The 239,908-nt window shown below is 32.8% G+C and overlaps 4 protein-coding genes across 7 annotated transcripts; 2 read left to right on the forward strand and 2 right to left on the reverse strand.

The window, feature by feature from the left end:
• Window positions 1-19,536: 19,536 nt before the first annotated feature.
• On the reverse strand, window positions 19,537-120,811 carry LOC142333029 (phosphatidylserine decarboxylase proenzyme, mitochondrial-like). Of its 3 annotated transcripts, none has more exons than XM_075379804.1 (8): window positions 120,620-120,811; window positions 76,622-76,800; window positions 57,369-57,602; window positions 52,226-52,512; window positions 45,962-46,119; window positions 27,004-27,164; window positions 25,915-26,147; window positions 19,537-19,682 (listed from the first exon to the last, which is right to left on the reverse strand). In XM_075379804.1, exons 1-7 carry the CDS (start codon window positions 120,705-120,707, stop codon window positions 25,923-25,925), a joined length of 1,332 nt encoding a protein of 443 aa, XP_075235919.1. In that variant the 5' UTR covers window positions 120,708-120,811; the 3' UTR covers window positions 19,537-19,682; window positions 25,915-25,922. The 3 variants fall into 3 exon arrangements, with proteins under 3 accessions (XP_075235919.1, XP_075235917.1, XP_075235920.1); XM_075379802.1 differs by having other exon boundaries at window positions 45,962-46,122; XM_075379805.1 differs by lacking the exon at window positions 120,620-120,811 and adding an exon at window positions 120,369-120,528 and having other exon boundaries at window positions 45,962-46,122.
• A 578-nt stretch (window positions 120,812-121,389) lies between these two features.
• On the forward strand, window positions 121,390-156,729 carry LOC142333339 (uncharacterized). The gene is made up of 9 exons (XM_075380361.1): window positions 121,390-121,602; window positions 122,013-122,134; window positions 132,652-132,897; window positions 137,306-137,457; window positions 140,112-140,364; window positions 142,985-143,144; window positions 143,815-143,916; window positions 148,034-149,297; window positions 155,764-156,729. Exons 1-9 carry the CDS (start codon window positions 121,546-121,548, stop codon window positions 156,585-156,587), a joined length of 3,180 nt encoding a protein of 1,059 aa, XP_075236476.1. The 5' UTR covers window positions 121,390-121,545; the 3' UTR covers window positions 156,588-156,729.
• A 43,871-nt stretch (window positions 156,730-200,600) lies between these two features.
• LOC142333167 (S-formylglutathione hydrolase-like) lies at window positions 200,601-209,336 on the forward strand. 2 transcript variants are annotated; one of them, XM_075380113.1, is made up of 6 exons: window positions 200,601-200,757; window positions 202,672-202,739; window positions 204,147-204,334; window positions 207,079-207,268; window positions 208,629-208,851; window positions 209,034-209,336. In XM_075380113.1, exons 1-6 carry the CDS (start codon window positions 200,686-200,688, stop codon window positions 209,214-209,216), a joined length of 924 nt encoding a protein of 307 aa, XP_075236228.1. In that variant the 5' UTR covers window positions 200,601-200,685; the 3' UTR covers window positions 209,217-209,336. The 2 variants fall into 2 exon arrangements, with proteins under 2 accessions (XP_075236228.1, XP_075236229.1); XM_075380114.1 differs by lacking the exon at window positions 200,601-200,757 and adding an exon at window positions 200,804-200,887.
• A 6,557-nt stretch (window positions 209,337-215,893) lies between these two features.
• LOC142333186 (uncharacterized) lies at window positions 215,894-234,259 on the reverse strand. Its single transcript, XM_075380145.1, has 6 exons — window positions 234,091-234,259; window positions 232,716-232,865; window positions 227,901-228,053; window positions 224,995-225,132; window positions 218,879-219,176; window positions 215,894-216,301 (listed from the first exon to the last, which is right to left on the reverse strand). Exons 2-6 carry the CDS (start codon window positions 232,860-232,862, stop codon window positions 216,297-216,299), a joined length of 741 nt encoding a protein of 246 aa, XP_075236260.1. The 5' UTR covers window positions 232,863-232,865; window positions 234,091-234,259; the 3' UTR covers window positions 215,894-216,296.
• Between the last annotated feature and the right edge of the window lie 5,649 nt (window positions 234,260-239,908).

The following is a 239,908-nucleotide window of genomic DNA, read 5'->3' on the forward strand; positions in this document are numbered from 1 at the left end:
ATGCACAAATTTAGAAGGATTGCTCGGAAAGACTACGGGCTGTCGGGTCGCCAAATGTATTTGGTGTACCGAAGTGTCTTCGAGAGTATGATGTCCTGCGGACATGCGCGGACTGCGGCGCCAGTCTAGGCGCACAGGTTGGATAGAAATAGAGCACTGCTTCAAAATTTAAGGAGTGCCCAGCGCAGAGCTTTAATTGTATGCACTGGTGTTTTTAAAACAACCTCCTACGAGGCTACTACCGTATTGGGAAAGGCTCTCCCAATCGATTTAGTGGTGAAAGTTCGAGCAGCCATGTGGAAGTTGCGAAGAGGTCGGGAAACCGAGGTATTTGGGATACGGTTTCGGGCCGGGCTAGAACCGGAACGGGACGGTGATCACAATGCACCGGGTCTAAATTTCGAACAGTTGCCCATTTCCCGCCTGCGGAAGAGGCTTTGGGGCCTCGCGATGGAGGCATGGCAGCATGAATGGCACACCACGTCTAAGGGAAGATCTCTGTATAGATTTATACAGGATCTGGGGGGATGGTATGCCTCAAGTTCATTTTTAAGGGCGGCGGGTGCCCAAGTGCTCACCAACCACGTGAATTTGATGCAATATCTGTTCAGGTTTCGCCTAGCGGCTGATGAGTTGTGCGTCTGTGTGGAGGTCCAGTCGAACGAACATCTAATGTTCGACTGCCCTGTTCTTGGGGGGGGGGGGCAGAGATCGGGCCACCCTGGAACTTAGAGGTCAGGGGGAAAACTGGCCGCTCATAAACGGCGAGTCAATGTGGCGTGAGCCGCATTGTCGGACCGTGTGGAAGTTCCTCGATGAGGTTGCGATGTTCAACCGTCATCGGTAGTTTAAGTTTAAATTTATGGGGATTTATTGATTCCTGTGGCGTGTCGGTGAAAACCTTCCTGGAAATAATGGCTGCCATCAGCCAATAAAGCTCCAAGCGTTTAAATGTGGACAGACACTAGCTGGCAAACAGCGACCGAGGCGTGGCGGTTTAAATTGTCGTCTTTTAATTTGTAACTTTTATTGTTTTAATTGTAACAAGGGGTGCGCCTCCCCGATTTAGTTTTAATGTGACAAGTGAGCGGTAGGGACACATAGGCGGGTGCTGTACGGCGCCCAGCTTAACCGCTCACGCAAGATAGGAGCTCATTAGGAGCATTTAGGATAACGAGGTCGCTAATCTGTTTCGAGGCTCAGTAGCCGTTTATTGGCACAGTACATTTGGTCTATGCTCTAGGGCGACCGAATGGGGTGGTGGCGGGAGAAATGCCAGCTAACAATTACGCGATGAGTAAAAATAAATTCTCATGAAACAGTGGAAGGCGATTCTCAACACCGATTTAGCATCAATGTAAGATGCGGCCTTCTTCACGATCAGCTGTTTGGACCGTTCATATTACCTTCCCGCTTAAATTCTGAGGTCTACTTGTACTTTCTTCAAGAGTAATTACCTCAGCTACTTGAAGATGTTCCTTTAGCGCCGAGACGCAAAGTATAGTTCCAGCACGATAACGCGCCGCCTCGCTTTTCTTGTGCTGTTTCCGCTCACTTAAATCATCATTTTCCGAATGGATCGGTCGTGGACGTCCACATTTCTGGCCGCCAACATCGATCGATCAAACATTTCCGTCTAGGGATGGATGAAAAATATTTTATACAAAATAAAAATACATTCTTTTAAGGAATTTACTGACTGCGACTGAACCGCTTAAGGACAACCCTGAAAAACTAAAATGAGCAATAAAAGCGGTACAGAAGCCTGCCAAAAAATGTTTTTGAACATTTATTATAAAACGGCATGTATAATGCACCTTAGTCTAAGTGTACCGTTTGGAAATAAAATTCGACTTTTTTCACTTTTTTTTTATTCGACTTATACCGATTTGTTCAGGAGTAAATTCTTTACAAGTTTTGTTTAATAAGTTTTACGTGTTTATTACCCGTTTAACAAAGTTATTATACGTCAGACATAAAAAAAGGGGTTTTACTCCAGATTTCTCAAAAACTACTGCACGATTCTGGGACATATCTTATTCGAATTTTCAGGTCAAAAACCATGAGAAATCACCATTTTTTTCCCTTAATTAACGTCCTAAAAATTTAAGTACGAACTTATTTGACCGGGGCAGCTGAAATCCGAGCAAAATATTTCACTTGCCGTAACTCGCAAACGAAGCATTTTAAGATATATGCAGAGTTAACATAAAAGAATGGTGCGGTTTGGAACATGGTTTAATTTAAAACAGAATTACTTACAGTTTACGTTTTTTATTTTTCAAATTTGTCGTCTCAAACATTTTTTTAAAAATTAATAAATTTCAATATGTGCGCCCTTAGTCGCTCGACAAATGTCCAAACGATACTCGACTTCTCTCCAAACATTAGTTAACATTTCTTCGTTAACGGTGTTAACGAATCGCTTCGTTAATCCTGTTTTTTAAGCGGTTTAGGTCGCGAATTTTTTGCGTATAAACAACGCTTTTGATGTACCCCCGCAAGAAAAAATCGCAAGGTGTCATGTCTGGACTCCTTGGAGTCCAAAGTACGGGTCCTTGCCGGCCTATCCATCGATCTCCAAATTTTTCGTTCAAAGCGTCCGTGACCGACGCATTGAAGTGCGGGGGAGCACCGTCTTGTTTGAAATGGAAGTCGATGAATGTTTTCGAGTTCATCCGGCTGAGGAAAGCAATAATCGGTTAACATGTCAAGATACGCGACTCCATTAATTGTTTTTTCAGCAAAGAAGAAAGGCCTTATTACACGATTTTTCATCGCACCGTACCAAATAATAACTTTAGGCGAATCGCGTTGTTTCTCGATAATTGCGTGTGGGTTTCTGTACTCTGTGGGTACTCTGTTCGATATTTCAACAGCGAAATCGTAACGTTTTACACCATCATCGGGTTTCAATTCCTCCATTATTTGGATTTTACAAGCGTATAATTTCAGTTTTTTATGTAAAACTTTGTGAACTGTTAATTTTGGAATACCTAATTCGACGTTTCGACGGGGGATGGGCTTCCCAGGACTTCTAATCGCCGATCGTCTAATTAGTTCAACCGTTTCGTCCGGTACGCTTGGTCTGCCGGTTGATTTCTGTTTCTTAACCGATCCGGTTTCTTCGAATCGTTTGAACCGACGCGTTATGTTATTTTTGTGGGGCGGATCTCTTCCGAATTCACGTCGAAACGCACGTTGAACTAAAATTACGGATTTTAATTCGGCCATCAATAAAACACACTTTGCTTTGTCTTTATCCGAGAACATAGTAACTCGCTAAACTCACCGCAACAACAATACAAGAACTGACGTTGCGGTTACAACTGCTGATAAACAAACTTTTGGGTCGAAGGCTTTCAGGGATACCGATATAACATCTAGAAATTTCCCTACAATCTTCCTATGAATTACTGAAACCGCAACATTCTTTTATGATAACATTGTATTTATATGAACGTTTTTCATTATTTTACGAGTAGAATAAGTTATGAATGTCCTGGGAGAACTTTATGACACACTCTGTATATTCGTACTTATTTTAGCCTGTATTTTGATTAATATCTGCGCATTGGCTTAACACAAATTCTTCGTAAATGGCTAAAAAAATTAAATTTGGAGCATTGTTGCCGTTGAATTTTAGGAGAAGATTAAAAAAATTGTTGCTTAATTCTGCGAAAAAAACCGGCTTTACGTTGCCGACGCCCTCACTATTTCGTAATCAGAAAAGCACTGATATTCAAAGAACAACAAACTACTTACGTTCGATTCACCAGTAGACCCTACACACAAGCGTCAAGTTTCAAGTCACTCACCGCTGTATAAGTGCGTATGAAAAATACATCACCACAGTCAACATATCCTCAAATATTGTCTGCCGTCGAATTTAAATCGACTACTTTTTAATCTTTACATGGAACTAGCAGAATGATGTTAAAGAACAATTTAGATTCGGAGTAACAGTACAAGGTGAAAAGATAAAGATGCTACGATTTGCTGATGATATAGTAATTCTAGCCGAGAGTAAAAAGGATTTAGAAGAAACAATGAACGGCATAGATGAAGTCCTACGCAAGAACTATCGCGTGAAAATAAACAAGAACAAAACAAAAGTAATGAAATGTAGTAGAAATAACAAAGATGAACCACTGAATGTGAAAATAGGAGGAGAAAAGATTATGGAGGTAGAAGAATTTTGTTATTTGGGAAGTAGAATTACTAAAGATGGACGAAGCAGGAGCGATATAAAATGCCGAATAGCACAAGCTAAACGAGCCTTCAGTAAGAAATATAATTTGTTTACATCAAAAATTAATTTAAATGTCAGGAAAAGATTTTTGAAAGTATACGTTTGGAGCGTAGCTTTATATGGAAGTGAAACTTGGACGATCGGAGTATCTGAGAAGAAAAGGTTAGAAGCTGTTGAAATGTGGTGCTATAGGAGAATGTTAAAAATCAGATGGGTGGATAAAGGGACAAATGAGGAGGTATTGCGGCAAATAGATGAAGAAAGAAGCATTTGGAAAAATATAGTTAAAAGAAGAGACAGACTTATACTAAGGCATCCTGGAATAGTCGCTTTAATATTGGAAGGACAGGTAGAAGGGAAAAATTGTGTAGGCAGGCCACGTTTGGAATATGTAAAACAAATTGTTAGGGATGTAGGATGTAGAGGGTATACTGAAATGAAACGACTAGCACTAGATAGGGAATCTTGGAGAGCTGCATCAAACCAGTCAAATGACTGAAGACAAAAAAAAAAAAAAAAAAAAAAAAAACTACAAAATTCATTGTTGCAAGAGTAATTTTTAAGCAGTTCTTGAATTGTAAAGTAGAATTTAAAAAAAAAAAACAAAAAAACTTTCGGACAGAAAATTAATGATTTTTTTATTTAAAAAAAATTATGGTTAAGACATAAAAAGGAATATTTTACCAAGTTTCGTCAAAATTAAATTATTTTTTGCGAAAATGAAAAATAAAAAAAACAAAAAAAAGTAGATTTTTCTCGGAAATTTTGAGGTTATGTTAAAAAGTTGTAGATATTTGTACGACCTACAACTTTTGTATAGAATACTTTTTGACGTCAACTTTCGCCGGAAATCGCAGTAATACCATTTTCCAAGACTTTTCAACCCCCGCAAATTAACTCTCCACCATTCCGCTCGGGCATTTTTTTTTTTACGTTAATTAAAAGCCCCTTTACAGTTTCCACTTATAAAAATTCAGGTAACAATTTTTTTTCTCTAACTGTAATTTAGTCGAACAAAATGATATTTAACGCGAAAGGTTAACGTTTACCGCCGATAAAGATTCCTTCAGTACCTTTCTAGTCGGAATAGAAAGCCGATAAAAATTAAACCGATGATAACACGTATTCGACCTTCAATATTACAGATTACATTTATTATTAATCTAATCTAATAAGAATGAAAAAGTCGTTAATAATTTAACCGATCACAACGCATATTCGACTTGCAATAACGCAGATTATACTTATCATAGACCACCCGATCGGATTACTTCAGTAACTATCCGATCAGAATAGAAAAGCCGAAAAAAATTAAACTAACGACAACGCACATTCACTCCTAAGTATTTTACATTACAGTTATCAGACGTCGAATGAAATTCCTCCGTGTTACAGATCGACCAATTTATCTGTAGAATTAAACGGGAGACAAAATCGAATTCTTTTTTAACATAACCGAGTCTCCGACGGAAAATTTTAGTTCCTTCATTTGGCCAATTCTACAGATAAATTGTTCTGTCTGTCCGCCGTCGTTTGGGTTCTTGTGCGTGGCCTATAATCTTTCCTTTCCAATTATACGCGCAATTTTTATTTCCGGGTTGCTTTTGCGCGGGTTGAGGCTGAAATATTGAATTTTTATACTTTTTTATACGTTTACTTTAATTTTTTACACTTAAATATTGTTCAAAATACACTTACTATTACTTAAATCGATCTATCTCGACAAAGTCTAAACACAGACGTACGAATCACTGCGCTATAGCGTATACGTGGTGAGTGGAAATGAGCGAGAGCGTCAGTTTCGGCCGAAGTTTGCTGTGCCCAGTCCCCGCCAACCAACTCGACAGTGACCCAAACACAAAGTTGTAACGGCGAGCTGGCCGTGTAAGTTATAAAATGATACCGCATTTACGTCTCTGGGACTTAAGGTTCGGGAGTTATTAAGAACTCAGTAGGACGGTATAGAACATTTCGTTACGCTACAAAGTACCGTGTGTTTCGGCGTGATTTTAATGACTCTTCACGTCAAAAAGATTGAATCGCTTTTGAAAAAAAAGTTTGGGAATTGCTTTTTCTTTAAAAATTTGGCAATCTCTTGATCGAGAAGAAACGGATCCTCCGCAGTTAATACACTATTCTTCCTCCTGGGGGACCTTGTGGTTTTCTTTTCTACATGTAATACATATTGCCGTATTTGTGCAAGAGGTTTTTTTTTTTACGGTCGTACCTTTGAAAATGGAAACATGACTGCGGGTTAAGGACGAACGGTCATCCTGTAAACGTCAGGTATCCTACTTTAATTTTCTCCAGCGGTGTGGGAAGCTTGAAAGTTAAAATAAAGGTGGAAGTACGTTCTTCCATCCCGCTCTGACGTTTCACGATTATCTTCTCCTCTATAACACCTTGAGGACGAAGCTTTTCCTTGCTGAAGAGCTTCCACATCAAGAAGATCCTGGCAAAAGTTACTCCTCGGTCGATATTGAAAAGGTTTTACGGTATACCGCACTTATACCTTCCGCATCGATTAACAGGGATCGACGTCTGTCAGTTTTCTTGGGGAAGCTACTTGAATCGGCTACTATACGTTACTGATCGGGAAAGGTGAGACCTTATGAAAGGAGCCGCCTTCCTCATTATTGCGTAGAACTACATATGTGACATTTGCATATTGCAAGTGTGATTTTTCACCGTTTAAATTATTATTTACTCGAGACAATTATAGTCATCAGACAAAGCGATTGAGGTCTTTTCACAAGACGAGTGAATTTTTCAGATGGACTGCCAACCGTCACGGGGTTTATCTCTGAAGTAGTTATTTTGCTCCCATTAATACCAGCGAAATATAGGATCACCTCTGCATATTCATACGTACAGAGACTACAGCTAAATACAACCGGGTTCGCCTTGATGCTAACAGGATATCGTTCGTTTTCAGGATACCTGAAAACCTCTTAAATTGGATGGTCTATAGTGACGATAACTGGGATTGGTTCCGTAGGATTGCCGGGGAAATCTTACGCACCAAGGAAGAAGAGGAGAGAAGAAGGGGTTTGTGAAATTAGGGTAGGGAGGACAGTCCCTCCGTGGAGGGCCCGTACGCCGTGGTGTGCGGGTTCCTGAGAAGAGGGGGAACTCCTGGGGAGTGTGGGACAAATAAAAGACCGAGTCCCGGTTGGCGGTGCCGCTCCTGCGGGTGCCTCGGCGCTTAGTGGGGGCGGTACCGCTGATTAGAGGCAAAGGCATAATGACCCAGACCCGGTTCCCTGCTGAGGGGATGGGGGGTGGCGCAGCCATACCCCGTCTCCGAGGCAGGCGAATAAAATAAAATTAAAGATCCGAGACCGGGGGAGCTAACCTGCCGTGCCGGGTGTACAACCGGTGGGCGGGGGACACTCCCTTAGAGTAAAAGGACACTCTCCCCGACTGAGTATACTTAAATGGATATCCGGTCGGGGAGAGTAGGGGAAGAAAAAAAAAAAAAGGATATCGTTCAAGACTCGCTATGTAGAGTCATCTCCGCTCATCGACACGATAGTTTCCACCTTGGGTTACAGTTGTGTTTTGTAAAGTGTCGCAACACCACCGAGTGTAAATGTAATAAGGAACAAACAGTGTAGGATGTTGATGTGTAGTTGTGAAGGGTATATTGTTGTAATCTGTGTAGCGTCCTTGGTGTGTTGTAAAATGTTCTACAGCTCTGTCTGTAGCGGTAAGACGAGCTGCAGAGGCTAGCTCCATGAAGACACCAACCCCCAAAATCTTAAAGAATAAAATTCCCGTTCGGGGTATTTATTATAGCGAATGAATTGGTAAAATCTTGACTTCAGCGAGTTGGAATTTTTCTTTTAGATCAATAATCGATTCAATATGACAACCACCGATTTTTGGATCTCACACTATGTTTATTTGAAGTACGGAAACCGATTTCACTTTCATTTAACAAATTGAAGGGTTGCATGTTTTATATTTTTTTATATAAAGGTTATTTCACTCTACAAGTATTTTTGCCCCCGCCCAAATCTTCCACTCCGGACAAATAACCAGTTTGGCCATATCTAGATTCTAAATATTTTACTGGAAAGAATTAGATATCTTTTTTTTTTTTTATCTTCAGTCATTTGACTGGTTTGATGCAGCTCTCCAAGATTCCCTATCTAGTGCTAGTCGTTTCATTTCAGTATACCCTCTACATCCTACATCCCTAACAATTTGTTTTACATACTCCAAACGTGGCCTACCTACACAATTTTTCCCTTCTACCTGTCCTTCCAATATTAAAGCGACTATTCCAGGATGCCTTAATATGTGGCCTATAAGTCTGTCTCTTCTTTTAACTATATTTTTCCAAACGCTTCTTTCTTCATCTATTTGCCGCAATACCTCTTCATTTGTCGCTTTATCCACCCGTCTGATTTTTAACATTCTCCTATAGCACCACATTTCAAAAGCTTCTAATCTTTTCTTCTCAGATACTCCGATCGTCCAAGTTTCACTTCCATATAAAGCGACACTCCAAACATACACTTTCAAAAATCTTTTCCTGAGATTTAAATTAATTTTTGATGTGAACAAATTATATTTCTTACTGAAGGCTCGTTTAGCTTGTGCTATTCGGCATTTTATATCGCTCCTGCTTCGTCCATCTTTTACATATCTTAAAGGGCATTAAGAAAAATTTCACGTAAAAATATTGTACGAAGAAATTTCTAAACAAAATATTATTTTCAAAAGCGGTCTACAATAAATTTCAAATACCAGTCTCATACTGTTATATAGATTGTTTTGAGGTAAGTATGTTTGTATTTTTCTATTTTTAACTGTTGAAAAGTTATTTAAGAATTCGTAATCTTTATTATTACACCTGCATATACTTTTTTTATATAATGTAGGAACCGGTTTTTTCTACTTGTTGACATTTTAAAAAAACGAATAAAATAAAGAATTGATAACGACAAAGGGAAAATATATAAACAGCTTTTTATCAAAATTGTAAAAAATGCAGCGCAGTAAAATAGTATTAAAATACAAAGAATGCAATGTAATTAATAATTTTTAATCTTGTCATAAGATATATATAAATATAAATAGATTGTAGATATATAAAATAGTAAAACTAGTCGCTATTTATATTGAAATGGTATTTTATTATTATCAGCATACAAGATTTATAGGTTTTTTTACATTTAATTCTTTGACGTATTCACAATTATTTTTTTAAATTTTACTCTAATCAATTAATCACATCATAACTATTAAAAACTATATTCTTAGTTATTTCTTTTATACGATCTACTCTTAGTTTTCTACACTTCTTAGCCAATTACAAAATTTTTTAAAACCTGTTTGGAGGACAAACTTAAATAGTTCTATGACAAGATTGCAACACAAATCACTCTCCTCTTCCATTTGTTCATTTTCAAATTTCTTTAACATTCATCTTTATCAAATGACCTTTAGGCCTCAGATTAATAGTAGAAGGAAGATTAAAGAAAAACAAACCAACATACTTGGCGTTTATAGACCTAGAAAAGGCTTTCGATAACGTAGACTGGAATAAAATATTCAGCATTTTAAAAAAATTAGGGTTCAAATACAGAGATAGAAGAACAATTGCTAACATGTACAGGAACCAAACAGCAACAATAACAATTGAAGAACATAAGAAAGAAGCCCTAATAAGAAAGGGAGTCCGACAAGGATGTTCCCTATCGCCGTTACTTTTTAATCTTTACATGGAACTAGCAGTTAATGATGTTAAAGAACAATTTAGATTCGGAGTAACAGTACAAGGTGAAAAGATAAAGATGCTACGATTTGCCGATGATATAGTAATTCTAGCCGAGAGTAAAAAGGATTTAGAAGAAACAATGAACGGCATAGATGAAGTCCTACGCAAAAACTATCACATGAAAATAAACAAGAACAAAACAAAAGTAATGAAATGTAGTAGAAATAACAAAGATGGACCACTGAATGTGAAAATAGGAGGAGAAAAGATTATGGAGGTAGAAGAATTTTGTTATTTGGGAAGTAAAATTACTAAAGATGGACGAAGCAGGAGCGATATAAAATGCCGAATAGCACAAGCTAAACGAGCCTTCAGTAAGAAATATAATTTGTTTACATCAAAAATGAATTTAAATGTCAGGAAAAGATTTTTGAAAGTGTATGTTTGGAGTGTCGCTTTATATGGAAGTGAAACTCGGACGATCGGGGTATCTGAGAAGAAAAGATTAGAAGCTTTTGAAATGCGGTGCTATAGGAGAATGTTAAAAATCAGACGGGTGGATAAAGTGACAAATGAAGAGGTATTGCGGCAAATAGATGAAGAAAGTAGCATTTGGAAAAATATAGTTAAAAGAAGAGACAGACTTATAGACCACATACTAAGGCATCCTGGAATAGTCGCTTTAATATTGGAAGGACAGGTAGAAGGGAAAAATTGTGTAGGCAGGCCACATTTGGAGTATGTAAAACAAATTGTTGGGGATGTAGGATGTAGAGGGTATACTGAAATGAAACGACTAGCACTAGATGGGGAATCTTGGAGAGCTGCATCAAACCAGTCAAATGACTGAAGACAAAAAAAAAAAAAAAAAATGACCTTTAACGTTTACAACACCTATGATACTAAAAGTCAGCACTCTATTCTTTCCATATAGTGTAAAAAATTTTACTTTAAAGTGATATTTTTATATTTTACTTACATTACTTTATACTACGTATTTCGTTAATATAAAATCTTACAACGTTTATGTTTTATTTTTTTTGTGGTAAAATTGAATAAGTTTTATGCATTGTTCTTTAAATTTTTCAGACCAAAACCATTTATGGACTGTACGGTTAAATTTTCAAAAGTATCAAGTTTCATGCCCGATCTAATAAACATATACTACAAACATTTTTACCGCTTTTAAATAATGATTTTGGCTGGAACACCCAACTTTTTTTTCACAGAAGATAGCGTTTTGGTAGTTCTTTTTTTAAATCATTTTACAGCAAATTTGAATAGCACATATATACCCGTATAAACACGACTGATGTTGAGAGAATGTATTCTGTGCGCTAAAAGTAATGTTTTCTACAAAGGTTGGTTGTCCTGCATTGTAACAGTTTGCTTCCACGAGACAGGCAGGCTAATGATACAAGAAAATGTGTCGAGTCTTTGCGTGTGTCATCAACGAACGATTAACTTTAAACGGTAAATGTTTCTCATTGAATACATCTTCCATGAGTACAGCGAGTACATATGAACATTGAAAGATCGGTTTTTTCTTATATTTCCAGGCGCACAGATTACTAAACGAACAGTGCAAAAGCGATAATCAAAAGATTTAGCAAGAAGGGATCGATAAGGGACTATGATCAATGCGGTAAACCATCAGTACTTGATGAATAAAAACTGCAGGACATAATGAGCAGCTATGCGATATATTCCAAACAAGTTCAAGTGAAAATCAGCCCGACAGAAAAACATTGTTCTGAAACTGCACAGAAGGCAGTTTGTAACAAGCTGAGACTCAACTCGTATAATCTAAAAACAGTTCAAAAATTATTGGCCAGATTATGAAAAGTGAATTCAAAATTTTTAATTGTTCTAACCATTTCAGCAGACAATTCTGATGACTTAAGACTTTGTTTTCTATACCAAAACAGACATAGTTTCATTTATCATGCACAGAGCTCATGGTTATGGTGTGCCAACAGCCGACATGCCATATGAGAAAAATCTCCAAACAACCATAAGATTGCAATATTCAGGAGTCAGCCCAAACCCACCGGGTTGGTCTAGTGGTTCGCGTCTTCCCAAATCAGCTGATTTGGAAGTCGAGAGTTACAGCGTTCAAGTCCTAGTAAAGCCAGTTATTTTTACACGGATTTTATTACTAGATCGTGGATACCGGTGTTCTTTGTTGGTCGGGTTTCAATTAACCACACATCTCAGGAATGGTCGAACTGAGAATGTACAAGACTACACTTCATTTACACTCATACATATCATCCTCTGAAGAATTATCTAAACGGTAGTTACAGGAGGCAAAACAGGAAAAAGAAAGGAGTCAGCCCAGTATTTTTTTGCAAAAACAATAAATTCAGATTATTTGGAAAATATTCACAGTTACGGGAGAACTAACTGAGACAGCACAACCAAGCATACATCCAGGCATTCATGAAATTGCTGCAAGAGGTTTTTGGAGCTTCTAAGGACTTATGGCCACCTTGTACTCTGGACTTAAGCACCACTGGATTTTTACTTCTGGGGTTATGCAGAAAGTAATGTTTATTGAGGAAACCATACAGCCGTTATTCATGATTTCACCAGGAACATTCCACATGAACCAACTTACGAGTCTTAGACAACAAAAAAAAACAAGCAAATACATCTAGATGGGATGTTCATGGAGATCAATTCCAACAAATACTGTAAAATAAGTCGATGTTACATATTGTTGTACAAGTTTATAACTGGTGTTTAATTATTTTTCGAATGCACTGTATATCAATCCTTCAATAGGAATAAGACTATGAGGTCCATTGACAAAATATATATTTTTTTTAGCAGATGAACAAGGTTTTTAGAAGAAACAGATTCTACATCTGTCCTTTGAATAAACTGCAAAAATTTCCCTTCTACAGGGAAAAAATCATTTTTGACAGATATTTTTATATTTCTTAAGCCACTGTAATTTTTTTTTCTTCTTATTTTCTTTTAGGAGTTGTTTTTCATTTAACATCAAGCTTGTTGACCTTTATCAACCAACCACCACAGCATTGTCGATTCATGAATTTGACACTATCTCCCTTTGAAGATTACGACTTGTTTTTCAAGGCTCAACTAACCAGTATGACATCGCTTTTAATAATCTTTATTTTTCTGCCACACTTTCCTTTTCTTCATCGTTAAACAGAAACGGTCTTTATTCAAATAATGAATTAACAGCTTTTAAAATCAGCTCGCACTATACTGAAATTTGATGTTAAGATATTAAAAAATGTTCATCAAGATTTATGATTTTATTTTTTGTTGATAGAGCCATTTAAAAAATTTACATAGAATGATCATATGTGGCAAAAACCAAATGCACTAACAACAAACGTGACACAAATTTAATTAATAGCTACAGGGTGATTTTTTAGTCCTGTTATCCAAATGTTAATGTCTGGTAATTATTTTCTAAGAGGGGAAATTTTTTTTGTGACACGAAGTTGGTAGCGCTACTCTACCGGTATTTATATACAGCAGTGTGAATTGATTCTCCGTCAGCTGTGTAAACGTTTGTGCCGTTTCCGGTCGTGTTACGAACAGAATGTCTTTTACCATAGAACAACGAATTTTCATTCTTGAACAATATTTTGCTAAGAACTCGTTTGCTAAGAATAGTTTCAAATTAAATTTGTTGGTGTACCTCCGCCAAAAAAAAAGTCAATTTCTAGGCTACCAAACTGATTTTGAGAGACAGGTAGTGTTTGCAACAGAAAACGTAGCGGTCGACCGACTTGCTTGATAGATGACGTTTTAGAGAATGTGAAAACAAGATTGCTCACTTCTCCACAGAAAAGTTTACGAAAACTTTCCTGAGGAGAAAAGTCGGTTTGTCATATTCAAGTGTTCAGAAAGCTTCTAAAAAATTGAAATTGTATCCGTATTGCGTACGATTAGTCCAAGAGCTTCAGCCTCCAGATTTAAACAAGCAATTGCAATATTGCCGTCGGTTTAGGTCTCTCGTAAACGATAACAGAATCAAATTTTTAAACGCAGTGTTCTTTAGCAATGAAGCTTGGATCCATCTTGGTGGTTATGTGAACAGTCAAAACTGTCGAATTTGGGCGGTTGAAAATCCTAACGCTTTATAAGAAAAATCTTTGCATCCTGAAAAAATTGGTGTTTGGTGTGCGATATCCCGTCATCGTATAGTCGGACCCGTATTCTTCGAACAGACAGTAAACGGTGAAGTATACAGGAATATTGTGCGCCAATTTGTGTCCCTCCTGGAACTTCAAGAACGGTATTTCTGGTTTCAGCAAGACAGTGCTACATGCCACACGTCTCGAGAAACCGTAGATTTTCTGCAAGAGTTCTTTGATGATCGAATAATAAGCAAGGGCTTATGGCCTCCCAGGTCCCCCAAATCTCACATCTGCTGACTACTTTTTGTGGGGCTATATTAAGTCTGAGGCCTTCAAAAACAATCCTCACGCTATTGATGAACTTAAAATCAACATTACAGACTTAATCAGAAATATTTCCAATGAATCTCTTAAAAAGGTTTCTGCTAATATGCAGAAAAAAGTCCGTATGTGTATAACCGCAAGGGATGGGGATTTTGAGCATTTAACAATTATATAAGTAATAGCTTTTTTTATGTAACAAATACATTTTTTATTCCACCTAAATTTCCCTTTCTTAAATTACATTTAAAATTGGGTAACAGGACTAAATAACCACTTTGTATAAAAAACACTACTTATGTAACTCCACATTACATTATAAAAGACAAACAAAGCAATTGTAAGCACAGCTGTTTACAAAGCAGCTAAAACAAATGTGACCTTGCAAACAGCAGTGGTGTTGTGACCAAACTTGTGAAATTTTTTTCCACAGTATGCTTCAATTAATTTCCACAACAATGTAAGTATTTTCAATTCATGTATTACATAAGAAAATAACAAAAAATATCTGCTAATTATAGACAGACTGAACCAGGAGTTAAGGGAAATAATTTAGGAACTGATGCTAGAGCTTGAAATAAGGAAAAAGTTCATATATATAAATGTATGTTTGAAAATGCTTATCAAGTCACGGCTAGTGAAAAACTTTGCCCAGATTTTTGTTCCCTGGTTAAAGTCGTATTGAAATTTTTAAGAGGGGTAAACAAGACGATTTCTTAAATTTTTGACCTGAAAAATTGAATAACATAGGTCTCAGAACTATATATTTTGTAGTTTTCATATATAACGTAAAACAGAAAAATTTAGCGATGAAAAACATTTTTTTTAGATTTGAAGTACAATAATGTTAAATGAACAATAAATGGCCAAGTTTTATTTTCAAAACTTGTAGACTATAATTCTGTGAAAATTGGTGTAATAATGTTCATGAAAAACAAATCAACTTTTATTATTAAAAACAAAACTAAACAGATAAATGTTATGAATTTGTAAAAATTAAAAACAGCTGTTTCTAGTACAATAAATTTAAACCTTTGAAAAATTAGATAGGCAACACTAACTGTATGCTTTAATTTTGATTGTGTTTAATTTATTTTTGAGAATCGAGTTATGTAATGTTTTTGTTGTATTCTAAATTGTTCCTATTTTTTCCAACTGAATCTAAATTTAAAGAAGTGAAATTCTATTTATTTTTTTAAAAAAATTATAAATTTCAAATGATCTATCTTATTTATTTAAATTTCTTACATTACACACAATAAATTAATGAATTTCATACATATTATACTATTGGGGCAACTTTTTTCTTATAATATTAAAAAAAAACCCTAATTTTGATGTATAATATGCATCTGCGTAGCATTATTTGATATTTAGAGGAGACATTTATTGCTAATTGTAACTTGAAAAAACTGACGACACACTAATAGGACATTCCTTACAACTGTGGGTTGTTTCTGATGCACGGCACACTTAATTTAAAATATATATAATTTTATTTAAATATAACATTTTTTTGTTTATTTAATTCAATGATTCTAACTAAAGCGATTATTCATACCATATTTAATTCACACAGATGTGGTGGTATTAGCGGCAATAGTTGGCATCAACTAAATTTCACTTGTACAGTCGGCAAGGGGTTTAATACACCAGTTATTGAGTTCAAGACCGGGCCAGAACGAGTTACTTTTTTACACTTTAAATATTATTCATTTATTTAATTACAGTGCTCACTTGTGATGTGACAATATAGCAGAAGACTACAACAGCATTTTTTGTGATGGAGTGCGATTTTGCAAACTTTTTTCCAAATATTATTATGTTTTAATCATGAACAAACGCCTAAAAAAATATAACCTTAATTAGGTGAAATCTCAAGATACTGAAGGTGACCTTGCTTTACAGCCTCATACCCTTGACTTTTTAAGTAGAAAATTTAATGGCATCAATGCCCCCCCATATAAAGATGTAATCTGACCAAGTTTGGTCAAAATTGGTCCAGTAGTTCTTGAGATGTAACGTGATTTAGAGGCCAACTACTGAACACACACACATGCACTAATGAACATTAACATCTGGAAAATTTCCATCCGGTTTTTTGGGTTCTTTAGGTGTAAAAAAAAAAATCAAGATCCAGCGAATAATAACTTTTAATAGAGAAAAAATGAATGTTAGTGACATTATTAATAATTGTGCATTAGAAGCTGGCAAAGCGAATATTAAGGATGAACTTTTCAACGGTTTACAGATTTCTGTGACTGATGAGGACCAGTGAAAAGGGATGAATAAACCGATACAAAATAACAGTTGTATCACACCTAGGTAGGCATACCAAAAGAAAATACAGAACATACATAATTGGACAACTGAGCTTCTGTAAAATCTAATCTATTCATGGTGGATTGCCATCCAAACTCGCAGAAAAGAATAAACAATAGTGAAAGAAATGTTATCGTTAGGCGTGAAATGCCTTCTTTTTCGATTATGACCAAGAAGAAAAACAACAGTGCATGGAATACCAGCACATAAAAAAATTCAAAACACAAACCTCTCTAAAAAACATTCTCTTAGAGTTCTGAGATTCCAAACAATGGACCCAAAGCCGGGTCATTCAAGTTCCATGACATCTGACCTTAGCAGATATGCGTGTCATGTTTGACTACCCATAAAGTCCATAAATCTTCACACGATAATGCTCAGCCATACACATTGCACGCATGAAACCTCAAGGCTATTGTGGGGTTGAAATATGAACCTACTCCATACCCTCCAATGTCACCTGGTTTGAAGTCCTGAGATTTTCATTTATTTTCCCGATTAAAAGATATTCATTTCAACACGGATGATGAACTGAAGGACACAGTAAGGACATATCTAGGAAAAACCAGCAGTATTCTTCACTGATGGAATGAGAAAACACGTTTACTGTTGGAAGATATCTGTAAATAGTGTCTTTGTGGAAAAATAAATGTAAGTGTTTGTAGCAAATAAAATTAGGTCTTATGACTTAATATATTTATCAGCTGTTAATAAAATGTGGCGTTGCAAATAATTTTTCAATTGTTACACACTGTAAAATGAAAGATCAAAATGATCTATTTTTTTGGTGTGGACCACTATATACAAAGTCCCATATGTAATTCAGAAACTTTAAATGCAGAGTTAAACATTGTAATGCATCATTTTAAATGACAATGAAAAACAACAATTTTTACATAAAAATCTTAGAATTATTCACCCTAATAATAAAAAAAAGACCATCCACTAAATTTCATTTTTCTATGCTTAACAGTTTAAGTTATTTAAGATGTAATGCAGACTGCTTTTGAAACTAACTGTGAAAAACATTACATAGCTATCATTTTGGTTAGGGTTGTTAGAGTCTTTGTTATTTATATCAAAATTTTTGTTTTTTCCTTTACCCTACTATCCTACTCTTTCCATTTAAAAGAAAGTATGAGCTTCCTCTAATGGGGGGTAGATCATCATTTCGAGGGAAAAGCATTTGTAAAATTTAATTTTTCTGTTTTACTGTAGAAAAATGATTTAAGGACTAACATACTTTATTAATATTCTGTATATATATATATTAATGTAAATAATACAATGTTTCACCTTGAGGCAAGAATTCAAAATGCACATTTCTATTAAAATTGAAAAAACAGAGAGCATCACTTTGACATTGGATCAAGACAAGACTGATGTGCTTTATCCTTTGCCGATCAATTGTGATGATTAAACTTTTGTCTCAATGTCGTAACCATAAACCCAACTTTCGTCTCCCATTATGATTCTTTGCACGAATGTTTCATCATCATTGGCTTGTTCAAGAAGTTGCCGACAAATATCCACTTGATGTTCTTTCTAGTAACGAGGAACACAAAATTTGCTGCAACTTGATGTACGTTCAAATCATGGCATGATTCAATTGAAATGCTAACCTCTTCTGCAAGTTCTTTGACAGTCAATCGGTAATTTGCACGTACCAGATTGTTAATTTTCTGAATCTGTCATCGGTCATTAGTCAAAGTCAAGGCCTTCCTGGTTGAGGGTAATCTTCAATTGAATGACGACCACTTTAAAATCGTGAAAACCATTCACAATATTGCGTACGACCCAGAGCATCATCTTTGTAAGCTAGTTTCAAAAGTTGAAACATTTCTGTGAAATATTCCTTAGTTTCACACAAAATTTTACGTTGTATCGTTGCTCCTAAAAATCGCTGCTAACACTTAATCATGTTGCACTCAAATAATAACATGAAAACTATAAAATATATCAAGAACATTTGGTTATAGAGGAAGTTATGCAGAACATTGCTGCCAACTGCACATATCTAAATATAGAGATGTGCAGGTAAATATAGAGTTGGCACGTAATTAAAAATGTTTGGTTATTTTCTGAACAGACCTCATATTTGGCTCTGTGGAGAAGGAAACAGGAAACCAATTCACTCAAAGTTTTTCACTAATAAGCTTGATAATCACTTCCGTGCCATTTTTGGCAATAATTAGTGTCTTTCAGGTCGCCTACGATGATTTTATACCATAAAAAGAGGTTGATAAAAAAAATTTGGTATTTTTACAGATATTAATCAAAGTCTAGTTCCTTTGTATTAAAGGAGCGTAGATAAGGATTACTTATTTTGTTTAAATTATCCTTGTAATTTTTTTAATTTTTGTACCTTTAAAAAGAATTTCTTTACACGTACAACAAAAGCCACCATTTAATCAGCACTGTTTCAATTAGCTGAAATATAAAATTTAACTAATTAAAAATGAAAATATATTCATCTAACAATAATATTTACAAAAAGAGGATCATTGTTCCTTTTCCTCCCTTTGGATTCATTCTGTTACATCCAGTATGTATTTCTTTAATAAATAAATACCTTATTTATTAAAGAAATATTATTTTACGACTTGAAAATCTTTAAAAGTAATTTTTTTAGAAAAGTTAATAAAATCAAACATTAAACAACACTGGATTCAGATATCCCTCTTTATTTACATCACTACAGTTAAATCGCACAAATCTCATACAAGTTAAAATAATAAGAAAAAGGAGTTTCAACAGAAGCATTCTAGATGTAAAAATAAAAAAAAAACAAATAAAAAAACAAACATTTATTATAAATATAATTTGGTACACTTACTTATACTTAACACACTAATTCAACGTCAGTCTTGCGTGACTTGTGTTCTTTTTATTTTTCAAATAAAACAGTATGTATTTCTGTTTATATTTTCAAGGGTACCTGAAACAATTTTTTTTTAAATTTATATATATAATGTATTTTTTGCCCAAAAATTATGAATAAAACATATTTACAAGGGATTTTTGATAAATCCATGCCAAGAGATGGTGCTTGTAATACAACAGAGTGGTCATTCTTAGTTTCCTGCATCTCCAGTAGGATCGTACAGCAAGTTTCGGTCAAGACACATTCATAATTCTGCTGTTGGCAGTTGTTTGACCTGATGAAGTTTTGCGTTTTGTAAAAAATTAATGGAAGAGAATTTCATGTAGTTATTAAACATTATTTTTTTATTGGGATTCATTAAACAAGTAAATTTTTTGGAGATTATTCTTAATTTTGATGGATACTTCATGTCTCAATCATGTTTTGTTTCAAAATTATGACTATTTGAAACTTCCCCATTTTGTTATAGATAAATTATACAGAATGATTCAAAGAAACGGGAAATTTTGAAAGTTGTGTTGGTAGCCGTGGGCGATTGGTACCACTTGATAAGTGGCACCAGCCTCTCTAACCTAACCTGTCATTTAGTTGTCATGGATCCTTGAAGTGGTGCGCAACGTGCTTTTGCTCTCAAAGCGTTTTACAAAAACAATGACAGTGTGGAGGGAGCGCGTAGAGAATTTTGCCGTCATTTTAATCTGGGACGGCTCGACCGTGTTTCATCAGCACATGCAATTAAAACACGGATATCTAATTTTGAGGAAATCGGTTCGGCAATGAAAAAGAAACCTCCAGGCCGTGAGCGAACCGTCCGTACACCACAGAATGTTCAAGCTTTACAAGATGCTGTTATACGAAGTCCACATCGGTCAATCCGTCGTCTCTCAGCATCTTTAGAATCGCATAGTTCAAGTGTTCAAAGAATGTTAGCGAAGGATTTGCAATACCATCTGTACAAGTTGCAGATCGTCCAGGAACTGAAACCGAACGATGCAGTTGAGCGAGCACAATTCTGTAATGTAATGCTTCAGAAGATAAACGATAACAAAGAGTTTGTTCACGAACCGTGGATGTCAGACGAAGCGCATTTCCACCTCAGTGGATTTGTTAACGAGCAAAATTTCAGATACCGGGCACAAGAAAATCCTACGCAGCTACACCAGTGTCCATTGCACAGCCAGAAAGCGACCGTGTGGTGTACTACGTCATCTTACGGTGTTATAGGCCCCTATTTTTTTGAGGATGACAACGGTCTTGCGATTATAGTGACGTCGGCTTGTTACATAGCCGTGCTTGAAACCTTTGTTGTGGAACAACAAAAGAGATTTCCACCGATTCTTAACACAGCCTGGTTTCAACAAGACGGAGCAACGTCACATACCGCACAAATATCGACGGCAGCTGTACGTCGATTATTTGGACAACGTGTCATTTCACGAAACGGTGACATTAGATGGCCTTCCAGATCGCCTGATCTCTCAGCTTGCAATTAGTTTTTGTGGGGTCACCTTAAAAGCAAAGTGTTCCACAGTAGACCTGCTACAACAGAAGAACTGAAGGCAAAGATCCGAGAAGCGATAGCGGAAATTCCAGTTGAGATGTTACGTCAAACCATGAAAATTTAACAAAGAGACTTCGTGAGTGTTTACGTAGAAGAGGAGGTCACCTGGAAGATGTCATCTTTAAAAAATAAACTGAAATGTATGTATCCCGTTTCTTTGAATCCCCCTGTATTGTACACTATGTGTCATTTTGTTAAAAAAAAAAATACTATACATTTGGAATAATTAGAAAAACTTTGATTTCTCAAAATTATTTGAATTTCTAATAATCATAATAATAATAACAGACACACGATAACATATCTGCTAAAGTTTGACTTTTTTTATTTTACCTTAATAAATTACTTTATTTTCAATAATCTCATCTCAGCCCTAAACATTTTGAACTAAAATTAAAATAATTAGAAAAAACTGAAAAATATATTATAAATTCACAAATTTATAATTTGAACAACTTAAAAATATGCAAAAATAAGTCAACTTTTTTTTTAAATTTCAGCAATTACAGAATTTAAAAGTTTATCTAATATGTTTGTAAGTAAAAATTAATTTAAATTACATCTGTGTGTGATCTTTTATTGTATACAGACAGTTTTTCATTTGCCAAATGCGTTTAGATAATCTCTTTTATATTGATGCCGAATGTGTTTAGACAATCTTTTTTAAATTGAAGGCTCAAAGTTGTAAAAACAGTCTTCGACAGCAGTTTTTAACTATCAACATTCCTTGGCCATAAATGGTAAATCTTTTCTTTGATTATTCCCCAAAGAGAGTTGTTACAGGTTGTTAAATCTGGACTTCTAGTGACCGCTGAATTTTGGAATCCCTATCGATCCACCACCCTTCAAAATGTAAGTTTAAAGGTCCTTTACAGTGAGAATAATAAGCTGCAGCTTTATCTTGCTATAATTCCATAAATCATTTGAAGCTGAGGAATAAAATAATTTTCAAGCGTTTTAAGGTATGAAACAATAAAATGTTATAAACATAAAAAAGTAAGATCCTATGAGATGCATTTAAATATTGCTGCCCACATCATTAAATGTAAAGAGCGGTCTGGGATTTCCTCATGTAAGCGAGATACTCTTTACACCAAAACACTTCAAAGATCTATTTTACTCAGGTAAACGGCACACTCGTCAAAGAAGAAAAACGGTTTCAGTGACTGAACATCAAGAAAACCATTACAAGAACTCTGCCAAAAATTTCCTCTAAAACTATGTACCGATCAGAAATCTCAATATGAACAGGTTTAAAGGGTTTATATCCACGATCTTTATTCATTACTTTGTCAAGTGTTGAATGGGGAATATTTAGCTCTAAAGCTCTTTTCCTGGTAGACTTAAAGATCTTAAACAGGATTCTTCAACAATATCAAAGGTATTCAATGAACTAGAAGGATATCTCAATCACTTCAAATCGAGGAGTGACCTGGGGAAAAGACTTTTTCCCCCAATTTTGAGGTGTTACTACTGAGAGTTTCCTTATCAATGCGCTAAATCTTGTCTTTTTATGTTTTTTAAAACTTTCATTTGCATTTGTATAATTATGCGTCCAAAAACAAGCAAGTCTTTCTTTCTTTAACTAAATGTTTGTTTCTCCCAGTTAAACTTAACAATGTACAAACAAAAACTGTACTGAAAACTTCAAAATTGTATCAATTTCTAACAAACCTGGCATTTTGTTAAATAAATTAAAGCGGCTGATAAACCTTTAGAATCACCTGATCGCAAAAAGTGTTACCAACCTGTATGTTATATCATGAAAAGGGAATTTGTGACCACTATGTACATAACGGTGATGAAATCCAGTTACTTTTCAAATTACTGTTGTCAAAATCTTTGAATGAACATGAAAGATCACAATTTAATAATTTAACAGTCTACATATTATATTTTTTTGTTTTACTTTTATCGTTAAAAGAAATTATAAAAGTATGACAAAATATGGAATGAAAATGAATGTTAAGAAAACAAAAACTAATTAGGATAGAAGAAAATAACCCAATGAATGAATGGATAAGGGAAGGAAAAATTGAACAATTAAATCAATACTTAGGTACAATGATAAGAGTTGACTACAGAAGTGAAAACAAAATAACAAAGGCCAAGGAAAGATTTATCAGAAGGAAACAGTTATTATGAAATAATAATTTGGAGTTTAAGAGTGGAAAATACTAGTTTTAGACGGTAGATCTATAAGTGATGATTGTTTCTAAGAAAAAAATAACAACTGTTGTATGTTTCATTTTGATTCAAACCGGTTTATTTTGCCACTCAGTAGTAATACTGCATAGCAAAGATGTTAAATCACCGAACAGAGCTGTCAGCTCATTCTGCCAAATATTAAGTTAACAAATATAGATACAGTGAATAAACTGTTTGTCGTTTGTTTGCCGAGAACAGCAATTGAGGTCAATTGCCCGGCAAATTGTTATCTTAACATTAAATACGGTGTAAGCTAACTGCTAAGATTGAACCGTTTCAAAAACCAAGTAAATCTTATTCATGAAAATACTGTAATATTAAAGTGCAGAATAAAAGGGTCATAAAACTGTCAAATCGAGTGATAAAATTACGTATGGTACTTGCTGGTGTCAATCAAAACATCCTGCGGCCAATGTGTTGAGAAAAGTATTAAAATGAAACTGTGTTTTTAAAAGCAAAGAGCAACCCTTTAATAACGTCATGGAAAATTGAGTCGTGAGTATTAACAGATTAATAATTCAGCCTGTTTTTTCCAACAGCTTGTACAAATAGTTTTCCTTTCCTCGTCTACTTTTTCTGTGTAGCGCATCAAAAATTCCAAAGCAGATCCCATTTAGATTTTTTATGAAGTTCTGTTAAGACCGTGCACAAACCTTTCTGAAACCTAAATGGTCATAAACAATGCGACCGATAACAGCTCTTGAAACATCAGGAAAAAGAAGGCCAAGGTTGGAAATTGTTGAGCGATGATCTTTTCACATTTCATCATCGACGCATCTCAACAACACCTCCGTGATTATCGAGGGCCTCTCCAAACGTTCTTCGTCATGCACAGTAATTCTGTTATTTCTAAATCTTTCACACCATTTTCGGACAATTCTTTCTTCATTACATTGTCATCATATACAGCAATTAACAGCCTATGAATTTCAGCCGGCTTATTGTTTTGACGGTTTAAAAAACGTACGATTCCACATATTTCATTGTCAGTGGCAACATTGATTTTTCTATTAATTTTATAACATAATAACTCACATGTAGTAATCAAAGATACTACAACTTATAAATAACAATGATGTGTATATTACTAGCGTGGCCATAAATGACACAGGTTTCCTAACCTTAAGAAGAGAAATTTCCTAGCAGTCTTACTTTAGAGATATCCCTCATATATGCAAAATTCTGCATTTTTTTCAAAACATGAACTCTTAGGACAGGAGAACACATATATAGCACAATAAACTCAATTAATAGATTTTATGTACAGTACATCAACCATCTGATTTAGAGGATTTCATTTTTTCTGTCACAGTAAAATTACATTTTTATTAAAAAAAAAAAAAAAAAAAATAATGTATGCATGTATTATTAGGATTACACAAACTAGAAAATACAAAAAAATTCAATGCAGGGGAGGGTACAAATATTAAAATCAGTGTAAAAGTATTATGATAAAAGATATAAAAATAATATATTTAGCTATTATTTAATTTCTTCATAAATTATTGTCAAATCTGTATTAGCACTTTAAGGATCGACCTTTCTTGGAGATAGTTAAAAATAAACTGCATGCTTATAATTGTTAGTAAAAAAAATTATACAGAGCCTAATGGTGTGGCTATTTGTAAGCTTGTGCTAAAAAATTCTAAAGATTTTTTTATTATAAATATTTTTAGCTGTTTTTTTTAATTGTAGGAAATCAACTAGAAATATTTTTTATGGTCACATCTTATTTAAAAATTTTCTAAAGATTAGAGAACCCAAGAAAAGAAATAAAAAAATTCAAAAAAATTAGTGAAGTAACTTGACTCAAAATCAAGAAACAAATTTACCATGGGAATCATGATTATTAGAATTGTTATCCTGTATTTTGTTAAACCTGCAAATTTCATGATTTTTGACAAAAACTGTTAAATTTTAGTCAAATTTGTAAAATTAATTTTTTTAGAACTGTCGGCGCACAAATCACTATCAATCGGATTGAATGTTCCTATGTTCCCGATCAATTGATGTTCAAAATATACTGCACATTTTGTGTATTGTAGCAACTCGCTAATAAATATTGCTGGAAAAAATAAAACAAAATACTTAAGATGAAATAAGTATAATATTACAATCTGAATATTATGGTCTGAAAAACAATAAATGCACAAAGTTCTCAGCTCATCTATGTGTACTCTGCAACACACCAATAAATACAGTATTGTAAAAAAACTAAATAAATAAAATAAAGCATTCCTTTTCACTCCAAATGAACTATATCATGGCCAACCGAAAACATTAATAAATGAACAACATTTACGAATTACGCTACAAACACGATTAAATTTTCGCTAAAAATAAAAACGTAAACAAACGTTAAGTTCAAAATAACAATTATCTTTGTTTACCGGTTGATCTTTTTAGCATAAAACTGAACCTGGTGAAAAATTGTCAAATGGTTTTCAAAGGGTTAACTACTGTTTAAAAATATACTTAACATATAAATACGTAAATTTAACGTTAAAGTTCACTTACAATCTATATCATTCTTCATTGCATTTAAAGGGACATGTAACGGACTGTCCGACTTTCACTCTTTGACTTGGCACGGCGTTAAATTTATATCCTTTTGGTGCCTCAAACAATATAACGATTGTCGAACCCATTCTGAATTCTCCAACTTCTTCACCTTTCTCCCAGGTCATATCAAAATTTTTATCTTTGTACTTAATACCTTGAGCCCATCTTCTCCCATTTGTATGCAAACTCTGTAAACAAAAAATAATTTTTTTATTCTCATCGGTATATAAGTTACATAAAATATAGAACGAATATATAAATATGCTACTCCACAGAAAAAAAGGGCTGTCCCAACATTTTCCTGAATGGATCACGGGAAACCTAATAAAACAAAAATTATAATTAAAAAAAATTAACGTTCAAATTATTTACTTAAAATAAACACAATACATGAAGATACCAAATAAAAACAATAACTACAAAATATTCACAAGATGTTAATGAAAATTATTCGAGCACATATTTATTAAGATCATTATTATTATTAATAAATAAATGAATAAATTTTTATTCTGATCGAAACATAATAATCTATATATACAAAAAGGCAATGTTCATATGCGTGTCCGCTGTAGACTAAAAAACTACTGGACCAATTTACACGTGGTTTTTTGCAAATGATCTGCGTTGTCCAGAGAAGATTTAAAGCTAATGAAATCCTTGATCTGACCGGTAGAAAGAAAGTTAGGCGTATTTTGAACCGACTACTGTGTTTAGAGAGTAGTTTGAATTAAATCCAGTAGGTAGTGCTGTTGTTTTAACGATTGGATTTATTTACATTTTGACTTTTATAAAGTTAAGCTTTACTCCAACTAACATTAATTTACAGAATTAACCCAACGTTCTTTAAAAATGTAATAATTAAAAAAAGAAAAATACTAAGTGTTTTCTTTCTTAAAAATTCTTTCGTAAATTTTTAAAAATTATTAGAATTCATAAGAGATCTAATGTTTTCACTGAATATTCTTCCTAGATATTACAAATTGCAATTTAAATATATTACAATTATTAAATTCAAATTAAAGAAATTAAATGTTACTATACTTCATCAGAATGAACTCTAATTGATCCAACATTTGTAGCACCAACTGCGGTCATACTAAAGAAACCATGTTCCCATTCACCAAAATATATAACTCTCTCGTTTAAAGAAAATAATTCTGGTATCCAACTTGCTACTTTTGGACTTACACTTAAAAGTTCCCCTGAAACAAAAATAACAAACAATTTTGAATTTTACATCATCTCAAATAATTTACAATAAAAGTAATAAAACTTCAGGGTAGGCCAAACAGAAATGAAAACTTTTCTCTGCGATATTGACAAAACTAGATTCTGTGTAAGCAATCAGTACATCTGTAAATACACCACTACACAACCATACTGTTAGTGGATTAATGCGTACAAGGTGCTACCCAAAAGTTCAGGGAATTTTACCATAAAAATAAAATAGCTTACCATAGCTTATAATTTCCACTGTCTCCTTCAAAGTAATCCCCTTGGGCATTGATACAGTGATCCCAGCGTTTTTCCCATGATTCCATGCATCCCTGGAAGTCTGCAGTTGTAAGTGTTTGAAGCACATTCTGCGTTTCTTCCTGAAACTCCTCAATTGTGTTAAAACGACGGCCTTTCAATTGAAATTTTATTTTCGGAAAGAGAAAAAAAGTCGCACGTGGCAAGGTCAGGCAAATAGGGTGGGTGGGGAATCACTACCATCTTTTTGGAAGCCAAGAAATTCCAAACAGCTACATTTGTACGATTACACAAACATCATAGATTGTTTGTCTACGATCTGCAACAATAGCCTCTTGCACTTTCGCGATTTTTCCGGTGTTGCGCTTGTTGATGGTCTTCCTAAACGCTCATTGTCATCGACTGTTGTTCGTCTACCTTTGAATCGTTTGTACCGCAAAAAAGTTTTACTTTTACTCATAGCATTGTCACCAAATGCTTCCACAAGCATGCGATAGGTTTCTGCACCGGTTTTTTAAGCACGAAACAAAATTTGATGAGGGTTCTTTGCTCTTTAAAATCTGCCATTTAGAACTTCGTCGAAGCAGTAAAACACGACGTTACACAACCGCACGAAAGTCAACAATGCAGCCTCTCACCGTCACAGCTGTTGGAACACTGATTCACAACGAGTACTGTTAGCCACATCTAGCGGCAGCAGGTCGTACCAGCAATGGTTCGCGCGCAAAATTCAAATTCCCTGTACTTTTGGGTAGCAGCTCGTATATTGTATTTGCTATAAAATGAAGTTACAAAAATGAGACTGCATTCAATACATTCACACTACTTTATTTTGTAATGATCCTGTCTCATCTGCTTGTATATTAAATACCTGAATTAGGATTCAAAGAAACATCCTTACACAAAAGAAAAATTTATAGTTAAGGGAAAATAACTTTATATACCTGCAAATGTTGAAACCATTTTATAGTCTTAACACAATTGGCCTTGCCTGATACAAACATTGTTGTATCACACAACAACTTTACTGCACACAACTTTACAAAGAATGTTATCAATCTAAACTTTGTAATTTTCAAAAAAATTGCAGTTTGTTCTATAATTAAAGCCTAAACCTTAACAGTAAACTTTAAATAAGACTGAAAATGACCAAAATTTTCATCCCGATTCATAGATATCACACGAGCATATTTATATTTAAATAGTTTGTATATAAACAACATTTCTGGTACTATCTATGTTTGAAAGTCTAAAACCTAAAAGATTTTTGAAAGTATATGTTTGGAGTGTCGCTTTATATGGAAGTGAAACTTGGACGATCGGAGTATCTGAGAAGAAAAGATTAGAAGCTTTTGAAATGTGGTGCTATAGGAGAATGTTAAAAATCAGACGAGTAGATAAAGTGACAAATGAAGAGGTATTGCGGCAAATAGATGAAGAAAGAAGCATTTGGCAAAATATAGTTAAAAGAAGAGACAGACTTATAGGCCACATACTAAGGCATCCTGGAATAGTCGCTTTAATATTGGAAGGACAGGTAGAAGGGAAAAATTGTGTAGGCAGGCCACGTTTGGAATATGTAAAACAAATTGTTAGGGATGTAGGATGTAGAGGGTATAATGAAATGAAATGACTAGCACTAGATAGGGAATCTTGGGGAGCTGTATCAAACCAGTCAAATGACTGAAGACAAAAAAAAACAAAAATCAGTTAAGACAACTTGATAAGTCACATTTTCAAAAAGTTAGTGTAACAACTGTTAGGGAATCATATCAATTTGGGAAATTGAAGCAATCCATAATCAGTACAATCTCCATTCTATAAGTGCATGTTGACTGCTTTTTATTGTTTTTTGTTAAGCATAACCCCAAACTTTGAAATATTAATGAATGTAAAAGGATCATTATTAAAATAAATGCAAATGTTACATTTGAAATGTTTCAAACAGTTGTACAGAAAGTTCAAGAATGCATACTAGCAAGAAATAAACATTGAAGGATATTATTGTTAAGATGTAATTGTTATATAAGCTAATTTTTAAATGGTGTAAATTTTTTTCTAAATGTATTCTAAAACAAAGTTTTAGATTTTCATTTACCCCTTTAAAAATTCCCATTTCTTTAATATCTGCTATGCTTACTATGCTCAAATGCACGGTTGTATACCGATTGTTTCATAGTTATTGGTAATGGTATGTACAGGTAGTTCCATATCAGGTAACAAACGTAGATTTTTTACTTCTCTTATGTTTTACAGTTCCAATGATCTTATTTTTTGTTGAATTTTCATCCTGTGATTATTTTTCCTATTTTCAAGAGCAGCAAGAATATATTTGTTACTTTATATATATATATATATATATATATATATATATACATACTAGCCAGAACCTGGACCCTCAGGGTTCAGGTAAGCCCAGGTGAATCTCAGAGTCAACTCAGGGGCTCCTTGGAGCCTCCCCAGGTCTACCCTATGGCCGCAGAGTTCATTTCACTCACAATTCCAAACTTGCCACAGGGACCAGCACCCTGCACACCCGCAGAGCTTGCTTTAATCGCCATCCCAATCTAACCAGAAAACTACTCCCCCTGAACACCCCTGCACTGTACGTTATCCTCATATTTATGAGAATAATAATGATTAACAATTATACTATTCAGGCTTTATAGAAAACTGAAAAAGAAACTAAATTACAAAAGATAGAAAATATTTATTAACAGAAACTAAAATACACACACCTTTGATGGTGAAAAATTCATAACTTATTTCTTTGCCGTGGAGGCGCAAATATAATAACAAAGTAAACGGATTAATCTATTTTTCCCTTGAATATTTTTAATTCACAACTTCACCATCTTTAGGGGCGAAGAAAATGAATATTTCTAATATCTTAACCTTCAAGGGAGCTAGGGCCTTGGTCGATGGCTTAAAACCTTCCCTGGGATAACATGAATGTATCCTGTAAATTTTGAAAGTAATCGATCGATTGGTTCTCGCATGATGTGATAACAAACAAACGGACAAACTTTATATACATATACATTTTTGAATAACCATGATCTGTTAGATCGAATGTATACCTGATGTATGCAAAAGTTAGCCTTCTCAATCTACTAACAAATACCCCTTTTGAATTTTGAAAATTGGACAAATGTTTGCAGAGACATTATAAGGGTACCCCATTGTACCTCCCCTAAAACAGCGTTCCAGGGATATCCCATCTGTTACTGGTTGATGGAGATGATTGGCTAGCCTCCCATGAGACCACTCTGGCCTCATACACAGTCCCCATGAGAAGAAGCCCATCATTGTTAACTATTATTTTTGTAATATTATTCATTCTATTGATTTGAATCATTCAGTTCAAACGTGGCTCAAAGCGATAAGAGCCTCACAGTTCATTAAAGTTTGTGCTTCAACTGGCAAATCACCACTACTACATATACATATTTTCTTTTTTTTTTTGAGATGAAATATATCAAAAAATCCTCTCACGTTATGCCAATAAACATGGGTAAAAATTTCGTCGCGAATGATCAAGTTTTTTTATTTATCCCAAACAAACAACAGACCTATTAGTGATCAATCAACAAGCTTCATGTGTTAGCTTACATTTTTACTCATAAATTAAAATTTTAGATAATTTTAAATTAATTTCATGAATAAAACAAAAATTGAAATAGGTGATCAATTTTTTTTCCATTTGTTTATTCGGTCTATCGCTTGTTACAAGTTACTTCCAGTTACAGCTATAACTGGAAGTACATCTACAACTATAAATATTAAAAAAAATGGGAACTTTATTAAAAAAGAGGGTTCCATGGGACCAGACCTGACAATTTTTTATAATTTCTGATCCCTTATTTGTTTTTCAATTTGTGGCTGTTAAAAACAAAATAATATACAAAGTCGCTCACTGTTGAGCGACCTGGAAAACTGGACCCAAATTTTTTTACAAAAAAAAAAAATGTTTTTTTATTGCGATTATAATCTACATACAACATAATGTTGTTGATAAAAATATCATTTGGTCAGGCGGATAAAATCAAAATATTTTGATCTTTTTCACAATTGCAGGCCACATCAGCTAGGTCATCAAACTTAAAACCAGCGGTCATTCAAACCAATAAAAATAATCTTTTCAAATTAATAATTTATATTTAACTATAATATTCACAATTTTTTGTTCTCCTTTATATAAAAAAAAAAAAAAACTGTTAGTCCATATTTCCTCTATACATAAATTGTAGCTAATTACATAATATAAACTTATTCAGTACATATTTCGGTATTCAGTATTTTAGCAAAATATTTCATTTTTATGTAAATATACATTGTTCTCTAAATTGATTCTTTTATTTTATTTATTCTTTTACGTTATGAAAATATTATAGACTATTTTATTATTAGTGTTTTTTAGAAATTATTAAATAAAGAAATTATATTCTATAACTAAATAAATTAATTTATTAACAATTAACCTTTTCATACATAGTTAATAAAGTAGTACAATTAAAAAAAACTAATTTCAAATATATATAATACCATTAACTAATGTTTACATTCATCAATATAGTGTGGATTTTAAAACTACTTTAAAAAATGTAATAAATAGGACTGCCAGCATAAAGATTAATTAATTATTTCTTCTAAACTTAACCTTTTCAGATCATTTAGTCTTGGAACTGGTTATGTACGGCATCAGTTTTAAAACGTTGTTACAAAATCATTTTATATGGCATCTAAGGCAGTTATTTTGTTTTATATTCACAAAGGAATCGGTTTTATTACACAATTTGAACGACGTTTATACGATGTAAAATGTTTTATTTAGACTAGAAAGAATATGACCATTTTTTATCTCAGAAATGTGCTTGTGTGTGTGTGGGTGTGTGTGTATGTGTGTGTGAGACTTGTGTATAATTGCTATGACGATTACGGATTTATTTATTATTTACAAAAATAGCTTATCTTAGTAGCATCATTTCGATGTATTGACACACATAATAAATTATGATATACGGTACACACACAAAAAAAAAGAAGGAATTTGTGGTCATAAATACATCACTTTTACTTGAGGTCTATAAATATCTTTTCTGACAAATGATATCGGTAAACATGTAACACGTAACGATTTGTAATCAATAACAATATACAGTAAAAATGGTTTTTTGTCAATCTGAATACCCTTTTCAATGGTGAGGATTTTTATAAAACGTAGTTTCAGAATCTACTTTCTCACTTATACTAACATATGTTACTAATCTGTGATTTATGACACGGGTTTTTCATAATATTTTGTCCAATTTTCAACCGATTTGCTAGAAAGTATTATTTTTAAAATCAGAAAACTATGTTTCATAAACACAAAGCAAAAATAAAATTTGCTAATGAAAAACGCGGTAGAAATGTGCAAAAAAAATTCTGCAATTAAATTATAGTAATTTTTTTGTTATTACAGGCATAAAAAATATCCAATCGTAACGCTTTTTTTTGTCAGAATTTGTTAAATCTCTTTAATATACTGTAATTTTTTTCACAAGGGGGTAGCATAAGACTATGAAGGAGGCAATCAGATACCAACATATTTTCGCAGAGCGCTAATCAAGCACGGATCATAGTGATGAAAGAAGGTTAAATAAAGTAATTCCACACACAGTTAAATACATCATTACAGTACAGTACTACAGTTAAATGCTACCATTAATAAACAATACTGGTAAAAATAAAAAAAATCTGGACTGTAGATAAAAACTGTTTACAGTAACAAAATACACTATATTAATTATACCAGGTAAACTTAAGTCAGTATTCCCAATTATTAAGAAATAATATTACAAAAAATGTTCAAATTACTGTTCTAGCATTATGGAAGCAATTAACCGTTGAATTATAATTTTGGTAGTGGATAGTTAAAATATTAAATGGAATTTTTCATGAATGTCGACAATATCATTGTAATTTTTCCATCATCATAGAAACACAAAAGCTTTTCTTGTTTAACACTTTGAGGACAGGAACTTTTTTAGAGAAGGTTAAAAAAATTACACGCTTATATTATTGCTGGTAATAAAACCTGTACACTGCCTTATGGTGTTAATTTATAAACTTTTGCTACAAAATTTATAACATTTTTTATTACCTATATTTTTTAGCTGTTTGTTTTAAATTAGAGATGTTTTTTGCGGTCATATTTTATTCAAAAAGTTTTCTAAAGTTCAAAGATTTCATAAAAGGAAATAAAAAAAAAAATGAGTTTGAAGTCATTTAACTCGAAATCAAGAAAGAATTTTTACTAAGAGAATCATGATTTTCAGAATTGTTGTCCTATTTTCTGTTAAACCTGAAAATTTCATGGCTTTTGGCAAGAAACATAAATTTTAGTCAAATTTGTAAATTTAAGATTTTTAGAAATGTTAGTAAGCAAATCACACTATCAGAATGAACATTCATAAGTTTCTGATAAATTTCACTCAGTGTTTGAAATACAATGCCCATTTTCTACATTATAGCAACTCGCTAATAAAAAAAAATATTGGTGGGAAAAATAAAACAAGAAAACACTAAGATGAAATAAGTATAACGTTATGTTTTGAATGTCACAAACAACTAAAAACAATGATACACGTACAATGTTCTCAGCTCATCTACGTACTAGGCAATACACCAGTAAATACAGTATTGTAAAAACACTAAGTAAAGAGAATAAAGAGTACCTTTTCACTCCCAATTCAAAACAAAATAATTTCACAGCCAATTCAAAACATTAACAAACGAACGATAATTACGTATTATGCAACAAACACGATTAAATGTTTACTACAAAACTAAAATTTTTCATCTATAACAAAATGTAAAACAAAAAACAGATCTGTATATAATGTAAGCTGACTTTTAGCACAGTATGTATAAGACGAAGTATTTACTTATAGCCGAGCACATGGGCTATATTATAAATAATCTAGTTAAGCGCACAATCAAAATCACAAATATTTTTTACCTCAGTGATACCAGTTTAGTCGTTTTTTTGTTGAATTAAAGAGGATTTTTGTATAAACCGATCTTTCCAAGAAGTGTAATAGCTTAAGTAAAGCAATTCTTTATCTAAATATGAGAGATTAAAAAAAACCTTATCAAAATTTTAATTATAAAAAATAACAAAATAGGCATGTGTCACGAGTATTATCGGTTTTGTTGTGTAACATTAGCTTTCCCAGCTACACAGTTAAACTTTACAACTGTACAGTTTACTATATAAGGAAAAGTATGTCTTAATTTTACAAACCAGGAGTTTTTAGAAATCCTAACATTTCATGACCCCTCTGATTAAAAAATATAATTTTGGTACTGAAAAATTCTGCACGGATGTACCATACACAAATGCTGACCTGTTTTTGTTTGATCTCCCCAGACCGGGTGAACCAATTCATATAAAATTTGCATGCACAATGATTTCTGTGCATGAGGTAATGTTACAGACATATGGGGGGCTCTAGAATCTCAAAATTTTTCTCAAAGAGTAGCATATTTTTACATAGTTTAATGCCCTTAAGGTAGATAAGATACTTTCTGATACTCTTTGGTGTTATTCAAACTCCCTACAGGAAAAAAGGTAGCAAAAAACACTTTTTTTCTTTCTTCTATTTTGTTGTTCTGAACTCATTCATTGTTATACTAATTAGAGATTCGCCAGTATGTCACTTTGATTTTGCAATTAGGGAATTTCATTTAGGAATGAGGAATACAAGCTAATTTTTTATACGTATATTTTTTCATAATTTTTTACTTGCTATCTAAAAGTATTTTATGACAATTTCAATTGTTATACGATTGTGATCAGTAGACATAGCAGAACTACATCATATGAAAATAAAGATGTGAAAAATTAAGACGATATTAAAAAAAATAATTTACACATAAATAAACAGATCTTTTAAAATGAATAGTGAATTATAATAAATTATATATATTACATCAGAAATATGCTGCTGTTCTACGAGTAAAAAAAAAGACTGCTCCAGCAAAAAATTATGGTAAAACCTTGATTACAAACATCACAAAATATTACACAATTAAAAATAAAATAAAAGATAGATGCGAATAATGTCCTATATTACTTATTTAAAATATGAATACTAATTTAAATACTAATATAAATAATGTAAAAAATAACCATAAAATTCAGAAGGCATAAATGAAAATTATTTGAATGCACATTTATGTATATGTTGAATGGAATGCAAAAATTCAGGATTAAAGATTTTTTAATTACTATTATTAACAATGTCTAAATAGTCTTGCATCTACATCGTGTGAGGTGGGAAATGGACCTTGTGTGCTCCAAGCCTTTAAGGTAGCTATGAAGGTCCTATAGGAACCCTGAAAAGATACGGCTAACAGGGCACTGGTAAAGCGCTATATCAAGCTTAGCAGGCTGATAGTGCATTTACAGTTGTTTTCAAAAATAAAACTAAGCCCCGGACAGTTTTAAGGATAGCAAAACTAGGAAATTCTCCTTAAAATGAGAATTGAATGTTGAACGTTTTATCTTTTAACTGAAAAACTCAAAGCAATGGATGTGATGACGAAAAAAAGAATCAAATATTTATCCTAAATGAATCAAAGCAAAAAGGGCAAGGAAGTAAAGATTTGAGGAAAGTTATACGCTATCTTGGAAGGGAAGTGACGATAATGCAAGGAATGGAATGGCAAGACATCATATATTTATCAGAAAGGATTATTACAGTACAGCTAAGACTAAAGAGTGAAATTTTGAGAATCACACGAGTCTCAGGTAGGGAGCCTGCAAGTAGAGAAAGATAATTTTCAAGTCCAGCTGGTAAATATTACGGAGAAGTGCAACATCATAATGGTAGATCTTAATGCTAAGGAGGGTACAGGAAGAAAAGGTTATGAGAAAATACTAGGAGCATTTTTGGATACGGCAACAGAAATGAGGAAGGTTCAAACATTTATTGGATTTTTGTCAGTCGAATGGACTCCGTTTGGGAAATAGTAGATTCAAAATTGGAAAGGCTTCCGGGTTTTATAGACACTGAAAATGCTTATTATTTAATAGAGAGAATATGCGTGGGAAAGTCTTGAAAGGATAGGAATCAAGCTTGTAATGATAAAAGTAGTTAAAAGAAATGTAAATAGAATTAACCGATGTAAAATTAGGACCTTAGCAGGCCATACTGAATGGTTTGAGATCGAAAAGGGCTAAAGCAGGTAATGTCTTGTCGCTACATTTATTTAATATTGTACTGGAGAACATGTCTAGAGTGGTAAAGGAAAGACTTTAAATGTTGGGTAGAGAAGCATGACGTATGATAGTTGCTGATGATTCTTATGATCCGGTGGGAAAATGAAGAGGAGATACAAATAATATTGAACGAGCAGAATCAATAGATGAAACTCAGGAGGTCTGAAGGTTAGTCTAGAGAGAAGTAATGGTGGTGGGGAGAGACAGAAATGAACAGGAACATATAACGCTGGACAACACTTCATTCAGAATGGTGAACAAATCTACATATTTAGGAGCAGACATAATAAGGATTGGAAGGATTAACTAGAAAATCATGAAGAGCTTGGGGAAGAAAGGAAGGTTTTACCATTTTATCAGTGTTAGGCACCTTTTATGGGATAAAACTGTTCCACATAAAGCTAAAATATTTATGTATAAAGCATTTCTTATTCCAAAAATGATGTACACATCAGAAACTTGGACGATGAATGAGAAAGAGTGGTTTCAGACAAGTGAAAAGAAGTTCTTACAAAGTATAGCAGAGAAGACAAGGTTGGGATAAGATAAAAAGCACCGTAATCTGGGAAGGCTTGAACAAAGGCAGCCTGAGATAAAGGGTAGAAGAGAATAGGTTGCGATGACTGGGTCATGTGAGAAGGTTGGAGGATAACAGAATTCTAAAGATTATGAAAGATTTGAAGGAATCAGGGAAAAAACCAAGGAGTATGCTGAAGATAAAATGGAGAGATGTTAGGTTGGACTTAGAAGAGGAATATCCTGGGATGAGGTAGTAAGTGAATGATAATTGAAATATCAGTGTGAATGGAGAAACTTGGTAAATTTCTAGACCCACAATACAGTGGAACAGGAACAGGTATATTGTATATATACAATAGTGTACAAATTAATCCAAAATAACACAGAATTTTTTGTTTATTTTATGTTGTGGATACACCACTTCACCACACTTATTCTTTAAGTTGTCTGTGTAATGTGAGGTTATTTTTCTTTGTTTATTAAGCAATTTTCATGGTAAAAATAAAGTTTCCTGAACATTTATTTTATCTTTTATTAAAAAATCGTATTTTTGTATTTTTTGTTCTGTTCTTGAATAAGTAACAGACATAACTCCAAGAAAGTGTTAAAAAATCGTTTCTGTTTCTGAGCACACCAGTACGACTCACAACAACAAATAGCACCCTTAATTTAACCCCGTACGGAAGGATGTTTGCAAAAGTAATGCTGGAATATTGTATTGTCACCCGACCTTGGTAACTGCAAAATTTCATCTATAGGAAATGTCTGGAAGTATGATAAATTATTACACCTGCACCCTTAATTTACCCCCTTACAGGGGAGTTTGCAAAAGCAGTGGTTGAATATTGTATTGTCCCCCGCACTTGGTAACTGTGCAAAATTTTGTCAATAGGCAAAGTCAGAAAGTTTGTTAAATTAAGGATGCAAAATTTGAGGACAAACATGAAAAAAAGACATTGTGAGTTAAAGAAAAACATGTAAAAATGGTTATCGGTGAAAAAAAATTAGCTTAATCCAAAATCATCTGCTGTGGACTTAAATCGAGAATCGGCAGGTAGCAGAACAGATTTACATATGACAATTGTTAGATACCGATTTCTTGCAGCTAGACTGAAAGCAAGTCAGAAAACTAAAAAGTAGTTTTTAACACCAGCAATGTGCAACAAAGGCTCTTGTAGGCCAAAGCACACGCTAACCGGACCAAAGAAGACTGGAAAATGTTATGTTTTCCGATGAATCACATTTTTATGTTCAGGAATAAAAGGTTCCACAAGTTAGAAAAGCATCAGAAAGTATATTAACAACTCATATATAACAATCGGTAAAACATCCCCAGAAAAGAATGTTTTGGAGTTGTTTTACATTACTTTCAGCAGATGGTATGTTGAAAAGGGAAGGATTTAGAAAAATTCTGAAGGAAAGAATTGTGACAGAACTTCAAAACAAATTGTCCACAATACAACAGAATGTTCTAACAAGATCTGACACTTTGGCATACTGCCAAAAAGTGGAAAATTTTTTCAAAGAACTAAACATTAAAGTGCTGCTGTGGCCAGGTAATGCCCGAGACCTAAACCCGATTGAAAATCTTTGGGAAATCAAAAATAAATTGTACCACAAAAACTAAAATAAATTATGCGGTGCCAAACAACGATCTGACAGTCCAATTTTGTATCTTAAAACCTATGATTGTCCTGGATGCAATACGTCACAGGTTTTTTTTTATTCTATTAAAATTATCTTAACTTTTTTTATTTTCACCTTTTAACAAAACATTAAAATTTTTCAATCAAAATCACACACGTGTCTGAACTCTGTAGTACAATGATTTTATAAAGTGTCATTTACAACTATAACAATCAAGAAACAGACCGTTAAATGTTTAATAATTATGAGATAAAAATCAATAATTAAAAGTTTCTGAGTCAGTTGTAGTGAAAAGTTGATTACAGAAGACTATTCATCTGAAGAGCCATCAATTAACAGTTTTATTTATAAAACGGTTTTCAAAAGATTTATAAATACACTACTGTTCAATTTACTTGTGATGTAATTTTATTGCTTTGTTTTGTTTTCAAGTACCTTAATAAAACAATAAGCTATTAATTATTATTATTATTAATACTTAATATGTAAACATATTTTCTAGCGTGAAGTATGAAATAATCTCTTGGAGTAACCTAAAAAAAAGTCAAAGCAAGTTTTCAAAATACAAAAATCAGTTATTTAGCATCCAAAGTATAATGTATTTAGTAAATCAAAAATGATAACTTATCCCCAAGTTTATTTTTTATATTTATGAATGTGCAATCTTTGTTAAAAAGAATAGAAACTATAAGAAAGAATTTTAAAAACCCCAATCAATATTTTGGCTTACAAGAAAAAACAGTTTGTTTCCACGGACATTTTTTATTAACCAATAACAGCAAATGATACATATTTCATAAACTTTTTTTTTTCAATTTCTACAAGATTTTTCACATTTTGTACAATCTGCCCTTTTTTTTGCTTGGTATCTTCACATAAGTTTGAAGTTTGTGCATGGGATATGGAAATGGAATTTTGTAGCATATGAAAAATGCCATGCCTGACTGGGATTTGAACCTGGACCTCCAGATGAAAGATCGAGATGCTACCACTCCGCCACGGAGATGGGCGAATTGTTTACTTAGGTGTTGTAATCACAAAAAAAATTTTTATGGTTATAGGTTTTTAATTAACAAGTTTATTTGCATATCAATCAACTTACTGCATTTTATGAGATTGTGTAACCTCTTGTGTATAAAGTGTGTGTACATATATATTATATATATATATATATATATATATAAAATGGTTGCTATGCATATTAAAAATAATATTTCTATTTTATTTGCTTATTTAAGAGTTACTTTTATTAACAATTCAAGAAAATTATCTATTTTGAAAACTGATAATGAACACTGGTTGTTAAAAATAATGGTGCGATTGTCACCTTTGGCCTATCAATTGTTGAATCACACACTACGCGTGCAACATGTTATTCTTACTTTCCAATCCCGCGTTGTACAATTTTTATGTTTGAATCGTTAAAATTTTACAATTTGATTTTTTTTCTCATAATTTATGTATTGAAGAAGAAATAATTCCATATTTTGGTGGCATTCAATAAAAATGTTTATCAAGGGAAAACCAATTAAATTTGAATTTAAGCTTTGGTGTTCAGGTAGTTCAGACGAGTATTTATACCCATTTATTCCATACATAGGTGCAAGCAAAGAAATATCTTAATGTAGTCTTCGATCACAAGCAGTACTAGATTGCCGATCCTAATGAGCATACATTTTGTTTGGCTATTTCTTTTCTTCTTATGATCTGTTTGAATGAAAAAGGTTATTTTACGAGCGGCACTGTCAGAGAAAATAGGGTTCCCAATTGCCCCTTGAAAAAACAAACTTTACAGTTGTTAGATGGAATGATAATGCAATCATGATGGTTACCAGTAATCACAATGGCATATACCCATTACAGAGTACAAAAAGAAACAGCCAAAAAGAAAGAAAAGAACCAGGATTATTGAGCCATTAATGATAGCAGAAAATATTAAAAGTACAGCTGGTGTTGCCATGACAATGGTATTGGAAATGATAGAATTTGAATGCGTAGAAAAAAATTGTGGTAGTCATTGTTTACAAATGCTGTCGATTCTATTATAGTAAATTCATCGAAAGTATGCAGGCTAGCAAATAATAGTAAAATTAGTCCAATTGATTTTAGGTATTTTCTTGTAGTGAAGAAATTAATACTACAAAGCATTGCTGAGAATGAAGAAAAAAGTAAAGACAATTTTCCTTCACCACCAATGGCAACCAAGGATCATCTGTCAAAAACCAATTGCCAGAAGATGTTCATTATGATCAAATGGGCTATGTTATTTCGGAGCATTTAAAAAAGCTAAATGAAGATATAAACTACGCAAAAACCATACAATTTTTTGTGTATAAAATTTATAGTGCACCTATATTCAAAATGTTCAAGAATTTCATTTTCAGCAAAGAAAATAAATAATTTTTTTATAAAAAAAGAATGAAATTGAAGTAGTTTATTTGTAACTGTATTACTTAAGTTTAATAAATTATAATATAAATTTTTCATAAGTCTTCTTACTATATTCTTCAGAAGATGACTTTTTTGCATGCTTTTTGCCAAAGGTGTGTAAACGAACAAGTTTATTTCTGAGCAATAATTGATTTTTTTGTCGATATGAAAATATTTCTACCTTTATATACTTAGTAATGGATAAAATAAAGGGTTTATTTAGAAAAAAATTATGTCTGGCAGTTAATGGATTAATATACTATCGAATTAATTATTTTTTAAATACGATTAAAAGATTTTCTTTTGTAGAAACAATATCGCTGTTGATAAATTTTCACATAATTGTAATTTAAAAAAAAAAACGTAACTAGAATTTCCTGCAAACCATTCAACATGTACATAAATACGTAATCGATTTTCATTAATGTCTTTCGAGTTGTGATTTATTTTGTATCGGTTATCTTTATATTTTTAATTATTAATATGAACTTTTGGTTTCTTGATCGATCTAGGTAAATATTGGAGCGATTCCTTTTTCATTTATCTGTGCAGTAAAGTATCTACACATTTCTGATATGCAGTAATGTAATAATAATATAATAATTTAATATGTGTAATCTACGATTTATATACATTATTATATTTCTCTCGTATTATAAACCGATCAGAATGATTCATTTATTGGTATAAATAGTACTATAACTTTTATTATTATAGACGTTAACTATTGTACTTAAATTTTTATTACTCAAGTTCATCTATGATTATCTCCTATTTAATACAGTTCATGCCATTATTTGTTATGCCTAACATTTTTATACAGAATTTTGAAAAATATACCGTGTAAAACATAGTAAAAGAATAACAATAAAGTAGTATTATAAATAGTAAAAAAAATAAAATAAAATATAATATAAAACATATAGTTTATAGTGTAAACCACACACATCCTTAAATATATAATAATTTCTACTTACCAACTATTATTAATATGTCTGAGCGCTTTCAGATATTAATCCATCATCAGGAACATTTATGTGTTAATTATTTCCTTCACAAATCAATATATTAGATGAACTTTGAATTTTTTTAAAACAGAAATTATAAATACAACAACTGATCGTCAAAATGTAAAAATAATGTCGACATTGTACTATTGTGTAAGTTGTGTATTGTATGTCAGTAAGAAGCTCTCAATTTTTACTGAACAATAATTCTGTGTGTGTATATATATATATATATATATAATATTATTAATAGTTATTATTGAACAATAACAACTGAGAGTTTCATACAGACATGACAGCCATCAAATTATTTTTTCATTTTGACAATCAATTGTTGTATTTATAATTTTTATTTTTTAAAAATTCAAAATTCATCTAATATATTAATTCGTAAAGGAAATAATTATAATCCATAACACATAAATGTTCCTGATGATGGATTATCCAAAAACACTCGGACATAATAATAAAAATAGTTGGGAAGTGAAAATTATTATATATTTAATTTATATCAATACCAACGAGCCATGATTAATAATAAAATTAACATAATATCCTTTATGGACAAGGTTTGTTGATGAATTTTTACTAATATATATAAATACATTAAATTCAAACAACAAAAAATTCTAATTTACCATATAAATTATAATAACAGATCAATAGGTTTGTACAAAAATACAAAATTACATGAAGTAAAACAAATCATATTTATAGCAAACCAAAAAGGAATATAAAGATATTTTTATAAAAAATAATAAAACATATATTAAAAAAAATCATCACTTGCATTTTAAAATAAAAAATAAACAAACATGCAAAATACATTACATATAACTAACTAGAAGGGTAAAGTAAAAATTTAAGTGAAATTTAAAATATAGTTCTTTTTTATTTAGATTAACATAAAATAAATTTACTTATTTTTCAACATAATCTTTCTCCGACGTAATATTTTTTCAATTTACTATATCAAGCTTTTGTTAATATTATTTCTTTATTCCATCATGAATGAAATTTTTCAATCGGATCAATATTTTTCACTGTTTATGATTTCTTCATCAGAACAAAAATGATTCCCTTAAAACACTTCTTTCAGAGGACCAAAAAAGATGAAAGTTGTTTGGAGCCAGTTAAAACAATAGGATGGATGATCCAGCAGTTCACAACCAAGATCTTAAAAGGAAATTTTTCTGTTTTATTGACTGTATGAAGTTGAGCATTATACTCAAGAAAAATCATACCCTTTGGAATTTGATTTTTTGCTATCAGAATCGGTAAATAGTGAAAATTATTCATAATTTTTACCTTTAGATGGGAAGTGAATAAAACTGGGCGTTAAAAATCCCAGAATATCACCATTAACAACTTTCCAGACTAAACTTTGTCACTCTGATTCAAAATGATGAACCCATGACTCATTTATGATAATTATCTGCTCAAAAATAAGTCTCCATTTATATAATGTTTCAAAAGCTTCTGTGAAATTTTCTAATGATTTCCTTTGTTGATATCTATGTTAATATGGAACTCAGCAAGCACATTTTCAAGAAAGTTTAAAGTATGTGAATAGTTTGAAAATACCAAGCCATGGTCAACGAGGGATATTTTTTTTCAAGGCCCGTTCGGTCGTGAAATAAAATCCCGCGCAAAAATCGGATGAACCTTTGCGCATATGTGTTGCATAGCGTCTCTAGTATGGACTTCAATCACACCGCATCACTTCATTTAGTTCTGAACACGCAGCTAGCATGTAAACATGTCTACAACAATAGCATCTCGCGCCAAGTGTGAAGCGCGTGCGGTAATTCGATTTCTTCCAGCTGAGGGGTGTAATGCGGCTGAAATTCATAGACGAGTAAGTAATGTGTACAGTGAAACTTCGATGACAGCAAAGTGCGACAATGGTGCAGGAACTTTAAAGCAGGACGAGCAGATGTTCATGATGCAGGCGGTCAGGGAAGGAAGCGAGTGTCAACCGATGATCTCATTGAGCGAGTGGATGAAGCGATTCGAGAAAATCATCGGTTCACAATTTCTGTATAGAGTGATTCGTTTCCTGAAATATCAAGGTCAGCTCTCTACTCCGTTGTGAGTGAGAGACTTCAGTACCGCAAACTGTGTGCGAGATGGGTTCCCATAATGCTGTCCGACCATCACAAAACAATGAGAATGGACGCTTCCCTAACATTTCTCCAGCACTACCACAATGAAGGAGAAGATTTTTGAACAAAATTGTCACAGGGGATGAGACACGGGTCCATTTCGAAACTGAAGAAACAAAAGAACAATCCAAACAGTGGATGCATTCTCATTCTCTCAGTAAACCAAAGAAATTCAAACGAACCTTCTCAAATAAAAAGTGTATGGCTACTGTGTTCTGGGACCGGAATGGAGTTCTCATGGTGGAATTCATGGAACGTGGCACGTCCATCACTGCAGCCTCATACTGCGTGGCTCTTCAACGTCTACGAAGGGCGATTCAGAATAAACGGAGAGGAATGTTGTCATCAGGCATTGCCTTTCTCCATGACAATGCTCTAACTTGGTACCACGATACGACAAATGTCTTAATCGGAGTGGCGACTATGTAGAGAAATAGTGTAACTATGTAAGTATTTGTTACAAATAAAAAATTTTTTATTTTCACTGTGGTTTTAATTTCGTGACTGATTGGACCTTGAAAAAAAAATAACCCTTGTACATTTAAATCGCATATGACTTTGATTATTAACTGTGAATCATTTGTTTAACCGCTTTGATATAGTCATTACTGTTTGAGATCAAAATCCTGCTACCTTTTTAAAAGCGATCACAATTCATTTGTAGAATTTGTTTCCATTTAAACAAATCTCTTTGTTTCTGTTATAGGCTGCAAATAATCTCTACTAGGTTCACATGTTAAGACTTGAGGAAAAAACATAATGTCGTTAATAATGCTTTCTTTGTTGTAATCAAACAAAGACAAGTAAATATTGATTTACAGAAGCTAACGATGAAAAACAGGCGATGTAATGATTTATAGCAGAAGTCAGGGTTTTGAAACATTTGATTTAGGAAAGAATAAAAATTTACCTACTATATTAATTAAAACACCAATGTCTCAGACAGTGAAAATTATAGTATATCTTTTAAACTAATTAATAATTTAACTAAATGTTTGAATTACCAAAGGATTAATTTATTAACAGTGCTCTATATATATATATATACATATATATAAAATAAATAAAAATGAATAAAAAGTAAAATGGTAAAACTAACAGATTCTTAGAAAAGAAATTTTTATAACATTTATGATCATACATATAAATAAGAGAGAATTTAAAAAAAAAATCGCTGATCACTTAATTACGCAAAGTATAATAACTGACAGAGATATTAATTTATAAATATAAATACCAGAGTATAAATTGAACAGATAAATTTTGAAAGGGAATTAATTAAATCAGTACACCTGTTTAAGAGCCAGCTTACATGTTATTAACCGATCATAAAAATGACCAGCTTTCACAAAAAAACCAATGCAAATGAATTACTTGATATTTTTAATACCTAATAATAAGGATCTGTGAATTTGAAAGCCTTTTAAGTAAAGATATCATTATATGTAATAGATATCATTATATGTAATCGATTTTATTTTTTATCTTACCTTGAAAATGTCTTCGATAATGTACGTCCCAATGTACAGGTGAGTGAAATCTATGATAGTCACCGGGTGCAAGGTATATGACTATTTGGTATAATTCATTTTCAGTTGGGTTTTTTAATAATAATTTTTTACAATGTTTCCAAGATACCTTGTTAACCCTACTAACAAAAAATACGAAAATTATATCACAGTATTTAAAAAATTTACAATTGCTAAAACATAAACGAATAGCTTTATGAATAATGAATTTTCCAGTGTTAATCACAAAAAATAATCTTTATAATCCTCAATTATAAAAATATTATATAAACATCTGCTGTGAAATGATAGCATTGTCAGAGCATTCTAGATTTGAATCTCAGACCGGTTTAGAATTTTGTAGATACTACAAAATTCATTTCTTATTCATCATTATGAGAAAAAACTTTTTTTTTCTTAAAAAACAAGTTTCTTATTACAATATAATATTACAAATAATCATTTAAGTTTTAAATGCAATCATTAATTGACTGTTTTGACAACTTTGAGGTGAATTTGATAATTTTGTAAACTTATCAAATATTATTTGGAAAGTTTGTAATAAATAAAGACTACAATTTTTCAGGAAAAGATTTTTTTATTTTTCATTATAATCTCGTTTTTCAATTCCTTCTTTATAGAATAAGTTATCCAAATCTTGAAAATAAGCAGATATTTATTTAGTAAATCATTTCATTTCATGAAAGCCACTTCATATTTCAAGAAAATAGTCTGAAAAGTATAAAGTAATATGGAAGAATTCTATAGTTTAAAATTCAAACAATTATGCTACTATAATCACAGATTGGACCAGTGATTTTAGAAAAATAATTTTTTTTCATCAAATCTAAGTTTTTTTTCATTTTTCAATTTCAGATGATCCAGCACAGATGTAATGTAGATGCCAAATTATTGTTCAACTTTCTCCAAAAAGTTGATGTGATTACGCCACAAACATCTCAAACTTTTCCTACCGACTGAGCGGTTTTTACCACCTTCTCTGGAGTGACTTCCCTGACAACAATCTGCTTTTTTGACTAAAGAAACCCAAAACTGATATTAGAAATATTTACTCGCTCACGGTTAAGATCTATTTGTGAATAGTTTCACAAATGTAAATATTTGCCTAAAATATAATGCACCATTCACTTAAGATACCCATTGTCTTAGGGATCTCAAGCGTTTTCAATCTTCTATGATTACAACAAAATCACGGATATTTTTATCAATATTCCTTCTAGTTGTAACTTCAACAAGCTGTCTAAAATGTTCAAAATAATTACAAACTACTTGGAAAATTTGACAGAACTGCCTCAACAAAATATTTAACCGGTTTGGATTTTGTTTCTTGAGCAATTTTGCCTTTCAAAAAGTAATATTTGATCAACACGTGATATTCTCTTTTGTTAATTTATCACAAGTTACATAACTTTGTTTACTCAAACGACTTCCAACAACAGAATTATGATTATATCTGACTGAAACTTATATGCTTTTAGTGAATATCTGGGAAACTAAGAATGACCTCAACATGTCCTACGAGCTTCATCTGTTAAATGGGCTTATAACAAACATCCCTCATAATTGTAATCAATTAAAGTATTAATTGAAAAAAAGTAAATATTTTCTAAATTTAAGTAAGTTTTAACTAAAAAAAAAATCATTCCAAAGCCCATTTTAGTAATGAAACTGTTGACTCAACAGTATAGGACAGGGTCATTCACAAGATTACATATTCTTCACTGAAATGGTCGGTAAAAAAAATTATTGAAAAACACTATGAAGAACTTCAACTTTTTTTGTATCAATTAAGCCTGGCTCCACATATAACAATCTGCCCAGAAACCTGGCAGGTAAAAAATATATATATTTATATAATTTGAAAGACTATTCTGGATATTATAATGAAAGAAATGTCATTCAAAATTATGGAATTTTAGTTCATGTGAATAAAATGTGTAAACAATCAAACAGAAATTGGTGACACTAGCACAATCGAAGTAAATACAAAATAGTTGTACGTAGAAATCTCAAAATCCTCTTTATATATAAATAACCAACCACAGACAATTTTTTTTTTTAAATCTAGAAGGATATCTAGCTGAATTATCCAGACTATTGTGGCTGGTGACATAAATATAAATATTTGATCCCATGTCAGAAACCTACCAGAACATAATGTATTTTAAGTATGATTTTTAAGATAAACCAACTACTTCATTAAAACTCCATTATCAGCTTAAAAAATCAAAAATGTATTTCTGAAAGCATACATTACAGACCATTACCTTTTAAATTCTTTAAATGCAAACAAGCATCGACAAAAAAAAATATAAAGTTCCAGAATCTTGTGAAAAGATTCAATATGTAGCTACATCAACTGGAGGAAAATTGGGACCTACTTACAAACCTACAAGCTACTGTTAACATCAATAAATAAGAAATTGTAGAAACATTTACACTACACTTACAAATAAAATCTCTTCAGGAACAACAAGCTCTACGGTGAAGGTTCAATGTAATAGTTTGATAAAAAAAAAAGAATTAATAACAAAAGATACTTGCAAATCTTTAGAATTAAGAGATAATATGAATAAAAGAGCAGTAAAAAATAACGATGTTGAATTAATGAAGAAATGGAAAGAGTAAACAAATAAATAACTGAAATAATAAAACTAGCTCCTCAAATTTCGCAATAAAAAAACTACTGATAAGGAAAAACAGTGGCAAAGATCAAAATTTTTTTATGGAACACTAAATATGTTAATGGATAAACAAAAAACAACAGAAATGGTACAAAAATAATGTAAATAACAAAGGGAAATGGAGAGAAATTATGTGACGAGAATGAAATTTCCAAGAAATGAATAAATATTTTGGTAACACTGGGAAAAACTTAGCCGGCAAAATAAAAAATGGCCAATCACACCCTAAAATTATGATAAATTCATATTTTTAAAACCAGAAATTCCAAATGAAATTAGTATTATTAAAAACCTTCAACCAACGAAAACAACCGGAGAGGACAAAATAACAAGCAATTAAATCTATTAGAGGATTTTCTCGTTAAGTCGCTAATTTAATAAATCTCACTCTCGAAATCGGTCATTTTCCCACAATTTTCAAAAAGGAAAAATTGGTACCTATTTACAAAGCAGGAGATAAAAGTGTAGTCTGAAACCATATACTCTCTGCTGTCGATATTTTATAGATAAATATAATATGTTAAACAAAAAAATTTGGATTTAGCTAAAATTCTTCAACATTAGACATCCTGGCAAAGTTAATGGAATTTGCACAAATAAATCCGTCATTAAATTAAGATAAAAGTTTCTCTGGCATTCTTAGTGGACCTCAGTAAAGCATTTGATACATTAGATTGCGACACTTTATTATAAAAACTGCACGGATTAAGTTTTAGAGGCGATAAGCTACTTAAAACTACCTTTCTAACAGAACAAAGACTCTGCATAAAATTTCAGCACTGAAATGGCAGCAGAGAATGTTCTCTGTACACAATTGTCCCTAAGGACCATTAGAATGGGTGACACCATTCACTGCATTTTTCAGCGAATGGCTCAGCCTTAATGCTTCTCATGCATTATCATAATGATGGGGAAGAATTTTTGAAGTCTATTGTTACTGGCGATGAGACCTAGATCTGGTATAATAATCCAAAAACCAAAGAACAATCTAAGCAGTGAATGCACACTTATTTTGCAAACAAGTGAAAAAAGTTCAAACAGACACTGTGCAACAGGAAAAAAATGGCTACAGTTTTATGAGTCCATAAAAGTGTCTTGTTGGTGGACTTTATGGAGAAGAGGAAAACAATAACAAAGGAAGTTTATTGTGAATTTTTAAGTCACCTCCGCAGAGCAAGACCTTCTCAAACAACTCAAGTGGGAAGTTTTCGACCATCCATTGTATAGTCCAGACCTAGCACCTAGCGATTTTTATTTTTTTCAACAATTGAAGGCACGGTTGGGCAAACAACACTTCACCACCAATGAAGAACTTCAGGAGTGTGTCAAGCTGTACCTTACCCCACTAGCGGCAAACTTCTTTGAAGCGGGCAATCGAAAGCTAGTGTCACAATACAACAAAATGCTTCAAACGTTTTGGCAACTATGTAGAAAAATAAGTTAGATACTACTCAACTTTTAGTAGTAAAATCATTCAGTTATGTCTGTATCTTTTTTATAACCCATGGGAGGTTGAAAAAAAAAACAGCCTTCGTATACTACTGCATATAGGTATCACTATGCAGTGATCCTGCCTACATCACTAAAAGTTAGAATAATCATCAATAACCCATTGAGTTTACTGAAAAGAGAAAATTCACAAAATATCTGGTATTTGTTAACAGACACTTGAAATAGAATCATTACATAGAATACCTGACAAAAAAGATATCGGCCATTTATTTTTTAAAAAATAAGTAATATCCTCAATGAGAAACAAGTGCTATCAGTATATTACAGAAAAATTTATTCTATTCTCCAATACAGCATCGTTGCCTGGAAAGGCATGAGAAACAATGTTCTCTTACTTCTGAATGTGGTTCATATACAAATCATTAGAAGTATATACAAAAAAGATCGCATTTTCTCTATGAAGTAATTAAACGACGTATGCAGGCTGATCATCATAAGAATTATACAAAGTGTGATTGGACAGTTTTAAGACTGAGCTTGTAATTTCAAAATGGCAGTACTTACAGGATAATTTGATGGATCAGCTTCAAAGTAGCCCCATTCTGATTAAATACTGAACAATGGTATTTCCACTTTTGGAAGCATTCCTGAAAATTTTCTTTTTTAAGAAAAAAGAATTCTCTCTGTATTTACCTGGATGTCTTCAATTAAGTCATATCACTTCCCTTTCAGAAAAAATTTCAATTTAGGAAACAGGTAGAAGTCGACAGGGACTAATTCCGGGGAAGAGAGTCATTGTGAGGCACAAAAATTTGGAATTTTTCCAAAAATTCTGCAATCGAGAACGTATGAAGAGCCAGTGGGTAGTCATGGTGAAGGATCCAATTCTTGTTTCGCCAGAGTGCAGACTTTTTCTTCCATACATTTTTACGTGAAGAGGAAACCTTTTAGAGTATTCTTGGTCGACTGCCTGAACCCTAGGAACAAATTTGTGATGTATGATACCCTTACAATCAAAGGTAACCACTGGCATTATCTTCACATTCAACTAACTGACTTTGTTGAAATTTTTCCAGTCACGGTGAACTAATTACCTTATTTAACTAATCTGGGTCAGTTTAGGCCTGATTAATCAGTTTTAGGGACATTTCAAGTCAACATTGTTTCTGTTGGTCTGACAACAATTTCAGAATGAATTTTGCTGATACTTGATGCAGGTTCAAATCATCAGTTAAAATTTACTGAACTGTATAGCAACTTAAATTCAGAGTGCACTTAACAGCAAACTTTCACAATATTTCCATTAGTTTTTGAAGTGGAAAGCCAGTTGGATCAGGATCATCTTTGAATTGTTTTACCACATAAAAACATTTGATCAGCTTGTACATTTATACCCAGAAGCTGTTTTTTTGAATCCCCAGAAGCTATTTTTCAGCTGAGAACCAAAAACATGTTTTCACTCACAAACATGCCGCTCTCTACTGAACAAAGATATCATAGTGATCTTTTCAGTATGTTTCAAGGACTAAACAAGCTTCCCTTTCATATCCATGGACAAATCTATCCCTTCCTATTGAGCAGTGGTGGCACCTGTCTTAAAACTTTTCTATCAAACCTCTTATACTGTCCAGCAGAAATAAACAAGATTGCCTGTAATAATATGTGGAAAAATTACATCCAACCATTATACTATATATACTATAGATACAAAAGACAATATAGTATAGATTCCAGGAGCAATAAGGAAATTTTTAGATGAAACTTTTTCTTTACTGGACCAAAATATCTGAATATTCTGAATTGTAGAATGAGACAAGATCTACAAGTAAATTTAGTCTTAATGTATTGAAGAAAACCAAAGAATTTCTATCCAAGTATAAAGACGTGTATCTAGTATAAGTATTGTTAATTATTTTATTATCAACCAAATAATATAGTTTTAGTCAACAGATCCAAGGACCTGTACTTAGAGTACTAATGGTACTTATCCAGAACCTATGTATTGTGTATTATTTAATTATCATATCTAATTTTTACCTCAATAAATTCAATTCATATAACTAACTAAAAATGTAAAATAAATACTTGCCTTTTTTCGGGAAGATTAATATCCGTATTATTTAAATAACTATTACTAATATTATTATTTTTATGATTTCTATTAGCATTATGAATACTGTCATTTAAATAAAAATTATTATTATTATCTTTAACTCCACTCTTTAAAGGTAAATGATTCAATTTAATAAGTTGCAACTGTTTCCAAGTCATATCACCGAGAAATGTTTGAATAGAATAAGTTACACCTTTCACTTGTTCAATATGACAAGATGTCACTTCACCTAAATTTAATATTGTGCCATCAGCTGGTGATACCTGAAAAATAAAATCTTATTACCAAATTACAGAATTTTATTTTAAATTTCAATTGATCAAAACAGATATTTGGTTCAGTATAATGAGGCTTTCATTCTACAATAATTAAAAGTATGTGAAAGTCTTTTTATATGCTTTTAAAGATGTTATAAATAAGACGAAAATGAACTTACCTCAAAAGATACTATATTTAATTTCTTTTATGACCTTTTTTTCTTTGTCATAAATTAAAAGCCACAGATGTCATAATTACAACTAAGCCAGCTATCAAGAGGTGTGTACAAATTTAAAACTTCAAAATTTTCAAAATTTACCTGTTCATTCAGAAACTGGTAAATAAATCTTTTCCTCTGTTCGATACATAATGCAAGAGGTTATCTCTAAAGTAAAGATTATTTCATTGTAAAAAAACTTATTCTGAAAACTTAATAACTTTTTTTTATTTCTCTTAAACTACATACCTTATACTACTTCTCTATATAATTGCCGACATTTATCATAACAATACACCAGCTTCAATACACCCTCGTATTCTTCCACCACAAGTCCATTTAGCCACTGATTAACAGCATTTTTAAGTTCATCGTCACCCACAAATTGCTTACCACTCAAAAATTCTTTCAATTTCCCCAAAAAATTGTATTCAAAAGGAGCTAAATTTGAACTATGTGGTGGGTTATCGTAAATTTGCCGGTTGCCACACCACCAACCCCGTTTCTTACCTGATCGTAAATTTCCCATCCAAATGTTCTTAGTAACTCACATGTTGGACCCGCAATATGTAGACATGCATTACAGTACAGCAGGACGACACCATCGGTCAGCAGCCCATGTCACAGATTTTGAATGGCGTGCCATAACTTACGTAGTTAGGCAGTAGGCTTCTGCATTTACGTATAGTTGTTCCACGTGGCACGAAATCAATTAGCATTATGCCAAACTGATCCCAAAAGATCATCAGTTTATGTCCTCATGGTTGTGGCTTAACCTTTGTTGGTGATTGAAGATGTTGCCATTCACTTGACTGCCTTTTTTTCTCTCTGGTGTGTAATAAGAAATCCGTGTTTCATCACCGGTAACAATTGAATCAAGGATCACCTTTTTCTGTGTAGCACATCAAAAATTCCAAAGCAAATCCCATTCAGATTTTTTTGTGACGTTCTGTTAAGATGTGCAGCACTCAGTGTGCACGAACCTTTCTGAAGCCTACATGGTCATGAAAAGTGCAACCGTTAACAGCTCTTGAAACACCAGGAAAAAGAAGGGCCAGATCAGAAATTGTTGAGCAACGATCTTTTCTGATTTCATCATCAACGCATTTAACAAGTCCTCTGTGATTATCGAAGGTCTCCACGAACGTTTTTCAGCATGCACTTTAATTCTGTTATTTCTCAATATTTTCAGATGTTTCTTTCATTCATTACATTACCATCGTACACAGCTACAACTGCATTTGAATTTCAGCTGGCTTAACATTTTGATGGTTTAAAAATTGTTAAGACTCCACATATTTCACAATCTGTGGCAATACTGATTTTTCTATTCATTTTATAACACAATAACTCACACATAATCAAAGATACTACAACATGACAACTTACAGATAAAAATAGTGTGTACATTACAGCGTGGCCATGAACGACATAGGTTCACCGAGGTTAAGGAGAGAAATTTCCCAGCGGTCTTTACTTTAGATATCCCTCGTACATTGAATACATCATATAATAAACAGGCAGAACAAGTTTTCAAGATACTGACTTATTTCAAAATTAAAAATGTAAACTTATTCTTGTATTTAAATTTATTAACATGCAATACTTAGCAAAAATGAATAGTCATTTATTATTAAAAGAATAACAATAAACACTTCTATTAAACCAGACAGTTTGTTTTCCATTTAACTCAACAAAATACTTCAGTCTATGAGAATGAACCTTATATACGTTAACAAATTACTGACCCATATAAAAAAATCTTAAAACCAATATCTTTAAAATAAAATTGAAAGATTTTATTTTACAGAAACAATATTATATTGAGTACTGTGAATTTTTAAATAATATTTAAATGATTTTTTTAAAAAACCCTGAGTAAAAAATAAAATGAAAGAGTAACTCTTACAGTTTTCCTACAAGTGTTCAATATGGGCACTTTTGTCACAGGGCAGACCTAACCGGCAGGAGAGTTTGTCCCATACTTTTACGAGCATGTCTGGAATAATGGTACCTACAACTGCATAAATTTCTGTTCTTCAAATCAGATAAATCAGCAGGTGCTGGCATAAAAGAACTTTTATAAAACCCAAAGGTAAACATCACTTGGGGTAAAATCAGTGAGCTTGGAGGCCACACCACAAATAAGTTCTGTCATCAAGTCCCCGATGAACGGAGAAAACTTCATTTAAAGGGCTCTCTCATACAGTGTTTTGCCAGTGAAGAGGCACACCATCTTGTTCCCAATTAAAATTCTCTGGTTCATCTTGGAATTAAGGAAAGAGCCATGTATTCAAAATATCCAGAAAAATAACTCCTTTTACTTCTTCAGCGATAAGGTATGGTCCGTAAACTTGACGTTGGAATGTGGCTTAGAAAACATTTACTTTTGGAGAGTATCTTCTTTCAAATTATAAGCGTTCATGGGGATTTCTGGTCCCCAAATATGAACATTATGTTACTTTTCCACAAAGATTGATCAACAAAGATCATATAAATCATCATTATATTGTAAAATTGTAATTGTGAAGTCCGTATGCTTTAACACCTAACAGCTGTAAACAGTATGGACACCTACGTGTTTCCTTAAAACATTCCATACTATCATCACGGCATTAATAGTTCCTAGCTAGCCACTTTGCTTACAGATTTTTTAGAACTATACATGAAAGATTCCTTCAACATTTTCTTCAGACACACTCTGTCATTCCATATTCTTTCCATTACAGAGAAATCTGATCATTTCAAACCGATTATGGCATAGACAAATGTTATTGTCAGTCAGAGGATCACAATTAGCAAACTGCAAAACACAGACTGCTTTCTGTTCAGGAATTGCCGTCTTTGTCAGTGGTGCTGTCAAAAGGAAGATGGGGAATCAATCTAGGGCCAAGCACGTTAACTAAAAATGTCAGTTTTTGCTATATGATTCTAGTTTTAAATCATCAGTGAACACCTCATCCAAGAGATTAAACAAATAACTGATGTTCTTTTTTGTACATTGTATTGTTTTTCAATATTTTTATATATTTACCTTATTATTTCAAGAGTTGTTCATGTGTGTCGTTCTGATAAAAGTTTTATTATGGTTTCACTTGATTCATCCAGGAAATAATGAGCGAAGGAACGCCGAAGGCGGAAGCCGGGAGGCAGCTGATGGTCAACTGGCAGGAGATGTGGAGAACGGCTACGGCTGGGGCATGGACCAGGAGACTGATCCCGGACTTGGGACCGTGGGTCAGGCGGAGGCATGGGGAGGTAGATTACTTCCTCACGCAGTTCCTGTCTGGACACGGGGAGTTCGGGGTCTACCTACATCGGTTCAAGAGAAGACGGACACCGAGGTGCTTCTACTGCGGTCAGGATGACACGCCGGAGCACACCTTTTACGAGTGCGAAAGGTGGGCTGTGGTCCGGCGTAGGCATGGCACAGATGGCCTCACTCCAGAAACAACTGTAGCTCACATGCTGAAAGGGAAGAGAGAATGGGATGCGGTACAGAGCATGGTGGCTAGCATCCTGAAGACGAAGATGGTACATGGAAGAGAGTGGGGAGAAGACTTCTAGGCGCGGGTAAGCAGCAATGTCCCTAGCAAGTATACTGTGTGTTTCTTCTACTATATATATTATTTTTGTGTTGTATGGTATTGTGAATTCATTGTCTCCATTGTCACTGTGGTTGGTACTCTACGGCCGGCTCGAGATGACAAGCACGATCGCTTCGACCGTGTGCAGGAGGGCCACGGCTAGAGGTGACATCGCCGAAGAGACAATATGAAGTGGGTTTCATTTATTATGTATTTTCCTTGTATTGTATGATTGTGGTATTATTTTATTTTATTGATTGTGTTCCTTCTAACGGTTACGAGGGCACTCACAGCGAACGTGCCCGCGGATTGCGGAAGGAGGAATAAGTTCAGACGCCAACGTGATGGGCTGCAACTGAAGGGAGGAAAAATAAATAAATAAATAAAATACAGGGGGCGAATCGTGGTCGCCGTGCAGGGCCAGGGAGGCAGCCTGGATGCAGAGGATGCTTTGGCTCCTTCATATGCAAGAATGAAGGTCAGTTGGGGTGCTCCGATGATGCATTTGGGACCCTCAGGTGTGAGAGGGGGACGCGGCGGTTTGCCGGCTTCGCGCAATGCGTAGCCGGCAACCTAGTGTAGGGACGGGAAGGGTAGCCTCTAAGTGGAGGGATGTAGTGGTCGTCCAGAAGGGAGGGCTGCTGCATCCTGATGAAACTGAGAGGACCCCGATGGGACGCTAAAGAAAAGGCAAGACAGGGGGGCAGTCGACTGCCACGACACTCCGACATTCCTGCGCATAGCCTAACGGCGGAGGCCGGGGATGTTGGGGGTGTTTAAGAAAAAAAAAAAAAAAAAAAAAAAAAAAAAATAATGAGCAATTCCTTTTTTTTATCCATAGTGCTGTGTATTTATTCTATCTTGATTTAATTTGTAAATGACATAATTATTTATCAAACAGAATTACAGTGTACAGCAACAAATGCGATTCATAATACGCATCCATCATAATGCATTACAAACTATAATTCATCAGTTATTTATACGAAACAATAAATATTTCAATATATTCATAAACAGAATAAGTATCATAAATTTTTGAATTTAATATACTTACAACGCACTGTGAAGTATCGATAGGTCTCACGCCATCTTTTAAACGTCTACTAAAAAATTCAGCAAGACTGGCATACGAAATAAGATCATTTTCAACTTCATCGAGATTCACGGCATAAATTTTAGCATAATTTCCATAAATCCAATGACGTAATGACAGTGGTACCGGTCGGTCACTTATCCAACCCCATGCACGTGATAATGGACGTAAGGGAACTGAACGATAACATGTTATCTGTAAAAAAAAAAATCATAATAAAGGAAATATTAAATTTCAATCGGTTGGAAAAAACAAACAGAAATTATAATATTTTTTTTTGTTATTTTTCTAAAAGCTTTCAAACATTTAGTTATTATCAAACATCACTATTTTAAAGATTAAAATTGAGCATTTCAAGAATTAAGTAATAGTTACGAATCCACTGTTAATATGTATGCATAGAAAGTGTTTCGTAAAGAAACAGTAAGAATTTCATGGCACGTCAAGTGAAAATAAAGAAAAAAGTTATATAAATATTGGTTTTTTTCCAAATACAGCTTGAGAAAAATGTTAACCTGATTTCTACTCCATGATTAAAATTATGCAATTTTAACTTAAATTTGGGTATGAATTTGAACGTTTCATATGGTTTTTAACCAAAAAATTGGATAAAATATGTGGCACAACTGCATCTACTACACAACACTTCACAATTGATGTTTGCCAGTAATTGGTGGATGATTACTTCCCTGAAAGGTTGAGTCATGCAAATCAACAATTTAGTCCAAAAAAACCATCCGCTACTTTTTATGTATAATATTAATCCAACTGGTCCAGTAAGTATTTTTTTTGTTTAAGTTTGAAACACCTCTTCCTAATTTTTTTGTGTTTTTTCTGTTATGTCAGAACCCAACTCAAACACAAATTGCAGTAATTCTGCTTATCATGGATAACAGATTGGAGAGTGCTGATGTCACTACAAATTTCAGCAGTTTTCTATATTTTATCAATCTGTCCTTGTAAATAAAATCATTAATAATGACAAAGGATCAGTCAAAACTTCTATGAACGATGCACAAATTGGCAACATTTGTTCTACCAGATTTAATTGTTCTGCTTATAAAAATATATATCATTAATACACTTTTTACCATACTGTTTTAATATCTGCAAATGTATTTCTGCCACTTTAATACCTTCAGAAAATAAAATCAAAGCACATTGTTCTTCCACAGAAGATACTCATATTTCAAATGGAGCCAACATTTTTAAATAAAAAAAGGAAGTTATAATAATGGAATTCTTTTTGAAAAGCTTACAGTTTCTATTTCAATATCGCCAAGTTGAACGTTTTAGTGCATTTTAAGTATTTTCTGCTGCTGACATTGTCTAATTAATGAACAATCCTGTTATATGTCTATCTAAACTTTAACATGTAAACAGTTTTATTACCTAACAATAGAATTAACGACAACTTTAATTAATTCTGTTTATTTTAATCGGTGTGGTAGTAACTCTACAATAAAAAAATTTTATTGTTATTAATTTTTTATATAAACTGTATTTATTTATCTTAGTAGAAAAAACTGTTCTCAAGAAATAAAGAAAGTATTTGGCAGGTCACAAGGGAAAAAAGTAATAAGCAGTACATTTTTTATCAGTTTTAGTAAAGATTGTTGTATTTATGGGTTTGACAAAAGATACTGAAAATCTGAATAAATTGTTGAAATTCTTAAAAATGCAATTTGTTACTTTTAAGTATGTCATGTTTAAAAAATATGTAAATATGTCAAAACTATGAAATTTATGATGAAGAATAAAAATTATCACAAAATTAAGAAGTAATTATTGAAGTAGGATTACAATTACAAAATCAGTATAAACCATATACAAGGATAATTTATTTACTTGTTAGTTCAACTGTTATTGCGCATTCATTTCAAATGTTATTGCACATTATCGCACTTGCTGCCCTCAGCAGTATTTATATCTCTGGGCCTGGGGGTTATCCTGATGCAACAACAGCCAATCAATCCATTTTTTCAATTGACCTTAATGTTTTCAAAACATCTATTTTCCAAATCTTCTACACTATTTTTTTAATTGTTGATTCTATTTGATTTTTCTCTATTCTTACAATTTCCTTAACTACAAGCTTTTCTACAAGTCTATATATATATATATATATATATATATATATATATATATATATATATATATATATATATATATATATATACACACACATATGAGAAAGTTTTTTTCAAGGTCCGATCAGTCGCGAAATAAAAATCCACGCAAAAATCGGATGAACCTTTGCACATATGTGTTGCGCAGCGTCTCTACTATGGCCTTCAATCACGCCGCGTCACTTCGTTTACTTCTGAACACGCAGCTAGCACGTAAGCATGTCTACAACAATAGCATCTCCCGCCAAGTGTGAAGCGCGTGCGGTAATTAGATTTCTTCAGGCTGATGGGTGTAATGCGGCTGAAATTCATAGACAAATAAGTAATGTGTACGGTGAAACTTCAATGAGTGACAGCAAAGTGCGACAATGGTACAGGAACTTTAAAGCAGGATGTGCAGATGTTCATGATGCAGGTGGTCAGGGAGGAAGCGAGTGTCAACTGATGATCTCGTTGAGCGAGTGGATGAGGCAATTCGAGAAAATCGTCGGGACACAATTTCTGTATTGAGTGATTCGTTTCCTGAAATTTCAAGGTCAGCTCTCTGCACCGTTGTGAGTGACAGACTTCAGTACCACAGACTGTGTGCGAGATGGGTTCCCAAGATGCTGTCCGACCATCACAAAACAATGAGAATGGAGGCCTCCCTAACGTTTCTCCAGCGCTACCACAATGAAGGAGAAGATTTTTTGAACAAAATTATCACAGGGGACGAGACACGAGTCCATTTGAAACCGAAGAACAATCCAAACAGTGGATGCATTCTCATTCTCTCAGTAAACCAAAGAAGTTCAAGCGAACCTTCTCCAACAGAAAGCGTACGGCTACTGTGTTCCGGGACCGGAATGGAGTTCTCTTAGTGGAATTCATGGAACGTGGTACGACCATCACTGCAGTCTCATACTGTGTGACTTCACTGTGGTTTTAATTTTTGACCGATCAGACCTTGAAAAAAATAACCCTTGTGTGTGTGTATATATATATATACAACACACAATATAAATTTAAATTTAACAAGAATTATACATATTGTTATGTTTAAATATTACATCTTTAAATGCAAATTTTAAGATTTATTGGTACAGTTAACAAAAAATATTATATTTCTTCGTTCTAAAAAAACCTATGTTGAAAAAGTTATCTTAAGAAAATACTTATCTAAAATAAACTATTATTTTTTTATTTGTTTATTATGGACAAATATTTTATCAAGATCCTTTAACAGCAAGAATAAATTACTAGTGAAATTAAATGAATTTTTTTTTCTACATCGCATTCTTTTAGGTAGATTTCATAAGAAAGCTACCTATTGTAATGGGTACCGTGATTCAACTTCTGGAAAATTTCAACATATCTTCACATTTCACATCCCCCAGACCCCAAAACCACCATCTGTTCAAAGTTTACATATATATACATACAAGGAATGTAAAGTAATGAGAATGGTTCAGAAAAACTTTTTATTTACAATCCAATTATACGTGACTATCACCTTTGAAATAGTTCCCGTGAGAAACCATGGAACAATGTTCTGGTGTTAGAAACTTAAGAACCATCTCAGCATCCCAATGTTTTTAATGTTGATAATCTTGTTTAAAATTTTCTATGTTTCTTTTTCAATTTACATTTTATAAATATTATAATTTAATATCAGAAGGCAGAATTCTTAAATCTACTAATTTGTTTTACATTTTCTTCAATTCTAATGTAAAGTTTTTCATACCATTTAGATACTTATGCATGAGACATGCAGTGCAATCTTCTCCATAAGCCTCAATATTTAAAACATTTTATCACTGTTTGTTCCCAATTTTACTAAATAATTCAATTTTTTTTTTCTTCATACCGTACCACTGATAGTTTTTGGATTTTGTGTTCTTTTGAAAGATTATTACTATTTCTCTAGTTTTATAAATAGAAATTTCATTGAATACTTTTTCTTATCTTTTATAAAAGCTGTTTTGTTTGTTACCATCATAATTCAAGAAATGTGTGTTTATTTTAATTTTATTTTGTAGCATTTTTCTGTATTATAAATTTGGTCAAACCTGTTATTTCATTTTCTGTTAATCAGATTTTCTATATTTTGAAAAATGTTACTTATATATAAGCGTTATAATTTATAATTTTCTTTAAATTAGTACTTCATAAGTTTAGGCATTTTTTAATTTTTTTCTTTTCTGACTTTTCAGTACACTACATAAAGGAAGATGTGCTAATCGGATCAAATGTTGCATGTTGGACATTTTTTACGGACATTTCATGATCCCCACTAACCAAAAACACAATTTTAGCATTGAAAAATTCCAGAACCATGTATGTACATGATGTCATCGGCTTGCTGTTTTATTTCACATCTTGAGAACAAACAACCAATTTTTATGAAATGTTATACAATGATTTCTGTTTATGAGGCATTGATGCATTCAATTTTGGTTGTGATCGGTCAAGAAAACAGGGAAATATGGACCTCATGGGATGTTTCTCAAAATTTTATTCGAAGGGCAGGTAAATTTTTTCACATAATTAATGCCATAATATAGTTGAAATACTAACTAGCGTTGTTTTTCTTACTGAGACTCAAAAACACCTAATTCACATTTACGCAGAATTTAAACACTGCTTTTTAGCTGAAGGTAATTGTTTTTTAGATTGCATAACTTGTGATAAAACTACGGTTCATCATTTTGAGCTGGAATTCAAACATCAAAATACAGATTGGAGAAATTTGAATTATCTGTTAGGAAAAAGTTCAAACCTAAATATCATCCGGTAAAGTGACGCTAAAGGTGTTTTGGGAGTTTAAAGGCTACATTTATTGTGATTATTTGGAAGACTAACTAACAATCTACAGCAAGAAACTCTTGTAACAGGTAAAATGAAACCTACAATAACGACAAAACTTCTTGGTTTTGGTTTTCTCTCAAACAGGGTTATTCTTCAGCACAATAATACGCACACTCATATTGTTAAAAAATCACAGTAAGCTACTCAAAACCAAGTTAGGAGGCATTGTTACTTCACCTTACAGTTCCCATTGTATAACAATTTTTTTTTAAATATTTTTAATTGCTCACAGGTCAGAAACAACGAGCAGGTCAAGAATGCACGGTGAAGAATTCTTTACTACTGGAATAAAAAAAGTAACAAAAAGATGAGACAAGGGCCTAAATGTAGCGGGAATTATGTTAAACGATAGTGTTTCTTTCACTGTCATTGAATAAATAACAATTTCTCTAAAATACATATACCTCACTTTAAATACAGAACAAGTCTCCTAAACGTATATTTGTTGCATTACATATTATTTATTTATTATGTTTACATATACAGCCATTTAAAGTAAAATATCATTCCTTAGAGCTTCCTTAAAACGACAAGTTTTCAAGATACAAAGATTGATTTTTTTGGCGCCTGTTAGTGTCAATTGTGTAACTCAATATTTAGAAAATTAAAAATGTTAACTTATCCTTGAGTTTATATTTAAAAATGTCCAATCTTTACTAAAAATTGTCACTTATATTAAAAAAAAAATAAATAAAATAATAGTATCCAATCTCTCTTATCAAACCGTTCTACAGAACTGTTTTAGCTCTACATTTAACATCAAAATACTTCAGCTTAAAAGAAAGGTCTTATGTATGGATTAACAAATAAACAATAATTTAAGAAAAATTATCAATAAATAGTTTATTAGACCGCTGCTACTGCCATCTGGTGTTTATTAATTTAACTACATTATTTAAATAAATTTTATTATTTACTGGATCCATTCATCATTATCAAATTTTACGTGTTCAATTATACATAAGATATAAAAACTACCATAACAGATGTAAATCGTTTATTTAATATTCTTACAAATAAAAAAAATTTAATTCATAATTACACGGCAAATAAAATAAAAAGAATTATTAATAATATAAAAATAACAATAATCAACATATAAAAAAATTCAGAAATTTAAAACATAAATTTGAAGAAAATAACTCCGTTATAAAAAAAGCAGATAAAATAAATGCTCCAATCATCATAAAAAAAAAGAATACAACAATAGAAACAATCCTAAACAATGATAATTACAACAAAGTTACATGTGACCCTATAAATAGTTTCATTGCAGAACTTAAAATGATGCTAAAAGCGTATGTGTTTGAAGAATTAATTTAAGAAATTAAAAAAGTACAAATAACAAACAAAATGTCTGCTTCAGCATTTTCCTAACTTAGATAATTTTTCATTAAGACCTTTAGTAAATTACATAAATGTATTTTGTTACAAAATTTCTAACCACACTTTTAAAGAAAAAAAATACTTAAAACTAAAAAACACGTATTAACATAAGAAACGGCATCAAAATAGTTGAAAAATTGAAGCAAAAAATAATGACCACAACGATATTACGGTTTCATATAACATTAAGAAAATGTCAACAAATATTCTAATTAAAGAAACTAAAAATTAATAGAAATATTATTGTATAATAATAAAATAATGAATTGCTTATTAAACAAATAATTACTCTTTTACAACTTACAATAAAGAAAATAATTTTTCTTTAAATAATAATTACTATATACAAGAAAAAGGTCTCACTATTGGTTCCCAGCTAAGATGCATAACGGTCGAAGTATTTAATCAAACCATGGAAGATAGTAATAACAACATAAAACGTACGTAAAAAAATAATAGATACGATACGTGGATGATGTTTTCATAATCTACAGGAAACAAATCGATTACAAATATGATACAATTCTGTAAAAAATTAGATGGATTCCATAGAAACATTATACGTAGACTAGAATTATAGCAAAACAACAACACTATAAATTTTCTAGACATAAGATGAAAAAAAAATAAAAGTATATTATAGTTAGAAATTTATAGATAACTCATACTACCCATAACAACCATAAATAATGAATTCATACATCCACATTGCCAAAAAATTTCAAATTATACGGTTACAGATTCACAGAATTAAAAAATATTTAGACAATAAATATGAATTAAACAATGAATTCAATTTAATAAAATATACCGCTATTAACAATGGGTATAATAAAAAAGTAACTGTGATTTGATTAAAAAACTTATACGTTTAAACATAAAAACATAAATGAAAATATCGCTACATTAAAACAATTAAAAAGTGAAACGCTACATACCTGTAACGTATATCTTTTTTTCTGCGCGAAAACACTTTCATGTTATCATTGTTCAGACACGATATATTTGTTGCAAAAAATAAACGTTAAAAAATGGAACAACTAAAAGCTAAAAACCCAGAAATGCAAAAATAAACCTTCAAAGTAAAAATCCTGTAACGCATGCTAAAAGCGAAATAAAAACACAAAGATACATCGGAATTAGATATCTCAGTTAAAATAAAATTACCATCTGCTTTACAGCAATATATTATATATGCTTATATATTTGAAAATAAACAGATGGCTCTAAGAAATCGTAAAACATAAGACAAAAACATTTCATTATCCCGTAGAATAATTTACATGTTAGCCCCTAGTTTAAACTTGCGACGTGATGTGGTGTAACAGATACGATCCACAACGATGTGGTGTGCCATTATTACTGAGCAGTCACAGCAACAAACCGGTGCATCTGTTTGAATCATCAGATATCCATGAGTGGTCCTTGCCGGGCTTCCTCCTCTCGACCTGCTAGTCAAGGAGAGAAAGGAGGGCAAGAACAGAAACAAGACTAAGCGATATTTGTTGGCTTGCTGGCAGAGCAGATGGTTGGGTTCCCGAAAAGGGCGATGGACAAAAAGACTGCTGCCTAGCGTCCAAAACTGGGTGGATACAGGGTTGGGAGAGTTGGACTTCTATCTCACCCAGTTCTTTAGTGGACACAGGTGTTTGAGAGGGGAAGGAGAGACACCCGTGAGTGTATTGCTCGGCAGCAATCGATTCTGCCGAGCACACATTTTTTGTGTGCCCTAGATGGGAGCTTCTGAGAATGCAGGTAGTACAAGATGTGGGTCCCATCTCCCCGGACAGTATCGGAGAGACAATGCTAAGAAGTGAGACGTCCTGGGCTGTCCAAAAAAAATATTCATGAGTGAGACTAGTGTGCCCTATTCGCAAACAGCAAATAATAACCTCTTCTTGCATGAGGAGCTCCACAATGACACAGTATTCTTAATCGGGTGAAATTTATTGTTCACGGTAGCATTCCATTTGCTTTGCCGCTCACTACAAACCACCCTCTTCAGGAAACAGACAAGATCATTCGAAATGGTCGGTGAAAGGAGGCAGAAAACAAGCCTCCATTGTTCTACTATCAGCGTGATCATTGTCTGAAATCCCAATATGGCTGGGAGTACAGCAGAAGCTCACAGCTGTATTACATTGATTTATTTGTAAAATAACACACGCTGAATCTCACAGAAAATAGGGTGTCTTGGTACTCAAGACACCCGGCAATTCTTGATGTGCAGGCTGGCGATTCTTGATGTGTACTACATCAAGAATCGCCTGCAAGGCGCTTGTGGAATCGGATCAAACAAATACATGTTGAAATGTAGGGCTAATTATACTTAACCCCTTATTAATAGCATACAGTTCTGCAACGAAAATACTGGCAACGCTGGGGAGACTGAACATGTATGTTTTGTTGCCAACCACGAAGCGCAACAAAAGTTGTAGCATCAGGATTAAGACTATTTATAACATATACTAAAACTACATGCAATAAAAAAAACAATTTTCATTCAATAAAACAGCATCAATAAGAAACAATAAAAAATTAAATACAATTTACTAACGCTAAAAAATCTATTACAAAACATTTACAAGAAGTTTATTATATAAATATAATAAAATGCTGTTCCGATAACTGTGATAAATTTTATATAGGTATGACTTACAGGTCATTTAAAAAACGATGTCAAGAACACGTATAAATATGTAAATATGGAAAACAAAAATCTAATTATGCAGCTCACATGCACAAAAATAAAAGCACTTTTTCAAAATTAGAAACAAATGGTAAAAAAATCAAACAGTAAACACTTGAAAAGATATATATAATAAAAACAATGGTGACAATATTATAAATGAAATAGTAAAATTTGATGATGATTAATGAATCTGGGAAATAATAAAATTTATTTAAATAATTTAGTTAAATTAATAATAATTACCAGATGGGCAATAGCAGTGGTCTTATAAACTATTTATTTGGCTCATTGAGTGAGAGAGAGTTTCTCTATAAATTTTCATCACTTGACTTATTTTATATTATTCACCTGATGAAGCAGTACACACTGCAAAAACATTTGTGGATTTTTTCAAAAAAAAGAAAAAAAAAGTGTTTTTCTTTATTTAGTAAATAGTTTATAATACTCTACTCCAATATGCTTCTCTTAAAGTACTAGAGAATCTAAGAAATGCCAATTAGGTCTTAGATTTCATGAAGGAAAAAATCCTGAAATTCATGTTCCCACAGTAGAAAGGGGACAACAATCGTACATATTAAAGTTGGTTGATACATGCAAGCGTCTAACAAATGAAGGGATCAAACAGCTCCCAGGATAAGGAATTCTGCTTCTACAAATGCCAGTGGCCATTTTGAAGAGTGGACAGGCAATAGAAGTTTGGGGTATTCTACTGTCCTGGGGGTGAGAAATTGGCTCTGATGGTGGAAGAAACTTCTATAGGAAGTCAACAGCATTAGGATACAGAAGATTACTTCTTTCTGGTTAGGCACTATGGTGGTGTCTTCTTTTGTTAAATAGTCCGGAGGTAAAATTACTTCCTATCTGGAGCTCTGGGGGATGCAGCAGCAGGAGTGTCGTAGAAAAGACAACTAGAAACCCTTGTAACAATGTTACAAGATATAAGATTGAGGAGTTATTAGAAAATGATCAGGATTACTGTAAAATAATTATGGGAGACTGGAACACACCGGTAGGAGAAGGCGAAAATGGAAAGACAGTGGACAAGTTCACATTGGGAGCACAAAATGAAAGAGGAAACAGGCTGGTTGAATTTTTCCAAGCAAAGAATTTCTTCATAACAAATACGTTTTTTAAGAATCATAAAAGAAGAAGTCTTGGAAAAGATCAACAGACAGATCTCACTTTCAAGTAAATCATTTTTTTGTGGAAAACAGATATAAGAATGCTGTTAAGAAGGCAGATGGGCTTCCAGGAGCAGACAGAGGAAGTGATCATATTCTGTTAATGATGGAAATGAAAATAAGATTTTAAAAAATTCAAACTGCAATGAAAGTGAGAAGGAATGGAATATATAGGGGCTTATAAGGCATAGGGAGAGTAAAAGTGAATGAAATGCAGACAAAGGCGATTATTACTCAAAATAAAAGGAAAATGAACCGGCAGAAGAAATGTGATCAAAGATAAAACTATCTATAAGGGAAGCTACAGAGAAAGGAATTGGTACAAAGAAGAAATAAAAATAAAGAAGGAGAATACAACGCAATCGATCGAAAATTAAATAAGTTTAAAAAACACATAAAGCTAGGGAAAGGTGGCTAAAAGAAGAATGTAGAACATAGAAGATTTAGAAAAGAAAAGGAAGTATGACGTGTTGTGTAAGAAGGTAAAAACTGCCACATAGATAGAAGAAATTCTACTTATAAAATGAGAGAAATTGGAAAATTGAAAGATGGTAAAAGTGTTTATAAAGAGGATGAAGTGAATGATTGGAACAGTATATAGAGGACCTATATGCAGGAGTAGGAAATGTGAAATACAGAAAGTTGAGATGGAAGAAGTTATGGAAAGGATGAAAGCCCACCGGACTTTGAGATCTGAAATTAAACAAACTATTAAAGACATAAAGTACAGGAAAGCAACAGCAGATGAACTTCCAATAGAACTCTTTAAATGTTTAAAAGATAAAGGAATAGATGAAATACTCTCAATGTACAATACAATTTACAATACTGGAATACGACCAGAAGATTTTGTTAATACAATAATACAGATACCTAAAAAAAATGGAACCAAAAAATGTGAATAACATAGAACAATAAGCTTACTACTATGTGCTGTAAAAATAATGCTGAGAGTTATGAAAAGAAGATTTATTACAAAAATGGAGGAGAATGCCAAGGAAGAATAGTTTGGATTCAGAAAAGGAAAAGGAACAAGAGAAGCTTTAGGACCGATCAGAATGATAGGAGAGAGATTTTTTGGAAGAGGAAGAAGATTGAACTTGTATTTTATAGGTACGGAAAAGGCATTTGACAGAATACAGTGGGAAAAGTTATTTGAGATTTTGAAAGAAAAGAAAATCGATCGGAAGGGTAGGAAACCGATCAGAAAAATGTATATGAAGCAAAAAGGAGTTGTGAAAATGAGAATTCATAAATCGGTTAGAATAAGGCAGAAGAGTGAGGCAAGGCTTCTGTTTACCATCGACACTGTTCACCCTTTATGTCGAGGGGTTGTTGAAAGAAATATCGGATGGCTAATGAGTAAGCATAGGCGGAACAAATATAAATCGCGTCACGTATGCTGACGATGGTGCTGATTGACACTCAGACATTGCAAGTAATGATAAAGACACTGGAAGCAGGGATAATGGAATACGGGATGAAACAAATCTGAGGAAAACAAAAGTCGTGAAGGTAAATGAAAGGGAAGATATGAAAGTTGTAACGGCAAAAGAAAAAATTGAACACGTAAATATATCTCAGGATAGTATTAACTGATGATTGGAGGGGTAAAGAAGAGATTAAGATGAGAATTTCAATGACAAAGGAAGCCTTTGCCGTTTGAAACGATTAATATATTTTCCATTTTTTCAACCGTTCTGATTTTGTTACTAAGTGTTACCAGCTATTAACTTTTGAACCGCATCTCATAAATTCTTGTGGAATTTAGATAAGCATCTATTATGTATAACAATAAATGATCGACTTCTATAAAAATAATTTTAGATGAATCTATACATAAGTGGATGGCACTGTAGTAACAATTAGTTCATATATTTAAAAAAAAAAATTACTTTTGAAAATCACATACGAGGTGCTACCTAAAAGTTCGGGGAATTTGAATTTCGCGCGCGAACCATTGCTGGTACGACCTGCTGCCGCTAGATGTGGCTAACTCTTTGTGAATCAGTGTTCCAACAGCTGTGACGATGAGAGGCTACATTGTTGACTTTCGTGCGGTTGTGAAACGTTGTGTTTTACTGCTTCGGCGAAGTTCTAAATGGCAGATTTTAAAGAGCAAAGAACCAGCATCAAATTTTGCTTCGTGCTTAAAAAAACCGGTGCAGAAACCCATCGCATGTTTGTGGAAGCGTTTGGTGACAGTGCTACGAGAAAAAGGAAAACTTTTTTGCGGTACAAACGATTCAAAGATGGACGAACGACAGTCGATGACGATGACCGTTCAGGAAGACCATCAACAACCGAAACACCGGAAAACATCGCGAAAGTGCGAGAGGCTATTGTTGCAGATCGCAGACAAACAACCCACGATGTTTGTGCAATCCTACATATGTCATATGGGTCCGTGCAACGCAACTTGTCGGACAATTTGAACGTGAGACGCATCGCTGCAAAATTCGTACCGAGACTGTTGAACAGAGACCAGAAACAAAATCCCGTAACTGTCTGTAGCGAATTGAAAAATTCAGCAAGAGATGACCCTAACTTCATCTCCAATGAGACACGGGTGTACGGGTATGACCCTGAAACTAAGCAGCAGTCGTCGCAGTGGAGGTCGCCAAGTTCACCGCGGATAAAAAAAGCACGCCAAGTTCGTAGCAACGTGAAGTCCATGACGATTGTTTTTTTCGATATCAAAGGGATTATCCGTAAGGAATTTGTTCCTCTTGATCAAACTGTCAATGGGATGTTCTATTATGAAGTTTTGAAGCGGTTACGTGAAAGCATTAGGCGCAAACGTTCAGATCTGTGGGGTAACAACAGCCGGGTTCTGCGCCATGACAACCGCGCCCGCGCACTAATCGCTAGCCGTTCGGAATTTCTTGGCTTCCAAAAAGACGGTAGTGATTCCCCATCCACCCTATTCGCCTGACCTTGCCCCGTGCGACTATTTTTTTGTTTCTGAAAATAAAATTTCAATCGAAAGGCCGTCGTTTGAACACAATTGAGGAGATTCAGGAAGAAACGCAGAACGTTTTTCGAACACTTACACCTGCAGATTTCCAGGGATGCGTGGAATCATGGGAAAAACACCGGGATCACTGTATCAATGCCCAAGGGTATTACTTTGAAGGAGACATTGGAATTATAAGTTACGGTAAGCTATTTTATTTTTACGGTAAAATTCCCCGAACATTTTGGTAGCACCTCGTATCTTCTACTTTCCTTGCACAGTTCTCAACCTATCAGAGAGCCAATATGAAGTTATAATAAGCTATCTCGCTAAGAAACTTTTAATACCGCTAACTTAAAAAAATAAAAAGTATTTTTCAAAACTATTTCTAAATAAAGAGTCTTTGTTTCTTAATATTTTTAACATAATAATGAAATTTACATAATGCTATTAGACTATCAACTTATTCAGTTTTTCTTCTCATTTATTTAATTTCAATAATCGGTTTTGTTTTTTAGATATTTTCCAATACAGAAATGATTTTTATTTTGGATTAAAACTATAATGCAGCATTTTTCTACCGCATCTGTTTTGTTTTGTTTTCAATAAATATCAAATTCCTAAAATTCTTCTTTGTGTTTGGTAGATGTTACATACATTTTTTCAGAATTAGATTCTCTACTAATATTACTTGTTTATTAGCAATTTACTGAAATCTATTTTTCATAAAACCTAAATAAATATGGTTTTTTCATTCCATTTTTTTTCCATTTTACAATAATTTTCTAAAAAATTATTACACTCGGTTCATGGACCTGTTTTCATTTAATTTTTCAGTTTTTTTTTTTTTTTTGTCTTCAGTCATTTGACTGGTTTGATGCAGCTCTCCAAGATTCCCTATCTAGTGCTAGTCGTTTCATTTCAGTATACCCTCTACATCCTACATCCCTAACAATTTGTTTTACATATTCCAAACGTGGCCTGCCTACACAATTTTTCCCTTCTACCTGTCCTTCGAATATTAAAGCGACTATTCCAGGATGCCTTAGTATGTGGCCTATAAGTCTGTCTCTTCTTTTAACTATATTTTTCCAAATGCTTCTTTCTTCATCTATTTGCCGCAATACCTCTTCATTTGTCGCTTTATCCACCCATCTGATTTTTAACATTCTCCTATAGCACCGCATTTCAAAAGCTTCTAATCTTTTCTTCTCAGATACTCCGATCGTCCAAGTTTCACTTCCATATAAAGCGACGCTCCAAACATACACTTTCAAAAATCTTTTCCTGACATTTAAATTAATTTTTGATGTAAACAAAATATATTTCTTACTGAAGGCTCGTTTAGCCTTTGCTATTCAGCATTTTATATCGCTCCTGCTTCGTCCATCTTTAGTAATTCTACTTCCCAAATAACAAAATTCTTCTACCTCCATAATCTTTTCTCCTCCTATTTTCACATTCAGTGGTCCATCTTTGTTATTTCTACTACATTTCATTACTTTTGTTTTGTTCTTGTTTATTTTCATGCGATAGTTCTTGTGTAGGACTTTATCTATGCTGTTCATTGTTTCTTCTAAATCCTTTTTACTCTCGGCTAGAATTACTATATCATCAGCAAATCGTAGCATCTTTATCTTTTCACCTTGTACTGTTACTCCGAATCTAAATTGTTTTTTAACATCATTAACTGCTAGTTCCATGTAAAGATTAAAAAGTAACGGAGATAGGGAACATCTTTGTCGGACTCCCTTTCTTATTAGGGCTTCTTTCTTATGTTCTTCAATTGTTATTGTTGCTGTTTGGTTCCTGTACATGTTAGCAATTGTTCTTCTATCTCTGTATTTGAACCCTAATTTTTTTAAAATGCTGAACATTTTATTCCAGTCTACGTTATCGAAAGCCTTTTCTAGGTCTATAAACGCCAAGTATGTCGGTTTGTTTTTCTTTAATCTTCCTTCTACTATTAATCTGAGGCCTAAAATTGCTTCCCTTGTCCCTATACTTTTCCTGAAACCAAATTGGTCTTCTCCTAACACTTCTTCCACTCTCCTCTCAATTCTTCTGTATAAAATTCTAGTTAAGATTTTTAATGCATGACTAGTTAAACTAATTGTTCTGTATTCTTCACATTTTTCTGCCCCTGCTTTCTTTGGTATCATAACTATAACACTTTTTTTGAAGTCTGATGGCAATTCCCCATTTTCAGTTTAAAAACCATATAAATTTACCTATTTATATTAGATAGTACAGCTTAATTTTACCATTTGAATAAAAATCAGGGTGAAATTTTTCACAAGCTGTAACTCAAATTCAAAGTGCTTCTCTCATCTTTATATGATTTTTAATTTTAGAACATTTCCTGAGCTATTTCAGTTTCCTTGTTTTAAAAACCTAAATTAAACCGATTCAAAACCAATAAATTAACACTAATATTTATAACAAAGCAGATTTCTTCAAAGCAAAATTTATAGCGCAAATTATAAAAAAACTCTATGTAGAAACAATTAATAGTAACCGATTAATTAAACAGAAATCTATTATGGAAAATAAACACACATTTTCTAGAAAACATGACAAATCTTTAGAAAATAAGACTTACTTTTCGTTATTTTATTTCGTTTCCTTTTGTCCACCTTAAACACATACCCGGTCATCATGACCCTCAGTGTAGTAAAGTCTACTTGAATATGCTCAAAAATATCGCTAACAATAGACAACGCACATAAAGAAACGTCAATGTTCCGACTTACACCATCACATGAACCGCACTTCTAACTTGCCCCGCTCAATTTTTTTTCGACCTTAAGCGGAGCCTAATTCAAGAATGACTTGACCGATCTTCATCAAATATTTATAAGCGCAACTTCAAATACACTACTACAGTATATCTACATTTCACTGAAAGTGATCAAATAGTGTTAGGGATTTTTGGGCCACAAATTTAATAATAGTTGGAGATTGGAATGCAAGCATTGGAAAAGGCAAAGAAGGAAATATAGTGGGTGAATACGGGCTGGGCAAAAGGAATGAAAGAGGGGAACGACTTTAGAGTTTTGCACGAAGTATAATTTAGTAATTGCCAACACCCGGTTTAAAAATCATAATAGAAGAATATACACTTGGAAAAAGCCAGGCGATACTGCAAGGTATCAGATAGATTATATCATGGTTAAGCAAAGATTTAGAAATCAACTCGTCGACTGCAAAACTTACCCTGGAGCAGACATTGATAGCGACCATAATTTGGTGATAATGAAATGTAGATTGGGGCTTATAAAACTGAAGAAAAGGTGTCAGATGACCGGTGGAATTTAGAGAAGCTTGAGGAAGAGGAAGTAAAGAGGATTTTTGAGGAGGACATCGCAAGAGGTCTGAGTAAAAACAATAAGGTAGAAAATGTAGAAGAAGAATGGGAGAATGTTAAAAAGGAAATTCTTAAATCAGCAGAAGCAAACTTAAGCGGAACAAAGAGAACCGGTAGTAAAACCTTGGGTTTCAGATGATATATTGCAGCTGAAGGATGAACGTACAAAATATAAGAATGATAGTGATGAAGAAAGTAAAAGGAACTATTGACAATTAAGAAATGCTATAAATAGGAATTGCAAACTGGCGAAAGAAGAGTGGATTAAAGAAAACTGTTCAGAAGTGGAAACAGAAATGCACATTGGTAAAAAGACGGAGCATGCAGGAAAATTTTGCGGTACATAAACTAAAATCTAAAAATGTGTTAAACAAAGATGGTACACCGATTTATAATACGAAAGGTAAAGTCGATAGGTGGGTGGAATATATTGAACAGTTATACGGAGGAAATGAATTAGAAAATGGTGTTACAGAGGAAGAAAAGGAAGTTGAAGAGGATGAAATGGTAGAAACAATACTGACATCTGAATTTAAGAGAGCATTAAAAGATTTGAATGGCAGAAAGGCTCCTGGAATAGACGGAATACCTGTAAAATTACTGCACAGTGCATGTGAGGAAGCGATTGATAGATTGTAGAAACTGGTGTGTAATATTTATGAAAAACGGGAAGTTCCGTCAGACTTCAAAAAAAGTGTTATAGTCATGATACCAAAGAGAGCAGGGGCAGATAAATGTGAAGAATACAGAACAATTAGTTTAACTAGTCGTGCATCAAAAATCTTAACTAGAATTCAATACACGAGAATTGAGAGGAGAGTGGAAAAGTGTTACAAGAAGATCGATTTGATTTCAGGAAAGTATAGGGACAAGGGAAGCAATTTTAGGCCTCAGATTAATAGTTGAAAGAAAGATTACAGAAAAACAAACCGACATACTTTGCATTTATAGACCTAGAAAAGGCATTCGATAATGTAGACTGGAATAAAACGTTCAGCATTTTAAAAAAATTAGGGTTCAAATACAGAGATAGAAGAACGATTGCTAACATTTACAGGAACCAAACAGCAACAGTAATAAACAAAAAACATAAGAAAGAAGCCGTAATAAGAAAGGGAGTCTGACAAGGATGTTCCCTAACCCCGTTACTTGTTAATCTTTACATGGCACTAGCAGTTACTGATGTTAAAGAACAATTTAGATTCGGAGTAAAAGTACAAGGTGAAAAGAAAAAGATGCTACGATTTGCTGATGATATAGTAATTCTAACTGAGAGTAAAAAGGATTTAGAAGAAACAATGAACGGCATAGATGAAGTAAGAACTATCGTGTGAAAATAAACAAGAACAAAACAAAAGTAATGAAATGTGTAGAATAACAATGATGGACCGCTGAATGTGAAAATAGGAGGAGAAAAGATTATGGAGGTAGAAGAATTTTGTTATTTGGGAAGTAGAATTACTAAAGATGGACGAAGCAGGAGCGATATAAAATGCCGAATAGCACGAGCTAAACGAGCCTTCAGTCCCAAATATAATTTGTTTACATCAAAAATTAATTTAAATGTCAGGAAAAGATTTTTGAAAGTATATGTTTGGAGCGTCACTTTATATGGAAGTGAAACTTGCACAATCAGAGGATCTGATAAAAAAAGATTACACGCTTTTGAAGTGTGGTGCTATAGGAGATTTTTAAAAATCAGACGGGTGGATTAAGTGACAAATGAAGAGGTGTTGCGGCAAATAGATGAAGAAAGAAGCGTTTGGAAAAATATAGCTAAATGAAGAGGCAGACTTATAGGCCACATACTAAGGCATCCTGTAATAGTCGTTTTAAAATTGGAGGGACAGGTAGAAGGAAAAAAATTGTGTAGGCAGGCCGCGTTTGGAATATGTAAAACAAATTGTTAGGGATGTAGGATGTAGAGGGTATACTGAAATGAAACGACTAGCACTAGATAGGGAATCTTGGAGAGCTGCATCAAACCAGTCAAATGACTTAAGACATAAAAAAAAGGCCTATAAATAAATACTGCCGATCACTGTGGTAGAGTGGCAGTGCCTTGGCCTTTCATCCAGAGGTCCAGGGTTCAAATCTCAATCAGATATGGCATTTTTCATAAGTTACAAAATTCCATATTCCATATGCACAAACAAGGTTCTTCTATGTAATTCGTCAAAAAATAAAATAAATATACAAGTAAGCCACAATTTAAGCGAATGGTATTTTCGTACTCATACCTCAAAACGTAAAGAAATTTCACTTTCACCCCCACCCCCTTAACGCTGTGCAACTGAAAGTAGTACCATACTTTTCTTTGAAAAGTCCATTAAAAAAACACACGTAAAAAGTAAACTACAATGGAAATATAATTAATTATAACACAGGGAAATAATATATTTAATATAAATTATCACCATTTTTATTTACATTTAAAAATTTTATAGAAGTAATAGTTGTGTTACTTACTCCTAGATTATAAACAGTAAAACAATTAATTTATTTGAACGACTAGATTGTGGATGAAGACAGATATTAGTAACATCTGTCTCCTCAATTTTATAATTAAATTATTTTTTAATCAATTTATTATAATAAAAATAACCTTATCAAAAACATATATATATATATATATATATATATATTATATACTAACCTCCCAATTTCGTACAGAAGCTTTCTCTATCTGTTGTTCTTGAAGCTGTTTATTTCTCACATTACCCCACTGAAGAATGGCTAATAATGTTAAACCGATACCGGTCGGTATAGGAATCCACCTCGTCCAAAGTTTTTTCCATTTGCTTTGTATTCCAACTTTAGCGGCTCCAGCGCCTCCTGAAATTTATAAAGATAAATAACAACAAAATGAAATAGGAAATAACAATATTCAAGGAAATGTATAAAATGAAAAAAATGTATAAAAGGAGATAGATATACATCCTTTTGTATGCATATGTAATGTGTAAACGTATAAAAGGAAATGTATTTTATTTTGATTGGTACATACTTTTTTTTTCTTCAGTCATTTGATTGGTTTGATGCAGCTCTCCAAGATTCCCTATCTGTGCTAGTCGTTTCATTTCAGTATACTCTCTACATCCTACATCATGGTACATACAAATACATTATATAGATGATCATCCTAACCCTGTAAAAGAAGACATCCTACATGTGACAGTTACGGTCACCACACCATCCCCTCCGTACCTAGCCCGTACGGTCTTTACAGAGGTCATCTTCAATATCTTGGTTATGATATCTTCTAATTCGAGGCAAACTAGCGTCCCTTTTTTCTTTTAGATCTTGTGAATAACGCTTGCGCTGAGGCGCCACAACAGGAACAGTCACTTTTCCTTAATTATAAATTGGCGTGCTTTGGGAGACCGTTTAACTTGTTTCTCATATTCTTCAGCTACGGCAGAGACTAAGGCTTTAAAATCCCTAACCTGAGGAATAATCTTCCGGTGGAGAATCGACGAACCGCTTCTAGGATTCTCTAAGAATCGCATTAATCCATCAAACTGCTAATTGAATTCCCTGACAATAGGATCAGAACTCCCCGTACGTCCCGAATCTGTAATCAAATCCGTAACAGTCAAAGCTTTTTTGATCAAAGCTGTACAAAAATTATTCAACCCCATATTTACGTTCACGCTGAACAAGGAAAGAAAATCTGTTTAATTAGTACTATTTAATAATTTATCGACACAGTAATATTGTTTTTTTTAAATTTAATTTTAAATAAATCGGTGTAACTTTTAAACCGTTCAATAATTATTTACATAATATTAATAAACGCTGTGTTTTGTTACAGGAAAACCGTCGTACTGTTTTATTGAATTTGATATTATCATTTAAAGAATGCATGACAACTTTTTTATTAAGCAGACTGCATATTAATTAATATAAACACAAGGACAAGTAAACGCTTTTAATTTTCTAAATACCGGTCTACACGATTCTTATACTTACGAGAACCAAACACAACTGTACTATACTGAAAAACGGTTCAGAATTTTTCAGGCAGCCCCTAAAGATAAAATATACTTCAAACGTTAATACAGAGCGGTACAAGGAAATAGGAAATTTTAAGGTAACCTTCACAAAAGTACTTGTAAGATGAATTTACAAGTTTTATTGTCGAAAACAAAAAGTAAATTACACGTCATTAAGTGTCCCCGACACAAAAAATTAACAATTTCTAAAAACAATACCCGTTCGAACGTATGTGCATACCTGAAAGCGAATCCTGAAATTTTGCACGGCATTTTGAAACGCTTCCGTGAGACGACGTAGTCTGATCGCTTTAATTTCTGCACAACTTGAATTTTGAAAGGGTGAAACTTCAAATACTGTCGACTAATCGGCGGACGGTTGTTCGGTTTACATTCAATGCCGTAGCGGCATTGTGTTTCCTTGCCGAACGTCGTGGGCTCCTTCCGACTGAGGCCCGAACTGCCCCGATGTTTTCTAGGGTTCGTTGACCTGGTAATTTCTTTTTTACAGCTGAACCCGTCTCCTCGAAATCGTCAACTCACGTTTTGCGGGCGCGTCCGCATGGAAAACGCGACAGTGACATCCTAATTTGTAACGACATCGGAATTCTCGTTGAGCAGCAGTCACGCTGTCACCGTTGTGTACAGAGCCACCGGTCCCCAGTAAACGGTAGGTAGTTGTGCACAGAAGGATGCCGTTCCGACCTTTCTACCGGCTCCTCGGGACTGCCACTACTACTTTCAAAATTTCTTTTTTTCCCTGTGCCGCTCTGTATAAATAAGCGTAGCAAACATATAAAATTCCTCAAAAATTCCCTAAATAGGCGACAGGAAAACTACCGTTATCATTAACGGGAATCCTGTTCAAGCGATCAATCGTTTGAAAAGTACGTAAAGAAAATCTGTTATTCGTTCTTCAATAAAGTTTTGTACTGATCTACTGCATCTTGTAATAACTAAATTAACAAAAGATATTATGAGAAGAATTTTATAAAATAAATATTCTGTAAAAATAGAAATCGTTTAATAAAAAGTTTTACGCTCTTCAAAATATTATTAATAATATGTTACTACAGTCACGTGTATTTATTTATTTATTTATTTATAACTGTACTAATAAAGAAAATTCTTAAGTGATAAATTAAAAAATTTAATAATCGAACATTACCCGTAAAACTATCTAATCTTCAGAAACATTTAAATATATAATCGCGTTATAAATACCACATTCCCACGATTTTATCAAAGAAATTATATTTTGACGATGAAATAATCTTTTATAATAAAAATAACAATATCCACCTCTAACAAACGATAACGACAAAAGAATGTTTTTATATAACTTAAAAACAATTAACGATGTTAAAGAACGATTTAGATTCGGAGTAACAGTACAAGGTGAAAATATAAAGACGCTACGATTTGCCGATGATATTGTTGGTTAACTGGCATTTCTCCCGCCACCACCCCATTCGGTCGCCCTAGAGCATAGACCAAATGTACCGTGCCAAAAACGGCTACTGTGCCTCTAAACAGATTAGCGACCTCGTTATCCTAATTGCTCCTAATGAGCTCCTATCTTCCGTGAGCGGTTAAGCTGGGCGCCGTACAGCACCCGCCTATGTGTCCCTACCGCTCACTTGTCACATTAAAACTAAATCGGGGAGGCGCACCCCTTGTTACAATTAAAACAATAAAAGTTACAAATTAAAAGACGGCAATTTAAACCGCCACGCCTCGGTCGCTGTTTGCCAGCTAGTGCCTGTCCACCATTAAAGCGCTTGGAGCTTATTGGCTGATGGCAGCCATTGTTTCCAGGAAGGTTTTCACCGACACGCTACAGGAATCAATAAATCCCCATTAAAATTAAACTTAAACTACCGATGACGGTTGAACATCGCAACCTCATCGAGGAACTCCCACACGGTCCGACAATGCGGCTCACGCCACATTGACTCGCCGTTTATGAGCGGCCAGTTTTCCCCCTGACCTCTAAGTTCCAGGGTGGCCCGGTCTCTGGCCCCCCCCAAGAGCAGGGCAGTCGAACATTAGGTGTTCGTTCGACTGGACCTCCCCACAGACGCACAACTCATCAGCCGCTAGGCGAAACCTGAACAGATATTGCATCAAATTCACGTGGTTGGTGAGCACTTGGGCACCCGCCGCCCTTAAAAATGAACTTGAGGCATACCATCCCCCCAGATCCTGTATAAATCTGTACAGAGATCTTCCCTTAGACGTGGTGTGCCATTCATGCTGCCATGCCTCCATCGCGAGGCCCCAAAGCCTCTTCCGCAGGCGGGAAATGGGCAACTGTTCGAAATTTAGACCCGGTGCATTGTGATCACCGTTCCGTTCCGGTTCTAGCCCGGCCCGAAACCGGATCCCAAATACCTCGGTTTCCCGACCTCTTCGCAACTTCCACATGGCTGCTCGAACTTTCTCCACTAAATCGATTGGGAGAGCCTTTCCCAATACGGTAGTAGCCTCATAGGACGTTGTTTTAAAAACACCAGTGCATACAATTAAAGCTCTGCGCTGGGCACTCCTTAAATTTAGAAGCAGTGCTCTATTTCTGTCCAACCTATGCGCCCAAACCGGCGCCGCGTATGCGATCATACTCTCGAAGACACCTGGGTACACTAAGTACATTTGGCGACCAGAAAGCCCGCAGTCTTTCCGAGCAATCCTTCTAAGTTTGTGCATCACAGAGACAGCGTCCGCCGCAACTTGCTTAATGTGGTTGCTAAAAAGCAACTTATCATCAAACAAAACACCTAGGTACTTATGAACCCTTACTCGGCTGATTACACAGCCTTTATACTTAATGTGGGGGTTTCGACTGCATGATAATTTGTCTGCGCCCTTTAGAAGCATAAACTTCGTCTTGGGCACAGAAATCTTTAAATTTTGTATGTCCATCCAGCCTTCGGCGGTTGACAAGGCCGCCTGCGCTCTACTTTCTAGCTGTGGTCGTGAATTTCCACGAACTAAAAGGAGACAGTCATCGGCTAAAGCCTGGGCCGTGACTCCTTCTGGGAATGTCAACCCCAGAAATCCATCGAACACCAGGTTCCACAGCAGGGGACCGAGAACGGAACCCTGCGGGCTTCCCCTGGTGACGGATTTTTCCACAACTAGGTGCGCATCTTTAAACAGGGCCGTACGGTTAGACAAATAGTCTCGTACCACTTGCCGATGACATAGTACTTCTAGCCGAGAGTAAAAAGGATTTAGAAGAAACAATGAACGGCATAGATGAAGTCCTACGCAAGAACTATCGCATGATAAATAAACAAGAACAAAACAAAAGTAATGAAATGTAGTAGAAATAACAAAGATGGACCGCTGAATGTGAAAATAGGAGGAGAAAAGATTATAGAGGTAGAAGAATTTTGTTATTTGGGAAGTAGAATTACTAAAGATGGACGAAGCAGGAGCACACGATTGGCAGGCCACGTTTGGAATATGTAAAACAAATTGTTAGGGATGTAGGATGTAGAGGGTATACTGAAATGAAACGACTAGCACTAAATAGGGAATCTTGGAGAGCTGCATCAAACCAGTCAAATGACTGAAGACAAAAAAAAAGTAGTTAAAAAAGATTAACTTAGTAATTAAACATTACCTTGCTGTAAGTAAATTCAAAATCGCACAAAACTTTAAAGTATCAGGACATCTACTGATGAACATAAACAGACTAAAATGTCAGAAAATTGTTTTTTTGTGATACTTATTTGGGGTCGTTAATTTGGAATGGAATGGAATGCAAAGTTGGCAGGAGTCTATTACTCCCGACTTTATCGCAGAACCTGGACAGAGTCCCTTGCTGCTGGATCATTCTTATCGGGCTTGTTTTTAAAAGGGTTATTTTTTAATCTCGGATCTATTTTTTCAAGTTTTGTCTATTATTATTTTAGTGAATTTAAGACGGATTTAATTGCATTCCAATCCGTTGTTAAACCAGCGTTATCGAACCCATTTCATGGGCCGACCGCGGAAGGCTAGGCTTATAAAGCCTGTCCTACCGACGTAATTCCCCTTCAGACCGTCCACTGAAGTCCTTTCGGTGCTAACTCTTTAATAGGCTAGCAGGAGTACGCCACAACGGGGCACTAGCTATAAGGAGGAAGCAATGCGTCCCCTTTTCCGGAGGAGTCGCAATTGCTGGGATATTTTGTCTTACTGTAAGTTTTTTTTAAATTTAGACCACGTTTTTGTTTTATGCGCGACTTACCGTGTTTGACGTCTTCAAACTATATAACTCGCGAAAACTTTTCACTCGCGACCCCGGAAACGCGTCTGACGCACTATTCCGTTTATGGCTCATGCGATATGGAGGCCCCTAAGCCTGGTTTGTCGATTTTCGGCTACCGCACCGCACCATCACGGTGGTTCGTCCAGTACGTCGTGAGGCCGCTTCCTTACAACTGTCGGAGTTGGGTCCTCTCGGCAGATGTCCCGAAGATGACTGTGTTCGGACACAGCCGCTCTCCCGAACAGTCTGCGCGCCTGCGCCACCCCCACCTCGGACACGGATTGAAATCTCGCATCAGATCGGAGAGTGGCGTTCCTGACGAACCACGGAGCTCCAAAGATCGTCCGCAACGCGATGTTTTGGACGGCCTCGATCTTCTTTTGAAGCGAGGAGCTCAACACTGCCCCCCATGCCGGGTAAGCATATGTTAGAATCGGCAGTACGTACAGCCGAAAAATGAGGAGCTTAGTTGCCAGTGGGTACGGGCTGGCACTGTTCAGCACTGGGTATAGCGAGGCTCTGGCGGCCTTAGCCCTCCGGATCGCATAATTTACATGTTCGCCGATCGTTAATTTGTGAAAAAAAAAAAAAAAAAAAAAACACAATAGTTTTTAAATAAACAAATAAAAAATCTCACAAAACATTGCAAGTTTACCGTGAAAAAATGCGCTAGCTTCAGCTTAACTACAATTAAAAAACAATCAAGCTGTAGATCGGAGGTTCCAAACTTATTTTTCTCATAGACCACTTTCAAAATTTTGCCGTTTCCCGTGGACCCCCTGCAGCTACATTTCTACCGTATTTCCGGTCGACGGAAAACGTGAAGATTAGATCTAACTGTGAAAATTTGCGTTACGGCTGAGTTCCACGAACTAACAGCTTCCGAAAAAAAAAATGAGAATCGATCGGTTAATTTTTGATCGACTGTGCTGCGAGTGGATGTCAAAAAAGTAAAGTCGGCCGATCAGAAAAAACGCTTCCATCCGACTTTACATTTTTGACATCTACTCGCAGCACAAGAAAGCGATCGATTCTCACTTATTTTATTTAAAAAACTTCCCGTTCAGAACGGTAAAAAGCAAAAGAAAAATAGTATATTTTTTTTGCGTCGCATTTATTCAAATATGTAATCGTTACGCTATTAATTATTATCGTTATCGTATCGCAATGTAATATAATAAAATTGTCGTAATATAATTAAAATTAAACATTAATAACGTGTAATAGTTACAATTTTAACGGGAGGGATGTACTTGATGGATCGACAGAAAATTATCAATATTTGACTTCAGTTTTGTTAGGAATAAGCGCAAATCTCCCCCGTTCTGTGATATTGAATCTGCTCCTTTTTTTTTATAAAAGGCGGCAGCGGTGGCGCTTTGCAAGTCTCGACACGTTCGTCGTACTGAATATGGAATATGCAAGTTTATACAAGTAACAGTCGCCGAGCTTCTCAAAACATTACTGCCTAGATCGATACGCAAAATCAAGCCGACATTTTAGTTATTCACTATCGAAACCGGATGCATTTTCGCGGACCCCCGGTTACGAATTGTGAACCCCCATTATTTTTTTTCACGCCAACGTAGACCCCCGTCGAGTCTCCCGTGGACCCCAGGGGTCCACCCGGACCGCTTTGGGAATCGATGCCGTAGAGAAATATTCCTCAAACAATTTTTACGAATGCCGTCTGAAATATAAATTTTTATGAAGTTTTTTTTTTCGTATTTAGTATTTTCACGTAACGGTTTAATTTTAAAAAAATATGATTTTTAATCGCATCTATTACTTTCCTGGCTATGGAGATTATGTTGCTATACCGATAACGAAAAAGTAAACAGATCGATAAAAAAACAATCTAAAAAAATCGGTATTTGTTTTGTTTTTTTTTTTTTTGTCTTCAGTCATTTGACTGGTTTGATGCAGCTCTCCAAGATTCCCTATCTAGTGCTAGTCGTTTCATTTCAGTATACTCTCTACATCCTACATCCCCAACAATTTGTTTTACATACTCCAAACGTGGCCTGCCTACACAATTTTTCCCTTCTACCTGTCCTTCCAATATTAAAGCGACTATTCCAGGATGCCTTAGTATATGGCCTATAAGTCTGTCTCTTCTTTTAACTATATTTTTCCAAATGCTTCTTTCTTCATCTATTTGCCGCAATACCTCTTCATTTGTCGCTTTATCTACCCGTCTGATTTTTAACATTCTCCTATAGCACCGCATTTCAAAAGCTTCTAATCTTTTCTTCTCAGATACTCCGATCGTCCGAGTTTCACTTCCATATAAAGCGACACTCCAAACATACACTTTCAAAAATCTTTTCCTGACGTTTAAATTAATTTTTGATGTAAACAAATTATATTTCTTACTGAAGGCTCGTTTAGCTTGTGCCATTCGGCATTTTATATCGCTCCTGCTTCGTCCATCTTTAGTAATTCTACTTCCCAGATAACAAAATTCTTCTACCTCCATAATCTTTTCTCCTCCTATTTTCACATTCAGCGGTCCATCTTTGTTATTTCTACTACATTTCATTACTTTTGTTTTGTTCTTGTTTATTTTCACGCGATAGTTCTTGCGTAGGACTTCATCTATGCCGTTCATTGTTTCTTCTAAATCCTTTTTACTCTCGGCTAGAATTACTATATCATCAGCAAATCGTAGCGTCTTTATCTTTTCACCTTGTACTGTTACTCCGAATCTAAATTGTTCTTTAACATCATTAACTGGTAGTTCCATGTAAAGATTAAAAAGTAACGGAGATAGGGAACATCCTTGTCGGACTCCCTTTCTTATTAGGGCTTCTTTCTTATGTTCTTCAATTGTTATTGTTGCTGTTTGGTTCCTGTACATGTTAGCAATTGTTCTTCTATCTCTGTATTTGAACCCTAACTTTTTTTAAATTTTGAACATTTTATTCCAGTCTACGGTATCGAAAGCCTTTTCTAGGTCTATAAACGCCAAGTATGTCGGTTTGTTTTTCTTTAATCTTCCTTCTACTATTAATCTGAGGCCTAAAATTGCTTCCCTTGTCCCTATACTTTTCCTGAAACCAATTTGGTTTCAGGAAAGTTATGTTTTAACAAAAAAAAAAAAAAAAAAAAAAAAAAAGATTTAAAAAATGTTAGATTGCATCTACGAAAAAAATGTTTGATTCCAATGCTCCCAAATTCAAAAAAAAATTATATTTGTCCGACAGACGTTTACGTGTATATAATTTGGCCTATATTTGGTGTTTTATAACTCTGGACCACGTCGACCGATTTTCTTCAAGCTTGGTTAACAGGTATTATCTGGTCGGAGGGGGGGGGGGGGGGGGGGTAAAAAATGTATAGAATTTTTGCAAAAATTGGAAAAGGTGGAGGAGATTTTACCCAAAATAAAATTTCAAATCTTTACCGGGGCACTTCGAAAAATTTTTTTCTTACGTAAGCGTAAGTTTTTTTAATCGATATCGCAAATTAACAAAAATCTTATTTCATATTCAATTTTATATTTAATTTTTCCCGAAAAAAACGACTTAAATGTTTTCTTTTACTTACCCGTCTACCTCTACAGCGTTAAAGGGGAAAGTATTGTAATCGGTCCGACTTGAGTATATCCGGTTTTCACCGGATCTTTACGTTTTGATCCGAAAAACCGGACGGAAATTTTCTGTATATACGTGTGTTTGTTCGGTGTTACCCTCTAAATCGCCTTACACAGAGTGTCCCATATAAAACGTTCATCAATCACTCATCCATGAAATTTCAAAAGTCAAGCTTACTCCCTTAATCTATACTGAAATGGACTCGTCCAACATCTGAACATCGCGGCGACGCAGTAGAACACTACCGATAGTAACAACAATGCGATCATAACGTTCAGTGTATCGCTAGAGACAAGATGGTGTTTTCGCTAGATGAACGTGTTTTCATTGTCGAGTCGTACTTCAGTACGAAATCAGCGGTCGCAGCGCAAGATTTGTTTCACCATAAGTACTCAGATAAACCGGCTCCTAACAAAACATCAGTATTAACGTTAGTCGCAAAATTTAGAGAGACCGTTTCTGTTAATAACAAGGAACACAAAAGATCTGCGTCGGTGTTGAATACAGATACGGTCGCTGAAATCAAAGACCGATTACTCGCCTCGCCAAATAAATCGATCACACGTTTGTCTGCTGAAATTAATTTGTCTAAATCGACCGTTCATCGGGCGACCAAACGATTACAATTACGACCTTATCGCATTCAAACGGTTCATCGACTTCTTGAGCCCGACAAAGAAAAACGGCTACAATATTGTCGACGGTTCCGTCGATTTCTGCGCGAGGGAATTAACGTTACAGATTCATTATTTTTCACAGATGAAGCGCGGTTTCATTTGGACGGCTACGTAAACAGCCAAAACAGTCGAATTTGGAGCGCTGAAAATCCCCACGATTATCACGAAAAACAATTACACCCGCAGAAGTCGAGCGTGTGGTGCGCGATATCGCGGAAGAAAATAATCGGTCCTATTGTTTTTCGAGTACACCGTTAATGCAGAACGATATCAGGATATTTTATTTCGGTTCATCGCACTCTTGGAAGAGGAAGACAGACGCTGCCGGCTACAAAATGACGGTGCGACATCGCACTACGCAGGTTCAACTTCTGATTTCGTCGAGGAATTCTTCGGTAATCGTGTTATCGGTCGAGGCTTGTGGCCACCAAGATCTCCAGATTTGACTGCGGCGGATTTTTTTCTACGGGGTTACCTCAAAGAAAAAGCCTACAGCGACAAACCAGGAACGCTTGAACGATTGAAAGTCGATATTGAACAAGCTGTATTAAATATCTGGCCACACTTTGAAAAAAGTTGCAAGAAACGCTGTAAAAAGAATTGAAGCTTGTATTCAAGAAGATGGCGGCCACTTCCAACATTTACTCTAAATGTAAGGTAATGGATGGTAATAATAAAAATTACATTTAGATTTACACATTCCTTTTTATTATTTCAATACATACCAATATATAAGGTTGGATTGGGTTTTATATGGGACAACCTGTATATATATATATAAAAGGAGAAATTGCCATTCCTAAGGATATTTTTTGTATAGTTTAACATGTAGAATCCGAAAAAGTATTGCCAGCCCAGTATTTTAGAAACACTCTGTATACACATACGTAATCATCCCTATTAAAAATACACATAAAAATTAAATAAAGCTCTATGGTTTACTCGTCGTGAATATTTTTTGTTTAGTTTTACAAGTCGAATTAGAAAAAATATTGCCAGCCCAGTATTTTAGAAACACTCTGTATACACATACGTAATCATCCCTATTAAAAATACATGTAAAAATTAAAATTATTTGAAAGCAGATTGTTTGTTTAATCGTATTAAAGAATTCTTTAAATTTTAAATATTTTCGTTGGAGGATAAATCGATATAAGACAGGTGAGGACTTTTAATTTTTAAATACCTGCTATTTTTACAACGTCATAATCCATTTAAAAATTAAATATCTATGAAAATCGAATTTTTCGATTAATCGAATTAAAGAGCTCTTTAAATTTTAAACAACCGCGTTTAAATCTTTTCTTATCAATGTAAGACTGGAGAGGACATTTAATTTTTAAATAACTGCTATTTCTACAACAAGAGAAATACATTTAAAAATTAAATATCTCTGGAAGTTGATTTAATATCTAAATACCGCGTAATTATATTTTCTTCTTTATTTAAATATTTTATTTCCTTTTTTAATTTTATTTCATTTAAAAATTAAATATCTCTGGTAGTTGAATTAATATTTAAATACCGCGTAATTATGTTTTCTTCTTTATTTAAAATGGATTGATTTCGTTTTTTTTTTATTTATTATTTTTTTTTTAGTTGAATTCTTTCAAAAAGATATTTTAATTTTTACAATTGTTTATTAATTATAAACATTTACTGTTTAATCTGCGCTATTGCAGTAAAGAGCATTTGTATGTGGGTCTATGTGTCCCGCTCTTCTTAATCGGAAAATCCCGATTCGTTAGTACCTGTCTCGTGGTGGTCAGGTGTATACTTGTTATATTATATATATAGATATATATATATATCGTGGCTTGGGAAAAATTTAGTATTTTTTAATAGGATCCGAATTTTCGAAAGAAAATCGCAAATATCTCGAAAACGGTCGGTCCTAGCGCTCTGAAAAATGTTCTCAACCGCCATCGACGCAACCCCGTCCGCTCCCGGCGGTTCCCGTCAGTTGATAATATTTTCAAGCGTCCCCGTGGCGCCGTTCGGAAATTGGGGAGGGGGTGCGACGGGGTGCCACCGTAATATCTCAGTAACCGCTGGTCAGATTTTTACGATTTAAACGGCGTATGTATCAGCAGTTCGAGCGCTAACCGTTTAACTCATCGGGTGGTACCCTCTCGATCGACCGGATCTTGGTTATCCGGAAATTAATTCGTTTAGCCCTTCGTTTTGATCGCACTCACCCGACGTAATACGTACAGATCCGATCTTTCGCTAAACACGCTCAAATCTGTGCGCTAGCGATTACCGGTCCGCAGGGTCTAGCTGCGGAGGGCGTGCCCCAGACACGCCTCTGGAGCTAGTATATTCCCTAAATAGGGGCGACGGAAGCGAAGAAGAAATATAATCACCGAATCCTTCGTAAAAAAAAATAAACGTGTAAATATATTATAATTCGAAAAAAGCGGGTACGGGCGCAGAAAGAAATGGGGTTCACCAAAGTTAAAAAAAATCGGTATTATGGTGAGTTTTTAATTTTTCTCGCCGTATTGAATCAATTTTTTAAATAGAAAGGTTGACGTAAGATACGTGATTTCGGTTTAAAATTTTACGAGAAAAACAGTGGTGAACGCCGTTTTTCTGTTAACGCCTTCGTTATCGAGTTTTAAACGTTCAAATTTGGAACGATGGAAAAATCGTCAGTAATAAAACGCGTTGCGTGATCAATTTTATTGCGTTTTCCAATCATAATGGAGACAATAGCGATGCTGTAATACTGGTGATAATAAAGTAACTTTTTCTTTTTCCTGTTTAGCCTCCGGTAAATACCGTTTATGAATGAGGAAGACATGTATGAGTGTAAATGAAGTGTAGTCTTGTACAGTCTCAGTTCGACCATTACTTAGATGTGTGGTTAATTGAAACCCAACCGCCAATGAACACCGGTATCCACGATCTAGTATTCAAATCCGTGTAAAAATATCTGGCTTTACTAGGACTCGAACGCTGGTACTCTCGACTTCCAAATCGGCTGATTTGGGAAGACGCGTTCACCAGTAGACCAACCCGGTGGGTCAATAATACAAAAAAAACTAATAATTAACAACACAACGACAAATAATATCGACCGATATCATTTTCTAAATAGAAATTAAGTTCCACTGCCAATATCGGCTGATATTTGTAAAATGAACAAATCGGCTGGAAATACTTAATAAAAAAATCTAATGTGTACACCGCATGACTTCCTTGTACACATTTAAAAAAAATTAAAAGTCCATCAATTTTATTTTATTAATAATTTTTTTTCTTTTTGAAGTTGTTTCGAACCTAGGTGCTTTCCCCTTGTAAGATCCAAATATTTCATTAATAAAAATTTTATTTGGCTATAACTCTGGAACCGATCAAAAATTGATATTTTTGACTTTTTCTTAATCGCAGTAAGCCCTCGTTGGGAGCTTTTTAACGATATATCATAAGCGGTACTTATTTTCATCGGTTCCAGGGTTATACCTCAATAAAATTTTAATTAATGAAATATTTGGATCTTACAAGAGGAAGGGATATCGGTTCGAATCAGACTTCATCTCCTTTTTTTTTTCAATTTAAATATATTGATTTATTAATAATTATTAACCTCCGATTGTAAATACTAAATAATAAGTCAAGTTAATAATGAAACAAAATTTTATGTACTTTTAAAAATGTATATATGTAATTTAATAGGAAATCCCGGTGGGAAATTCCCTATTTCCTTAGCGGGAGTTTGAAATTCCACAGAGGCGTCAATTTGGTTAATATTTTCGTTTTAAATATTATTTATAATAATTAATTCAAAGGTTGGTACCGCTGGTGGTTTGAATTAAATAAATAAATAATATTAAAGTTAAAAAAAAATGTAGCCCACAGGGGGACCCGAACTGTGTTACGATAGGACGCGACCGAAAGACGCGTTAGACCATTCGACTACAGCGGCGACCTAGTTCACAATTGAAAAATGTTGTATATAAGTTGCGCGGAGAAAAATTAAACGTACATTAATATACTTCAACCATCTTAACAGTATATGTGATTTTGTGTGTGTGTGTGTGTGTGTGTGTGTGTGTGTGTGAATTAAATTTTTTTCTTTAATTATTGTAGTCCCACTGTTAGTACGCGAATCCGTGTGATTATTTTTTTGGATATTTTTAAAGGAAAAGATTTTCCCTAAACATTCTCGTACAGGGATGGAACTGATTATCGAGGCTTGCAACGAGACATGTCGAGTTATTAAAAACATAGGAGTTCGTGTTGAAGAAGTCGCTAGACTTCTCATATTGAACAAGCGATAAGCAGAACATAGGTAATTTTTCGTTTGATGTAGTAGTAAAGGTTAGGAGGTGGCAGAAAACCTGCCGGTGATTCAAAATAATTCTCCCTCTATCGCTTATAATAATAAAAAAAAATTCTTTAAATTCAGTGTAAGTGATGATTTTAAATTCCTAATTTAAACGCGTTAAATAATCATTAAACTTGAAAATATTGTCGGTAAAGATTGCTGTTTACCGTTAAAAATTTATTATATGAAATATCTTGGTCCTGCAATTCTGCGGGGGCGAATTTCGCTCGCGCTAGTATCTCGAGAACGGTAGCCGCTAGACGCGAGGGTCTAGTACTGATCGATCCGGGCGATGGCAAAGTTCCTTTCGGGTTAAGAATTTTAAAATGGCGTTAAAAATGCCCTAGGACGCGCCTTTTCGAGGTACGCCTTTTTTTTATTTAACAAAAGATATGTCCGAGCGATCCCGTTTCTTATGTATAATATAAATAAAATAACATCAGCTGTCAATAGCTAGTTATCGCAACTATAAAAAATTAAAAATCATCCGCTTTCGCTGAAAGTAATGATGACTGATCGATCCAGATCGTCGTTATAAATTTACAATCGTAAATAATGATCCTTGCATATATTAAATAACGATCAACGATATACACACATTTCGCTGAAAGTAATGATGACCAACATCGTCATCATAAATTAAAAATTAATCGTGCTGTTTGCAGTTAAAACGTGTTTTATTATGAATTTTTCAGTGGATCTACTGTTTCGACATGAGAACACACATTCGTCATTGAAAGTAGCCGTTCTTTAATGTATTAGAATAAACCCGTGAAAAGAGAAGTGGAGGTTCAATAGTCGATTTCTTTGTTGTAATTTTCTGGGCATCTCAAACCCGTGTTTTATTATGTATTTTGCAGGAAATCCAGTTTTTCAGCGGGAAAATTTTACTACAAACATGGGATAATCGTGGAAGAAACACGTTTAAATTGGTTGTAGGGGTGAAAGGTTAAAGCGGATATTGAATGTAATCGTTATACGTAAGCTACTTGTAATATATATATATATATATTAATTCGAAACGATTGCGATCCCATACAAGCTTTCACTTCGGCCGTGCGGTGTGAAGCTCACTTTTTTTTTCTTTTTTTTTTGTTTTGTTACAAATAACAATTTTTAGACGAGAATTAAGGGAAAAAAATCTTTTTTTACCTACGCTCGTTGACATCGAGAAATTAACAATAATGTTTTCATTATTTAAATAATAAATAATTGTTAGAATTACTGAATTTATTATTTAAATACTCAAACCATTACCGTGTTAATTAGGCAACGTTAGCGAGCGTAGGTTAAGTTTGATTAAATTATATTTATAAAATAAATAACTATAAATGGTTACATCGAGTGAATTCCTAATACGTTCATACTTGATTAGCGAGGAAAAATATTTTTTTTTCATTTTAAAATTATTTTTATGCCCAAAATCAAGGAAATACAGGGCAAACTTTGACAACTCATTCTTGAGGCTAAAAATAAGAAAAAAGTTCATATAAACATACGTCCGAAAATGCTTCGTTAGCGAGTTATACAGGATGAAAGATTACGCCCGAGTTTCAGTTCCTCCGGGTAAATTAAGACTTTCTGAAATTCTGGGAAGATCAATTAAGGGACAAATTCAACTGTTTCTTATGGTTTTTGAGCTGGGAAATCGAAAACAATAGGTCTCAGAACTGTATCTAGTTTCTAAGATATCCCGTGTAAAACACCAGAAATAGGGTCAAAAAACACATTTTTTTTACGTTTGACGTACAATAACGTTGTTAAATTGGCAATAAATCGTACATTTTTTAAACGTAAATTGTAGAGAATTTAATTATAAGAACATCGATGTAAATAATGACAACAGAAAACAAATAAATATTTAAACATGTCCACTCTTATTAACAACAAAACCGACGAAAACTTAGAAGAAAGTGTTACAAAAAAGAAAACTAGTGTGTCTAGTAGGTACAATAATTTTAGACCTACGCAAAACAAGTTGGCAAAACTGATTTTATTCATCACAATTTGTTTAAATACTACTCATTGTTGTCGGTTAATTGTGATAATAACCTTTCGCTGATGAATCGTGTTTGCAGTATTACGTAGAATTCTTATCGTAAAAATTTCAGAAAACTGTTAAGAAGTGTAATTTTGTATTCATTTTACAGTGCATAAAAATCAAGTCTGTTAAAAAAAGTGAAATTCTGTTTAGTTTTGTTTTGAAAAATCTTCACTAATGACGAATATGCCGACGTGATTTTCATCTATGGATTTTGCAACGGAAGTGCTGCGGCAGCGGTTACGGAATACCGACATTCGTATCCTGGTGGTATTGTACGAAATCGTAAAGTAAAGTCCGTTGGATTATTATTTGTGGGGACGGTTGAAAAATGAGGTTTACAAGCAAAAATTAGACACACGCGATGAACTGGTCGCTCGGATTCTCAACGCTGCAGCTATAATCAAGGAACGCAAAGACACCGTTAGACCGGCGAACCAAAATCTAGTACAACGCTTTGAAAACTGCATTGAACACAACGGTGGCATTTTTTAAAGTTATTAAACCACATGAAATACTACTTGTAAGCAGCATTTTATCATTATCATAAAAAAAAAACAGTACGTATTCTTTCTTCCTCCAGTTATTTTCTACTGTACATTACGAAAACGTTTTTGTATCTGTTTTGTTGTTAATAAAAGTCGACGTGTTTAAAATTTTATTTGTTTTTTGTTGACATTATTTACATCGATCTTCTTATAATTAAATTCTCTACAATTTATGTTTAAAAAATGTATGCTTTATCGGCAATTTAACAAACGTTATTGTACGTCAAACGTAAAAAAAAAGTGTTTTTTGGCTCTATTTTTGGCGTTTTACAGGATATCTTAGAAACTAAGAGAGATACAGTTCTGGGACCTATTGTTTTCGATTTCCCAGCTCAAAAACCATAAGAAATAATTGAATTTGCCCCTTAGTTGACCTTCCCAGAATTTCAGAAAGCCTTAATTTACCCGGAGGAACCTAAACTCGGGCGAAATCTTTCACCCTGTATAACTCGCTAACGAAGCGTTTTCGGACCTATGTTTATATGAACTTTTTTCTTATTTTTAGCCTCTATAATGAGATGTCAGTATTGCCTTATCCTCCTGACTCATAAAGTGTGTGTCGAACTGTTTTTGTCCTTATATCTCAGGTTTAACCGAATCGATTTTTTTAAATTTAGCTCATATTTATATATATGGGGCATTAATCATATTAAACTTTTTTTTCAAAATTTGGCCAGGGGATGGCAGATATTGCAAAAAAAATCAATTTTAATTTTCGTCAGAAGAATTTTACAGAAAATTTACCGAAGCGAATTTGTAACCATCAATGTATACATAAATAATCCAAAATTTTTACCAAAGAATTGACCCGTCCTTCTTAAAATCGAAATGTATGTTTTTACTTCCTTGACGAAGTAAAGGAAGTATTCTAATCACGAAAAATTTCGGTTTCCAGATTTCAACGAAAATTTTGACCATCCCTGAAGCCATTTTGACTAGTTTCGGCGTGACATCTGTACGTACGTATGTATCTCGCATAATTCAAAAAAGGATTACGAGTTAAAATGTTGGATTTAGGACTGTTGTAACATCTAGTTGTGCATTTCTCTTTTTGATTACAATCGACTGGACCAAAACTGTCCAAAACCAAAAAAAAAATTGGATTTCGAATTTGTTTTTAACCGCAGTAATAAGCCATCGATGAAAGCTTTTCAACGATATATCATAAGTTGTACTTATTTTCATCGGTTCCGAAGTTATAGCCAAATAAAGTTTTAATTAATAAAATATTTGGATCTTAGAAGGGAAGGCACATCCATTTGAATCGGACTTCATTTCCTTACTTTTTTTTTTAACTTTTCGAATTTTACTTATTTTTAACTTATTTTATTGAGAGGTTATTAACCTCTGATAGAAAAAAAACCTCTACGATTTAATAAACTACATTTAAATAAAAATTATGAAAAAATATCAATAGTTATTAATGAAATAAAAATTTATGTACTTTACAATTTATCACGAAAAACAATTACACCCGCAGAAGTCGGGCGTGTGGTGGGCGATATCGCGGAAGAAAATAATCGGTCCTATTTTTTTCGAGTACACCATTAATGCGGAACGATATCAGGATATTTTATTTCGGTTCATCGCACTTTTGGAAGAGGAAGACAGACGCTGCCGGCTACAACATGACGGTGCGACATCGCACTACCCGGGTTCAACTGATTTCGTCGAGGAATTCTTCGGTAAACGTGTTATCGGTCGAAACTTGTGGCCACCAAGATCTCAGATTTGACTGCGGCGGAATTTTTTTCTACGGGGTACCTCAAAGAAAAAGCCTACAGCGACAAACCACGAACAGTTGAACGATTGAAAGTCAATATTGAACAAGCTGTATTAAAATAAAAAAAGTTGCAAGAAACACTGTAAAAAGAATCGAAGTTTGTATTCAAGAAGATGGCGGCCACTTCCAACATTTACTTTAAATGTAAGGTAATGGACGGTAATAATAAAAATTACATTTACATTTACACATGCCTTTTTATTATTTCAATATCTACCAATATAAGGTTGGGTTGCGTTTTATATGGGACATCCTGTATTTCCAGAACTACTCGACCGATTTTGAACAAACTCGGGTAGATTACCTCAATATATGGGGCACTGATACCGTTAAATTTTCACCATAAAACGTCAAGGGGGCGAGGCTGTACAGCAAGGTCACCCTCAGTATCTCCAGATTTCGCCTGATTAAGGTGATTATTTTTCTTAGGCGCATTTTTAATAATCAAAAAATAATATTTACAAAATCTCACCTAAATCCGAAAACTAGACTAGCGGCTAAGCGGATATACCGCCTCATTAATACACCTTATCACCAGAAGCGCTAGTGTAGGACTGACGTGTTGTAATCGTCTGCTACGGTTGTGAAGTCACAGGTGAGCGGTAGAATTAAATAAATGAATATTTGAAGCCGCCGCTAGAACCGCCACACCCAAGCGAATGAAATACGGTATGCGCGCGCACTTTAGTTACAATCGTTGAATTTAATAAACGAACAAAGCGTATTTAAATAAAGTAATAAATATTTTCAATTAATTTGTCTGTGTAAGCCGCGCACCAATAAGACGCCGCGTGACGGGAAAATCCTGCACGTGTGTTGTCAGCTTTTTTTCAGCTATATCTTACTTCAAAAAAGGAGTTAAGGGCAGCTTTTTGCATCTACATTTTTTATATCGATAAGCCTTCAAACCCGTGTGAAATTTTTTTTGCCCGTCCAAATTCGACGGACTGTGTAAACAAAAAGTACTTTTTATACTTAATTTTTTTTTTTTAAATTAAAAATTTAAAAATTAATTTTAATAAAAAAATTCCATCTCGCAAGTTATTCGTCGCGTTTGAAATGTAGAAATCTTATTTTTTGATATTCCTTACTATAGTATTTCTCGAAAAAAAAAATTACCCACAAATTTTCATCCCCTTCCTACAAAATTACAACTTTGTTAATTTGGAAGTACGACTATCTTAGTATTTTTTTAAACAATTTTTAAAAAGGTCTTCTCACCGCAAGGGATTACTAATTAAAATAAATATAAAAAAAAATTTTTTTTTTTTGTCTTCAGTCATTTGACTGGTTTGATGCAGCTCTCCAAGATTCCCTATCTAATGCTAGTCGTTTCATTTCAGTATACCCTCTACATCCTACATCCCCAACAATTTGTTTTACATACTCCAAACGTGGCCTGCCTACACAATTTTTCCCTTCTACCTGTCCTTCCAATATTAAAGCGACTATTCCAGGATGCCTTAGTATGTGGCCTATAAGTCTGTCTCTTCTTTTAACTATATTTTTCCAAATGCTTCTTTCTTCATCTATTTGCCGCAATACCTCTTCATTTGTCACTTTATCCACCCATCTGATTCATCTGATTATATGAATCTGATTATATGAAAAAAAATATATATATGTAATTAATCTGCCAACGTTTAAAAAATGTAATCTATATTTAATAATATATTTGTTTATTATCTTTTGTTAGGAATTATTCTCTTAAAAATTAATTTTACCTGAATGCTTCCCGCGAGGGTGGAAGCCACCAAATGGAAAACTTTTTTCGCAATTTCAAAATTTTAACGCTCAAAAAAGTATTTCGTTAAACAATAAAGTCACTAAAATAACTAAATGTTCCTCCCGTAATGGAGGAGCTCCCGATTTTATTTAATTTAAAAAAGCCCGCTGATGCTTGAGGCCCCAAATTTTCAAAGGAATTATTTTATCAAAAAGATGCAAATAGAACTTAAAAACGATTGAATTTGAAAGTTTTCCAAAAACGAATCGCATAATTTGATCGGAGGAAGGTTTTGCGCCATTCATTAATTTTTTTTTTTTAATCATAAAAACTGCACTAATTCTTTTTTCCTGTTTAGCCTCCGGTAACTACCGTTTAGATAATTCTTCAGAGGATGAATGAGGATGATATGTACGAGTGTAAATGAAATGTAGTCTTGTACGTTCTCAGTTCGACCGTTAAAGTTAAAGTCACCACTAATTAAAGTTTTATTACGGTTTCCCTTGGTCCATCCAGTTTTGTATGACCGCATCATTCATGATTATGACTGCAGCAAGTTACTTCGGAGTATAGGCCGTATTAGGGTCCCGTTAGATATAAACAAATTAATGGAAAACTAACAGTGTTATACGCTTTTGACGGTATATATTATAAGCGGGTGATGTCATCAAGGGTGGGAAGGGTTTAAGTCCTTCCAGCTAGAGGGGTGGAGCCCTTCGGGGTCGTCTTCTCTTGTTTAGGCCGGGAAGAACTCTATTTAGGATAGGGCGGTTCGCAATTATTTACATATGCATCGAGTTGTAATCGAGGCGTGCGGCTATCATAGGTAGATAGGACATAACAGCCGCAAGGACGGCTATTAAGCGCTGAAAGGCGACCGGTTTCGCAGTCTCGTGCCGACCCGAGATTATTCCCGACGAAGCTATCGGTAGTCCGACGGGATGGATATCGTAGCCCGCGAGTGCTGAAAAGTGCGAGTAGAGGGCGTTTCAGAACTACGGGTAAAGGCTTTGGCCTAGAAACTGAAAGGATCCAGGGTGTGTTCTCAAAATAAATATTAACCATGTTCCATCCAGGTCTGTTTTTACTTTATCCTTAGACTGGCATATCCAACCTTTCCTAACGTAATCTATATAATGCACTGCAACATGCTAAGCCGAATAAAATATGTATTTATCGATAACGATAAGATAAACAATTACAAGGACAAACCTAACCAAATTACACGTAATATTTTTAAAAAAAACCTAGCTTAAAAAACTTTTCATTCCGATGAAGATTTCTTTAATTAGGTAAACCGATCAAAAAATTGTATCTATTAAAGGATATTTTTATATATATAAATGTTATAACGTTCAACTGTATTAAATTGCGGTCATGTACAACAGTAGACCAAGGTCGGTCGCAAAGATGGCTAAAGATATTTTTGCAACAAAAAAAAAAAAAACATTTTATTACACAAATTAATTCGGTTTGTAGTTACAAACATTTAATTTTAAGTTATTATCCACAAAATTATAGGTAAGAAATAAAAAAAAGAATTATATTTATATGGAAAAGAGAATAAGAACCGAACGAGTCGTGTAATACAATGCTACATGGTGAAAGAAGAAAATATAAAAAAGTTATTATCGCTACTCAACAAAAAAACACCCGCAAAGTTATGCAGATATATCAAAAACTAAAAAACTATGAATAGTTTTTTTTTTGGAGGGGGGTGGAGAAAAAAGATGAAACATTAGTTGAAGTTAGAATAGTACTACTAAGTACGGATTGTATACCCGATTTGATCTTTGTTAAGCGAACAGAAAATTAATAAGAATTCAGAGTATAGGAAACAACACTACCAAATTATAACTTCAGCAGAAAGAAAAATAAAGGCAGCACTTAAGGAGAAAAAGGAGTCCCTAGAAGTTAGAATTCAAAAATTGCGAACAGTAAGGAACTTGGTGGAAAAGACCGAAAGTTCTACGGTAAAAATAAATCAGGAACAGGGAACATATGCTACTCCGCGGATAAAAAAAGGGGTTCTCAAGGATTTACCTGGATGAATCAAGGGAAACCGTAGTAAAACCTCGAGTCAGAGCACATAGATACACAATTAATTATAAAAAAAAAAGATTAAAGTTCATATTATTAAAATATAAACATTATAGGGTGAGGAAGCGATTGATAGATTATACAAACTGGTGTGTAATATTTATGAAAAAGGGGAATTTCCATCAGACTTCAAAAAAAGTGTTATAGTAATGATACCAAAGAAATCAGGGGCAGATAAATGTGAAGAATACAGAACAATTAGTTTAACTAGTCACGCATCAAAAATCTTAACTAGAATTTTATACAGAAGAATTGAGAGGAGAGTGGAAGAAGTGTTAGGAGAAGACCGATTTGGTTTCAGGAAAAATATAGGGACAAGGGAAGCAATTTTAGGCCTCAGATTAATAGTAGAAGGAAGATTAAAGAAAAACAAACCGACATACTTGGCGTTTATAGACCTAGAAAAGGCTTTCGATAACGTAGACTGGAATAAAATGTTCAGCATTTTAAAAAAATTAGGGTTCAAATACAGAGATAGAAGAACAATTGCTAACATGTACAGGAACCAAACAGCAACAGTAGCAATTGAAGAACATAAGAAAGAAGCCCTAATAAGAAAGGGAGTCCGACAAGGATGTTCCCTATCTCCGTTACTTTTTAATCTTTACATGGAACTAGCAGTTAATGATGTTATAGAACAATTTAGATTCGGAGTAACAGTACAAGCTGAAAAGATAAAGATGCTACGATTTGCTGATGATATAGTAATTCTAGCCGAGAGTAAAAAGGATTTAGAAGAAACAATGAACGGCATAGATGAAGTCCTACGCAAGAACTATCGCGTGAAAATAAACAAGAACAAAACAAAAGTAATGAAATGTAGTAGAAATAACAAAGATGGACCGCTGAATGTGAAAATAGGAGGAGAAAAGATTACGGAGGTAGAAGAATTTTGTTATTTGGGAAGTAAAATTACTAAAGATGGACGAAGCAGGAGCGATATAAAATGCCGAATAGCACAAGCTAAACGAGCCTTCAGTAAGAAATATAATTTGTTTACATCAAAAATTAATTTAAACGTCAGAAAAAGATTTTTGAAAGTGTATGTTTGGAGTGTCGCTTTATATGGAAGTGAAACTTGGACGATCGGAGTATATGAGAAGAAAAGATTAGAAGCTTTTGAAATGTGGTGCTACAGGAGAATGTTAAAAATCAGATGGGTGGATAAAGTGACAAATGAAGAGGTATTGCGGCAAATAGATGAAGAAAGAAGCATTTGGAAAAATATAGTTAAAAGAACAGACAGACTTATAGGCCACATACTAAGGCATCCTAGAATAGTCGCTTTAATATTGGATGGACAGGCAGAAGGGAAAAATTGTGTAGGCAGGCCACGTTTGGCGTATGTAAAACAAATTGTTGGGGATGTAGGATGTAGACGGTATACTGAAATGAAACGACTAGCACTAGATAGGGAATCTTGGAAAGCTGCATCAAACCAGTCAAATGACTGAAGACAAAAAAAAAAAACATTATATGAAGGAACTAAACAACAGGGGGTGTGTTTAAAAAAAAATGCAATCTCTTTGTTTGACGACGTAAAATTTATTACAAAAATATTCAAATAACCTTTATTAACTTTACAATAGATGTTGTAAATTGATTTCCCGTCATCCCGATGCAGGTTCGTATACATTTAATATCATTTGCGACCGTTTTTCGTAACGTTTGAAATCTCACTTTAAATGTCAGCCTTCAATTCGTCAAGTGTATGAGGGCTGTTTTTGATAACTACATTTTTTAAATAATCCCGAAGGAAAAAGTCTCCCGGTGTAAAATCCCGGGGATCTTCGAAGCCAAAAATCTTTTTATATCAAACGACAACCAAAACATTCCCGTAACACACCCGACGTTTCATTAGCAGTACGACACGTTGCGTTATCCTTGCTGGAACCGACATTCTCGTTCGTGTGAATCTAACACGGCGATAAACTGTTCGATTAAGTTGCGATAAACCGCACGGTCAAAAGATTTATCAAAAATATATTGCCCTATTACACGACGCCGGGAAATCGCACACTAAACATCAATTTTACGCGAGTGTAATGGTCGTCCATGAAACGCGTGAGGATTTTCAGCGCTCCATATTCGGTAGTTTTGGCTGTTAAAGTAGCCGTCCGAGCGAAACCGTGACTCGTCGCTTAATTAAACGCGATCCGAAATATCGATACGGTTGTCGTCAATAAAAGAACGAAACAGACGACAGTAATATCGTAAACGTTTTCCGCGATCTATTTCTTTCAGTTCTTGAACGACACCGATGCGATAAGCGTGCGGTTGTAACTTTTCAGTAGCCCTGAAAAACCCACCGGGTTGGTCTAGCGGTTAACGCGTCTTCCCAAATCAGCCGATTTGGAAAGTCGAGAGTTCCAGCGTTCAAGTCCTAGTAAAGCCAGTTATTTTTACGCGGATTTGAATACTAGATCGTGGATACCGGTGTTCTTTGGTGATCGGGTTTCAATTAACCGCACATCTCAGGAACGGTCGAACTGAGAATGTACAAGACTACACTTCATTTACACTCGTACATATCATCCTCCTTATCTAAACGGTAGTTACCGAAGGAAAAAAGAGAGTAGCCCTGAAAACCCAAACTGCGAAGATAAACCTTCTGAGCGATTTTTTGGATGAGCGACTGAAACGTTTTTTCATAACCTCCAAAACTTCTGCTGTTAACCGCAACGGTCGATTTGTGGTTTTCCGATCGTGTACACTCCCGGTCTCACGAAATTTATTAATCGAACGCGATAATTTCGACTTATTAGGTAGGAATCGGGGAATTTTATCCGAAATCGGTCTTCCATTCGTTCGTAAGATTTATATGCGCAGTAAGTCTCAATAATAAAAACACGTTCGTCCTTGGAAAACGACACAGTTAAAACAACAGAGACGAATTTATATTATTATAACACTAACGCATAAGAACGGCATTTTAACAGTAACCTTGAGTACAGTTTTGCCAACTGACATGTAGGGAGAAATAAAATTTAACTACGCGTAACTTCTACCGTCTAATCTTAAGGTCGCGTCCTTTTTGAAACGCTCGTTTCAAATGAAAATTATTTGAAGATATATTTACGAACATATGGGATGCAGAAAATCTAAGTTTTTTTTATTAATTTTACTTATAAATTCATCCACAAAGTAATATTGTTTCTGTTAAGATATTTTAATCGTATTGTAAATGAATCGACTAAATTTAATTTTTAAGTTGAAGCGTTGTATTACACAGCACAAACACAAAAGCGGTTTTGTTATCTGGTTTGATAGAGCTGGATGTTATAATTTTTTAATAAAATAAGTAATTATTCCTTTTAGTAAAATTGTACGTTCATAAATATAAACAAATGGATAAAAATTAACGTTTTCAATTTTTTAAATATTACAGCCTACACGATTGATACTTAGTGGCACAAAATAGCAACTTTCCGTATCGTGAAAATCTCGTACAGTTTTTTGAGGACACCCAAGAAATTATACTACAGGGTTATAATAAAAGAATGGTGCGGTTTCAGTAATTGATAGGAAGATTGTAGGGAAATTTCTATATGTTATATTGGTATCCCTGAAAGTCTCCAACCCAAAGGTTTGTTTATCAGCAGTTGTAACCGCAACGTCAGTTCCTGTATTGTTGTTGCGGTGAGTTTAGCGAGTTACTATGTTCTCGGATAAAGACAAAGCAAAGTGTGTTTTATTGATCGCCGAATTAAAATCCAAAATTTTAGTTCAACGTGCGTTTCGAAGTGAATTCTGAAGAGATCCGCCGCATAAAAATAACATAACGCGTAGGTTCAAACGATTCGAAAAAACCGGATCGGTTAAGAAACAGAAATCAACCGGCAGACCGAGTGTACCGGACGAAACGGCTGAACTAATTAGACGATCGGCGATTAGAAGTCCTGGGAAGTCCATCCCCCGTCGAAGCGTCGACTTAGGTATTCCAAAATCGACAGTTCACAAAGTTTTACGTAAAAAACCGAAAATATACGCCTATAAAATCCAGATACCGCAGGAATTGAAACCCGATCACGGTGTAAAACGTTACGATTTCGCTGCTGAAATGTCGGACAGAGTACGTGAAAACGATTCATTTTTAGACGATATAATTTTTACAGACGAAGCTACATTCAACGTGAACGGATGCGTTAACAGACACAATTCACGAATACGGAGCTCCGAAAACCCACACGCAATTATCGAGAAACAACGCGATTCGCCTAAAGTTAATGTTTGGGGTATGGTGCGATGAAAAATCGTGTAATATGGCCTTTCTTCTTCGCTTAAAAAACAATTAATGGAGTCGCGTATCTCGACATGTTAACCGATTATCGCTTTCCTCAGCCGGATGAACTCAAAAACATTCATCGACTTCATTTCCAAAAAGATGGTGCTCCCCCGCACTTCAACGCATCGGTCACGGACGCTTTGAACGAAAAATTTGGAGATCGATGGATAGGCCGGCAAGGAGCCGTACTTTGGCCTCCAAGGAGTCCACACCTGACACCTTGCGATTTTTTCTTGCGGGGGTACATCAAAAGCGTTGTTTATACGCAAAAAATTTGTGACCTAAACCGCTTAAAAAACAGGATTAATGAAGCGATGACAACCGTTAACGAAGAAATGTTAACTGATGTTTGGAGAGAAGTCGAGTATCGTTTGGACATTTGTCGAGCTACTAAGGGCGCACATATTGAAATCGATTAATTATGTAAAAAAATGTTTGAGACGACAAATTTGAAAAATAGAAAACATAAACTGTAAGTAATTCTGTTTTAATTTAAACCGTGTTCAAAACGGCACCGTTCTTTTACGATAGCCCTGTATATTTCAATCGGTAGTATATTATTCAAGTAAAATAAATATTTAATAATAAACATAACGTTTTATTAAGGCGATTCAAGTTGCGAAATATGTAAGGACTACAAGATCGATCCTGAGGTTAATATAAATAAGTAAATTTCCTTAACTTCTTAAATCCCTATTCTAAGATACGATTCACAATGTTCAGCGACAATAAAAAGAGAAAAAAGGGAAATACACGGAGATAATTCTTTTAAGAAATACCATAAAGAAAAAAAATCAGAAGTCTGACTGCGAAATTCCGCAAAGGGAGAAGCGAGAACGTAAAATGGCGTAAGAGAGAATAAAATCAAGACGTAAAATTGATTCGGGCACAAACGGAAGAATTATAAAACAAATTTTTAATCTAAATACGTAAATAAGCGGAAGTAAATTTAAGGAAAGAAACAGCAGTACGGCTCTAAAAATGGAGGATTAAATGACGCGGAACGTTTTTACAGAGAGATAGAAGAGCGCGTTTAGTAAGAGATCACTTGTAGGACGAACCGGTCGGTAATAATCAAACGATAGGAAAGTAAAACTAGAATCACGATCGATAAAACATATATAGATAAATAATCTTTTAAAGAAAAAGCGGTTCAAAGTAGCCCACGCATATTTTCACTTCTACAAACAAAATCCAATAACGAAAAAAAAAAGTTTTTGCAAAAAAATTCGAGTAGTTATACGAAACTTGGCGTTTATAGACCTAGAAAAGGCTTTCGATAACGTAGACTGGAATAAAATGTTCAGCATTTAAAAAAAATTAGGGTTCAAATACAGAGATAGAAGAACAATTGCTAACATGTACAGGAACCAAACAGCAACAATAACAATTGAAGAACATAAGAAAGAAGCCGTAATAAGAAAGGGAGTCCGACAAGGATGTTCCCTATCTCCGTTACTTTTTAATCTTTACATGGAACTAGCAGTTAATGATGTTAAAGAACAATTTAGATTCGGAGTAACAGTACAAGGTGAAAAGATAAAGATGCTACGATTTGCTGATGATATAGTAATTCTAGCCGAGAGTAAAAAGGATTTAGAAGAAACAATGAACGGCATAGATGAAGTCCTACGCAAAAATTATCGCATTAAAATAAACAAGAACAAAACAAAAGTAATGAAATGTAGTAGAAATAACAAAGATGGACCGCTGAATGTGAAAATAGGAGGAGAAAAGATTATGGAGGTAGAAGAATTTTGTTATTTGGGAAGTAAAATTACTAAAGATGGACGAAGCAGGAGCGATATAAAATGCCGAATAGCACAAGCTAAACGAGCCTTCAGTAAGAAATATAATTTGTTTACATCAAAAATTAATTTAAATGTCAGGAAAAGATTTTTGAATTTTTGCTTTATATGGAAGTGAAACTTGGACGATCGGAGTATCTGAGAAGAAATGATTAGAAGCTTTTGAAATGCGGTGCTATAGAAGAATGTTAATAATCAGACGGGTGGATAAAGTGACAAATGAAGAGGTATTGCGGCAAATAGATGAAGAAAGAAGCATTTGGAAAAATATAGTTAAAAGAAGAGACAAGACTTATAGGCCACATCCTGGAATAGTCGCTTTAATATTGGAAGGACAGGTAGAAGGGAAAAATTGTGTAGGCAGGCCACGTTTGGAGTATGTAAAACAAATTGTTGGGGATGTAGGATGTAGAGGGTATACTGAAATGAAACGACTAGCACTAGATAGGGAATCTTGGAGAGCTGCATCAAACCAGTCAAATGACTGAAGACAAAAAAAAAAAAAAAAATACGAAACTAAATGCGTACATTACATAACGGTTATATATAGATCGATTTATAAAGATGATAATTCCTTATACAGAATATATTAAATAAAAGAAAATTGAAATACAGATAAATGAATAATTGGCTGGTGATAAATACGCATTACATTACATCTACCGGTTGAATCAGAACACTTTAAAAACGGGATAAGATAACATTGAAACAAAGTTTTCATTAATTTCCTAAATTAGAATCCTTTCCTAATGAGGCTCCGCTGGGTTTACCAAGAAATAGGATGTTTTAACTATTTTAAAATACGGCTCATTTTACTTACTTGTACGAACTAAAGGAAGTAATGTGATCGCGAAAAATTTCAGTTTTCAAATTTCAACGGAAATATACATTTTAACCATCCCTGAATCCACTTCGTTTACTTTCGGCGTGACATCTGTATGTATGTATCTCGCATAACCCAAAAACGATTAGCCGTAGGAAGTTGAAATCTTAGATTTAGAACTGTTGTAACATCTAATTGTAAACCTTCCCTCCTTTTGATTGCAATCGACTGGACCGAGTGTCCAAAAAAGCCCAAATCTAAAAAAAAATTGGTACTTACGTATTAACGCCACCGCAGCTACAGCTTTATTTAAAAACAAAGTAGTCGATCGGATTTCGGTGGAAAATGGACCGATATAGAGTTTAACATAAATAAATATTTATTTTATAAATATAATTTAACCAAACTTAACCTACGCTCGCTAACCTTGACTAATTAACGGGAGTCTTTCGATTATTTAAATAATAAATAATTGCAATAATTACTGAATTTATTAAATAAATACGGTGTTAATTAATCAAGGTTAGCGAGCGTAGGTTAAGTTTGGTTAAATTATATTTATAAAATAAATAAATATAAATAGCCATTTATTAAAATTAATATAAGAGACTGTTCATTTTCCACCGAAATCCGATCGACTAGTTTATTTTTAAATAAGCTGTAGCTGCGGTGGCGTTAATACGTAAGTACCAATAAATTAGATTTTGAACTCTTTCTTAACTGCAGTAACAAAACCTCATTAAGAACTTTTCAACGATATATCATAAGCGATACTTATTTTCATCGGTTCCACAGTTACAGTCAAATAATATTTTAATTAATAAAATATTTCGAGCTTACAAGGGGAAGACATATCGGTTTGAATCCGACTTTTTTATTTATTTATTTTTTTTAAATTTAAATATATCGATTTATTAATTATTAATCTCCGATTGTAAAAAAAATTTACAATTAATAATAATTCAATACCAAAAAAAGTTATTAATGAAATAAAATTGTACGTACCTCTCATTTAAAAAAAATGGTGTATGTAATTTAATACGCGGACACGGAAGTCATGTGGTGTCCACATCAGAATTTCTTAAACAACTATACACCTGCTGCCTGCCTTGAAATTATTTATTTTTTGGTGTAAGACCATCACACCCTTTTCAGCTCCCCAAAAGAGAGAGTTCAAACATTTTAACCGTAACGGGTGGAATTATGATACATTATCTTAAAATGCATTAAAAAAATAAAACTTTTGATATAAAAAAAAAAACATTCTTCGACAGTTTCAAAAATGGTGTACAGAACTTCTTAAATAATTGCTCATCAGTAAAATACTTAAAAAAATATTTTTTGGTATAAGACCACTCCAGTTTACTTTTAACAGGATTCCCACTAAATTTAAAAAATCGTTTTTCCTGACCATTTTAATAAAAATTTCCCGACTTCCATAATGTTATGCTACTTCCGTTTACCGAGAAAAATACATCGATATTTTAATTTTTTTTGGGCTCCACCATCCCCAACTCATTCCTTTTTTTATTATTTATTATTACACTCATTTTTTAACTACTTTTTACAGTATAATTTAAAATTAGGCTATTTTTTTACGATATACTGTTTCGATAAATTGCACTGCAAAGTACAAAAAAAAAGTTTAATGAGTTAATGAACAAATTAACACAGATAAGAAATAGTAAAACTAAACTAAAGCAATTTAAACAAAAAAAAGATATTTAACAATTTGGTTTGCATAAAAATGCTAACACAGATTTAAGTTTAACAAAGAATATATGCATGATCGTAACTTAAACCACTGTGACTAAGAGATAAGAACGGAACACCTTATTTTGTAAAGAAAACAAAAATTATTACCAATTACTCGAAAGATATTCTATCATTATTACTGTAACATATACCAAAAAATCCCTTTTGGTATGTCGGAAGGCGGAGGTAGATTAAATCGGTGCTAAGTAGTAGAGGATAAAAAAGATATCCATCCACCTTAAAGTTAAATAAAGTTCAAATTTACTCGATACGACAACCGTTGCATGTTTCGCATACAAGCCCCATCTTCTTACAATTCCAGAAACATTTTACTTATCCCTTACCGTAAAGGTACATAAATTAAAATCTAATAATGAGTTAAACAAAGATGGTACACCGATATATAATACGAAAGGTAAAGTCGATAGATGAGTGGAATATATTGAAGAGTTATACGGAGGAAATGAATTAGAAAATGGTGTTATAGAGGAAGAAGAGGAAGTTGAGGAGGATGAAATGGGAGAAACAATACTGCGATCTGAATTTAAGAGAGCATTAAAAGATTTAAATGGCAGAAAGGCTCCTGGAATAGACGGAATACCTGTAGAATTACTGCGCAGTGCAGGTGAGGAAGCGATTGATAGATTATACAAACTGGTGTGTAATATTTATGAAAAAGGGGAATTTCCGTCAGACTTCAAAAAAACTGTTATAGTCATGATACCAAAGAAAGCAGGGGTAGATAAATGTGAAGAATACAGAACAATTAGTTTAACTAGTCACGCATGAAAAATCGTAACTAGAATTCTATACAGAAGAATTGAGAGGAGAGTGGAAGAAGTGTTACGAGAAGACCGATTTGGTTTCAGGAAAAGTATAGGGACAAGGGAAGCAATTTTAGGCTTCAGATTAATAGTAGAAGGAAGATTAAAGAAAAACAAACCGACATACTTGGCGTTTAAAGACCTAGAAAAGGCATTCGATAAAGTGGACTGGAATAAAATGTTCAGCATTTTAAAAAAATTAGGGTTCAAATACAGAGATAGAAGAACAATTGCTAACATTTACAGGAACCAAACAGCAACAGTAATAATCGAGGAACATAAGAAAAAAGCCGTAATAAGAAAGGGAGTCCAACAAGGATGTTCCCTATCCCCGTTACTTTTTAATCTTTACATGGAACTAGCAGTTAATGATGTTAAAGAACAATTTAGATTCGGAGTAACAGTACAAGGTGAAAAGATAAAGATGCTACGATTTGCCGATGATATAGTAATTCTAGCCGAGAGTAAAAAGGATTTAGAAGAAACAATGAACGGCATAGATGAAGTCCTACGCAAGAACTATAGCGTGAAAATAAACAAGAAGAAAACAAAAGTAATGAAATGTAGTAGAAATAACAAAGATGGACCACTGAATGTGAAAATAGGAGGAGAAAAGATTATGGAGGTAGAAGAATTTTGTTATTTGGGAAGTAGAATTACTAAAGACGGACGAAGCAGGAGCGATATAAAATGCCGAACAGCACAAGCGAAACGAGCCTTCATTCAGAAATATAATTTGTTTACATCAAAAATTAATTTAAATGTCAGGAATAGATTTTTGAAAGTGTATGTTTGGAGTGTCGCTTTATATAGAAGTGAAACTTGGACGATCGGAGTATCTGAGAAGATAAGATTAGAAGCTTTTGAAATGCGGTGCTATAGGAGAATGTTAAAAATCAGATTTGTGGATAAAGTGACAAATGAAGAGGTATTGCGGCAAATAGATGAAGAAAGTAGCATTTGGAAAAATATAGTTAAAAGAAGAGACAGACTTATAGGCCACATACTAAGGCATCCTGGAATAGTCGCTTTAATATTGGAAGGACAGGTATAAGGGAAAAATTGTGTAGGCAGGCCACATTTGGAATATGTAAAACAAATTGTTGGGGATGTAGGATGTAGTCGGTATACCGAAATGAAACGACTAGCACTAGATAGGGAATCTTGGAGAGCTGCATCAAACCAGTCAAATGACTGAAGACAAAAAAAAAAAAAACGTAAAGGTTGGTCATATTAAAAATTGTTTCACACAAAAGTCTGAAGTAATATTTAAAAAAAACTTTATGAAACCGATTCGATACTGTGTCTATTAAGGGAGGTATCTTTTTTTTTTGTCTTCGAAACACCATTTTTTCAACCCCCTGGGCCGATGGCTGGTGATATTAAAAAACTTCACTTAGATAAGTTTTAGGTCCAAACCCATTTTTTTGTTTTTCTAAAAAGCCCTCCCCCCCCCCCCACATTTACACCTATAGTCCGATTTTGGCAATTAACGAAGTCCACCGAAATTTTAGGACGAGTTATTTTTCAGGAACAATTTGAAAATGATTAGCGCAAAATTACGGCAGTTATTGTGTCCACAACAAAGTAAATATATATATACATATAGAGTGAGTCAGGAGAATAGGGCAATACTTTGACAACTCATTCTAGAGGCTAAAAGTAGGAAAAAAGTTCATAAAAACATAGGACGGAAATCGCTTCGTTAGCGAGTTATACAGGGTGAAAGATTTCGCCCCAGTTTCAATTCCTCCGGGAAGATTAAGGCTTTCTGAAATTCTGGGAAGGTCAATTAAGGGTCAAATTCAATTGTTTCTAATGGTTTTTGAGCTGGGAAATCGAAAAAAATAGGTCCTAGAACTGTATCTCTCTTAGTTTCTAAGATATCCCGTGTAAAACGCCAATAATAGGGTCAAAAAACACATTTTTTACGTCTGACGTACAATAACGTTGTTAAATTGGTAATAAATCAAACATTTTTAAAAATAAATTGTAGAGAATTTAATTATAAGAAGAACATGTAAATAATGTCAACAAAGAAGAAATAAAATTTTAAACATGTCGAATTTTATTAACAACAAAACAGACGAAAACTTAGAAGAAAATGTTACAACTGCTAAGAACATTATGAAACGCCCTGTATTATCGGTATAAATATTTCTGAACTATTTGTACGATTAAAAAGCTCAAGGCAACAAAAAAATTCTTCTTTTACGTCATTAATTTCGTAATCGATATAACGAACGTAACAAAACGGTACTGCTTTATCGGTAGAGTTGAATAGAGAGCAGTGATCTGTTAAATTTTTGATTGAAACGGTATTCAACATCAGTCGCTAATTCACCGATTCTGCGCTAAATACTACGGTTAGAAAGCCGTAAGGTTTTCATTCGGTAGGATTTCAGAACATAACCCACCGGGTTGGTCTAGTGGTTAACGCGTCTTCCCAAATCAGCTGATTTGGAAGTCGAGAGTTACAGCGTTCAAGTCCTAGTAAAGCCAGTTATTTTTACACGGATTTGAATACTAGATCGTGGATACCGGTGTTCTTTGGTGGTTGGGTTTCAATTAACCACACATCTCAGGAACGGTCGAACTGAGAATGTACAAGACTACACTTCATTTACACTCATACATATCATCCTCATTCATCCTCTGAAGAATTATCTAAACGGTAGTTACCGGAGGCTAAACAGGAAAAAGAGAGAGAAGGATTTCAGAACATAACCAACCGGGTTGGTCTAGTGGTTAACGCGTCTTCCCAAATCAGCTGATTTGGAAGTCGAGAGTTACAGCGTTCAAGTCCTAGTAAAGCCAGATATTTTTATATGGATTTAAATAAAAGATCGTGGATACCGGTGTTCTTTGTTGGTTGGGTTTCAATTAACCACACATCTCAGGAACGGTCGAACTGAGAATGTACAAGACTAACACTTCATTTACACTCATACATATCATCCTCATTCATCCTCAGAAGAATTATCTAAACGGTAGTTACCGGAGGCTAAACAGGAAAAAGAAAGAAAGAAAGGATTTCAGAACATACATCTATTAAGCCCGGGTTTATTAAGTCTTCGACAATAGAATAAATCCTTTTGCACTTAGCGATTCGTAAAATAACTAAATATATATGATGCCTTTACAAAAGATTTGTCGACGAGAAAAGTCTTCGTCAACTATAACTTTTGATTTTTAAATTCGCCAATTTTGCCTTCAAAAAATGCAACCTGCTTATTTTGTAGATTCGAACGGTTTATTTGTAAACGACGTATTGATTACGCGGGCTTCATACACTTACTTGACAAAATTTCTCTGCATATGACGCATTGAGGTCTCGGAAAATCTTCTTCAGATTCTGATGATGAAAAAAACCGAATTTTAAGTAATCGGGGTCATAATGACGAACAAGACAGTATCGTTTTTGTGGAGGTTTTCCAGAATAACTATTGTCCGAAGCACTACTGCTGCCGGCGATCGGTTTTTGAAAAAAAGTCTGTAATACATTTAAATTTTTCTTTTCGATGCTCATTTATAAGCGTCTGAAATATATCAAAAAATGAATGCCGATTATTAAATAAACAATACACGCTTACATATTTTTTATGTCTGAAAACAAATTTAAAATGTTTATAATGCTATCTACGACAGACGAAATTTAACCGTTTAAAACGCAGTAAGCAGTATAACAAAATAGCAACCCACTGGATCGGTCTAGCGGTTAACGCGTCTTCCCAAATCATCTGATTTGGAAGTCGAGAGTTACAGCGTTCAAGTCCTAGTAAAGCCGGTTACTTTTATACGGATTTGAATACTAGATCGTGGATACCGGTGTTCTTTGGCGGTCGGGTTTCAATTAACCACACATCTCAAGAACGGTCGACCTGAGAAGGTACAAGACTACACTTCATTTACACTCATACATACCATCCTCTGAAGTATTATCTAAACGGTAGTTACCGGAGGCTAAACAGGAAAAAGAAAGAAAAAGTATAACAAAATAGCAATTTCATACGAGCGACAGACCATATCGCTTAACGTAAACTCGCAGTTGTACGATAAACAGTGTTCAGTTTTCTCAGTTGTATCCGTTATACATTTGAAGGTTGTAAAACTACGTAATAAATATAAAAAAGTTCACTAAAGACCGCTAAAAGTTTTCTGCGGACCACCGATGGGCCGCGGACTAGCGGTTGAGAAAGTGATCTAAAGCATTTCGTCGATCAGTTTCTTCGGTAATAAAAAAATTCTGCTTGTCCCGTCACGGCAACTACAATCGAATCAAAAACTTTTCGTCGATAAATTATTGTCTCTTCGTGCAAATTCTTCACAAGAAGAGATTTTTTTTAATAGATCTCTGAAAATGCAATTCTATAAATTTTTTTCTAAATTTTCCTAATTTTTTTCTAAAACTTCCTGCTTTTCCTATATATTAAAAAATTTAATTTTTTTTTTGTGGAGGGCGAAAAACGTCTGTACGTTATTCATCGCCCGGGTATTTTTTTTTTTTTTATGAAAAAAATTAATAAAAGTAATTAAAACTAGTACGTAAAACTAAAACTTAAAATAAAAAATAAAAGCAAAACAATTAAAGTCCGAGATGGGTGTAAAAGTCCCATTCTCGGATAACAAGAGCACAAAAATGATACAAAAAAGTTAAAAAAAAATAAGACAAACATAAAACATAGAACAACTAGGTTAAAACTAAAAGAAAGAAATTAAATAAAACTTAACACTAATATCACAGACCGAGTCATTAAAACATAAAAGCTAAAATAATAAATAACAAAACTATATAAAAAATAACATTTAACAGATTCGCATAGGGAGTGTAAAAGGCTCCCCCCTCGGTTAACAAAATCAAATCTATTAAAAACTCTTCTAGAATGAGTTATATACCCGACAATGTTAAATTTTTTGGGTTAACCCTACACTACGTAGAAAAAGGAACATCCGATTTTAAACTTCATTTAAAACTACAATGAAGTTTTAAATCGGATGTTCCTTAAACTTACGACGCAACGCCACATAACATATACAGTCCACGAGTATGTGGTGCAGAGTCATGCGGCAGTTGCATCGTGTGCATAGGGATGCTTGTTCTCTTGTCATCAGGTGCCCGTGTGTGTCCTATCCGCAACCGACAGAGGATTACTTCCTCACGCCGATATTTTCTACATGAGGAGTCCCATGGCAACACAGAATTTTTAATCTGCCGGAGTTTATTATTTACAGTTGCCGTCCAGTCACCTTGCCACTTTGCTCTTAGCGATAGTTTTACGTAATTAATAAAATCAGAAGTAGCAACTCGGGTGGTGAAAGCATGCTTCTTCAGCAGCGGAATCTGCATGTTCATTACCTAAAATCCCTACGTGGCTTGGGACCCGGCAAAAACTTACTTCTGTGTTGCGATTATTAAACTCGGCGATCGCGTTGTAAATTTCAATGACGATAGGATGTGTGGAATAAAAGTTTTTTAAGGCTTGGAGAGCGCTACACGAGTCACTGCAAATAAGAATTTTTCTATATTTAAGGTTAATGATGTTAAGAGCCTCATTTATAGCGTATAGTTCAGCGGTAAACACACTCGTAATACCGGGTAGACCAAACTTTCATCGACAACAAATGCACAACCAACGGTATCGTTTTGTTTCGATCCACCAGTGTATACAACCGCGTCTGGTTTCATCTTGGAGAGAACACGCTGAAACATTTGTTGAAAGACAACAGATGGCGTTGATTGTTTATTGTATGTCGTAAGGTAAAAAGTAAAATTTATAAGGTTTATTCTCCACGGATAGATTATACAAACTGGTGTGTAATATTTATGAAAAAGGGGAATTTCCGTCAGACTTCAAAAAACATGTTATAGTTATGATACCAAAGAAAGCAGGGGCAGATAAATGTGAAGAATACAGAACAATTAGTTTAACTAGTCATGCATCAAAAATCTTAACTAGAATTCTATACAGAAGAATTGAGAGGAGAGTGGAGGAAGTGTTAGGAGAAGACCGATTTGGTTTCAGGAAAAGTATAGGGACAAAGGAAGCAATTTTAGGCCTCAGATTAATAGTAGAAGAAAGATTAAAGAAAAACAAACCGACATACTTGGCGTTTATAGACCTAGAAAAGGCTTTCGATAACGTAGACTGGAATAAAATGATCAGCATTTAAAAAAAATTACGGTTCAAATACAGAGATACAAGAACAATTGGTAATACTTTAGGAACCAAACAGCAACAGTAATAATCGAAGAACATAAGAAAGAAGCCGTAATAAGAAAGGGAGACCGACAAGGATGTTCTCTATCTCCGTTACTTTTTAATCTTTACATGGAACTAGCGGTTAATGATGTTAAAGAACAATTTAGATTCGGAGTAACAGTACAAGGTGAAAAGATAAAGATGCTACGATTTGCTGATGATATAGTAATTCTAGCCGAGAATAAAAAGGATTTAGAAGAAACAATGAACGGCATAGATGAAGTCCTACGCAAGAACTATCGCGTGAAAATAAACAATAACAAAACAAAAGTAATGAAATGTAGTAGAAATAACAAAGATGGACCGCTGAATGTGAAAATAGGAGGAGAAAAGATTATGGAGGTAGAAGAATTTTGTTATTTGGGAAGTAGAATTACTAAAGATGGACGAAGCAGGAGCGATATAAAATGCCGAATAGCACAAGCTAAACGAGCCTTCAGTAAGAAATATAAGTTGTTTACATCAAAAATTAATTTAAATGTCAGGAAAAGATTTTTGAAAGTGTATATTTGGAGTGTCGCTTTATATGGAAGTGAAACTTGGACGATCGGAGTATCTGAGAAGAAAAGGTTAGAAGCTTTTGAAATGCGGTGCTATAGGAGAATGTTAAAAATCAGATGGGTGGATAAAGTGACAAATGAAGAGGTATTGCGGCAAATAGATGAAGAAAGAAGCGTTTGGAAAAATATAGTTAAAAGAAGAGACAGACTTATAGGCCACATACTAAGGCATCCTGGAATAGTCGCTTTAATTTTGGAAGGACAGGTAGAAGGGAAAAATTGTGTAGGCAGGCCACGTTTGGAATATGTAAAACAAATTGTTGGGGATGTAGGATGTAGAGGGTATACTGAAATGAAACGACTAGCACTAGATAGGGAATCTTGGAGAGCTGCATCAAACCAGTCAAATGACTGAAGACAAAAAAAAAAACTTTAATTTTAATGAACCACCAATTGCTGTTGTTATAATTTTGAGCATTTTCGTTCATAAATATACATATATTACATAATTCATATTTTTTAAATCAAATTTTATATCTAAAATTCAATTTTTTTATTAGATGTAATATATATATATATATATATATATATATGTTATCATTTAACTGTGTAGGTCGATTTTAGTCAAATTAATTTCTTTATCTTTTTTTTTCTGTCTGTACATATTTAACTATCAATAATTATTGAATTAACAATGAACTTTATTTTATTATTTAATTAATTATTAACTTTCCTATTATGTAAATTAATTTATTTTTTTTTTAATTTGCTAATTTTACAATCAATTTCTACTCAAATCTGACTGAAAATATTAACAGTACATAAATGATGTAAAATTATATATCTCCAAAACATTATTTATTTTTTTTTTTTTACTTTTTATATATTAATTTCTAATTTTACATTTTATGATAACTTTTAAACAGAATATGATGACACGGGCAATCTGCTATCATTACCTACCGCTATTTTATCTGAAATTTTTATACAGCATTCTGAGAAACTGACTGTAGAAATCTGTCGATAAATTTGTTTACATTTTCAGAGTAAATGGTAATGAAAACAATTAAATAACCTTTTTTTGAAAATTAATACATCATGATACCACTATCCACACAGAATCAATAATGAAATACAATACAGCAAACAAACTGTTTTAATTAACCAAATACTTCATTAATTACATTTGGAAAAATATAGAAATATATTTCTTAAAAACTAAGTTAATAAAAATACAAATACAACTATTAATGTGTAACAGGAAATTATAGTATATCTTTTAAATGAATAAATAATTCAATTTAAGAATTTTGTTTTTAACCGCACAAAGATTCTTCTAGGCAACCGCCTAGAAGATGTTGCCTCGGTTGACCTTATGTGACGCGACAATGTCTATCCACCAACCTTCAACATCGTCGACCCGCTGGACCTTACCGACGGGATCCCTCCCGGTTCACTGAAGCGACATGACCTCCGCTTCTGGATGCCACGATGACTCTCCCAAAGAGGGCTACCCACCCCGTTCCTACTCCTAGTCGGGGTCAGAGTACGCCCCCACGTATACCCTGCCCTTACTCCTGAAAGGTCCTTAATGCTTCATCAGAGCGCCCCGACCCGGTCACACGCAAGAGTGACCGGGCCAAGTCATCTTCAGCATAAAGGCTACCTCCCTGGTCCTGCACGGTTCCATCCTTCGACCCCGCCTGTTACATTATTTTTTTAGCCGCCTCCCAATTACTTTTTTTTATCACAAAAAAAAGGACCAGCCTCACCTATGAGGTATACCAGTACCTCCCCTAAACACCTCTTACGAAAAGCGCTTAACGGTTGCACCTTTACATGACAAATATAAAAAAGTAAAACATGCGATAAGAAAACATACAATTATTATAAGGAGAAACAAATAAAACCAAAACAATAAAGGAGTCACAGTAGAATATACATCATAGGATAGAGTAAAGTCTCAATACGAGACAAAGGTGTACCTGACAACTAAATCTATGTAACTAGAGGTTAATCGTCATCTGTAGCACAAGGCTAAACACAATAATCAAATATAACAGCAGCAAAAAAGAGAAAAGGAAACAGGTATCTTCTTACAACTAACACGCGTGAATATTGATAAAAACTAATGATATTGGGTGGAAAAAAAAAAATAATAAAAGGTCGCCCCCTAGCGTGAGCCTTCGATAAGGTTTCAATGTCACTAGACCAGTAGTCCTATTCAAAACGGTAGCGAAAATCAGCTCCATTACAACACTCATGAAGCAGATACATATGAAGACAAACTAGCAAAATAAACGTAATATAGGACATAGTATAAAATAAAATGTGAGCTAACAGGAACGGGTAGAGTTTTTCTGAAATTATATTTTAGTTGCGAAAAAACTTTAATCAGAATAGGTTGTATGACCCGTGTTCTCAATAACTGCATCAACCAAAATGCGGCAGATAACCTTCCGGTCAATGTCGTGGTTGTAATCGTGAAGCTTTTTAAATTTTCTCATGTTTACAGTTCATGTGGTTCAGTTGAAAGAGTTTTGCGATAGTGTGCAGGTCGAGTATAAAAAATTCTTTCGTACTCTTAATTTATATGTTCGCTTAGACTAAATAAAAATGTGTGAATTTTTGCTATCGCTTCCAGGAACAAATGCTTCCATAGAGAGGGCATTTTCAATAATTAATCGATTTTGCGGATTCGACAAGTCATCGATGCAAAAGCTATTTTAATTATTCAAATGGTAATTCTGCAGCCCACCCAGAGATGTCAAAAAAAGAATAAAACTATGATAAATAAACATTGTCTTCTTCAGAAAAGTACGGTGCAAAACATCATTAACAAACAATCAGGTAGGATTAACCTATGAACCGTACATCTTAGAAATAGTCGATCCAAGACTGCACAAGACTACACTCCACCCACACAAAAATATTTAAATTATACTAAAATTACATCACAGGGTAAATTAAAACATGACTATTATCATTAATTTACAGCTGCCAGAACAGATGTTGAATGGAAGGGAAAAAGGAATGGGGCCGACCGCCCACACAATGCTATGGATGTGATTGGGTGAATGCTATGGGGTGATTGTGCGTTCATCGTAGACTAATTTTTCAAAAATGCTGAGTCTGCAATTTACATAAAACATACGCTTATAAAAATAATAACTCTACCATATATTCAGCTTTAAAAAGTAAGCAAAGACAAAGGTTACCCAAAACATCAAAGAATGTCAAGCACGTTAAGCGGTAAAAATTAACCCCTATCTGTTCGTGCTTCATAATTTGCTGATTCCTAGACTTTGAAGGAGATGCGTTGCTCGTAATCAAGACCAGTAAGTTGGGGAAATTGCCCGCACAGATACCACTGGAATGGAGTATTTGAAATAGAAATTTCCTGGGCGCCTAATCTCATTTTTAGTGTAATAATCCAAGTGATGTTATGTTGTGTTTTTGAGAGCTTCAGTGAAAGGCTTTAAGAGTGCCTGATTAAAGTGGACATCAATTGGAAGTCATTTTTAAAACTTACGTTTCTTTGTTTATATCTTTTGTGTAATTGAGAAATGGTACGTACAATACATTGTATCAGAAAAATACATTTTTTAAAATAAGTTTGATAATTGTTATTTCAGTTCAAAAACAGTCAGGTTTTTATATTGCATAAAAATAAAAAAAATAATTTTTCAAAAGTTGCTGTTACACATACGCATAATAAAAAGAATACAGTGTTCATTTTACTTATTGTTGACATTTTATAAACAAGAATACAACAATTTCTAAATGCAGAACTTTCTCTTGATTTTTATATGCATTAAAAGTACCCTATTCACACATATTTGAAAACTCCATCGCTATTTTCCCAATACAGGTGAAAACTTCTTTTTTTTGTGGTAATCACAATTTTTATTACATTTCTGGATATAGACATAATTTAGGATATTTTCTACTAAATGCTAAGGAGCTATATACCTCTTCATTAGTTGTAGCTGTTATCAAGATGTAACATGTATAATATGTTTTTAAAAAGTTGAGACTTGCTTATATTTTCATACATTTTAATTATTTAATGATTCTTTTTTCTATAATGTTACTGTTTTTTTTTGTTCCTAAATTCTAGTAAAGTAAACAGTAGGCTGATTATTGTAAGCCTATTTTAGTTTATTTATTACACTTAACAAAAATAAACTTTTAAAACACAATAAATATGGATGGAGGAGTATTTGCTAAATTTAATTTTTCTACCTTTAATAGTTCTGAAAAATTATTTTAACTGAAAATAATTTGAAAAGTTATTTTAGGATTTACAGATATGTTACAGAATTCATATATACACTGCTCCGTGAATAAAAAAGCAGCTGTCTCAGCATCTGCCTAGATAAATCAAGGAAAACCATGGTAAAACTTACAAGGTAGGATCACAAAATACACAATTACTTACATAAAATTTAGTTTGTTTCAATTACTTCAAAAAATAACTACAAAATAATTCACAATTCAGAAGTTATTACTGAAAACTAAATGAGCATATATTTATGTACAGGTCGAATGGATGAAGCAAATTCAGGATTTTTTAATTTTAATCTTCTAATTAGTATTATTTAAAAATTTATCCTCAGAATAGTGTTTCTATAAAATAAAATCTTCTGATTCTATATTAAATAAATTTTTAAACGGTTCTGTAACCTATAAAGGCAAAATAAAGTCCTTTTCTATAAGCTGAAGTCTTGTGCTATAACACAAAAACAATTTTGGTTTGATATTCACCTCTATAATTTTTTGGTCCTTTAGGCTTGACATCTAGTAGCGCTGAAAGTGAAATACTAAATGCATTTTTGATTTTCAGGCGAAAAAAAGGTTTGTGTGGCCACATGAATGTTAAAAATGAAAAATGACGGGAAACGAAGTTAATATCAAAACCTTCCTCTCTTCTTCAATAAGGAAATAAACGTAAATATTTTACAAAGTAAAAGATACTCGATGTAAATTTGGAAAATAATTTAATGCTAATACACTACCTTCTAAAATAAAAGATTATCTAATTAGTATAAAAAAAAATTAATAAGTGTAGAAACTTATCACGCCATTTACCTCTAGCCCACGAAAAAGGCATTATCAATACGTATACAAAAACACCATGGAAAAATAAAAAACACGACACAAGAACAGCGAACATGCTTATGGATTCCTGAATAGAATCAAAAAGATTTATTCGCCGGCAAAGACACCCACCGGCAGTCTAATAAGATAACCCTGTAAGTTTATCATTAACAATTGCGATAACAAGTGATGGCACCATCGAACGATTAATTAAACAATAGACACACAACCAGAAAACTTACCAGTGCTGACGCTTCTGTTTACCACGAATACTCTGTTCGAGCTAAAAACAAATACCTCTTTAACTGTACCGACAGGCACATAAAACATAATCGTATTTCAAATAATTAATTACTTTTCTAAACAAAAATCAAGAAATATTTATAACCTAACATTCCATTTTACAACACGCAGCATTAGGTTAAATGTACAGTATTACCAAAGTTGAAATAATAATAATATTACGCAATCAAAAGTTAATGTAGTAACTAAAAAAAAAGTTTTTAACAAAATTTCTTTTTTAAGAAAAAGGCGACAGCAACCAATTTCCATACGAATAACAAAGATACTTTAAATTGGCTCGTTAGCCGTGTAAGATATGAAACCGTTTTAGAATACTCTAGTGGTAGGAAGTTCAACTTCTTGTTTTGTTTCTGAATAATTTATAAAAAATAATAAATTTAATTACTATTTTAATATACATTAAAGTTACAGACACTTAATTTTATCATTTTAAATCTATAAACTTCACATTACTTTTTATTCACATTAAGAATATATCTATTAAACCCTACATAGATGGTGCTTTGTGAATTATTGTTACAAGAATTTTAATGTATAAATTTTGTTTAAAATAATCTATCATTGACATAAATATTTTAATTTCACCAACTGATGTACATTTCAAATCGTGCAATTTGAAAAAATAAGATTTTTATTTTGAATAACCATATAATTCATAATTTTTATGTTGTCAAAAACTATTTTCATATCGGTTCACAAATCATGAGGAGCCAATAGAAAAGTAAAATTTGCCAAGCATTGGATAAGTAAAACGAGATATGCGGATTCAGTTTCGGCAGCTTTGTTTTGTTGTTTTCATATTGTAATTGATTTTAGAAATGTGTGTACTTCTAGTTATGGATTAGTCATTTAGATCGGATTCAAAATGTTCAAGCAGAAGCGTGATCGATGCCACTTAATAAAAAAAATTGCTAATCGTGAGGTAATGTATTATAAATTGATTTTTATGATAGTTTTCAGTTCTGTTGCAGTCGATGGCTTAAGAGAAAAAAAAAAACAACTTTAAGTTTTTTGTTTGCCGCTTGGAAATTTTTAGTTATAGAAGTAGAAAAACTATTATAAACCATTGGATGTAGGTTAGGTAATTTAAGAATTTACTTTACCTCTTGAAAACCTTGTAATTTTGAAACAGCTTTACCATTTTTTACCAGAAAAAGATATGTTTAATACATCCTTGGCTTTGTCATTTATTTTATTTTTACAGTATGCTCAGAAAATTAAATGTTACATCTGTAAATTCAAGTCTTATAAATATAAATTAATGTTTAGTATTTTAAATGCAAAAATAGTTTACAGTGTTTCATGCAGTAAAAGTGCTTAAATTTGTTACAGATTACTGGAAGTTTCATTCCGAATCATTCATTTCACACACGACAAGCAAAAGTACATGAACTGTTTAAAAATATTCCAAGTAGATGTACTTATCAGTTATCAGAGTTAATACTGTTGGGCCGGTGAGTAGTGAAGTATTTAATGTGTCCGGTTAGTTATGTCAGATTAAGATTAGTATTTAAGAATGAAAATCCTGAAAATTATTATTTTCCACTTTTCTCAGCTGCAAATTATGTATTGTTTTGAGTGTACTAACTGACAAAAAGTTCCTTAAATTATTCACATTTTGCAGTATTTTAATTAACTAATATATTGTAAAATATTCAATAATATGATTTTAAATTTATTTTATTGGCATAAATGTTTATAATTTTAGTTTGTTTGATTTTTTATGTTTTCCCTTAAGAAGCAATATTTTTATCTGGTTAAATGACTGTAATTTTAAAGAAGACCCTTTCATAAAAAATAGTAAAATTACAATTCCAAACTGTTAACAGCTTACACAAAAGGGACTTTTATTAAGCTTTTATAAATTAACAAACTATTTAAAAGCTCTTTTCACTAACTTTAAAATACAAAAGAATCTCTTTTATAGTCAGTATTATTACTATGTTGATTAATTTTTAAATAGTGCTAATTAAAAAAATCATTATTCCCTGTATCCTGATTTACGTGTACATAAGTATGTGCTCAAATAATTTTTATTACACCCTCTGAAATCGTAGTTGTTTTTGTTTTTACTACTTTCATGTGTTTATATTTTAAATAGTTATATTTTAGATGATATATCAATTAGGATAAAAGATTGCTTTTTTATTTAATTCCAGATCATCTAGGTTTTATTTAATTTTATTTAATTCTTCATAAGAATTTTATGATTTTTTTTTTTTGAAATCAGAAACTGTAAAATTTTTGGATCCTGATGTCTTATAGTTTTTAAAAGATGTAATCATAGGGCTACCGCATTTACTTAATTTTTGTAATATAATTAAAATAAAAAAAACAATTGTTTGTTTGTCATAATTATTCAGTGAAAACAAACAATTTCACAAAATAATAAATAAAATTACAAATCAATAGTTTAACTTTTAATTTTCAGTGCAGCTATCTATTGAATAAGGACTGAATTTTATTAAATCAGTATTGGATATTAGAATACAAAGACTATTTACATGGTTTTTATAGGCCTATAGGCAGGAAGAGTCAGGTATAATTGCAAAAAGTGTCTTTCCATTTGGGGTGGCTTTTCCATTTTTCTGAGACAATAATTTATCAATAAAAAGTATTTATGCAATTGTTGATTCTGGGGGCAAGGAGAAGGTTTTCATAACTAAAAAAATGCTCACTGCGTTTAGAAGCTCTAGAAGAAAATTGAAGAATGTCTTTTAGAAAGAAGAAAAAACTTCTGTCAGAAGAACAGACTAGAGCCCTGGAAAGGAAAATGGAAACAGAAATTAAAAAGGAAAAAGTTGAGAGCTACAATCTTTGCAGAAGAACAGATAGCCACCAAAATTAAACTTTTAGAAAAAGGCAAACCGTATTAGGAACCTGAAGATATCGAAGAAAGGTTACCCTGTGCTTTATATGTACATAATAATACATATGTAATGAGATCTCATTATTATTTTTTTAATTTGTTGTCGTTATACATAATGACAAAATATTTTAAATAAATCTTAATAGTTTTTTGTATGAAAGCAGGTGTTGTAGTTTGTATATCTGTATTAACTTTTAGTCACAGTTATTTTAGTTTTCCTTATGTTTTGATCATACATATCTTCTTGTTAAATTTTTATGCACACCAAGTTATTAAATATTGCTTTTTATCTACTTTGCAAAGTAATGTAGGCTAGTTTTTGTGAAAAAGTTTTTAAGCAATCTTAGGTGCAAGCCAATTATTTTTAAAGATTGTTTTAGGTAGTATTTATTTCTTATCTTTGTTACCTTTAATTATCTTGTTGCTCATTTTTATTCATGAAACTTATTAGATATTGTTACTTTTTTTTGTACTTTGCAGTATAATTTACTGAAACATTATCACAAAAAATATCCTATTTTTTAATTTATATTGTAAAAGATCATTAAAAAATAAAATTAAAAAATGAATTTAATAAACAAAAAGGCATGAGTTCAGCAGTTACGGGGATGGTAGAGGCTGCAAAAAAATAAAATTGTGTATATTTTGTAAACGGCAATAGCATAACATTATGAGAGTCAGAAAAGTTTTACAAAATGCGGTCAGGAAAAAGAAATCTTAAAACTCTGTGACCCTGATTTAGTAAATTTACATATTATATATAAAATGCTAAAAATATTTATTGAAAAAAAATTAATTTTTAGAAATTGTTATTAATTTTAATATCTGACAATTTAAAGTAAACAATTATGGTGAAATAGCATATTGACTCGTTGCTGATATGGTCTATATAATCAAAATGAAACTATTTATATATAAAAAAAAAAATGGTTTTGATTATTGTTTGAAATAAATTTTTCTGGTTATTATAAAACCTTTTTACTAATTTTTTCTTTCACTAAAATATTCAGAAATTTACTGAAGCTTAAATTATGGTAAATAATTTTGAAAACTTGAAGAAAGTCTGGAAATCATTTTGTCTCTTTAAGTATAAACAGTAATATGGAGAATTTCCATATAAATTGATAAAAACTTTAGTAAAGAAACTTGAACCTTTTCCATATCTTAGTACGTTTTGTACTTTCATACCTGAACAGATGAAATTGATTTTAAAGTGATATAAAACATTTCTGGTAACCGTTGAATATTAGAATTTAAAATTATGTTAGCAAAGAAAAGTCGATTGAAAATTTATCTTTTGTGGATTTATCCTTGAAATGTTTATTTACCATAGCAGATGTAAAATTTACACCCGAGCATATTTAGTTATTGATTAAATCAATGTTGCCCTCCCTCCAAACCTTCACCTTTCATTCCTTGATGATTTTCTTCTGTTTATAATTACAACAATTTTGAATTTTAGCAGATTTACCTTTAAATTTCATTTGCCATTAATTGTTAATAATTAAATTAAATTTTTTTATCACTGTATAGTAATTATATAGATTACATAAGAAATGGGTAGATGTTTTACTATGCTGATTAAAAAATGGAAATGCTCCCTTAAATATTTTTGAATCTGGAAGGTTCAAGGGAAACCACTATAAAACAGATCAGCATTATTAAAATAAACAGATAATTAAGATATTTTATTACATGAAGGTATTGATAATAAAAAGTAATCACAATTCAGAAGTTATTTAAAATTTATCTACAAATAATATTGTTCCTGTAGAGAAAAATTTTTTAATTGTATTTAAATGGTTTGATAATATTTTTTTTTTTTAAATAAAGCATAATTAGTCCCTTTCTCTTAGGCTAAACTTTTGTGTTTAGTTATATTAAGACAGTTCTGTTGTTAGTGGTTTGATGTAGGTTGATATTGTTATTGGTTTGATGTAGGTTGATATTGTTATTTTTTAAGGAAAAGCGACTATTCTTTTTAGCAAAGATTAAAAATTCGTAAATGCAGATGGTGGATAAATTGACATAATTAAATTTATTTAATTTTTTTATTTATTTATCGCTCTACATGGTTCATATTTTGGGCTCAAAATAGGTGATTTTTATATTTTATTTTTAAAACCCCCTTTTGTATTTTGAAAACTCATTTTAACTTTTTTTTTTGAGGATCCCTAACAGATGACACTTGGGTACAGAGATAGCTTATGACAATTGTAGCATTTTATTAAGGATTTCAAAGCAAAACAGAAATTCTACCATTATCATTAATAGAAATTCTATCCGTATGATTAATAATGTAACATTGATGTGAAAGAGACAATGAAATAGTTTTATTCATATTTAAAATTAGATGGTTATATAATCCATCTAGTAAGTATTTTTTTAAATTGCCAACGTAGGATTTTTAATTTCATTTAAATAATTATCTTTTATGATATAAAATAGTTATTTTTTAAGTGGATAACAGTGAATTAATCTTTTTGATGAACATTTGTGTGAAGCTAAAAGAATATTGCATTGTCAACTCCATTAATATTAATTCCCCCTTTTAGAAATAATTTAAATAATAGAAAATAATAAAAAGGATTTTAAAAAGCAACCTTGTTTCATAGTAGCAGTGGCATGGAAATTTAAAAAACCTGTATTGCTCCAAGCTAACTTGATCCTGTGCCAAAATAATGTTAGATCCTCCTAACTTGCTTAGTTTGTAAACAATGCTTGCTTATTTATGCGATAAAAAAAATGACAGAATAATCGACAAAATGAATCGAGTTGTCTTCTTTTTTTTACATTCGAACTTAATTTTAATAATTTATATTAAATTGTTTGTGTGTTGTAGAATGTTATTTCCTAAATCGTGCTTAAAACTCACGAATATTTTAATCATTAATCCTTGATGTGAGCTTGTTTAATTAATATCAGTTTTTTTTTTTGGCTTGATGATATCACTTAAGCTTGAAGCTTGTGCATGGGATACGGAAATGGAATTTTGTAGCGTATGAAAGATGCCAAGCACGACCAGGATTCAAACCCAGGACCTGCAGGTGAAAGGCTGAGGCGCTACCACTCTGCCACAGAGATTGGCAATTGTACTGACAAAAGAAATACATCTATAGTTTGAAACATAATCTATATCTATCTCCCTTTTTTTATCCCTGGCATACCTCTAGAGCTTTGCTACAAGAAGGAAGGTATGGAAATCGGTCAAAAAATGGAATATTTGTATTTTTTCTTTTTTCGACATTTCATGACCACCTAGGGTTCTCAAAATATAAAAAAAAAGGGGAGAAACACATTTGTGCATACATATGTACGTTATGTTAGCATGTTTGAAGATTAATAAGAACGTTTGACTGAATAAAGCGATTTTGATGAAATTTTGTACAGACTCGTAAACATGGGGCAATTTGTAAAATTTTGGGGATTTTCTCAAAATTTTACAAACATTAACCCTACATTATACTAAGCTCAGTAAATGAATATACGCTTAGTTTACCGTTGAAAAAAATTTGCTCCAAAAATCAAAAAAAGCTATTTTTTAATTATTGGATATTTTTTAATCAAAATTTTTTTTTCTTCGTAGGAATAATATTTAAGCAAGTGACCTCAAAAAAATAAATAAATACTTTCAAGGAAATATTAGGGGTGGGGAAGCCGATGAAAGTTTAAAGATATCAGTTTTTGAACTTAGAAAAAAAAATTTTTTTGTTTATAAATATAATGATAATTTTAAATAAAACTTCATCGTAAACTACTACTGTCCCAACAAAAAATAATTAAGAGGTAAATTTTTCTTGTACAATTATTTTTCCACTATATAAGAATAAATAACCGATGGCAGGAATGTATTTTAACTTCATTGCCGCATTTTTTTTATTTTATTAAGAGAAAAATGAGCCCTTGAATTTTCAGATTCAAAAACTTTGTTAATCATTTAAAAAAAAAAAATTGTTTTCCCAATGTGTACGTTGCAATCTATTCAACTAGTGAAGAATAAACAACACCCGCTGGGCCCAGAGAGATAAGGACGATGTATACGACATTAAAATGAGGTGTACAGACTTTGTGAAAAAAAATGTATGAATAATATTTTATAAAATATATTGACAAAAGTTTTTTCACGGATCGTGCAGTTTCTTTTTGACAAAATCACAGAAATTCGTCCTACTCAGATCATGTGAAAATTTTTATTGAATTGCATAATATTACAGAAACACTTTTTCCATGAGATTCTATTTTCATTCAGTAAAACCGTATTAAAATATAATGTATATAAATAAATTTATGTTAATTGATTTATTTATGTACAAATTTTTCCTTATCTATATTTATATTAGGGTATTCATTTAAATAGCACTTTCATTGAGATCTCGTAAACTAAGAAAGTTACAAAACCTTCAAAAATAATTGATTTTTGACTATATTAAAAATACTTTATTGGGATGTTTGAAATCTGTGCCATTTTTTTGGTATGGTGACCAACTTAATTTTTTTTAAACAGAAACCCCCTCCCTGGTTTTCATAACATTTTTTTTAATATAACTCATAATTTGAAGACATTTTCTCCTAAATTCAGCTGTTCAGAAGCTACATTTCATCTTCAATTGTACTTATTAACAATTTGTACCTTGTAAGTTGAACCTAAATCTAGAGTTATAATTTTAGGTTTCTTTTGTATATATTTTCATATTATTTCATTAGTTTGGGTAACTTTTAAGAACTATTCGCTTTTTCATCCTAACAATTTTACAAACAGTTTAAATCATTAACCCAAATTCTGTACTAATCTGACTATTATAATACAAAATAATAATGATTTTTTTCAATTTATAAAAATATATATTAATTTAATAAAATTGACTGATCGTTTTTCAGTACAATTTGTGAAACAAATTTATTACTTTAGACAGTGTAAAAAAATATATATATTGTCAAATAATCTTTTATGTAATAATTTTCATTAATGCCTTCTGAATTGCAAATCGTTTTGTAAATAATTTTTTTACATAATTCTTTCTTGTTCCGATTAATTTTCCTCCTAAGGATTAGTATTTTGAGGTTGAAGTCCTCAGTTTCTATAGTTCCTTAGTAACACCAAAGAAAGTTATAAAACTGACAATGTTTTTCCTTTTTTTTTATTTTCAACAGCATTATTTTTTAACTGACTATTACATATTTCATTAATAAGTTAGATTCCATATCTTTTTGCTCTGTCAATTGATTTCCTAAATTACTTCAAGAGAAATCTTTAACCTTTTCCCATCACAATGATCCGCGGTTGATTAGCGCTCCGTGAAAATATATTCGTATCTGATTGCCTCCCTTCTTAGTCTTATGCTACCTTCTTGTGAAAAAATTTTCAAAAAATTATAGTATATTAAAGAGATTTAAGAGATTCTTACAAAAAAGAAACCGTTACGATTGGATATTTTTTATGCCTGTAACAACAACAAAATTGAAACCGTACAAAAATTACGATAATTTAATTGCAGAATTTTTTTGCGCATTTCTACCGCATTTTTTATTAGCAAATTTTTTTTTTTTGCTTTGTGTTTATGAAACATAGTCTGCCGATTTTAAAAATAATATTTTCAAGCAAATCGGTTGAAAATTGAGCAAAATATGATGAAAAACCCGTGTTATAAATCACAGTTAGTAACATATATTAGTATAAGTGAATGTAGATTCAGAAAACTACGTTTTATAAAAATCCCCCACCACTCAAAAGGCTATTCAGATTGACAAAAAACCATTTTTACTGTATATTGTTATTCATTACGAATCGATGTGTGTTACATGTTTACCGATATCATTTGTCAGAAGATATTTATAGACCTCAAGTAAAATTGACGTATTTATGACCACAAATTCCTTCTTTTTTTGTGTGCGGTATATCATAATTTATTATGTGTTTCAATACATCGATATGTTGCTACTAAGATAAGCTATTTTTGTAAATAATAAATAAATCCGTAATTGTCATAGCAATTATAATACAGAAGTCTCACACACACAAGCACATTTCTGAGAAAAAAATGGTCATATTTTTTCTAGTCTAAATAAAACATTTTACATCATATAAACGTAGTTCAAATTGTGTAATAAAACTGATTCCTTTGTGTATATAAAATAAAATAACTGACTTAGATGCCATATAAAATGATTTTGTAATAGCGTTTTAAAACTGACGCCGCACATAACCAGTTCCAAGGCTACATGATCTGAAAAGGTTAAAATAGTTTTTCATGCATATGTAGAATCTATATTGAATGATATTTTTATCTGGAAAAAATCTAATTCTCAATTCATTTTGTGAAGTCCAGAAGAAAATATTTAGAGTAATGATATGTTCATATTAGAACATTTGGAAATTTAATCCTTCCACTGTTCATTAATTTCCACATCTACCCGTACCAATATGCAATGTGGATCAAAGAAAACATTTTAGTTATTTATTTATTTTTTTTTTATGAACATTATGAATGCAAACGGGTACTTTTCCCAAATATTGTGTATTTTTTGTAAGAAAAACATTTCAAATGAGAAATTATATGTTTAATAGACCATAAAATATGCAATTACATTGAATCTGTATACAAATGTTAACTGTTAAATTGAATAGCTTTTTATAAAAAAATAAGTTACATGCAGCACTTTTTCTAATTTTAAAATTGTTTTTTTAGACATCCAAAAATTAATTACTTTTTGTTAAGAAGTATAATACTTAAATTAATCAAAATGTTATAAACTAACAAATACTCAAATATAGTTTTACAAAAAAAAAATTTGTTGAATAACTTTTTATAACATTCCAAAAATAAAAATAAATAAATGCTTTAGAAAATCGCACCTTAATTTCTGCATGTGAATATATATAAATTAAATTAACTGATTTAAAAGACTTACTTATAACACTTAAAACACGATAACTTCTTTTTTTAATATTTAAAAACCATTCATTGATATATCTGATCAGTAAACGTCTTGGCCTTTAGTTGTCTCCATATTTATGATATATTTTGTTCATTCAGAATGTAATATTTTTATACAGATTATATCACAAGCGAACTGAAAGAATTTCATGACATGATCGTCAAGTGAAAATAAATAAAAAAATTAAACGTTAATAGGAAACCTTTCATTTTTAAGTTATAGTTTGAGAAAAATTTTATTCAGATTTCTGTTTGGGTAAAATGAAACAATAGAACTTAAATTAAATGATAAATTTGATGAGTTTTTATGGGTTTCCATCTTGAAAAATTGAATAAAATAGGGGCACATGAATTATATCTTAATTTTAGAAAATTATCATAATTTGTAATTTTTTTAGGTTTGAGGCACAATAACTTTGCTAAATTACTAGTAAACAGCAGTAATAATAAATTAAACTCTTCTGTTTAATTTATGAGGTCAATAATCATATGAAACCAACAAATTTACCCCCTAAAAAGTAATGTCCTATCTAACACTAAGATTGTTAAATTAAAACATGTTCATTTAGTTATTTTGGAAGTGGTTGTAACTAAAAATCAAAAGGTGAATAGATAAAAACTGATTTGAATTTTAAAATTTTGTATAAAAAAAATTGATTTACTTCTGTTTCAGTTCTGAAAATACTGCACAAATTATATTTAAAAAAATGTAATTAGTTATTGTATAATAACTAAAAATAATTATTTAAAAGTAATAAAAAAATGTCATAACTTGGAATAATGATTTAAGATTGTGGTGAAACTAATAATATGATGATATCATCTCCTTCTTATCACCCCTGATAGAGAAATCCCTTAATCCTCTGACCGACGTAATAGAAAGAATACCTGACCAACAAGGGAGCACAGATACCATAAACAGGACTTACTTTCTTCTTTATTGTATCACCTGACCCAAAATTTGTTCTCTTAAGCGTAGACTTCAATTTAGGAAAAAGAAAAAAGTTACAGGTGCAAAATGTAATGAATATGGAGAAGTTGTAGTATGTTTGTTCAAAAAACTGTTTAACAGATAGTACTGTTTGAAGAAGTGCATTGTTCTGATCAAAAATGAAACCAGTTTTCCACAGTTTGTTAATTTGTTTCTGACTCTTTCTCTCGATTTTAACAGAATTTTGTTTTAAAAATGTCTGTTCATTGCTCCTTTTAGAATACAGTGTTATAAAATGTTGTCCTTGAAAACAGAAAAGTACAAACATGGCATTGAATTTGAACTAATTTTTTTTTTCATTCTTGGTGATGACATTGTTTTCCAGTGAATTGTTTGTCATTTTGGCACATAATGCTGGAAGTGATTGTGTAGTGCATCGGCTGTTGTTTCATCTTAGAATCGTATTTGATTTCTCCACAAGTGATTTAAAAAAAAAAAAAAATCATGTTGCAGCATATTGATACAAATTTGCTTGCAATGCTCCTTTTGCTCTGGTGTGAGAACCCTAGGGACCAATCTTGGCACAAACCTTTTTCATATTGAGATCCTCGCACAAAATTTTATACGTACTGTTTTTATCTGGGTTCACAGATTCAGCTATCAACTGGGTTTTGGCTGCTCAGTCTTCTTAAACAATCTAGCAAATATTTTCATTACATTTTCTTTGATTCTTGAAGCAGATTATTCGTCTTCCACATTTTGACATCCTTCGCAGACGCAAGGTCTTTCCCCATAAGAATTTGAAAATATTCCGTTTGTGTTTTTTTAAATTTTATTAAAAATTTCAAATTGACATGTCGCTCACATTTTCAGTGTTACTTTGGCATACAATAATTCTAGATGATGACTCGCAATCAACTGAATGGCCATGAATGTGGATGTTTATCATGCAGGTCCAGACACATCCAAGGCTTCTGCCAAAGAGCTCAGAGTCAGTTCTCACTGCTTTCTGTAAGAGGTAGAAACACAGGTCTCGCTATTTAATAAGCACATCTGATACACGTTACACGTTGTTTAGCGTGGAATTCTTTTATGTGTGTGTGAAAGAGGAAGACTAAGAAGGTTAATTATTATTGATTAATCGTAAATTCTATTTTTAAATTGACAAAAAACGTATATTTCTTTGTGAAACTCGGAAGTTAAATATAAAGTAAAATGTCGCTCATTTGTTTCCAGGCAAGTATTCATGGGCACTACAAGATGTGGCAGATTTCTGGTGACGTATTCATATTTAACCAGCCCTAGCTTGTTGTCACCATCCCATGAGTATCGTCTGCATTGGTGGCTACATCATCCTTTCAAGCAGGCAACTAAAGTGGCTGAAGTAAAACTATTTTCAGATCAAGCAATTAATAATATAATAACTATTGGAATCGCACAGTGGCCAAATGTTAATAATCGTCTCATTATTTATGGATATAGGTTTGTTAAAATACAATTATTACTTTCTTTATTATCTATAGCAATTAATTTTCTTTTATTAATATCTGTTATCAGTAACCTGACTGGTTTAGTGCTTTTCTTGATTACCTTTTGTTGTGTGCTAAATAAATTATATTTGGTTTTGATCATTTAATGGATATATTGTGTAGATTTCATAAGGAATGAATCGTTATGCTAATCCACTAATAAAACATAAAAGGAATTGCCCCAGCATTTGGCTGGATCGCTCAAGGGATATCATGATGAAATCTTAATCAGAGCTGTATCGCAGAAAATACAGTTATTTAAAATATAAACACATGAAATAATTCTTTTAAGCGTCTTGATAAAACACTAAGCTTCTTATCATTATTAAATATTTATTATGGTTATATAACTGTTGTCAAGAGTACATTATCTCTTGGTGCACTCTCAAAAAGTTTAAACAAGTTTTCATATGATATGATAATTGGATATCACATCATCATTTGTTGCCCAGAATTATATAAATCATGAAGACTGATATAATTTATCTCCTCCTTGTTTATATGTTTGAGTATGTAATCTCTGTAAAAAAGAAAAAAAAATAGCTAGTTATTCTTAAAAAGCAACAACTTTCAGCTATACCAAACCAGGCAAATAGAACTGTATCCACGTAACTCGATATATTACTTAGGCTTACTAGAATGGATCTTATTATAGCTTCTCCCTCTATGAATCATGAGATTCTAAGAATTATTAAAAAAAAAGTTAAAATTAACCTTACCAGCAAATTAAATGTGTTTCTCTAGATCTTCAGTTCTTAGACCATCATCAGGAGAATAAAATAATTTTATAAATAGTTAAAAATATTAAATGATTAAGCAGTCATGACTGTTTGCTAGTTATCAGTATATTGAATTGAAATGTAAAGTGAAATCTGGTGGAATAAAATGAAATTAACGGGACCATGTGGTAAAAATGATATTTTATTTATTTAAATTATTATCTCTTTATGTCTATATTCCGGGCATGTTTAAACAATTTACCAACTTCAAAAAATTTTTGTTCATTATTAGCCTTTTATGATAACTAAATGTGATATTTTTCTAAATTAGATATATTAATTATAAGAGATGTCTAAAATTTTTCGTTTATGTATTTGGATTCACGGTTCCCCAAAATTTCATTTTATTCCACGAGTTTACACTTTACATTTCAATTCATTATACTGTTAACTAGCAAACAGTCATGACTGCTTAATCATTTTGATTTTTTGACTTTATTTTATATTATTATTTTATTCTCCTGACGATGATGGTTGGACTGAAAGATCTAGAGAAACACATTTAATTTGCTGGCAAGATTAGATTAGAGTGGATTTTCAATTTTTTTAAAAATTTAGAGGGAAATGAATAGGTTAAATGTAGAGTAAGAATTAGCCAAGTTCTGTGGGAAGAGGAAAACAACTTTTGATCAGGTGATTTTAGAGTAATTAACTCGGTGTCAAATAAAGGGCAGGCAGGAGTAGGTTTCATAATGAAACCTACAAGAAGTTAGGGAAGAGAGTTGAGTATTTTCAAAAGCTTAGCGATAGAATCATTGTAATAAGGATAAGATCAAAACCTAAGCCGACAACAATTGTTAACGACTATATGCCTACAAGTGCCCATGATGGTGATGAGGTTGTGTGTGTGTGTGTGTGTATATATATGAAGAAATTGACAACGCAATTAAACGCATAAAAAAGAATGAAAATTTAATAATAGTTGGAGATTGGAATGCAAGCTTCGGAAAAGGCAAAGAAGGAAATATTGTGGATGATGAATACAGACTGGTCAGAAGGAATGAAAGACTGACTTATTGAGTTTTGCACAAAGTATAATTTAGTAATTGCCAACACCCAGTTTATAGAAGAATATACACATGGAGAAAGCCTGGTGATATTGCAAGTTATCAGAAAGATTTTATCATGGTTAAAATCTTTCTTGTATTTTATCAAAGGTTGTGAAATCAGCTCCTCGACTGCAAAGCATATCCTGGAGTAGACATTGATAACGACCATAATTTAGTGATAATGAGATGTAGATTGTGATTTAAAAACCTGAAGAAAAGGTGTTAGATGAATTGGTGGAATTTAGAGAAACTCGAGGAAGAGAGGTAAAGAAGATTTTTAAGGAGGACATCGTAAGAGGTCTGAGTAAAAACAATAAGGTAGAAAATATAGAAGAAGAATGGAAGAATGTTAAAAAGGAAATTCTTAAATTAGCAGAAGCGAACTTAGGTGGAACAAAAAGAACTGATATGAAACCTTGGATATCGGAGGATATATTGCAGCTGATGGATGAATGTAGAAATTATAAGAATGCTATTGAAGAAAGCAAACAGAACTATTGACAATTAAGAAATTCTGTAAACAGGAAGTGCAGATTAGCAAAAGAAGAGTGGATTAAAGAAAATTGTTCACAAGTGGAAAGAGAAAAGTAGTTTGTCATTGGTAAAGTAGATAGAACACACAGGAAAGTTAGGGAAAATTTTTTGGTACATAAATTAAAGTCTATTGAGTTAAATAAAGATGGTTCATTGATTTATAATTTGAAAGCAAAAGTCGATAGGTGGGTGGAATATATTGAAGAGTTATACAAAGGAAATGAATTAGAAACCGGTGTTATAGAGGAAGAGAGGAAGTCGAAGAGGATGAAAGGGGATACAATTCGTAGATCTGAATTTAAAAGATTTGAATGGCAGATTGACTGCAATAGACAAGGTACCTGTAGAACTACTGCACAGTGCAGGTGAGGAAGCGATAGATATGTTATACAAACTGGTGTGTAATATTTACAAAAAAGGAGAAGTTCTGTCACACTTCATAAAGTGTTATTGTCGTGGTACTAAAAAAAGCAGGAACATATAAATGTGAAGAATACAGAACAATTAGCTTAACTACTTGTGCAACAAAAATCTTAACTTTAATTCTGTACAGAAGAATTGAGAGGAGAATGAAAGAAGTGTTAGGAGAAGACCAATTTGGTTTCAGGAAAAGTATAGAGACAAGTGAAGCAGTTTTAGCGCTCAGATTAGTAGTAGAAGGAAGATTAAAGAAAAACCAACATACTTGGCATTTTTAGACCTAGAAAAGGTATTCGATGACATAGACTGGAATAAATGTTAAGCATTTAAAAACGTTTAGGGTTCAAGTACAGTGATAGAATAAGAATTGCTAACATGTACAAGAACTAAACAGCAACAGTAATAATTGAAGAACATAAGAAAGATGCTGTAATAAAAAAGGGAATCGTTTAAGGATGTTTCCTATCCCTGTTTCGTTTTAATCTTTACATAAAACTAGCAGTTAATAATGTTGAAGAACAATTTAGATCCAGAGTAACAGTACAAGGTAAAAAAATAAAGATGCTACGATTTGCTGATGATATAGTAATTCTAGCCGAGAGTAAAAAGGATTTAGAAGAAACGATGAACAGCATGGATGAAGACCTATGGAGCAACTACTGTATGAAAATAAGCAAGAACGAAATGAAAGTAATGAAATGTAGCAGAAATAATGTAAATTGACCACTGAATATAAAAATAGGAAGAGAAAAAATTATGTAGGTAGAAACATTTTGTTATCTGGGAAGTAGAACTACTAAAGATGGACAAAGCAGGAGCACATTAAAGCATCCTGGAATAGTCGCTTTAATATTGGAGGGACAGGTAGATGGGAAAGATTGTGCAGGCAGGCAACATTTGGAATATGTAAAACAAATTGTTAGGAATGTAGGAATTAGGGGATATAGCGAAATGAAACAACTGGCACTTGGGATAGGGAATTTTGGAGAGCTGCATCAAACTAGTCGAATGACTGAAGACAAAAAAAATCACAAAAAATGACCCCTTTAATCTGAGAACCCCCAATTTTTAAAAGATTTTTTGAATTTGCTATTTTGATTTTAAACCTATTTAAACCATAAAATAGTCCCCTTGATTCGAGGCGGCCCCCAATTTTTGGAAATAAGTGTTGCATGACTTAACATTATGTTGAGCTTATGCATGTTGAGCTGGGAAAGTCATTCAATACTTTTCCAGTCTTTTTTTTATATTTAGTATTATCTTCAAATATTTACCTTGACATTATTTCATGTGTTAAATATTTTAAATAATTGCTTGTGTTGTCTGTGATTCTGGTCTGATAAAGTTTCATGGGTTTTCCTTGATAGGCAAATGCCGGGGCAGTTCCTTTTTCTTAATACATAGAGTAGCATATGTATTTTTTCCAGATCTTACCTATGAAATATATTACTGTGTACTGATTAGAATAGATTTATTTATATATTTAATAAATTTTTAAATTTTGTAAAAACTATTGATGTAGAATTATAATTATTTGTATGTCAAGTAGTCTATAAAAAAATTATAAATTTTGATTTAGTGCTGGAAATGATGAAGATAACATGGCATCATCTTCTTCCTCAATATCGTCTGAACTTGATCAGCGGAGATATTATTTTACAATTACTACTTTGCCGTCAACAAACGATTGCAAAGATTGTAAAAACGTTGCTTTGTCATTTAATGAAGAAGGTGAGTTAATAATTTTTTAACACTCAGTTTTTAGTCTCTGACAAAATATAAGTAGAGATTGCTTATGTATTTTTGATCACCATCAATAATTTTTATTTGTTTTTTGTATATTTCAACATTTTTTATTAAGGGCAAAAACATTATCAAAGAGAATTACCATCTCGATTAAAACAATGATTGATTATTTTTAAATTAGTTTAAAATTTTTCCTTTCCAGTGATACCTAAATTATGTTTTTACTACGATTAGAAATATTTAATGAATTTCTTTTGTTACTTGAAGTCACTGATTTTTAGGTATACAGGAAATATTTGAAAGATCTGTTGAACATTACAATTTAAAATGTGTTTTGTAATAGTGATAAAAGCCTATTTAAACATTATTCAACAAAATAAGACTTTTGAAGATTGTGAAATTAAAAAATTGGAGTACGAAGGACAAATAAAAAAAAGTGGAATCTAGATTTATAAATTTGAAAGTACAACAAAGTAAACTGTTGGATAAAAAACTTCATAATGGAAAAAATAGACCGACCAATGCTACTATACTAAAATTCTATAAGTATTGTAAACTGATTGTGTTTCAGTCATGCAGAAAGCTGTACGGGTTGATTTTTGTCATGTGTTTTGATTGTGTTAATGGTGGAAATACAATCAAGCACAAAAGAAAAGTGAATTTTATGATCATAAGCTCAATTTTCTACACTCCTAAAATTATTATGAATGAAAATTCAACTTTGCTTAAAGAACTGTCTGCAAATTACTAGAAATATGTACTAAGAGAAATATGCAGAATTGTAACTGTCTTTATCGTTATAGATTCCTACATTTTTTTTTTTTAAGTTTCAACCTTTCATTTTGGCATATGAAGCTCTGACTAAATTTAATGAAGGCAATTTTTCCACAATACAAGTGTTTGAAGAAATTAAGTTAGATCCTAGATCCAGCACATTTAAAGCAATGAAACTATTGAATCAGGAATATTTTTGTAAAAGTAAGATTGTTTTTGCTTATTTTGAAAACAAAAACAGCCGGACAAAAAGGAATTATGGAAAAAGAAAACTGATAGACTTGTTTGACGATGAGGAAGACCCAGATAATCCTTTATATTTGCAGGAAAGTAGCTTCAAAGAATGGTAAATGTTGTGATTTTGGTTAGCATGATTGTGACTTGCAGTTTTTTAATTTTTTTTCATGTCCTTTAAAATATTATGCTTCACAGTCCTACCCTTATTGTTTTAATTTTTTAGTTACTCTTCTCCCGTTGGGAGTACAGTGGTCTCATATGAAAGTAGATTATTTCAAGACAGCAGTATTTGCTAATTTTCTTGTTTCTATATTTAACACTTAAAAAGTTATTTAAAGCTTGTGCAATACTTAATGAAAATTCTGTATATTCAAATCTGAATCGTGATGACAGTGAAAAATTATTTTAAAAAAAATGTTTTACTTCCACAACTTTTTAAATACATTTTTTACATAATATTTTTAAATTGCTTTTAAATAAATATTTCACTGAATAATTTGTTGTGGTTGAAGTTCTACTGCTGTAATTATTGATAGAAAAAATATATAATTAAAATGAAACAAAATTAATGTTTTTGTCAAAAAAAGAGATGTTGCTTATGTGCAACATCTCTGTTGTGGAGATTGTTGCTTATAAATGACTTTTTTTTTTAATTTTTAAGTAACAAGAAATACTTGACTCAATTACAGTTACTGATGGCAAGAATGAATTTTTGTAGCGTATGAATAATGATAAATCTCAATGGGATTTGAACCCAGAACTTTATGAATGAAAGACAGAGATGCTAGCACTCCTGCTGAAGATCAGCAGATATAAATGTCAAAAAATGAAAATATATAAACTTAAGATGTTACCAAAAGAAAGCTGTCCTTAGAATGAAGATAATTTTAGCACGGATAAATTTTACTTTGCTCTACTTGTCTCAAGGCATCGCTGTACAATACCGATTATTCTTGCTATAATATGTGTATTAAATTATAAATTTTTCTACTCGATCGGTACATAATAATATATTATATAGGTCATGTCAAACGGGTTAGACAGGCTACTGCACAAATAGAAAAAAAAGAAACTGCTCCGGCATTAATTCATAGCAGTAAAATTTTGATCGTAAAATAATTAGTTATAATATAAAAAATAACTACAAATTAATTAATAATTTGGAAGGAGTTAACTACAATTATTTGAGCACATATTTATGTACATGTTGAAGCAAAATTTTGAATAACCAGATTTTTTAATTAGTATTTAAAAATTTATCATCAGAGTAATACTGTTTTGGTAAAAAAAATTCTTTTGATTATATTTTAAATAAACTGATGGGAAGATTTATAACGCTCTGATCAAGGTTTTACCATAGTTTCCCTTGATACATCCAGGCAATGCTGGATCAGTATTAATTTTTTTTTTTTTACCAGTGGCGTAGTATATCTATCGCTTCCTGCCAATATCTGTATAATGAATTATTATGAACCGTCAAAATAAAGGATTTATTCATTTCATTTATACATATTTCTCGTACAAAATAAGTTGACAAAGTACTTAGTAGTTAATGGTAATTAATGTATTATAAAATTGTGTCGCATAATTTGATGTTTTTATTGCCTTATTTATTTATTTTTTTTAAGATATGGCAGCCAACTGGGACAGCTGTGTCGGATTGAGCTGTTTAAAACACGGTCTTACTGTACATACTTCGTTTGATGTATTGTTCCCGTTTCCATCGTTTCATTCTTGCATCAATTTAAAATGCGATAATAAAATTATCTTCAACTCCGGTAATTTCTTGCACGTAATTTTTGTTGAAATGGAAAATAATAATTTGCGACTGAAATGTAATCAGCCAAAGGATTCGATCATCGCAGATAGAGTAAATCATAAGTAGGTTGATTTAATTATTTATTTCATTATGTTAAAATCTAGGAAAGAAATTCATATAACTATAAATTATACGACTTGAATGTATATATATTTCTTTCAATATCAGATTACCTGTTTCATCCGCTGATTTCTTTTCCAAAACTAATCCTTTGATCTCTTTTTTGGTCATCCCAAACTTCTATTCCTTTTCGGTTTATATATTCTTTAATAATTTTCAATACTTGAATTTATTTTGCATCCATTATTCTGATGTGATCATACTATTGCTGTCTATATAATCTCATGAAACTTGAATGTTTGGAAAAAACAATTTAATTCCTGCGTATTTCCATGACATCTCCTGTCTGCGCTCTCATGATCCTATAACAGTTCTCAAGAACCTTAACTCCTTACTTTATCTCTATGCTTGTGAACATTTGTGTTTCATTCCCAAAACTGATGGACATTTATAAAAAATTTCAGGATTGTATGAGTGATATCTCTAACGTAGAGACTGCTGGGAAATTTTTCTTCTTAAGGTTGGCAAACCTGTGTCATTCATAACCAGTCTTTCTTTTCCTGTTTAGCCTCCGCTAACTACAGTTTAGATAATTCTTCAGAGGATGATATGTACGAGTGTAGTCCTGTACAGTCTCAGTTCGACCATACCTGAGATGTGTGGTTAATTGAAACCCAACCACCAAAGAACGCCGGTATCCATGATCTAGTATTCAAATCCGTGTAAAAATATCTGGCTTTACTAGGATTTGAACACTGTAACTCTCGACTTCCAAATCAGCTGATTTGGGAAGAGTCATTCATGACCACACTAGTAATGTACACACTGCATTGTTGTCTGTAAATTGTCGCCTTGTAGTATCTTTGATTACGTGAGTTATGACATCCTAAAATGAATAGGAAAATCGATGTTGCTGCCGACTGTGAAATACGTGGAATCATAAATTTTTTAAACCATTAAAACGTTAAGTCAGCTTAAATTCTTAGGCAGTTGGTTGCTGTGTACGGTGCTGTCAAATCTGGACTAGGTGTAGGGTTCATGCTTCCGCGGTTTTGGTCAGTTAGTTTGAGGGAATCATGTGTGAAGATGTCTGTTTGAGGCCTACATGAAGGCGAAATTTGATTTGTATTTTACTGTTGCAAATGTCTGCCGAGGTATTTACATCGGTGGCAACCCGACCGAGGCCTGGCTGATGACTGTGAGATGTAATCAGTTAAAGGGTCTAAAGATGACCTCCGGTAAAGGCCCTCAGGGCTTGGAACGGACGGGGTGTTGTGGCGACCGGTAATGTTATAAGGTCTTCCCCTACGGTGTTCGGATGTATACATTGATAATGTAATGAATGAAAGATACGTCCAAAAATGGTGAGAAAGGGTTAAAAATAACAGAATTAATTAATGTGCACGATGAGGAACGTTCAGGGAGGCCCTCAATAATCAGAGAAGACTTGTTGAAAGACGTCGATGATGAAATCAAAAAAGATCGTCGCTCATCAATTTCCAACCTGGTCCTTCTTTTACCTGATGTTTCAGGAGCTGTTATTGGTCACGTTATTCATGAACATTTAGCTTTCAGAAAGGTTTGTGGACATCGGGTGCCACACATCTTAACAGTCACAAAAAAATCATCCGAACGTGATGTGCTTTGGAATTTTTGATGCGCTACACAGAAAAAGATGATAAGTTCCTTAATTAAATTGTTACTGGGAATGAAACATGGATTTCGTATTGCAGACCAGAAAGAAAATGGCAGTCAAGTGAATGGCATCATCTTCAATCTCCAACCAGACCAACAAAGTTCAAGCCACAGCCATTTGGACGTAAAATGATGGCCACAGTCTTTTGGGATCGTTTTGGCATAATGCTGATTGTTTTTATGCTATGTGGAACAACCATAAATGCAGTAGCCTAATGCAAAACTCTATGTAAGTTACAGTACACCATTCAAAATCTGTCACATGGACGGCTACTGACATCGTTGTCCTGCTGCATGATAATGCATGTCCACATGTTCCAGGTCCGACGTATGATTTATTGAGAACATTTGGATGCGAAATTTGCGATCATCCACCATTCGGTCCGGACGTAGCTGTGATTACCAGTTGTTTGAGAAATTAAAAGAATTTTTGAATTTTAAGCAATTCGCGATTGACGATGAAAATGCTGTTAATCAGTGGCTAAATGCGCTGGCAGCAGAGGAATTCATCGAGAGTATATTGAAGCTGGTGTATCGCTGTGATGAATGTCTTAATTCATGACTAACGATAGCCAAGACAAAAAATGAAAAAAATGACACTGTTGCCATTTTGAAATTTGAATATGTTTACTTTGTAACTTTTAATTAATTACAAAAAGTTAGCGTAAACATGTATACTGAATGTTGTAATGATTTCTCAGTCCGATTTTAAGATTTTCCATAAAAATCACCAGTAAAAAATATGAAAAAGAAGTGATTTCCTTTTGTCCACAATTTTATATTTTTTTGGTATATAGAATTAATTTATATTCTATAAATTAAATTTTTATTAAGTATTTTGGTTTCATTGATTAATGAAAACAAGCCTCTGTATTTATGATAATTGTATACCTTATATATTTTGTTTTGTTGTTTGTTTTTTATCAGAATTGGCAAGTCATTGTTTATTAATTATCCTAAGGAATATTTACTTCCAATAAATGTGACTCAAGCATACCAGATTCATCAGACGATTTTATTATATCAACAAGATCAGCAACCTCAGCAACAGCCTGCTCCACAGCAACAGCAACAACAAACAACTGAAGTATGTTAAATTATGTATTTAATTTTAAAATCATTTCATTTATTAATTGTTTATGTTATTTGATAATATCTCATCGGCTCAACAGACCGCTTAAAAATTATGTAAAAGAAATTAGTAACTGAAGAAAGAATACTGTTTTGTTGATACACAAAAATAAACTGTTTATGTCCATTGCCGGCTTTGAAATAACTAGTAATGAAGCCAACAATTTGCTAATTGGATTAATTGGCAAATTTTTTTCTTAGCGTTTCACTATTAAGGAAATTTTTAAGAACTACTGTAGACAATTTTTGAGCTTAAATTAAATAAACAACGTTTCACTCAGAATTCTCTAAGCTTATAATTTTGTATGATGCGTGTATGAATGTGTATTGTCACCTGAGGAAGCTTAGACAATTCTAAGTGAAATGTTGTGTGTTTAATTTATAAGTTTGTACAATTGATCGGTTAACCCAAGAAATTAATAAAGGTAATATTTTTAAGTAAAATATGTTTTTTTTAATTATATTTAATTCTATTCAATTAAGAGGAAAATAAACTTAAATAAATTACATTTAAGTTAATATTTATTTATGTATATATACTAAATTTAACATGATTAAATCATAATGAAGGATTTTTTTGTTATTTCAAATGTTATTTGTATACTATTTTTCATTTATGTTAACAGAGAGCTCGTCGATGGTGCAACCGTATTCCTAACTTGGCAATGAAACCCGTCCCGACTAAGACAAAGGCATGGCGGCGAACTATAACCGATCAAGCTGAAAAGGTTAGCAAAAGAGATCATTTGTTTTATCGAGATGTTGAATTGCACAGAATTTGAAAAATTATATTTTTAACTTTCATTTAATTAAAAATTTTTTCCTCTCTCCCATTTGTCCCTTTATTTCTGGTGTAAGAATATATAGAAAAGTGGTTTTTAAATCTGTGTGGTTGTAAATTGAGCTGTTTAATATCCACCCTGCACCCACACAGTCGATGACAGATAAGATCTGAATTTTTTGAGTTTTTTTTTTCTGCGTTATATGTCAGTATTTTATAATTGATAATAAAATTTTACAAATTTAGTGTAAAACAAACAATTAGAAGCAATCTATAACACTGAAATGTTATATACATTTTTTTTATTCGGCCAAGTATATCCATGATAGGATATGACTCCAGTGTAATCATAGATGTTAAATAAATAAATGAATGAATCATTTATCATAATCTGTACATAATATATAGATAAAATCAGTAGTGGGCAGATATGCTACTGCATGAATAAAACAATAGAACTTCTCCAACATTTGTTAGGAAGGATCTTGGAAGGAAACTATAATAAAAACTTGATCAGCACAGAATCACTAACTATACAATAATAAAAATATATAAGCACTACATGATACTGAATATGTAAAATAATTAACAGTTACAAAAGTATTAATGAAATTATCTAAGTATATATTTATGTAACCTATCAGGTCGGTCTAGTGGTGGACTCGTCATCGCAAATCAGCTGATTTCAAAGTTGAGAGTTCTAAGGTTCAAATCCTAGTAAAGGCAGTTACTTTTATACGGATTTGAATACTAGATCGTGGATATAGATGTTCTTTGGTAGTTTGGTTTCAATTAACCACACACCTCAGGAATGGTCATCCTGAGTGAGACTACAAGACTACACATCATTTACATTCAGACATATCATCCTCATTCATCCTCTGAAGTAGTAATACCTTATGGTAGTTCTGGAGACTAAACAGAAAAAAAGTTTATATTTCTGTACGCGTTAAATGAGTTTTTTTGAAAAGAAAATTTTTTAATTTTAAATGATAAATAACTTGTGTTGATTGCTCACCCAAATTCCAGGAAGTGGGGACTCCCTGAGAGTTTGGTGAGATTTTGTACTTCGAAATAGGTAATTCTGAGGTAACCATTTGTTAAATTTAATTTTTCTATGTTTAACTGTTGAAAAGTTAAATTAAGTATTCCCACCCACACTTTATATTTTATAGATACTTGAGTTGCTTGATCTGAACCATTTTAACCTTTCCTCAAGAGGTTAACATATAATTAATATACAGTTGTTAAGAGAAATTACCAACTTAGTCGGTATTTGTTTCTAAATGTATATAATAATCAGTTGTACTATTTGGTAAGTGTTTTATTTATTTTTTTCTCCAAACATTTAAAAACTGTCACCTCCCGAAAAACATCTATTATCTAAAATGTATTTCTTTAACAAAAAGAGACTCTCGTATATCCCATGTTATTAAAGATAAATTTTTTAGTGATGCTTTTTCCCTACCGCGGCAATTAAATTTTGAAATTAACTCTATTACAAGTACAGAAAAATATAAGGTGTGAATGGAAAGTTTTAAGACAGATGCTATCACTGCTTTATATGGAGGGGTAGGTTTGTCCTCAGGTGTGATAAGATTGTTTTGTTCTTGAAACATCCTGAAAACATCATCGTGATATCTTTGCTCAGTAGAGAGTGACTTCTTGTTGAGTAAAAACATGTTTACCGTTATTGATTAGAGGATTATTGATTTTGCAGAACGCATGAAAAAACGGAATGAGTTTGTATCAAATTTTGTTTGAAAACCAGGAAATCGGCTTCAGGGGTTTATCAATTCTTAGAAACAATTTCCGGGGTTAAATGTCTGAGCCGATCAAATGTTTTTATCTTGTTTAACAGATTCAAAGATGTCTATAAATCAGCTGAAGATGACCCCAGTCCAGCCGGCCTTTTGGTTCAAAAACCAAGAGAAACATTGTCAAAGTTCACGATTAAGTACACTGTGATCAATTAGGAATATGGTCGATAAACTGAATTTAATTTTCTATATGATTCGGTCAGTTTTAACTAAAGATTTGAACATATGTCAAGCGTTTGTGAAATTCATTCCAAAATTGTTGTCAGACCAGCATAAACGACTTGGAAGTGTCCCAAGATCTGATTAAGCAGGCCGAAACTGATCCAGATTTGTTAAAGGGTAATTACAGGTGATGAATCACTGGTTTATGGATATGACCCAGAATCAAAGGCACAATCATTACATTTTAGAAGTCCAAGTTCACCATGACCACAAAAAAGAAGTCAGTCGATTGTAGACAATGTTAGTGGTTTTCTTTGATGCTACGGGTATCATGCATCACAAATTTGCCCCTATGGGCAGACAGTCCAACTAGGAATACTATAAAAGTGTCCTTCAACATTTGCACAAAAATGCGTGGAAGAGAATGCCTGCACTTTGATGTGGCAAGATTGGTCCTCCACTATTCTCAGTCGACCAATAATTTATTTTTTTAAATTACTGAAGAGATCACAAAAAGATTTTTTTTTACAGAAATAATATTAAATTTGTCGATGAATTTTTAATTAATAATAATTAAATTTTTTTTAAAAGTCAGAATTTTCTTTTTCCTATTCACTTTGCATTAAAATAAGTGCTCCAATAATTTTCATCAATGCTTTCTGATTTCTGAATTATTTTTTAATTATTTATTATACTTATAGTATCTTCATGAATTTGTCTTAATATTACTTGATATATTTTTATTTTAATTGTGTATTTTGTGATGCTGCACCGATAAAAATTGTTTTCCCACAGTTTCCCTTGATTAATCGTGGCAAATGTTAGTAAATCTCCTTTTGTTATTTGTGGATGAATAAACACATCCATTCTTGATGTATGTAATATATTATATACCAGGCAGAATAAAAAATTTACTTATTCTTTGATAAAATAAAAATCAAAATACTTCAAATTTTCTAAATTTATTTTCAGTTTTATTGTATGATTTTTTTGATAATCTAGATTTATTCTCATGTAGGATATTTTATCATGGCATTTCAAACCAGTATTTAATTGGTGCCCAATCACTGTTATTTAACTCCTTGACCGTGCCATTTATATCATAATATTACAAAATCGTACTCTCTTGAAAGTAAACAAATTGTTTTATTGTAAAAATATTTAATACAAAGAATATTTCAATTAAACTTTTTTTTTTTAACTTTAGTTCATTGATGGGGTTATTATTTCTTTCTGTGCACTTTCTTGGAATTTCAAAAACTCTAACTACAGATTCAGATAGAACATTAAAATGATTTACAAGGACTTTTATTTTTGTGATATCTCATTGGGAAGTTGACCACCAAAATGGTGGTCAAAATATATATGTATAAATATGTTAAACAAAAGTTCTTTCACGTAATGCTTGTACATTCCATTGTTTTGACATTTTCATTTGTTTGAGTTTATACAGATGTATCTAAGTTTCATCAGCTGTATGGAAAAAAAACAGTCTCTCAGTTAAGTAAAAATAATTAGTTCCTTAAAACATGACACAGGTAATTTCAGATGACTGTAGTCTTATTGATCTCACACTTTTCAATCTTAATATTCTCCATCGCTTATCATACTTTTTTCAATATTCTTTGCGATTGTTAACTTCAACAACAGGTCTTCTGGAATGTTCAGCATTGTTTTTGTTCGTATGACTCCTCTCAAAATAACCAAACTGTTCTAATCAATAGATTTGACACACCGGATATAATTCAGTTTATCTTTTCCTGGAACAGTTTTACCTATTAAAGTTCTTTGATTACCATAAAAAAAACCTGTTTTAAAATTACCATAAAATCTGTTTTGCCCATTTTTCATAAGTTTTACTATTTGATCGGTATAAAATAACAGCCAGTAACAGAATTATGAGTATTTTTGACTTAAATATCTTGTATGCTTCTAGTAGAGGTATGGTAAATTAAGAAAATAGTTATAGAATTGAAAAATATATCCTGTGGGGTATCTCTTTTTCAGTATGATTCTAAAACAAAAATATTAATGTTAGTTAATTTTATAATCGTTTTATTTTTTTATTTTGTTTTTTTTTAGGTATATGCATTTGAAGAAGTAGAAGATGGCTGTGAACCGAAATTTAAGTGGTATCGTAGAAGACGATTAGCAGATAAAATGTATGAATTCTGTAGCGATGAAGAAGATATGGAAAATATACAACCAGAGGGTAAAAATAAATTACCACGATATAAATTCAGCTCTCCGTCGCCCGAAAAGAAAACTGTTTGTGATAAGACTGATTTATTGATTAACGATGATAAACAGATTATTCCGTCTTCAAAATTAGAAGTAATACAACAGCCTTTTACTAAAATGATTATTAATAATAAAATTCGTGTCACTGAAAGATATAATAAGGATAGAAAGACTGATCCAGAATTATTAAATAATAACCCACAGGATGTAAATGACAATAATAAAATCAGTTTACCGCACACTAGCGATTCTTGTTTTAATTCTCCTGATAGTTTAAATATAAATAATTGTATATATAATTTTAATACGCCACCATTGAGTCCGTTGAGTAAAAAAAATTCATTTCCCGATACCAGCGGTAATTGTACTCCCCCGTATGTTAATAATAATATGGATAATAATTCAATATTTACTGTAAAAGATATAAATAATAAATGCAATATCGGTAATGATTTAATAACAAGCCAACTCGTTATTAAAACTGATGAGAGACAAGACTGTTGTAGTAGTGATATTTCTGCGAAACACGAAACCGTTTTAGATATTATTAAAGAATGGGAAGTCGATTCGGTTTCATCATTATCGCCGAAATGTGAAACATGGATACCTAATCCGAGTGATATCAAAAGGCATAATTTAATACAGAAATTTTTAGAAATACCTCAACAAAATAATGATAGTATTAGAAATATTTTTTGTCATAATAGTTATAGAAATAGCGGGACCGGTAATAAAAAACAAGCGTTTGAATCTTTATTATCAGTTGGTTCTAAAGAAAGGAAATCATTTCAAACTATGATTAAATCATCTCTAAGTAATAATGAAATTACTAGATTTACAACTGATAATACTACAAGTAAACAGAATTTTGTTTCACGTAATGAAATACCGATTAACGATAATGAAAATGAAAATATTTCTTTATCGTCTAATAATAGTACAGTTCCAAAAATTAAAATTGTTTTGAGGCCATGTAATACTAATAAATTTAATTTAAAGATCAGTTACAAACAGACAAATGCATCATCATCAAATAGCGATCGAACTGTTTTTAGAACTGCATCGGTACAAGTGAAGGAAGAAAAGAGGCCATTAAATTTTAATAGTAAGTATAAAATTATTATGTAGAATATAATGCATATCTTATTTGTTTCAATTAAATGTAGTAATATATGATGTATGAAAATAGCTTGTTGGTGTCATAATATGGTTAACTGATTTTTGGTATGTCCTTTACATAATGTTCATCTGCAGTCTCTCTTCTGTTTCCATCTAATCTTTTAAGAAATTGGTAACACTACCATTTCATTATAGATAATCTATAATTTTTAATCTTTCCCAGCCCTTTTTGTACTGTCTAGCATTGTTATTTTTCTCTCTTGAAATATTGATCATGATCAGTTAGCTTTCCTATTCTGAATTTTTTCCCCAGTCACATTTGTATTGTTCACATTTTCATGGTTCCCACAGGCAGGAAAAGTCAGTAAATGTCATGAAATATAAACTTAGTCAGGAATTTTTAGAAAAAGATCAGAAAAATTTGCAAAAAATTTCAGTGAATTTCATTTTTGTTACTATTTGAAGTAATGCTACTATTTTTAAGTAATGCCAAAATATATTTGTTATACTTTCCCGGCATCTGGAAGTGGCGACCCCATCATCCAGCACGTTGCAATTATGTGCATCGAGCAGCCATTACTATATCCTGTTCTTACTTACATTCCCTAATTATTCTTTTATATTAAAGGAGGAATATTCCAAATTGCAGTTAATTTTTTCACTGGTGAAATTTTAAAGGTTGTTTTCTTGGAATTTCTCTCAAACACCATGAATTTTTTTTTTGTATTAAGGTAATTAATTGCTTTTAAATGGCATCTAAAAAGACTGTTTTATGACCCGTGGTTAGATATAAACCAATATTTTTATCTTCCAGTGATACTTCAACTCCAACTAAAGCTCAGACTAAAGCTTTGAACCCATCGGGTTGGTCTAGTGGTGAACGCGTCTTCCCAAATCAGCTGATTTGGAAGTCGAGAGTTCCTGCGTTCAAGTCCTAGTAAAGCCATATATTGTTACACAGATTTGAATACTAGATCGTGGATACTGGTGTTCTTTGGTGGTTGGGTTTCAATTAACCACACATCTCAGGAACGGTCGAACTGAGAATGTACAACAAGACTACACTTCATTTACACTCATACATATCATCCTCATTTATCCTCTGAAGAATTATCTAAACGGTAGTTACCGGAGGCTAAACAGGAAAACAAAGAAAAGACTAAAGCTTTGATCAACAGTTGTAAGAACGGTGGTTGTATAACATTGTGTGTTTTTTGCCTGGACCTTCTGGTCAAAGTAAAAGCATTTCAGCAGCAAATGATATATTTGAATTCTGAACTTCATTTACGCAGAATGACAACACAGTTACTTCTTTTTGTTATAAAGACGATGTTTCTAAGATATAGATTATGTTGGTTCTCAGTGTTGCACAAACTTAGTTATCCTTAAATTCGTGTAAAGATATTGATGCAAATTTTTAAATTATGTTTCCTGATAGGTGTATAGGGACAAAATTACAGATTTGAGCTACTAATGCTTTTATGTCATTAATGGCATATACCATATGCCATTAAGTGATTATTATGGCCTGGCATTGCAATACTTTGAGGACAGTAATTTTAAATCGTTGATAGTAATTTAGTCTTTTGGCATGTTCTATAGGTTTCAGTTATTCAACAGACATTACTTTGCAAGCGAAAAGTTTCTGTATTTTTTTTTTAGCATTATGTGCAGTAGCAAGTCTGTTATTTTGCTGCTGTGCTAACTTACACATTGACTGTAATGGACTTTTGGCTATAGCATCCGAAATATCAAGCAGCTTCTGTTTGTTTAGTTTAGGTGGTCTTTCACTTTGATTAGCATCTTCAACTGAGCCTGTTGCCCAGAATTTTTTCATAAGAGTTTGAACTGCATTTTGGCAAGGAACTGTATTTTGAAACTTTTGAGAAAACTTGTGATTCACTAAATCTGTATACTTCACGAAAGACGTATTCAACGAGAAAAATGCATTTCCTCTTTACCAAAAGAACTATTATGTTTCTCGCAACTATTGATTTGAATGAACGAAACTAAGCACATTCAATCACAATTCAACAACTGACGTCTTGGTTTATTACTCAGCAACGCCCAACAAATTCACAGGGTAACCGACGTAATGCTGAAAGAACAGAATGCACCACATAATTCTAAAGCATACTATACATCAACTTTCTTAATTCACTGTATATTATATAACAATGTATGAAACTAAACAATATAACTATTATACTACAATATATTGTTATACAATATATAACAATGTATGATTCACTATATCTTGCCAGAGACCAAATACAATTCTAAATAGTAGGTGAGAGCAAGTGAAAGTAACCAGAGAAAGCAAAATTGTTTTCATCTGCAGGAATATCATGACTATGTTTTTTTTAGATTCTCATAGACTACCTTGAAAAAGACAGGACTATAACCGGGATGTTACATTTTACTATTGAATCGATTGAAGGGTGCTATTCAGGCTAAACGTCCACATCTGGCCAAAAAGAAGGTGCTGTTTCACCTTAATTATACGTTTGCACATATGTTTCTGGTTGTTGGTGCAAAACTCTCAAACTTTCACTTCATAGTGCTTCCATATGCACCATAATCACTGAATTTGGACCCAAGCAATTACTTTCTTTTCCCAAACCTGAAGAAATGCTTTGGCCGGTTGAAGATTCACTCTTCAAATGATGAGGTCAAAGGTGACACAACTGCATGTTTTGCAGAATTGGACAAGTCGCATAATTACTGAGGTTATTAAAAAGTTGATAAGTCGTTTCTCTAAATATATTGAATTACAAGGTTTAATACATTGAAAAATCTTTTGTTTTTTTTTTTGTAATGTCAAGAACTTTCCAAATTGCCCTTTTATCTTTTAAATCAAATAATTTAGCAGAATATTTGAATCTTAATAAAATTAATTATAATGATTCTAAAGATATATGCACTTGTAAAGGTAAAACAGATCCTTTAAACAGAGATTTTTGGAACATTTTGCTACGTCCTCCAAGCTTCACGATTTTCTGTCAGTCTCTTAGTAATATATCTTCCTTCGATCTTAATTGAATTTATCATCCTCATCCCAAAGGTGAAGACACCTGCCAAATGACGGATCCAGTTGCCGCACCACCCCTTTTTGTACCTAGCCCTTAGGGACTTTACCGGAGTTTATTTTCAACAAGCCTCAAGGCATCTTGTAGTCTCCCAATACGAATGCTACATGTGACATTCCCATCAGTGTACTTAACCTAAACAGATCCTACAGATATTACTTTTCAAGTGTTAAACTAAACCACACCGATTGAGCTGACTACTACCCACCCAATGGAAGAATGAGTGAGTCCAGCCCTCAATACCAAACACTAAACACAGAACATTGAAAATTGTAAACAGAAACAAGAACTTAACAAAAACGTAAAACAATAACAACAATACACAAAACAAATCGATCACAAGACGCTAACCTAAAACACAAAAACATATAGTATAAAATCATATTAATAAACTCCAAACAGCAAACTACTAACAATAAAACAAAATAACTAACCAGACAAAAACTACACTAAACAATTGTCTTACATTCATTCTGAAGGCAAAAACACAACACGTCAAACTAAACATCTGTTCAACACATGTAAATAAAAATAAAAACAGAACTGACAAAATGAAACATTAAATAAAAACAACGAATACATTGACATGTAACTTAACAAAACAAGAAAAGTGTAATAGCTGCAACCTCAATGTCAAACTATATCTAACTGAGCAGCAAATCCCACGCACCCCTGTACACAAAATCCTCCAAACTACAGTCACGGCCGGCTGGTTTCCCTACTTCGAAACAATTCACATATATGGGAATATGTGGTGTCCCTTCATACCACAATATGAACAGAGCTCCTTTCCCTTACAATTTTTGACCTTGTGCCCTAGCCGAAGACACCTGAAGCATCGGCTCACCTGTGTAAATGGTTCCTAACCTTGCATGAATGATGTTCAACGAAAACATGACCTCGGTTTTCAACAAGCTCCTTTAAAAAAAACCTTCTTATCGCACTCGACTATGTAATGCACAACATCAGTATCCTGCTTATCAGCCTGAAACAATCTTGAATTTTTCTCAATAATAATCCGATAAAAGTGTATTTTGATTCCAGGAAACTCACCTTCCCCCAGGTCACATGGCGCATCATAAATTATTACCCTAGGCTACAGAGAATATGTTAAGACCACCTTAATTGGATATTTATGTTACTACTGGATTTCACATTTGGTATTGGCGTGGCTGAACTCAATTTATCATCTGATACCTCCCCTTCGTCCTCTTATCTTCTCTCCATCCATTATTCCCTCGATTGTTGTCTTCCACAGAAATTTTCTCATCGGTAGCCAGTTCATTTTTCTTTATATATATTGAAGCACTTTTCTTTGTTCCCCGATCGTCCTGTATTTCTTACTTTATCCTTTCATCATATATCTTTACAATATCTACATTTCAAGCACTACCTCTAATCTTTCTTGGTGTCCATGTTTCAGCACCGTACGTTGCTGCACTCCATATATGTCACTTTGCTAGTCTCTTCCTTAATTTTTTTGTTTGATCTAGTAATCTTCTCCTTCTGTTAAAATTTTCCTTTGCCGTACTATAATTTAGAAAATGATAGTGTATCTTTTAAACCGGTAAATAATTTAATAAAATACCAAAATTGTAGAAAAAACATCAAAAGATAACTTTAATATCAGTGGCTTATTTTATATATAATTAATTAATTGTAAGTAATAAAAAAGAAATATACGTTACGAAAACTAACATATCATTTAAACAGAAATTTTTAGAACATTTGAGAACGTGCATAAAATAAAGAAAGAATTTTCAAAATGTTGTTCTGTTCACTGATTATGCATAAACATACAATTAAAAATGTAGAAAATATTTAGAGAAGATATTAGAATTAAATAATAACAATAAACTTGAGTATTTATAAAAATATTACATTTACTATACTGTGAATATTAATTAGGACAAAGTAAAAAAAAAAAACTATGCTGTTTATTCTATGTCTTTATTTACACTGACACACTGATATATTAATATGAAATATGCCCTCCTTTAGCAGAAATTACCTCTTGAAGATTTTTGGGCATTGATGCCAAAATGTCAAGAGGTAATTTCTAGATTAGTGCATATATATTCTTGAATTCATCACCGTGAAACCACACTTTTATAGCATCAGTTATCATGCGTTCGTTTGTCAGACAGTCCATCTTACCATCTCTCCATACAGTCCATCTCTTCAAAATATTCTACTAGTTCTCAATGGGATTTAAGTCTGATGAATTTCCAGCCAATCGAGCACAATAATTTGATTTTCCAGCTTGAAAGTCTTGACCGATTTTGAATTATAACAAGGGGCTAAGTCATGTTGAAATGTCCCATCAAAGGTTTGCATGAATGGAAAATCCTGTCATAAATTTCTATGTGGTTGAATTCATCATAGCTTGAACAGTGCTGTTTGTTGTGAAGAAACCTCCAAAACATCTGTTTCAGAGGGGGTATTTTACAGTTTTGGACACGCTTAGGTCTCAAAAAAGTTTACTGTCAATTAGTTTCACAACATTCGCTTTGTAACCCTGCACAAATAAATGAGTTTCATTACTAAATATTACCTTCTTCCAACCATCAGCAGTCCATGATTTGTATTTTTGGGTCCATGCTAAATGTTTTTTCTTTATTTTAGGAGTTAAAAATTTTTCATTGGGTCTTCTTGCCTTCCAGTCAGCTTCCAAAAGCCTATGGTATTAAAATCTGACCCACCACCTATAGGCAGATAGAACCGGTTGAAGGTGATTTTAGACATAACTGACAATCATATAACAATTTTGGGAAAAAAAATAGCTTGTTGCATTTAATTTGCACAGTATAATACAAATATAAACATCTATAATTATAGATGAACAGGAATATTTTTTGAAAATCAGTAAATTTGAAAAATTTATCTTATAAATTGTTAAGTTTCTATTGAGTTTGTTTATTAAAGTAGTCTGTTTATGGTTGTTGTTCCTTGATAATTATTAACATATATTTACTTTTGGTTTTTATGACATTCAAAAAAAAATAAAACTTTGAAATGGCAGTTGAATATAAACATATTTTAATAATAGCATATTGTGTGTACTGTTGCCACAAACAATCTTTAACCTTGTTAAAACTTAATTTTACTGATAATTCATGGAATTTGGTATTACATTTATTTTGAAAAACACAGAAGAAACTTCATTAGACTTTCATGTAAGATGGATATTGTACTCTAGTATTCTACAAGTCGCAGAGTATTTTGTGATGCTCTGATCAAGATTTATCACAATTTTCTTGATTCATTTAACTTGGGGTAGTTTTTTTTTTATCCACTGAATAGTATTATCTTCTGATTCAAGTACATTATTCATGTATGAGTAATTATTTTTATTTATTTCAGAGTCTATTAAAGAACAATTACATGAAGCATTTGGTCATCAGTTAATTCAGGGTTGTTCCGTTCAACTTGACAGAAGATTTATTGAAGTCGACGAAGAAATGATTTCTACTATTACCGATATTGAAGATGACGATCAAAGCAGTATAGGTTTCCATTGCGCACTACCGATCGTTGTACACGGAACCGCTTATTCGCAGTTACAAATGATATCGAATAGCAAAGCGGATAAATTGAATGTGCCATCCGTATTTGTTCGACAGAATAGTCTTGATATCGAGCCGTTATGTCATCAAGCAGCCGATATTATATGTAAATGTGAACATTATAAATTTTGGTCGTTAAACGATTACGAGACGGAAATAATTAATATTTGCCCGTTTAACGGTGATATTTTATTTTTAGTACATATGAGATTAAATGTCGAATCGCTTATTTATCACTTGAAAAAACAATCGAGCGATAAACGGGAATATTATGAATGTCAATGCATATTCATTTGGAATTGTGATGGAAATGAATGCCGATTAGAAGCTTATACTAAATTGACTAGTGCTAATAGCCTTAATTCGTTTTATCGTTATTCGGCATCTTCTACATTCGCGCAACGTGAAGCATCAAAATTGCGTAATAATCCAAACATCGGTTTATTCAGTTATAATTTGAATTTACCCGTACGTAGTCTTGATCATGAACTATATGACGATGAATATAACTTGATCGATACCGTTCATGAAATACGAGATCAAACTAATTTTATCGTCATTACTTTAGATAATACGGATACACCTGATAATTCGAGACATAATGTTATTGAACTAATGTGATTTAATTTTATTATTATATTTTATGTTTTTATAATTAATTATTAAAAAAATATAATTATATGTATCAGTGGTCGATTGAATGTTAAATGCTTTGAACGTGAGATTTTTTTATTATTATTGTATGTATGATTTTTTTTTACTAGAATCGGGTTTTTTCTTCTGTGATCAAAATTTATAATTTAAACATTTATTTTTCGTAAAGTTTTATCATCCTACAGGTAATTTTTTTTTTAGATCACAGGTCATTGAATTGCTGTATTTTCTAGATTAAATATATATGTATAATTTCTTTCCTTTTTTTTACTGAAAAAAATGTAACAAAGTTAAATTTAACAGAACAGTTTTCTTCTTCTGTTCTAGTAAATGGTTCATTGTAACTGTAGTGTTGTTCTGTTCAACATAGTATGACGTACTTTGTAAATCGTTTTTTCTTAACTTAACCTTTTAATTATTGAATTATGGTGTTATTTTTTAAAAATCAACTCTTGTGTGCTGAAATGAGAGTTTATATTTCTGCAACCATTAATTTTTTATTTCTACAGATAATGTACGGGCAAGTGTTAAGCATTATTTTTTTTACTTTGGAATAAGTAATAAGTCTTTCGAACTATTTATGAGGAAACTTTTTTATAGTTAATTAAATTTAGTTTTCAGAATTACTTAAATAAATAAGATTAATGTTTCATTAATGATACTTGACATCACAGACATCAGTGATTATACAGACATCACTTCTCGTCATGCCATATAATTTCATTGATGTGCATAGAAATAACCTCATCTCGTTAATCTTCTTTTTTTTTGGAAATTGTAGCTTATACATAAATAAGAAGATAACTGGTGTTAGCGATTGTCAATATAAAATATACGCTCTTTATCCAAAAACTGTTGCAACAGAGGATTTATGATTGCTCTAACAAAATGCAAGGTTTGCATTTAGGTAACAACCGTAGGTATATAAAAATATCAACATCAAAAAATATTTGACTGTATGAATATGTAGAAATTGATGTTTATACTAACCTATCGATCAACCGATATTTATTGATCTGTAGCTTTTTATTTATAGTCATCAATTGATTTACGTGTAAAAAGTGATAAAATTTCATCTCTTGCTGTTTCTGACAATTTGTTTTAGCCTGAGTCGGGTAAGATATGTGTTTTGGAGGTCAGAAACTGAAAATAACTAGTTTCAAAAGCTATTTTAACTACAATTTGTTCAGTGAAAAAATATTTGGAATAATAATTTAATTTTCTATCGCTCAAACTGGAATTATTATATTAATATTAACGCTATTTCAGTATGAAAGTAACTTCAGTACTTAAAGAATTATCAGATAAAGTATTAAAATTAATTTTATCTTGAAATTTGATGCAGTAGTCATTTTCTAGGCTCAATCTTTGAAAAACGTTTGTCGCTTCACTGTATGTAAGATCAACGTACAAACCATACTACTGTTACAACTATCATTTCCAAAAGCACTTGAATTAATTTTTTAATTAAAAATAAATAAGTAGCACACATTCACTACATGATAACATAACCTACCTACAAACATAATCATGTTAAACATGAGAAACATAAACGTAAACATAAGAAATAGTTCAAGCAATCTATAACAGTGTTACGTCTGTATTCTAAATTAACAACTGTAAAGTTATGGATAAAAGTAGACAGATCAAATTTATTAATATATAAAATTATGGATGTATCTTATAGACAAATCTGTGCTTTATCCGTGCATTTACAGGTGAAGTAATTAAAAGATTGGAAAGTTTTTAAATGATTTATCTATTTAATTTTACAATTATCTAATGCCTAAACAATTGTGAATAGATAATACATAACATAGCATGTGAAAAAATGATTCGTACCTGACAGAGACAGATAACTTGGAACCTGGATAAAGGGGAAAATTTTGATCATTTTTCCAAGATGATCAATATTTCATCCGAATAAACTTAAAATGTTAATAATCATAAATAATATCTGGAAAATACAGCGATGTTTATATGATTATTAAATGTAATTAAATTTCTTCTATGCGTAAAAACACAGCCTTTTAAAATTATAAATCGGCTTTGCTGTATCCATTTTTTAGTCCCTGTGATTATTTTAAGAGTGCCGTTATTGGAGATCTCATTCATTAGAATAGCTACGAGGAATTTTTTCTTAATTTGTGAATGTATTATTAAAAATACGATATTGTGGAACGTGTGAAATCTCTCCGTCTTTGAAATATGGCAGAAAACTTACTTTTTTAAAATGGAAACCCAAATGTTTATACTATTTCTGAATGCAAAATATAATACAATCGCATATTGCTTTTTCCCAAAATGCAACTGTTTAGGAACTAAACGCCTCATCCCTCTCGATGTATCTAGTAACAATATGCATGTAAAATTGTACAGCAAATTTTTGAAAAAGCAAGATTTAGCTAGATTTTTAGATGGTTGTAGATTTTATTTGTGTAATAATTTGATTATTTGTCAAAATTTTTTAAAAGAAATATTTTTTTTTGTTAATTATAATGAAAAATAATTTGTCAGTTTCTTTAAATTAATAACTTTTTTATCAATTTTTGCATTTATTCTCAAGAATTATGAAATTAGTATAGAATTTGGGCCGCTGGAGTTAAATTGTTATAAAATTATTATTTTGAAAAAAAAGTATTTAAAAGTTAATCAAAAGTAATGAAATTTACCAAAAGTATACGATTGGTATAACTGGTGATGAGGTGTGACTCGTAAACAGTTTGTTGTATTCACGGGAAAACATTGTAGAATTACTTGTTGTATTTGAAACTTTTATAAAAATTGAGGACTTTAATTTAAATCATGCTAATAAGCTATTTTTTAAAGCACTCAAAAATTATTCTTTAAAGCTTTTCAAGTTCATGAGATCCCAGTGATGGGAAGTTGAAATGTACACCTTGTATCTATATGTATAATTTTTTTTTATATTCATTAATTTTTAATAAAAGGAGAGCATGTGTATTTTTTTATTGTGCATTCAGCTCATTATCTAATGTATATTTATAAATGATTGTAATTTATTTGCCAAATAATGGCAATATATAAGTAGAATAATTAATTATATCTCAGTCCTGTTGTTCCTTATTGTTAGTTGTAATTATAACATAATATTTAGCTACATTATGTTCTTATATGTGAAGATGACATTACTGTTTTTAAAAGTGTGCTGTATTTTTTGTTATAAATTGTTATAATTATTTTTTGTTTTCCTTTACTAAAGGTATTTTGTTTTTTTTTTTTAATTCATTTATGAATTACTTTTGTGTTATTTTAATATTAAGTTGTGCCAATTTAATTTTTCTTCTTACCGCAGTAAAACTCCAATCATATGAGAGATTTAAGGTTAATTTTTTTCTTTTTGTTTTAGATTTTTAAAATCATCGGAACAAATTTCTTATATATAATCGAATATTTAAAAAATATATACTGCAGTATAGCGCTGTTTGTTCACGATCTTAAGATTATTCCTGACCATTTCGATATCAGAATATTTTAGATATATGAAACGTGTCCTTAAAATGATGATGCGGTTTCAAACAGTCATAGTTTATCAAACAAATCATAACAGAAAGTATATATGGAAATGAAGAAAGATTCTCCAACCTGTTCAGTACACATTTCAATATGCTTTATAGGTTTCATTAAAGACTGAATTGTCTTGGATATGACTGCTTCAATAGATTACCCGTTTCTCCAAGTTGTTTGTTCCATCACCGAATTTTATTTTAATACATTAGATCTTCATGAAACACACAACGGTATACAAGAAATGTAACCGACTAAAATTTAGTAAGCCATCAAACATATTGTACCTTGTTCTACACTGTAATCATGGTATGATAACACGATTCATATGACCTTATGCGCTAGAACTATGATTTGTTTACGAATCGAAAACAAGAGTTTTCATTTTGACATTTACTTCATGCGTTTTTTTCCAAAATTATGACTGTTTTAAAACTACACTATTATTTTACTGAAACGCTGTTAATATTGTTAATGTATTAATTAAAAATCATTTCAATTAAAATGCTGAATTTTTATATTTCACATTTTATATTAATAAACTGTATTTCATGTATCGATTAGCCATAATTTTATCATTTGGATCACATTAGTTCCTGTCTAGTCATAAATACAAACATGACGTTTGAACAGGAATCATACTGTTATGTTTTACTACTATTAATATTGACCACATCAGGTGTTTTTTATCATTTAATTTATATATTAAAAGAGATTTAGTGGTAAATTTTTAATTTTGCATAATATATTGCATAAAATCTAGATATAACAAAGTTTTCATTATATAAACTTCTAACTTATGTTTACTTGTTTTTTTTTTTTTAATAAAAATACTTTTATAAAAAAGGGTCATTTAAAAAGTAAAGAATTAATGAAAAAAAAAATTAAAAAATTATTTATCTGTCGCATTTAAAAATTTTTTACGCTCGCTAACCTTGACTAATTAGCACCGTAATTTTTTGAGTATTTATTTAATAAATTCAGTAATTATTGCAATTATTTATTATTTAAATAATCAAAACACTCCTGTTAATTAGTCAAGGTTAGCGAGCGTAGGTTAAGTTTAGTTAAATTATATTTATAAAATAAATAAATATAAATAACCATTTATTAAAATTAATAAAGAGACTGTTCATTTTCCACCAAAATCCGATCGACTACTTTGTTTTTAAATAAAGCTGTAGCTGCGGTGGCGTTAATACGTAAGTACCATAGATTTAGATAAATTATTTAATCGATTAAATTTATCTAAATTGTACCATTGAGAAACTCGTGTAGATTTTAATAGGCCTTATTTAAAGTTATGCTTTGAGTGTTTTTAAAAATACTTTAATTTTAGATGTCCTGTCTTTCAGTAGTTTTTAAGCCCGTATACCGGAGTAGTACTTTAAGGTTATGAATTGAATACGGATACAGCTGATAGTTCCTAGTTTTATAACTTCTGGTGTGAACCTGAATCTATCAAAATTGTGGGTGTGATAACAAATTTATCAGAATATGACTATGACTTCTCATTGTCAAAATTTTGAATCATTTAAAGAATGGTCTGCAACCCCTTTTTTTTATTGGCACACAAAAATATTTACTGTACAGTTTTTTTTTGTTATGGAATATGTGCGTCTATTTTATCATCCCTTTATTAGTTTTACACATATTTAAACCTTTCATCCTGAAACTGTATACAGGTTAGTTACTCTGTTAATAGTTTGCTCATTTTTTTTTTTTGCTCTAGTTTCCTCATTTCTATCATGTGTGGCCCATAAAATCTCAATAGGTCAGACAATTTTACTGGCTGGTATAACAAACTAATACTTAAGAGTTTTTTTGTTTTTTTTTTTTTGGCAGTTGTGCGGTGTGATTAGGGAGTAAGGTCTTGTTTGACCATCCATTTTTTTTCTATTCAAGAGATTTTAGGTTTTTCAAAAAAAAATTTCTGTATTCATTCTTTCTATATAATCAAAATGATGATGTGAGGTTCTGATAGGGAAACATCTTGACTTTTTTTTTTACCAGATGTTTTACCGACTGAATGATGTATTTGGATGAAACGGATTCTTCGTCATTTTCTTCCAATGAAACTGCAAATATTTCCCTTCCATAACAAAATATGTTACATGTAAGGAAATTATTTTCAACTATTTCTTAGCCTAACATAGTATTTCCTCATATTTTCCGTGAGGAGCTGCATTTTTATCAGACATTGTGTTTTCTGGCATCATTTATTGCACAATTAATCATTATTTTGACATCTCGGTTAGCAATTTCCCTTTAAAGATCACAAATTCATTTTTTGAGGATTGTCCTTGGATAATGTAGTCAGCAACAGACGTCATTTCTTTTAGTAGTCTTTGTTTTCTGTCGTGCTCTTTCTTTCTTTGTGACTCTATAGACCGGTTTCATCTTTCAAGCAGATAAATCTAATGTTTTTAATCGTGCCCCAATGTGTGCTACAATTTGACATAAAGACATTAAATAAAATTCATGGAAAGTAATGATTTTAGTTTGTTATTTTATTAATTTAAAAAATTAGATTCGGTGTCAAAATATGTTGCTAAAACCAAATTAAAAAGCGATGCAAAACTATTTAAATTAATAGCTTAACAAAACAAGCGTAAGCACAGCTGTTTACAAAGAATCCAACAAATGTGGCAAACAGTAGTATGACCAACTTAAAAGAAATTTTCCTCGATATTTCATTGTTTATATTGATATTGCACAATACTGTAGCTGTGTTAACCAATAGCATCTTGCCTTGTAAAATTATTGCTATATAAAAATTCTTTTATTCTTGGAAATAAATGAAAATCACCCTTAGTTTCTTTTCAGATTCACCGATTACCATGGTGAAGTAGGTAGCATCTCTGCCTTTCATCAGAGATCCCAGTTCGAGTATGACATTTTTCATATGCTAAAAAATTTCCATTTCATATTCCCAAGCACAAGATTCAAAGCTTATATGATGAATTTATCATCAAAAAAAACTTTACCGTCAAATTTAAAAAACAATATTGTAAGTCATGATAGACAAGCGTTATTATGAAACAAAAAATTCTGCATCGGTCGTTTAATTCTAATTGATATAATTTTTTTTTGTACAGGAACTTTTGAAATCTTATGAAATTTCCAATCATTTCCCCCATTTTGAATTGCCGGACCACTTACATTTTATACGGATGAAATTTTGACAAGTCGTCAAATCTTCCTCGCACAATCACTGCTCATGTTTAGTTCTTGTGTATGTCTGCATGCAGGTCGACTCGGACAACTGATTAATGCCGCTCTCTCTGGCGATGTTTTCGGGCATCCTTACGGTTCTTGCAGGGCCTGATAGCTTTTTCTTCGTTATTGTTCCTGTTGTTCTGAATGCCTCAACCCATCTTAACAACGTATTTCATCTTGGAACTGTGCCATTCCAACCGATGTTGAAATGGCAACAAAAGATCTGCTTGTTGTGATAATACATTCATTATTTCAAATAAAAGTATTGTATGCAAAAACACGATGCTGAATCATCCACTGCTTCGTTGTGACTAAAATTGTAGGCCACACTGAAGTGAATTACCTAACTTCTCTCCCCACCACCTGTAACAAAAATATACTGGCTGTTAAAAAAACATCGTTTTCCCTAAGACATCATATATATATATATATATATATATATATATATATATATATATATATATGTATGAACATTTAGGATAACAAACAGGAGATAATAATTTATTCAAAACTTGTAAAACTATGCTCTGAACTAATATAACACAGAATTATAGTCTATTGCCTAGATGAGAAAATATTCTTTACTTTTTAGATAGCCTTTGGTAAATAAACAGACAAAATTATTTGATCAAATGATTGATACTGAAACATATAATTTAAAGGGAATAACTGACTAATAATCTGTTTTTCTTGCGTAATGTTTAACAATATTTCTATGTCTGGTTGGGTTGACATACCTCCCTTCTAACAAGTTGGCTGCAGTATTTTTTTTTTGAATGCATGTAATTTTTATGCGTTTCCATTGTCCAGTATTTGCCTTTCCACTGATACGTTACAGGATACCCATATTAATCCATCAGGCTGGTCAAGTGGTAAATTTGCCATCGCAAATCAGCTGATTTCGAAGTTGAAAGTTCTAAGGTTCAAATCCTTGCAAAGACAAGTACTTTTATAAAGATTTGTATATTACAAATATGGACACCGGTGTTTGGTGGTTGGGTTTTAATTAACCACGCATCTCAGGAATGATCAACCTGAGACTATAAAAGACTACACTTCATGTACATTCATATGTAACTGGTACCGCAGCCAGCATGTCATAACTGTACCAAGATAACATGTTTTATACAGTGTTGTAAATTAATGAAACAAACTAGATTTGTTTCCGATCATAGTATATGAAAAATTTCACCACAATTTCTGCTCAAAGCGTAAAATGAAGCCATTAGGATTTAAATTAAGGTATACATCTCATTGTTCCATATGGTTTTTGACTTGAAAAGTTGAATAAATTAAGTTTTTTCTCTTATCTAGTAATGTTTTTATGAAGAAAATTGGTGTTTTAGGTTTGACGTACTGGTGAAGTTTGTAAAATTGTAGAGAATTTGTATAAGTGAGAATTATATAAATCAACTGAACATGAAGAGGAGTTTATGAAATTTGATTTTTGTTTATTTAAATAAAACAGATGGGGCAGAAAGTACTGTACTGATTCTTGGTGCTAAACTCTAGATAAAATTTTTCACAAGCAATAAGTAGAATGAAGCGATTCCATATCCATGTTTATTTGAATTCTTATTTGTAGAACATTTCCTGAAGTTCTTTTTTATTTCTTCATGAGACAGCCTATTTATTTATTTTTTTTGAATGTTAGATAGATTTCATAAGAAAGCTATTCATTGTAATGGGTACCATGATTTGATTACCTTAAAATCTTGACTGATCCTCGCATTTCACATCCCCCAGACTGCAAAACCACCATCAGTTCAAAAGTTTATATATACATTTATGTGTATATATATTTCACTTTCTTGTGGACACAATAACTGCCGTAGTTTTGTGTCAGTCACTTTCAAATTGATACATAAAATATAATGACCCAAAATCTCGGTCAACTTCGTTAATGGACAAAATCGAACCATGGAGGGGGCTTTTTCGAAAAAACATAATATCGCTATAACTTTCTTATTAAGTAAAATATCAAATTCATTTAAAGTTCCTAGTATTCTTTGGATAAGGGCCTAAAACTTACCTAGGTAAAGTTTTTTGATATCACCAACCACTGGCCCAGGGGGTGGAAAATCTGGGGTTTCGAAGACAAAGAAATCATACCTTCCTTAATAGGCACAGTATCGTATTGGTTGAAAGGGATGACTATAATGTTGCTGGAATTGTAAGAAGGTGAGGCTTTGTCATATACTAATCATGTGAAACTTTTTTTCACATCCGACCATTGCTGTAGTGAGTAAATTTGAAGTTTTTCTTAACTTTAAGGTGGAAATCTTTTTTATCCCCTACTTAGCACTGGTGATATCTACCTCTGCCTTCCGGTGTGCCGAAAGGAATATATATATATATTAGCAAAATAAATTATTTTTTTTTGTTATTGTATTTGTCCATTTTCCCCTCTGTACCAATTATGTCAAAGGCAAAAGTAAAATACAGTTTTCCACCAGTAGTACAGAATTCAATAATGCCTCTTACCATATGCTTATTGTTTTTACATTTTAAGAGTGCTTTCAAGAGTTTCCCTCATCGTCGGTTAATAAAAACGTTGTAAAATCTCACATTAAGCTCAAAGTACACAGTACTATATGTTAGGCTGGTCACATGAAATATTTTTATTTAATACATATTTTTATAATACGCCACAATTGTTGTGCGATTTTAAAAAGTTTTTATTAAATGACAAGAGAAATGCTCAAAAGCGCTCTTAAAATGGGAAAACATTTAGCATAAGGTAAGAGGCATTATTGAATTCTGTACTGTTGGTGGAAAACTGTATTATATTTTGTCTTTGAAAGTACGTTTTTTATATCAAATTATTTCTGATAGTTTGTGTGGTTTTATATACATATATGTAATAATTTAGATGTATATTTTTTTAAACTAGATGTTATATATTGGAAGTTTTATTTGTGTAATGTTTCACTACTTAAATGTATATTATTAATTTATAGTTTGTATATTATGATTTAATTCTGAAATTGAAATCATAAAAATATTATATATGTGACATATTTTTTTCTGTATTATATTTTCTTTATAAATACATGTATTGTTTTTCATTATCATGTTCTTTATATCCGTTGTAATTTGATCATAATGCAGTTGTGACAGAAGAGGCGAAGATCAGAAAAATGATTATTATATGTATATATAAATGTGATTTTGCAGAGGTTTCTGTATTTAGGGTAATAACAAGTGAACTGTGAATGTCTTGCCTGTTGGTTGCCAATATTTTTTTTTTTTTTCAGTATTAACCCCTGTTTATTTGTAGGCAATTTAAATAGCTTTTTCCCTGGTACACATGGTCATATCTACATGCTAATTCTGAATAAGTACACAACTTTTTTTTAACCTCCGGGACCTCTGTTAGATATTGCTTCACGCTTCAGAGGATGAGATGAATGATTTGTAGCGTGTGTAAAATGCCATGCCTGGCCAGGATTTGAACCAGGATGAAAGGCTGAGATGCTACTACTCGCACCATGAAGGCCAGCAAGTATACAACTGCATTAAGCTTGTGTCACCTTAGAATTTTTTTTTTTTTACTGTTTTTGTAATATTTTTGTCTGTTCAAGTTATGTAGTTGTATATTAAGTTTGCTAAATATTTTCATAAATCCGTTTGCTTCTTCATCTTTTGATTTCATACTTTTTTTTTTGACAAAAAATATAAAAAATTCAACTAACTTCTCTAGCTCTAACATTTTCTCATATCGCCTAATTTTGATATAATTATTCTTTAATTTACTATGAAAACTTCTGATTTCCTCATTGATGGACTCTTTAGACTGATTTAGGCTTCCATCTTATTCAGAAGTATGAGAAAAACAACTTTTTATTTATTAATCTCGTTGCCATTCTTAATTTTTGATACTTTTCTATTCTATTCATTCTGTCATTACCAAAAGATAGATAATTTTGTTTGAGACTCTTCTTACAAACAGTTATTTGATTTTTTCAACGTTCATTCTTAATCTGTAATATTCATGTTTGGATGATTTCTAAACAATGTGTTAAACAGTATTCATAAAGCAGAGCAGTAGTATAACTATGACAAACTTTTATCGTAAATCAATTATTTTTTTTTTTGTAATAAAAGATTTCACTGTAACAGCCGATTGTCCCAAATATAGATTCTGAATACAGGCACTGTAGATGGCCGTATAATCAATATAAAATGTTTTCTATATGCGTATCATTCATTTGTGCAGGGGTGCAGTAGTAATTTTTCCAGTACTAGAACATTTGATTTTGTATTATAGCAGACGACAAGAATCTAGTCCACTGCATAGGCAGCTGGCTAGATGACAACACTGTTATAAAAAATGCATATTCATTTCAATCTTTACATCGATAAGAAGCAAAACGTATGTTTTTCATGTCAAATTTTGTAAATTGAGATTTTTAGCAACTTATTTTGTCACCATTTGCCTACAAATATCAAAGACCATTATGGTACTATCTGATTAGATTATATTTTTTTAGCTTTAAATTAAAACAGATTTTATATTAAAGTGCAATTTTTTATTTCTATTCATAATGCACTTTCTAATAATGTAATATTTTTTAAACAGATTGCAAATTTATCGGTCTAAACAAATAAAAATAGGATATTGAAAAGAATCAAATTTTTAGTAAATTATATACTTAATATGGTTTAATTAACTAGCAGGTAAGACAAATATATTGTTTTTCTGTTGTTTTTTTTTTAAATTTTAGAGGTCTGTCTTCCAACCATTGTGATCATTTGTCTTATATATTATTTTTTTTATAATACCTCAATATATTCATTTATCTTTTTTTAATTTTACTTTAATGTATTTTTTAAGTATATTTGTATATATATCTGTATTAAGAAGTATGCTTTAAATATTGTGATATTTAAAGTAAGCGATGCTTAGTAATGAATTGTGATAATATTTATATATATATTTTTTTAATTTATTTTTTACTTTTTCATTTGATTTAAAAAAAGGAAATAACTGTAGGTTTTCTCAACGGCATACATTCGTATATAATGTAATTCAAGTATGATGTAATTTAATTAATTGCCAGAATTATACTTATGTAAAGAGTACGGTTTATTACCGATTATTTAATCTTTTAAAAAATTAAAATTTAACAACAAAAAAATTTTATGGTACTTTTTTGGAATTCCCCTCAAAAAAATTTGTCAATTTTTTTTTAATGATATGACGAATCACGTATATTAACATAACATACACTTGCTAAACACATCTATTTAATGGTAAATATACAAATTATATACAACAATGATGAGATCTTTTAGAGTTTGTTAGAATCCTATGTGAATTTCTATGGCGTCTCCAACGTAAGGATGAGGAAAATTTGTTCAATTTGATACTTGAACATATTAGTGACTTTCATCCTGTAGTAATAATTATTGTTTAATAAAATAATTATTGTATTGTGTTTATAAAAGTAATTATAATTGTGATTTATTAATAAATCTTAAAGCGTCATCAAAAAGCAATTTAAAAATATCGTATATCAGAAACTATTAGAGATAATCAAACAAATATTTTTTTAAAACTTCACAAATCAAAAACTATTTTTTATATACTTTAGAATATTTCAATATTAGCTCAGTCAGTTTCCAGCTGATAATTGAACATCCAGCTGATAATTGACTTCTGCCCAGGTCTGCTGGATCATCGCATGTGTAACTGTGCCAATAGCAGCAGTGATCCGTTGTCTTAAGTGTTGTACATCCCTGATTTGTTTCACTGTAAATAATGTTTTTAACATATTCCCGTAGAAAAAAGTCTAGGTATGTCAAATCTGGGCTTCTCGAAGGCCAAAGCACAGGACTGGCCTTACCAATCCAATAATTAGGGACTCTTTCATTGAAAGCATTCCAACACCTAGAGGCTAAAGTGTTGGGCACAGCACCATCTTGTTGAAACATTACAGCAACATTATTTCATTATTCGATTTGGTTACTTAGGCATATGCGCTCAACTGCTTTCACTTGTTTTGGGCTGTCCAGGGAACTTTTTCAGTTCCACTTAGCCAGATTCCTTAATCTGCTCATACCACTACCTAATGCTGTTTGCATGAGGGGATCACACATCGAAAAGTTGATTGAATATTTGTAACTGATTTATACTCTGTTAATTACAAAATGCACCGTGCTTTTTGCTGAACTGTCGCCATTGTACTGACTGACAGGGGCAGTACTGACGGACAGGTGTTGTGCAGTTGTGTGCATTTGCTCAAGGTCTTAGTCCATCACATCTAAAGAAATTTTATGATATCCTGATTATTTTTCAGTTCCAATTAATACTTTATCTCAAATAAATAGGGAGATATATGAATTTTTAATTATATTCTCGTTACTCCAAATTAATTTTATCTAATCATTGAAATTCATGCATTTAATGAGTATGATATTGTACAATATTAAAAGTATATATCATTTTTAAAAAAATAAAAATTTTGGAGGGAATTCCTAGAGTGCCAATTTTATTATTTTTTATATGACAATTTTTAACAATAAATTTAATCTACTTAAAACCGTTTTAATTTAGACATTTATAAAGTGATTTTAAGATTTCTTTTACATAAGAAATCTCCTCCTTAACCATGCTTAACCATGCCGCCTCCCTAACCATGCTTCAGAACGTTTTCATTCACCTCGCATCTCTTCCTCTGTCCTGTCGTTCTATTCTATCATTTTCACCCAACCCGATCGATCTCCATTTTCTGATGATTATCGGCCAATCTCATCCAGAATTTCATGTTCAGTATGTTTTGATGTGTCATTCTCCATCATTCGCTTACCGATAAATTCTGTTTTAACATTTTTTCTTTTACATTTTTGAAGACTAGTTTCATTTCAATCAGTATATATGTTTCGGTTCTCCTGTATGTAACAGCAGTCTTAACCATTGATTTTTTTTTATGTTCTAATTTTTGTTCTTATTTTATTATAATTTTAATTTATTTATACATATATAACAGAGTATAAGTACATTTAATTCACAGCCAAAGGTTTCCGAGCTACTTGTAGAAGCTATTTAACTTGTACATAAGCTTGCTCGTAACTGTTCTTGATTATATTTATTCTCATTAAATATAATAACTTATTAATTATAAAAAACAGAACAGAAAGAGATAAAGAAAAGGAAAATAGACAATTCTTTCATCAATTAGAATTGTACACTTCTATAATAAAAATCATAGTAACTCATTTCACTGGATCCTTAAAAAAATTCCAGTTTGGGCACAATTTGATGCTCAGATTATTTGTAATGCATCATTTGTTTAATTTTTTCTTTATTAATTATTTCATATTGATATTTCTTATTTCTTCTGGTAACATCTTGTAAACCGCAGGTCTAATATGAATGATCTACATCCTGTTCTAATAGATATACATATATATCTTCTTTTTTTCTCAATATTCACTACTAAATGCAAGATTACTTTATTCCAACTTTTTATTTCTTGGTTATATTATAATTATGTGTTTACCATACACGATATATTCTATTCAGAATTGTTCTCAAGATTATTCATTAAAATATTTCTTATAATTCTTTCCGATACAATTTTGATAATGATTATAAAGAGCAGCATATCACTTTTTCTTTATTTATTCTTTAATTAAAAAACTGTTTGATAGATTTGTTTCATTTTAACCCCCCTGCAGTCTGTCATTTTATTCATATATATATATTCCATATTTAAAGAAATAAAAAAAAAGCTTGTTATGCTGAAGATAAAATATAAAATTAAGATTATAAACAGGTGAGCACTTAAATCATTCATCACTTGTCACAAGATGGCAGCACTTATTGGTGACCTACTTTTTTTATTCTTGTTTATATATAAAATATGATGAAAAAATGGTTAAACTTTAAATTTAATAACAGAATTGTTAATAGTAATTATTTAAATTTATATATTTATATATATATACAGCAAGACCAAACTAACATTGTATGTGGAAAAAATATGAACCTAAAGACTTTAAACTATTTGAGAACAGTTTGTCAATATAAGTTACAAATGTGCAGATTGTGTCTTATTACAGCAGTTCATGTGTTGCACATTTATTATTACTAATAAATTTGAGAAATTTTTATTATTATTTCCCCTAATTGTAATCAATAAGAATGTTAATATTAATTTTCTGTTATATTAAAATTATTGTTTTTTAGAATTATTTTTTTTCCTCTTGTAAAGATCATAAAAAAGAGAGTCCACAAATATGAGAAAACTCGTATATTCATAGTGAAAGTAGAATATTAGCAAGTTATTAAATGCTTTGATGAAGAGAAAAAATGAGGTAGATTATATTTTTAATCACAAGCTGTCAATTCATATTTTTCCTGCACGGTAGGTTAATTGCACTGTAGATCAGTATTGATCACAGCTTTGTCTAATCAAACCAGATGAAATCTTAATTTGATCGTATAATGTACTGTAATATTTATAATATAAAAATGGTAAAACTAATTTTTAAAGTAAGAACTCTTAATTTATTGAAAATGAATGCTACCGGTAGCTTTCTGTTTCCATTTGTGTTGTTCTTAGTATTCACAAGTATACAAAGATATTTAAAACGAACAGTTTTCTAAATTACATTATGAAAAAAATTATTAATACTGATACTCTATTAATTAAAGTGAAAAAACATTTCTAATTTGAAAGAGTGTTTAATTCTACATCATGTCCTTTTAGTAATAAGGATAAATATGATTTTTAAGGAAATAATCCAGGTGCCCTTTTTGTAGTTTACAATATGTTGAAAAAAATATTAATTTATAATTTACATATTTACAAAATAAAAAGAATTTTTATATTTATCCTTGCCCATTTCTCCCAAAAGAATGTATTTTCATTTCCTCTTTTTTGTTATAAATAGGCATCTGTTTTTAAACGTAAGTTCTCGTTCAGTCCTATTTTTTTAATGATTGGAAAAAATGGTGAATTATTTTCCTGAATTTTAATTGAAAATGGTATAGAAATAGTCTCATCAGTCAAATGAAAGAACAAATTTCTGTACAGAAATAATTATCAAGAGCTCATTTCTTGTTCAGTTATGTATTTTATAAAAACTGGTCTGCCGATAATGGAGTTTAAGCTTTGGAATTGTTACAGATAGATAGTTGAGTGTTCTTACTTTTTATTGAGCTGTATCTAGTTGATACAGTGTTATGTAATATTTGAAAAGATATATATTTATTTATTTAGGTGGTTACTACTTTAAAATCAGTTTACTTAAGTAATTAGCAACATTTAATAAAAAAAAAACATGTTCCTTTAAAAACTGATAAATTTGTGTTTATAAATCTTTCATATCTCCATTCAAGAGTCGTTTATAATTATTTGCTTCATTGCCAAAAACTATTTACATATTAACTATAGTACTCTTGCATGGAAGATTGTGTGCAGTTTAGCTTGTTATAATAACATTTTAAAAATTGATTACAATTAGTAGAATTTTAGAATAAGTTTTTTTAGATAACGCTATGGGTGTCATTCATCGATCACCCACTAACAGCATTCCCAACAGTAATATAGCATTCATTTGTAAACCTTGTTATTTATTTTATTTCATTAACTTATAACAAGTAAAAAGAGAAATGTATTAAATTTACAATTAATTATTCTCTATTGTCTTATCTTTCCATTTTTATGTTTTATCAATTCTCACTCTTTTTGACAGAAACTGAATTAGTGTTTTGTATTGCTCTTTAAATTTTTCATCATAATACTATAAACAGATTAATTATTTTCTCCTGTTTCCTTGCATTCTAGATTCTGAATGTGATATTATATAGGTTTTCCGGTCAATCTCACAAACTAATGTTGTTATCATTCATGAATTTTTGAAAAACAATAAACAGCAAAATCCTCCTGGAATATACAATTTTTGCTTTATGCTGAGGTAGGACACGGTTTTTTTTTCATTATATATTTAACTAATCCATCATTCCATTTGATAGAAAAAAGACGATAACATAGTTTGACAAAAAAAATATATCTTCAAGACATTTTTTTACCAGATATTTATTTCACTGACAACATTATGTTTGAGAGAGAGATTCTTCATCTACCCTTCAAAGTAATTCTGGATATTTTCCTTCCACTTAGATATGTTTTATCAGAGAAATATCAAATTATGTAAACATGTGAGATATCAGATTTACATAATTAATAGCTGATTGTCTCTTTTTCTTCACATTTTCTATTATAAACTGTTTTTTCAGTGGATAATGTGCTTTCCGATCTTGACCGAGCAACCTTTCTTTTAGTTAAGTCATAAATTACAATGCTGAAGCCAACCATTTCCTTTTGAAGATCATTTCTAGATTTTTGAGGATCAAAAATTATTTCATTAATTTTTTACAGCGTACCTGGCAAAACTCATTTCTTTTAGTATACCATACCTTCTCTTTCTTTGTGATTACAGAACCCCTTTTCACTTTTTCAGTGACATTTTTTTTTACTTTTTTCAGTTGTATAATGAAATTGACAGCCTTTAAACTCACCCCGCATTATGCTACAATATACCATCAAGATATTATTATAAAATGTTGATAGAGGGTATCTCGTGTAAAATTTATATCCTATTGTATGATTCCCTTATAAGGAAACACTTTAATTAAACGTTGTGCTTTAATACAAAATTTGTTTTAATGATAGAAGAAAATTAAGGTACTTGCATATTAACGCCGTCGCAGCTACAGCTTTATTTAAAAACAAAGTAGTCATTTGGATTTCGGTGGAAAATGAACAGTCTCTTTATTAATTTTAATAAATTGTTATTTATATTTATTTATTTTATAAATATAATTTAACCAAACTTAACCTACGCTCGCTAACCTTGACTAATTAACACCGTAATTATTTGAGTACTTATTTAATAAATTCAGTAATTATTGCAATTATTTATTATTTAAATAATCAAAACACTCCTGCAACCATTTATTAAAATTAATAAAGAGACTGTTTTGAATCTATGTTAAACTCTAGATCGGCCCATTTTCCACCGAAATTTGATGACTACTTTGTTTTTAAAGCTGTAACTGCGGTGGCGTTAATACGTAAGTATCAAAATTAATAAAGTGTAAAGTAGGTACTATTGTGCCTACTTTTCTGTAGAGGTATAAAACTGAATGTAAAAAAGATCTCTCGTAGAAATACATTGCTGTAATTGTATATGTAATAGTCTATAAATTATTTAACAGCATCTTAAAAAATTATTTTGGGTACAGCCATACCTGCTCCTTGTCAGTTCGAGACCAAAATTTAACGCAAATTAGAACTTCGTGTACTGTGCAAATTAATTGGGACAAAGTGAAAAAATAACACTCTTTTTCAAAAAACTATGCTTTTATTCTTTCTATGTCGTTACATACACTGATAAGTACATGTATTAGTATGAAATAATCTTCCTGTAGCAGAGATGACCTCTTGAAGATGTTTTGTCATCGATTCCACTAGATTAGTGCACATATTCTTGATTTCATCGTTGTGGAACCACAATTTTTTAGCGTTAGTTTTCGTGTATTATTTTGTCATCGGTCCATCTTGCCATCTCTTCAAAATATTCCACAAGTTCTCAATGGGATTTAAGTCTGATGAATTTCCAGGCCAATCAAGAACATCAATTTGATTTACCAGCAAAGTTAGTCAAGATTTTTTTCTTAACTGAGTTTGACTTATGACAGGGGACAAGTAATGTTGAAATAATGTTCCTTCAAAAGTTTGTATGAATGGAACAATCCCACGTCACAATATTTCTATGTACTTGGTTGAATTCATCGTACCTAGAACAGGAACGAAGCTTCCAATGCAATTTATCTTGAACAAAACCCCAAAACGTGGGTTTCAGATTGTGTTTTACAGTTTGTTACACAAACTCAGGTCTCAAAGGTTCACTGTCACCTCGTCTCAACGACATTTTCTTTGTAACCCTGCACAAATTTTTAGCGATGAAACTCATCGCTAAAAATTACTTTCTTCCAGTCATCAGCATTCCATAATTTATATGTCGGGCCCATGCTAAATGATTTTTCTTCATTCTAGGAGTTAAAAATTGTTTTTTCATTGATTTTTGCCTTCCAGCTGGCTTTCAGAAGCCTATGGCATACAGTTGAACTACTAACATCAAAACTAGTTAACAATAAATTGCACACTTCCTCAGAGTAATATCCATTTTTAAACGTTACAAAGAACACAAAAACTGACATCCACCTTCCACACTCAAAGGCTGACACAGCTGAAGCTAAGGTGACAACTTCCGCTTTAAAACCGGTCAAACTGCTTTCTTATTGCCAAGGTTCAACAGTCACGCCATCTCAAGGCAGATAAAACCGGTTTAAGGCAGTATCAGACAACTGGCAATCAGATAACTGGCAATCGCATAACAATTTAGAGAAAAAAATAGCTTGTCCCAATTAATCTGTATGTAGACGAACACGATTTGTAAGTTGCACGTAATCAATTTTGGAAATAAAAAACAAAAAATCTAAAACTGTTAAGCTAATTGTTCGATCAATTAAAAATTTCAGTATTGTAAACATAACGCTACAGTTGTATTAAATTTTAAGTTATGACGCCACCCACAAAAAGTTGTAATTTTAAAATGACAGTAAATACCGCACTCTTATACGATGTCCAAAATCTAATGGTCAATTTGTGCCAAATTTCAAGTTTTAATATTAAGGAAGTTCAGAAGAATTTATCAAAATATAGGTCAACATACATCCTTTTGAAATTTTCCACAGGTTTCTTTATGTTATTTGGTTCAGAGGGGGTCATGAAACTTAAAGATTTGTAAAAAAAATAGTTCCATATATTAGCATTTACAGTTACACTATAATGGTTATCAATTGACATTGAATTATGTAATAGTTAAATAAAATTAGCGATTCTTTATATTTATTAAAATTTAACGTTAAAATTCCAACCATATTTATTTTTAAACTTATGATCCAATAAAAACAAAATCGTGGATTTTATACAATCTTGTACCAAAATTTCATGAATCTAGACCACATGTAGGATTATATAATTTTATTGGAAATCTTTTCCGACGATTGTTTTATTTATTTATTTGTCAAGTACATATAAATAAATAGCTATAATTATTATAACGACACTAGTTCTGTAGAATGTATTTCATAAAAAAGATTAAATAATCAGTAATTTGATATGAATTAATATTGTTTATTATTGTTACAGACATCACAATAGTTTTTAATTTTTTAAACGTTGAAAGAATTTTCTTTTTATTTAAGAACAAATAAGTAATATGGGTTGTATATGTAAATATATATAATTTTGCATTGATGTTTAATCGATGCATTTATTTATTTATTTTTAATAATAAAATACTCATTCTTGGATTAATATTAAGTAAATGGTTATAAAAAAAATGTATTTTATTGCCTAAAATTTTAGAAATGTATAAGTACTTATTTTTTATTAATTAACATATATATCATATGTATAAATATAGTATTGTGGAATTAATTAATTAAGATATTTATTATATGTAATTTTCATTGTCTTTCCTTTCTGTATGTTTTAATATTGTGTATAAATGATTAATTAAATAAGTAAAAATTGTATTTGTTAACTTTTATTTATCACACACTAGCTGGTTAGGGGGCTCCGTCCCCTGGACCCTCGACGTGTTTGTATCCTCATATCTGTAAAAATATTAACTATACATTTACATATTATACAGCATTTGTATCAAGAAGTTTGTGCTTCTATGCTTTTTTTTTTTTTTTACGGCTCGGAAGGACCAATTAGTCATTTATGTTTAGTCTTTCTTATCTTCCAATACTCTTTCATTTTCCTGGAAAAATCCCTTTTTCGTTCCTCTGTCCAAACCGTCCCCGTTTTCTTTTTAGGCTTTTCTGCAAATTTAACACCGGGCAAGTTGTTATAATTTCCAGATCCTGTCCTGAGATCTTGTAGTGCAATGTCTGCTTCTTTGATGTGTTGAAGCACCTCAGTGAGCCACACCGGTTGCGTTTTTAGCTTTAGCAATCTTTCCAAGAGTCTTTCACTTTTCCTTGATTCCTCCAAACGCAAGAGGTGGCCAAAGAATTTTATTCTCTTCTTTCTTATTTCTTCTGTAATTGGTGTAACGACCTCATAGATTTTATGGTTCAGAAGTAATCTCCACTTTCCTTTCACCAAGTATACCCCGCCAATACAGCTCCTTACGATACTTCTTTCAATTTTTGTTAATTTTTCATGCTATCTTGATTTGACCCAGTGTTTCACTCGCATACATTATTACCGGTTTGATCACCGAATTATAGTGTCTTATCTTGGCTTGTTTGGAGATGCATTTCTTGTTACAGGTGTTTCTTGTGACCACTTGTGCCATTGCTAGTCTGCGTGCTCTTTCTTGCCAGGCTATTTTCTCGTTTAGATTCCATGTGATGGATTCACCCAAATATTTAAATTTTGATACTACTTTAATTTCGACCATTTTAATGCGACCATTGATTTCCAAATGTTTGCGTTGTGTCTTTCTAGTGAACATCGCTTCTGTCTTCTCACACGAGATCTGAAGCCCAATTTTCTTTGCGATAGAGGCCAATGTGTCTATCTGGTCTTCCTCTGTTTCTGCAAGGAACGCTAGATCGTCTGCGAAGCCAAGGCAATTAAGGCTTACTTTGTTAAATTTACTTCCAATATTTACTTTCTCTGGATTTTGTTCGTACCAATGTCGCCTGATGTATTCTAATGCGCAATTAAACAGCAATGGAGATAATCCGTCTCCTTGCCTGAGACCAGTTGTTATGTCAAAAGGTTCTGATATCTCCCGCCTGAACTTCACCTTCAACCGGGTGCCCGTCATCGTCAGCTCCAACATTTTCACCAGTTTTGGGTACAGCCCAAAATTCCACAGAATCCTAAGCACAGATGGTCTATGGATACTGTCATATGCCTTCTTGAAATCCACAAATTGTAATGATTAAGCCCTTGCGTCACAACTTGTACATATCCATAAATGGTTTTAAGGTATTAATTTGTTCTGGTCAACTTCTCCAGGGTCTGAATCCCCCCTGATATTCTCCTAATTCTTTCTTTCTCCAGTTGATCTTTTATACGATTATAAAGTATTCTAGAGAAGATCTTGTAAGATCTATGCTTATTTATTTATATCAAATTAAAGAAAAAGCTTATGTCTAAAACAGTTTTTTTTATGAAAATGTAAAAAAATAAGTATAATAAATGTAAATATAAACAACATACTGTTATAGTACACAGTACAATTGATTATACAGTTGTTATTTCATTTATTTTTTTTTTTGCTAGATGGTAGTGCTTCATCTATATATATAAAAATGTTAAGTTCGTTTGTGTACGCTTCAAAAACTCAAAATGTAACGCACCTATTGAGCTCAAATTTTAGCACGATATATAACCCGCATCAAAGATTGTTTTCATCTATTTTTAATAAATCTATCTATCTATTTTTAATTTGTGTCACTTTTTTAATAAATAAGAGGCTAATAAATCAGATGGAAATGTAAACAAAGGAAAACCAATCAGATCAATGCAAGATGGCCGCTGTCAAACACAACGACCAATCACAAAGAGGCCGTTGCTAATTAAACAAAATCACAACTGATTCAAAGTAACAAATTTCTTTGAATTATATTTAACAGCTAAAACACCTGCATTTTATTAAAAAAAAAACACCAAAACAAAAAGAAAAGCCACCAAGAAGGATGATTTACAGTAAATAAATTAAAACACCCAACTTTCTTATAGCCCATATAGACTTAAGACTACGCAAACAAAAAAAGTCGAAATAGCCAAATACACAGAAAATAATATCCCTACATAATGACCAAAAAACCCTTTGTTAGGTTAAATATTCACTTTTGTCTGAATTTACAGAAGGCATTTACAACGAATTATAGTGGAAAGGTGTTTAAAATTTTGTGAGATTTGGTCAACGGATTACATTTTTATTACGTTTTTTTGGTTACGAAGCCATTTGGCTTATACAAGAATATAAGTACTGGAGAAGTGTTTTTTGGACAGTTAATTTTTGGTGCCAGGTTCTGGAAGTTAATAAGTTTTCAAGAGGAAGGGTACGTAAAGTTTCATGAGATTTGGTGAACTGGAAAATTATTTATAAATATTTAAAATAATTTATAGGTTAAACATTGGTTATAGCTGTAAGATATACAGCTGAATATTTTCTAGGTCGATTGGCAGGACAATACAGGCTTGTCAATAGAAGTAAACAACAACTTAGAAAATATTTCGTTGTTTGCTGTAAGACAAGTGAAAAATTTTTCTAAGTCAAACTGCTCAGTTATTAGGGAAACTTACCTTAATAACTTTTGAACGGGTGCGTTTAGAACGAAATCCTTTCGGATCTAGGCGAATCACGAGTTTGTGCATCTTTTGGCGCCCCAAAAAAACTTTCCCAAATTGGGAGATTTTTCAGTCAAACCGCCTAGTAATTTGGGAAACTTTGATCTCAAATAACTTTTGACTGGGTGGGCCTAGAGGAAAATCCTCCCGGTTCTGGACGAATCATAAGATTGTACATCTTCTGGTGCCCAAAAAACTTTGCCCAATTTTGGGCCCCCAAATTTGAAAATTTTGAACCCCCCCCTTATGGGGGTCTTAAAGTAATAGGAATTGGGCGGAGAGCCAAAAAATACCAAAATAGTTAATATCCATCAACCCCATGGAGGTAAGTGCCACAGGGTCTTCAAGGACACAGGAAAAGAAAACTTGGAGGATTACGGAGACAAAGAGCGTTAAACGGGCCAGGGCGGGCTCATCCGAGGAGGAGGATGCCCCGCTAACTCTTAAGAATATTGCATGCAGACTGGGACACGCCCTACTACAATTACGCCAAGGCCTAGGTAAATCCAGCCCGGCTTTTATGAAAGCGCATGAGCGGGAGTTATCTGAGATTTACAAGAAGCTTCAACTGGTAGAGGAGGAAGCGGCTGGTGTTGACACAAACAGATAGACCCCACAGGGAGGACGATATTCTAGAACAAGACCTTACTGATTACCAACTATTAGAGAGACTGCCAAGCAGATGGTCAACCTGGGCGATGAACAGGCTTACCCAGGTGACCAAATTCGCCTGGGTAGGACAGCTGCCACTATGTTAACTTGACCAAGATGAGACTCGGCAGCCAGTTTCATGGCACCAAACCAGGGGCCATGATCATCCAGAACTCCACCGTGTTGGAGGATAACTGTGTTACCTCGAGGGGTACAAGGTACACGGTGGTGTACAGCACCGAAGGAGGAGAAAAGGCAGCCGCAGCGCAAGGGATTAAGGCCATGAGGAGGGTTGTCGGTAAACCCGAGGAAGTGGTATTCGTCATACCGCCTGGACCGGAGGATATATTTATAAGGAAAATAGTTATTTACCTGTCACGGGAGAAAAAATCGCCTCCAAAAATGACCCTTCCTAATTTGGGGGATCAAACACGAGCCAGATCGCGATCGGCTTCTGTGCGTAGGGCCGCCCCACCGGTGACGGAGAGTAAGACAGTGGTAGTGAGGGCACCTGGCCGTATGCTGACCTCTTAAAAACAGTCAAGGACAGAGTCTCCAGGGAGGAAGCAGGAGAAGTCCTCTCAATTAGAAAGGGCCGCAAGCAGGAAATGGAGGTCCGAATCCAAGGAACCAAAAAGGCCGGCGAATTTACCAATATGTTAAGAGACCGAACGGCAGATCTACAGGTGGATCTTCGTACGAGAGGTGACAGAAGAATCGTGGTGCATATTATAGATCTGGAGTAAGACACCACGGAAAACGAAATAAAGGAGGCGCTAGACATGATCCTTGGCAAAGAGGAAAGATATAGAATAACATCTCTAAGAAGTGCATATGGAGAAACAAAAAATGCTACGGTCATCACTACTCACAGAGGGGTGACCGAGCTGGTTGCCTTCAGGCTTCGGGTGGGGTGGGTCCACTGTCGGACGTATATCAGAACAGAAAATGAGCGCTGCTATTGATGTCGAGCTACTGGGCACGGTAGCAGAAATTGCAAGGGTCCTGACCGTGGTAGCTTATGCTACAACTGTGGCGATGCGGGGCACCTTATTCGAGAATGTCGAGAGGCCACTAGGTGCCTAGACTGTAAGAGTTCGACGCACAGGACCTGCACCCCCGATAGTTGTAAGATACGTTAAGGATCCTATTATCGAATCACAACCGCAGTCTCCTCGCCAATGATCTGGTGGAGGAGATTGCCAACCGTGGGAGTTTTGATTTTATTGTGGCTACGGAGCCAAATGTCTACGCGGTCGCTCACTCGCAGTGGGTGTCTGATATGGCGGGGGACGTCGCGGTGAAGCGAGCAACAGGCAGTAGGGACTTTAATCTGTATCACAGAGCGCAGGGTGTGGTAGCCGTGGAACTGGAAGAGCATATTATGTACGGTGTCTACATTAGCCCTAATGTGTCCGCTGAAGAGTACAAACAGCGGATGACATAGTTGCAACGCTTGGTTATGCAGTCCCCCAAGAAAGCTATTATTTTGGGGGACTTCGACTGTGGCGGCGGGCGCGGACCACGAATAACACAGGAAGTGTCCTGGAGGACCGGTACCACATGCCTGAACGAAGGAACTCCGACTTATCGAGCGAGGGGCTATGAATCCATCCTCGATCTGGTGATCGTGGATGGGAGAATGGTCACTGATAGAGCCGAATTGCGATTTTTGGAATATGAGACCGGGAGTGATCATCTTGCGGTCTCCTTGATAATACACCTCTGTTCGGCGACCCCTGCTGTACGGAACCCGGCAAGAAGACTCACTAGCAGACAGGTGAACATAATTGTGAAGAGAGCGGCACGCAAAATCTCCGAGGGCAGAAGGTTGGATCCGGAGGTCCTCCAAGAAATAATCTCAAACGGTATGCTGGAAATTTCCAGCATACCGGAAACGGAGCATAGATACCACTCTGGTGTACTGGTGGAACCAGGAGATCGCCGAACAAAGAATCATACTTCAGCGAAATAAAAGAACGGCCCAAAGTTACGAGCTAGACAGGGATCTGAGGCTCAGATTGAACAAACTATGGAGGCCTATAGGACGGCTCGGAAAACGTTGAACTACCTGATTAAGAACGCCAAGAGATTTAAGTGGAGGGAACTGTGTGGTGAGCTCGATGCTGACCCGTGGGGGCGAGCCTTCCAAATATTAATGAAGCGATTGGGGAGGCGAGTGCCTGCGCTGAATGGGGACGAATCGGCGCGCCAGGTGTCCGTACTTTTTCCCACGGGAGGAGGAGATAAGACGGGAGGCAGTCTTGGCAGGTTCGCACAGGATGAGGTGATTGCCGCAATTAACAAGTTAAATAACAAGAAGAGTCCAGGCCCAGATGGAGTCCTGGCAGCGGTCATTAAAGGCCTGGCTAGAATAGTACTGAAGGAGATGACGGACATTTTGAATTATGGGCTGCAACACCGCACTTTCCCTCAATGCTGGAAGGAGGCCAGAACGGTTTTTCTTCCCAAACCGAATACAAGCCCAGACGTTTGCGAGTACCGTCCTATCAGCCTCATAAATAATATGGGTAAGGCTGCTGAGAGGCTTCTTGCTACCAGGATCCAAGAGGAGCTGGACCTAAACGGAAGCCTACATTTGGAGCAATATGGATTCCGTAAGGGCCGTTCGACGCCGGATGCGATAAACAGGGGGTTAGCTGAACGGCGGAGGTACGGAGCGGTACTTGGAGGACCAGAAGGATCCCATTGATGATCCAGTTAGACATCAAAAATGAGTTTGACTCGGTACCGCGGACGGCCATTGTAGCGGCGCTCAGAGAAATGAATGTTAGCGACCGCTTGTTAAACAAGGTTGACTGCTACCTGTCTGATAGATGGACGGAGGTTCGCACTTTGGAGGAGATGGTGAGATTTCCAGTCTTCGGTGGAGTTCCGCAGGGGTCTGTGTTAGGCCCCTTGCTATGGAACATCTTTTACGACCGGGTGCTCCGGTTGCCTTATCCGGAAGGAGTCAGCGTAGTCACTTACGCTGACGACATTGCACTATTGGTGGAAGATAAGGAAATTGGTGATGCAGAGGATAAAGCAAATCGCTCCCTCCAACTCATACACAACTGGCTAATAAACAACAACATGGAGGTGTCCCCGGCAAAAAGCAAGTGTATCCTCTTCACGGATAGGAGAAGACTGCGTGGCGTTTGGGTCGCGATCCGTGGAGAGGTTATAACTGAGGTCAAGGATACAAAATACCTAGGGGTGACAATAGATCAAAATCTCAAGTTCGGTGGGCATATAGAAAATGTGTGCAAAAAAGTAGGGCTCACCATAAAGGCCATCAAGAGATTATTCGTGGAATACACAGTACCGGGGGTCTTCAAACGGAAACTGATTGCGTCGGCGGCGGTGTCTGCGACGTTATACGCGGCGCCGGTTTCGGCTGATGCAATCAGGATACAAAGAAACAAGGATAAACTGCAAAGAATGCACAGAACGGCATTGTTGGGAGTGGTGGCAGGGTATCGTACCCGGTCATATGAAGCTATTTGTGTGCTTGCGTCGGTCCCGCCGATAGAACTTCAGATCAAGAGCAGGAAAGCGAGAGCGGAAGGGTGTAGCTGAGACCGAGGCGATGACCCGACACTGGTGGAAGGAATTATGGGCAGAGACTAACGCTGCGGCCTGGACCAGAAGGTTAATAAGTGATTTGGACGCATGGCTGGATCGCCAACATGGCGAGGTGAACTTTTACATAACACAGATGATGTCGGGTCATGGATGTTTTGGTTACTATTTAAAAAGATTCGGCAAGAGAGACACACCCAACTGCGACTACTGCCAGGAGGTGGACGACGCAGAGCATACGATGTTCGAATGCCGGAGATAGACACAATACAGACAATTCATAGCAGTCAATAATCTGAACGCGAATAACATAGTAGAGTGGTCGCTAAGGAGGGAGCAGAACTGGAACGTTTTTAACAATTTCGCCGGTACGGTTCTTCGCACTAAGGAAGAGGAGGCGCGACGAAGGAATCGTTAGGTTCAATCGTAAATAGGGATAGGTGGACAGCCCCGACTCTGAGAGCCTGTATGCCCTGGCGTGCATTTTTCGGTGAGGGGTCGGGGACTCCGGGGAGATTTCGCGGGGATAAAATTAAAAGACCTAGACCCGGCCGGTCTGGCTGGTTTTGGTGGTGCGTGCGCGCTCCTTGTGCTGGTTGCACCGGTTTGAGGCAAATGGCATAAAGACCCGGTTTCTATCAGCGGGGGTGGGGAACGGCATAGCCGGGCTCTGCCCTCGTAGGCGGGAATTAGAGGCAGGAAAGAAAAGATGTTGTACCGGCGCGGTTGACCTACCGTGCCGGGTGTAAAACCGGTGGGCGGGAAGACCGCCTTGTCAAAAGACACGTCCCTGGGCCGAGTATACTTAATTGGATGTCCGGCCCAGGGATGTAGAGAAAAAAAGTTTCATCCTAAGTCACTAACCTAGCCCTCTGTAGAGAGGTCAAAAAGACCTCTGTAGCTGCAAAACAACTTTGGATATCTCAACTAATTTCTGATCATAGTTCAAACATTTGGGCACCCATTTTGCTGAAACCTTGTGCATGTCTAGGATTGTGGTAATAATGAAACCAACACGGTCCATGGAGATGTCCATTTTCTGGGCTATTTTTTTGCTGTATATTCACTGGTCCTCAAGAATGAACTTATGGACAGCATTGCATGTTACAGTGTCAGTTGCGATTTGAAGGCACCCACTGCAGGGCTCACCTTCAACAGTGCAATGGCCAGTCTTGAAATGAGATATCCAAGTTTTCACAGTGCTGTAGGAAGCACACTTCTCTTCCAGTATTTGTGACATCCCAGTGTGAATATCCTTTGCTGACTTTCATGGAGAAACAGAAAGTTCATGACGACCTGTAACTCCACTGATGAGAAACTTGCTTGAGACCTGCAACAGAAAAAATTCTACAAATCCTGGAACCTGATATTTGCGCAGTTACATGCAAAGATTTCAAACTTTCAAGTGAGCCCAAAGTTATTTTTCTATTTCAACCACAAGGCATGAAATCCAGGAACCTTTCAGCACCCCTGTTTGTGCAAATGTAATAAGCACAAACATCTGTGACAAAAATATTTTTTTGGAACTGGAGTATTGGAATAAAAAAATTTTTGACAGATTATTTACAATTTATTTAATCTATTTCGTTCATTAAACCTTTTTTTAAAATGTTCTCTTAATGCAAAATACTTAAAAAGGCAAATTTTTTTAATGATCTATATACATTACACAGCTGAAAGCAATGGAAAACTACAGCTGCTCTTTTTCCAAGAAAATGTAGCTCTCTGCATTTTTATATAACAATTATGGAGGCGCCTTCCTTGGTAAAATATTCTGGAGATAACTAGTCCCCCCATCGGATCTCCGGGTGGGGGACTACTAAGGAAGGGGTCACCATAAAATTAAAAAATAGCATTCTAGTCAGAGTGTGGAATGTTAGAAGTCTAAAAAAGGTTGGTAGGTTAGAAAATATAAAGAGGGAAATGGATACAATAAATGTAGATGTAGTAGGAATTAATGAGGTTCAGTAGGAAGAAGAAAACGACTATTGGTCAGGTGATTATAGAATAATTGACTCAGCTTCAAATAATGGGCAGGCAGGCGTAGGTTTCGTAATGAACAAGAAGATAGGGAAGAGAGTAAAATATTTCAAATTACATAGCGAGAGATAGAACGTTAACGTCTATATGCCCATGATGATGATGAGGTAGAGTGTGTATACGAAGAAATTGATGAAACAATTAAACACATAAAAGGAGATGAAAATTTAGTAATAGTTTGAAATTGGAATGCAAGCATTGGAAAAGGTAAGGAAGGAAATTTAGTGGGTAAATAGAGGCTGGGAGAGTGTTAAAAAGGAAATTCTTAAATCATTACGAACTTAGGGAGAACAAAGAGAACTGGTAGAAAACCTTGGATTTCATATGATGTAACCTTGATATAAGAATGCTAGTGATGAGGGAAGTAAAATGAACTATCGACAATTAAATACTATAAACAGGAAGTGCAAACTAGTGAAAGAAGAATGGATTAAAAAGAGTTCAGAAGTGGAAAGAAAGATGAACATTGATAAAATAAATAGACGGAGCATACAGGAAAGTTAAGGAAAATTTTGGGGTACATAAATTAAAATCTAATAATGTGTTAAACAAAGATGGTACACCGATTTATAATACGAAAGGCAAAGCCGATACGTGGGTAGAATATATTGAAGAGTTATACAGAGGAAATTAATTAGAACGTGGTGTTATAGAAGTTGAAAAAGGAGAAACAATACTGAGACCTGAATTTAAGAGAACATTAAAAGATTTGAATGGCAGAAAGGCTCCTGGAATAGATGGAATACCTGTAGAATTACTGCGCAGTGCAGGTGAGAAAGCGATTGATAGATTATACAAACTGGTGTATAATATTTATGGAAAAGGGGAAGTTCTGTCAGACTTCATAAAGAGTGTTATAGTCATGATACCAAAGAAAGCAGGAGCAAATAAATGTGCAGAATACAGAACAATTAGCTTAATTAACCAGACATGCATCAAAAATCTTAACTAGAATTCTGTACAGAAGAATTGAGAGTGTGTTAGGAGAAGACCGATTTGGTTTCAGGAAAAGTATAGGGACAAGGGAAGCAATTTTAGGCCTCATATTAATAGTAGAAGGAACATTAAAGAAAAACAAACCGACATACTTGGCATTTATAGATCTAGAAAAGGCATTCGATAACGTAGACTGAAATAAAATGATCAGTATTTTAAAAAAATTAGGGTTTAAATATAGAGACAGAAGAACGATTGCTAACATTTAAAGGAACCAAACAGCAACAGTAATAATTGAAGAACATAAGAAAGGGAGTCTGAGAAGGATGTTCCCTATCCCCGATCCTTTTTAATTTTTACATAGAACTAGAAGTTAATGATGTTAAAAGATCCGGAGTAACAGTACATGGTGAAAAGATAAAGATGCTATGATTTGCTGATGATATAGTAATTTTAGCCGAGAGTAAAAAGGATTTAGAAGGAACAATGAGTGGCATGGACAAAAAAAACCTGCGCAAGAACTACCGCATGGAAATAAACAAGAACAAAATGAAAGTAATGAAATGTAGTATAAATAATGAAGATAGACCACTGAATGTAAAAATAGGAAGAGAAAAGGTTATGGAGGTAGAGGAATTTTGTGACTTGGAAAGTAGAATTATTACTATAGATGAACAAATATAAAATGCCAAATAGCACAGGCGAAACGAGCCTTCAGTCAGAAATATAATTTGTTTACATCAAAAATTAATTTAAAGGTCAGGAAAAGATTTTTGAAAGTATATGTTTGGAGAATAGTTTTATATGGAAGTGAAACTTGGTCGATCAGTGTACCTGAGAAGAAAAGATTATAGAAGCTTTTGAAATGCAGTGCTATAGGAGAATGTTAAAAATCAGATGGGTGGATAAAGTGACAAATGAAGAAGTGTTGCGGTAAACCGATGAAGAAAGAAATATTTGGAAAAATATAGTTAAAAGAAGAGAGTCTTATAGGCCACATATTAAGGCATCCTGGAATAGTCGCTTTAATATTGGAGAGACAGGTAGAAGGAAAAAATTGTGCAGGCAGGTCAACGTCTGGAATATGTAAAACAAATTGTTAGGGATCTAGGGGGTATACCGAAATGAAATGACTAGCACTAGATAGGGAATCTTGGGAAAGCTGCATCAAACCGGTCAAATGACTGAAGACAAAAAAAAATATACGTTACCATTAAAGCCGGGAAAATAAAAGCTCATATAAAGATAACACTTGGAAACACTTAGTTTTCAAGTTATAGCTTGTAAAACACTTTAGTTTGTTTCTAGTTAAAATAAAGCCGTTAGAATTAAATTAAAATGTGAATTTTATGCCTTCTTTTTTTTTAATTAAAAAGATGAATAAAACAAGTCCCATAACCGTAGCTCTTATATTTATTGAGAAAGTTATTTTAAAACAAAAAAATTGCTAATGCAAAACGTAATTTTTAGGTTTGACACAATAACTAAAGAATTTAATTCTGAGAAAATCTATTTAAGAACATGAAGGAGATATTAAAAATTCAACTATTATTTATTTAAACAAAACATGATAGAAAATACTATACTAAAATAAATTTTACACTGAAAGAACCGGTTAGGCATAGCATCTTTTCATATGCTACCAATTTCCACTGGGCTAATGACCACAGCTGCTGATGCCTGCTATTTCATAACAAAACAAAAAAAATTGGAAATATCTAAGAAAGAAAACAGTTTTATTTAAAGTAAATAAAGAACTGAAAAATTAAATAAGACAATAGTTAGTTAATTAGCATTATTTAAATCTTATTGTGTTTTTTGCTACATGTTTAGAAAGGAAAATTCATTATTTATATTAACATTGTTTCTAATATTTTTCAGTATTATAATGACTTTTATCTCATTTCAGTCTTAAGTCTTTTTCTTAATCTCTTTTTCATATTATATTGACATTACTTTAAAAAGATTTTTTCAGAATTATTCTCTAAAAAAAATTTGTTTATAACCAGTTTATCAAAGTTGTATGTCAAACCTGAAAAATTGTATTTGGCAACATCATTTTCTTGTGTTTTACAACAGTTTTCTTAATGAACTGCAAGGGATATAATTCTGGGATCTTTTTCATTCAGTTTTTCAGGCCATATACCAAATCAGACCATCAAATTTACTCCTAAAGATTTCAGTGCGGCATTATTGAACCCTTTCAGCATAATTAAAGGAGAGATTTTTCACAAGCTATAACTAAAATATAAAGGGTTTCTAGACTCTTGTTTAAATGAACCTTTTTTTCATTTTCACTCAGAACATCTCCTGCTGAAATTATTTCCGTTTCTTCATAAGACAGGTGACCTGTTTATTGTAAACATTATCTATATAAAGATAAGAAGCTTTTGAAATGCGGTGCTGTAGGAGAATGTTAAAAATCAGATGGTTGGATAAAGTGACAAATGAAGAGGTATTGCGGCAAATAGATGAAGAAAGAAGCGTTTGGAAAAATATATTTAATAGAAGAGACAGACTACATATTAAGGCACGTTGGCTTTGATATTGGAGGGAAGATAGATGGGAAAAAGTGTGCATGCAGACAGACAATGTTTGAAATATGTAGAACAAATTGTTAAGAATGTAGGGGTGTACCGAAATGAAATGACTGGCACTAGATATGGAATCTTGGAGAACTGCATCAAACCAGTCAGTTGACTGAAGATAAAAAAAAATTGTGTAAAAAATTACAACCAGATTGAATTCAAACATTTGTCAATTTTTACTGGGTTCTTACCTGCATAGGAATTCCAGGAATATTTTGGTAGTTTCTGACAATATATGTAAAATTAAATCTTATGTTTTGGAAATTATCAGTGGCTGATGTTACAATGTTAAGTATTGTAGCTGCTTTTAAGGTGCATGTAACAATTCCTTAAATACGAATGGGGTGTTTAATTCACCAACCGAATCACCAATGTTTAACGATAATACTTCTATCTGTATCTTGTACCTTTGAAAATCGTTATTATACGATGAGGTGAGAGACACCGAGCGGAAAGATTTTGCTAGACTATTTGCCACTGCCGAAGGTGATGAAAAGATTTCTCCTTCATCAATAAGACCGAGATTTCCGGTCCGAGAAGACCGGCATTCTCAAGTATCATGGACGTAAAAGAGGAATATTGGTCGAGGATGTTCGCACCATCGTCATACTGCGATTGGAATGCTTTATGGTATCCGTTCCAAACCGCCTTTTCAACAATCCATCTCCGTGGCCTTCTTTTAATCTCGCAGTCTACACCGAAACCAATAATAATTGGTCTGTGATCACTGCCGTGAAAGTCATCACAAACAGATCGATTAAAATGAGGGAGTAAATTCGCTGAGCATATGGAGAGATCGATGTTAGATACAGTACGAGATGATAAGGACATGAATGTGTGTCATCCATTATTCAGTAGACAAAGGTCCAAGTCTTGTCTCGCTATGTTTATCATATTTCCTAGAGTGGAGCAGAAGGTCGAGCACCAGAAAATATGATGGGCATTGAAGTCTCCTACTATTAACGATGGAGATGGTATTTGCGTGAGGAGATTTGAGACATCTAGAGCACTGAACTCAGTGTTCGGTGAGAGATACAGATTGCAGATATGCAATTTGAAGGGGTTAGAGACCTTTACTGCAACAGCAGGAATGAGAGTGGTTAGTTGAATTCTTGTAGCCGACACCCCATTCTTCATGAAAATAGCCACTCCACCACTCTCCCTACTGTCTACTAGGCAGTCGTATCTCTCACAGAAGTATCCTCTGAGTGTAATTGGGTCATGTTGTAGAAGGTGAGTTTCTTGGAAACACATGATTAGTGGATCATGTGTGCGCTAGTACTCTAATATCTTCAATGCGGGACCGAATACCTCTAACATTCCACTGAATAATGTTCATAAGTGTATAAAAAATAATAAAATAAATAAATTAAAAAAATTAAATAATTAAATTTCGGAAATTATATAAAAATTAGTTGTACGTGATTCGGTTTTTATTTTTTGTATTTTTTATTTTAAAGAACTCCGATGCCCTAGGGTCGGGTGGTTCTTCAACCATATCCTCCAGTATATGAGGTGATGGTGGAGGAGATTTATTTGATTGGGATGCTGTAGATGACATCCCAGAGGAGATAGTTATTTGGGTTCCCTTTATGGGGAGCTTATTAGGTGGCTTACTGCCAGCTGTGATAGTCGCTATTCGTGCCGGTACGACTTTGGGAACAGGAAGTTTCGTATGTATCATACTGTTTGATTCACTAACTGCGACGGAGGACTTTTTATTCATTTTTGTCAGCTCTGAGATAGTGGCTGTAAGTGAAGCTACTTGATCAGAAAGCATCTGAACAAGTTTCTTAAGCTCATGCAGGATCCGCACTGCTGCTTATTAACATTTGTAATAGTTTGTTTCGATGTAGCGGTGGCAAAAGATACATCTGGTTTAACCAGGTTCCGTGAATTATTTAACTTTTTGTATTTTCTGCGCGCGGCCGGGAAAGATAGATTTTGCTCCGTACAGATTTTGAGAATTGCCTTTTCTTCTTTAAAGGTTGGGCAATCTCGGGAGCGAGCTGTATGTGGACCACTGCAGTTTGCGCATTTTTCACTTTCTTCGTTGTGATCTTCTTTAGCACATCGAGCACAGATCTCAGTTTTCGTGCGAGATGTTGTAGTGTGACCAAAACCTTGGCATCTGAAACATCGCCGTGGGTTGGGTATGAATGGTCGTACCCGAACCGAGAGGTAACCCGCTTTAATCTTCTCTGGTGGAACAGGAAGATTGAATGTTAGAATAAGAGACGGTGTCGGTTCTTCCGTTCCGCTCTGCCGTTTCATTATATGTTTCACTTCAACAACATCTTGGTGGCGAAGCTCATTAACTATTTCAGTGATACATCTGAAAGATCTCGACAAAAAATTACACCCCGGCTCGTATTTAACGTTTTGTGGTATTCTGAACTGATATTTATACCACCCATATTACGGAGACGTAAGATACATCGACTCTGTTCATCGTTGAATGTTTCGATCAGAATCGATCCGTCACGTAATTTCCTGATGTTCTTCGGGGAGCCACTTGCACCTGTTATAGTTTTGTTTATTAAGAAAGGTGAAACCTTTTGGAGGGAGCCACCTTTCTGACTATTTCTGAGAACAACGAATCTAATATTTTTAGAATTCAATTCTAATAATTTGCGGTTCTCTTCAGTAGGACTTTTATCCTCGTCAAACAAAGCTGACCGAGGTCTCTTCACAAGACTAGATTTGGTGGTTTTTTCAGATGGACCACCAACCATCATTGTATTTATTATTGGAACTGAAATTTTGTCCCATGAGTACCAGCGAAAAATGGACCACTCCAGCAGAGCGCACGCGTACTGGAGCTAGAACTAAATACAACTTGGTTCGCCCTGGTGCCCAGAAGACATCGTTCGAGACTCACTACGTAGAGCCATTCACCCATCGGCACGATTTGTTCCCACCTTGGGTTACGGTTGCGTTTCGTAAGATATCGCAACACCACCGAGTGTAAATGTAAGAAATATCAATGTAGGATGTTATTGTGTAATTGTGTAAGTGTGTATGTTGTAATTTATGTAGTGTTCTTGGTGTAGTATATGTGTATAATGTAAAGTGTTCTGCAGCTCACTGTATAGTGGGAAAAAAAACTGCAGAGGCTAGGCCCGTGGGGACGCCAACCCCCAAAGTCTTAAAGAATAAGACTCCCCGTCGGGGTAATTATTATTATTTACAAAGTAATTAAAGCAGGTACATAATTATGATTCATGTCATTTTTTCTATATATAAAATGTTGTACATTGTATAGCATATATGAATTTTGTTTTGGTGACTTGTTCTGAATGTAATATTGTAAACAAATACGAGGGTTATTTTTTCAAGGTCTGATCGGTCGCGAAATAAAAACCCGCTCAAAAATCGGATGAACCTTTGCGCATATGTGTTACGCAGCGTCTCTAGTATGGCCTTCAATCTCGCCGGGTCACTTCGTTTAGTTCTGAACACGCAACTAGCGCGTAAACATGTTTACAATAGCATCTCCCGCCAAGTGTGAAGCGCATGCGATAATTCGATTTCTTCAGGCTGAGGGGTGTAATGCGGCTGAAATTCATCGACGAATAAGTAATGTGTACGGTGAAACTTCAATGAGTGACAGAAAATTGTGACAATCGTGCGGGAACTTTAGAGCAGGACGTGCAGATGTTCATGATGCAGGCGGTCAGGGAAAGAAGCGAGTGTCAACCAATGATCTCGTTGAGTGAGAAAATTCGAGAAATTCGTCGGTTCACAATTTCTGTATCGAGCGATTCCTTTCCTGAAATTTCAAGGTCGGCTCTCTACGCCGTTGTGAGTGAGAGACTTAAGTACCGCAAACTGTGTGCGAGATGGGTTCCCAAGATGCTGTCCAACCATCACAAAACAATGATAATGGACGCCTCCCTAACGTTTCTCCAGCGCTACCATAATGAAGGAGAAGATTTTTGAACAAAATTGTCACAGGGGACGAGACATGGGTCCATTTGAACTGAACTGAACATTGGGTCCAACTGAAGAAACAAAAGAACAATCCAAACAGTGAATGCATTCTCATTCTCTCAGCAAACTAAAGAAGTTCAAGTTCGGCGGCTCCGTTCTATGACGAGGGTATTGGAAAGTTGGTATCACGCTACGACAAATGTCTAAATCGGAGTGACGACTATGTAGAGAAATAGCGTAACTATGTCAGTACTTGTTACAAATAATTTTTTTTTCATTTTCACTGTGGTTTTAATTTCGTGACCGATCGGCCCTTGAAAAAAAAAATAACCGTTGTATCATACCGGTTAAGAAAAATCTCAACTACATCAGGTCAAGTGTGAGCTCTTGTGTATGTAAAATTTGGTGGAGCAGCTACTTCTTCAACTAACCTGGGATTTTATTTTTCCCTGTAAAGTCAGTGTACACTGCATTAATATGTATATAAACAGTTTTAAAGTTTTGTACTTTGTGAGTGTTCTGCAGTGAAATTTTTAATAAAAATACCACGCAGTTGCATTAACCGTTCAGACAGAACGTTAAAATCTCATAAGAGATTATAACTTCACTGATAAAAAAAAACTATATTTTGGATGTACAGTAGGTGATTAGGGCAGACCCTGGGTTCATCATATTTCCTGCAACTCATATGTAACACTGAGGACTGTTCGGTTGAATGGGTCTGATTGACATTTTCAATTCCAATGGTTTGGAGAAAATCGAAGTATCACTTCATGAACTGCTATTTTTGTATAACAAAGGTATCAGGGATAATATCAAAGACTAGACATGTTAAATATTCAGATATTCCCTCTGCTATAAGACCAGTGCATCACAGACCACAGTTTCCAATTTCAGTACCACCGTAAAGATTAGAATTAGATGAGCCTCTTGACGTTGACGATTGTGCAGATTTATCAGATGATGAACAAAGTTTTGGGTCTTAAATACTGAACCATATTTAATTAATCAGTCTGAATTAAATGATCTTTGTGATCTAACTTTATCCAAGAATCAAGCAGAAATTCTTATGAGTGAAAGGATGGAATTTTTTACAACACAATATTAAAATAAGTGTTTTCCATTACAGAAAATGTGAATTTAGACTTTTTTCCTTCTGTTATGAGGACTTCCTATAATGATGTGTAATTTTTATTAGAAGTTTTGGGATAATACACCATCCTGATGAATGGGATCTTTTTTATATATTCCTCAAAGCATAGTTTGAAACCAGTCCATGTTGGAAGTAATATCCCGTCAATCTCTTTAGCTCAGATGAAGAAAATATGAAAAATTTTATTTGGATATGATTCAGTATTACAACATTTGTGGAGACCTGAAAGTGATGGCACTGTTATCTCGGTTTACAACTTGGGTATACTAAATATTGTTGTCTATTGTGTAACTGTGACAGTAGAGATAGGAAGAATCATTATGTTAAAAAAGAGAAACATTGACTGTAGGAGAGAAGAATGTTGTGAGTTAAACATTAGTAAATCCTGAAAAAGTTTACCTTTTGTCATTACACATTAAGCTAGGTTTAATGAAAAGTGTTAAAGCAATGGACTGGATTTCTCCTTGTAAAAAACAACTTCCCTAAGTTAAATGAAGATATATTTATTGGACCACAAATAAAAAAATTAATGATTGATATTAATTTTGAAGAAAGTTTGCATGACAGTGACGTTCTTGCACTTAAATCATTTAAAAAGGTTATAAATAACTTCGTAGGAAATCATAAGGCAGATAAATTACGAAGAATTATAGTTAATATACAAAAAACTGCTTACCAACAATTGAATTTGAAGTGTTCAAGCACTTTCAGAATTAAATTACATTCAGGAACTCTCATATTCATCCTATTTATAATGTTAATTAAAACTTCAAAAGCAAAATTATAAAAAAATCCTGATATTTACTTAAAACATAACAGTTGGTTGTCATATATTTTAAAATTACATCAACATAAACATCCTGTCAATTTGATAGTCTCAACTGTTCTATTTTTTGAATATTAACTATAATTATATGATTATTACCAACAAAATTATTATAAATTACAAAGAACTTATAACTGAACTTTTTAAAAACTATAAAGCACTTGGATGTAATATGTCACTAAAAATTCACTTCTTAGATACTCATCTGGATTTTTTATCCACCAATCTTGGAGCTATAATTGATGAATATGGAGAACCTTCTCATCGGGAATATGGAACCCAAGAATGCTGAATGAATCTCAAGACTGTGAAGTGGAGAGGGGCATAAATTTGAATGATTTTTTGTAATTGATTTTTATTGTTACCAATAACTGCATACCATTATACAATCTTTTAAATGTCTAGTACTATAATTTTTATATTATTTGATATGTTAAAAAAATATTTTTCTCAACTCTTGCAAAGCATTCAAATGCACCCCCTCTGGGGTACATTTAAACAAGGCTGGAGGAGATTTCAACATGTGGCTTTTTCAGATTAAATAACATAAAAATACAAGGTACTTGTTTATTTAATTTTAAAAGATGTTAAAATTAACATTACTTGTATACAGTCTAAGATATAAAAAATAATCAAAGCATATATAGCATTATGACAGGCCTAATTTTTATCATTTAAATCCAACTATTGACTAAATGTATTTCTTTAATAAAAACCAATAAATGAACTTAATACTTCTACATAAATATTGTTCTGTTTATATTTATCCACTCTTAAGACTTCTATATTTAATCATAATCCTTCTCTTGCAATGGTCTATGTAAAATGGTTAATTTCCCATCAGCTTAACAGATCCATAAAAAATTAACAGGCTGTATAGATTTCTCATTTTGAGGGATTTTCTATTCTCCCAATGAGCCATAGGAAAGAACACTTTCTGTTCAGTACATATCTTCTGTTTAGCCTTTTCTTCCTTATAAAGAGGCATTCCTGAGACCTAGTCGAGTGTGGACCTTTACAACTAATACATTTTTCTACCTCAGGGCATGAGCTATCATCATGACCCAAACGGCTGCAACGTGCACAAACTTGCTCCTTTGTGCAACCAATTTTGTTGTGATCAAAACCCTGACGCTGAAAGCAGCATTTAGGGTTTTGTAGATAAGCCACACACTAACTAAGAAGGAACCAATTTTTATTCGCTCAGGGACAGTGGGAGTAGAAAAGTTTAGAATAAATGATAATGTTGGTACATCAACACCATTCTCCTTTCTCATTATCCTATGCATATATATGTGGTATTTCTGCTAATTCAATACCAAACAACTCAGGGCACAATATCACTTCCTTGCTGGAATTTTGTGTACTGTGGGCCAGCACTATTACCTCATCCTTCACTACATACCTAAGTGCTAGGAGCTTCTGATTCTGTTCATTGTCAATCACCTCAATCATCAAGGCACCACTCCTAAGCTTTTTAATAGATTTGGGAAACCCAAGGTCCATTGCTATAAATCTATTTATTAAACCTTAAGAGAATGATTTACCTTATTCGTTATACTGCATTATAAGAAAACGTACACTAGAAAATTTAACACTGCCTGTTACATTATTTGTTTCTGTATCTCCATCTTCAGCTGACAAGGTCGGCCGAAGTTCTTTTTAAAATCCCGGGTTTGTTGATTTTTCAAGTCCACCAACAACTACTTTAATGGCAGAGACATGTGGTTCTCACCAGTATCGGCGATATAACGGACCAGTATAAAATCCCGTATTTTCGATATAAAATAAATCTATTAAAGATTGGGTTATGTAGTAGATTCCATTTTTTTCCCCCATTTTAATACAAGACATGTAGGATAAAAACGAATTCTACAGAATTTAGTAAGATATGAAACTACTAAAAATGCAATTTAAAATAAATTGTGATACATTTCATTCATCGCATCTCTTTCGTTAAGATCTAAAATATAAATGATTTACAAAAAACAGCTCAACATAAATATGTTTAGGCATACAGTTTTATGTAGAAAAAAAGTCTTATATTGAAATATTAAAGGAATTTCATGTAGTAGGAAATGATCGAATGAAAGTTTAAGCTTGACAGAATGTGTTTCGATTTCATCTTTTGCATAGAGTTGAAGATGAAATTGTCTATAGAGTTCCATATAGATGAAGTCATACTTGCCCCTAAATAATCTTTTTTCAAAAAAAGAATGATCACTAATTTAATAATGATAATGTAAATGTAATAAAGGCACTTTCACGTGTCGCTGTTAATCAGTTTGAATGATGTGATTTATATAATGCATTATACCTCACTTATAGGCTGGGCCATGCCCTAATAACATTTAGACAAAATCTGGGCAAGTCTATGGTGACTCATCAAAAGGTCCACGAGAGGGAGCTGATGGAGATATATAAGTCTTTTCAGCATCTTAATGATGCAATGGCTGACGTGGATACTAAATCACAGGGGACACAGGCCGAACACTCCAGGGCAGAAGAACTGACGGACATTCTTGAATCCGAACTGACCGACGAACAATTAATCAATAGATTGCCTGGTCGCTGGTCCACATGGGCCATGAATAGAGTGACTTCCGTTGACCCTCAATCTGATAGTTCTGACAGATGTAATTTTGTAGACTTGAACAAGCAAATGACACCTAGTACTGCTAGCGGCAAATATGCTGACGCTAAACCGGGGGCAATCAGCATAGACAATACCACCATTCTAGACGAAGATAATGTTTCTACTAATTGGACTAGATACACGGTCTTTTACGACTCATCAGCAGGAGACCGCACTACAGCCGCCACAATCCTTAGGGCGTTGAAACGAGTCGTGGTGAAAACCAGCGCTTCGGTCTTCGTGGTTCCACCGGGACCCGCGGGTACAACGATAAGGAAATTGATCATATATCTGACCAGAAAAGAGAATGAGCTCCCGAAGATGGTCCTGCCCAGATTGGGGGACTCGGTTCGGGCTCGCTCAAGATCGGTTTCAACCAGAAGGGGCACATCACCGGTAACTGATAGCAAGACTATCGTTATTAAGGCTGAGGGAAAGACTTATGCCGACCTGTTAAGAACAATGAAAAACAAAGTCACCCAGGAAGAGGCAGGCGAGGTCCTTTCCCTCCGGAAAGGCCGAAATGAAGAATTAGAGGTGAGGATAAAAGGGGCGCAGAAGGCAGGAGAACTCACCACTCTTCTGAGAGATCGGGCAGCAGAACTTCAGGTGGACCTACGTTCTAGGGGTGACAGAAGGACTGTGGTCCATATTACGGACCTCGACATAGACACAACCGAAAAGGAGGTGAGAGAAATGGTTTCCAGAGTTGTTGGCGCGGGGGAGACATTCCAGGTCACCTCCCTCAGGAAAGCATATGGCGACACTAAAAACGCCACCGTCATCACGACACATAGAGGCGCCACAAAGCTGGTGGCATCAAGACTACGAGTTGGTTGGGTCCATTATAGGACCTACATTCGTGTAGAAGGAGAGCGCTGCTACCGTTGTTGGGGCACCGGACATGGTAGCAGAGACTGTAAGGGCCCGGACAGAACCAATCTCTGTTATAACTGCGGTGGCGCTGGACACCGTATCCGGGAATGCAGAGAGGCATCCATATGTCTTGATTGCCATAGCCTAAACCACCGCACCGGGGGCACTGAATGCGGAATGAAGCGCGATGCCTAAAGTCTTACTAATCAATAACCATCGAAGCCTCCTATCCCATGACTTGGTGGAGGAGACAGCTAATACTGGAGAGTACAACTTTGTTGTTGCCACTGAGCCTAACGTATACTCTGCGGCTGGGTCTCGATGGGTGCCAGATACCGCTAGGGATGTGGCTATCGAGAAAATTACTATGCAGGACTGATGCATACCCGACCGGAGCAGCTCTCGGAGTGGCTCTTGGCTATGTCCGGAAACTGGAATAATTTTGCAATATTTGCAAAAACAGTTATCAGAATAAAAGAAGATGAGGCAAGACGACTGGGATACTGAGGGGTGTAGTTTATTGTAGGGCTGGGCGGACAGCCCCGTTCCTGAGGGCTCACATGCCCTGGTGTGTGGGTTCCCGTGATGGAGCGGGGACTCCTGGAGTCCGTTAGGTGCGAATGAATAAAAAGACCGAGACCCGGCCGGCGGTGTGGGTTCCCGGATACGCTTTGGCTCCTGCGCCGTCGGTTTGATGCTGGCAAAAGGAAAGACCGAGACCCGGTCTCCGGCGGGGGGGCTGGGAACGGCATAGCCGGGCCTGGTTCTTACGTTGGAGATTAGAGGCAGGCAATTAAAAGATCCGGAAAGGACACGTCCCCGAGTCGAGTATACTTAATTGGATGTCCGGCTCGGGGATGTAGGGGAAAAAAAAGAATGCATTATGTACCGGTCAGTATAAAAAATGTATTTATTGATTTACGCGTCCTCCTTAAAGTGTTAACTTATAAACAACCTTTATTTTTCTCTAAGCACATGATAATATATTTCAATATTTATACAATAAATTAGCTAATATATAACTAAATTTTAAAAATTAATGAGCTCAGTTTCATACAGAGTGAAGTTATTTCATTAACCCACACTGTAAAAGGTTTTTTATGTGGAAATAAAATAACTTTGCTATGCAATTAACTCCACTTTATTTCGTTCATTCTGACTGGTATTATTTAACGACAGCTGATGTTTTTGATAATGAAATGAATTTTTTGTAGCATGTGAAAAAATTCCAGTACTCTTACCACTCCGCCACGGAGAACGGCATTGTAAGATACAGTGTAGCATTTAGGTGACTATTGCATTTTATTGATACGATGAAGTGGCAATGTCAGTTCCATAATTCGTATTGAGTTTTTCTGCACGTGATAAATTTTAATTTAATGTTATCAAATAATTTTATTAAATTTGTTCTTTGTAACTTTTTTTTTTCAAGGAATGAGAAAAAAAAGTTAAAATTTTGTTATATAATACGGCATTCTTTGGTTTGCTACAACCAGACGTTAATAACTTTTTTTTATTTGTTGATATTAATAAAACCCGGGATATTAATTAAACCCGTTACTTCTGGCGGAGCGTGTCTTCTTAGATCAATATCATGTATGGCAATTATATTCAAATTCTTTTGACCTATTTTCTGTAAGTATTGTGGAAGATATTGAACCTTACATTTATAATGAACGACCCATCATTACAATGACGATATACATTAAACGATTAACAAAGGTGCTGCCAACAGTCAGTGTACTCGTGAAACAAGCGAAAAAGGTACTGTAATCAGATAATTTGTAGGTTATAAGGTATATGGTTTTTATTCGCGATTGTTTTACAGCGATAACGATAGGATCTGAACCCGCTTTAATTCATATTTATTACATAAAATAATACCGTTTAAAAAGTACGTAGTCCAAAAAGTAGTCGTAGCTAAACCAGCCAATCCGGCAATATTTTTGAATTTCAACTGTTATCGGTGGTTAATTGTTTTTTTGCTGGCTTATGAATTTCTTTTTTTATAAAACTACAGAATATTTACACTTTGCATGATGCATCGCATCGTTATTGAATAAGAAATATGTCTGAATTTAATAATTGAAACTGTCAATATATTCTTGTTATAGGCGAATCCTGCGGCTAACCTCAAAAATATTTACACACTACTTGTTCCATAAAATTTTTAAACCCGTTTTCTTTTTCTGTTCGATTTATTGGTACTGTAAGAATTCGTATAATAATGTCACCAGTTAAAGAAATTATTTGATAATTATTTATTTTGCAATTACTATTTCGACATTTTTCAAACAGTAAATGAAAATATTAAAGATAAAGATTTGCTGCATTTATTTTCATTTCTGCATCATCAAAGCTTGTGTAATTAATTAGAAGTATGCAGCTTTTAATTAAATATCCTATAATATTTGTTATAACTTGTGTATTTTCTTAGAATTACTAGCGCCCAAAACGTTAAGGGATACAAAAATTAGCTGTTAGTTCATTGTTTGGCACTTACATGTATGAACATTGTAAACCAATATTTAAAAAATTAAAGGCATAATTATGAATGTGAAATTTTTGCTAAAAAGAATAATCACTTATTTAAAAAAAATAATATCTATATCAATCCAGCATGCAATAATTGCTGAAATATTTAAGCCCCCTTGTTTTTTTTTGTGGGGGCTTAGTAGTTTATAAAAGTGATATTTTACTTCAATAATTCCAGTTCAGTGCAATATCATTTATTTAGAAATGTAAACAAATAAAAAAGACTGAAAGTACCATAATGCCCTTTTTTAATGGGATCACAAAGCAGACCAATATATATATCCTAGTTTTGGTGTACTAAATATTTCAATTTTTTGGTCAACAGGGTTTAAAGATATGAGGAAACAACTTTAGAAGTAATGTTGAATATCCTTCCACCCCTTCTTCTTCTTTTTCCTGTTTAGCCTCCGGTAACTACCGTTTAGATAATTCTTCAGAGGATGATATGTATGAGTGTAAATGAAGTGTTAGTCTTGTACATTCTCAGTTCGACCATTCCTGAGATGTGTGGTTAATTGAAACCCGACCACCAAAGAACACCGGTATCCACGATCTAGTATTCAAATCCATGTAAAAATATCTGGCTTTACTAGGACTTGAACGCTGTAACTTTCGACTTACAAATCAGCTGATTTGGGAAGATGCTAGACCACTAGACCAACCCGGTGGGTTATCCTTCCACCCCTAAACTGGATCAACTTAAAACATTGAAATTTTAATTAGCACTTTAACCCCGCTAAACCTCAATTTTCCACTACTATATAAAAAACAAAATTGTGAAAACTACTACTCACAATTTTTTAATTTCCTTCAATGTTTAATGACATCAATGCATCATATGTTGAAATTTTTTGAGCCAGACAATTAATCTTAACTCATATTAATGCACGAATATGTGTATGTGCTGTAGATACATATACATATTTTTGAAAATTTCTATAATTTTTGTTATTTATCTTTGAAACGGTCAACATATTCAAAAATCTCCTTCACATAAAATTTTACCTAATCACTATTCTTTTACTTTATAACTGTGCTGCTGTAGCAGCAACAAAGCTTTAGCTGGTAAAGTGAAAATTATATGAAAATCAATATGAAATCAATGAATCATAAATAATTCAAAATTTTTTGTTTTTTTTTCAGATGGGTTTAACTGAAGTTTCTAGTAATTTTTGTTTTGGCGGTTTTCAAAAGACATTTTCACATGAAAGGCAAGTATATACCCATTTAAAAAATATTAATGTAATCATATATATTTATATGTGTGCTTATGTATACAAGATAACAAATAACTTTTGAACCATTAAACACAAAAATTAAATTTATCAAATCCCTTAACTACCTTAAAAAAATGTATTTTCGAACATAATAATACTAACAGGAAACGGCTAACTCAGTAATTTTTAAAAGGAAAGTATATGGTTGTCATTTATCATTTTAAAGTGAATTGAAAAATAAAATTTTTGATCCAAAAAAACATTCAGCTATAATAGTCCTAACCAAAATGGTCACCATTCAAGTAGATTTTTCAAAAGTTGTTTATAGTACACCTCAAGTAGTGATTATATGATGAAAAATAGATTATTTTAAGCTAGAAATATTTGATCAATTTTTTTTTTTGTATAATGTTTTGTTAAGCATGAGGCATGGTTGACTTTTGAAATGAGGTATGAAAAATTTTAAATTGCCACCATTTTGGTTTGGGGAGGTTGTCATATCCTAATGTTTTTTAAATCAAAATTTTTGTTTTTCAGTTTCATTTAAAATGATTTATAACAACTATATATTTTTCTTAGTTTTCAGTAACTTAGGAACTAACGGATCTTTTCTAATGGTTGCTTATTTCATTAAACTTCCTGTAGAACAACTTGTGCTTGAACAAATTATCATTCGAATGATACAACTCTAATTACTGTTAGAAGGAACAATGTTTTTAGTGTTTTGTTGGTTTCATTACTCGTCAACCTCTTTGAGTAACAAAATAAATTTTAGATGGTTTTAAAGTACATAAAAAGTATTTACTGCTGTAAACGATTTTTTTTTTATTTTTGCCACCTTCCCACTTCTGGGCCCCAAAAATAAGACATTTTCGAAATTTATGTTTTGATGGTCCTTTTTTATAAGTACTACTAGTACCTAAGAGTTAAAAGGTAAAAGCAGTCCTTCATTATTTATTTTGGGCCCAAAATTAGAAAAAGCAATAATTTGTAAACATAACTTCAGTAAATATTACAAGATTTCGTTAAGTAACAAAATGAATTTTGAGTTCACTAAGATGAATCTTTACTCTTTCCAAAAAGCCCTTTTTGACCCTGTACAATGTAAAATAAGAATGCTACAGTTCATGAAAAAAGTGACAAAAATGGCCGTTTTTACCTACTGGTGAGTTAAAAAATAGTCTATTACTCAAAAAAAAAAATTATTTTAAAAACATAAAAAAATATTTTTTGGTCACTACAAGGGTGGGTATTTAACACCAAATATCATCAAAATAAAAAATAGTGATGCACTGAACATTTGTTGAATTAAAATGGAATACCCCTAGTATTCTTCATCCCTTCCTTTGATTTATAATATATGATTACAGTTGATTAATTAATTTCTTCTTTTTTTTTCAGCTCTGAACTAAAATGCAAAATGCAGTTTTCTGTATATATTCCTCCACAAGTTGACACAAATAAAGTACCCGTTATATATTGGTTATCCGGTTTAGAATGTACAGAACAAAATTTTCCTCAGAAGGCTGGTGCTCAGCGAATAGCATCTGAATTAGGAATTCTTATTGTATGCCCTGATACTAGTCCACGTGAGTATTTTTTTTTAAACTTTCATTGTTCGAAGAGTTATTTAAATTGGATTATTTTGTTTTAATTGATTAGATTTAGTTAAGAAAATTTCTGGATCTTTAATTTTTCTCAGCACCATCGGAAAAATTTTACAACTCTGGATCAAGAGAGCCAACATTTTTTAGGTCTGTTCAGAAAATAATCAAACATTTTTAAAATTATGCGCAAATGGAGATATTTAGTGACGTGCAGTTGGCATAATTGTGTTCTGCATAACCTTTTCTGTAACCACATGTTCTTGTATTGTTGATATCTTGTTTAGTGTTTGTGTTATTGTTATTTGAATGCAACGTGCTTAAGTGTTAGTAGTGATTTTCGGAAGCAACAATACAATCTAAAATTTTGTGTGAAGCTGGGGAAAACTTGCACAGAAATTTTTTTTAACTTTTGAAACAAGTTTACGGAAATGATGCTCTGGGTTGTATGCAATGTTACGAATGGTTTACGATTTAAAAGTGGTTGTCAGTCGATTGAAAATGACCCTCGACCAGGAAGGCCTTCGACTTAAACTGATGACATCCGCGCTCAGAAAAATCATGCAAAAAAGTGCATGCAAATTGCAAATCATGAAAAAGTGCATGCAAATCGCTGATTGACTGTCACAGAACTTGCAGAAGAGATTAGCATCTTGATTAGATTGTGCCATGAAATTTTGACTGAAAAATTGAAAATGCATTGAGTTGCTGCAGTTTGTTCGTCGTGCGATGACCAAACAGCAGAAAGAACATCGAGTGGACGTTTGTCGGCAACTTCTTGAACAAGCCGATGACAAAACATTCATGCAAAGGATCATAACAGGAGATGAAAGCTGGGTTTATGTCTACAACAATGAAACAAAAGTTCAATCATAATGGATGGCAAAGGATATCCACGCTCCAAGAAAGCACATCAGTCTCGATCCAAAGTGATGTTCTCTGTTTTTCTCAATTTTAATGGAATTGTGAATTTTGAATTCTTACCTCAATGTGAATCAGTGAACTGTGTATACTATCAAGGCCTTTTACAATGGTTAGAGAGACAGCTAACCATGGCGAGTTAGCTGTCGAGACAGCTAACTGTCTCGACAGTGTGGCGAGACAGCTCATGGTTGCTTCACCACGAAAATGCGCCCGTGCACTCAGGTTTGTCAGTTTGTCAGACCTGGCTCCCTGCATTTTCTTAATATTTCTGAAATTAAAAGGACACAGTTTTGAGACTGTTGATGACATTAAAGCAAATTTGTTGGACCTTAAAGGCGATTTCTAATGAAGCTATCCAGAACTGCTTTGTGAAGTGGAAACGCTGGTGGGAAAAATGTGCGAGTAAGGGAGGAAGTACTTTAAACGGGACAAGAACCAATAATCTGTAAAATTAATAACGATTAAAAAAATAAATTTCGGTTATTTTCTGAATAGACCTCGTGCATAATATATACAGAAAAAATAATTTTCAAATTTCATCAAATTGTTCAGAAAAAACAGGCCAACATGCATTGTTTCAGAATCTTTCAATGCTAAAATTGTGATTTTTTTAACCTAGAAGGAGTCATGAAATGTCAAGATTGAAAGTTTGATCCGATTAACATTAGATACTTTCTGTTATATAATATATTGTATAAGCAATATTGTACAGCCATACAGCTGGAAAAGTGACCAATACGATTTCTCTATGTAAAATATTAGAGTAATCCTCTATTTTTCCATTTGATTGAATGATAAAAAAGAATTTTAAATTGAGATACAGATCTTATTTGCTCCAAAAAGTCACAATATTTTTTTTACTATTCCCCTCATTAACTAAAGTGGTATAAAATCACTGTGAGATCTTCAGAATAAAGGTTTACGTCAGCTGGCGGATGAAAGGCATACTTTGTGAGCATTGCACACCATTTGTTATAAATATACAGTCAAAGGTTTTTGTCAGCAAAATTTAGTTTTAGTCCCAAAATACTGTTATAATTCTTTTGTTTTAGTAGTATCTGCTTGACTTTTTTGGGTTGTTAACAACCCAAAAAAGTTTGCTTTTGTTTGCAGTCTTTTGTCGAGTATAACTCGACAATGAAATTTACATTCCTTTTTCAAGTACGGCTTGACATGTTTAAACTAACTGTGGCTGTGCACAGAAATTCAAAATCAAACTGACATTGTTTGTAATGTTATATTCAATACTGATAGAATTGAAAATAGATCGTTTTACACTTAATTACATTCTTGATGTGAGATTTTGTATTTTGTGAGTCAGCAAATACCAGTCATTCTAGTAATTTTTTTAACTGATTCCGATATTAAGAATGACTTTAATGATAGTAGTGATGAAGGTCTTATTTATAATTTTCAAGAAAGTAATCGAGAAAATGCTATTTTGGACAACTATAGTGAAAATGAAGGAAGATAAAAGATTGTGTTTTATAGAAAGAATTTTACTCTCGATGAATTTTTAAATAATATTAATTAAAAGATTTAAAAAAGCCTTGAATATTCTTCATCCTGTACAATGTGAATATAAATATGTAATCAAATAATTAACACCTTCTGAACTGCGATTTATTTTGTGATTCTGCTCTGATTAAGCTCTTACCACAGTTTTCCTTAATCCATCCAGGTAAATTCTATGTTATTTGTCCATGCATATCTACCTAATCTTGGTGTGATCTAACTATAATGTACTGATCAGAACAAAAAATTTATTTCTAAGTGTAAAATTAAAAAAACAAATTTTTTTATAGGTGGATGCAATATCGACGGTGAAAATGATAGTTGGGATTTTGGAACCGGTGCTGGATTTTATTTGAATGCTTCTAGAGAACCGTGGAATAAAAATTATAGAATGTATTCATATGTAACTGCTGAACTTCCTGCGGTAATTACTGAAAATTTTCCAGTAATTTCGACAAAACAGAGTATTATGGGACATAGGTTGGTATATTTATTTTTAGAAAATTAAAATTATTATAATATATACATATTAAAATAGAATGTAATAATTTATTTAGTTATTAAAACAACAATGGCAGACACCGTTTTTATATTGGTGCTATTATAACTGCCAATAGGTGATAATGAATTTTTTAGTATATGAAAAATGTCATATCTGACCAGTATCTCCCTATCAGGAGTCTAACTGTAAGACTTTTGCCTTATTTGCGATAGCCGTAAATAGTATAACAAACTGTGTGTGAAAACCATTTATGTGTTCTTTATTTCTTGGTAATTTTTCAATTTACATTTAGAACTTAAAGGAGCTAAAGGAACAATGTTTAAAAATGCTAGAATGTTGAGAGTTTTATCTAATGCTCGTTGGGGAGCTGATCGATTATGCATCTTTCGTTTCTACCAGGCTGTGGTCCATTCCTTCCTAAACTATCGCTGTATGGCTTATTCGTCCACTTGGTTCACTGTTCTTAGAATTCTCGATGTAGTACATCATTCATCCATCCATCTTGCTACAGGTACATTTTGTTCAAGCCCAGTGGTAAGATTGTTGGAAATTGGTGAGCCATCCCTTTGGAATAGACAAAATCAAATGATTTGTTCTTATGTAGCTCATATTAAAGCGCAGTGAAATCATCCAACCTTTGATGTGGTGCTCTCTAATCCACATTTGAATACCAGGATACCACATTGATACCAGGAACAGCCAAGAGCTCAGTGCCTTTTCTTAGCTCTAAATATACAGTTACCTCCAGAACCACCTGTTTCTCAATGTTATTAACCCCCCCCCCCCTTCCTTGGCGGCCTTTCTTGTGAGTTATTGCTTTAGCCTTTGTGAATATTAAAAAAAGAACACGAATCTGGTTGTTACAAAACAAATTTGTTCATATTGTAAATAGCACCACATACATGTGGAGTGTTTCATATTGTTATACGGCAATGTGTTAAAAGTTTAAACTAGTGAGTATCATATAAAGTATCTTGCGGAACAATGAATTGACGATATTGTCTAATATCATAAGATTTCTTAAAACTGAACATCTGGATTCAAAAATCTGATTAATACTAAAATATGTTTTTATAATAATTTATTATATTACTTTTGTGTCCTGACACTGATAACAACACCTCATTATGCACCCAAGAAAAAAATACCAGTGTTCGAATCTGTAACCTCCAAATGTAAGGTAGGATCTTGCGTTCCACCCGGAGGTTTCAAGTACTGATCACGCATGTTATTTTTTTATTTGTAAAAAAATTCATCATCCAAGTTTGCCAGTCCATTGTTATTATCATATAATTAAATTTGTTGTATTCATTAATGATCGTATATAATATTTTTCAGTATGGGTGGACATGGTGCATTAATATGCGCATTGAAAAATCCTGGAAAATACTGTAGCGTCTCTGCCTTTGCACCGATTTGTCATCCATCGGCTTGTCCATGGGGACGTAAAGCATTTTCTGGTTATCTTGGAGGTGAAGATGGAAGCAATTGGGATGAATGGGATGCTACAAAACTTGTTGCCAAGTACGATGGGCCACCATTAGAAATATTTATTGATCAGGTAACATCATCATTTTACTTAATTTATTTATTTTAGACAAAACAAATTTACCGGATTTCAAATTTTTTTATTTTTTATTTTTATATATAAAATTGAGATTTTGATTTCTTGTTTGCTTACGCTCTTTATTAAGTTGTTATTAATTACATCAATGTTTTTTTTTTTTTTTTTTTTTTTTTCAGGGAATGGCTGATAAATTTCTGACTGTTGGGCAGTTACAACCGGAAGTATTTGTCGATGCTTGTAAAAATGCTGAGATGGCTGTTATTTTAAAAAAACGTGAGAGTTATGATCACGGGTATTATTTCATCGCTACTTTTATAGAGGAACATTTAAAATTTCATGCGCGTTACCTTAAAGTTTAATTTTTATTTAAATTTCCTTTACCCTAGGGATAAATAATATATTTGTACTTAGCGTGATATTTATTTTTTTTTACAATTGTAATTTTTGTAAAATAAAAAAAAATTGTTTTTCTTCAAATATTTTTAAACTGTATTTATTACGCTCTATTTACCTCACTCTACACACATTATTTACTACACTCTATCCGGTGCGGAAGACAATTCAAAAATATGTCATAACTCTACCCTTTTTATATTTAAAATTTTTATAAATTGTATTCTATAATTGCTACCTGTTCTTCGACCTTATTATTCTTCAGAGCTAATTTAATCCAAATTTAAAATTTTTTAAGAAACATTGAATTGAATTTGGTTGGTAGACCAAGAGGGCTGCAGAAGAGATGGAACAAACTGAAGGAGGCTGTGGAAGGGTGAGGGATGAAACTGAGACTATTTCAGGAAGAATTATTGAAAGATATGAGTAGAAGCAAATAAAGGTTATTTCTAAAGGACTTAAGACATTAATATATGAATTAAAGGTAAAGAAAAACTTTACACCTAGCATTTGATTAAATCAGATATGTTAACTCGGACAGGAAATATGTTCAACATATAATTATTTTCATAGTAAGTTCAGTAAACAGTTTTGTTTAAGGATGAAACTTGGATTTTGGTTGTATGGTGTTATGATGTATAACAGTATTTTCTATTAAAATGATAAAGAAAACATTTTATTAATGAAAGTTAAAAATATTTATTTGTACCTATAAAATGAGGTAATTTTGTTACTGAGCAAAGCTATGGTATGACTGGTATGGTATAACTTGTATCTGCTACCTGGTCACCAGCAGCTGATAAAGGAACTAAGAGAATGAATTGAGTCCAAAGATTCGATATAGGATTATAAGTTTTTCTTGTTTGAGAATCATATGATCCAATGTACTTTTATAGATGACTGTATTTTCCTTAACGTAGAATCCACTTTAAACGTATATAAAATGGTTTATATACTTCCAAGACTGATCAGTTTGTCTTATCATATCATTAGAAGACAATTTTAAAACTGGGAAAACATAATTGGAATACATTAACATGAAATAGCTGTACAATGATTTTTATTTGATTAGAAACAGATGAATATTTGAACATATAAGTTATCTGGTATAATATAAATCGAGAAAGATTATTTAGCACTCTTTGCGACTTTAACGAGAAATTTGAGTACCTAGCACATTAAGTAAATTTACGTCAAATTTTATTGTTTAAGAATACTATCTATCAGTTTGATCTAGTGTTAAAATCATTGTAGTAGAAAGTTATGAGTATATCAAATCCTAGTTACGATAAGTTAATTTTTTATATGAATTTGAACCCTTCAGAGCATATACCAGTATACGAAAGTGAATCAGATTTAAATGGTAATTTTGCTATTCTACACAGCAAGCAGTTCCGAGCTGAATGGTGGAGTAGGGAGGGTTAATGTTTGGTGTGTTAAGAGAGGGGGAACCAGCTTGATTAGATCCCCCCACTCTGTTCTGTCATCAATACAGCACATTTTTTCTCAAAATATAATTTAAAATGGCAAATCTATTATCGTTTAAAAAAATGATAAACTAGCTAAATCTTATAGTACTTATATTTATAAATATAAATGAAATAGTATACTAAAAAATTTATTAAATTGGAAATTTAACGAAAATTTCATAACATATATGCATTCTTATAATCATGAGAACATTTTAGGGGGTCTAAAAACTAAAACTATAAGAAAATACATAATTATTGTATATTTAAAAATGTAGTTCATTGATTGAACCACATTATGAATTTATTTTTAGTGTTCCTTTTTTATTTCATTCATTTTCTTCGTGTTCATTACGCTGCAAACAAGTCAGAACAGTCTTTGCTGTGTGCTCTTTACATCTAGGCGATGAACAGCTGCCGCATTGATACTGCATAAATCGTTTTTGCACATGGCGCAGTAGAAAGCATGGCCTTCCATATAAGAGTTTGTTGGTGGTGGTCAGGAAAGTTGTGCTACCTGCTGTACTTTTTGCTTAAAGCTGACATGAAGGTGTAGTAGGATGACTGCCCTTCTCATGAGGTGTGGCTGCACCAGGAATTTTGCCAGCTGGGTGAGACTTGTGCGTTTGATCTAAACACTATCTGAGAGTTTGTAGCGCCAATGTTCAATATGGATATTACTGATTCCAGAAACCATCATACTCGCTTTTCAAGTGATCCATAATGAGCACACTTTCCTTTGTGGAATTATAAAATGTTTTAAGTTCTGGTTTCAAGTCTCCTAGATCAACGGCATCATTGTTATGCATTGTTGAAACCAGGAAGACGTTTTTGCCATTCTTGGGGGAAATATGAAGTCAGTAGGCAATTGCTGGGGCGTTTTCCAAATGCAAACAAAGAGGATTTCAGAGAACGATCCCTAATAACAATGAGTTCAATCGGGATTTGAGGTTTGTTCTTGTGAATCGTGCCTACAATAGTCAGTCTATGATTTGGAAATAAATCGTTTGCAAGACGGACATTAGTAAAGTAGTTGTACATAGTTATATTACACTCTGTATTGTCTATGGGTTCAATAAGACGTTTCACCACACTGCTGGCATCATTTTGAATAAAATGAGGCTATTGCCCAGCACATAATTCCAGTTTACTTGTGAAAAAGTATGGGCATCTACAAATGCGTACACTTTTATCCCATACTTTCATGCTTTATTATATTGAATATAATTTCTAGCTAAGGACTCTCATTAAATTTATATCTAAAAAAAATAGGTTGTCTAAGATTATCTGTGATACGAATGTCTTTGTATGATTTGAAGAGGGTAACTAGAATTCAACCTTGAACATTTACGTTAAATTTTAATATACAACAATCAATATAAATAAAAGTAATTATTACTCAAACAATCGGTATAAATCTAAACCACCTTGAAATGCTGATAGTGTTTAAAATATTTTTCTGTTAACCAATCTAATTTCACTTCATCATCAAAAAAAGCTGGCAATTCGTAGCCAGCTCTTACCCGTTCAAAATTAAAATAAACACATTTTTGAAAAAAACATTCTGGCTATGCCAATAAGTAAAATATAAAATTAGTTTTTTTCTTTTCTTTTGACAATATCACGACATAAGCTTGAAGTTCTGTGAGAGATACGGAAATGGAATTTTGTACCATATGAATGCCATGCCTGATCGGGATTCGAACCCAGGACCCTCTGGATAAAATGCCAAGGCACTACCACTCCGCCGTGGAGATTGGGTTGATTATATTTAAAACTTTAAACTTTTGAAGGCAAGATGTTCAACAAAATAAATCAATATCCAAAACTTTTAATATTAGTTTCACAATTTTGAAAAATATGTTTTCAACTGTGTGAAAATTTGGGACTTGTACATCAAGAGGCTTTTTTTAATGATGAAAATATTTACTAAAATTGATTTTAAATAAATTAAAAATTGAATTTAAAAATGTTTTGATTTTCTTCTTTAAATTTGGGAGTTCCCCCATCAGGAGGAGTATTAAATTATTTTATGACTCTGAGCATTAAAAATAATGAAATTTAAAAAAAAATAATTTTTTTCATTTTTGGGGCTCCCATACAAGTGGAAAGCATTGAGGTAAAACCAACTTCTAAAAAACTATCATTAAGTGGTGATATACATTTAAAAAAGAACTAAAAAAAATACATAGTCGTAATTCTAAGTAAAAAAAAGTTTCTAATTTTCTAGGAAGAGAATGATAAGTTTTGGCTTATTTTTGTGTTTTTTTTTTTAAATAATTAAAGGGTAGGTACTAAAAAATAACATTTTTACATTTTAAATGCAACTTGTGAGATGGATACAAATTTAAAAAAAATACTTTTTATTATGTCAGACGATTGGAGTGAGATGGTAAAAAAATGTTTATATAGGAATGCATATTGATGTAGAAAATACAGATGAAAAAACCTCCATTAACTTCTTTCTGAAGCAAGATATAGCTAAACAAAAAGAAACACATATAGTCAGTTTTTGGGAAGGGGTTGAATAGTAAATAAAAATTTTTGTAATCTTGATAAAAAGCACTTTAACTTCGGTGAGAAAACGTTTTCGCTAAAATTTATATTTTATTTAAAATTTTATTTTTGCCATAGCACCTCCCTACTCCTTTTTCCAGTCTCAAAAATTTAATACATTCTTTCCCCAAAAAGGTAGTACGTGTCTATAAAGTTTGAAGAGAATTGTCTAATAGGGTCCAGAGTTATAACCCAAATACAGGCCATATACGAAGGTTATTTTTTTTTTCAAGGTCCGATCGGTTGCAAAATAAAAACCCGCGCAAAAATTGGATGAACCTTTGCGCATATGTGTTGCGCAGCATCTCTAGTATGGCCTTCAATCACGCCACGTCACTTAGTTTAGTTCTGAACACGCAGCTAGCACGTAAACATGTCTACAACAATAGCATATCTCGCCAAGTGTGAAGTGCGTGCGGTAATTCGATTTCTTAAGGCTGAGGGGTGTTAATGCGGCTGAAATTTATCGACGAATAAGTAATGTGTACGGTGAAACTTCAATGAATGACGGCAAAGTGCAACAGTGGTGCGGGAACTTTAAAGCAGAATGTACAGATGTTCATGATGTAGGCGGTCAGGGAAGGAAGCGAGTGTCAACATTGAGCGAGTGAATGAGGCGATTCAAGAAAATCATCGGTTCACAATTTGTGTATTATGTGATTTGTTTCCTGAAATTTCAAGGTCGGCTCTCTACACCATTGCAAGTGAGAGACTTCAGAACCGCAAACTGCGTGCGAGATGGGTTCCCAAGATACTATCCGACCATCACAAAACAATGAGAATGGACGCCTCCCTAACATTTCTCCAGCGCTACCGCAATGAAGGAGAAGATTTTGTTAACAAAAAATGGTCACAGGAGACGAGACATGGGTCCATCTCGAAACTGAAGAAACAAACGAACAATCCAAACAGCGGATGCATTCTCATTCTCACAGTAAACCAAAGAAGTTCAAGCGAACCTTCTCCAACAGAAAGCATACGGCTACTGTGTTTTGGGACCGGAATGGAGTTCTCTTGGTGGAATTCATGGAACGCGGCACGACCATCACTGCAGCCTCATACTGCGTGACTCTTCAATGTCTACGAAGGGCGATCCAGAATAAGCGGTGAGGAATGTTGTCATCAGGCATTGTCTTTCTCCATGACAATGCTCGGCCGCACACTGCAGCTGTAACAAAGAAGCGCCTGCAGCATTTTCGTCGGGAATTGTTTGATCACCCACCATACAGCCTGGACTTGGCTCCATCCGATTTTCACCTCTTTGCTCACATGAAACGATGGCTAGGAGGACAACATTTTGGCATTGACATCGAGGTGCAGGCCAGCGTAAAAACACAGGCGGCTCCATTCTATGACAAGGGTATTGGAAAGTTGGTACCACGCTACAACAAATGTCTAAATCAGAGCGGCGACTGTGTAGAGAAATAGCGTAACTATGTAAGTACTTGTTACAAATAAAAATTTTTTTATTTTTACTGTGGTTTTAATTTCGTGAACGATCGGACCTTGAAAAAAAAATAACCCTTGTACATAATGTACATATGCATGATGTCCTTGTAACAAAAATAAATTTTTTGGACTTGGAGCATTGGAATAAATTTTTTTTGCAGATTATTTATGATTTATTTAAATCTATTTTTTTGGTTAAATTTATTTTTCTTAACTTGAGACACAAAATTCTGAAAAGCCCATTTTTTTATCAGTGTGTATACATTCTTTCCCATTACTGCTGTAGCAGCATACATATAGGTGAGAAAGTAAAAAAATTAAATGTAAATAAAAACATTGTTCTATTCAGAGTAAGATGAGAATAAATAATTATATTTATTTTAGCAATAAACCATCATTCTCATAATTTATTTTGTAGTTAATAGATTTTTATCTATTCTAGTTATTACTACTATATTTATTTCTAAAATTAAGTTATTTGTATGCTGGTAATGGAAATTTGGTTTAATTGTTTAACAACACAATGACAATTTACAGTTATCTTTCATGCATGCATATATTCCCTAAATTTGTTTTTAACCTTCTCCCATCACAATGATCCGCGGTTGATTAGCGCTCGGCAAAAATATGTTGGTATCTGATTGTCTCCCTTCATAGTCTTATGCTACCCTTTTGTGAAAAAAATTACAGTATATTAAAGAGATTTAACAGATTCTGACCAAAAAAAACATTAAGATTGGATATTTTTTATGCCTGTAACAACAAAAATTATGATAATTTAATTGCAGAATTTTTTTTTGCTTTTTGTTTATGAAACATAGTTTGCTGATTTAAAAAATAATACTTTCAAGCAAATCGGTTGAAATTGGGCAAAATATGATGAAAAACCCGTGTCATAAATCACAGAATAGTAACATGTCAGTATAAGTGAAAGTAGATTCAAAAAAGTATGTTTTATAGAAATCCCCACCACTGAAAAAGTTATTCAGATTGACAAAAAACCATTTTTACTGTATACTGTTATTCATTACGAATCGTTATGCGTTACATGTTTACCGATATCATTTGTCAGAAAAGATATTTATAGACCTCAAGTAAAAGTAACGTATTTATGACCACAAATTCCTTCTTTTTGTGTGCTGTATATCATAATTTATTCATTCAAAGTTCAGTTCTGTGATTCTGCCTCTTGGTACAGTTCTTTTGGTACGTGTTTTGTATTTTGTTACATAGTTGATTAATGTATGATATGATATTTTGTAAAACGTTTTTATCATGATTTACAGTTCAAACATTTTAAAGCAGTTCGTTCATAGTTATGTGTAAATTTAAGTCTGCTGTGAAAGGTAAAAAAACTTTGAAGACAGGCACACAAAATTTTAAACGTGTACAATTTTGTGAAGAAAGAATCTTTAGCTGTAGGAAAACTAAAAAGTGACAAGCACTTAATTGCTATACAGAAGTATGAAGGGAGAACAGCAGCTGCCTGTGGTGTTTCCTGGATTTGGGTTCAGAGCCTAAGAAAAGAAAAAATAGAACTTCTTTGATCCAAGAGGCCAGAATGTTCGCTTATTACCCTGAAAAAGAAAAAAAAAATGTTCTAAACCACTTACCAGATTAGATGACATTGATAAAGGTGAGCTTAGGCAAACTGTGAATGAATTTCACTCAAACATAGGGGAGTTGCCAATAGTTAACAAATTCTGTAAAGAATTGAAAACTAAAATGAATTTTAACAGCAGTAAAACTATTTAAGAATAATTTTGAAAGAATTAGGTTTTAAGTGGAGCAAAACAGAAAACGAAAGGATAATGTTAGTTGAAAAACATGATATCAGGCAGAAAAGGATTTCATATCTGCGGGCAATCGGTGATTTTAGAAAATAACCAGGCAATCATGTACTTAGATGAATCCTATGTTTTATCATCTCATTAAACGGCAAAATCATGGGCTAACGAAAGCAGTGCAGGACTTCATTTACCAATAAATGAAGGTAAGAAACGCCTAATTATAATTCACGCCAGAGGTGAAATGGACTTTATTCTAAATGCAATATTAACTTGGGACAGCCAAATAAAAAAATAGTGATTACCACGACGAAACAAAAATTACGCTGAAAGAAAAATTAGTTTCTCACCATCCTCCTGAGTCTGTAGTATTTATACAATATTCCATTTCATATATAATACATTTTCTGAAAAACTTCCACTATCATCAAGCAAGAAACAAGATGACTTTGCTACAGAAACATCACATTCCATTATCGTCTCAAAAGCTTAACCCAAAATTGTATAAACGAATTAACTTGAACTAAAGTAACAGAAAACAATAGAGATTTGACGAATTGTTGGAAAGAAGTGAGCATCAAGTTCTGTAGCTTTGACCTTACCATATTAATTTAAATCTAATCGAGATGGTATGATCAGAGGCAAATGACATGTTGCGAGCCACAACGTTTAAGTTGTCAGAAGTGCAGAAACTGTGTGAAGTTAAAATGAATTTGATGAGTGATGAACACTGGAAACCTTACTGTGAAAAGGTTAAAAAATCAAAGGTGAATATTGGAGCTAAGAATCGTTAATAAATTCTCTGACAAACTCTTTCACTTTATGTACTAGCAGTGATAATAGTGACAATTACACTGAAGATAGTGATAACAGGAAGAGAGTGTTCTAGCTGAGGAATTACAGATAATTCATTTTCCAATAAGTAATTAAAGTTACAGTAATAACCATCTATAGCAATATTTACTGTGTAATTAGTAAAAGATAATTACACGGTAAATTACTTTTGTCATCCGTTATTACATTTTACAATGTATAGTACAGAATTAGCCAACTATATTTCATTTCAAAATGGTGCATTCATTTGTTAAAAATAGAACAATTATTTCGTAAGGAAGATTACTAAGAGCGAGGAACATGTTTTTAGGTTAGGTAGTAATCGTCGCCACTCTAAGCTCACCATTGTACTGAACATGGAATATTATTGAAATATTTCAATCTGTTCATAAGATTTAAATTTTAATTGACACAAAATGGTGGACAGGATAAAATGTAGATAAGGTATTTTTTCATATAAACCTTTTTGTTTACTTTGATGTCTTGTATCAGTTCCTTAAGTTTAGCCACATCTCCGGGAACACCTATATACCTACTGCAGCAGCTGCATATCAGGGAAAGCACGGTAATAAATCAAATTTGGGTGTAGGACATTTTGCAAAAATTGATGCTCCATTATCTCCTGCAACAAAAAACCCTTGGAAAATTCTAGAATGATAAGTCACTTAAGTAAGTTGGTCTGTACTTTCATAAACATATCTGCACTGCCTGGACATTAACAATTCACATTTCACTCAAATGTTTTATACATGGAATTATTAATGCCATAAAATTTTGAATTTAATGGTATCAGTAAGGTAGGGTATTATAGCCATTTTAAGATTTCAGCTTTTTGATGGGACATAATAGTAACTTGAAATTTGGTACAGCGATAATTGTTGAACCAACACATAATAATATGAAATATGATAAATAGTTGACTTTAAAAACTCAGTTTAAAAATTTCAGAATGTTCGTTTAGAATCTTCATGATTACTTGCAAAGTCTGATTTTTTAAAAACAATTTTAAAATGTAATTTTTTTTTAATTTTAAAGATATTTACATTCTTTTAAAAATTACAGAATAGTTTTTTATAGAAAAGTCTTTCCTATGAATATTAATATGTTTCCCTAAATCACCTTTCTTATTAAAAGACTTTTTACAAAAATTACATCTGAAATTTTCCTCACCCACATGGAGGGAGATATGTTTCTTCAAATCAGTATCATAATTAAAAGACTTTTGACAAAAATTGGACTTAAATTGTTTTTCGGTATGTATGACGATGTGCGTCTTTAAATCACTACTTTGAATAAAAGTCTTAGGACAAAAATCACATGAAAATTTTTTCCTATGAATATTATTAATATGTTTCTCTAATTCGCCTTTCCTATTAAAAGATTTTTCACAAAAATTGCAATTGAATTTTTTTTCACCAGTATGAATGGTAAGATGAGTCTTTAAATTACTATTATGAACAAACATCTTAGGACAAAAATTACACATATATTTTTTCTCGCCAGTATGAATAGCAAGATGTATCTTCAAATTACCATTCTGATGAAATGACTTCTGACAGACATTACAAGTGAATCTTTTCTTACTGAAATGAATATCGAGATGTTTCTTCAAATAAGCATTCTGCTTGAAAGACTTTTCACAAAAATTACATTTATAATTTCTTTTGTCCGTATAAATATTAGTTTGGTTACAAACAACACATTTCTGTTTGTCAAAGTGATTACACGTTCCGTTCTCTTTACATTTATTGCAGTTCATGATTTTTGTAGTCTGAAATCTATCCTCTTGATTTTCCATAATTGAGTCGGCAAATGTTTCTACACCAATGTCCTGTAATAAAAAAAATCCAATTAATTATGAGAAGATTAAAAATAAAATCCTTTTTTTAAATAACAATCAATAAAATTGACCACACATATAATTGTACAAATTTTAAAGTTAACAACATAACCAACGGGTGGAGTTTGGGAATTAAGAACCTGTAGAATGTATATTTACATGAGTGTTACATCGTTTAAGCATTGGATTGGCTGTAGGAATTTTATACACAAGAATCATTCAGAAAACTTCTCAGCCTGACAGAAAACACAAAATTGTTACCTTGCAATTCAATATATTTAGACCAACAATTTTCCAAACTTTTAATAACACCAATCTAAAGAGATTTATACAACTCTGCAAAACAAGTGTTTGCCTCAGCTTTGACCACATCATTTCAAGTGAATTTTCATCCGGTGAATTATTTCTTTAGTTTTGGGAAGAGGAAGTAATTGCTGGGAGTCAAATCCAGCAAATGTGGAAGCAATTTGAAGCATAGACCGCGGCGTTTTGCACCAGCCTGAGGTGTATGCAGATGCATTATCAAAGTGAAAATAAATTTTTTTAGCAAAATGGATGTTTAGCCTGAATAGTACAATCAGTTCAATAGTGAAGCAAGTGATGGTCCTGTCTTTTTCTATGTATTCTATGAGCGTCACACTATGAGAATCCCAAAAAAAACTGCAGCTATGTCTTTTCTTGCAGATAGAACTGTTTATTCTTTCCTTGACATACTTTCCCCTGCTTCCTCCCAATGTTAGGTCTTTGTAAAACAGTGAATTTATGTTTCATCTACTGCTATAAAATGTTGAAGAAACTCAGCAGAATTGGATTTAAATAAGTCTTAACGCTTTTGAGAAGTGCTCAGTCAAACGTGTTTTTGGTTGACTATTAATAAACATGGCACCCATTGAGCTGAAAGCTTTTTCATACCCAAAACATTGTGTAAAATGTAGTAGACACAATCTATTGTCACGACGAGGTCAACAAGCTCTGATACCTTCAATTGGTGTTCATTTTGAGTTCCAGTTATCGATTTTTGTAACGATTTGATCAGTCTTGGGACATCCAAAAATCGCTAAGACTGATTTGATGATGATGTTCATCATCTTCACTGGATGAATAGCCACATTTAAATTCAGCAGTGCCCTTTTTTTATCATCAAAAATGAAGGGGAAGAATTCTTTAAAGTGGAATCTAATCTTTTTTGTATGTTCGCAAGGGATATATTTTTTAAAACAAAGTACTTTATAACAGCTCAAACTTCAATTTTAGCTACTTTCAGAAAATGTCAAAACTTGTTTGCTTTAGTTGATCGCCATAAACAATTATCTAAAATTAAACATTTGAAACTTTGCAGCACACCATCTGATGACTCATACTTGACAAATATATTAATTTGGTCAGATGTATTTCCACCATCTCTTTCGTAAACTTTCTGAACAATCCTGGTACTGAAAATCTTTAAAAATTATTTTTTATCTTGCTATGAATAGATCTACATAATTCTACATAATACATAAATATATAATCAAAATAAAACAATTATTTATTTACCTAATAGCTGGTCAGGGGGCTTCTTCAACTGAACCCTCACTGTTTTCATTATCCTCATTATTGTAAGAATAATACTGATAAATAAAAATTAAAATCTGTTCAATTTATTAAAACTATCAGTATATTGTAATTTCTTCAGAGCAACATTTTGGTCAGCAAATGACTCAAACGTTGGAAGGTTTCTCAAACTTTGAATAGTTGCTCCCAACTTAAAAATAGTATAGCTGGTTACCTGTGCTTCATATATGTAAAAAAATATTTTGCAAGGTTTTTGGCATTACCCAACAAATACCATGAGGAGGTGATGGTGAAATTTCATTTCTCATTTTTACTTTAGGTTTTTAGCCAAATAACCGGAGGCAGGTGCGGTGTTGTGCACTGCACAAAGTAACAGTGATAGTGGCTGTGTTGTTTCAGCAACCATGCTGTACACAATTACACCTTTAAAGCTACTTTTTTTTAATAACCAAAAAAGATATCGAAAAGGACAAAACCTTTCTCGTTGAAAATTTAATTTTAAATACAAGTGGTCTGCAAACTGAAAAATTTGGGCAGCCAAAATTCGATTTGACCGTAGAAAAGTTCAATATCAACAAGGAACATAATCCAATTGTTATAGCAAGCGAATAAAATAACCACAATCTTGAAATGGTGGAACATTTTATAACAGCAATAGTCCTATGTTCTTTCCAGGTACAAAAACTACCTTCATGCAAAATTTCAGTTCAATCAGTCGAGTAACTTCTGTGTAAAATAGTAACAGGCTCATATACACCACTAAATTAATACATTACATATATATATATATATATATATATATATATACAGATTCCGGATAACCGGACCACTTTAGGACCAGGGCTAAATGGCCCTATTATGCGATATTAATGAAAACTGAGGAGCTATGCGCAAATATGATATATGAGTGTATTCTAATTATTTAAATTGAATTGGCAATTTACTATGTTGAATTTTATTTCTAACACTATGATTACGTGAACAGTATTATAAATTACAATTTAATTTTTAAATTAAAAATTTAAACACTCTACCATACAATACGTGTCTAATAAAATACAATACATTATTTACTATTCTTTTACATTACGTAGTTACATATAAACACAAGCCTATTACATTTAAAAAGAACTACTGTTCTGATACAATGCATTGCTGAATAGTTTTTGTAATCTTATGCAATTGAAAAAAAAAAACAAAATGATTGATAAGCAAAATAGAGGTACAAAATAAAGTAGCAATTACTATTTGTGAAGAGTAAAAAAAAAAAAAATACTTTAATGTTTCTTTCTTTTTTAGATTTTTTGAAACAAATTTATTTGTCATCTCCCTTTTAATAATTGGGGTTCTACAAATTCTTAATTTTTGTAGCAGACTTCCTTCACTGCCTTCTTTATAAAATACTGCTGAAGTCCATCAATGAATTTTTTTTGATCTTGTGTAGATATGCATTTGACATCGGGTTCGTCTTAATCTTCTTCAAACTTGTTCAGTTGCTGAATACCAGTAATGTTTTTAATTATTTCTTCATCATCGGTTTCATTCTCATCATAGCACTGTATTTTTTCATCTATATTTGAAAACGCTTCAAAATTCTGAACCTGGTGCTGCAAAAAAACAATCATTGTCATCAGCATCGATTGTTTTAGTATCACCACTTTTGCCAGAGCAATTTCTGATAGTACTACTTTTCAGTTCATCTCAACTATCAGCTACCGACTGAATTGCCTGCAATAAAATTACACGTGCACTAACATCTTTAGATGTATCGGAGGAAGTCAATGTATTTCCTTCAATTTCTTGTAAAATCTAACTTATTAGTTTGCTTTGGTAAATAAGTTTAAAATTTTTTTTATTCCCATGTCAAGCGGTTAAATTAAATTTATTGTATTCAGTGGCAGAAACTCAATTTGAATGTTTTGTAAATCTACAATAGGATGGGCAGCACAGTTATCGATAAACAGGCAAATCTTTCTTGATTTTTTTCTGTAAATCACTGTCCCAAGTGCTCAGCCAATCATAAAAAATTAGATTCATCATCCAAGCTTTTTCATTAAAATAGTAATGATTAAAACATTGCGATTTACCCGCTTTACCGATAACTTTTAATTTGTCATATATTCATGCAACAAAGCAAAATAATTCGACCCATTGGATTTTTGAGCCAAATAATCCGATGTTTTTAACAGACAGACCCATGATTAAAAATAATTGGGGAAAACGATAACAACTGCACAATACACGATGAACAATGGACTCGCAATGAAGAAAATAAAAACATTTGCTTTATCATAACCGCATCATCTGTGTCGCCACACGCTACGTACTGTGCAGACCAGTAATAGAAGCAAGTTACCTCCCTCGATACTACATTCAACAACAGTCAAGCGATTTAAATCACTAATAAAATTGTGACACTTTAGAAGTTAAAGAAGAAAACAAACGAGCTAGTGGGCCTTATAAATGGCATTTTGGACCATTAAACAGGTGTAATTTTACATAAATTATACCAATATTTTTCTTTTAACAAATATGCTCTAATTAAATTGCTGCCTCGAATAACCGGTGGTACTATTAATCGGAATCCACTGTATATATATTATTAGATCACAGGGTTTATTATGTAAGTGAAAAAAGCTGGCAACACGCTACAATTGTGTTTTTTCTGATACATGGCTTACACACAAATATACAAACAACTTTATTTAACCTTCTCCCATCACAATGATCCGTGCTTGGTTAGCGCTCCACGAAAATATGTTGGTATCTGATTGCCTCCCTTCATAGTCTTATGCTACCCTCTTGTGAAAATGTCAAAAAATTCCAGTATATTAAAGAGATTTAACAGATTCTGACAAAAAAAACCGTTACGATTGGATATTTTTTATGGCTGTAAGAAAAAAAATTGAAACAAAAATTACGATAATTTAATTGCAGAATTTTTTTTGCGCACTTCTACCGCATTTTTTATTAGCAAATTTTTTTTTTTTTGCTTTGTGTTTACGAAACATTGTTTGCAGATTTAAAAAATAATACTTTCAAACAAATCGGTTGAAAATTGGGCAAAATATGATGAAAACCAGTGTCATAGATCATAGATTAGTAACATAAATTAGTATAAGTGAAAGTAGATTCAAAAAAGTACGTTTTATAAAAATCCCCACCACTGAAAAAGGTATTCAGATTGACAAAAAACAATTTTTACTGTATAGTGTTATTCATTACCAATTGTTATGTGTTACATGTTTACCGATATCATTTGTCAGAAAAAATATTTATAGACCTCAAGTAAGTGACATATTTATGACCACAAATTCCTTCTTTTTTTTGTGTGTGCCGTAAAATTTATTATGTGTTTCAATACATCGATATGTTGCTACTAAGATAAGCTATTTTTGTAAATAATAAATAAATAAATTGTCACAGCAATTATAATACATAAGTCACATACACACACACAAGCACATATTCTTTCTAGTCTAAATAAAACATTTTACATCATATAAACGTCGTTCAAATTGTATAATAAAACTGATTCCTTTGTGAATATATAACAAAATAACTGACTTAGATGTCATATAAAATGATTTTGTAACAGCGTTTTAAAACTGACGCCGTACATAACCAGAGAGATTGAGTTCGAAACCCAGCCAGACTGAATTACTTTTTTGTACTTTAAATATTATTCATTTATTTAATTCTAGTGCTCATCTGTGAAGTCAGAACATAGCAGACAACTACAACAGCATTTTTTGGGGTGAGGGTGTATGCAAAAATGTTTTTTTTGCAAATACTGTTATTTTTTAATCATTAACAAATGGCCTAAGAAAAATATAACCTTTATTAGGCGAAATCTCAAGATATTGAAGGTGATCTTGCTCCACAGCCTCACCCCCTTGACTTTTTAAGTTGAAAATTTATAATTTAATTGCATCAATATTCCATAAAGAAAAGTAATCTGACCAATTTTGATCAAAATCGGTCCAGTAGTTCTGGAGATATAAGGTAATTTATAGACCAATACTGAGCACACACGTACATACAAACATTATCAACCAGAAAAGTTCCATCCGGTTTTTAGGGTTTCTTACATGTTAAAACGTCAAGATCCAGTGAAAACCGCATATGCCCAAATTGGACTGAATACAACACTTTCCCTTCTTGAGCTAAGTGCTATCTAGATGGGAAAGTAAAAATAATACAATGCTGTCTTTACGGTAAGAGAGTAAATGTAGAAAAAAAGCACATCCCTCACCACTTCTTTTAAATTAACATCTTCCAATTTCACTGATGCGATTTTCATACCAGTAGTGTTCAATGAAATATTACAGCTCCCCATATGTAACGGATCTTCTTTTTCTGGTGGTGCTTTGTAGAATGATTTATAAGTATTCTGCAACAAAAAATAAAACCTTGAAATGAAGTGCTACCAAGAGATTACTGGAAGAGGAAAGCCTGATGTTCTTAAGGTATGCTTAAAGTCTTTTTTTTTAACATCTTTATTAATACTACCCACTCATCGGCATTAGTTTGCTTATACAAGTATATAATTTTAAAAAAATATATAAAACACAGACATTGAATAATTAGAGACAAATTGATGTAGAAATGAAACAGTTTATAGGAAGAGTTTTGTGCTTTCATGAGTTTAGGTTGGCATCACTGGGATGAGCTGGAAACAGCTGACGGATAAAAAAAGTTTTGTTTATAACCTCAATATTGCATTTAATGATGGCGTGTCTGCTTGAAGTTTTCACATTAGTTGAACGACGTTCAATGATCTGTTTTTTGCTTTCTAAGGGTGAAAAACCAGCTAAAATCTTTTCTTGAATGATTTTACAGTATGGTGAAAGTTGTATGAACTGCTTAAACATCACCGGCTGGCCAGCAATTGTGAACTCTTTCGCTTGAAACCCACACTGACGACATTATTCATGAAGACTGACGTATTACGGTTGAACATATAGCAAAAACAGTTGCAGTAAGTGTTGGCACAATTCATAACGTTATCAGCAATAGGCGTAAGTACAACAAAATAAGTGCAAGGTGGGTCCGTAAAGACTTAACGCAAGTATGTACAGACTTGAAAGAACGCTATGACAGGGAAGACAAGATTTTCTTCCCTGTTATTTTCTAAACAAGATTTTAACGTGATGAAACTTGGGTTCACCATTTTGAACCAGCGTCCAAAAAGCAAAGCACGGAATGGAAGCACACTAGCTCACCTGTCTGAAAGAAATTCAAAACGCAAGCATCGGCGGGAAAAGTCACATTGACCGTTTTTTGGGATGCCCAAGGTGTTGTCTTTTGTGATTATTTGAAAAATCAACAAACAGTAAACAGTGTCTACTACTCAACACATTCTGATGAAAAAAGTAAAACCAGCGATGAGAGAAAAACATTGTGGAAAGGTGTGATATTGCTACACAACAATGCTCACCCTCACACCACCCAGCTGACCCAAGAAACCACTGGAAAAATGGGTTAAGAGATACTACCACATCCTCCCTAAAGTCCAGATTTGGCTCCCTCAGGTTTTCATTTGTTTGGTCCACTCAAGGAGGCATTACGTAGAAAAAAGTTCTGCAACAACGAGGAGGTCAAAGAATTTGTGGGAAAGTGGCTCAAACAACAAGACAAAGACTTCTTTCCATCAAGAATAAAAAAACTAGTTCATTGTTGGGACAAGGGTATTAATATTGGTGGGGATTATGTTGAGAAGTAGTAAGTCTCATTTTGTAAAAAATACAAGGTTTTTTTCTACATCAATTCATCTCTTTAATTATTGAATATCCCTTGTGTATGTATATAACTTTTCTTTTTTAGTAATGCTGTTTATTAATTAACGAGTAAATGAAAACCGGTTATAATTTAATTTGGTCTGATTTACTGTAACAACTTTAAATACAATCAAACAAATCATTTTATTCAGAAAAAATACTTAAGTTTTTTTCCTAATAAAAAAAAATAGTTAAAGTTACCACTTTGAATACTGAAAGAGCTAAAATAAAATCAGAATGTTGGTTTAAAGAAGCATATACCACATATTATTAAAATATCTCCATCTGTTCCTTAGATATAAATTATACTGCAAAAACAAAAAATTGCCAACATGTGGAAAGAGTTTCTGTATGTTTGGATAAGGAATCACTTATTATTTTGATGCGAGGAATTTACTTTAAAAGTTCTTTGCTTATTTTAAGTACACTCTGTGTTTATATGAATAGAGTAAGGCCATCATTTATTCTGACCACAGTGGGTGATTTTACCTTTGATAACAATAAAATAGACTGTAACTATTTTAAACAAATTAAAAAACTGAAAGATGTACATAATTATTGTACTTAGAACATAAAGTACTTACAGGTAACGTAATTTTTTTTAAATTTATCTATAGCTCGCCGTTTTTTATCAGACAATCATTAATAAACCTCTTGTATTGACAATGTTCATGAAATTTTCAGCTTTTTTGTCAAACACAATGTCAAAATTTACAAGCTAGTTGTATATCTTTATTTATTCTTACCCGTAGAATTTCTTCATAATTATCTCCATCACTTCACCCAATTCTTCTTATGTTGCTTTAAACGTAGAAGCAATTCTTCACAAACAACTTTCAGTGAATCTGATCGCTGCAGTTAGTTACATGTTCATCTATTGCAATCCAATTTTCGTACTTGACTTTTGTCATATTTTCTTCTAAGTATTCTTCTACAATTATACATTATAATTTATATAATATAATTGTTATTATTTGATTACAATTATTCTTGGTTTATACTGGAAGTGATATGATAACAGTAGCCATAATGGCAATTACATAAATGTAATATTTTTAAAACATTTATATATATCGGGTTAAGTTAGTTTGTGAAAAATTAGTCACATTAACCATAATTACAATAAATGGTGGTGACCAATACATACAACACTCACAAAATATTATTTTGTGTGTGTGTGTGTGTGTGTGTGTGTGTGTGTGTGTGTGTGTGTATGTGTATGTGTGTTTGTTATAAAATAACTAGCACCTACCAAGTATTTGATTACTACAAATTAACTAATTTCTCTACTAGAAATCATTTATTTGTTAATAACAAAAATTATTAAAGAGATTAGAGAAGTAAATAGTAGAGTAAAAGAAACAAAAAAACAAACACTTACAATATCAGATGTCAGTGCTTCTTCTGATTTGTTCACAGACACAAACACAAATTCATCAATTTTTTTCTCTTCATCAAATTCTGTCTCATGTTTGATATCAGTCTGTAACGGATTTTCATCCATAAATCTATAAAAAAACTCTGCATCTATTTTCTGAAAGAAAAAAAACAATAAATTCAAAATAAAGCAATAGTAAATAGAAATAATGACATCAATTTTTTCACAAATCATCTTAAGGCTACTTTATTATTTCAAATTGTTTAATTAAAGTGGCATTCTAAAATTGGTACCAATCAGTCACTGAAAATAAACCACACATACCCAACAGTACAATATCTCATAAAGTGAAGCAACCCAAAATGGATGCCGACCTTACACTTCTTCTAACTTTACTGTAAGAATTGCTGAAGAACATATATTGCTTAAGAATGTAATAGACCAGGTTGAAGTACATAGATCATATGAATTGTTGTTCTTCAATCTGTCTAAATAGTTTCACAACAGTACAACAAAGCATGCCGTTCTCATAAAGCCTGTGGGTTTTTATAATAGAACATTATTTAATCACTTAAATCTTATTCTGAATGGCAAAAATTTTTTATGACTAATTTTCTTGACAGTAGGATGTCAAATATATTGACTATATTTTATTTAGTTTTAGATTTTGTGAAACAGGAAATGTAACTAATCGTACACATAGTGGTCGTCTATCAGTTTTACATGATGACAGTTTGCACAACATTCATACAAACAATTTTGGCAGGTTTTCAAATAAACACTGCCAAGTTTGATCAGAGGTTTGGACACACTCATTGACCCAAGCTCTTAGGTCATCATCACTCGTAAAATGCCTGCCTTTCTTTCAGTCTGTTCACTTAAGAGCAGAGTCATGTCATGTAGAAAGAAGTCAGACTACAGGGAGGGTGCTCTGACAGTTTTATTCCAGTGTTAGCCAAATACTCGGAGCAAACTTTGGAACATTATCATGGTGAACAAATGTTTCCATCGTTGAGTTTGGGCTCAGCTTCTTGATACCTTCAACAACTCTAAGCAACCATTTCTTGGTATACTACTTCCCTGTAACTGTCTTTTGAATTTCCAATGCAAGTCACTCTAAAACTTCTCTCATACTTAACAATGTGGTCACCATTTTATTCTTCACCGATCTAGAATTTTCAACAGCTATGGGGGGGGTTTCCTCACCTTCAAACGCCTATACTTTGTCCTCAGTCGTGTCAGAATGTCAAGTTTCAATACTTGTCGCAATACCACACACATAGGGAGATTTCCCATTTTCAAACTATTTCAGCATTTCACAACACCATGAAAGACAAGGTGTCATCTAATCATGGATCAAATTATGTGGTACACAAATAGTACAAAGCTTTCTAACTTGAAGATTTCTTGTAGAATAGCACAAACTGCCGATACATTAATGCCCAAGAACATCTCTATTTTGTGGTAGGTCACAACCCTATCTCAAGTATTTTTTGTACTGTAGCACTGTTTCGCTCAGTTACATATGAAAGATGGTCAACCTGATCTTTGAGCATCCTCAAGGCCAAAATTTCCTCTTTCAAAATCTTGGTACCACCTAAATATCGTATGATGAAGACAATTCAATCCAAGCACAGGAGTCATTTTCTCTAAACACTGATCAATATTTAACCTACACGCCACATTGTAGCACAAAATTGCCCAGTATTCAGTTTTCAACTACGACATCACTACCTATTTTCACTAACACAGCTGAAAAGGAAATGATAATGAGGGACAGTGACTGGAGCAGCTACAGTGCAGGTTGGTACCTGCCTAAATTCAGGCTATCTTGTAACCGCCTGTGTTGATCAGTTATAACAAAACTATCCTATTGCCTTTTGCATTATGAATGGAAGTGGAAAACGGTATAAAATATAGTCTGCTTGGTTTCCCTTACCGTATAATTAAATTATTTTTGTTGTTAAATAAATATAGTTTATTTTTCATGTTTCAAGTGTTTCAAGTTATGTAACTATTAATAGTCTGTATGCGAGTCGATTTTGTAACTGTAATAATATTCAGATAATTGTGTATTTTATGTTTTACAAATCTTTAAATACATAAAATTTGATTATTGTAAAAATTATAAATGGGAATAATTTATAAAAATGTTACAACAGTGATATTAATTTAATATCTGATGGATAAAGATCATATTTTAATAGACTAGTGTTGTAGGAAGGGTTGCTAATACCTTATGCCAAATTAGATTATAAGGGTAAGGAAAACGAACAGAATTTAGTTATTCTGGGTTTTACAATTTACTTGAAAAAAGAAGACTTCTAAGAATTAAAATAAGATAAGTACAAAGTTTTATTTGTCATTTAAGAAATGGTTTTAATTGTTTCAATGTTTCGTTTCTCAGTATAGTAGCAACCTAAAAAAAACTACAACTTAACGCAAGTAAAGGTAGGAAATGACAAAAGTTTACGCTTTAAATCTCTTGCTTCTGTTAACAGAGGAATACAGTTGTTTCACAAAACCCTCCTGGTAAAACAAGCTTTCGTATGTTGCATACTTATGTTAAGCAGCTGTACTCTTTATATTAACAAACAGCTAAGATCACAGTTTTTAAAATAAATTCTTCCTACTTCAAAGTCCCTTCTTTCTTTCATTAAAAATGATCTTATAAAACTATGTACATATAAGAGGGAAAACTAGTGAAAGAGGGAAGTGACTGAAGGATGAGTACTTTTGTAGAGTTAGAACAGCTGTTTGGAGAACCTGATATTGACATCAAGGAGGAATTAGATAGATTAGACAAGTACAACAGGAAAATCATATGTAAGAAGAAGAGGGAGATGGTTGGATATGTGGTGGATGGGAAACAAAGCAGAGTTGCTGAGTTGGGATGCTTGGAGCAACATATTGCTATGGGTCCTAAATGAGCTGTACCACCAATCATTAAGTAAGTACATATAAAGAAGTCTAGGAAAGTTTTTGCAAAATGACAGAACAGATCATCAAAGATGGTTACAAGTTAGTGCATGTTTAGACAGGGCCTGATCTGCATTGTAACTGCTCTAGTCATTGTATCAATATCATTTGCTTTTTAGCTGTTAGTAAAAAGAGATAGTGATGTCGAAAACTGAATACCAAGCAATTTTGCACATGGGTTAAGTGTTGATCAATGTTTACAGGAAATGACTCCTATGTTTGGAGAGGATTTTCCTTATCGTACATTAATGTTTAAGCGGTACTGAGGGTTTTAAAAAGGAAATTTTGGTCCTGGGGATGCTCCAAGGTCAGGTCGACCATCTTCATCTGTGACTTTGGGAAAAAATTACTGTACTATAAAAAATCCTTGAGACAGACAGGCATGTGACCTATAAGTAAATGGAGGTGTTCCTGTTAATTAATGGACCAGCAGTTCATGTTATTATTTTGCAAGATCACCGTCAAGTTAGAAAGCCTTTTACCCTTTGGGCTGTATAACTTGACCGACAATCAAATGACTCTTGAAGACGATCAAATTTTCTCAGCATAGTAATTGCTAAAAAGTTTGAAAATAGGAAATCTCCTTATGTGAATGGTATTATGACAAGTGACGAAACTTGGCTGTACTACTGTGACATCCTGACCAACGCTGAGAAGAAAGTATGGGTGTTTGAAGATGAGTAGACCCCTGTGCCTATTGAAAAATCCAAATCAGTGAAGAAGAGAATAGTTAGCGTAAGAGGAAACTCAGAAGACAGTTACAAGAAAGTGGTATACTGAGGAATACCTGCCTAAAATTGTTGAAGCTCTCAAGAAGCTATGCCCAAACTCACAGATGTATACATAGTTTGGTACTTACGTATTAACGCCACCACAGCTACAGCTTTATTTAAAAACAAAGTAGCCAATTGGATTTCGGTGGAAAATGGGCCGATATAGAGTTTAACATAGATTCAAAACAGTCTCTTTATTAATTTTAATAAATATTTTATAAATATAATTTAACCAAACTTAACCTACGCTCGCTAACCTTGACTAATTAACACTGTAATTTTTTATAAATACTCAAAAAATTACGGTGCTAATTAGTCAAGGTTAGCGAGCGTAGGTTAAGTTTGGTTAAATTATATTTATAAAAAAATAAATATAAATAACCATTTCTTAAAATTAATAAAAAGACTCAATAAAATAAATACTCAATTTTAAATAAAGCTGTAGCTGCGGTGGCGTTAATACGTAAGTACCCATAGTTTCTTCACAAAGATAACATTAAAAAATTTTCTTTGAATATTTAGCTAACTCTGAGTAAAACTGTTACAGCACCATCTCTCTACAGTATTGAACTCACTCCCCATGTAATATTATGCTGTTCCTTTAGGTGAAGAAAAGACTGAAAGGGAGAAATTTTATAAGCAATGACGACCTCTTACTAGCTTGGGACAATGAATGTGCCAGACCTCTAACAAAACATGGCAGGGTTTCTTTGAAGACTTGTTTTGATGGCTGTTGAAATGTATAATGTGTGGTGGAAATTATTTTGAAAAATATAAAATAATAATGCCGTATTGCAAGACTTTCCTAGTGTGCTTTGCATTTACTGCAACAGTGTTGTTAAAACAACTGTCCACTGTGTAAAAGGTTTCTTTACTAAGATTCAAAATAACTATTTATTTTTAAACACAATATTCCAACCAACCATGTGAAAAATTAAATTAAAAAAAAAGAAGTAAAACTCTATACTTAAAAACACATTTAAAACTAATTTTGGATCTTTACTGTTATTTCCAGTTTTTAAGTCCATAATTAAAAGTAATTAACATTGAAATACAAGAAATTTACACAATCAGATGCCAGATTTTCTTCTGATTTGTTAACAGGCATAAAGAAACATTCGGTTTCTTCCGTATCATCATACTTTATCTCTTGTTTAATGGCAATGTGTAATGGATCTTTACTTCCAAATGAATCACAAAATCTTGCATCCATTCTCTGTAAAAAAAAATAAAGTCCTAAGATAATTCATAATATAAACTAACAAAAAAAAAATAAAAATATTTTTGAGTTCAATGGAATTAAACTAATTTAAATGAATCAATTTAAACACAGCTTCTGCATTTTATCCTTACTTCACGTGTACTTCAATTTCCAGAATACTGCTTCCTGAGAAATTCTGGAAGATGGCTAGACAAAGATTTTATTACTTTAATGCTGAAAAATTCACTGGATCTTAAAACTGAATATTGCTAATAACTCCCATTAAAATTTAAAAAAAAAGGAAAAAAATTGTTTTCTTAAAATAAATTTAGAATTACAGTACTATTAGAATCTTCCGTTTTTAAACTAACTATAATAAATGTAAGTTTTAAAAACTTTATACGAATCTGAGATATAAAAAATATACTTTAAATGAAATACACCAGTTGATCTAAAAACGTAAATCATCCATGTTTCTGTATTTAATAAAACATGTAAAAGGGAATAATTTTTCTTTAGTGAATAATCATAATTTTGTAATGCTTAGCTATTGTAAGTACTACTTTTAAGTGCAAATCCAAATTTTTTCCAACGTAACTTTTTTTAATGACATGACTTCAAACTAAAACATTTAATAGGTAAAATAATGCATTGGTAATTGTTTATTATCGCAGCGCCACTTTTTTTGATGCAAATTCTTTGTAAAAAGAAAATGTATTAAACGTATTATTACAATATATTAAACATAAAAATATGTCTTCGCGAGCGAAAATTGTTTGTTTACATTATGTTGACTCGGCGTACTGCCGAATTGTACGTATATCAACATAACCTACGTTAACTAACCTCGTCTAATTAACGTTTAAATATGCATATTATTCGCTACTTAACATTAATTAGGCGAAGTTATTGTGAGAAACGAGCATGGGTTATGTTGATAAATGTGCAATTCGTCAGTACATGGAGTCAACATAATATGAAGTGTTTTGTAATTTTTATTTTTCATTACCTTAAATAAACATCAATATTCAGTTTCTCATGAAATCTGAAGAAGTTGCAGCGTGATAACAAACAAGTAACCAAAATGAAATACTGTTTTATAAAATTATTACTTTTCAATTTTGTAAAAACACAGTTAAAGAACCAATCACCAAAAAACACAGATAGGTTATATTTTTAAATTATCCACATTGTAAAACAGCAGGTATTAAAAATGGATATAGAAAATAGTAGTACTCACATAAATGGATTGACAGTTAACTTAGATAATGTAAGAACACAAACCAAAAGAAACAAATATTACGTTAACTCGCTACTACCAGCCGTGCACTTCAAGTAAATAAACATTCTCTTCTTTAGCATCGATCACTTGAATCCTTACTTTGAGATCGATTTAGTTCGAACATCACTCACAAACAACCAATATAAAAAAAAAAAAAACTAAAAGAAAAAAGACAAACTTTCTCCCTCTCTCATGAATTACCATTAAAATGGTATTAAATCATCAAAATTAATCATTTTATTTCAGATATTATCATATTCATTAATTTTTAATTAATGAAATATTCCATACCTCAATTTTTCTTAACTTTCATCATACTATTTAACGGCAGCATATTTCAAGCGTAATCCGACCTGAAGGGATTTCATTACACCGCTTTCAAGCAAAGAATGTTTGAAGACATATTGCGGAACGGAACGCAAGAATTGTATTTCTCCCTACAGATCGCGGAGCCTGGACAATGTCCCTTACTGCTGTATCTTTCTACTATAGGGCAGAATTCATGGGTTATTTTGTGGCGGTTATAAATTTTAAGTTTTATTTGTGGATGTATTTGGTAATTTGCGTTCCTATCCTTATGGATCATGGTGTAATTTATTTACCGGTTCTGGCCGTGATAGACTAAGCTTTTGAGCCTATTAATACCGTCGTGATTCCCCTTCACTCCATCCGCTGAAGTACCTTCGGTACCAGCACCTTTTGGCTAGCAGGAATGCGCCCGGTTCTCCGGAGGGAGTCGCATATGCTGACTAAATGAAATTGTGGTCCCTTCATGGGATGGTGGGGGATGTTGTTTAGCTTTTTATAGTTTTAACAAAATCTAATTGCGACACAGGCCAGAAAAAATCATAATTAGAATACTAGTAAGTCCTTCATGGTAAACACTTGCTTAGTTCTAACTTTTGCTTTAGGCTTCGATGAAATTTGTTGAACTTTCATAAATTCATTCTCGTGAAGGATATTAATTTTTACATCGTGTATGTAGAGTAAATGGACCCTAAATAAATAAAAATCTTAGCTTAATTTTCAGCTCTTTAGGACGCTAAGTTATGTATTTTATATCTATAACATCTTTAAATATAGAACATCTAAGAACAAATTACAGTCTACTTAACTTCCTTATTCGAGAAGAAATCTCTTCCTAATTGTATGCATTATCTGCATACATTTTGGCTCGGGAATCGAAGTATGAGTTCTAAGAGTACAATGGTGTTATTAGAAATAAATCGATAGATAATGGCTTTTTTCATTTTTCACCAATTTACTATCACAATCTAACAGTAATTAGGGTTTCACTGTTGACAAGTGAAATTTAGGCAGAACTAAATTCAGTGCTTGCTGCATATTACGGTGTACATCATTTCAGGTCATTGTATCATTTAACAATTTTATACCTTGGTTGCAATGTCGAGTTATGTTCTGATGCTACTGATTTTAATATTTATCATCAAACAACTGACTCGTGTAACTGTCTTGACTGAAGGTAAAGATGATAGTACTGCACTGCACTGCTTTTGGGTGGGACATTTCAATCTTGGTTATTATTAGGTAGGATCTTATATAGCAGAAGGAAAAACTTAATCAAGCTATGTTACACACACTACTTCGCTTTCATTATCATATAAAGATGACCACCGATAAAACATTTTCAATAATAATTACCATTAGTTATTTCAAAAAGTTTAGTAGATAAGAATTGTATTTTGTAATTTATAATTCGTTCAAGTTAATTTTATATTTAATTTGAATTCTTAATGTTGTACCTTGAAAATTATTTAGCAATAATAAACTTTAAATGAGTTCAAATCTTTATAATTTTTTGCATTTTGTTTAATATGCATTGATATTAAACTCATTCATTCATAACTCATCACTAACCTGTTGACTAAAAAGCTACTCACTATTATTTAACATAGTTCAAATTAACAATAGAGTCCACTTAAAAACAATTTAGACCAGTGAATATTCAATATATATATATATATATATACATTATATTCATTTAGTTGAAAAATGCCAATCTGCTTGTAGTTGAATCCAAGATACAGATTTATAACCCAGCATGAAAACTACTACACCAATAGGCTAGCCTTTTAAGTTTCTGCTTTGATTTTGACTCTATAATAATATTATTAATGTATATTCAGTTACAAACTGAACTCTTGATTTTGATGAAATTTGGAATATACCTTATTTAAAACCTAAGTTATTCGTTATAATTGAAATTATTCATTCAAAATATCTTTCACCTGAGTATGTCCCTTGTAAGTTTCACAGTACCCGCACCAGCATTTTGATATTTTGCAATATGCATATGTAATATACATTATTTGCTTTCTAAATAATTTGGTTTCAGTTAAATTTAGTTAAGAATAAGGTTAGATTTGCTAAAGGTTAAGTTGAGCAGAAGTTTTGAATTGTGACTTCATCAGATTAATAAATTACTTAAACCTAACCTAATTTTATCTTGGCCTTTCTTTCTTTTTCCTGGTTAGCCTCCGGGAATTACCGTTCAGGTATTACTTCAGAGGACGATAAGTATTAGTGTATATGAAGTGTAGTCTTGTACAGTCTCAGTTCGACCATTCCTGAACGATCTAGTGTTCAAATACATATAAAAGTAACTGCGTTTTCTAGGACTGAACGCTGGAACTCTTGACTTCCAAATCTGCTGTTTTGGTAAGACACGTTCACCACACTAGACCAACCTGTTGGGTAACCTTACCTTGGCCTAAACCTAACTAAACTCAAATTTAACAAAGTTATTTACTCTCTAAATTGCACATTTATGAAAACCCACACCATAAGCAACCTAATTTAATTTAGTGTGAGTATAATTTCACTGACAAAATTATTTAGTTCAGAAATAATGTACATTACACTTGTATAAGGTACATAACTTACGCGAAAGTAATTTCCAACGAATAGTTTCAGGTATAATGAATAACTTAGGTTCTGAATAAGTATATTACAAGAAATTTCATTAAAATTAACGGTTAGTTCATAATTGTCTGTAATTACCATTATTAGTGTTTTAATGATTAAAGAATACCAAAGATATTATTTTATTAAACTAAATACTATATTAATCTATTATAAAAATATGTTCAATATTTATGTAATAAATGACTAATGATTATGTATTAAATAAATAATTGTAGTAAGTTTTTATGGTCATTAATTTTCTTTTATTTCCCTTTGTTACATATACGTTTAATATGTCATCACCATCATCGTCTTCAGTATAATCATTAATCTGCAGCTGATAAAAGATCTATTTAATACAAATGGGCCAATTAACAGTATTTAGGATGCTGGCTTCTATATTACCTGAATTCAATTCCTAGTAAATTTTGACAGTTATCTCATTTTTGTTAAAATACGTATAAATCATATTCGAGGTAAAAGTTCTAGGAATAAAAGTAAGGTACTTTTTCCTTTACTTACAGCTGTACATCTACTCCCTTTCACAACCTTTGTCTGGATGGGCTACGGTGATGATGCTAGAGAACTCTCGAACCCTTGAACCTGAAAGCAACCCCTGGGGCTGAGAGTGCTTCATTGTGGCCTGGCCCCGGTGGGGAGAAGCGGTGAGATAGTAGTCTGTAGGGGGCAGGTATACATATGCTCTTAACAACATTTAGCAGAATGCACGAGTCAGATTCTACCCCATTTATGGGGCCTGCGTAAATGGCATCTATCAGATTCATTAATAACAAAAAAAAATGGATCCAGTTAAAAATGCACAACTGCTGAATAAGAAATCTTCACAGACTTCACGGTAAGGGGTGAATTAAAAGACAATTTAGTAATAAATCATTCTTTGAATTTTGGACAGGGGTGAATAAGTTTTCTGCACTGAAAACAAGGGCATTTAATATACTATTACCATTTTCAATATCCTATCTTTGTGAAAATGGATTTTTTGTGGTCACTGCTTTGAAGACAAAATATAGAAAAAGAACTCGCAAGTCTATTTCTAATATTAAAACTTCCTTTGAAAAACTTTGCTCTGCAAGACAGGCCAAAGGGAATCACTAACAAATAGTAAACTTGTTTTGAAAAATTATTAGTAAATATACATTGTGCAGTACTAATACAATCCTGTATAAGTGTATTATATCACTGTAAATGTGTATTTTATTATTTATTATATCAGAATGTATTTTGTTTTGCTTTCGTTTCAGTAAATTAATACAATTTTTTAAATAATTTTTTTTATATGCTCATGTCCCCCCCATTTAGTGTTATCATGCCTCCTTAAGAAGGTGTGAAAAATACCGTAGGTGTCCTACAGGAAGAGAAACATTGTTACAGGTTCTCCAAGCCTTGTTAAAATATGTATCATAGTCACTATTTAAATCTGATGTAGATAAAATAGTTTTTAATAATTCATGTGAACAACAGCAAGTGTGTTGAAAAATTTCTAAGTTACTTTGTGGAGAATTGATAATGCCACATAACTAATGTTTTTTTGTGAAGTGTCATCATGATTAATTACTTGAACAGGTATGGCACAAATTTTGTTTAAAAAATTCAGTAATTAAACAACAAAAAATTGTAGATTAATTAGAATTGCACAACAGGAAAATTACTTGTAAAATAATTCCTAATAACATTAGACTACTATAAAATTATATATTACATGATCTTAATGTGTTGACCTTTGATGGTACATTTGCATCAAAATACACTTTTCACTTGTAATTAACAAACATTACAAGGTTATGTTATGTTGTCTTAATTTTAGGTTATGTGATTCAGTTTTTTGCAGAAATATAAATGTATTTCTTCTGCATCAGAAAGAATATCTTTCAGGGCTCTGAAGTTTAAATGTAATTGTAACAAATCCTATGAAAAAGTAAGATCTATGTACTTATTTTGAATCATTCTCTAATTCTTTTAATTTTACCCTTCACTATAAATTTTCTATTTTTCTTGCAAGGTTGGTCTTGCAATAAAAACATCAGCAATAAATCCCTCAGTTTTTCATATAAATAATCATTGTTCATCTTGTTAAAAAGATTAACAATTACATTAGTTAACAAAAAAAAAAAAAAAGCTAATGAAATGGATGGCGGCTGCTTGTTACCATTATATAATAAAACTACTTTTACGCTAACTTTAGAAGAGTCAATAAAAAGACATCATTCTTCAATATGCTGAATTTCAAGCTCTTTCATAAGGCCATTGACGTTAGTATAAACGCACTCACAATGAATTTTTCATAGTGAAATATGTTGAAATAGTTTTATGTTCTAAACATAGTAACTTTTGTTTTTTCCGCTAAAAGATTCCACTGTTGCAGTCTAAACCTCAGAAGTTCAGTTTTCTGCTTTCATAACTTTAAATTGTGAACTAGATCCTAAGTTCATGTTGAATTAAATGCGGAGAAATTCTCAACAGATACAAGAATAAATTCTTCAACATTCTCTACATCATCTACTTCACTTTCAGATTGTTCTTCTGGTGATGTCCAATTAGACAGAGTACAGGTACAAGTAACTTCTCTCCTTGTGGTACCGGCTTTAGAGCTGAAGATACATCTACATATTTATTAGACCCACAATCTGATATGAACCTGGTTATGGGAAGTATTAATATGACTATAATGTAAAACTAAATGACTACTTGTAAAACTCATGTACATTCCTAATGACTGGTATGTAGCTATTGCTCAGTCAAAGCGAAAGAAACCTTACATGTATAAGTCATGTTTCAGGAAGACTTTTTTTCTAATAAAGATCTTGAAAAATCAGTTACAAGAAGAAAAATT

Source organism: Lycorma delicatula, chromosome 12 (genome assembly GCF_047948215.1).
Source record: "Lycorma delicatula isolate Av1 chromosome 12, ASM4794821v1, whole genome shotgun sequence".
In the NCBI taxonomy this organism is placed as follows: Eukaryota; Metazoa; Arthropoda; class Insecta; order Hemiptera; family Fulgoridae; genus Lycorma; species Lycorma delicatula.

Bases quoted from the DNA above. Each gene is read 5' to 3' on its own strand.
- LOC142333029 (XM_075379802.1), bottom strand. From the start codon at position 120,707: ATGTTTTATGTGCCTGTCGGTACAGTTAAAGAGGTATTTGTTTTTAGC. The intron at 76,801-120,619 runs GTAAGTTTTCTG...TATAAATTTCAG, and splicing joins AAACAGAAGCGTCAGCACTG to GAGGCGCTGGAGCCGCTAAA. The intron at 57,603-76,621 runs GTTAGTATATAA...TTTTTTTTACAG, and splicing joins CTTCTGTACGAAATTGGGAG to ATAACATGTTATCGTTCAGT.
- LOC142333167 (XM_075380113.1), top strand. From the start codon at position 200,686: ATGACGATATACATTAAACGATTAACAAAGGTGCTGCCAACAGTCAGT. The intron at 200,758-202,671 runs GTACTGTAATCA...TTTTTTTTTCAG, and splicing joins TCGTGAAACAAGCGAAAAAG to ATGGGTTTAACTGAAGTTTC. The intron at 207,269-208,628 runs GTTGGTATATTT...AATATTTTTCAG, and splicing joins CAGAGTATTATGGGACATAG to TATGGGTGGACATGGTGCAT.
- LOC142333186 (XM_075380145.1), bottom strand. From the start codon at position 232,862: ATGGATGCAAGATTTTGTGATTCATTTGGAAGTAAAGATCCATTACAC. The intron at 225,133-227,900 runs GTAAGTGTTTGT...TTTTTGTTGCAG, and splicing joins AAGCACTGACATCTGATATT to AATACTTATAAATCATTCTA. The intron at 219,177-224,994 runs GTGAGGGATGTG...TTTTTATTACAG, and splicing joins ATGTTAATTTAAAAGAAGTG to GACATTGGTGTAGAAACATT.
- LOC142333339 (XM_075380361.1), top strand. From the start codon at position 121,546: ATGTTCAAGCAGAAGCGTGATCGATGCCACTTAATAAAAAAAATTGCT. The intron at 132,898-137,305 runs GTTTGTTAAAAT...ATTTTGATTTAG, and splicing joins CTCATTATTTATGGATATAG to TGCTGGAAATGATGAAGATA. The intron at 137,458-140,111 runs GTGAGTTAATAA...ATTTTTTTTAAG, and splicing joins TTTGTCATTTAATGAAGAAG to ATATGGCAGCCAACTGGGAC.